The sequence below is a fragment of the Emydura macquarii genome, unplaced genomic scaffold (genome assembly GCF_026122565.2).
Source record: "Emydura macquarii macquarii isolate MOO-44397 ecotype Brisbane River unplaced genomic scaffold, CSIRO-AGI_Emac_v2 contig_306, whole genome shotgun sequence".
NCBI classification, from domain to species: domain Eukaryota; kingdom Metazoa; phylum Chordata; order Testudines; family Chelidae; genus Emydura; species Emydura macquarii.
The window spans coordinates 4175882-4392473 of record NW_027130443.1 but is presented as its reverse complement, the minus strand read 5'-3'; the positions used below and the strand labels follow the sequence as shown (position 1 = coordinate 4392473).

At 56.8% G+C, this 216592-nt stretch overlaps 9 protein-coding genes and 1 long non-coding RNA gene across 20 annotated transcripts; 5 read left to right on the top strand and 5 right to left on the bottom strand.

Moving 5' to 3' along the window:
• Positions 1–9590: 9590 nt before the first annotated feature.
• On the bottom strand, positions 9591–16299 carry DOHH (deoxyhypusine hydroxylase). Of its 4 annotated transcripts, none has more exons than XM_067557405.1 (5): positions 16062–16299; positions 14280–14668; positions 13619–13695; positions 12370–12607; positions 9591–11205 (listed from the first exon to the last, which is right to left on the bottom strand). In XM_067557405.1, exons 2-5 carry the CDS (start codon positions 14551–14553, stop codon positions 10889–10891), a joined length of 906 nt encoding a protein of 301 aa, XP_067413506.1. In that variant the 5' UTR covers positions 14554–14668; positions 16062–16299; the 3' UTR covers positions 9591–10888. The 4 variants fall into 4 exon arrangements, with proteins under 4 accessions (XP_067413506.1, XP_067413514.1, XP_067413522.1 ...); XM_067557413.1 differs by lacking the exon at positions 16062–16299 and adding an exon at positions 15961–16042; XM_067557421.1 differs by lacking the exon at positions 16062–16299 and adding an exon at positions 15941–15958.
• A 5091-nt stretch (positions 16300–21390) lies between these two features.
• On the bottom strand, positions 21391–24786 carry LOC137162312 (uncharacterized). Its single transcript, XM_067562017.1, has 2 exons — positions 24640–24786; positions 21391–22962 (listed from the first exon to the last, which is right to left on the bottom strand). The coding sequence occupies exons 1-2, from the start codon at positions 24784–24786 to the stop codon at positions 21844–21846; spliced, it is 1266 nt and encodes a 421-aa protein (XP_067418118.1). The 3' UTR covers positions 21391–21843.
• Positions 24787–28135: 3349 nt separating this feature from the next.
• FZR1 (fizzy and cell division cycle 20 related 1) lies at positions 28136–58976 on the top strand. 3 transcript variants are annotated; one of them, XM_067557398.1, is made up of 14 exons: positions 28136–28847; positions 38670–38812; positions 45889–46014; positions 46386–46449; positions 46976–47103; positions 47694–47776; positions 49023–49206; positions 49448–49513; positions 50706–50808; positions 51535–51719; positions 52690–52923; positions 53023–53127; positions 54078–54170; positions 55281–58976. In XM_067557398.1, exons 2-14 carry the CDS (start codon positions 38744–38746, stop codon positions 55320–55322), a joined length of 1482 nt encoding a protein of 493 aa, XP_067413499.1. In that variant the 5' UTR covers positions 28136–28847; positions 38670–38743; the 3' UTR covers positions 55323–58976. The 3 variants fall into 3 exon arrangements, with proteins under 3 accessions (XP_067413499.1, XP_067413497.1, XP_067413495.1); XM_067557396.1 differs by lacking the exon at positions 28136–28847 and adding an exon at positions 29303–29382 and having other exon boundaries at positions 38673–38812; XM_067557394.1 differs by lacking the exon at positions 28136–28847 and adding an exon at positions 29310–29382.
• Positions 58977–63877: 4901 nt separating this feature from the next.
• On the top strand, positions 63878–69905 carry TEKTIP1 (tektin bundle interacting protein 1). The gene is made up of 4 exons (XM_067554228.1): positions 63878–63967; positions 65026–65258; positions 68879–69004; positions 69704–69905. The coding sequence occupies exons 1-4, from the start codon at positions 63894–63896 to the stop codon at positions 69844–69846; spliced, it is 576 nt and encodes a 191-aa protein (XP_067410329.1). The 5' UTR covers positions 63878–63893; the 3' UTR covers positions 69847–69905.
• Positions 69906–71246: 1341 nt separating this feature from the next.
• LOC137157078 (GRAM domain-containing protein 2A-like) lies at positions 71247–94114 on the bottom strand. The gene is made up of 13 exons (XM_067554214.1): positions 93852–94114; positions 80472–80609; positions 80148–80229; positions 79596–79665; positions 79405–79508; positions 78295–78393; positions 77862–77933; positions 77438–77512; positions 75862–75925; positions 75348–75416; positions 74447–74543; positions 73745–73852; positions 71247–72829 (listed from the first exon to the last, which is right to left on the bottom strand). The coding sequence occupies exons 1-13, from the start codon at positions 93902–93904 to the stop codon at positions 72814–72816; spliced, it is 1047 nt and encodes a 348-aa protein (XP_067410315.1). The 5' UTR covers positions 93905–94114; the 3' UTR covers positions 71247–72813.
• Positions 94115–99820: 5706 nt separating this feature from the next.
• Positions 99821–120124, bottom strand: MFSD12 (major facilitator superfamily domain containing 12). Of its 4 annotated transcripts, none has more exons than XR_010921580.1 (10): positions 119711–120124; positions 110510–110720; positions 108198–108321; positions 107660–107857; positions 107143–107235; positions 106775–106867; positions 105004–105174; positions 103356–103453; positions 102836–103016; positions 99821–101390 (listed from the first exon to the last, which is right to left on the bottom strand). XR_010921580.1 is itself a non-coding variant. In XM_067557376.1 (10 exons), exons 1-10 carry the CDS (start codon positions 119982–119984, stop codon positions 101302–101304), a joined length of 1482 nt encoding a protein of 493 aa, XP_067413477.1. In that variant the 5' UTR covers positions 119985–120124; the 3' UTR covers positions 100100–101301. The 4 variants fall into 4 exon arrangements, 2 of the variants coding, with proteins under 2 accessions (XP_067413477.1, XP_067413482.1); XR_010921582.1 differs by having other exon boundaries at positions 103356–103450; XM_067557376.1 differs by having other exon boundaries at positions 100100–101390; positions 102836–102966.
• A 56-nt stretch (positions 120125–120180) lies between these two features.
• On the top strand, positions 120181–121849 carry LOC137159205 (uncharacterized). Its single transcript, XR_010921588.1, has 2 exons — positions 120181–120507; positions 121278–121849. It is a non-coding gene; the product is annotated as an uncharacterized lncRNA (long non-coding RNA).
• Positions 121850–135394: 13545 nt separating this feature from the next.
• HMG20B (high mobility group 20B) lies at positions 135395–143546 on the top strand. Of its 3 annotated transcripts, none has more exons than XM_067557356.1 (10): positions 135395–135440; positions 136658–136756; positions 137945–138050; positions 138449–138652; positions 139145–139265; positions 139490–139542; positions 140318–140396; positions 140927–141142; positions 141752–141884; positions 142995–143546. In XM_067557356.1, exons 2-10 carry the CDS (start codon positions 136719–136721, stop codon positions 143005–143007), a joined length of 963 nt encoding a protein of 320 aa, XP_067413457.1. In that variant the 5' UTR covers positions 135395–135440; positions 136658–136718; the 3' UTR covers positions 143008–143546. The 3 variants fall into 3 exon arrangements, with proteins under 3 accessions (XP_067413457.1, XP_067413470.1, XP_067413463.1); XM_067557369.1 differs by lacking the exon at positions 135395–135440 and adding an exon at positions 135719–135758 and having other exon boundaries at positions 136657–136756; XM_067557362.1 differs by lacking the exon at positions 135395–135440 and adding an exon at positions 135965–136066 and having other exon boundaries at positions 136657–136756.
• Positions 143547–147234: 3688 nt separating this feature from the next.
• GIPC3 (GIPC PDZ domain containing family member 3) lies at positions 147235–155996 on the top strand. Its single transcript, XM_067554200.1, has 6 exons — positions 147235–147513; positions 149371–149556; positions 151928–152108; positions 154435–154547; positions 155483–155564; positions 155815–155996. The coding sequence occupies exons 1-6, from the start codon at positions 147235–147237 to the stop codon at positions 155964–155966; spliced, it is 993 nt and encodes a 330-aa protein (XP_067410301.1). The 3' UTR covers positions 155967–155996.
• Positions 155997–158519: 2523 nt separating this feature from the next.
• On the bottom strand, positions 158520–192971 carry TBXA2R (thromboxane A2 receptor). Its single transcript, XM_067554189.1, has 3 exons — positions 192821–192971; positions 160835–161724; positions 158520–158882 (listed from the first exon to the last, which is right to left on the bottom strand). Exons 1-3 carry the CDS (start codon positions 192933–192935, stop codon positions 158613–158615), a joined length of 1275 nt encoding a protein of 424 aa, XP_067410290.1. The 5' UTR covers positions 192936–192971; the 3' UTR covers positions 158520–158612.
• Positions 192972–216592: the final 23621 nt, after the last annotated feature.

Genomic DNA, 216592 nt, shown 5'->3' with positions numbered 1-216592 from the left:
CGTGGCACCCAGTCTGGAGCCAAGGGATGGCAGACACTGACCCCCCCCCGCATCCATTCTCTCGGCCTGCGGGCCCCTTGGTTCAGGGGGGCCCGAGTCTGCAACTGAGGTGACGCGTGCTGGGGGGGGGCAGCCGCCCCAGGGAGATCAGCCCCACCCCCGCGGCAGGACGCGCCTGCCCCTCGGCGAGCCGGGCACCCAGCCCGCTGGAGTTCGGACTTTGATGCGGCCCCTCGGTGCCGGGAGGTAGCCATGGCAACGGTGCCAAAGTATCATCAGAAATAAACCCTGGGCATCTTGCGAGCACCCCGCCCCTCTGCGGGAGTGACGTGGGGCCCACCCTGGCCCTGGGGCTAGGGAATCTCGCCTCTGGCCAGGGCAGGGTGGGGGGAGGGGAGGGTGAGTCTCGGGCCAGGTCACCAGGAGCCAGCAGTGAAATACACGAAGGGCGAAATCTTTGGGAGTTTGGCCACTGGCTTGCCAGGAAAAGGGCGACCAGAGGGCAGGTGTGACAAATCGGGACGGGGTGGGGGGGCAACGGGCACCTCTATAAGACAAAGCCCCAAATAATGGGCCTAGCCCTACGAAATTGGGACATCTGGTCACCCTAGCGAGGACGCAGCATCTTCTGGCCACAGCGAGGCCCCTGGAACAAGCCCCAAGCTCCTGTCTCTCGCTTCTGGGGCAAAGCCCGGTCTGGAGTCCATGGGGCACATCTCCCCTTTGGGTGTTCCTGGAAGGATCTTTCCACAGATCACATGCCTGTGGCGGGCTGGTGCCGACAGGCCAGCGGCAGACTCCCTTCCCTGGGCATCTGCATGAGGCGCCATCCCCCCAGCGACCAGATGGAGGAAACGGGGGGGGGGGGAGCGCGAGGAAATGTCCCTCTGCTTCTGGAGCCCCCAGTCTGACCCTGGAACAGCCGTCCCGGCCGCTCGCAGTGCACGTGGGTCACAAGTGGGATCCTAGCCCAGGGAGCACAAACCCCTGGCCCTGGCCCCAGCTGCTGGGGGTGAATCCCAGTCGGATCCCCACATTTCAGGCACCCCGAGCAGCATCTGGGGCAGCAGCTGCCAGAGACAGCCGTGCCCCGACCCTCGGGGCTGACCTTGCTCCACTCTCCCGGGGGAGAGAGGCTGACCCACGGCGTTAGCTACAGGCGCTGTCTAGCTCTCCTGAGCGGAGCCCCAGGGCGCTAGTGACACGTGAAAATCCTTTAGATGGGCTGAATCAGCAGCAAGCTCAACTCCCAGCAGCCAGGTACAGTGGCGTGGAACACAAAATGAAAGTGTGTGTGTGTGTGTGTGTGTTTGTGTGTGTAGACACATGTGACGGCATGTTTGTGTGCACACGCATGCGTTCAGTGTGACCACACACGTGTGTGAACATACATCTGCAGTGTGTCCACCTGTGTGTGTACACATGCATGTACCTGCAGTGTGTGTACACACGTGTGGGCCCTGGTGTGGGAAGGACCGTGGCCCTGCACACACACGTGTGAGGGAGCGTAGGCCTCACAGCGCACGCGTGACTGTCTCCATGAGTGTGCGCATTTCTTCAAACACCTCAGCCGATTTACTCTGGCCCCGTGGTGCCCTGCCCCAGCGCTCTGAGCTGGGGCCCTGCTGGGGCAAGGGGCAGGCTTGTAAGCGGCTGTTTCAAGGAGAGAAGAAACCTGCCTGCCTGCCTCCCTCTGCAGCAGAGAAACATGGTTTATTTCGGTGCCCACCCCTCTCTGAATGTGGGGGCAGGAAGGGAACAGCCCCTGGGAAAGGCAATGCCAACTCTTGGGCCCAGTGTGTTCTCCGGAGGGCAGGACGCTTTGGGAGGTGTGTTGAGGCGGGGGGAGGGTCAGTTACAAACTTAATTTTACCTCCTGGTTCGATCCTGAACCGAAGCGGCCCCGTTTCCCAGCTCTGGTTCGGGAGCAGCTGAGAAGTGCACCCCATTTCCGGCCTTGCGGGATGGTGGAGGCGCGGTGGGCCATTGTGTGCAAACCCCAGCCCTGACTGGGAGCCGAACACACCTGAGCCTGGCTCCTGCTCTGCTCACCTTCCCCGGAGCGTCTCCCCCAGTCCTGGCCTCCTTGCTCCAGCTCTGCACAACGCAATCCAGGTAGCCAGGAGTGGGACTGGGCAGCCGCAGCCCCGTGAAGATCTCCCATACACAGCGCTCCAGCCATGGGGAGGGCAGGGAAGGGGGAGGGATACCAGCTCAGGTTGGTCTGGCTGATCCCAGAGATGGCGAGGAGGAGTTTGCAGCCGGAGGGGGGGATGACGAGGGGGCGGCTGGGAATGGGTGGCTTTCATTTGGGCTGAAAATTGGAAAAAATCCACAAAGATTTCCAGTCCCGTCCCCCCCAAATGTCAGCTATTTGTTTCTTTCCCAGCATTCTCCCAGCCGTTCTGATTTCAGTGGAGAGCCCTTCCCCAGAGAGCACTGACCCCCTCAATTAAAATAGCCCCTCCCTCCCCATCTCAGAGCTATGGGGAGCGCGTGGCAGTTCTCGGGGTACTTGGGACTGGGAGTCACCTTGCTCCCCCCCTCCTCCAGTGAGGGAGTCTTGCCTGTGGTAACTGGGTAGCGCCACCAACCTTTCAGCCGCCCACGCCCCCTCCTCCGGGCTTTGCTGCCCTGTCTCTGCCTTGCAGGTGAATGAGCCGTGCACCCTGTCCCCAAGTCCCTCTGTAGCATTCCCCTGTGATGTCCAGCCCCTGACACTGAGCTACTAGCAGAAATCTCACCTCCTCAGCCCCCAAAAGGAGCAGTTTGCCCCGGTTCACTAGTGTTGCCGCAAACCCCCTGCTCCTATATAACACCCAGCACTTGTCATGAAAGCAAAGCAGGTGTATTTAGAGAAGAGCAGAGGTTCCACTAGGAACTGGAGTGCGTGATGGATACAAATGGTTACAATACAAAACAGACTCAGACCCCAGGAAGTGGGCCCTGCATGTGTTACTAGCTCCCTTTCCACCCTCGTGCGGTAGGCATCCTGCTTAGCTCAGTCCGTTGCAGAGCTGGCTTCATGGGAACCGGGATCCGATCGTCTACGAAAAACACCCCATGACACGACAACTCCTCAGTGTGTAGATACAGAGAGCCTCTCCCCACAGTCTCTTGGCTCTGGTCACGGGGGGGGGGGGGTGTGATCCCGTCTGTTACACTGGGCCAGTGGTTTCAATTGTTTCCAGCTGTCTTCGGTGGGTTTCCATGAACTGCTCTGGGATGGGGCAATGGGAGAGAATTGAGCCGTGCAATACAGCACCGGCTAAGCAGGGAGGGCCACTCCTTCCTGCCGTCCCTGAGCTGTGCCACTGCCTGGTGACTGCTGTAACTTTAAGACCCGAAGGGCATAAAGTTCAGCATCGTTACATTGTTCCTTGACTATCACCTGTGCACACCAGCACGCCAGCAGCACGTCCAGCCATCGCTTGGTCGCCAACTTTCAGGCGAGACCTCACATGATCCCCTTCACGGACAATGCCCTGTGAGCAGTGGATTTGGCGTCGTGAGTTCGCGCGATCTGAGATGGGAGTCGCTTGTCGAGAGCCGTGAACCCTTCTGCTGCTGCTGGTGCTGACGGCCCAGTGTGGGCAGCAAGCGGAGTGGAGCAAGGCTGGCGTGGCTCCTGCTCCACCTGCCGGACAGTCTTGATCCTGGCTTTAGGCCTTGACGGGCTGGAAACGGCTCTGAGCAGGCCCCCCCCGAGGGCTGTCTGTAGCTGCCCAGGCCCACGCTGGCAGGAAGATGCCCTGCCAGCCCCAGTGGAACTGCTGCCCCCCGTGATCAGCGGAGGAGACAAGAAGGACGCAAAGCGCTTTAGAGACCCTGACACCCCCAGCCTCGTGTCCCCCTCCCCCCAGCTTCCCTCTGTCCCACTCTCCAGCCAAGGACAGAGCACAGGGGAGGGGCGCCCTCCCCTGGGTGCAGGATGAGCCAATGGCCCAGCCAGGATCAAGCTCAGGGCGCCTTGAATCGGGTGCCGTCTTTAGGCAAAACCTGGCCCTTGCGGGGCAGATGCAGCTGGTCAGTGAAAGCCGCAGGGGTGCAAACCCACGGGCAGGCCTGGCATTGCCCACGGGGCCTCGCTGCCCTGGCAGCACCCCGATATCAGCACGGAGCGAGCGGTCCCAGAGGGGCCGTGGGGGGGACTGTCAGCACACAAAGGAGACAAATGCATGGGCCGGGCCCCAGCCACTGCCCAGGGGGGCGGGGGAAGAAGAGGCAGGCCTGATTTGGGAGCCAAGGTCTCAGCTCTGCCCCTTCCCTTCTACCAGGCCAAACCCAGCCCCCAGAGACCACACCGGCCCAGGGGAGGGCGGCAGTGAAGTCTGGACCGGATCTGACTTTTCCAACTCACATCCAGTTCTGGCTAGGGGAGGGTGTGCCATGGGCCAGGCCACTGCCTCTGGCCCCCTCCATGGCCTGCCACCTGTGCCCGCTCCACCAACCCCAGCGCCCGCTCCACCGACCCCTCTGTCCGCGCTGCCCCCAGCACCCGCTCCACGGGCCCCTCCGGCAGCACTGCCCCCAGCACCCGCTCCGCCAGCCCCATTGCCCGCTCCACCAGCCCCAGCGCCCGCTCCACGGGCCCCAGCACCCGCTCCATGGGCCCCTCCATCAGCACTGCCGCCAGCACCCGCTCCGCAGGCCCCATCTCCCGCTCCGCCAACCCCAGCGCCCGCTCCACGGGTCCCAGCACCCGCTCCATGGGCCCCTCCATCAGCACTGCCCCCAGCACCCGCTCCGCAGGCCCCATCTCCCGCTCCGCCAGCCCCAGCGCCCGCTCCGCCAACCCCTCCATCCACGCTGCCCCCAGCACCCGCTCTGCCAGCCCCAGTGCCCGCTCTGCCAGCCCCAGTGCCCGCTCCACTGAGCCCTCCGTCCACGCTGCCACCCGCACCAGCTCCAAGCTGCGCCCTAGAAGAACTTCTGCCAGCGAGAGTCTGTGGTGGTGATGGAACTGCGGGGTGCAATGGGGGGCAGTGCCAGGGGGGCTTCCATCCCAGGCAGGGTGCAGGGAGCTTGGCATCCCTGCCCCCCCTCCATTGCCATGGTGATCTCCTGCTCTCGCCTCTCCTGTGCCCCTGCTCCTCCAGCTTCAGCCCGAACGCCCAGTCTAAACACAGGCAGACAGAGAGATGAGAAGGGGCATCGCCCTCCCCCGGCCCCGAAAGAACAGGCAGGGCAGCCCAAGAGCCTGATTTGCAAACAGCCCGCGAGCCAGGTCGCAGACCCAGGTGGGCAAATAGCCAGGGCAAATCAGTCGGTGCCTCCATCCCACGTGGCAGCGCCCCAGCCCGGGGTCAGCGGGAGCATTCGTTCTCACGAAGGATCCCCGGGGTTTTCCTAGCAGCCAGGCTGGTAACTGCGCCGTCCTGCCCAAATCCCCCCGACAGCCCAGACAGCTGCAACCAACCCGGGCAGGAACAGGAACAGTTTCCAGCCAGCGCTGATGCAGGGTGGCTGGAGCAGCTGGCCTTGAGCTGAGAAGGTCCATGTCTCGCCACCCATCATCTGAGCCACCCTGATCAAGGCCCGTGTCCCTGACTGCTCCCACCCACCCGCATTGCCCGGCGAGCCCTGCATGTCCCTGCCACTGACTGCTCACTCCCACCTGCCCCCTGGCCATTGCCCAGCGCGTCCCGATGCCCTGGGGCCACTCACCGGCAAAGTCGTGCGCCAGGTCCTTGATCAGGTGGCCCACGATGGCATAGGCGACGACCACCACGATCAGCGCGGCCATCAGCAGGTACAGGACGGAACAGGGCAGGCGGATGGCGTCCAGGGCCGGGGTCTTGTAGTCCGTGTACAGGGTCTCCTCCCGCTTGAGGGCATCCTGCAGCAAATGTTACATCCCCAACGGGCCGTGAGCCACGTCCTTGCCAGGTGCCAGGCTCCCGCTGCTGCCCGAAACGGCCTGAGCCCTCACCAGCCCCCAGCCTCGCGCCCCCGTTTAACCACTTCTGAGTCCACACTGCTTGATGCTACTGGGGGCACTGCCACGCCCCCATGCCACCCCAGTGCCTGCTGACTGGAGGGCAACGCATCCTGCCCACGGGACCCATCTCCAAAGGCAGAGCCAGGCAGCAGCTCCACGCTCAGGTCCAGGCGCTGACGCCCATAAGCTCTCGCCAGGTGGAGCTGAGCGTCCGTGCACAGACTATGCCCCACTCACCGGCCCCGAAACGGGGTCCCGCAGAGACTCGCAGCTCGAGAGCCGTGGCTTCAGTGGTGACTCAGATTTAGGGCCCCCCAGCACCCCAACATGCACTCAGCAAGCCCCACGCAGGGAGGAAGAGCAAAGCTGAGGGGGGCACGAACTCCCCTCTTGGCCAGGATCTGCAAGTTTGCCCAGCTGGGGGCATGCCAGGCTGGCACCGGGGCCCTCCCAGGCCTTTCCTTGCCCCCTGTGGGGTTTGGAGGGAGCGGCTGGCCGAGACTCAGCTGCCCCGTTTGGAAGCGGGCTGAGCCGAGTGTGGACACACAAAGGGCGTAGTTGGGAGGCGCTGTCCGGATTGCACCGGCTCTTCCTTCCCAGGAGCCGGGTGCGTCCCAGCAGCCTCTGGCCCACAGGCGACTCTTGGGGTAAGAGGACAATGCCCCAGAGGGGACGAGCTCTCCCCAGCGGGTCCCAGCACCCAGCCGGTGGAGGATGGCTCAGGGCCTCTGGCCAGGTTTTGTGTTGGGTTTGACGAGAGCAGACGGGCAGGATCGAGCCGCATCCCCGACCCCTCTGTCTGCCCCTGGCTGCGTCAGGCTCCAGGCGGCTTGGCACCTCTGGAAATCTTACCCCGGGGAGTGGCCGAGATGCCGCAGGGCTTCCAGATGCCAGGCACATCTGCCCTGCTCCCTCGGTGCACGCCACAGAGGGCTGGATGAGGGCTCTGCCGCTGCCCTGCCGGAGCTCACGCAGCCCCGTGATGAGCGCTTGGCGGCTGGGGTGGGCAGAAGGGCCCGGGCTGGCGGGTGAAAGCCGAGCGTCCGTAGCGCTGTGGAGGGACGGCCCCCCCCCCAGGGCTGAGCTAATCCTTCCCAGGCTGGAATCTGTCCGACAGATGGTGTGAAACCAGCGAGGGACAAGCCTGCGGCTCTAGCCCTGACCCTGGGCTGGCAGGGGGGCACAGCGGGCTCCTTTGAGAGAGCCAGCCCATCTGCCAGGCAAACGGATACCAATGAATCCGACTCCTTGTCTTTGGGGCTCTGGATTCAGCTGCTGTCCTGCTGCGATGGGGAACCTGCAGCCCCTTGAAGATCCCCCCCTCACCCAACAAACCCAGAGCAACTCAGTCAAAGAGGCCGGGATCTGGGGCTGTTCCCAATCCCAGGGAAGCACCTACTTTCCCGTCCACCGCTGGCTCAGGACACGCACAGCAGGGGGAGGCGGGATCCATGAGCATCAATGTCACTGACTAGCCATTAATGATCTAATTTGCATATGCATATTAATATGGCATGGGCTGGAGGGGTCACAGGTAGAAGGGGCTCCACCAGCTTCTCTTCTAGGGCTTCAGTGTCTCCCCTGGGCCATCAGGCATCATTGGACGCTCCACTTCCCTCCCCCCTTCCCAAAAACTCAGGAGGACTAGGACGCCTGGGTTCCATTCCCAGCTCTGCCCTTGACTCACCACGTGACTTTGAGTGAGTCACTTCCCCTCTGTGCCTCAGTTTCCCCCAGCTGTGTGACAGTCAATACTGGGAGCTCTAAGAGTGAAGCCGGCCGAGAGTCGTATCAGCCCCCAGCACCAATGCTTCCCGGGTGCCGGGCGGGCCCTGCTGGCGGGGCGAGCTGCCGGCCCAGCTTGACGGCTGCGCTGAACCTGCCCAGCGAAATGGCATGTAGCCCACACGTGCTGCATGTCGAAGCTGGAGCCTTTGGCGGAGACGCCTTCGTTTCCCTTCCCCAGCCCAGCCAGGACATAGCGCCCGGGGCCAGAAACTCCCGCCCCAGCCTTCCTGAACCATCTGATGCACTGCCCCTGGTAGGACACATGCCCAGAGGAGAGCCAGGAGCTGGGCTGGATGCGGGTCATTCTCCCCCTCCTGCCCCAGCAGAAGAGCTGCAGAGGCATTAGAGGGTTTAGAAAATAAGAGGATTGAGAGCGAGCGACTCAGCAACGGCTTTTGCCAAGGAAAAAACATCTGTGAGCAAATCAGCCGCACCCCCTGGCCCCGGCCGAGCCGCAAGGAAAGGAGGGGAAAGCAGGGCCGAAGCTGCCCCGGCAGCAGGCAGGTGGGCACTGCCACCCCGCAGGCCACCAGGCTCACGCCAGGGGTTATGCCAAGCGTCCCCGAGTGGTTGGTGACCTAAGTAACCTGCCGCCATGGCAGCCGGCGCCCCTGAAGTCAGAGCTTGGCTGCTCCAGCTGCTGGCCGGGCTGGTGCCCAGCGTTCAAGGGGGTTGATCATCGCAGAGGGTCAGAGACGAGCCAGGAGGATGGTTAAAGGGTTGGAAAACCTGCCTTCTAGGGAAACTCTCCGAGCGCAATCCATTTAGCTTGAGACAGAGAAGGTTAAGGGGTGACTCGATCCCACTCTGCAAGTATCTACAGGGGAATCCCGGGCTCTCCTGCCTCGCAGAGGAAGGGCTAACACGGGCCAGCAGCCGGACGGTGAAGCCAGACAAATTCTGACGGGAAATGTGTCAATGTCTAGCAGTGAGAGTAATTAACCAGGGACAATTTCCCAAAGGGCTGGGGGGGGGGTTTCGGGGTTCTCTGTCACAGACCATTTTAAACCCAGATAGGCTGGTTTTCTCCAAGCTCTGCTCGAGGAGCGATTCTGGGCCACACACGTCAGACCAGATGAACCCAGAGTCCCTTCTGGCCTTGGACTCCATGAACGTTGGTGTTTGGCAGAGGAGCCCAGCCGCCTCGGGGATGGGCACGGGCGAAGGTCTAGCTAGATGTGTCCAACCCACCCCGCTGGAGCACTCTCACGGCCAAACCACCCCCCCAGGCCCACTTCGCGGCCGCCGTGCTGGGGTGACATTGTGCAGAACTCCACCATGCCAATGGGCAGTGACCCACCCCGCCGTGCCCTGGGGCCAGAGACGTCACAAGGGGCCGGGCAATGGGGAACAGGCCAAGCTGCTCAGGTGTGGGGCACCCCAGGGGGGTTAGGGCTCGGGGACTCCCCCAGCTGCCGCACCAATTACAGCGTGGCACAGCCCGTGCCCAGGCGCTTGCTCTAGTTTTCACGCGGGCCATTCTCTGCCCTGTGCCAATCAGCTGTTAGCGCCAATGCCCTCCCTCGCCCTGTGCCCCTTGGCCTCACGCTGCCGCTCGCCCCCCAAGCCCCTCCCCCAGCCCCCCAAAACCCCTCCCCCCAGCAGTAACATGCTCTTTGCCCCTTTGCGGCTGTTCACACTGCTTCTGCCTCACCCCCCCCCCCCCCCAGCTTCGTCTGGCTGCGGAAACGCCTCGAGGCAGGGACGGTCGCTTACCCTGTGACCGGCCAGTGTCATTACACCGGTGTAAGTCCGCCCCGCCCCAGTGCCGACTGGCACGGCTCCCGCCCGTGGGGCGAACTGATCCCCCCCCCCCCGTCCTCGCTGCATCAGAGCAGCGCTCGCTCCCCGTTCTTTCCAAAAGCCCCATGGCGCTTTGTGCCAGCCGCTGAGCCAGCAGGAACATTGGCACAGGGGCTAAAGGCCCCACGCTGGCAGAGAAGCACCCTGGCCCCGTGCTCAACAGACGCAGGTCGCAGCCAGGTTTTCCACCACCACGTTTATTCCCCTGCAAGCCCTTCCCTGGCCCCACGGACAAGCAAACGGCTGCGTCCCCCACAGGCTCGGTCTGCTCCAGGCAGCTGCTGCAGAACGCCCTAGCCCTGAGGAGACTGGAACAGCTGGAACTGGCTCCGGCGGGCTCCCCCACGTCCCTCCCATGGAGCTGGATTAGATTCCGGTTCGGGAACCTGCTGGATGCAAAGTTCCCACCTCCAGGTCCTACGCCTCCTGCCCTTCTCCGTGCCCGCTGCGCCACACGCTGCCTGTGCCCAGCCGGGGGGAGTGAAGACTCCATGCCAGAGCCACCCCAGGCCTCTGCCTCCTCTGACTGCAGGCTAAGGCTCAGAGAAGGCAGCTAGGGCAGGGATATGCCTTGCGCTGGGAGGTCGAAGCCCCAGCTGGCACAGGAGGGGAGCTCTGGGGCAATGCTGCTGCCCTTTGCCGCTCCTCCCCCCCAACACAACACGTCCCCGTGAGCACAAAGCCGGGCCAGCTAAGGCCCAGGGCCCGGCTGAAAATCCAGGTCCTCTCTGGCTCTTTGCCAAAGGTGCTGGTGTCTAACGGGCAGAGGCGCCGGTGGGTGTTTGTTCCTGGCTGTGAGGCACGGGCTGTGGCAGTCCTCACTCGCAGGTGCCAGCCGCCGTGGTGCAGACGTGGCCTCGCCTCCCGCCCTGTCTGCGAGCGGCGCAGCCCGGTCCAGGCCTAGGCTGCTGCATTAGCACTGACCGGAGTGTGGACGTGGGGTACGGAGCCTTTGTAGAACCAACCCCAGCTAAGCCCCAGACCCATCGCGCGCAGCTCATCGGCGGCACCTTGGACCCACCCAAACCCCGCGACGTCTCTGCTCTCTGCCCGCCCGGCCTGGCCGTGCTGACGGGCTCAGGCCCCTGGATCCTGAGCAGGCTCACACACAAAGAGCCCCAGGGTCAGGATCCAGCAGCAAAGCGGCTAGACAGCAAAGCAGCTGTTTGAAACCTCTGCCCCGGGACCCCAGGATGCATCACCCCGCCACCCCCGGGACTGGCTCTGGGGTGCCGGCCCGTCCCAAGGACCCAAAGAAACAAGCTAGGGAGACTTCCTACCCCCTCTGCCCAGGGGCAAGCAGCCAGGTGGGGCAGGGGTGATTCCGACCCTGGCCCCCCTGCCCTGGGGCTGCTGCTAGCCTGAGGCGTGCAGCTTGCTCAGCCCATCGGCGTACTGGAACTCGGGGCTGGTCTCGTAGTCATACATGTCCAGGGCCACCTCGCAGCTCTCCCTCACCACACGCTCCTTGTCCCGGGCGAACGCCCGCAGCGTCTCCAGGCAGGACGTCTTGGCGATGGAGCCCAGAGCCTCGGCGCACTCGTGCCGCACCATGGGGCTCTCCGCCCCGCTCGCCAGCGCCGCCGTCAGCTGGGGCACGCAGGCCTCGTGCTGCATCTGGCCCAGGACGAAGCCGATCTCGTGGCGGAAGAGGGCGCTGCCGCACGCCAGGCCTGGGAGAGCAGGGGGCAGAGGGACGGGTCGGAGCAGGAACGCCGAGAAGGGCCAGAGGTGCCCCAAAGCACTCGGGGGGCTTGGGCCCCACCCTCTCCCCAGATCTGAAGGTAGGGATCCCCACCCCCCGCTTTGGTGTGACTGCTCATGGGGCGGCGAAGAGCGATTTGCTGCGGGGGCTCGGCAGCTCGGGGGTTAATAACGGCTGGGAGGCGAGTTCAAATCCAGCCCAGAGCGGTCAGCAGCAGCCTGGGGGAACAAGCAGGCTCCACAGCGCCCGACCCACGTCCTGTCAGCCATGGAGACTCAGCGGCCCTGCGGGGGTCCCTCTGGGCAGGGGCTTGACCTGCTCTGTAGCTGTCTGCTTGGCCTATGGGGTGAAAGTGCCCCCGGCCAGTGAGCCCTGATGTACTTTGCTCATTCCTATCTGGGTCACAGCTGACTGGAGGGCCAGAACCGGCCTGGCAGCAGAGGGGGTCTCAGGCTCTGTGGGTCGGTCCCTCCTGCAGGGCTGGATCTGCAGAACCTGCCACAGCACCCAAGCCGCCCTTTGCTTGCTGAACGCCCACAGCCGGACTGAGGCGACCGGCCCCCTCTGGCGGCAGCAGCGGGTGCTGCTGGGGCGGCAGGATGCCCGGGGAGCAGAGATGGGCCTTTGCCTTGTGAGAAGGGCAGAGACATTGGAGAGGGAGCGGGGGGGGAAGGGCGGGGGCGGCGCGCGCAATCGCCCTGCCCAGCAGAAGGGACAGGGGAGGCGCGGGGGACGGGGAGGGGGAGAGGCTGCTGTCTGATGTCCCCACTCAGCATCTCTGGATTGCAGCTGCACAGGGCCAGGAGGGCTCCTGGGGGGAGGGGAAGGCGCCGTGGGTTCTCCCCCCCCAGCGGGCACGGGGCATGAATGTAGTAAAGGCTGGGGGGGAGGCAGGGAGGCCACATCTGCTTCCCACCCCAGGCCAGCCAGGGCAGGGCGCCAGTCATCGCGTAGGGCGACCCCTGGTGGATGGTGCTAGGAATAGCAGGGATACAACCCAGCCGGGGAGCCCAGGGACGGGGCAGCGGTGGGGCACCCCACTGGGGATCCCTGGACTCAGTATGTGGGGATCCTGCCCTGGGGAGAGGGAGAGGAGGAGCCAATGCATTGGCTATCCGGGGCGCGCTCTCACCATCAGCCAGTGCCAGCACCGCGGCCTCGCCCCCCAAGTCCCGCAGAGCGAACATGGCGCGGTAGCGATCGAAGAGCGGGCGCGACTCGTCCAGCAGTGCCCCCCGCAGCTTGGCGACGTCCTTCTCCTCGGCGGGGGGAGCCGGGTCCACAGACTGGTAGGGGCCGGGGGCTGGGCCTTCCTTGCTCTTCTGCAGCCATTCCAGCCTCTGGACAGCCAGCTGGCAGGTCTCGGCCACCTGCGGCAGAATGGGGCAAAGACACCTTCGTTGGGATCCCCTGAGGAGAGGCTCTGGGGGGAAGGTGGCCAGAGGACAGAGCGAAGTCCCACAAGCCAGGCGGCAGCGTCTAGTGGTCAGAGCACAGGACTGGGGAGTCCCAGCTCCCAGTCCCAGCTCTGCCACCGATGCGCTGCGATACCACCACCAAGTCACGGCCCCCTCTGCGACTCAGTTTCCCCATCGGCACAACAGGGCTCATACCGGGCTCTGTCAAGCCTCACACGAGAGGGGCGGTGGAGCTGCCCACAGACGGATGTGCAGCTCCGACGTTCTGCTGCCACAGGGTCCGGCTGCCCAGTGACATTTACAAACCAAAGGCAGGAACCGTTTCTTCTCATGCATCTGTACAGTGAGACTGGGCCTTCCGGGGAGCTACCGGGATATAAATTACCCCCATACTGGGACCAGTTCAGTTCCTGGTCAGTAGGAATCCCACCAGCAGCAGACGTGCCAAGTATCAAATGGGGCTACACAGACGGCATCTCCCTATTCCTCCGACAGGGCCGCTCCAGGGCAGGAGGCAGCGTGGGGAAAGTGGCACTTTTGTAGGTCTAGGGTTGTTACTCACAAGAGAAAACAAACACACACACGGACGAGGGGCGTAGCTGCCCATCACCAGAATACCCCCAACGACTGCCGTCCTAACATGGCCACCCGGGGACCCCGGCATCAGGGCCGGTGTTGCCGTAGAATCGGCAAGTCCCAATAAAGACCAGGGTCCCACCAGGTGCCAGACGCACAGTAAGTCTCTGCCCTGAAGGACTCGCTGTCTCAACAGACCAACAGTGAGGGGGAAACTGAGGCACAGAGAGGGGAAGGGATTTACGCAAGGTCACCCAGCAGGTCAGTGGCCAGGCTGGGCCTAGAGCCCAGGTCTCCTCAGTGCCAGTGAAGTGCTCTGCCCACTGGCCCACACAGCCGGGCAGTATCAGCGCTGCCAGCAGCGGGGGAGCGCAGGGAAAGCTTTACCTCTATTACTGGGTCTTCAGAATAACGCTTCAGGACACCCAGCACACAGGGGTTTCCAATCGCTCCCAAGGCTTCCCCTGAAACACAGACAAAGGTGAGGACTAAGTCAGCCAGTGGGGCTGGGGGGGGGGGGCCGGCCACTGCAGTGCTGGCAGAGGCAGATTATCGCACTGGTGCGGATGCACACGCACCGGGGAGAGGGCAGGGACGAGCTGGCATTTCATGGGAACGGCCTAGCCAAAGGCAGCCGGGAAGCAGCAGCGAGGGTTTGCATGGGGAAGGAGACATCCGCAACATCGCACCGCAGGGAGCGTCGCGCCCACCCCCGTGGAGCCGGCCCCCGCAGCCCTGGAGTCTCCATCAGGAGTCCAGCTGTGCAGGGGAGTTAAGAGCCCCCTTACTCCCCACATCGCCAGCTACTGCATGGGGGAGAGCCAGCAAGAGGGTGGAGTGAGTGGAGCATTAGCTCTGCCCCCTAAGGTGCCAGCCAGCACAGCTGAGCCAGCACAGAGCTGGAAATAAGCCGCACCAGCTACTGCCCCATAGGCACAAGGGGGGAGCAGAGACCAAGACTCAGCTTCCATCCCTGCCTGGCCACGTCTGCCCCTTGCTCTAGCATGATGGGCAGGACTGACCCCGTTCCAGCACCGAGCTCTCACACCTGCTTCATGTCGGACCATGGGCTCCTGGCTGGCGTCCTGGAGCACCTGGCTGAGGACAGGGATGGCGCGCTCGTCCTGCATCTGCCCCAGGCAATACGCCAGCTCGTGTTTCAAGAGGGCAGACTCATCCCCGAAAGCCCGGCTGATCCAGTCAATGGCGGCCTGGCCGCCCAGGTTGCGCAGGGTGAAGAGGGCTCGGAAACGGGCCTTCAGAGGCTGCGTCACGTCCACCAGCGTCCTGCCGATGGCCTCCACCTCCTCGGCCGTCACCATGGCGCCTGGGCGGAGAGAGCTGGACGTCCCCAGCTAGAGGCAACCTCTCTTACTCCACAGCCGGCTCCGTGTCTGCACAATCCAGCGCCTCCCACAAACCAGGCACTGCCAGAACCTGAGCGAGAGACAGAGGGGTCAGGACTCGGATACGCACCCACCACGGGCGTAGATCAAACGCCACGCACAGCCTTTACTCTGCCGTGCAAAGAGGGAGGCTGGGAGGCTGAGCTGTCGTAAAGTGCTTTGAGTGGCTTGGATGAAAAGTGCTGTAGGGAGCAAGGAATCATTCAGAGCATCTTTCATCTCCAAGGGCTTCGCACGCGTAGCCCAGCCCATCAGCAGGCCCTCGGACTGCTCGACCCGGGCCAGGACTAACAGCTATGTCCACACTTCACTTTTTAGTCACGTTTTAACACGTTCACTAACGTGACTGTAAGTTCTAGTGTAGACAGGACATGAGCATTTGTTGCTAGTCCTGTTTAACCCCAGTTTGTGTCCTGGAGGGAAAAAGCTTTCTGTAGCATCCTCTCTGCAATTTACAGTGGTGCTAGTTAACACGGGTTAAAGCCCCATTACAAATTCAAGAGCTGCTTGCAGACACCTGACAGCATTTGCCAGTCTGGGAGCTAAGGCGGAAAGCAAAGGGGTAGAACTGCAGCTCGTATAAACACAAGATAATGGCTGTCTTCATCTCCACATATGAGAGTAAGTTTGGTTCATGGGGAGGCCTTCCGGGGAGGGGAACGTATTACATGGCTCGGGTGGGAGAGACTTTTTTCATACACAGGCAACGCGCTAGGCCTGGCTCAGCGCTGCTCCCGCCACAACCACAAGGGCTAAGAGACTCCCCCACCCCCAGACACCTCTCTTCACTACAAAAAACCATGATGCGTTTTTAAAAACCCGGCCTCTGCTGGCAACACCCGGTCGGAATTTCAGAAGAAATACCAAGGGCTTGGCTACTGCCCGCTGCGGGAGGTGAGGGGGGGCTCCTGTCCAGCATCCCCCCCCCCCCGGGGATGGGGACTGGGACACTGGTGATGGGGCCACATGCTTGGCCTGGTTTGCCTCCCCCCCCCCGCAGCTCCCCGGTGTTCGCAGCAGGGCTAGGCAGGGACCAGCCTCGCTTAGTAAAACACAAACATTCACAGCCTGGAACGAGCACGTGGGGGCCCGTCCACACCAGCGCCCACAAACGTTAGCTGCCCCGCGTCTGGGGGGAGCCCCCGGCCGTAGCCCTTGTACAGACATCCCCCCCCAGCGCCTTCCTGAGCAGCCCGAGGCTGACGGACGCCCCCGAGCTCCGGGCCGGCAAAGCACGGCGGGTGCGTGGCCGGCACCACCGGGGCGGGCCCTGCCGTGCAGCCGCCTCTGGGGTGGAGCCGACCGCGCCGCGCCGCACCGCACCGCAGGCGGGGGCAGCCGCAGGCCGCGCCGGGCCCGGACTCCCAGCCCCGGAGCGGGCGGAGCAATAGGGGGCGCAGCGCGGGGCCCGGGCCCGAACTCACCCGCCGCCGTCTCCGGTCCGGGCTGGCCCCGCCCCGCGTCACGCGCCGCCGGATGGGCGGGGTGGATCGTGCCAGGCCGGGGGGGGAGCCGCCGCCGCCTCCTCCTCCTGCACTCGCCCCGCCAGGTCCCCGGGACACCGGCTCCGCCCCGCCGGGCCCCTGGGCTGCAGCGGGGAGCCGGGCGGACGCACGTAGCCTGGCTGCGGAGCAGGCCCCGCTCCGCCTCGCCCCGCCAGCAGCTGCCCCCGGCGTGCAAGGAGCCTGCGCCCGGCTGCGGCTGTTCCCAGGCGCCCGGCTCGCCCCAGCCCTCGGCTAGCAGCGCCCCCGCGAGCTGGGATCCCCCGACTCACTGCCTCGGAAACCCGCGTGTTCGCCCCCAGCCAGGGCAGCCCCACGGACCCGGGGGCTGCGGGACGCTGATCCCACGACTCCCGGAGCTGCGGGGTCAGAGAGGCCCCGGGGAAAGTCACCGGAGCTGGCACACAGCCCTGCCCTGCCCTGCACAGGGACAGCAACGGGGGGGTCTCCCTGCTGCGGGGCGAGGAGCTGTCATTCCATCCTTCTCCAGCCCTCCCTTATCACTGCCCCACTCTGCCTACCCCCTTCCCCACATGCTCCACTGCCCCTCACCTATCCCCTCTTTTCCCTCTCTCCCTTTACGGTCTCTCTTGTGCCGGTCACCCCTATTCTCTTGCACACACGTATCTTTTCGTCTCCCTCCCTGCACCCCCATATCATGCCAGGTCAGACCAATGGCCCATCTAGCCCAGGGTCCTGGCTTCCGACAGTGGCCAGTGCCAGGTGCTTCAGAGGGAATGAACAGAACATTTAATCATCAAGTGATCCATCCCCGCCCATGCCCAGCCTCTGGCAAACAAAAATCCCACCATCCTTTCCGCTCTTCACGTTTTCCGGCCCAGCTCCCTAACCACTGAGGACAGAGGCTGGCCATCTTCCCTAAGGGCTGGGCAGCCTGGCTTCAGCCTCGCTGTAAAGGTCACAGGGATATGGCAGCCATCTTAGCTGAGGGCAGGCTGCGGCTTTGCTCCTAGTGACAGAAAAGGGAAACGGTGGCCACTTCGACTAAGGACGTAATTCATGGAGTTTGATGGAGGAAATTGGGGGATCATGAGAAAAAATATTGTGACACTCACACAATGATCTGTGTCTGCATCACTCAGCACAATCAGCCCTGGGTCATGATCAGGGCTTGTGAGCACTCTCGAAATCAGGGTCAAACATAGACCGTCCAGGGCCCTAGGCGTACTCCATATAGGATATCCTATGCCCCAGGGCCATAGCAGCCAGTTTCCAAGTTAAGATTAATGAGGTAGTGAGAGCTATTGTTTCAGGCTGTCTGCAAACTCAGGCAGGCATTTGTTACATTTGGTTCATATTTCCTTTGCATCCATGAGGGCTTCAAAAAAATGTTATTCTAATGAAAGCTGAGTCTGATTTCATCATGTGGTTCCAGAGCTGGGGCCGTAGGCTCAGGTTTACAGTGTCTAGGTCTTAATCTAGCCCTAATTATACTACACAGAGCAAATACTAATAATTAGACCTTCCGTAGCCCTTTTCATTCACTGATCTCAAATCCCTTCTGGTCGATGGGGTTTTGTTATCCCTAACATACAGGAACGCTGAGGCACAGGGAAGTTAGAACCGCTTTTCCAAAGTGGCCACTGATTTTAGAGGCTTTTTGGTTTGTTCCATCTTGTGACACCTCTGGCCTAATTTTCAGAGAAACTGAGCACCAAAAACTTCCGCTGAAGTCAGTGGGAACTCAGCACCTCTGAAAGGGAAAGGCAAGCCTTAAGGTGCCCCTCAGTCAGCCCCACAGAAAGCGAGACATTAAAAGTTAGTGTCCACTTTTGGGACGGTGAGATATGCTTTGCACAAGGTCCCTGGGAGTCTATGGCAGAAGTGGGAATAGAATTAGTCTCCTTTGATTGTCACCTAGTCATCAGCTCCCTCTGCTTCCTTCCAGACACTCCCAAAGGCAGGCTTATGCTACTGCTTGAGAACCGGAAAGTGTAAACTGAGCATGGAGCCATGTGAAACTGAATCTGTTTTCATTGTCCAAGCCAAGAGGAAAGGAAACAAACAGCCAAGTAAACTGTTTAATTTTCAGATGTAATACTCTGAGCTGTTCAGCTCGATGGCATTTTGTGAAACAAAGGCAACGTAACCAAAGAATAACTAAATATCCTTCAGGAGGGATGGTGCAAGTTTAATGATCCCAAACCTACATACATCATCTACTACTGCCGTTCACCCACATGGGACTGCAACACTGCACAGCAGTTTGAGACAGGAAGTGAAGAAAGGAGCAGCTATAGACCTCAGTCCTTCAAATTGTTTTGCACATGCTTAACTTTAAGCACAAATTACTCCACTGAAGTCGACTGACCTACTCACGAACTCAAAGTTAAATGTGTGTGTCCCTATGTGTTGGATCAGGGCCAGAGCCCTACTGACATGATGAATTCCTCAGCTGCTTAAAATGAGGGGAAACAATCCAATTGTGCATTATGTACCAGGGGGGCACAACTCAAGTATGTACCTGGGCTAGAGGTGATGTTGGCCAAAGCTAGGAGGCTTTGAGCGGCATGCCAATGCTGGGGAATATAAAGTGCCACGCCAAATTTTTTGCCATAGATTTGAGAGGAGGAAGGGGAGAGAGAGAGGAAAAGAGGGTAACTGGTAAAATCTGGGGCTGTCATAGTTTTCTGGGCACTGGGCTTTGAGCGAGGGAGGGAGGCTGCCACCTGGGCAAGTTGCAGGCGGCTGCCGCCTGGCTGCCAGCCCGGGAGGTGGGCGACTGCTACCCAGTCTGAGCTGGGGCAGAGGAGGCTTCCGTGCCAGCTGGGGCCCAGGGATGTGGGCAGGCATCTGCTGCCCGTCTTCAAGACGGGGAGCTGGGACCCGACGGGAAGCAGGGGGCTGCCGCCTGCCTTCCCCAGTAGCTGGGGGCTGCCACCCGCCTCCCCCAAGAGCCGGCAGCTGCTGCTCGCTTCCCAGCTGGGACCTGGCGGGAAGCGGGGGGCTGCTGCCCACCTCCCCCAGAAGTCGGCAGCTGCCACCCACCTCCCCTTCACAGTTTTTCCCCGGGTACCCCCTGCCTGTGTCTCGTGTACCACAGGTTGAGAAACTATGGTTTAAGGGACTCAGCCTTAAAGTGGAAATACTATACCTAACCTACCTGCAACCATAGCTTCAGATCCCCACAGGTTTGACTCAACTCTTTATCCCTCCTGAGGCAGTCATGCTGATTTCTACACAATTTACTGTGTCTGAGACTTCCAGAGACCTTAAAAAATTAGGTCTTATCTGCTCTGTTCGGGCATTGGAAATCCACTGCACCATTTGCAAAATTCATAGGTTTGCCTAATGTCGTTGGTCAAAATCACACCCCACGCCCATTGTGTTGTGTGCTGCTCCCCTTCTCCCTCCCCAGAGTGGCTCCTTGGAAGTGCTGCTGTGCAGTGTATCTAAAGCTCTCCTTGGATAGCCAGGGCCTTGGGGCAACTTTGGGGAGCCAGCCACCCAGCCACAAGAGAATTTCTCCCATCGGCTGACACAGTGTGGACAGGCTTAGGTGTGGGCTGTGTGGGAGCCTGGGGAAGGAAATAAAGTGTAGAAGGAGTGCTGGGCTTTTCCCCAAACTGTGCAGTCCAGAGATTCATAGAGTTTAAGGCCCACAGGGATCATCTAGCCTGACCTGTACATCACAGGCCATGGAATTCACCCACTTACCTGATGTGTATTCGGCTAAAGCACCTCTTCCAGAGAGGCGTCCAGTCGAGTATTCTTTGACTCCAAGACAATAAGTTCCCACCCCTGTGGCTTGTAAGGAACCAGTCAGAGCCCTGGATTCTTCCACTCTACCTAATGCAATGGCCAGACCGCTAACCACGTCCACTGCCGCTCTCAGCCTGCTCATGGGAGAGCAGACAAATATCCCGCCACGTTTTAAAAATCAAAGACTCCGGAGGCTTAAGGCTTGGACGCAGCGGGTCTACTCATGCAGGTAGGGTTAAGCGTATGTGTAACTCTCTGCAGGCTCAGGGCCATAGGTAGGCAGAATGTAGTTACCTACCCTGGAGTTTGTCTGGATACTCAGGTAAACACTCCTGCTATATCCACAGCCCTTCAGATGCACTGAAAGGCCACAGATTATTGCTAAAGCCCCAAATTCTCTTTTTCAGCACAGATTGTAGGAGTAAAACTCTGGATTTCCACAAGACAGTGAGCTCTTGCTCAAGCGTGGGGGCGGGGGTGTGAAAATGACTGATTATATTAGTATGTCTTCAGGAATGATGGTGCTAGGCAGTGTGGACTAGCGAAATGGGAGTCAGCAGAAGCAGAAGCACAGGAGACGTGTCCGGCTAAACTCAGCCCTGATGTGAACGGGTGTCACTCCGCTGACGGCAATGATGTCATACTTGCTGAAGCCATGGGTGAATCTGGCCCATGATGTCGATTTTGCTGTTATTTCCTTCATCCCGGCGGCACGAGCAGAAGCTCTGTGATTTCACCTGGAGGCAGCATCTCTGAAGAGGTTCGGACATGCCTGGCAGATACCTTTGTGGAAAACCATGTACCTCCTAAAATAACCTTAGGGCTTTTTCCCCCTGCCACTGTCTCAGCGCCTGTGCTTCTGGAGGGAGCCAGCCTGGAGAGCGGCAGCTATGCACTGACACAGATACCATGTGCACAGGCAGAACGAGCCTCCCCAGCGCTGCTCCACCAACGTGCCTCCATGTTAGTCAGGAGGACAGAACTTCAGCTGCGGGCTGAGAAGGTAATTCAGCCACCTGAGGGACGTGGAGGTGGAGCGGTCTAGTGGGTAAGGTGCTAGCTTGGGCATCTTGACTCCTGGGATCTAATCCCAGCTCTGCCGCTGGTCTCAGGCAAGTCACTTCCCCTCTCCGTTTCCCCTCCCACCTTGCGTGCATCTTGTCTGTTCGGACAGAGAGGTCCACAGGGCAGAGACCGGTGTCTGTGCGTCAGTGCCCAGCACAATGGGCCCCTGACCTCGGCTGGCGCCTCTAAATGCTATTGCGATTCAGAAAATGATGCCTATTCTGTCCTTTGGCCTTTCTGTTGATGTGTTTCTGGAGCACCCATCACCACAGCATCTAGGCATGTTCTGCTGAGGCTGTCCACGCGGGTGACACAGTGTGCCAGTGGTAATAGTAGCACTGGGATTAAGGACACCTGTCCGCTGACCTGAGATCCACCCACCTTTTCACACAGGCCACCGAGCACTCATCAGATGGTAACAACTTGCACTGAGTGCCAGCCTGCAGCCTAGGTTGGCTTCATACCAGGGACCTAGAAGTCACGGGCTCTGTGTCCCTTTTCCAGTCACTGAACTACGGGGCCCGATTTATTCTTAAAGAAAGCAAAAAAATATGCATCACGGTTTTTGTCCAAACCTAGATCCCCTGTTTTATTTACATGTCACAAGATCCCCTAAATCTTGGCAGATTACAAAGGAAGAAAATCCATCCCATTGCCTGAAATCACCAAGGCAAAGACTGCATTAGCACAAAACGGCCGACCTCCTCTGGGCTAGACCTGGTAACAGCGCTGGGAAGGGCTGGCTGTCGCCTTACAAACCCCCCAAGCCGTCTTTATTCCATGGGAAAGGTTTTGCAGTATGTGACAGCGCAGAGTCCCCATTCAACAGCCTTTTCTTGCTGGGACACTGTTATGCGTACAAGAGTTAATGGAAAGTCCGAGAGCTAGAGAGCCTGCGGTCATTGCTTTGTAGCAATCAGCCTTCTCCATAGCTTTCAAAGTACTTGCACATCAGCTCTCGCACTTCCTCGGCGCTGCTGTCATCCATGGACATGGGCGCAGGGTGGCAGGGCTTTGGGAACTCGGCTGGCTCTATGACCTCCAGCCACTCGTCATTGAAGGGGCTGTCGTGGGCCTCACACACGTTGTGCAGGATGCAACAGGCGACAATGACGGTGGGCAGCAGGTCCAGGCTGCAGTCGTCACATTTCAGGAGGAACTGCCACCGGGCCCGGAGGCGCAAGAAGGCATTCTCGATCACACTGTGGGCCCGCTTCAGGCGATAGTTGAACTGGAGCTGCTGTGGGGTGAGGGTGCCGTCTTCCAGGTATGGCTTGAGGATCCAGTCTTGCAGCGGGTAAGAGGCATCCCCCAACAAGACGTACTTTTGTGTCCTCCCCATGAAATGTTTCGGCGGGGTTGGGAACAGGCGGCCCTCCCTGGCTAACACCCACAAGCGGGAGTTCTCCAGGACAGCGCTGTTCTCCATGCTGCCGGGGAACCCAGCACAGACGTCCCAGAACTGGCCCAGCCCGTCCACCGTGGCCTGCGTGAGGACAGAATGCCAGCCCTGGCTGTTGCAGTAGTCGGCGCCGAGGTGCACAGGGGCATGGATGGGAACGTGGAGGCTGTCCAAGGCACCGATGCAGTGTGGGAATCCCCAGCGGGCACTGAAGATCCGCACCATGTTCTGCAGCTCCTGCTCACCGGGCAGCCGAAGGTAGAGCGGCTTTAGCAACAGCACGACAGCATAGCTGACCTCCTTGACACAATTCTGCACTGTGGCGGGGCCCACCCCAAAGAGGGGGCTGATGGTCTGGTACTCTACGTTGGTGGCCAGGTGCCAAAGGGCCACGGCTACTCGCTTCTCCAGAGGCAGCACCGGGTGGGGGTGGGCGCTCTGGTGGGACAGCTTGGGTCGCAGCTGATTGCAGACATAGAAGAAGGTCTCCTTGGACATTCGGAATTTTTCCAGCCAGTCCCGTGGCTGGAAGTCTTTCAGGACCACCCGTTCCCACCAATCAGGGTTCCTGAAGCTGGGCCATGCGCGGGGGTGGAAGTAACAGCTGGATCTCCTCCGGCGGGCAATCAGCAGCTGAAATTTCACATGGGAGACAATTACTAGCGTGTATTTCCTTCCAGAGGGGTATACTGGAATGTGACAAAAATCAGCATTTTTACAGCACTATATCTATGAACATGCAATGTGCTGCACAGATATTAATCAATTCATCCTCTCAGCATACCTGGGTCCTGGGGCAATCTCGCCCCTGTAGTACCAAGGGGGAAAAGTGACACAAAGAAAGTTTAAGTGACTTGCCCAAGGCCACCCAGTTAGTTGCTGAGTTGGCTTTGGAACTCAGTCATTCCTGGCACTCAGCCCAGTCCCCTGTATCATGCTGTCTACATGAATGCCAAGCTAATGCTGAATGGAATGAGTGTATGGCCTATTGGGTCGTGCACTGGACTAGGAGTCAGGATACCTGGGTTCTATTTCTGGCTCTACCCCTGACCTGTTGGGTGATCTTGAGCAAGTCATTTAGCCTATTTATGCCTCAGTTTCCCCATCTGTAAAATGGGGACAATGAAGATGACCTCCTTTGTAAACCACTTTGAGATCTATGGATGAGAAGTGCTAGATAAGAGCAGGGTATTATTACATCTCTGTATCAGCTTTCACCCAATGAGTGTCAAAAGCATAAGATATTCTCTCTCTTTCTATGAAGCTCTCAGCCCACCTTTGGGATGCACCACAGCCACTGTTCACCAGCACACAGCAATAATGCACACTGGTGAGGCCAGGTTGGGACACACAACACTGCAGCCAACAAACAGCGCGGAGGGAGTTCTAGGCTGGCAGGACATAATTGCTGCAGCTGGGTAACACTTGGAATTTCTCTTCAGCAGAAAATTCTGATGTATCGAAAACATTTCGTTCCGGGTGGGGACGAAAAGTCAAAAAGTCCCTCAAAAAGAACCTTCTGGGGACAAAAATCTGTTTCCAGCCAATTACAATGTTTTGACTGAAACTTTTTCCACATTTTTTTACATATTATTTTTGTTTTAACCTTCGGGTTTCATCATCATTTTGAAATGATGCTGTAAAATAGAATCACAGTGGGCGATCGGCATTCTAGTTGGGCTGGTTTGCTCACAGAGGGACTAGGTATCAGAACTGGCGCTTGGTTATTAGTATAAGATGAACAAAGCCATGAAGCTGCTACACGCCAGAAAGCGGTGGAAAGTCTTCGTTCTGCCCCATACTTGCAGCTGAACTCCTGGATGGGAATGGAAGAGTTAGGAGAACATAACAATAAAAGGGCTTTATTTCCTTTTTATCTGCGGGGGGGGGCCCTCAGCCTGAGTTTTCTAGATGGGAGGAGGGGAGTTTAAAAGTCTTAAATTATTACCCTCCCAGACTATCCTCCATTCGCCTTGTGCCTCCTCCATTTCCTTTCTAGTATCTTTGTACTCCGTCTGCCCACACTTCCAGCCCCAATCCTTGGAGATCCCCGGCCTGTTAGTCTTGTACCCCCTCCTCCCCAGTTTAAACACACAATGGCCTGTCAGCATTATCAGTTCTTCCGATGAATATCCAGCTCCCCCCCCCCCCCTCCCCGCCCCCGAATCCAGATACTCCACACCTGGTATCATCTTTGTTGCCCTGTGTGAACACGCTACCCTTGCCCAGGGGCTTATGGAGCTGTGCACCCAGCCTGGACAGCAGCAGTCTCTGGCGTTGTGCTCTCTGGCCCTCTGCTAAGGTGTTTACCGTCATCAGTCTCTTTTGTCTCTGCGTGTAATACTGCCGAAGCCAGGCTGCCCTCTGCAGCTCGTCCCCTCTGCCAGCCATCTCCCACTGTGGGCTGGCCCTCTTTTGCATCAGCAGGTACAGCAACAGCAGCAACGACTCCTGCATTTTCAAATTCAGAGCCCGACCTCCCCAGGAAGTAAACTGGCTGAGCAGCTTCTGGGGTCACAGCATGGCCAAGGAGCACAAAGGCAAGAGAAGGGAAAGGTGTCTTGCAAGCTGAGCTCCATCTACTGGTTCTCTGTCACACAGCCATCTTCCAGGGAAACAGAGCGCAGAACAGCAGCCAGTGCCACCAAAAATTAAAGGCTTGCTGTTCAAAGTCACCTCGACTTAGAAACCAAAAGGACTTTCCTTGCCAGCGTACCTCGTCAGTTTCCCTAGCTGGTTTTCAGACACTAACACTCTGCTGGAATGGTCAGGTTGCAATCTTCCCCTGTGTATATTTACAAGTATTTCTCCAGATGCTCTTTTGTAAATATATATTTACAAAACCTAAAGGGAGGTTTAAACTATCTGCCTGCTCCCCTTTTAACATCCAGGTGACTCGTTTTTAAAAAGCAACCAGCTGGAGAGATGGACTTTGCAATGCCTCGCCCAGCACAGAAGAGGTAAGGCTCAGTTGTAAAGAACATAACAGTGATTCGCTACTGAAGCAGCTAGACGCAGACAGACCCTGTGATTCTCTCTGACTCTAGCTTCCAAACTGACTAATACTACCAGTGCTGCTTCCGGATATTAGACAGGGTTTACCTAAATCCTGGCTTGAACAAAGGATTAATGGACTAGACTGCTGACAACACTACAGTCTGTCATCAATCCTACAAAGATGTATGCATGTGCTTCATTTTAAGCACGCAAGTAATCCTTGTGACAGATCAGGCAATTGCCTGGAATACCTTTGAGAGATCTCACTGTATTAAGTTTATGGACCATGCTGGGTTAGAGACTGTATGTAATTCCATGGGGGAAGGTGACCACAGCCCTCCAGGAACTAAGAACAGTGTGTGGGGAAGGAGGGGTGATTAAGCAAATTCACTCAGGTTGTAACACCTCCAGAGAGGCCCTACCACCCAGAGAGGCTGCATAAACTGGATCAAAAAGGACTTTTGGATAAACAGCCTGAGTTTATAAACTGTCTCAGGACCTTCTCTGCAAGGGAGACCCTTGGAAGGACTTTGGCCTACAGAGGACCTGTATGCTGATCTCTGATATGGTTATCTCTGATAATATGATGATCACCGTATGGTGATCTCTGGTAAGCTTATTAGCATGCTCTTTCCTGGTTTTTAATGTTTTCTTTGTAAAGCTTTCACCTTAAGAATAAATGTGCTTGCTTAGAAAGGGTAGCGTGGACCTTATAACCATGGCTGAGGATACATTTTGGTCATGGATTTTGTGACTTTCCGGGACTTCTGGGGCAGGACTTGAGCAGCTGTCAGCCCCAGCACTACTGCTGATTGGTGGCGAGTCCCCATCCACTGATCAGGGCCTCCCCCCCTTAATGTTTTTCTCTCCCCAGCTGCTTTGTGAAAACCCACACAAATAAAAGGAGAAACTCACAAAGATCCCAGTTCTGCACTCAGGTCCTCACAGCCACCCTCAGCGCTTATGCAGAACCCTGCTGACTTCAGCAGGACCCCTCACAGGTGTGAGAATGTATGTTCTGTGCACCTGAGGCTCTTGCCTGATCAGTGGAAGTCAGGGCTGTCTGATTTTTGATCTCCTGGCCTTTGCTGATAAGCTTTCTCACCTTTGTTTACTGCTGTTTACAGGGTATCTAGGCAGCTGAATGGGCCCTGCAATGATGTCCAGATTTTGAATCAGCGGGTGTTAAAGGGAGTTGGGAGGGCAGGATTGATGGAGGTGGGAATACATTGGAACTTGGATCCTGATTTCTGCCCACCTCACCAACCAGAACTCAGATAGTAATCCCTCTCCCTCCTGACCTGTACCCAGAACACACATCCTAAATCTTCTCCTGATCTGCACCCAGATTTCAGATCCTAATTCCTCCTCGGCCTGTACTCAGAATTTGGATCCTGATTCTTCCCAACCTGCTTGTAGAATTCAGGTCCAGATCCTCCTCTGAACCTACATGTAGAACCCAGATCCAAATTACCTCCCACCCCATGACCTGCACAGAACCCAGATCCTGATCCCCACTCAGAACTTGGATATCAACCCCCTTTTCTCTCTAATCCACCCAGAATTTGGGAAAGCATGGAGTTGAGTGTGACGGTGATAAGATCACGCAGTTGCATGTTCGGGAAGGACTGAGACATGTTGGTGGTTCTCAGTCACGCAAATTATTTTTAAATGAATAAACTCAGTTTTCTCTGGCTGTCTCAGCCTTGCTAGTTAATCATTGGCTGGCTTTTTGGAAGGCATCATCACAGCTGGGTCTTGAGTAGGGATTTGAATTTGAGCATTTGCTAGAGATAAGGTGTCAGTACTTTATCAAATATGGAAACCATACTGATACAGTTTATTGATTACAGCAATAAAAAGAATCAAGCAAAACCAAAATGATTTCTAATGCATCTTCCATGGTCAGAGTAATGCTAGCATATGACAGACTATTGACCAATAGCAGCTACTCTGTTATAAAAGCACGTACATGGTCCAGATATATATTGTTTATGCATAAAATATTTCACCTCTTCTCACCCACATAAATTTACCAAACCCAGCAAGGGCCATCTTGACACAACAGGTCACTGGCAATTTTGATCCTGAAATTCATCATGTGGCTCGCAGCTGGGGATTGTGAAGAATCCTGGCTGAGCTCAGCCCTGGACCTTGTGTACTGACTCCTGCTGGGAGAGGCTGAGAACTTCCACTACAGTCCCCACTCTTATACCCTCCCTTTTAGCGCCCACTGCTGGCAGTGTTGCCAAACCATTGCTGGGAGTTCCCTCATACATAGCACTTTTACCCCATTCCCTATGTGGCCTCCTGCAAAAGGATAATGGTCCAGTAGCTGTCCCTTCCAGCCTTCACTCCAACTCCATCCCATAGAGCAGCTGCTGCTCAGAGAGGCTGAGACAAGTAATTGTGAGCTTCCCCAGCTGCCACCCTGCTCTGGGATTGGAGCGACAGTCTCTGCTAGCTGCAGAATATACTACAGAAAACTAAGCCCAAATTCTGAGCTGCAGGCTATTCCTGGTATGACTGGGAACATCATGGGAAAGCAACTAAAAATCTCTTCAATTCACTATAAAATTGCCAGTGTTGGCAGTCCTGCAATTCTTATCGGATTGAGCTCTCAGGGAAATTTCCTTTGACACCTGAAGCCAGAACCATGCCAGTATGAACTTTCAGAGCACACAGGAAATGAAGAGGCATGCACCAGCCCTTTCAATTTTAGATCATTAGATGGGCATTAACTATAAGAAACTTAAAGAGAGACTGGGGTTTTCAATGTTGCTGCATTACGGATTTAGCTGTAATGAAGAGACTTTTTGCCACATTGCCCTGAGCATCAACATGGGGTTTCCCACACATCACGCACTGCCGAAGATGGCAGCATCTGCAGAACTGCCAACCCCAAGCATTAAAAAATCGTGTGTGCCTCCCCGCCCCCGAAATCAAGAGATAGGCTCCAAATTCATGAGATTTTAATAATAAATATTGGGTTCTTTTTGTTTGTTTTCAGGTTTTGGAGTCTTTAGTGTTGACTCAGGTGACGTTTCCTAGTTTTTCGCTGCAGCCAGGAGCACTAGAAACTTAAAAATTAAAAAAATACAGCTGAGATTCTCATGTGACTGCAGAAACTGGCTATTTAGGGAACAAAAGGCCATTGTGAGTTGCCATGAAATCATGAGAGCTGATAACTCTGGGTCTGCCGTGCAAAGCTAGAGCTCCTGGTGCCTCCCTGCGCAGACGGATCAGGCCCTGCTGAGCCCCAGGCTTCTGCAGGGAGCTACACTGGGCCCAGGCCAGCTGCTGGGAATGGCCAGGTGCCGATGCCAGGGAGGAGGGGACGGGTGGTGCACACAGCCCCTGCGCTGGTTCCACACGAGGCGTGGCTCTGCTTCTGTAAATCGGCTCGGGCCCAGCCAGCAACGTCCCCGAAGCCGATCACATCCTCCTCCTCATCGCGACATGACGTCACCCGGCCCCGCACGACGTCACGGGCGGTAACAGGGCCATGGCCTGTGACTCAGGTAATCGCTCTCCGTGGGACAGCCTCCATCCCTGCCGGGCCCCGAACCCCTCAACTCACCCCGCGGCCCGACATCCCCCCACCCGCTTCCCAAACTCACCCCGGGGCCAGCCACCGTCTGCCGGGCCCCGAACCCACCCCGGAGCTCACAACTCCGGCCAGAGCCCCCCACCACCTCATGGAAAGGGGGCCCCGGCGCCAGACCCCAGAAACTTCCCCTCCTCCCAGCTGCTGCCCGCGGGCAGACTTTAAACGGAGGCCGCGTCTGAGCCGGGCGCCGACGCGCCAGGCCGCGGTGGTTGCTATGGGCAACGGGCGCATCGCTCTCTCTCGCTCCTTCCTGTATTGATTCGAACGGGGCGAGCGAGCGAAGGGCGGCCGAGCAGGCTCCCGTGATGCACCGCGCGGGGAGGGGGCGGAGCCGCGGGGCAGCGCAGGGGCAGGGCAGGAGCGGCCGCCATATTGGGGGACCGCTGCGGGCTGAGGCCGGTGGAGTGACAGGAGGAGGCGGAGCAGGAGCCGGGTTGGTCGGGCAGGTGAGGGGCTGCGGCCGTCTGGCTGGGGGAGGCCCCATTCCTGGGGCGGGGGGCCCGGGCCCCCTTTCCATGAGGTGTGGGGGGGCTCAGGCCGGGGGGGGAGGGCTCCCTGAGCTGTGGGGTGCAGCGGGGGGCTGAGATCCAGTCACGGTTCAGCCTGGGGGGCAGGGGGGGGGGGGTCAGTTGTGCCAGGGCCCCGAGCTCGGCTCTCCCCCCTCCCCCCCGGAGTGGCGGTGAGCCGGTGAAATGGGGGGGCTGGTGCCCGGCAAACGGTGTGCGGGGTCCCGAGTTTGTTTGAACGGGCCTAGCCGGCCCTCCCTGGAGCCGGCCCTGGACCTGGCTGGCAGATGTGCTGGGGCCCCCTTAGTCGGCCTGTCTGTGCACGGAGCTGCTCCACCAGAGCCAAGGCAGGGTCCCCGAGCGCTTCGGGGCCGCTTTATTTAAGACTTGAAATGCACAGAGTTCGTTCTCCGCTCTGCACTGTAATCCACAGGGCTGTTGGCTGTCTTGGCAATATCACTGCATGAAGGTTTTCTGTAACTGGGCTCATGTCCCATAGGCATCAAGGAGGGAAAAGCGTATGCTGGTTCCAAGTGTGGTTTTGGCAAGTGCTTTGGTGTCACTGGCCGTCGAATCCAGTTTAAGAAGGAGCTGACTCTGACCAGTGTGTTAACACTATTTTCAAATGCAGATCCTTCTGTAGTGAGCCTGGGACCCTAAAATCGCTATCTCTTGCATTTTTGGCATCCTTTGTGAAATGAAATTGGCCAGGTGCTGGTGGGACAGGTATCCCTGTTATGAAAAATATCAGCACATTTGGTGCTGGCTGGCATTTTAGTTGGCCATCTTGGCAGAAAGACCAAGGCTGGACTGAGCCATGGGGGACTGGATTTGCTCCTTAGACATAGAGATGGGGCAGTGTGAGGGGAAACTTGTGCTACTGCTGTCTGTACTGTACCTATTCCATAGACAGAGGAGTCCACTGTCCAAGAATATCTAGCCAGCACCATTCAATAACACAAAAATATTTCATTTTTATAGGGATGCTGGCAAAATGGATAGGCTTAAAATTTAAGCTCTCTTAAAATAGCTGTTAAAATATTGTCACACTGGAATATCTATTAGTCTCCTTGACAAAGGCAACACACTTAGTGTGTTGGATTTGCTTGACTGCATGTATGGTCTTCTGCTGGTCTCATTTCTATTCTAATCAGTCCTTGTGAACAATGGGTAGATCTTGAAATGTATTATAAGAATCTAGATAGATCCTTGAGTAGATGTATGGTGCATCCATGTTACAAGAGAAATGAAGTGTGGTGTGTGTGTGTGTGTATATATATATATATCTCCAAACCAAAACAAAGCTGAGAGAAGTCTATTATGAGACCTTCCTATCCAGCCAGGGTACTTCAGCCTGACTTGGAAAGAGTCTGTGTTAGAAGTGAGAGGGTAGCTCGGTTTCTGTGTTCTCTTCAATTCTTAGTTTCATTGCCAAAACTGCTAATAGTGGTTGTAATTCTGATGGTGCTTTTCGTGATGTGAACACTTGTTCGCTGGGGACTGGACCCAAAATCAGTTCCCATAAACCACTGAACAGTGATCAGAAGGCATCAGCATAGTGTCATTAACTCCTAGGCTGTATATAAACAAGCAACCTAGAGGTAAAAGACTCTCTAGCTTTTCCATACTTGAAGAAGAGCTCTGTGTAAGCTCAACAGATATCCTCTGCTGGTGAAAGAGGCAATTACCTCATCCACTTTGTCTTATTGTCAGTCTCCTTACTAACCATTTTCCATTCTTTCATTTAAGGTTAGAATGTTGGGTTTTTTAAAAGACATGGTGCACATGTTCTGTAATTCACAGGTCTAGAAAACCTAAACTCAGCTACTTTACCTCTTACAGTGGAGGGAGAGTGTTCCTTTGGCACAGCCACTAAAACTAAATGAAATCTATTAGATGATCTTGGAGGAATCTGACAAAGCCCCAGTCTTAAAACATTATTGCTTAAATGAATTTCACTTGATTTGTAGCGCTCTGAAGGCACTGTGCTCACTTTCCTGGGGGCAAGTGCTGAGTCTTATTGAAATAGTGTGTTTAATGAAGCACAATGGTTCATGTTTAAGAGTAATTCCCATGCTGGTAAGTTTCTCATATTTAAAAATTGTTTTATGTACAAATAGAATTTTGTGCATTTATGAATTGAGGCTTCTGCATTAATATAAATGCTGTGATTTTTTAATTATTCTTTATGGATAGAACTGGATTGCACTCTAAGTAGTTAAAACATCAGGTGTGTTGCTTGATCTCTTTTTTTTTTTTTAATGAATTGCTTTTCAGCAAAATTCTGCAAGTGAACAGACTTAGTTCATTTTAAAATTTTGGGTTAGATTTGCAGGTGTCTGGTAAGACTCAATTACAATACAGCAGACGTGTTTTCTTAGGTTAGTGCTGTTAATAGGTCCAAGTACTTTTTCTCATGAGGCATTAGAAAATGATAAAGTACAAAATATAATTGTCTGAGTAAAGACTTGTAGTGCCTTCATAGAGCTCATCTCTTACAGTATATGCATACGAATACAGTGAGTGTTTGGGATAACAGTACTATCCGACTTGTGGGGTTTGTATATAAAACTCTGAGAGCAAAGACCACATATGGGAGCTGTGGCGTTTAAAAAACATAGATCAGGGGAGATTCCAGTAAAGCAAGACAATGTAGTCCTAGACAGATCAATCTCCTGGGATGTCCAACCCAGGAAATAATGTTTCCTTCAAAACATGGCATCTCTAAGATGCATGGTTTTCTGTGCAGTAACTGTTTTTTTCCCCCTCCCTCAATCTCTGTCAAAGTACTTCTGGAATATTCGTAAACACAGGCTACTTAAAAAGTAAGCTCTGTATACTTGGTAAATAGGAAACATGCTTCATGTGACTGTGTATAGTAGCCCTTCTCTCCTCCTGCACCTCACCCCATCTGTAAATCCCTATTATCTGAGTTTGTCACTTAGATGGAAAACTCCACCTTTATTAAAACACATTATCCCTAAAGTTTATAATAAAATCACACAATTCCCCTGGGAGAAATGGGATTGTACTGTATACAGCAAAGACCGTCTCTGTAGTGTTTGCTAGTCTATGACCAAAAAAGAAGCACATTAGCAGTTTGTTTTTACTCGCCTTGTGTCATTACTCACAAAACTTTCATTTCCTTTTTTTTCTGTCCAGTGGCTTATGCAAAATGTTTTTGGGTGGGAGGTGTTGACGTTAATTTCCTAGTGGACAGGTGTCAGTATCAGTAAAAACAATTGCTGTCGTGTTTGGCACCTTACTTCCCACGCTGACAGTCTCAACAAGGTCCAAGGATTGAAGGGACATAGCGACTGAACTGTAGAGTTACAGTTATGGAGCAGCATGATAGAGGCTTGGAATGTCATTGCCCGTGTTGTATCTCTTTTATGGATAAATGGGACTGACTTACCAGTCGGGCACCATTTACTAATGACATGGATGGAGTGGTGAGAAGTCAAATTAAAATCAGAATCTCTTATGTTTAATTACTGTCCCCTATATGTCCTGTAGTAATTCATATGGACCCAATTTCCTCATTACCTTGTACAGTCACTTACCACTTGTGGAAAGTGGTAGCATGTTACATCCATTTTGCACTGGTGTAAATGACTGTACAAAGGGCAGGCAACAAGGTGTCTGGTCCATTAGTTGGGTAGGTCTGGATGGTGAAGAAATTGTCTATGAAGACTGGTGATATCAGGACAAGCATTTGCTTTCTTACGTGAATTGCAAAATAGGAATTGATCCTGATTTTACTGCTCCTTTGGTTAAAAGTCAAAGCTTTGGCTGTGTCTACACAGTTTTGTCGACAAAAGTCAGCTTTTGTCAATAAAACAGTGGAGGTGTCTCCTGCTATGCTGACATAATAAAACCACCTCGACTACAGGCATCGAGCTTTTTGCAAAGAAGTCAGACTGACGCAGTGTCGGTGTAGACACTGAGTTGCTTATGTTGCCCTAAGTGGCCTCCAGGAGGTGTCCCACAATGCCCATTGTGACCATTCTGGTCACCAGTTTGAAGTTTGCTACCCTACAGCCAGGTAAGCAGGCATATGTTATTTCCCTTTAAAGCCCTGGAAATGTTTGAAATTCCTCTTCCTGTTTGCTCGGCCTGGACAGCTCACAGCATCTTCCTAGCTGACCATGCCAGCTCCCTGTAGCAAATGTATGCTTCATGCAGGGACACCGGAGTTGTTGGATCTGCTGCTTCTGTGGGGAGAGGATGCTGTGCAGTTGCAGCTCCGCACCAGCTGTAGGAACTTTGATACCTACAGGCAGATTGCTTGTGGTGTGGAGGAGAAGGGGCATGAAAGGGACATGCAGCAGTGCTGTGCTAAGATCAAGGTGCTGAGACAGGCATACCAGAAGGCAAGGGAGGCCAACAGTTGGTCTGTTGTATTGCCAAAGACATGCCACTTCTACAAGGAACTGCACGCAATCCTTGGTGGCAACCCCACCTCCACCGCCAAGAGCCCCATGGATAGGGGAGGGGCTGGAGGCAGCAGCCAGCAGAGTGGATCCTGAGGATGAACTGGTGAACGAGGAAGTGGAGTTGGAGGAGGATGAGGGACAGGCTACAGGGTCCTCTGGTGGTGTGGCAAGTCAGGACCTCTCTTTAACTCTGGAGGGGTCTAGCCATTTCCAGCACTCTGGCTCTGACGCACCTGATGCAGGAGAGGGGAGGCTCCAATAAGTACTTATTGTGCTTTGATACTGCAGAGAGACATGAGATAGAGCTCTGTTTTCTGCAGGGTAGAAGAAGGGTAAGTGATAGAAACAGCTAACATTAGCACTGTTTGCATTTGCTTTTCATTCCCCTGTGTAGCTAGGCAGAGGGGACCTGCGGAAAAGTTTGTTAATGCACACCAGGATGTCCTGGGAATCTTCCATAGAGATCTCTAGGAAACTTTCCTGGAGGTACTCTGCAATCCTCTGCCAAAGATTCCTCGGGAGGGCTGCCTTGTTTCTTCCCCTGTGGTAGGAAACTTTGGCACGCCAATCGGCAGTTACTTCTGCAGGCACCAAAGCAGCACACAGGCGAGCAGCCTACGGACCTGGTCTGAAGCTGCATGCATGCAGGAGCTGCACCCTTGCATCTTCTGTTATCTTCAGGAGCGAGATATTAGCTTCTGTCTCCCACGCCTGTAGAAAACAATGCCAGTATTCAGAATAGTGTCCCTAGGCGCTTGTAGTGATCCCTCTCGGAAACCGCTCCCCCTTTTGTACCATCTTGCCCCTCCCTGCTGAGGCTGAGTTCACCATGGTTAGAGTTCTTGCCGTGGTGTGTGCCTGCCAAGGGAAAGCGAGAAAGTGGTGTATCTAACTTATACAAATCAAGGCTGTGAGTGCACTCACAATAGTGCCTCTGTCGATTGTTTCTTTAGCGTCTACAGATGTGCTTTTGAGGATCTCCTTCTGCCCAGCAGCGGAGCAGTTCCATCTTATAAGGAGATGAACCCAGAGGAGTAAGGAAGATATGTTTAGGAAGGTGCTGCAATCTTCTGATGCTGCTGATTGTGAGCAAAGAGCATGGAGTGGACAATCAATGAAAAACTGAAAGTGGATAGCCAGCAGAGGAAACAGGCAGGAGCAGATGATACAGCTGCTCAAGGACCAAACTGACATGTTGAGGTTCCTGTTTGCGCTGCAGGCTGAACACATCCATGCTCACCTACCTCTGCAATCTGTACAAAACTACCTTCCATGCCCTCCCCAAACTCCCCTCCTCCCTCCCATTCCTTGCATGTTCCTAGGCTGTCACAGTACCCACTGCAATCTACCCCTAGGGACATGTTTCCAGCTGTGAGAGCCTCATCTCATAAACAGCGGTTCACTGTTATGTTCGTTGTAGGGAAACAGTTACATTTGTATTGCTGTTTAATAAAAATTTTCTTATAAAAATAAAATCTTTTTCTCCTACAGATGGTGGTTGCTGCTGAAGTTCATACACAGTAGCAATCAGTACATTTGCAGACTCAAATTAATGCTTACACAGCAGTCATTACAAGGGTCATTCAACAATGTTAGCAAACAATGCCTGGCTCAGTGCACTATAGAAAGATACATTACTGGGGCTCATTGTCATAATGCTCCTTCAAAGCCTCCTTGATTCAAATAACCTCTGTTGTGCCACTCTAACTGCCCTGGTATCTGGCAGCTCAAAAGCAACTGCCCACCAATCCTCCTCAACACTCCACCCCTCTGGAAACTTCCCCTTTAGCTTCACAAACGTTATGCAGAGCACAGCAGCTTGCTATGACTATGGAAATATAGTCCTCGTGGAGGTCTAATCTACCAAAAAGGCAGCGCCAGCGACCCTTTAATCTTCCAAAGGCACACTGAATTGTCATTCTGCACCTGCTAAGCCTGTTGAAGCACTCCTTACTGTAGTCAAGGTTTCCAAAGTAAGGCTTCATGAGCTACAGGAGCAAGGGTTGGAGTGGGTCTTCCAGGATCACAGTTGGCATTTCCACATCCCCAATTGCAGTCTTCTCATCTAGAAAGAGAGTCCCTGCTTGCAGCTTTCTATACAGGCCAGTGTTCCTGAAGATGCGTGTGTCATGCACCTTCCTTGATTACGCCGTGTTGATGTTGGTGAAGTGACCCTGGTGATCCACCAGCGCTTGCAATACTGTAGAAAAGTAGCCCTTTCTGATGATGTACTCTGTTGCAAGATGGTCCGGGGCTGAAATGGGACTATGTGAGCCATCTATTGTCCCGCTGCAGTTAGAGAATCCCATTGCCACAAAGCCATCCACTATTTCCTGCACATTGCCCAGAGTCATAGTCCTTTGTAGCAGGAAGCAATTAATGGCCCTGCACGCTTGCATCATTGCAACACCCACAGTGGACTTCCCACTGATTCACGACTCCAAACTGATTCAGGACTGATCAGTAGCTGTCTGAAGTTGCCAGTTTCCACAGAGCAGTCACCACTCACTTCACCACTGTGCGGGCAGCTCTCATTTTGGTGTTCTTGCGCCGTAGGGCTGGAATGAGCTCTGCACACAGTTCCAGGAAGATGGCTTTGCGTACCAGAAGTTCTGCAGCCACTGCTTGTCATCCGTACCTGCATCATGATGCCCTTGGTGCTTGTTTCCTGAGTCCAATACTGATGGTCCAGCCTGTGCAGCTGCTCCGTGAATGTCAACAGCAATCTTGAATTGTTTCTTTCCATGGCATTTGCAGAACAGACACCACGGTGTCATTATAAGATTTGCAGCTCATGAAATACTTCAGGATCAGCCGTGTTGTGTTCATAATGCTCATCACAAGACTCGAGAGCAGTGCAGGATCCATGCTTTCAGACAGATGGTGGGTGCACAGTTTACAGGCGTTGTTGAAAAGCGGTGTCAAGTGTATTGCAAGTCCATGGAATGATGGGACAGAAAATTGCATGATGGGACTGTGAGCCTGCCCTCACGAAGCACTGCGATCCATTCCCAGAACACCCAGGACCAGATGGTGGCGAGTTGCACAGTGGGATAGCTACCCATGATGCACTGCTCTCTGATGCAAGAGCACCAACTATGGACATGCACCGCCGTCACAAGGAGGATTGTGTAGATGTGCAAAAGCGATTTAATGACAGCGGAGGATGATTGCTGATGTAACTGAAGTCGATTTAACTTCGTAGTGTAGACAAGGAAAGGAACTTCCCATTGTCGTATTGTTTAGCCAAGTTGTTCTCTGCTCATTAACACCTCTATATTGGAAGGATTTAATGTTGCCCTCACTGTTATATTTCCTTGATAAGGAAACTTGTACATTATCAAACCTTTTATTAAGCAGGTGCAAAGTTCTTTCTGTGCATCAAAAGGCCATTGGTTCAAATTCTGTCAAACCTTGGGTCTGTACTAAGCTCTCGTGTGGGGTATATTGCACTGTTGAAGACACTGTTCTTCATATCTGACTTTTCATCAAAGTCCTTTGTCCATTTCTGCTGGAAGTGATAGATCACTTGGAGGAAAAGGGGAAATAATCCCAGTGTCTAGACCAATATTATTTTTCAGTAAAATGGGTTTAATGGTGTTTTTGTGTGAGTTGTTGCTGGTAGTTCAGGGTCTATTGTACTCTCAGCATTTACCGACTATATTGTCAATCTCTTTGAGAGAGAGGTAGTGAATGAAAAGCTGCTATATAAATCTAAAATAACATATAGAATTGCTTTAAATGACAATCAGAATGTCTAATCAAACCATAGTTAGACCTCTCCCCACATGGGGAATAGCATCTGAATGTGCACAATAACGCTTAAGCTTTCTTTTTTTAAAAAAATTGGCAGATACCCTGACTTCTGTTTTGAATTTTACGCTGTTACCCTTATGAAGATAGAACATTTGTACGCTTTCCGCCCTACCTTCATTCTGAAGTGCAGTAGTAATGGAAAGCTTTCTGACTTGTGATAAAGTTTCTCTGTCTTATCTATCACAGGGTCTTATACTTCTGGCCATCACTGTGATATCGGAGAATCTTCCTTGTAAAATCAGTAGCATTAGCAAAGTCCCTGGTGGGCTCCATGGCAATCACTTCTCTATCTTCTGAGTAAAATTCTGCTTGGGGTAGGGTTTTTGTTCTTGATTTGTTTAGATTTTATTAACTTCTTTGTGCTGGTAGGGATTTATTGGAAAGGAAGGGTGTTAGTGTTCTATGTTTCATTCTTAGGGTGTAAAGTCTCCTTCAAAAAAGAAGGTTTTGCATCCTTTCCTAAGGGAGGTCGAGCTCTGGATTAGTCTGAGTGCCTTTAGAAACTTGTTCCACAGTCAGATCATCTTGACTGAGAATACTTAATCTTCAGCTCTCACACTGCTTCCTCCTGGACTTGGTGAGACCTGCCTTGTCCTAGAGGAACACAGCTGTCACAATGGTTCATAAGTTGTAATTCTGTCTTTAACATTGCTGCGGCATGATCTATTAATTGCTTTGAAAATTAGGAACAAAGCCTTTAACTGGCATCAGAGCTGACTGGGAGGCAGTGGAAAGACTTGAGCGTGGGCCAGATGTACTCACAGTGGCCTAACCCATAGGGAAGGTGGGCATGTTCTGTACCAGATGGATCCTATGTACTGATGTCACATTCAGCTTCAGATACGCTGAATTACAGCCTGTAAAGTGCTTTGAGCATCTCATGTGGGCAGTGGTATAGAAATGAAAATGGTGGCAGCAGTGGGCTTGTATATGGAGATGTGCATCATTTGTTGACTTTCTTCCTGTTTGTTGCAGCAGACTGATTACTGGCTAGACTTCATGAATAGAAGGTCCTGGGACTGTTAGACTCCCCAACCCCTCTTTCCACCATGGACCAGGATTATGAGAGACGTCTCCTACGCCAGATCAACATCCAGAATGAAAACACAATGCCTTGTGTAAGTCTGCAAATTTACAGTGTGCTTACTGATTCTCCTAGTGACTTAGCCAGGCTCCCCGCATCCTCCCCCAAAAAAGGAACAGACTTTATTCTGTGAGCTGTAATGTGCTTACTTTACTGTCCTTCAGACATGGCTAAAATTTCTAGCTTCCTGTTTGAGCTACTTAATAGCACGGAGACCTTTTTGTTATAAACTAAACACCTTTCATTGAAATGCTCTACTGTCGGAGTTTCTAAATTGTCCTGGGAAACAATTGGTCAAACAACTTCATACCTTGGCTTGATATGTCAGCTAAAATTTGTTAAATCTCTTTATGTGTATAATACTCAGAAACCTAAGTGGAATTTTAACATCTTTATTGTTCAGTACTTGACATCAGGATACTACGAAACTACATAATTTCTTTAGGTACTCCTGAAATTTAGACAGTTGAATTTTTTTAAACCATCAAATTTTCTGAATGCTGGGGGTGAACAATAGTTGGACTTGAGATACATGCACATCTTCCCCAGCTTTTCAGTATTGTATTACACCATAAGAACAGCAATACTGGGTCATACCAATGGTCCGTCTAGCCCAATATTCTGTTTTCCGACACTGTCTAATGCCAGATACTTCAGAGGAAATAAACAGGGTAGTTATTGAGTGATCCATCCTCTGTCGTCCAGTCCCAGCATCTGGCAGTCAAGAGGCTTAAGGCTCTCCAGAGTATGGGGCTGCATTTCTGACCATCTTGGCTAATAGCTGTTGATGGATCTGTCTTCCATGACCTTATCTAATTTTTTTTTTTAACCCAGTTGTAGTTTTGGGCTTCACAACATCCCCTGGCAATGAGTTCCACAGGTTGACTGTGTGTTGTGTGAAGTACTTACTTTTGTTTGTTTTTTTTATACCTGCTGCCTATTAATTTTGTTGTGTGACCTCTAATTCTTGAGTTATGTCGAGGAGAAAATAACACTTCCTTTTTCACTTTCTCCACACCAGTCATGATTTTATAGGCCTCTATCTTATCCTCCCTTAGTTGTCTGTTTTCTAAGGTGAACAGTCCCAGTTTTTTAATCTCTCTTATGGAAGCTGATCCATATCCTTAATCATTTTTATTGCTCTTCTCTGTACTTTTTCCAGTTGTAATATATCTTTGAGCTAGGTCAACCAGAACTGCACACAGTATTCAAGTTGTGGGCGTATCATGGATTTATATAGTGGCATTATGGTATTTTCTGTCTTATCTATCCCTTTCCTAATGGTTCCTAACATTCTGTTAGTTTTCTTGACTGCTGCTGCACACTGAGCAGATGTTCTTCAAACAGGGTCCACTGTAGATGTGTCTGTGCCCCCATGCTGCTGATTGAGGAACTTTGGTAATAATAGGTCCCATTTATGCATGTGCTACTCCCTGCCTGCTACGGAGGCCAGCCAGCATGCATGGGCATTCTGTCCTCAGTTCCCTCTCAACTGCCCCTGGCTAGAGAGGAAGCTCAGAGCTATCCATTCATGGATCATTAACTGCATTTAGTTTTGTTAATTTTAGCTTCCCTTGAAGCTTTTTTCCTTTGTTACCTTGTTTGTTTTTTGTTGGCCCTGCCAAAAAAAAGAAAGAAAAGAAAGAAGGGGTTTGCTTCCTGCCAACCCTGGTGGGGGACGGAGAAGGATCCCCCTGGACTAGGATATGCCTGGCTCTCCAGGCGCCAAAAAGTGCCTCAGCTGCAAGGAATCTATCCCAGTGACTGATGGGCATTTGCAGTGTGTCCGCTGTCCGAGAGAAAAGCACAATCCACAAAGCTTGTGGTTGGTGCCAGCAACTAAAACCTAGGTCCAGGAAAGACAGAGAGTTTAAGCCTCAAACTCCTGTTCATGGAGTCGGCTCGTCAAGCCCCAGAGTCCTGGCGAGAACTCTGTCTCCAGCCTTCTACTTCAAAGACAGGTGAACCCAAAGAGATGAACCACTCGCTTAAGACCTCTAAGAAGAAGTTGGTGAGTCCCATCAGCGAGCCCCGATCGAGCCAGAAATGATCTCCAGCTCCCTCGGTATCATTGGTACCGATGGCGACGAAGCAAGGGCATGCACAATACCGAGCCAACAGAGCAAGTCAGTCTGAGCAAAGACCCAGTGGGCACGGGCAAAGAAGTACCAGTACCACAGGGGCGCGAAAGGCATAGAAGATCCACCCCGGGGGACAGCTACGTCGGCACGGATATTGGCACCAGCACCGACCCTGGTGCACATGGCACTGACGGATCGTACAGCCAGATACTCCATCGGTGCAAGCTTCTCTGTACCGACACTATCTGTATCACCAGATTTCCGATGCATGACGGATCTCTTGGTGTCTGACACAGTGGACTTGCCCCTACTCAATACCAGGCCCCCACCCCGCCCTGGGCAACAAGTTCTCCTAAAGAATTGGACTCCCTGACATCTCCATGCCATGTAGTGCCTTTTCTCATTGTCTGAGTCGGAAAGTGAGCAAAAGGACTTGGGTTCCCACCACTCTTCTTACCCACCATATGGGACCCAATCTCACTATGGGCACCAGGCATATCATCCATCCAACCCTCAGCTTCCATGGCTTGGCCAACCGTTGTACCAGCCCCCTACCCTCAGTGGCCATACTGGCACTTTGGCAGGTTCAGAGGCAGCAAGCCTCTGAGGGCCCTAGCATGACATGCCAAGGAGACACCCTCATCAACTGTGACTTCAAAGGCTTCGGAACCCTCTGAACAGCTGGGGGAGGAAGTTGGGATGGAGGCAGAGAAGGAAGATTCTCCTCAGGTTAATTTCTCGTTGTCCTCACCCAAAGAGGTGGTGATACCCCCTCACCATCCATGACTAATGCTTTTAAATCATTCCAGGACCTAGCTCAGAGGGTGGCAGAAGCCCTGCAAATACAGCTGCAGGAAGTGACTGAGCCTCACCATAAATAGAACATTTCACATTCTTTCATCTCTGCCAGAGTGGCCTTCCTGGTTAATGAGGCACTGCTGGACCCTGCCAAAGTCATATGGCAGACCCCTGCATCCATTCCGCCAACATGCAAGTGGATGGACAAAAAGTATTATGTGCTGTTAAAGGACACGGAATTTCTATTTTCCCACCCGCCTCCCAATTCCATCATTGTGAATGTGGTTAATTTTAAGGGCCAGCACTAATCTAAATCCAGCGCATATGATGGAGATGGGAAATATCTAGACCCATTTGGCAAGAAGGCGTATTCATCAGCCACCCTCCAGTTCTGCGTAGCAAATTACTAGGTCTTGCTGGCAAAATACAACTACCAGATGTGACCTGTCTGTGCCTAGGATAGACCACCTGAATATGCCAAGGTCAAGGCAGGCTGCGAAAGGCCAGCACTGGTGGGCGATACTGAAGTCAGACTTCCCAACCAGCCACAAACAATGCTTCTGATTCCCGGCACCAGTTATCAAGAAGCTAAAACAAAAATATAAACAGCCCCTTTACTGCATTTTAGTCTCTGGCTCCCAATCAGCCACTAGGTCCAGTAAAGAGATAAGTTATTTAAAACTCTGTGCCATTTACCAAAAAGGTTCTCCTGACCCCCAAAGGGTCAGCCACAGTACCAGATCAATAGAAGTTTGGATCTTACCCAAAATAACACACTGCCAGTCAATCCTTTAGTAACTGAAACTAAAGGTTTATTATAAAAGGAAAGAAACAAACTATAAGAGAAATGTTAAATGATTAAAGCAATCAGATACATACAAATGATTGGAAAGTCCATATATATCAGGTTTCCACTAGAATTGTGGAGTTTGCAGGCTTGTATAGTCCCTCTGGTGTACATCCAGTACCTGGATGGGTCTCAGTCCTTTGATTCACAGCTTAGTTGTAGATGAGTTGGTTGATCCAGATGTAGATGAAGATGTGGATGTGGTCTTGGTGCAGCTGCTTTTTATGTCACTTGGCCTTTGCCATGCTGCTTGTGGAAATTTACAGGAATAAGATGGAGTCCAGGGTCACATGAGCAAGTCCTGGTGACTCATCAGGTATATCTCTGGCTTCTCCGCCTGAGCCTATTGTACCTGTGAATTTGCTTAATGGGCCATTAAGCAGGCTAGTGCTGTTGCCATCCCATCTGGGGTGTTACCCAGAAACACAGCACAAGTGGAAATACAGATATATCAAACATATCCATAACTTCCAACATACGTATAACACATGCACATAAACACTGTCATCTTACTTAGCAAATTATAGCCTTTCTAACAGTAGCTGACATGGCATATCATATGAATTATTATGATTTTGACCTATTGATGTTAAATAATATCATAAATGGTCCCCCTAATCCAGCCAGCGTCACATCAAAATAATATGAAACTCAGTCCCTTTATTGAACAGCTCCAAGACCCCCATAAAGACCAGTTCAAGGCCATAGAACTATCCATGATGACTCCATGATCTTTCTTGAGTGGTCACAGGTAATTTTAGACCCCATCATTTTGTATGTTTAGTTGGGATTATTTTTTCCAACGTGCGTTACTTTTCATTTGTCAACACTGAATTTCATCTACTATTTTGTTGCCCAGTCACCCAGTTTTGTGAGATTCCCTCATAACTCTTTGCATTCTGCTTTGGAATTAACTATCTTGAATAGTTTTGTATTGTCTGCAAACTTTGCCACCTCACAGTTTACCTCTTTGTCTAGGTCATTTATGAATATGGTGAACAGCACTAATCCCAGTACACATCCCTTGGGAGATGCTGCAATTTACCTCTCTCTGCTGTGAAAACTGACCATTTATTCCTATCCTTTCCTGTCTTTTAACCAGTCACTGAGCCATGCAAAGACCTTCCCTCTTGCTTACTTTGCTTAAGAGCCTTTGGCGAAGGACCTTGTCAAAGGCTTTCTGAAAGTCCAAGTACACCAGATCCACTAGATCACCCTTGTCTATGTATTTGTTAAACCCCTTAAACAATTCTAATATATTGGTGAAGCATGATTCCCCTCTACAAAAGCTGTGTAAAGTATTCTTCGGAAATCCTTTGGGAAAGACTTTGTGTTGTACCCCTTAGAGACGTGGCTCAAGCATTGCATTCCAGTGGAAGGGGCTCGAAGGGGCTTTAACCCACCTTTGTGCCTCCCAGATTTGGGGTGCCTCTGAGGCCCTGGGGTTACTTAGGCTCAGCTGGACCCAAGGGATACTGCAGGCTGTGGTACCACCCTGAATCGCCATAGTGCTGTGCCATGGTGCTCAGTATTGCTAATTCTTGTCATTTTATTGTGACTCTTGTGATATTTGATGTGCTAATTAGCATCCCTGCTCCTGGAGACAAGTGATTACATGAATCTTGGCTTTAATGCTTAAAAAGTCAGTTTCTCACTCTCATGTTTGCAGAGAAAGTCTTGAAAACGTGACTCAAATGCACCCCAGCATCACAAATTTTAATTTGGTGTAAAAATCTGATTATTTTTGAACAGTTGGGCTTGGCAGTACTGTTGTTTCCAGTCCCTGGCGTGCCACTATGGTGGGCTGTAAAGAGAAGCCTGTAGCTTCCTTACACACCCCCTGTGCAGAAAGAATTATCCCCCAGCTAGCCCCCAGTGCTTTTATGGCCCTGGCTTGCTGTGTCAGGGCCCAAAATTGCACCTTCTGTCTCTGCTTGGATAGGCCTTTAACACGTTACAAGACTGTGACACAATCTAATCCATGTAATCCTTTTTATGTCTTGCTACTTCTCTGGTTTTGCTTTGCCTTGGGAAAAGTGTAAATATTCTAAAGACTGTGATCTCCAGATCTTACTGAGACTCGGAACAAAGACTACTCAGCTGATGAATGATGCACATAAATGGCTTTTAACTGAAATAAAGCTCCCACAGGAGGATTAGTATAATTGGTTCCAGCGTATATCTGCTAACTCCATAATATCTTTTACCATTCTAAGAACTTAAAATACACACTTAGCTGTATCTAGTGTAGTCCTGCAGAGATTCCACTTGAAGTGATTGATTTAGGTTCAGTGCGGAATTTAAATGAAAATTGATGCTGGGTGCGCATTGAAGGGACATTGCTGTGTTACACACGATATCTCTAACAAAGCCAAGAAATATATAGGTAAGGTCCCTTTACATGTCATTTACAAGGGCGTTCGCATTATGGAGAAAATAAAGAAATGCTAGAAAAGCAGGCAGTAGTGATAAGATGATATTTTCCCACATCACACAGTAGCTGTGATTCTGCTTCCATAGCAATGCCAAGAGGACCTGGAAGCATTGCAGTATTTACCTGACTTTATGCTGTCTTCACTGTGCCCACACCCACTCCAAACCAGGGCTCCTATTCATACATTCCAGCAGACCCTCAGCTTACTAATGGCAGCAGTGTTGACTGAGCGATTGCTTGTTGCTGGTTGGCAGAGATCACACTAGACAAAAGGCTTAGGGAGAAGCAAGGTACTGGGATCTCCCTGTGTGACTCTCAGCTGGGCTCAAAGGGACTTGTGTGACAATTGTTTGGATAATTGTTGCTGTAGTTTGCTGTTTCCTGGTTCTCTCATGTTTACTTTTTGGGAACTCAACTCTCATGTTCTGGAAGGACAGAAAAAAGACGGGGCACTGAATACCTGCCACCTTATCTATAACATGTTTTGTGTGTGAAATATTCCTTTCAAGTGCAGTACACTGTATGTTCACATGAGATGAAATAATGCCAGAGTTGCTAATATTTGGGTCTTTCAAAGCAACAAGGGAAGGGAATCCCATCATGCCACCATTTCACAAACAAACACCGGTCCCTGCCTTCAGCTGCCCAGATTTCAAACCTCAGGACAATTGGCCAGAGCATGCCAGCTGATTTCAACTGTGGAGAGGGAGCGTGTGGAGACAGTGGGTTCTTTAATTGCTTCTAGCACTCGTCAGTGGGAATTGTGCTTGTGTAAGGAGTGCTTACTAGGGCTGCAAGGTGACAACCCATATGTGCTGTCATTCCAGGTTTATTTGGCCCTAATAAGGGCAGATTTCCGGACTGTCTTTCAGAGTCCACTGTGAGCCAACATTTTTTCTACCTGGTTCTTGCAGTGTTTGTTTCTCCATATGTGACTTTTTAAACTTCAGGTAACTGAGATGAGACGAACACTGACGCCTTCCAACTCTCCAATGTCCTCCCCCAGTAAACATGGAGACCGTTTCATTCCCTCAAGAGCTGGGGCCAACTGGAGCATTAACTTCCACAGGATAAATGTGAGTATTGCCTCCGTCTTCCACAGCACAATGTATGCTTTCCTTGCGGGAATGGGGAGTTTGCATGGAGTTAAAGGAGATCGTTTGTCAGGAAAACTACTTCAGAGGACTAGTGGAGTATTGCCTTCCCTCCTCTCCCCCCACCTCACTGCTTCACCTTCTGCTCTCCAGCTCTTTTGCTGCTTCAGTATTTGATGCCTCAGAGTCACAATCGATTGTGGACCTCCTAGTGCACTGTGACTCCATGTCTGCAGATTTTTCAGGATGGTGGTTCTTGTCCCATTACTGTACGGGGGAAGAGAAATGAATTTTGTGAGATCTTTGTTTGCAGTGACTGGGGTGATTGTTAGCTTATATTTTTTCCCCTCTAGGAAAATGAAAAGTCACCAAGTCAAAACAGAAAAGCAAAGGATGCTACCTCAGACAATGGCAAAGGTAGATGTGTTTTTGTACCACTTGTTCTTTTGTGTCTAGCTTTTAATTTGAGACTGAAGTCCAGTCTACAGGTCAAATATAGCATGGGCAGCAGCAGTGCAAGAATCTCGCTTGCTGTCAGCTATTGGGCCTCCGCCCTGACCCAGAGGCACCATCACAGGAACTATAATAGCGTGGTCTTTGTGCCCATTCAGTCTTTGCCAATAAGAAAGCCAGTGGTGTTGGTGCCTTTGTGATGTGGGCACTTCTCCAGTAAGAACCAGAGTGAACCCAGCTCACTTCAGATAGGACACTGAACCAGTGACTTAAGTAAGGCTTTGTGTCCCTTTGCTGCTCCCTTGAGCTGCCATCTCCTGGAAATGCCTGTTTCTGCTGAATACAGTTTAGGATTAGATAAACAATAAATGGAGCTGTTGATGGCCAGACGTGGCATCCTCTCTTTCTCCTGGACACAGGCTTCAAACTTGAGGGGCAGCCTGCTTGATTGGGACACTCTGCTCAAGTGCTTGTTTGTGTGTTCATACAGATGGCCTTGCTTACTCGGCCTTGCTAAAGAACGAACTGCTGGGAGCAGGGATTGAGAAAGTGCAGGACCCTCAGACAGAGGACAGGCGACTGCAGCCATCCACGCCGGAGAAGAAGAGCCTCTTCACGGTAAGTTTGCCTAACAATGCATTCATTGGTCTGCATTGTTTACGGTTCAGTTTGTAGAGGAGTGGGTGTTCTCCAAACATGCTAGTAGGTGCATAGCATAGTAGTTATATCAAGAAGTCTAGCCAAGATTTAAAGTGAGTCATCAGTAGTATGGAATGACTAGGGTGGTTTGTATTAGTAACAAAATCCAGTGGATGCTCTCCACCTACTCCAGAGACAGCATGAGGAGCTGCAGACCTCCTTCTTACTGAGTTATGACAGGCTTTGAAAGATTGTTTTGGAAAAGATGTGGGCAAGTCAACACATGGTCTTGATGTGTCCCCTAAACAAAGGAGAGATTTTGAAATTCAACAGAAAATCGTTTCTCAGTATTGTGTAAGAGCAAGTTTGAAAGGAATCTTTAAGGGAAGGGGCTGAAGAGGGTAGAAAGTAAAACAGCGGGACCATTATCGTGCAGGGTTTTGGAGGGCCCTCTGCCTAGGTAATGTATGTCAATTAATTACATTGTAGGTAATCTTGTAAACCTCTGACACGTCGGGACCTGTACTGTGTGGGGTTTCTTTGTATCCAATGCTTTCTTCTTTGTGCAGTACTCCCTCAGCACCAAACGCTCCAGTCCAGATGATGGCAATGAAGTTTCTCCATATTCTCTATCACCTGTCAGCAACAAAAGGTAATGCTGGCTACCTACGGGTATCGATAAACTGGGGGCTGAAGTTCTTAAGGAGCTCTCTGACCAATTTCATCATTGGTTGCTAGACACCTATGCGATGTCAGGAGGAGGAGTCGGCAGCAAGAGTAGTCAGACACCTAAAGTGCAAGGATCCCATCTCTGTGCAAACATCCTTAGAAATACAGTAGATTCCGCTTGTTAGCAACCTCTTGGTTCCCAGCAATTGCTGTTCTTATCCAGAGGCTGCAGCCAGGGAAAGCAGTGCTGGCATGTGCACGGTACTTCTCCCTGCACACCAGCCTGCACCTGGGAGGGGAGGTTGTGAGCAGGGCCTCGGGGGGCGGTTTGTGGGGCTCTAGCTCAGAAAGGAAGCACTGAGATGGGCCAAGCCTGGCCCTCTGGTGCCAGGGCAGGCTGCAGCCTGGAGAGCACAGGGGCACTGTGCAGCCCCTTGAACCCTTATTCCTGTGAGAAGCCCAGCATCCGGCTGCAGCACCACCTGCAGCCTCTCCTCCCAAACAGCAGAGATGTAAAAAAGCAGCATGCCTTTAGTATCTGAACCCCATTAACATTATAGTCTAATGCTGCGGTGCCCAAACTTTTCCTGTTGCGTCCCCCCTTACCAGTAATGGAATCTGTCCATGGGCCCCCCTCCCCATTACTGCACAGTTGCAGAGGCGCTTGGGCTGAAGGTGGAGGTGGGAGTGGAACTGGGGTTGGAGGAGCTGCTGGGGCTAGAGGTGGAGCTGGCCTGGGTGCTGAGTGGGAATGAGGGCAGGGCTGGGGCTGGAGCTGGGCTCGGGGCGGAGCGGGACTGGGTGGCGCTCCCTACCCACTCCCAATGGGGGCTGGCCTGGGCCCCTCTCTGTGCCCCCCACAAATGTTCCTCCATGTCCCCCTGGGGGGGTGCACCCCATGGTTTGGGGACCACTGGTCTAGTATGATGGGATTGATTCCCAGCCAAATGTTGCTATTAAGCAGAAGTTGTTAATATCAGGAATGTTATTAAACAGGCTCTGCTTTTTGGGCAGCTTTGGCATGGCAACTTCCCTTTTTTCATTCCGTTTCCATTACTTCCCTCTAGCTGCCAACTCAGGTGGGTTGCAGCACTGAAGGAGGATTGCTATCTCTTTCCATCTCTTCATTTCTGTAGAAAGGCTGTCATCAAATACAGAGCAGGAATTTCTCTAAATCTGCTGGTACCTTCAACGCCTCATCAAAATCATGTATCTGTTTGTGTACACAGTCAGAAGTTGTTAAGATCACCTCGAAAACCCACAAGAAAAATCTCCAAGATTCCTTTCAAAGTGCTGGATGCTCCAGAGCTGCAAGATGACTTCTACCTGAACCTAGTGGACTGGTCTTCTCTCAATGTTCTCAGTGTTGGCCTTGGTACCTGTGTTTACCTATGGAGTGCTTGTACTAGCCAGGTAAGGCATGGCCCTTTCTTTGCTGCTTTGAGAGAAAAGAAAATGGACTGCAGGTCAGTGGATTGAACTTTGTGTTTCATGTTCTACTGCAGAAATCTTTCCAGTACCCTGTATCACGTTTGCAGTGCATCATTCTAGTGCTGTTCCTTCCAAATCCCTAATCTGCAAGGCAGCTAATCTCATAGTATCAAATTGATGCCTATTTATTCCTAATTTTCATTTTATTTCCTACATTTTCAAGGTGACCCGACTGTGTGATCTGTCTGTGGAAGGCGATTCCGTGACATCAGTGGGCTGGTCAGAACGGGTCAGTATAACCCTACCACACAGATTGCTGAGACGTGATTTTCAAAGATGCTGAGCACCCAAAGCTCCCGTTGACGTCAATTACATTTGTAAGAGCTCAGCGTTTCAGAGCGTCCGATCCTATTCATGTCACTGGAGGCATTCCTTGGCCGATAGGAGTACACAAAGTGAGAACCACGTACATTAAGTCTCACACAGCAGTGTGCAACCCACGACCTCAATCAAGAGAGGCCAAAAAGCATCCATTTCTCTCTGCTTCTTTTTATTAAAACCTAAGATGTACGCACTTGAGGGAATTTTTTTTCCCAAAAAGCACCTTGCCTGGATAGCAGGAATGGACTTGAACTGGTCTGTGAATGTAGAACTGCATCATAAATGGACTACAAATATCTCGATGTGAGTGAATCATGCTCTTGTATCCTGCTGTGCAGTCACTGCCGTGCAACTCCCTGGGACTGCTCTTAGATTGAGGTTACAATCTACAGTTTGAGATGCTCTGCATGACGTGATGTGCTTGGTGTCTTTGCTCTAATAACTCTCCATAGTCCTGTCATGCCAGACTTGTCTTCCTTATTCCAGGGAAGATTTGGAGTAAAAGAGCCAAACGTCGTCCTAAAAAAAACCCTTAGCTCACGCAGCCAGGACAGGTATTCACTGTCACTTTAGCAAGACTCACCTGGACTTTACAGTGGGAGATAAGGAGTCAAGACTGACTCCTGGGTTCTGTTCCCAACTCTGCCAATAACTCACTGTATGCTGTTGAGCAAGTCACTTAATATGTGTGCCTCCGTTTCCCCTATCTGTTAAAACATCTTGGGCTATAGGAGGTAAAAAGATGTAATTAGCTAATGATGATAAAAATCTTAGCGGGCCTTGAATAGAAGGCGCACTATAAAGAAGTGCCAGTATTATCTGTCTTTAAAGGGTTCTGTTGATCCTTCTCCGTTTTCATTTCTACAGCAGATTTTTTAATTCTTATGTGTTAAGATATTGCTGAAATTGAATCTTCATTCAACTCATTGCTGATAAACAGATGGAGTTCCTCTGTGCAGGACAGATCTTACAAGATGTGTAATCTCCAGAGATGATACTCCTCCTCCCCCATTGCCTTTTAGGGACTCGGAATCTGTTGTGCGGGTTTTGGGTCTACTCATTGCCTTTATTGATTGTAGGTTTTCTTTTTGTGTATTTAGGGGAACTTGGTAGCAGTTGGAACTCACAAGGGCTTTGTACAGATTTGGGACGCAGCTGCAGGGAAGAAACTATCCATGCTTGAGGGTCACACAGCCAGAGTGGGTAAGGAGGAACAAGAGGGCTGAAGAGAACCATTTGAAAATGGCATTTGCTAATGTAGAAGAGGGATCTTTAAAGCCATGTTAATGTTGGAGTATTGCTAAAATGTATGAGTCAAAAAGGAGTGTGGGACTTTCACTGCCACCCCCACACACTGCTCCCTCCTCAAGCCTTCTATGAGAGAACTTTTTATAGAAGTTCTTTTAAATCGCACTGCCCTGCTCTTGGAGATGGTGATACCATGAATCATTGCCACATACAGCTATGGAGGGTGGCGTGTGATGAGGCATCCTAGGTGTGTCACGTTAATACACCTTGTTGAACGTCTTTGGTTTCAACCCTCCAGGCTGGCTGCTTGAGGTTTCCAGTTCATCCCACTTCTCTGGGAATAGCTTTTACAAGGAGGCAATATGCACTGGTGACCAGGTCAGGGGCTGGGAGTCAGGACACTTCATGAGTTCTGCTTCTATGTCTGCTACTGACCCCAGGCAAGTTGTTACACCACTTGTACCTCAGTTTACCCAGCTGTAAAGTGGGGGTAATATGAACTTACATAGGGTTTGTGTTTGTAAAATGTTTTATGATCTTCAAACAAAAGTTGCTCAAGAAGATTATTTGTGTCGTCATCCCCTGGCTATAGTGGCTTGATACGTGGGCTAATCTTTCCCCTAAGAAACCTGCACTGAAAGCTGCATGGAATTCTCACTCTGTTCCTTTGCCTCTTTACAGGCGCTTTGGCATGGAATGCAGACCAGCTTTCTTCAGGCAGTCGGGACAGAATGATCCTTCAGAGAGATATCCGGACCCCACCACTACAGTCTGAGCGACGGCTTCAGGGCCACAGGCAGGAGGTGTGTGGGCTGAAGTGGTCCACAGACCACCAACTCCTGGCGTCAGGTGGAAATGATAACAAGGTATAGTACTGATTGCTGTTGGGGTGGGCCTTGGCCTCCTCTCTGAACCTGCACTCCCAATCTTAAAGTTGCCGTCTTTCAAAGATATGTCAACTTGTGATTCCAGCCGCGCTCAGTCTTTTTTTGAAGATTCCTTTTGGTTACTAATGAGATGATTGACAGACCATACACCTCCCTTCGCCTCCCCCAAATGTGACTAAAGTAGACACAGACAACTTTCTAGTATCCCTCTTAAGTACAAATTAATAGGACTGCTCCTCATGTGCTTGGATGTCTACACCCGTATGCTTGGCCTTAAGAGTGTTAGATTTCAGTGAAGCTGGTTTAAACTGTCTCCACCTAAACATGAAGTTAGGCAATGTGCAATGAAGGAAGTTTTCACAGTTTTAAATAAACTCAGTTTACACAGAAATTCCCTTCCACAAGTTTGTTTTGTTTTAATATGCACAGCTCAGGTTTGCTATTTACCAAAGAACAAATAAAGGTTATGTATGATACCAAGAAGCAATTCTGAGAACACCTGGGGATAGATTCCTGCACAATTAACTCCCCAAACACAGGTATGATGGGATATACTGTAGCCCAAGCTCTTTCGTCTTCTACTCTTTCCCCCAGTGAATGAGAATAGATTTCTAAAGAGTTTGATTATTGCTGGATTATTCACAAAGTCTTTCATGTCAAGAGACCAGAGTTCAAACACCACCCATAGCCCAAGTGACATGAATTTGTAGCTCTTACTCTAACCCCAAATTGCAAAATGATCCCTGAGCTGAGCAGGTTTGGTTGTCCCTAAGGGAGAGGCCCCAGTGCAGGAATGGCTAATCATCAAGATGGGGATGTGCAGGGCAAGCTTCCTCAGCACATGCCTTCACCACGCTGAGCTTTAGCCGGTGCTATCCCCTCGGTTTGGAGGGCAGGGAGCAGAGGTTGGAGCTGTGTGTTAATTAGTCTTGTTTCTTCTTTCCACCAGCTCCTTGTGTGGAATCACTCCAGCCTGAGTCCTGTCCAGCAGTATACAGAGCACCTAGCAGCCGTGAAAGCTATTGCATGGTCTCCACACCAGCATGGTCTGCTGGCCTCAGGTGGTGGGACAGCTGACCGCTGCATACGGTTCTGGAACACTCTAACCGGGCAGCCCTTGCAGTGCATTGATACTGGCTCACAAGTATGCAATCTGGCTTGGTCCAAACATGCCAACGAACTAGTAAGTGCTTCACTGCTTGGAGTCCTGCTCCTAAGCGTTCATCTATCAGGAACTGTCAGCACCTGACTCTCTTGTAATTCTTGTGTCTTCTCCCTGCAGGTGAGTACCCATGGATACTCGCAGAACCAGATTCTTGTCTGGAAATATCCCTCATTAACCCAAGTAGCAAAACTAACAGGGCATTCGTACAGAGTCTTATACCTGGTAAGCTATAAGCCGTGCTCTTCGTTTAGTGATCTCTCCTATACCTTGTGCACTCTCACAGAACCCAGATTGGCTAGTTCTGATCTGCTGGTTCTAGCTGTCCATGGTTTTGGTTAGTGAAACAAACAAGACCTAAGCTTCATTGCACTCAGCAGGAGCATCTGGGATCTGGCTTTCCCTGCTTGCTGACACTGTGGGGTGAAGTTCACCGCTTGATAAAATGTATCATCACATTGTCAAAATCCAACTCCTCTGGCTTGTGAGGGAGCACAGACACCTGAAACAGTCAACGGATCTTAAGAATCTTAAGGGAAATTTATAAAAGCCAAAAAGCTTCTTCAGAGTTAGAAGGTTTTTTTACTCCTTCCCCTTTTTCTACCTGCTGTTTTTCCTCTTCATAGTTGTGCATTAAAGCATCCAGTCCTTTTTAATCCACTTCCATTTCGTGATAGCTGCATCTCTTACCTGCCTTGTTCTCCCTCTTGTGGTACTTTGGGAAGCTTCAATAGAGACTGGGATCAGTTGAGGCTGTCTCATACTGTTACAAACACTGTGGCTAGCACATTAGTTAATAATGTGTGGTGTGATGTTGGCATAGTTAGGCGCCAACATTTCTCTGTCTTAACAACATACTTCTCCCTTTATAAAGACAAGTACAATTCCAGAGATAATGTGAATGACCCTTATGTACGCTGTAGCAGCATAAACTCAGCCTTGTTCCCCAAATTCTGCATCTGTCTTGTGGCAGTGGTGAATAGACAGGATGGAAGCAAAGGCAGCTGGGTCTGGTTTACCTCCATTAGCGAGATGGTGAAGGGAATTGAACGTTGCTGCATTTTTGTTTGGTTTTCGTTGGGGGAGGAAGAGGGTCTGTTTTAAACGACCATTTAGCAGAATGTGAAAGTGCACGTTGAAGCTTGTTTGTGTGTTTGTTCTCTCTCCTGCCTCAGGCAATGTCTCCTGATGGGGAGGCCATAGTTACAGGAGCCGGAGATGAAACTCTGAGGTTCTGGAATGTCTTCAGCAAAACCCGCTCGACAAAGGTAAACTCTATCGTATGTGTGGATAGTTAGTTAGTTGGTTCCTGATTGTGCGACAAGCTATGCCCAGAGAGGGAGAGTCCTCTAGGATGGAGGTTGTGAAGCTTATGTCCAACTCTAGTCACTTGCTGTGTAACCTTAGACAGTCATTTCACTGCTTTTGTGTTCCTCCACTTACCTGTGTGTGTAATGATGACCATACACGCAATACGTATCTCCTCATAGCAGCTTGGGGGGGGGAGGATTAAATTGAGGCCTCTGTGCCCAGAATAAGGAAAATAATACTACAATTAAAGGCCATCAGTCTCCATTTAAAGCAGGGTGTCTACACTCTTAAGATTGTACCATTGGTAGTTATGCTGGTGCCATGCCACTGATTTTATGTAGCAGTGGTGCAAGGTGTCCACTGTAGCTTGTTCCTTACTAGCACTTTAATACACTGTTGCAATGTCCTCTGAATACATATTCTTCAGTTCCTGGCACAGCTGTCTGAAACAATGGCTTTAGGAGAGAGGATCAAACACCCTGAGAACTGTCACCATTCCAGAGATGACTTCTCAGTCGGGGTCAGCAAAAAGTTTCTGCAGGGCTCTTTTTGAAAAGTAGTCTCAAGGCATCTTGAGCAGATGTAGAGAGACAGCAGAGGATGCCAAGAACCAAGATACCACAGGGGGGGACCAGGGGAGAGACAGAGACCAGCAGTTAATGGATGAATTGCCAATCTCTTCTGGTTTCTGATGACTCTGCTCCAGGCCATACACAGCAGTCTGTCTATTTCACAGAAACTGGTACTGCAAAACTAGCCCAAACCATCGTCTTGTGTCCTCACACTCACCATGCACCCTGTATACGTGCATGGGCACAGGTGGGCTGAACTCTGCCCAACATCAGACTTGGGGATGCTTGTGAAGTTTTGCCTTCTGATGTCAGGCAAGTCCCAGACCATTTCCCTGGGCTTGGTTTGCCTCGAGCACTGATTTGTGGCAGAAATGAGTGTTAGTGGGATAGTGCTGAGGTGGTGTGGTGGAGCTGTCTGCGCTCCATTCAATTTGTCAGTGAATAATTAGAGTGGCGATCTTGGGTTCAAATCTTGTTTCTCTTTATTTTTTTTAGGAGTCTGTGTCTGTTCTGAATCTCTTCACCAGGATACGGTAAACCCCCTAACTGCACCCAGGAGACCCCTGTACGATGTACCAGGAGAAAACCACTAATTTGGCGTGCATGGAACCCCACGCTATCAACTAGAAGATGGGGAAGGGGAGTGTCAGTGTGTTTGGAGGATGGACCTTCAAGATTCTTATTAAATACATGATTGTGAACCATATTGGACAGTATTTGGGGCGGGGCTGGAAGCGTGAGGGGGACTGTCAAAGGATTAAGAATTCATTCTCCATAAAGGGGAGTGGGTGCAAGAGGGAAAAACTAAAGTCTCTAATTTTGTACATTGGGTAGAACTTGTGTGATATGGACCATGATAAGGAAGATCAGTCCAAGTGCATCCCAACTGCTGCTTTGTAACCTCTGTGAGAGATGTGTGTTCTGTGAGTGGACGGGCATGTTTGGTTTGGTTTGTTTGTTTGTTTGTGAAGAGGGGTTGGAAAGCTGCTCTGGGTTCTTCATCATTCTCTGATTTGACAGACTTCTGGAAGCAGGAGTTAGCCAGACTTGATCAAATTTTAGTGGTGGGAGAGAAAGCTAATATTGGGAAATAGCCTTTCGAATGTAAAAGGAATTTGCTTTCGCTTGGGAATCATATTCCAAGTAGCAAAAAGAACTGCTCGTTTTCCTCATACAGTTTTCTCTTCAGTTTAAAAAAAAAAAAAAAAAAAGACTAATACTTGATGTGACCATTCACCTAAGACAATTTAATTTTCAGCACACTTCGTATCTGGCTAAAAAAAATTGAGCTGAGAATTTTTTTTAATGTTTTAACAGCAGCTGCCTCTTCTGAAGGAAAGATTACTGCACAATCCAAATAGATGATTATTTTTTTAAATAGAATTATTGATATTACACATTCAAAGCTGGTCTCGAGACTTTTAATTTAATGGGGAAAACAATGGCTTTTTTTTTAAAGACCCAGAAGTATTTATTTAGAGCTTTATACTGTGCCAATTATTGCAGACTGATTGCTGCAGAGTGTCTCTATGAGGACAAAAGCAGTTGAGATGGATTTAGAAAAAAAGACTATTGTGGATCTGTTTTCAAAGAAAAGGGTTCTTTAAGATTGTTGCCTGTCTTCCACATGGGAAGGAGGAAACATCATGTGTTTGTAAGTCTGTGTGCAAGGTTTTTTTAAAGCAAGGGAGAAGGGTTGCTTTTTTAAACTTTAATTAGGTCAGAGCCAGGGACCCCTTTTTAAGTTTCAGGAAGAGAGATCCTGCCAATTTGTTGGAATAATGCAGTGGGATGTGATGCTAAGCACTTGTGTTTGTGTGTGTGACTAGCTTTTAATTTAAAGAGAAGCTGTGATGCTTGCAGCAGCCAGTTGCTGTCTACTTTGTACATGTGCCAACGCTTGCCTGCTGTGCATCTGGCTGTTTTTCCCACCCCCTCGCCTCCTTTTGTAATATCTTTGGATGTAAGTGCTGTCTCTTTCTTCTCTTTGCTGTTGTGTATATAGACCTTGTCCTGTTGTACATATTGTGTAGGCAGATACCTTGTGAAACCGACTCGAGTGGGGCGGGAGGGAAGGGTGAGAGGCAGCTGCTTCTCTACGACAGCAGTAACCCCTTTAGAAAGGGCAAATTTCAGGTAGCAAGTCTGGCAAAGAGAATTGCACTGAACTGTGATTCCATTTCACTGCAGCCTTGACCGAGCGTGCCATTTACAGCTAGTGCCTGGATGTTGGGCTCTGGGTGCTGCGAATGCTTCTCAACGCATAAGTGTGCCAGGAATACTCTGTGTTCCTTAGCAAAGCTGACGGCATTGGAGCTCTTGAAGCCAAAAATGGGACCTGAATATTCTTCCCTCCACTTCCCACGCTCCTCCGAAAAACAGTTTCAGCACAGATCTGCTTTGCTCTGGTTTTCTCCACAAAATGACTAGGCATTGTAAAAATGGTCTGTAATGGTCTCCTGATTCCTTTCTTGCTGCTCATTACGTAGTTGGCGTCTTTAACCTTCACGTCACCGAAGCACTGAGGAATTGTTATCCTGTCAGATCATTGTCAGGCAAGCATTTTTGAATTGAAGGAGCCACTTTCTGTGAAATGTGGTCTGTAACTGGTGCCTGCTCCACCCCCCTGTTGGGTCAGTCATGATGGAGAAAGGACCAGAGGAAAGTAATGCATGTGTCAAATCAGAGATTGGGAGGGGGACAGGGAATGGCTGGAGGTTGCTTCTGTGGCTTAGTTTCTCAGTTGTGATCTGTGCTTTGGGATAACTCTCTGTTCCCCGGTCCCCTGGCTCAATGTCCAAACCACCCACAAGACATTTTCCTCTTGGAGAAAAATCTGTAAGTGAAAGGGAACAAGGAAACCATCCCTGAAAGGGGAGTAGATTTGTCTCTGCTCAAATTGTGTAAGTGTCCACTTACTGAGGAGGAAAATTCAGGAGGTGTCTTGTGCTGAAGAAAGGGGGAAAGTCTGATCACATGTGCAGCCACCACTGGGAGAATTGGGGTGAGGGAAGGTGAGGTACAAACTAGGTTGTGCAATGGTCCTGGTAACTGTACTGACAGTTCCTCCTCTTCCTGTCCCACCACCACTCCAGGTGGAGTGGAGCAAGCTTTACTGTTTGTCGGATGTGTGATCAGCTGAATTGTCCCCTAGGCTTGTGCACGCTGCATCTGAGAGCCACTCTTTCCGAAGCATCTGGCAAAAGGAATATTCGGACCCTTGATGAGAAGAGCATTGCTTTTTATTGGAAGGTGATTTGTTTTAGAAAGGAGAGGGGAGCAGACAGTCCCCTTCCTTTAGGCCTGGAGTGTTTTTGTTTTTTAAGTAATCCCCAGAAATGTAATGGGGGAATGGAGGGAGAAAATACCACGGAGTAATCTAGATGCTCAGCAGTCTACACATGGGAGCTTTCTTGTGTGTCGCCCTTTAAATCTCAGGCGTAGAAATGCATTCGACAGAGATCTCAGTCAAGAGGGAGCATCCTTCTCTACGCTCAGTTTGTCAGTCTCTGCTCCTAACAACATGCCCTTTATTTATGTCAAGCTGTTTCAGAAAGATCTCATTCCTCATCCTCTCCCTGCTTGGAAGGCTGATCTGACACCTGCCTTGGGAGCAGGACGCTTTACTTTGTTTTCCTTCTGTTCTGCTTAGCAGGGAAGGATGGCTGATTCCCGATTCCATAGCTGGTTTATGGTTGAGTGTGTCGGCTAACTGGTTGGAGGGGGAGAGAGCAGTGTTTAATGACACACTTCAGTGGACACACAAAAATAACAGCAGTTTCCCTTCCCCCGTTTCATATTCTGTTGCCAAAGGAGGTAGGTTTGCTGGGGCCCGTGGAGTGTCCTCAAAAGGTATCTTTCTGGAGGGTGCGGGGTGTGTGTGTGTCTAGAATCTCATGTAGGCAACTCGTGTGACGCGATTGGCTGTCTGGAGTGTGCTCAATAGTGTTGTAAATGGAAGAAGAAAAACTCGTGTACAGTTATGTTCAGTGTATGAACCATAGTATTTCTGACTTGTACAGATCCGGCGGTTGGAACAAAGGGTTCCCCCCAGAGTTTATGCAGGTAAATTCTAAGAACTTGTGGCATTGTTACATATAATGCATCATATGGTGGAAAAAAATATAGAAAACATTGTAACTTTTTTCATGTAAAGCAATGTAACTGGCATTAAATAAGTTGTGAATTTAAGCCTGGTGTCACTTTGTCTAAAGCATCACATAAAACTCAGGAGAGTGGTGGTGTGCTTTAAAGCAGTGGTTCTCAACCTGTCCAGACTACTGTCTTGTCAGGAGTTTAATTTGTCTTGCCTACCCCAAATTTCACCTCACTTAAAAACTACTTGCTTTTAAAATCAAACATAAAAATACAGAAGTTTCACAGCACACTATACTGAAAAATTGTTTACTTCCTCAGTTTTAGCATAGAATAATAAAATTGATTGGAATATAAATATTGTACTTACATTTCAGTGTGATGCTTGAGCCTGTTTTTCACTTGTGAGTCTTGTCTGATGCCCGAGCCCCACCCCCCCTGGGATTGAAGCATTTAATTCGGCTGCTTCTTCAAATAGTGTCCCTATGGGTGCTCCGCTGTAGTTCTGTCTGCGCCCCCGCGCTGCTGATCGGAGACTTTTGGTAACAGTCTGTCCTGCCCACGCATGCACAGCTCCCTGCCTGCTACAGGGCCAGAGGCCAGCCAGTGTGCACAGGCATTCCCTCCTCAATTCCTTCTCAACTGCCCCTGGCTAGAGACGGAGCTCAGAGCTGTCCATTCGCGGATCATCAACTCCCTTTAGTTTTGTTAATTTTAGCTTCTCTTGGAGCTTTTTTCCTTTGCTACCTCGTTTGTTTTTTACCTTGTGAGTCCCTACAGTGAGCTCCAATCGAGCCAGAAACTATCTCTGGCCCCATCGGTACGGATGATGACAAAGCCACCTAACGTTGATACACAGAACACGTGCGGTACCGAGGCGATAGAGCAAGTCAATCTGCCCAAAGAACCGATGGGCATGGGCAAAGAAGTACCAGTACTCTGGGGGCGGGCAAGGCATAGAAGATTCGCTCCAAGGAAGGTTATGGCGGCCCGAACATGAGCACTAATGAACCATACAGCCAGGTCTGCATCTTCAACTACATCGGTGAAAGCCTCTCTGTACCAGCATTCGCCACCAGTACTGACGCTATCTGCACCTCCGGATTTCTGGTACACGACGGATCTCTTGGTGTCTGACGCACTGAACTCGCCCCTACGCAGTTTTGGGACCCCAGAACCAAATTCTCCCAGAGCATTGCACTCGCCTACATCTCCCTGCCATGCAGCGCCTTTCTCGCCGTCTTAATTGGAAAGTGAGCGAGAGGAAAGGACTTGGGTTCCCACCGTTCTTTTTACCCACCATAGGGGACTCAATCTCGCTATGAGAACCAGGCGTATCATCCATGCAACCCTCAGCTTCCATAGCTTGGCAAAGCGTTGTACCAGCCACCAGCCCCCTACCCTCAATGGCCGTACTGGCACCCTTGGCGGCTTCAGAGGCAGCAAGCCTCCCTGGCCCATAGCATAACATGTCAACAGACACCCTCATCAGCTGTGGCCTCAAAGGTTTCAGAACCCCCTGAACAGCTGGGGGAGGAAGTTGGGACTGAGGCAGAGGAGGAAGAGGCTCCTCAAACTCATTTCTCGTCATCCTCACCAGGCAAGGCAGTGATGCTCCTTCCGCCATCCATGGCTGATGCTTTTAAATCATTCCAGGACCTAGCTCGGGGTGGCAGCAGCCCTGCAAATACAGTTGCCGGAGATAATTGAGCTTCATCACAAATTGGTGGACATTTTACACTCTCCCACCTCGGCCAGAGTGGCACTCCTGGACCCTGCCAGGCATAGAGCAGACCCCTGCGTCCATCCTGCCAACATGCAAGCGGATGGACAAACAGTATTACGCGCTGATAAAAGACATGGAATTTCTATTTTTCCCACCTGCCTCCCAACTCCATCATTGTGAATTTGGTTCATTCCAGGGGCTGCAAGCATCCATCTAAATCCACTTGTACGACCGAGACGGGAAATGTTCCCTCTTCGGCAGGAAGGCATATTCATCAGCCACACTCTAGTTCCACGTAGCAAAGTACCAGGCCTTGCTGGCAAAATATGATTACCAGAGTTATGTGAAACATGGTCCCTTTATTGCAGAGGTTCTCAAAGTGGGGGGCAGGCCCACCGGGAGCCCGCAGAGTGTATTCTGAAGGGGGCATGAGACGCTTTAGGAAAAAAAACCTGCGCACATTTTACCCACCACCATGAATAACTAGCCAAGCTGATCCCTCCAGACAGATCAGGTCCTCAGCTGGCACTGTGCATTTGGACGGATTTCTATTAAGCTTGCATAGCATTATACGAAGTCGTTGTCATCTGTACTTCAATCCGTTTGCTACAACACGGTGTGCACATTTAATTGCAAGCATCGATCACCAGCTCAGTTTTGGTTTTGCTCTTATTACAATGGATCGTGGGCTCTGTTTCAATCAATGCGTTGCTGCTTTTCATATTTAGTGAGAGTTGCATGTTGGTCTTTCTTTATCGGTACATGTAATTGTGTGGTGGGGGACAGGGCGTAAACCCCAGGCCACTTTTCAAAATGTTCTATTCCAAACCATCTTCCATCAGTTTACAAGTCATGTGATGTTTCATTTCCGTCCTCTCCCCCCGCACCAAAAAAAACAAACACCAACCTCCGGATGCTCTGATCTGAAAATCCAGCTGGCTTCTCTCTGCTCCCAGCACATCTGGTGATAAAGATTCTGCAGCTGTTCTTTTAATGATGCGCAAGCCAGGGTAGAATCAGTCTTGGCCTTCCCTTCTCCCATGGCTGTGATGGCTGCTACTGACTTCTCAGAGCGCTGGGTTTGAGCCAGTAAAAGCAGCAGATGCAAGTCACATAGAGAGGGAACTGGTATGCTGAACTAGCCTGCCAGGTTTACAGTCTCAATTCTCAATGCTCTGCTGCAGGGAGACCTGGGACACATCCCTTTAGCATTTGACAGCACTGCTAAACAGATACAAACCTTGCCTCTCTGGTCTGACGGCTAAACATAACTGGAGAACACACTGCTACTGAACTGAACTCTTATTGTACAGACTTGGCCCATGTAAGCTGTGATTTGTATATCGCTGAAGATTAAACGTGTTTCTCACAAAAACAAGCCTCTGGGGTGCTGGGACGGACGCTATCCTCCCAGCCACGCCATGACAAACATGCTTGATCTATAAGTGGCCAGTGCTGCGGAAGCAATTTTATTGACTAAATGATGTAAAAAAATCTGGACACGTTGCCTGGGCCGCTCCTTCCACCAGCCGCACTGTGACAGCCTGGCTACCTCTGGCTCCCATGTTTGAGTCCCTGGGAGAATCAAGCCTAGAGTAACAACAGCAGAGACCTGAGGGTAAAAGACTCAGGGTGGGTCATGTTGTGTCCCTCCACCACCCACACCCACACACCAGCAACAGGTTTTTGAACGTAAAAGAGAGGAGCATGTTCTACAGTGGGGCTGATTGTGCATCCACAAGCGGCATGTGAATCAGGAGGGGGGCTTAGGCCAGCCCATGCGCCCGCTTGAGCTCATGCACCTGCTAGTGATCTCTGTAAATGTTCAGCATTGCTTGCAGGAGGATTTTGCATCCGCTTTGCGGGAAGACATGAATGTCGTCGTCTGTATCACTGGAAAGAGGTAAAGACCAGGTGGGCGATCAATACTCTTGGGAAAGTGACGTGGATGAGGCTCTGAACTCCGGGAGACAGAGCCTTTGTGGTTGAACACTAAAGGGCTGGGTGACATGCTAAACAACGTATGCAGATTACTGGTAGCCATGTCGGTCCCAGGATATTAGAGAGACAAGGGGGGGTGAGGTAGTGGTCGGGGCGTTATAGAAGGTGAGTCTCACCATCTATTACCTCACCCACCTTGTCGTACTGAACAGTAGCAATTTATGTAGCTGTGTGCGCTAGAATGGGGCAACCCAATCCTCATGCTTCAGGACATAAACATATCACAGTGGTTAGGAAGGAATTTGTTTTCCCCGAGGCATAGTAGGGCGGCACATCAGGCTAGCTGCTGTGAGTAGACAGGGCCGTTGTCTCCCTGTGAAGGAAAAAGGGTAGATTTCAATTTGCCCATTGCCAGCTAGAGTCTATTAAGAGCACTAGCATGCCCTTTTGGGAGGAGAGAGGTTTGAAATGGCTGGCTAATGCACCAGAGCTAAAAAAGGGTTTCAGCTTCCCTTACGAATTGGTAAATGGCGCAATGCTTGGTGCTTGCAAGACAGAATCTAGGGCAGTGATTACTGTGGGAGTCCCCTGGATTTGTTTTCTCCTGTGCTTAACGCGAGCTGTGTAACTATCTCCCCTACGTGGGCGATCGCGATGCCGCAAGGGGGAGTTTCTAGCCAGCTTCAGTGCTGCCGGGCGTCTTCTCTACTGGCGCTAGGATCTGGCCATTGGGGTAAAAGTTCTGAAGTTTGGGTGAAAAGTGAATTCCCTGCGGCTGGACGGGTCCCCGGTAACCTGCCCTCCTGGCTGGGAGGGAATCACTGTCTGCACAGCCCGCCTGTGCGTGCGCCCCCCAGGGAGGAGCGTAGCCAGAAAAGCAACTGGCAGGAGGGTGCTGTAACACCCCGTCCTCAGTGGGAGAGCAGTGCCAACCCCAGGCCATGCCAGATGCCCACACGCAGGGGAGTGGGCATAAGGGGGAGGGGGATTGAGCGAGTCTAATTCCCAAGGGCTTAATCTAGGTTGGTGCGAGGAGAGAGCCTGGGTCGCCCTGCCTCGTGCTGCCAGGACGCACTGAGGAGCCAGAAGAAAACTTTCCCCTTCTCCTTCCTCCCGGGCTTTCCGGAGGGGATGCTCCTGAATCTCGTCCCCTAGGGAGGCTGCCCGGAGCCTGGCCCTGGGCCCGGCTCCTTCCTGCTTTGCCAGCCAGCCTGCCTGGTTGCTAGGGGATGGTTGCCATGCTCGGTGTTTGGCAACAATAGCCCAGGAGCATGGCTACCACTTGTCAGCAGCGGTGAGCCTGCAGCAGCCCGGGCAGGGGGCAGCGTGGCCTGGCGGAGGCGGGCATGGATTTGGAGGCAGATCGACCATACGTTCCGCAGGGCACTCTGGAAACAGACTTCCCCACCCCACTGTACAGGTGAGCGCCACGCCAGCCTGGCTCCAGGTCCCCGGCTCTCGTAATGACACCGAAACCCTGGCTGGCTGGGGGCCGTGAGAAGTGGCGGGAGTGCGGAGTGGGGAGCCAGGCCTTCCCACGTGCCAATCCCAGCTCTGGCACACCACCGCTCTGGGCCTCGGTTTCCCCAGCGGGAGAGGGGCGGGGGCGGGGGAGGGGGGGTGTCTGTGAGACGCGGAAGGGGAGCAGTGCTGTGTCTCTTCCAGGCAGCGAAGCTGGAAGCTGAGAGGTCACAGAAATATTTCTCTGGCAGGGATAGGAAGCAATCCTCAAACCAACAAGCTTTTCTACCCATCATTGCCAGCTGTTCTCCCTTGTTACCAGCTTCTCAGTGGACACCCCCCCCACCCCCGGTCCCCTGCTGTCCCCCTTCCATGTCAATCTCCGGCTCCGGCAGGCTCTGGTGCAGCTGCCTGCCAGCCTTTGCCTTCTTTTGAAATTCACTAGTCACCTGCGTGCACGCGCTCTGCCCCCTGGCTGAGCCTAGGACGTGTGTGTGTGTGTGTGTGTGTGTGTACACACGTACGTACAGGTGTGCATGCATTCTGCCCCCTGGCTGAGCCTAGGCTGTGTGTGTACAGACGTGCATGTGTTCTGCCCCCTGGCTGAGCCGAGGACACGTGTGTACAGGCGTGTGTGTGTGTGTGTGTGTGTGTGTGTGTGTGTGTGTGCTGCCCCTGGGCTGAGCCAAGCTGGATCCCCCGCTAAGCATCGCCCCCTCTCCACTGTGGGGAGTCTGCTCCTCTCCCAGCTCGCTGAGCCCTGGCCCAGCGGAAGCCCCCTCCACCCCAGCAGCCTTGCTCTGAGCTCAGCCCCCATGCCCGGCCGTGAGCTCCCTAGATCAGGAGCAAGGTCGGCCCCACGCCTACCCTCCCTCCCAGTGTGCATTGACACCCGCCCTGCCGCTCGAGCTGCTCCGGCCATGCAATCCCTCCCAGCTGCTTTGCCCATTGGCGCAGGGGGGGCCCGGCGGAAGCTAGCGCGTTTGCTGTCCTTTAACGGCTCCTTGCCCTCCACAGCGACGAGTACCTCACGCTCAGCGGGCCCCGCAATGCCCCCACCCTGAAGCAGGCCGTGCGCTGGAAGTGCACCCCCATGGGGCGCGACGCCATCCCCCAGACCTGGTACACGGGGCTGACCAACCACGACAACCGAGACGCCTGGTACACGCTCACCGACAGCCCCGGCCGCGAGGCCTACACCCGCTGGTACCAGTCCCATGCCAGGCGGGAGCGGAAGACGTTGCCCCCTGGTAAGGAGGTGGGACTTGCAGTGGGGCTGGGAGCAGGGGCTGTACGTGGAACGGGAGGGCTCTGGTGCACGTAACGGGAGCCGGCCACGCCGTCGGTCTCAGCGCTGTGCCCGTCTGCAGAGCCAGACCTTCTCCAGAGTCGTTCAGCGCAGGGGGGGGGGCTGCGCAGCTGTTAACGCCTGCAGCTGCCGTGTCCGCGCACACGATCGCCTTGCAGCCCTCATTCATCCCTGCCTTCACCGGGCGAGGAGCCGCCTGCCTGTTTGCAAAACTCATCCCATTGATGCCCCCAGCTGGCTCCAGTCGCTCCCCAGCTCTGCAGACGGGCACAGAGCTTAGAAAGGACGGGCACGTTCCCACCATGCGCAGGGCAGTGCTAGGAGCTGTGGGATATGACCCCAGCATTCCTGGCCTCTCCCACGGGGAATGCAGCACCAGGGAGGACACAGCAACGGGGCTGGATTTGCAGTGCGGCTGCTCACACCAAGACTAGGTCAGACCCATGCGCCCCTCCCCCAAATGAGCTCTGCAGGACAGACAGACAGACACACACACTGCTCTCGCCACGTGGCTTCACACTTGTACTGTCTTGACCGTGTTTCACTTGAACTAAAAAGCTAGTTTAGAGCAAATCAAAGGCTTCCCCCTCTGTGCATGGAAAGCGAAGGCGTCTGTGAGATTGTAGCTAAGTGGTTTAGGATAGTTTCAGGAAGGGAGTGTTGCACTGGGGCAGGAAGCCTGGGTTCCGTTCCCAGTTCTGCCCCCAACTCGCTATGTGACCCGTGGGCCAATCACCCAACCACTGTGCCTCGGTTTCCCTACCTGTGAAACGGACGAGCTAGTGAGTATGGGAGCCGTGCAGCTCCGTGTTTGTACAGCACTCTGAGATCCTCTGCTGGAAAATCCCATTATCATTAATACGAAAGTTTCAATCTGATTTCCACACTAGGCTCCGAAGGGCCTCCCATGCCAGCTTCCCAGCTGGGGGTACGCAGCTCGGCACGGCATCCACAGGAGAGCAGGGGCTTACACAGAACCTTCCCTGAAAGCTTCCTGCTCTCACAGACGTTCGTCAGAGGTTGATTCCCTGAAGTATCAGGCAATTGATCAGCTTCCTGGCCGGTTACTCCTTTCTGTCATCCTTAAGACCTGTTCGTAGGACACTGGAAAACGTGGGAAATGGAGCATCGACTAATCATCTTTTCCAAAAATCTCCACGAAGGCTTGGGACTGCAGGGCCCATCCTTGTGTTCTGTTTGTACAGGCCCTAGCACAAGGACACCACAGTCATGGCCCTGCCTCCGCCGGTATGTCTGCATTGCAACAAAAAACTGCAACAACGAGTCTCAGGGTCTGCAAACTGGGCATTGTGCAACTGGAGTGGAAACAGCCACACAGACACTCCCATTTGGCTTCTGAGACTCACCCTTCAGCGGGTCTGAGAGCCTGAGTGAGAGCGTCTACACGGCTGTCTTTGGCCCTGGAGTGCCAACCCTGTGGGCCCCACGCTGCAGACCTGGCCTCTCACACTTACTGCCATGGGTTTGGTTGGGTTTTTTTGCAATGTAGATGTGCTGCAAGGCACGGCACTAATACAAATACTGCTCGTAAAGTGACTAAGATGTGCGGCGAGAAATCGGACTGTTACCTTGCAGGTTTTCCTCCTTCTGTTTGGATAGATACGCGTTAAACACGTGCTCGAGCCAGCCATGTAACAACCGCCCCAACAAGTGCCCCTCTGAGCTACCGACCATCAGCTGCCCTGCGACTGCACGGCTCCAGCGGCAGGGCAAAGGCGCATCGGGCCAGTCAGCGTTCACCCCGGTTCTGCGCTCGCTCTGCCCTGGCCCGAGTGCCGATGCAAGCAGTGGGGGAATTGCGTCGGTCGTTGCTAGATGAGAATCCCAAGCCCTACACCGAATGCAGAGGAGATGTGGAGCCAGTGCCAATTCATCCCGCGAGCCGTCTTTACGGTCCAGGATCCTTTCGGGAGGGAGCCGAGAGCTGCGCTGTCAGCCTGCAATCGATGGCGAGTTGTGAATGCGTGTCTGATCGTCGCGCCTAGGAGCCCCCTGGGCGAAGTTCTGGGCAGACACAGAACAACGAGCCAGTCCCTGCTCCAAGAGCTGACAATCTATGTCTAAGATGAGACAAGAACTGGACACGAGCCGCCCGCACGATCAGCAGCACCAGCTGCGGCCAAGCGCTTTGCAGGCATCCCGGCAAAGGGACGTCTTGAGTGGACCTTGGTTCCCAGGCAGGGCTGATGTGACCCCGCCTTAGCCGTGCGTGTGCTAGTGTGTGCTGGAGCCCGGCTAGCCGGGACGCGTGGGAGCAGGGGCAGGGGATGGCGGCAGCGGAGACGGTTGCCGTAGCCAAGGTCAGGGGAAACGCAGGATTTCCCCAGGGACAGCGTCAAGGCCGTGCCATACGCACGCGGCACTGCAGGCAGTAGGGCCGGGGGGAGGCCAGGTTCAGGGTCCAGAGGGCTCCGAGGCCCTGGGAAGTCGGGAGCAAGTCGAGATTCAATGCGCTGCGTCAGTCTGCGGATCTGCCCCTTGTGGGAACGTGCCAGGGCCAGGATGGGCCTGTCGGGGAACCAGGGCTGTGCTGCCCAATGGTCACTCGGGGGCTGCGAGGTGCCAACGGTCCAGCAGGGGGAGCTCAAGTTCCAGGCAGCGGCAGTAGCTGGAGGGGGCTGGACAGCTGGGCTGGGAACTTGGATCTGGGTTTTGGGAGCGGAGCAGGAGGTCCCCTCTCCTCTGCCCTGCGGGCCGGGACACCGTGGGTCGGGCGCCAGGCGAGTCAGCACGGATTGATCCAGCCTGACGCACCCAGGCTGGCTGCGCGCGATGCAAAATTGCATCCTCTGGGTTTCTGCACTGCAGGGGCTGAGAACTCACTGTGCCCCTCCTCCCCCGGCTGCTGCTGCTTCGCACGGGCCCCCACCAGCCCCTCTCTTTCCAGCCCCCCCTCGCTGGTGAATGTGGGCTCCGCTTTGACATCTCGCCTGTGCTTCAAAGGAAGGTTGCAAGACCACCCGGCCCAGAGTTGCTCACTTGTGATCTCCTGGGGAAACCTCCCTTGGGGTTGAAATCTTCTGTGCCCGACCCCGACCTCCCCCAAGTGACTCTTTGGGATGTTTCCGGGGAATCTGTTTGCAAACAACGGATCCGCTGAGATGGAGGGGGGAGGGGCCCAGGTATTTTCTGCACAGGTACAAGTGTTTGCGGATGGGTGACTGCAGTGTGACATGTTTACAATCTCCCACTTTGCATGGGCCGGTGCCTAACCAACCTGTGGAACTCCTGGCCACAGGACAGGAACGAGGCCTGGAGTTCACATGATCGCAAGGAAAGGCCCAGCCCTGTGGTTATTAGGAGTATCCAGAGCTGCATTGGCTAGGATGGTAAAATATCAATGAATGTGCTGGTTTCAAGGCCTTTGCCCCTCGCTAGTGGGGTCAGCAGGAAGGTTCCCCGCTGGGAAGATGGGTCCTGAACAGTCTGTCCTGGGGTTAGCTGGTAATGGTGGCTGGAGTGGTGCTGTGCATCTCCTGGCTTCAGGCCGGGTGGGGCTCCCTCCCTGCTGATTCTGCTGCGCTTGTTTCGCTCCGACAGCCTATGCCCAGCACCTGCGGGAGGCAGCGTGGTATGACCCAGTGGTCCCTGCTCAGTACTTGGAGCCCAGCACCAGGTGGGGGGCGCTGCTGTGGAAAGACAAGCCCATCCTGGGGAAGGAGTACGGTGAGAGCACGTGGCTTTGGTCTCTAGGGCAGGGGGGCAGTGGGTGGGCAAAGTTAGACCTTGACTCGGATGCTGCTTTTGAGGCTACTCCGTCTCCCCACGTCCCCCACCCACACGTGCAGGGGGCCTGGAAGTAGCATGCTGGGGGCTGGGTGTCAGGACTCCTGGGTTCTGGTTCCCGTGCTGCTCTTCGACAAGTTGCTGTCCCTCCAGGGGCTGGTTCGCCAGCAGTCACGTGGGGACATTGATCTGGCCCTTCCTGGGCCAGTGCTCTCGGGCTGCGGGTGGGAGACCCTGAGCCCTACCCAGTCTGATGCCATTAGCCCCAGTCTACGTTTGCGAAGAAGGAGGGGCTCTAGTGCAGCCTGGGGTCCCTGTCCTGCCCCACTGGCCACCCGGGGGGAGGCCACATGGGGGGAAAGGTTCGAGCCATCAGGGGGCTGAGTCAGGACTCCTGGGTTCCAGTCCTGGCTCTCCTGCTGTCTTGACACACGAGTGTGGGAAAGTCACGCCCCTCGTCCCTCACCCACCCAGCAGGGCTGACCCCACCCCAGCAGCCCAGGGGGGTTGGGAACCTTCAGGCTCGGCGCGCGCTCTGGGGAAGGCGGATCAGCACGGCTGCAGGCTAGCGGTGTCACACCAGGCCCCCAGCGCTCCTGCTCCTCCGCTCCCCTCATCCGCGCTCTCCTCCCTCTCCAGTTGTCAACCGCAACCGCTGCAGCCGTGAGCTGAAGGGCAGCGCCGGCTACGTCCCCTTCCTGTCGGCCCACCTGCCCGCGTTCACCGCCAAGGACTTCCGCACGTGGACCCTCTTCAGCCCCCAGCCTTCAACCCACCAGTAAACGCTCCCGTGCCGCAGGCTGCGCCTGCACCGCGTCTGTCAGGCGGTGGGGCTGGGGGGGTGAGCGACCGCCGGGGGCCTGAGCTGCTGGCCTTCCAGGGGAGCCCCCGGGTGGCTCGTCGCGGTGAGCCCGGCCCTGTGGCACGTGGCCGGCGGGAGTTCTGGCCAGCCTCCCTTAATGACTTTTTGGCACGCAGGTGGCGCGTGGCCCGGTGTAGGTAGAGCACCCACAGCCGCAGTGACCCAGCGCCAGCCCTGGGTGGGTGCAGGCTGAGCTGCTCCCATGCCCCTGGCACCTGGCCCTGCCCAGCCACACGCCCGTCTCAGCCACCGGGCCACCCAGGCTGGGCTCATCATCCCCTCCCCCCTGCCCCAGGAACAAAAAGCGCCAAGAGCAACTCCCAGCTGCCTTCCCCGGCTCTGCCCAGCCCCTGCCCCTCGGCCGAGCACCAGGGGTTACCAGCAGGCTCTCCCCAGGCCCAGGCGGGCAGTGGGGCTGTGCGTGGGCAGGGCCTGGGGGGCTCTCGTGGGGCTGTGCACCCAGCAACTCCAGCCCCTCGGCTTCTAGGCCTTGCCGCTGCCTGCCTGGGATCACGAGTCCATCCCTCCCTTTCCCAGCCCGGCTGGGGGAGCCTGGCTGCGCTCTCACCCCTGCACTGGCATGGCTCGGAGCTGCCTGGCTGCAGGGTCCCGGGCTGGGCCGAGATGTCCCTCGATGTGAAAACTCTACGGCTCCCCTGCCCGCCCAGCCTCCCTGCCCCAGGCGTAGAGGGCAGAACCGACTCAGGGTCCTCCCCTGTCTCCCGCCACTGGCTGGTCCTGTGTCCAGGGGTTCAGGCCCCCCCGGGGCTCGCTGCTCTCTTCTTCCTCTGCTGGGCACCGAGCCTGCCCCGAACTGCCCGTGCCCGGGACGGGGCTCAGCTGCCATCTGCTGCTTGGTTCCTGCGCGAGGCAGCCCCGGGGGCTGGCAGCAGTTTTGCCCCAGCCGGGAAAGGCTGAGCGGCCGCCTGCAACTTTTGGTGCCAAGTGGTGACGGGACCCCCGGGAAGCTGGGTGCAGGGTCTGACCCTCCTCCCCACCCCCGCTCTCTCGAGGACCCGCTCGATCACCAGCGCCACCCCCCTCTGCCACCCCCCAGCTGCTCCCGGCTCATAGACTACAGGGGGCGGCCCCTTGGAGCCTGCAAGGGCCGGGCCCAGCCACTCCAGTAAGTGGCTCTGACCGGTCCCGCTCCAGGCTGGGGGGTCCCGCTACAAGAAGGGTGCTGGGGAAAGAGATGGGGGTGGGGGGGAGCCTCAGGTGGCCCCCTCCACACCCCCCACCCAGCAGTTAGCTGAGGAAGGGGCCCCAGGCGTGCGCACACCCACCCACAGGTGCAGACAGACAAGCTGAGTCTAGAGCGAGGGGCTGGATTGTCTTTATTAATAACCTTTACCCGCCCGGCGCTGGCGGGGACGTGGGGAGATCACTCTGGCGTTGGCTGAGCGCCGGGGTGCGGGAAATTGTTCGTCCTGCTGCTTAAACTCCAGGGGCCGGCGCTGGGATCCCCGAGGTTGCGGGCAGTGGTTAGGATTGCCCGACCTGGGGCAGGGCGCTGGCCCTAGACCCTCCTCTGGCCCCACCGGGCACTGGCCTGCCGCACCCCGGCACCACAGGGAGGGCCTGGGCCAAGAAGAATTTGGAGCTTGCCCGAGATGCTCCCCAATGCCAGGGCAAAGCTGGTTGGGGGAGGGGAGGGCTAGTCTGGCCTCTGGGGTGTGGGGTGAGAGTCGGAGCTGGGTGGGGCAGGAGCTGGCGGGTTGGGCCCTTGTTCTGCTCTCAGAGCCGGCTGAGCAGCGGGACGCTGGGTTTGATTCCTGAATGAACGGGGCAAGGACTGTAAGCACCGGGTCCAGTTCGAGTATTGACAGAATGGAAGGGGATGTCTGCCTGACACTAACCCCTCGCACACACTGTGCCTGGACCTGTCCCGGCCTCCCAGTGGCTGCGGGGGCTGGGACCAGCGGTGCTCGGGGAGCCCCCGCAACCGCCAGGCGCAAGGGACTCCAGGGTCAACTCCATCTCGCTCAGGTGGGACGGGGCGAATCGCAGCCCTGGCTGGCTTGCTGCCTCTCTCAGCAGCCCTGGGGCGACAGCCGTAGGCAGCGCAGAGACGCAGGGGAGCAAACACGAGCCTGGCGTGTGTCGGCCAGCAGCCGGGGGTAAGGGGCAGCGCTGGAGGCGCGAAAGGGGCAGGGAGCAGCTGATCTGCCTCGCAGCCTGGGACGCCAGCTCCCCTTGCGCAACTGGGCCGAGAGCCACGCTTGGGCGCCAGGGCTCCCTTCCCAGCCAGGCCGGCGCGGCGCTGCTGCGTTCTCAGGCCTCGTGAAATGAACGCTCTGCGAGGCCAAAGGGCACACGCCGGAAGCTGCAAACACCCTTTTCAGCGCCAGGCCGCGGCAGCCGGAGCGATTGGCTCGAGGGTTCGCTGCCTCGGCCACAGGCTGCGTGCGAGTCGCTCGCTCGGTCCTGTGGAGTCGCTGCGTCGGTTCTGGTGGAGCTTGCAAACCGCGCGGCTGAGCGGCCGATAAATCAGCGGCCCCGGAAGGGTTTCCAAGTGAAAGCTGGGGGCGAGCAATTAAACACACACTGGAGGGATCTTTAAGGCACACGGTGTTTAAGCCCCAGACCGGCTCAGAAGGGTAAGTTCACCTTGTCCTCTGCAGTTCCAGCGCTGCTCTGCATTTAATCAGCCAGGATCTAGTCCTCTGCCAGGCCTGGTCGGTTAATTTTCCTCCCCCGGTCTCCTTAAAAATCAGCCCCTGCTCCTCTCAGTGCGAGACACGGATCACGACCCCTGATGCGGGGAGGGGAGCTGAAGTGTGCTCCACGGGACCCCAGCCCATTTCTTTTCGGGCGGGGAGGCAGCTAGCCTGGCCTTCCGGAGGCGCACGGCGCCGACGCTGAGTGCAGCCTGATTCCTCCCTTTTCATGTCGTCTTGTAGCTTTAAATAAACGAGACAACTGGTGAAGCAAATGATTTCTGGAGACATTTCCTGTAGCTGCGGGGGGCAGTCATGGGGTTAGAAGACAGGGTGGCTTGGTGGTCTAGGGCTGGGGGCCCATGGACCCTGCTGTCAGGGATTCGGATCCCCCATGGGACCATCTCAGCCCTTTCTCTGGGGATAACTGGAGTCCCACCAGTCAATGGGGGGGAACGTTTTTGGCCACGCTCTGAAATCGCAGCCGGCTCCCCACTGCCGGGGCGGTAACGGCATCTTCCGCACTGTGGCTTTACCCAGCTGTCGTTGGCTACCAATTCCCACGGCTGTTGCGCCGAGGCCGGCGTCGGCGTGGAGAGTCCCACGAGGGCCGGCTGGCGCGTGCGAAACATCCCCTGTGCAAAGCCTGCAGCCCACGTGGGGCAGGGCACCGAGCACAGCCTCGGGCCAGTGGCACGGCCCTGACGCTGGCTGCTCACAGCTCCGAAGCAGGCCGGCTGTGGTGGCCCCCAGCCCACGGGCAGACACCGAAGTGCCTTTGGTCCGCCAGGATCGGGACGTTGCCTGTCCAGCCCCACAGCAAACACCCCGCAAACGGGGCAGGCGCCGCCCCCGAGCTAGGAGCCAGCTGCCCTGGCTCTTGGTGGGAGGCTGTGAGTGGATGGCCCCGTTTTCAACCGGGGGTGGTCTGGTGGTCCCCCAAGACGCCCGGCCAGCAGGGGCTGGATCTGCTCTGTCTCCCAGGCCCCCCCGTGCCAGGCCCCCGGTGACAGACAGCAGCTGCCTCCCGAGCAGTCGGGCAGAGGGGACGTGCCCTGCTCAAAGCCCTCGGCAGAGCCGGGAGGAGACTCCAAGGTTCGGGGTCCCCCGCGGCCGCCCGGCCCACTCCCGCTCGGCGCTTCGCCCCCTCGTACTCACTGGCGCTGCAGGTTGAGCTCCGGCCAGGCTCCCATGGAGGTCAGCTGCTGCTCCAGCGCCACGATGCGCAGGCCGATGTACCCGGAGGAGAGCAGCAGGACCAGCGCCCTGGGGAGAGGGCAGCGTGAGCAGAGAGAGCCAGGCCGGCCTGGCACCCTGGGCTGGGCACTAACGGCTTAGAGCACGCCGCCCTCTCGGCGCACGGCCGGACAGCTGCCCGCCAGGAGCTGGGATGAGCCCAGCCGCTGAATCGGCCCAGCCCAGCCAAGTCCAAGCCCGGGAGCGAGGGCCACTAGCCCTGCAGAGCTGGGAGCCGCCCCGCCAGGGCACCACCAAGAGCTGCTGGCTCTGGGTTCGAATCAGCCTGGTGGGACGCTGGGGGACGCAGCAGCCGGGGGCACCACGGTGAGAGGCGCGGTCTGTGCAAGGCACAGGACACGGCAGGGGAGAGGGAGCCGCGGGCAGGAGCCAGCAGCCAGGGCCCCAGCTGGGGAGGACAGTGGGGCTGATTTCGCAGCAGGAACCGGAGACCAGCTCATCCCCCCCCCCGGTGCCAAGCTCCCCCTGTGCCAGCAGCACTGGGCTGAGGCCGTGGGCGCCGTGCGCCGAGCTCTGCTATGAGCGCGGCCCGGTGCCGGCCCAGTGGTGCCGCACTCGAGTGGGCCCTGCTGGCGCCCGCTGGCCCGGCTCCCCGGGACTCACAGCAGCAGGTAGATGAGGATGACGACGTTGAGGGTGCTCAGATGCGACCACCAGCCCCTGGGCTTCTTCTCCGCTGGCCTGCCTGACTGGGCCACCCCTGCCGGGAGAAGGAGCCGTCAGACTGGGGGCGGCAGGATCATGATCTACCCCGGGAGGGATCAGGGGCACCCATGAGCCCCTATTGCCCGCACTGCACAGCCCCCCTCCCCATGGAGCCCACAGCAAGGACCAAGGACTCCTTGCATCTCTCAAACCAGCTCCCAGCGGGGCCTGTGGAGTCAAGGGTCTCATGCCCCTTTGGTGTCCGGGCATCAGTCGAACACCCCCCCCCCCCCCCCAGGGATGCCACAGCGAGACCCCTCCAGAGCCTGGCTCTCCTGCGCGGTGCCTGGTGCGTGTAACAGGGGGCGGCTCAGGGGGCTGCAGGACCAACTGCACCGGGTCTCTGCCAAGCGGGGGCAGCTGGACCTGCCGGGGAGCCCAGCTGTGCCCAGCCCCGGGGTCCGTCTGGGGTGACTGCGCTGATGCCACCAGGGGTCCCACAACCGGGCCCTGACTCTGCAGCAGGGCTGGTGAGGAGGCGAGGTGCTAACGCCCTGGCAGCAAACACCCCGACAGCAGCCGTTTGCCCCATACGAGACCGTGCAGCTGGGAGGCCCGTCTGGGGCCCGCTAGGACCAGCTGGGGTCGGGGCTCAGAGCCAAGGGATGCGAGCTACCTCCCGCCCCGGCGCCCCGGAGCTACCAGGGAAGCCGCTGTCATAGTGTCTGTGGCTCTGGGCTGCGGGCGGGTGCCTGGCGTCCTGTGCCAGGGATGGCCACCGGGGAGGGTCCCTGGAACCACATCAGCGCCGGGTGGGGGACCGTGCCCGTGGGCGGAGGGGCTGGAGGGATCCACTCACCTTTGCTCACTGTTGCCGTCTGCTCGCCCTTGTCCTCTTCCGCTCTGCTCTGCTCCGGGCTCAGCCCATCTGTGCACACAGCAACAGGAGGCCCGGTCACCGGCGCTGCACGTACCTGCCACAGCTGGGTGCCGGGCTCCCATGCGCCACCCCCAGGGAGGTTGGGGGGCAGTGACGTGTGGGCCGGGCATGGCGTGTGCTGCCTGCCCTTGGGGCTGGGAGGGGTCCTGCTGTCTCGGGCAGGGCAGGAAATTGCCATGGAGCCAGAGAGCCAGCCCTCAGCAGCTCCACCACGCCATGGAACGGGAGGGCTGGAAGGGGCTGAGTGGAGGCTGGTCAAACTCACTGCGCCTAATACAAGTGGACGCCGCGCTGCTCAGACCCAGGGGTGAGAGCACAGGATGCTGACCGGAAAGGAAGAGAAAGGAGGCCCCTAGGGTGCTCCTTCTTGCACTTGCACGCTCATTTGCACATGCGCTGCTGAGTGTGCGAGAGCTGGGGGGGCCAGGCTCACCTGGCTGGTCCAGGAGGCTGTCAGACTCGTGGGGGTTCTGCTCCAGGTCCGATTGGCTTGAGGTCTGGAAGGGGAAAAGCTGCAGGTCACAAAGGGAGCCCAGTCTCCCCCCCCCCATCGCTCTCTGGACCCCCCAACCCAGCCCCGGCCACAACCTGTGTCACACTGGCACTCAGGGCCGGCTGCTCAAAGTACTTAGACACACAACTCCCGAGTTTAGACACACAACTCCCGAGTTTTGGCCCCGCTGAGATGCACAAAACTCCGGCCTCCCGTTACAAGCACTAATCTCGCTCAGCGCCTCAACTCTCCAGACAAAAGTTCCCTGGGCACTGACATTCCTGCCCCCGGCATGGGCACGGCTGCCCCTGTGGGCACCTGGGTGCCCGCCTCCTGCCCCGCCCCAGAGTGAGTCACAAACCAGGGGAGGATGGGGTTTGGCTGGGCCCAGCCAGTGGCAGGCTTGGGGGCCACACGCGAGGTCAGGCCCTGCTCAAAGCCTGGCTGGAGGAGGCTCTGCTGCCACCCACCTGGTAGCCATTAGCCCAGGGGTTTGAGCCCCCGGCGGGGAGCCAGGTTCAGTCAGCCTGAGGGGAAGAAGGGCTTTGAGGCAGGGTCTCTCCCCGCTCAGGGAAGAGCTCTGCCCACAGAGGCTGATGTGGGGCGAACGAATGGCAGCCCCCTCCAGGGCTCCCCCAGCTGCTCACGGAGGGTGGATCCCTCCCAGCCCAGGCAGGAGCTGAGCCAAGCACCCGGCCGCACCCCGCAGACAGGGGGCGTCAGCCCGATAACAACCACTGAGCCCGCTCAGCACCCCCGGGGCAATCAAAGCCATCCCATGCAGCCGGGATTGCCTCTGGCTTCTGGGCGAAGAGCCCTGGGCAACGCTAGTCAGGGGTTACTGACCTGGCACTGCCCCGCGCTCAGCGCGCTGGGCAGGGGGCTCCTGGCTCTTGGCAGAGATGGGAGGAGGGACCCGAGGCCTCTCCAGCGCTTTGCAGAGACACTGGCGGCGCCAAGGGGTTTGAGCGGCCAAATAGGGGCCCGGCTTCCAGGGATCCCCGTGGCAGGAGCAAGGGGCCAGCGCAGGGGCCTGGCTTGGCCCAGAGCTTGGATCCTGAGCCCCACCCACTCCAGGGAGTTCGGAGCTGGGGTTGGGCTCTGGGCACGGATCCAGGTGCATGGGTCACAGCCTGGGCAGCTCCAGCTGCCCGCAGGGTCACTCTGACTGGGGCAGCCCAGCCGAGACGGGCAGAAGGGGCACAGATGCTGCGGAGAAGGCCCAGACCCCAGCACTGCGGCCGGACCGGACAACGCTGGTGCTGCCAAGTCAGCGGCTCTCCTGGGACCAGGCAGCAGCCGGGCAGCCACGGGCATGGGCAAGACCCAGGCAGGTATGTGCAGGGCACACAGGGCTCAAAGAGTCACCTCCCCACCCGCCGTGTGACCTGGCAGCAGGTGCCGAGCGGGCACTGGGCCCAGCTCCCGGGAATCTCCATCGCTGGATGCTGCGGCACTCGCCCCCTCCCACAGCCTGCGCCGCCAGCCGGGCTGTCGGGCCACTGCCAGCCCTTACCAGAGCCTTGTCACGGGGCTGCTCCGAGCCAGTGTTGGCGGGCGAGGTCGGGGGGTTGCTGCTTGTGCTCCCGTCCTGGACAATGAGAAGTGGAAGAGTGACCCCAGGGCAGGCGGCAGAGCCCTCCGGACGCTGGCCAGGAGCCGGGGCGGGGTTGCCCTGAGGCCGGGGGACGGCTCTCAGACACGAGGTGGCCCAGGCTCTCTGGGACCTTCCGCCTCCCGGCTTAACTCACTGCCCCTGGCCTGGAAAGCCGGGGGTGGGAAGGGGGCTGAGGGTGGGGTTGAGGGGCGCCGGCCCAATGCCAGCGTAGGGGAGCCCCGGGCTGGCGTGGCGGTGGGGCCTGAGGCGCAGGGGTCAGGATGGGGTTAGCATCGCAGCCGCTCCTGCCCCAGCCCGTGCGACGGGCGCAGGCGCGTCCCACCTGCAGGTGTTTGCAGACCGATCTCAGCAGCTGGTACGTGGCTTCCCGGGTTCGCAGCGACACGAAGAGAAACTGCGGCAGGAGAGAGGGAGAAGGGCTTGCCTTGGCCTGATTCCCGGGGAGCGCCGGGCCGCAGCGCCCCCCTCCCACCGCTGCCTTGGCGCCCTGCCCCTGCTGGGAGCTGCTACCCGCCCGCGGGTGGCCTTTTCTTTCCAGGCCGGTCAGAGGGGCTCGCTCAGACACGCGCTGTCCGTCTGTTGACCCCTCCAGCCCCTCACCCTCTCCGCCGAGACTTTTCCCTACGATTCTCCAACATTTCCCAAGCCCTCAGTGCCCAGCGTGGGGCTTCTTCCGCTCCCGGTGCCCGGGCCTGGCTCCCCTCCCAGCGCTGCGGGCTGGTGGCTGCCCCATGTGGCTCGCCCGCTGCGCTCACCTTCTCGCCCTCCGCCGTCCGGATGCTGAGGGCGTTGGGCACCAGCAGCGCCGTGTTGGCTTTCTTGAGGCTGGCGATGGATGGCACGGGGATCACCACCTGCCGGGCGAGAGCAGCTCAGAGGGGGATGGGCCCGTGGCTCCCGGCGGGGAGGGGCACGGAGCCCGGGACGAGGCCAGGAACACGCCCGCTATTGCTTTGGCACCAGAACGTGCTCCCCAGGACCTGGGGGGGGGCACCCCACAGCCGTGGCGGTAGGACGGACGCTAGGAGCAGCAAGGGGGTGGGGGGGTCTGCGTTCTGGCAAACTGTCCCCGGCAGCGCGCATGGGGCCAGGGATCGTCTCCTCCAGAAGAGCCCCCATGGCTGAGCCGTTGCCCCACGGTCCCGGTGGCAGCCCCTGGCATAGACGTTTCCCCCCACCCCCCATGGAGTGCCCGTCAGCCTCCGGCACAGACCCTGCGCGGAGGTAACAAGGGGCTGTTAACTGGGCTACGGGAGCCGCTGGCATCCCATGCCAACGTCAGCCAGCCCCACAGGTCTGCTGCAGGGCCACGCCTTGACCTCCAGCGGGTCCTGAGCCCCCGTCCAGGGCTGGGGCCGGCACCGCAGACGGCTGGCCACGGCTCTGCACGGCTGAGTGGCGCCGGGCCACGTTAGCAGCCCAGAGGGCAGCCGCAGGGAGCCCAGAGGAGCCGGCTGGGGGTGAGCAGACCCACCCCGGCGCTGGCTGGCCCCAGGGGAGGGGAGCACAGATCTCTGGGGCTGGAGGGAGAGGGGGAGAACAGATACAACATGCACACAACAACCCCCACCCCACGCAGCCCCACCCCCCTCTTCTCCCCTCCCCCCGCATTTCCCCATCCCACTTCCCCGTCCCCCCACAAGCCTCATATTCCCGCCCCCGCCCCCTGCCCCCTCCCCTCCCCCCACATCCTGCCCCACACATCCCCCCATCCCCCTCCCCCCCCACACCACACATCCAACCCCGTCCCCAACACGCACCCCCCTCTCCTCCCTCCCCCACAACCCACACACTCTCCCCCCCACTCCCTGACCCACACATGCAAGCACACACGTGGGGCGCAGCGTCCGGCGCGGGGGCCCTACCTTGACGTCCCTGAGCAAGACGCTACAGTGGAAGCAGAGGAAGTTCGGCGAGACGTAGAGGCGCCCGTGGTAAGGGACATCCCGCTGCCAGGCACAGGAGACGCCTGCGGGCGAGGGGCAGAGGGACGGGGTGAGCGGGCATGGGGGGGGGGGCGGGGGCAGGTGGGAGGCTGGGGGGGGGTGGCACTCACTGTCCAGCAGGGTCTCCTCCTCCGGGATCACCTTGAAGGCCTTGTGGTAGCTGGCCACGCGCTTGGTTAGCTGGGGAGAGAGACGGGGGCAGCGTCAGCCCCGGAGAATGAGACCCCGTCCCGCCCTGACGGGCCCCGGGGGTCTCTGCTGGGGCCGGCCCAGCCCACGGGCTGGCAGCCAGACTCACCAGCTGCCGTGGCACTGGGACGGGGCCCGCGGGACCCAGGAGTGGGGGAGGAGGCGCCTGGGGGGTGGGTTATCCAGGAACTGCCCCTCGCTGGCTGGGGGGACAGGTCCGCCGGGGTGCACGTTGCTGAAGCTGGGAGCTGCCCCCTCCAGGAGAGCTGGCCCCCCCCGCCCACCCTAGTGCAGGTAGCACAGCAAACGGACGGTGCCAGCCCCCCACCCAGCGACCCATCCTAATACCCCACCCCAGAGACCCCAAACCCACCCCAGCACCCAGCCTAAACCCCGGCGCCCAATCCCCAGTGTCCATCCCAACCCCCCACCCACCCCACGCCCCATCCCAGCTCGGCCGGTGGGGGACTCACAGTGGAAGAGGGGGCCCTCTGCCTGCCCGGGGCCGGCTCCTGGTCCGCGTCTTTGGAGAAGGACGGGTCGTAGGTCTTTGATCTGAAATGCACCAGGGGCCACAGGTGAGAGAGGCAGAGCCCCGTGGGGGGTGGGGGAGGTCCCCAGAGCAGGGCTGGTCTTGGGGGGGGCAAGGGGGTTCTGGGTGGGGAAGGGGGGCCCCTGCGACTGTGCGGCTTTCCAGGGCAGGATAACTCAGGGGGCCCAGGTGTGACGACCCTGAGGAAGGAATTTGGGGGGGGCTGATTCTGGAGAAAAGTCCCTGGGGAGGGGCAGGGCCTCACCTGCAGAGGCTGGGGCGCTTCCCCGGCCGGGGGCCGTTGCTCCCCGTCTCCTCCAGGCTCTGCCACTTCTTCGCCTCCAGCGTCTTCTTCTTGCTCTTCTTGAGTTTCCCGGAGCTGGCGGCAGGGTCAGCCAGGCTGCTGGGGAGGGCAGAGAGCAGGGCAGGGTGACAAGTGCCCCCCAGCAAGAGCCTCCTCCCTGCCCCCCATCTCCCCAAAGTGAAGGGCTGTGGCGGGGGGGGGGGGCAATACCGTTTGCCTGCTCACCTGGCTGGTGTTGGGAGGCTGAGGCGAGGGCCTGGAGCACCCCGGGAAAGGGGGCTTCACACGCTGGGGTCTCACATGCGAGCTGCCCACCCCCTGCCGTCACCCACCGTGTTCCCGTCACCCGCCTGCGATTCTGTGACAGCCCCTCCCCAGCCAGCCAGCCCCCCGGGTTTGTAGGCTGTTCTCTCCCAGGGGAAGCCACCGGGAAACTCGGGGCACATGGGGGGGCAGCCGTGCGCGTGCGGTGCCCATCGAGCAGTGCGAGGACAACCGGCTGCCTGCCCTCCCTGCCGCCCCTGAGCTCTTTAGAGCAGAGACCCCCAGGGGAGGGGGCAGGGCTCTTTTCACAGCACAGCCAGCCTGGGGGGCTGCCGGGGGGTGGGTACTTCCTCTCCAGTACCCAGCAGCACCTCCTCTAGGACTTGTACCCCCCCCAAACTGGACCGTGGCAGGGCCTCTCTATGGCCACATGCAGTACATTGGGCTGGTCTCGTTTGTAATGTTACCCCTCCTCTCCCCCCCAGGTCCCTTGGTCCCAGACAGGCCTGAGGATGAGATGCCGATCAGACTGCCCCCGGGGGCCAGGCGGGGTGGCGGGGGGGCGCCCCTGCTGAAAAGCCTGAGTCACATGTGGAGACACAGCAGAGGGGTGAGGGGACGCAGCACAAAAGGGCTGACGAGCTGCGTGAAAATCCCAGGGCCAAGAGAAGGCAGCGTCAAATGGGCCCGATCCCAGCTGGGCCCAGCAGAACCTCGCCCCTCCACAAGCTCCCACTTCTCCACCGTGGGAGGCTGTTGTTAGATCTCACAGACCACGTCCCATCTGGAGATCTTGACGCACTTTACAAAGGAGGTCGGTCTCATTGTCCACATTTTACAGATGGGGAAACTGAGGCACAGGGCGGGGTCTCAGGTGACCAAGGTCACCCAGCAGGCCAGGGTCAGAGCTGGGAGTAGAACCCCAGTGTGCTGAGGCCTACGCCGGTTCCCTTCCCGCCCAACCACAGGGGATCATCAGATTCCAGCCCACCCAGCACAACACCCTTTTGATCAAACCGTCAGCTGCCAAAACAAAAGCACAAAGTCCAGTTTGCTGCCTCTTCCCTGTTTTTAAAATGGCTTTATTCATTTACTTGCTAACTCGCAACATTTCGTCAGTCACAACAAGCATCCCTGTCATTAGGGAAATTAACGAGGTTTGGATGTAATTAGCTGGAAGTTAATAATACTAGGTGCGCTGAGACAATGCACGATCAGTTTCAGTTTGTGTAATATCCTGTTCCGCGGATGATAACAATGGCAGGGCAGATTCTAAAGTCCTGACTCAGAGCAAAGGCGCTGGAGGGGGCTCAGTGGAGACTAGATTAGGGAGCCTAAATTTTCGCTTCCTAAGGCAAAAGAAGAGAGGGCATGACCTGACCTTGAATCATGAGGGTCAGGAGGGAACTTCCCCGGGGGGCAGGTGATCCTGTCACTGCAGGGATTCCTGCCACTTCCTCTAAAGCAGCTGATCCTGGTCACTGTCAGAGACAGGACACTGGGCTTGATCCCCCCTTGAAGTCAGTGGGAATTTTGCCTGTGCGAGGACTACTGGGGTTGGTCCAACCTGCCCAGTCTTCCCAGGAAGTTAGCAAACACCAACCAACTCGTGTTCACAACCCTTCCTGTGCAGGAAGGACTGTCCTCCCCTTTCGGCGCACAGCTGGGCAGTGGAGCTGAAGAATTCCTGGCTTCCGGCCCAGTGGCTGGGCCTGTCTCACCCCTTCCCGGCTCCCTCTCACAGAAACAAATGACCCCTGGCCCGGACAGGAGTTTGCCCCTTCTGCTGTTGTGTATAGAAAGGGTTAAGTCAGTGAAAACACTGCACTGCCGAATTGTTCGCTTCCTGCTGCCTCTCGCCATGCGACAGCCTCCTACGCTAGAAAGGGAAGTCGACCTATATTCCATCAAGGTGCAGCCAATGCAGCAATCACCTCCTGGGGTCAGTGGTGCATGTCTTCACCAGCAGGGCTTGCTTCCACCGACCTCGGAGGGGCAGTGTGGGGAGCTGAGAGCCTGGTATCTGCTCTGCTGGCTGCCCCCCTGCCAGGAGCCTCGCTGCCCCACAGGCTCCCAGGGTGCCCCAGCTCCCCGTTCCCCACCTGGGAATTTCACAGAGCTGTGAAATTGACAAGGCTGCCCGGCTCCCAGCTGGGAGCGGGATCCAAAGCCGCCAGGGCTTCTTGCCTGGGCACCCAGCTGTGAGGGGGGTGGGTCCAGCTGCCCAGCTCTCCAAGGGAGCAGGGAGCAGCTGGGCTCTAGCTGCCCAGCTGCTGCCGTGAAATTAAGGCAGCCAACAGCCGATGTCAGGGACGCAGCGTCGACACGGACACGGCGTCACCCGAACTACACTGACATGAGGCTGTTACGCCTCCTGCGGAGGTGGAGTCATGATGGGGGGTAACGGGGCCCTGACATGGGTGGGAGGAAGGCTGGAGTGCAGACACTGACGGAGTTAGGGCGACGTGAGCTGCCTTATGTCGCCCTAACCGTGTAGTGCAGACCAGCCCCCCGGTGCCCCTCTTGACTCATTCGCCTTTAGCATCAGGTTAACCTCCTGCCGCCCAGAAAACTGAACACCCTGGGGCCTGGGTAGTGGGGTGTCCTGTGCCGCCGGAGAGGGATGAGGAGAGACCCCCATTCGTCTTTCTCCTGCAACGCTGAATAATCCTGACTTCTCTGTTTGAGCTCTTCCTCCTCTCACGTCTCCCACAGTTTGGGCACATTTGGGGCGCACAGCATCCTGCCTGGGGGGTGGGCTTGGGGGTGCTCAGCACCTCCCAGGATCGAAGGAGGGAACCACCTGATCATTTCTGCTGCTGCTCTGAGCCCCACGACACCACCTGGGGACTCGGGATTCCTGGCTTCCTGTCTGTGCCAGCACGCGGCACCGCACGGGACGGGAATAGGGAGGCGACGATGTGGGACCTTCAGAAAAGAAGGGAATCGAGTCCAGCGGTTAGGGTGCAAGCCTGAGACTGAAAAGACCTGCGTTCAATTCCTAGCTCTGCCACAGGCTTCCTGTGCCACTCTGGGCATGTCACTTAGCCTGTCTGGGCCTCAGTTCCCCTCTCTGCACAATGGGGAGACCAGCCTCACAGGGGGGGTTGTGAGGAGAAATACATTTGCTGCCTGCTTGTGCTAAACCCTACGGTTTTAGGGGGAATCCTACAGTCAAAAGCCTGAGCGTCTTTAAAATGACTGCTTATTTCCACTGTCATCCTCTCCTATGGGGTAGAACTACCCCCCACGCCCACATGTGTGCATCAGGAAGGTACAGAGGTCCCATGTGCACACGCTCAAATCAATCAACAGCTCCGTCCGGACACCCATCTGGGGACTTATGGAAACATCCTGGTTTCTTAAAACATTCAAAGAGAAAGAGCCACCCGCTTCCCTTCCCGGTCTGACCATTCCTCGGCACCATAATCACAGGCCCTGCTGGAGTATTTATAGCGCTGCCTGAACGCAGGCGTCTCTGCAAAGCGTGGGATCTTGTGGGGAAGAACAGAGGCTGGCAAGCCAGGACTCCTGGGTTCTGTTCCCAGCTCGCAGGGCCAGCGCCGCCAGTTCATCAGAGCAGGGGACTTGGAGACAGAATCCCTAGGTTGCCGGCTCTGGGAGGAAAGGTTGCCAAGGGGTTAGAGCGGGGGGGGATGGGTGACAAGACTCCTGTGTTCGAGTCCCAGCCGTGGCCCAGGTTTGCCGTGTAGCAGTGGGCACGGCTCCCTACGGCTCAGCGTCCCCCGTCGCTAACAAACCCTCTGGGCGATCCTGCGCGGAGAACAGACACTCTAATGACAGCCACGGGATTTTGAGGCTCTGCTGCTGCTGAGTGGGAGTTGAGAGCACGAAGGGGGCGGGGAGGGAGAACAAGAGCAGTTGCCACCTGGCCTGTTTACACGGGGAACATGAGACAAGCCTGAGCTGCAGAGTCGGGGTGCTCGGAGCTGTGCTTTGGCGCATCTCTCTGTATGTGGGCCAAGCACCCCCCCCACCCTCTCTCTAGCTGAGATCAGAGCCCACCGGAGCTGACGTGTGCCCTGTACCTCATCACTGAGACAGCTGAGGGGTCGCATCCTGCCCCGGCTCCCAGCTTCATCACCCCAGCTCCCCCGCTCGCTGCGCTGGGCTCCGGCTCCCTGCTGCGCTCCAGTCTGTCTGCCTCAAAGTCCCACGCTCCGTCCTCTGCCTGGCTCTGCCGCTCCTCAAGTCCCTGGCCCTGCCCTCAGCCTCCTCCCAGCTGGCGGGGAAGGGATGGATGCCTTGCCTACAGCTGGCCCAGCTCCCTGGGACCAGCCGGGTGAGTTTGTTGAGGAGGTGTCACTCCCAGATACCATTTCCTTAAAGGGCCGGGCCAAGAGACCCAACACGCTTCCTGAAAGCACATGGGCCATTCACCACCAGCATATTCCTCTCGCTTGAGTGTCCATCTATTTCCCAGTCTTTGTCCAAGCAGATCCTGCTCTGAAAACAGAGACCAGGGGCTGGTGGCCGGTTCCTTTAGTGAGCAGCTCCCGAATCAAACAATCCCCAGGCCGGGACTACAAAATATTTCCACATAATGTTGGTTTTTTCAAACATGATCAGACCTTTTTATCTACATTTTTTCATCACTGATCATTTTCAAAAGATTTTTTTACCCCCCCCCCCCAAAAAAAAATTGGGGGGGTTATTTTAGGGCAGAAGTTTTTTCCCCCAGAAAAAACATAAATTTTATTTTGAAATTTAAAAAAACCACATATTTTAAAATGTCTCATTTCAAAAACATGGAAACAGTAGGTAACATTGTTGATAAAAAAGAATGGGCAAATATTTATTTTGTGGAAATACTTTTAAAAACACCCATTTTGTGAAACATGTTCCCCAAAAGGGCATTTTTCAATTACAAATTCTTTAGCTGAAAAAAAGTGTGGACCAAGCCCTTTGTCTAGCAATTCCTGGATCATTCACACGCCCTGAGACCCTCCGAATGATAAAGATTCACCCTGAAAGGTCTCAGCTCCATCCCCTGGGCAGATGATTGAACAATTCGGCGATTCCATAGCCAAGAGGCCCCAGTGTGACCATCTAGTCTGCCCTCCTGTATAAGAAAACGTCCTCGAAATATTTCCTAGAGCAGAGCTCTTAGAAAAACATCTGAGCTTGATTTACAAATTGCCAGTGATGGAGAATCAGCCATCGGATCCTGTCAGACCTTTCCCTGCTAGTTTGAAGAGCCCGTTCTTAAATATTTGTTCCCCGTGTGGGGGATTGCAGATTGTAAACAAGTCGCCCCTTCACCGTCTCCTTGTGAAGCAAAATCGTTTGAGAGCTATCACTATTGGATTGGAAAAAAGGCACATTTTCCAACCCTTTAGAGAGACAAGGCGGGCGAGGGAATATCTTTTATTGGCCCAACTCCTGTTGGTGAGAGAGAGAGAATACATAGAGCTCTTCTTCAAGTCTGGGGAATGCCAGCGTCTCAGTTAAATACAAGTGGAACGGATTGCTTAGCATACACTGTTAACACATATTTCAAGGGCCCTTTCAAGATGAAGTGGCCCGTTAACACCTCTGTAGATTTAGGGGGGGGGGAAGAGGAGGGGTTAGAGGATTTCAGGTTGTTGTAATAAGCCATATTGGTCCAACAAAAAATATTCTCTCTAATATCCTGGGACCGACACGGCTACAAGAACACTGGGTACAACAGTGGAAGATAGTCCAATCCTTTAATCATTCTCATGGCTTTTCTCTGAACCCTTGTCAATTTATCAGCCTTTCGGTCAGCTGGGACAGATCAGTCATGCTGGATTGACAGAGGACCTGGAGGGGCTTGGGAGGCAGGACTCCTGGGTTCTTCGCCACTGGTTCATTGTGCCTAATGTCACGTCCCTTTTCTGCCGCTCCCCCCACCCCCCAAAAAGCAGGTAGAGAGCCTTGGTTAGTTACAGATGGCAAAGTGCAATGACGGATTATTGATTACATGGCCGTGCGCTCTCTGTCTGCCGTGGCTTTATTCCCTATACCGAGGGGAAAAGCACAACCAGCAAGAACCACAAGCAGAGCCTGCACGGCTCCTCCAAGGTGCTGCAGTGACTCTGAGAGCAACGTGGGTGCTGTGCTCCACAGAGAAATGCCGGGGGTGTGACAGTGCCAGGCGCAGTCGAGCTGTTGGGAAAATGGGGTTTTTCCCCTCAGAAAATGGTGGTGGAAATGAAAATAAAGGTCATTTTCTCTTGGGCAGAGAGTCAGTGCATCCTGGGAGTCCCTGGCTGCAGTGCATGCTGGGAGATGAAGTCCAGTTGGGGGAGCCCAGCCCAGAGAGGATAATAGCGACCGAATCGAAATATTTCAGGGTTTGGCTGTTCAGTTTGCTGATGAAAACGGCACTTTCCCATGGAAAGGGACCTCCTGTTACAAAGAGAATCCCTGACCCAAACCCCCGACTGCTGGCTGGACAACCCCACGGTTGTGATGGAGAATTTTGGACCGGTCCCAACATGCAGCAAACAGAGGCCTCGCTGTTTCCCAGCGACAGGCCCCACATAATGATTGTGGGAGGGGCGGTGGCAGGGGAGACATTTCCCTATTTGTCTACGGCAGAGCTGGCGTTGCTCTCCCGGGTGCCAGGACTCCTGGAGGTTTCATCACATGACACAATCTTTAATTAACGATTAATCTTTTATTCCCAGAGACTCCAGGACAATCCTGCGGGACTGGCAACCCTAGGGGAGCTGAGCTGTTCCCGTGGGGACAGGGGACTCAGGGTTTCCCCACAGGATCACAGGTAAAATTCACCCCCCCAACCAAGCCAGCAAGCCAGATTCTGTTCTTATTGACACAAGCCTAAATGCGGAGTCACTCCACTGAAGTGACTTTGGATTCACACGGATGTAACTGATTAGACACCACCCACTGCACGGCGCCTCCTTGGGGTTCTCTGGGAGAAGGCAGCCTCAGAGGTGTTTAATCTGAGGATAGGGCTGTGAAAATTCGGGCTCCGTCAGCCACATGCCGGGAGTGAGCCCTTTGGATGGGCTGCTCACTGATAGACCAGGCACAGGCGGAAGATCCAGTGGAGCAAGAGAAGGAGACGCACACACCATGCTCTCCAGTCCACGGGGCGTGGTTTGCACACACCATTTTCCAGAAAGGAGGGCGGGTGGATTTTTAGGAGCTCTGGGGAGGCCTTTCCAAGTTCTGCTGTGCACAAATAGAAGCAGCATCTACCCCTGGTGACGGGCAGGAGGGGCTGGGAAAAGACACTGGCTTGTGCCAGTTATTCATGTGGACCTCATACCTTGGATGGAGACGAGGATGCCCACTTGAGCATGATTAACCCTTTAAGCGCCCTGAGGGCTACAGCCAAGCGCCCACTGGAAGGTGGGTTGTGAAAATCCTGGGTTGTGAAAATCAGCACCACTGCCTGACAGACTGTGGCATGGGGCTGGTGGAGAAGGCACCAGGGCAGTGAAGTTAAATCCTTCATGCAGGGGAAGCAGCTATGGCTGGAATACCAGATGCGCTGTAGTGTTCCACCCCAGAGACGGCCGCATTTCAGTGGTGGGAGAGCCCCGATATAGGGTAGTAAAGCTGTGGCCATAGAGAGCTTATTCAGAGCTGTTTCTATAACTCCCTGAGCTAGATTTCACAGCAGGAATACCGCATGGCAAGCAGCTAAAGATACCCCTCGTATATTACACACGTCAAGTGAAAAATGATGGCTCATTGGCACTCGGAATGCCTTTTGCTTTGTAGCCTCTGCTCAGCATGAGATGAATCCAGGCCCATTCTCAGTGCATCACAGCCCTTTCCCAGACATCTGTGGTTCATCTGAACGCTTGCCTCCCCTGGGGAATTCTATTCCTGGTGGCATGAGTGAGACATGTGGCAGTTCTGGACGTTGGGTGTTTAAACTTAAGCTCGCTGAGGAGCGAGGAGAACAATCTGTCCTGCGCCACGCCTCAGCCTCAGCTCCTGGCCCTCAGCAGGGCACCCATGGGATCTGGAGGGGCTGGAAATAGCAGTAAAGAAGTCCATGTGCTCAAAGGTACTGAGGTGCCTAACTCCTATTGGAAGGAATCAGTAGGAATTAGGTGCCTAAATCCCTTTGAGGAGCTGGGCCAGCCCCAGAGAGCTTGCAATCTGCACGTCAGACAGGCCAACGGGACAGGCTGGGTTCGGGAGGAGAAGATAACCGGCTGGCGGACACACTTGGGCAGCAAAGCAGAAGGCCCAGCGTGCCCCGGTCGGGCGCACCGTGCAGGAAGGAGGGATTGGGGCAGCTCTGGGCGGCTTTGCCACGCGTGGCTGGGGGTGGGCATGGAGACACTGGCGGGCGACTGGGGCAGCTGAGGTTGCTGTCCGCAGCGGAGTGCAGGTGGGATCACAGCTGATGGAGCTGATCCACGGGAAGGAGCGAGGGCGAAGGGCCGTAAAGGAGCTGGTGTGGGATGTGGTGAGAGGGGCCATGCGGGGCACTGGTGTAAAGGGCTGATACGGGTGGAGGGGGCGACAATCCTGGTAACAGGCGTTGGAAGGGATTTGTGGGGAGAATGCAGCTGGCGGCCAGGCCAGCGAGGGAGCTGACTTTGCAGTAATCTGTGGGGGGAGTGGCCGGGTCCCTCTACCCTGTCTACATCACAGCCCCCTTTCCCTGCCGCTCACTCCCGCAAACCTGGCTCCACACAGCTGCGCTGGGCCTAACTCCCACTGCACAGCCTTGCCCAGACCCAGCCTTCCCTCCCTGCCCCACGGCTCCTAGCAGGGCAGCCTCCTGCCCCCTTTCCCGGGATCCTCCCTTTGGTTCGGGCGCTGTTCTGGGAAAGCTCTGTCTGCAGGGCATTGAAAGCCCTGGGTTGTGTCTGTCCCCGCCCCGGCTGGCTCCCCCAGTCCATGATGGCCGGAGCGGGGGAACTGTGGGGGCTTGCACAGCTGCAGAGGGAGAGCTGGCTCTGGCATCTGAGAGCTGCGGGGATGGGCACAGGCAGAGCTCAGAGCTGGGGGGCCCGGTCAGTCACCACCCCTGGCACTGCGCTACTGGGGAAACCTCCCCGCCCCACCCGGCGCCTCCAGCCAGCCTCTTGCCAGCTCCCGCCAATGATGCTGCCCTCCATCGCCTGCCTCCGGGCTTCTCCCATGAGCACGGTCACACTTCCTCCTCTGACCTTAGAGTCTATGAATCGTAGAATCATAGAGTTGGAAGGGACCTCAGGATGTATCTAGTCCAACCCCCTGCTCAGAGCAGGACTAACCTCAGCTAAATCATCCCAGCCAGGGCTTTGTCAAGCCGCAGCTTAAAAACCTCTAAAGATGGAGATTCCACCACCTCCCCAGGTAACCCATTCCAGTGCTTCACCACCCTCCTAGCGAAAAACTTTTTCCTAATATCCAGCCTAGACCTCCCCATCTGCAACTTGAGACCATTGCTCCTTGTTCTGCCATCTGCCACCACCGAGAACAGCCTAGCTCCATCCTCCCTGGAACCCCCTTTCAGGTAGTTAAAGGCTGCTATCAAATCTCCCCTCATTCTTCTGTTTTGCAGACTAAACAAGCCCAGTTCCCTCAGCCTCTCCTCATAAGTCTTGTGCTCCAGCCCCCCAACCATTTTTGCTGTCCTCCGCTGGACTCTCTCCAACTTGTCCACATCCTTTTTGTAGTGGGGGGCCCAAAACTGGACACAATACTCCAAATGCGGCTTCATCAATGCCGAATAGAGGAGAATAATCACTTCCTCGATCTGCTGGCAATGCTCCTACTAATGCAGCCCAATATGCTATTAGCCTTCTTGGCAACCAGGGCACACTGCTGCCTCATATCCAGCTTCTTATCCACTGTAACCCCCAGGTGCTTTTCTGCAGAGCTGCTGCCTAGCCTGTTGGTCCCCAGTCTATAGCTGTGCATGGGATTCTTCCGTCCTAAGTGCAGGACTCTGCACTTGTCCTTGTTGAACCTCACCAGATTTCTTTTGGCCCAATCCTCCAATTGTCTAGGTCACTCTGTATCCCATCCCTACCTTCCAGGGTATCTACCACTCCCCCCAGCTTAGTGAGTCTATAATGACTTGCTTAAAGCCGCCCTGTGGGCCAGTGGCTCAGCCAAGAGCCAGCTGTGACTTTGGGGGATCACCCAGCTGGCGAGGGGCTCTCTGATCCAGCACTCTCCACTGTGCCTTTGGGCCTACCGCACCCTGACAGACACCCCCATGGGTGCACTCTGGCTGAGTTATGCTGATTTCCAATAGCTGGGCCTTACTCCGCTTAGCAGTCAGATACCAGCTTGGGGGAGGGGGAGTCCCATCTCCCCCGCTGTGTGCAGGTAGGACCGTGTCTGTCGATGGGATTCATCACAGGGCAGGGTAGGAACCTGTCACGCCAGGGGCTGAGCGGCGAGCCAGGATCTGCCACATCAGCCTCCTCCCGGCGGTAGAAGAAGAAGAAAAACAAACTGGCCCCGGCTGGGTCATTCAAGTTTGCCGCAAGGTTGTTTCTCTTTTCTCAGCCTTGAGCTTTTATGGTGGTTTCACCTTGCTCTCTGGTCCCTCCGAGATAATGATTTTCCCAGCAGGGGCAGGTGATTACCTGGAAAGACTCCAGAAAATGCAGTTTCCTGCTGGGAGGGGGGTAGCACGTTCTGGGGCCCAGATGCCCTGCGTGGGTAACCGCACCTGTGGCCTGGGGTAGCAGAGGGATAACCCCCAGTGGAGAAAGGAAGAGCTTGTCTGACCCCAGGGTCTGTCAGTTCCCAAGCCACTGCTGGGGGTTTTGCTGATCCCAAGAGCGTGCGCAGACACAGATGCTGCCTGACGCTCCCCGCGTTTCCTCTGCCATGGCACTGGTGGCCGGCTCCTTTCGTAGAGACGGGCAGCTTTGCTTGTCGTGGGGGGTGCTGGCTGCTGCCAAAGGCAGGTGTCAGGCTAGATGGGCCCGCAGCCTGATCCAGCCTGGCCTTTCTGACAGTTAATTGGCTGCTCTGCTTCCTTGTCTGGGGGAACGTGGCGGCCCAGCAAGGGAGTCCTTTTCCTTGTGTGAACCCAGACTCCCCAGTCTAGTGCCTAGAGCAAGGCAGTTGGGGCTGGGATTCCTGGATCCTATTGCCAGTTCCATTGCAGACTCAGTGGGTGACCTGGGGCAAGTCACCCCCCTTCTGTGCCTCAGTTTCCCAAGCTGTGACATTGGGAGATGATACTCCTGCCCCACTGCAGATTGCTCGGCTGACAGGGCTGTGTAAGTGCAGCGATTTACAGAGATCGCCTGGTGCGCCTTTGCACACACACCACCCCGTCCGGCGATCAATGGCTGCAGCGCCACAGATCGGGAAACTGAGGCATGGGGTGGGGGCGTCACTTGCTCAGGTTGACTCAGGGAGTGAGTGAGTGGTAGGGCTGGGAACCGAGCCCAGGTCCCAGGCCTCACCCACAAGGCCACCCTCTGTGCCATGTGGAGATGCCCAGGACCAAGCAGGAATGATATGGGCACAGGCGATGTGTCCATGCCACCGGGGTCCATCCTCTGACCGGTTCCCTGATCTCCATGGGGCATCTTGCCAGGGGCTGGCAAGCGCTGGGCTCACAGCCGTGCCCAGCTCCAGGCTGCCCCAGTGCCAGAGGGGAGTGATGGCAGGAACTGGTGCCCTCTCCTCCTGGCTCCGGCCCCTGCACACGTGGCAGCTGGCTGGGCACAGAACCCATCCCACCAGTGATGCCACCCGGTCCCCATCCAACCTCCCCTCAGCGCAGGGCCTTTCAAGCCTGGCTGGGCTCCAGCGGGCAGCTGAGCGCTGCCCCCCCGGGGAGGGAGAGCTGTGCTGTGTCTGTGCCTCTGCCCCTCCCCCCCAGCCCTGGCACACAGGGGGTCCAGCAGCCTGGCACCATGCCAGGGATGTGCATAGCCCGGGGACACACTCAGCACACACACACTCAGTGCACACCCCCCACATCCCCCTCCGTGCACTACACACCCCACCTCTCTCAGCCCCCCCTGCCCACAGCCGCTCCAGCAAACCACAGCCCCATTGGCACCCTGCCCCCGAACCATGCGCCCCCCCACTTCCTCCTGCCACGCGCTGACAGGCTGACAGTCACACCCCCGACACACGCAGCCACTGGCACGCGCACGCATGCCAAAGAGGCGTGCGGCCGGAGCCCTGGAGCTCACACCTGCCTCTGGCTAAAATCTCCTGCTGCAGGCAGACGCTGCAGGTCCTGATGGCAAGATAAAATCTCCACGCAACACCCCTGCCCGTCCGCTCCCGGGGCTCCAAAGAGCTTTACAGCCATTAGCAGATTCCGCCGCACAGCCTCCTCCGGCAGGGGACTAGCCTTACAACCGCCCCGCCGGGGAAACTGAGGCACAGAGGATGTAACAGATTTGCCCAAGGTTCCACAGGAAGTCTGTAGCCAAGACAGGAATTGAACCCAGGATATTCACACAGAGGAATCGAATCCAACACACACATAGGAACTGAGCCGAACAACCACACAGAGGAATCACACCCAGGACACACAGACACACACACACACACAGGAACAGAACCCAACACACACACGCACATGGAGAAATAGGCTGTCTAACACAAGTAGCAAATAACACACAGTGGGTGTATTTCTGCTAGAAATGCCAAGCCGTGATCCACCTCGAGTGGCCTGGGGGCTGGATTAGCTTTGGCTGGCACGGACCAACTGGCCCGAGAGCTCTCCCCATGCGCGTGCAGGGCGCTGGGACTCACCCAACGCCCAGCTTCCAGCAGATCCCGGGCGCTCAGCTACCCTCCCCCCCAACAAATGCGGTCCCAGCACCCCTGCCAGGCAGCGCCTCATTTGTGCCAGGGCTGAGCCCCGGCACCTCTGCGCCTGGCCGTTCAGTGACCCGGCATCTCTCTCGTTACCAGCGACGTCTGCTACCGAGCGCCTGTAGCTGGCAGTGGGTGGCTGGGCATGTGGGTGGCTGGGCAGAGAGATACACTGCAGCCCCCTCCCGAAGGCTGCTTCTCAGGGCCCAGGGGGCTGGGGGTGTCCCGCAGGGGAAGGGCTGGGGCCAGTCCTAGGGTCCTGGGGAGAGCCCGCACCCAAAGACCTGGAGGGGGAAATCCACTTACGCCTCCCACGCCTCGCCCAGGGCACTGTCTGCTCCGCTGAGCGGTGGCTCCATCCAGCCGGGTTTCCTTGTCCCCTGTCCGTCCGTCTGCAGCTCCGCTGCGTGCTCCCAGCAGCTGCCTTATCAGCTGGCAGCAGGGCAGGCAGAGGAAGGGTTCAAAGCTCAGACTCTGTGGCCTGCTGGGATTTTGCTGGCCCCGGGGACCGGCCTGCGCCAGGAAGCCTGTGCTGATGTGGACGCCGAGCGGCCCAGGCACGCACCAGGTGCTGCTTGTTCCCAGCCGTTCTCTCCCTTGTGATGGTTTCCCCGGCGACCGGCCAGCAGGTGTTTCCCTCCTTCAGGGAAGTCCAAGGCCGGCAATGCTGCCTCTGCACTGCCGGCAGCTCTGAGGTCTTTATGTTCCTTCCCAGCGGCACCCACACACACGCCAGCACACGCCAACGACGGGCTGGCAGGGAGGCTGCTATTCAGCTGGCAGCTCACGCGCAACGAAAGCCATTTCTGCTTCTGCCACCCCCTCCCTCCCAGGCCCTGCGCAGACACTCCTGAACCGAGCTGTGACGGACCTCGGGGCACAGCCGCCTGACGCTGCACACGCATTCCTGCTGCATACCCGGAACCCCACAGCCATGCTGGGGGCACAACCCAAAGTCCCTGTGTACAAAAACAGGGATGGAAGGGAGAATCTCTGCTAGCAGTATTGGCCCTATGACACACAGCTGAGCCACTCAGACTGCAGCCAGCAGGGGGCAGTGGTGACACACACCCAATACTGCATCATTATCTCCATTTGTAAACTTGGATTGTAAACGCTTTGGGGCAGGGACTGTCTTCTTGTTTTATGTCTGGACAAGGGGGTCTGGTCCTGACTGAGGCTCCTGGGTGGAGCTAGATAAGACAGATGACACGCTGAGATGCAGGGGGCAAGGGAATTGCCTAGACAAAGCTGTGGCAGAGCTGGGAACAGAACCCAGGAGTCCTGGCTCTTGACTACGAAACTGTCTGTCCTGCCTGACGTCTCAGCCCGAACAGGGTCGTTCACACAGTACCAGGCATTACCAACAAAGGGTGGATTTGAATTGGCAACTGGGGGGAGAGGTTTCTCCAGGAGTAACAATTTCCTGAGCCAGCCAGCCCCTGTCTCATGCTGGCAATAGAGCGGGATCACCCAGGCCAGTCAATGGTTTTCAATTGCAGTCCATGTTAGTTCCAGGGGTGCCCGGGGTGAGAGGGGATACTGTGGGCTGTGCTACTCCACCAAAGGTTACCTGACGGCTCACTGCACAACACTGGTTCCCAAACCCACCGCAGCTGCCATTTTGTGTTCCAATGCAGCATGTTCCTGAGGAGATGCACACACCGTGCTCTCTCCTGGAGGCTGTGTGTTCTTTCTTGGTTTTGCTACATAGGGAAAAGCATGAGACAGGACTACCCTCTTTAACAAACACACTCAAACACACACACACGACACGTGCTCAGTAACACACAATCGGTCTCTCCCCAATCCTTTCTTAAGTGGTTTTTCCTACAGAATCTGGCGTGAATCGATATGAGACTGAAATGCTGGGTAGGAACTGCAGCTGGAACAAATCACTGACCCACGTAGGCCAGGATCCCAGGCTGTGTCTGAACTCGGCGTCAGAGGTGCGCTGTTAGAACACGGTAGCTAGCACATGCTAACACAGCTGCTGTGGACGAGCCAGTGTCTCTAATGTGCCAAGCCGGTCGAGCTCGTTAACAGCTACGCGACCATATCACGGCAGTCTGTTTATTACCAGCTGTGCCTGGCCAGGAGCTGCAGCCTTTCCTTTCAGATGCCCACCCTGCCATTGGACTATTGCAATTTTCTCTGCATGTTTGGAGACAGCAGCTGGAAGGCAAAGGCACCATGGGCAGAGGTGACCCCAGATCTCTGGGAGTTGCACTGGCTGCTCAGGTGGAGTTTAAGGTGATGGTTACGACCTCTAATGCCCTGGGACCTTCCTCTCCAGGCCACGCTTGAGGGATCACCTCCGTCTCCAGGCCATGCTGTCACGGCTGCAGCCCAAGAGTCTGGGATAGGTTCGTCAGTTATTTGTAAACCAAAACACACGCTGACTGAAGCACACTTCTTTAGCGACACTAGCCGTCTAGGCGTGTGGGTCAGAGTGCCTGTGCTCACCCGCAGTCGCAGCACCCCTGCAAATTGCGGGTTAGACCACGGCACGGCGAGCTGCTCCAGAGCTCACCCACGGCTGCTCTGCCCATGGGGGAAACCCCTTCCTGCCCACTTGAGACCTGAAGCACCAAGGTTGCTCGCCCCTGTCATTTCTCGCCTGGCAGGGGCTGTTCTTCTTCAGCCAAATATTGGATACTGTCTGGGACCCGCACTAAGCTGCTGCCGTGTGTGAAGTGCTAGTGCAGGGCGGGGACGGACCCTGACACGCACGTTCACCAGTCAGCGGCTCTGCGGCTGCCCTGCAGAGGTGACTCTGGCAGACAGGTCTTTGTCAGTGCTGCAGTGCAGCGTCTCTCACCTGACCGGCCACGCGCAGCCTCCAGAAGGGACCCTTCGCTCATCTAAGCTCAACCCCTGCATAGCACAGACCACTTACCCCTTCCTCGGAGCCCCGGCCAATGCTGGGCCACAGCGACTTCCAGAAGGGTGATCTAGGGATGGGGAATCCACAGCATCCCTCGTCCCGCGGGGCATCACTGGGCAACGGCTGGGCCTAATTTCTAATGTGGCTGGTTTCTCCTACCGGCTTTTGGTTCTTGCTCGGCCTTTGGCCGCTAGATTAAAGAGCCCTTCGGGTCCTGCTGTTTTCTCCCCGCGAAGGAGTTTAGACACTGGAATCGATTCACCTCTTGAGCTGCCTTTTGACACACTAAACAGACCGAGCTCCCTCACTCACTCGCTGGCCAGCGTTTTCTCCAGCCCTTGAATCATTTGTGTGGCTTTTTTCTGCCCCCACCCCAGTTTTTCAACATCCTCTTTAAAGTGTAGAGCCCAACACTGGACGCAGGGGCCAGGATCGGTCTCACCGCGGCCATCTGCAAAGGCAAAATCACCTCTTGCTCCTACTCATCCGTGCTCCGTTTATCCAGCCAAGGATCGCATTAGCCCTTTTTGGCACTGCATCACACGGGGCGCTCACGTTGTGGTGCGTGTCCGCTCTGCCCCCTAACTCCTTTCCAGCAGCCTGCCCCAACCTGCAGGTGTGCCCGGCATTCCTGGCTCCTCGCTGTATGTCCTCGCCCTATTAAAACGCATTTTGTTGGAATGGGCCCAGTTTACCGAGCGCTCCAGACCGCTTTGTAGGACTGCCCTGTTCTTGTCATTCGTTACCATGCCGCCAGTCCTTGAGCCAGCCGCCAATGTTAGCAGCAGCCTAATTAGAGTTGGCGCTTTGCAAAAAATAACGGCTCAATTCCCTTCCCCCGCACACTCTTCTGCTTGTGGTCAGTGTGCAGTGTCATTAGCCCCATATAACAGGTAGGGGAAACTGAGGCACGGGGCATTGACGTGACTTGCTCAGGTGACACCATTGCCAGCCTTGTGCACAGACCCCCTCGCTCATGACTTCCCCATTTCGCCCAGAGCGCTCACTTTCCCTGCTGCATTTACGGTGCAGGCAGGCAGGGAAGGGGTTAATAGTTTTCCAGGGCCAAGTGTTTGAGAAGCGCAGTTTATTGCAGACCGGCCTTCACCCCAGCAAGCTGGGCTACCCAAGGTCTGCTCATAAAAGCATTAATCACAGCTCAGGTGAGAGCTGTAAACTGTGCAGGGCCTGTCTCTTCCTGGCTGCCCCCGGCTGGCTGAGGACCACAGCTGAGCTCAGCGTCACACAGCCACACAAGGAAACGCCCCAGCGTCCTTGGACGCGCTCTGCTTACTAGACAAACCCCGAGCTGTGCAGGGGAATAACTCACACCCACAGAGCGCACACACCTGCTGCCGTTCTCAGGCCTGCCCCAGCCCCCGCACTCACACACATTCACACACCCGCTAAAGACGGACACGCACCCACTCAGCCCCGATTGCTAGGCCCTCACACGGTACGTGCAGCTGTGCGTTCATATGCTCGTGTACGCCTACACCTCCCCCACGTGCAGCCAGCCAGGCCGCGGGTGGCTCCGGGCGCACACAGCCACACTCGCCCCTGCTGATGTAATGTGCACGTGCTGCTCTGCGATGAGCTGCTGTGTGAGTCGGCAGTAGAGTTTGAACCCAGGGCCACGGCATGGGCCTCTGCCACTTCCGTGGAAGGCGTGACTCCTTCAGCGGGCAGCAGTAGCCGACTGTTATCCGCTCGTTGGGCGAGCTACAACACATCCTCACAGACCCCGAGACACACACTAGTGCCTATTTGTATCTATATTTTTGGACAGGCTTTTTTAACCCCTCAGCCATCTCCGTTTGCTGCCCTGTCACCGCCCAGCCAAGCCGGAACCGTGGGCGTGGGGCGAGGCAGAGGATTTTCTAATTCCTCAGGAGCAGGCTGGGGATGATTCACCAGGCCCCAGCCCAGCACGTGGATTTATTCCAGCTCTGAGCCACTTCCTTACCGCTGCCGGCCCAGCCTTGTTTTCCCCGGCCCGGCAGCCAGGCCTCGAGTCACCCACCGGGAAAAGGGCCAGGACAGCTGCCTATGAGGCCCTCAGGCTCTGCCCTGGCAAGCCGGCACATCTGCGCCTTGAGGGCATACACCCGGCACCCCAGCTCAACGCCCGCCCTGCACGCCCGGGGCCCTGTGCGGCGCCTGGACGGGATGAGCAGCTGGGTTCATTTCGTTGGAATAAATGGGCCCAGAGCATCCGTGCTGTTAGCGTGAGCCTGCCGCTGCCCACCCCTCAACGGGCAAACGGGGCTCGGGGATCACGTGCGGAGCCGCCAGCCTGCCCGGTCCCACGGTAACAGCTGCCGTCAGCCAGCGCCAATCCCCTGCTCTTCCACATGCAGGACAAGAGCTAAAATCAGGGCAGCCTCGGCCCTGCAGCGCTAAGCCAGGTTTGCATCTGGACGTGAGCCTTTCTTCCCCTTTCGTTTCGCTGTAGTGGGTTTGTCAGGTACTCCCCCCTGCCCATTTGGCAGGCTTTTAGCTGCTGTGAAGATGGCACTGGCTGGCCTTTTTGGGGAATAGAGGCGGGGGCTGGCGGTGGCATCACCCTTCCTGTTGTGTGAACCTCCAATCCCCCAAGAACAAGCCAAACACACACAAACGGGGCGAGGAAAACCCAGCAAAGATTGAGCCCGTCTCTGCCACTGCCGCTCCCTGCAGCCTCTGTTGGAGGTCAGGGGCGCTGAGCCGATTTGCAGAGTGGGGGAGCTGGGGCTCCTGCCCCAACCCCCAGAGCTCCCCCTGCTGGGCATGGGGGGGGGGAGCTCCTGGCAACCCCACTCTAGCCCCTGCAGCGCCTCCTGCTGGGAGCTCCTAGGGCTGCAGGACCTGAGTTTCACCACAGCCCCATTCCCTGGAGAGGCTTCCAGGGGCCAGTGACTGGCTGCTGCAGTCCCCAGGGAGAGCCCAGCCCCCCACTAGCCCACCTTACCCCCCGCGCAGCAGCCCTCAGCAGGCAGGAGAAGGGGTGTTGCAGGCACCAGGCAGCAGCTCTGCTCCCCTCCTTCCAGAGTCCAGCCCCTCCGCCCCCGCCAGAGCTCTGGGAGGGTAGCGCTGACCTCCGGGGGTGCTTATCAGCTCCCGGACAGGCCCACACTGGGCAGCCGCCAGTCCCAGCCCTCGTTCTCTCAGCCCAGCTCGCAAGAGGCACGGGGAGGAGAGAGTCAGGCCTCGGCCCCCCGGGTGCCGTGCTGAGCCCGAGGCAGCTGCTGCGGGGGTTGTTGCAGACGGAGGGGGCCTGGGACAGGGTCTTTCAATCCAGGCAGAGACTAGGGGGGTGCAGGCCCCAGCCGTGCTGCAGCCTGAAGATGGGCCCGGGACCAGCGCCAGAGGAGCCAGGCAGCCGGTGAGGGCGGGTCCCCTTCCCGGCCACAGGGAGCCGAGCCCAGCTGTGCCATGAGGGCGCCGGGCTGGGACTCGCTGCTGAGGTTTTTCTCCGCACTCTCTTTACCGAGCCTGGCTGGGCTCCGCGGGCTAGTTTAGAGCCACGGCTCCGGGCCGCTGCCACTTCGCCCCTTGAAAACAGAGGGGAGGACGTGGCGGGTGGAAGCTCAGAGCCCCCGGGGCAGCATGGAGAAGAGTGAGACAGGGCAGAGCATCGGGGACGGGTGGAAAGAGCAGAACACACGCAGCCCCAGGGGGCGGACGACGAGCCCCGACCAACACACGAGGCCAGGTTCCAGCTTCCGGGCTCAGAGCAGCAACTACCAGCTTCCACCCTCCCCCCGACGCCCCCGCTGGCAGGGGCAATACTGGGCTCCCGCGGGCCACCCCAGCCCCTACCTGGGGAGTGAGGACGGGAGCAGCACGGCTGGTTCTGCCCACTGCTCAAAACCTCAGGGGAGCCTCGGGAGATCCCAGCCCAGGGGAGACAAAGCCAAAGAGCAGCTGCCCAGGCAGGAGGGGAGCCGTCAGAGAAGGGGGCAAAGGAGTGACAAACCCTGCCCATGGGGAGCTGCCTCTTCTGCCCTGGGATGGGGGTGGGGCAGAGGAGGCCATGGCCAAGCTGGTGCCAGGGGCCCCGGTGTTTAAAACCAAAAAAACCCAAAGCCCTCAGGCCAGGTGCCTCAAAATCCAGAGCTTTAAAAGTCTTGATTTTTAGCCCAAGTAACGTCACATGGGTTTGGATTCTTCCCCTGCTGGGGGCGACGCCTGAACAGTTTCGGCTTCTCTGCAGCCACAAGGGCTAGAAACTTGCTCAAAAAATGATCAAAGCCAAGATTCCCATCAGTCACCTGATTCCAGGAGCTGGGGCTTTAAAACCCCAATTCTCACAGCTCCGCTGATCAGAGGCCAATGAAGCAGGGGGTCGGTGGAAGGCAGGATTTCTAAGGGGTGAAGGAAGGACAGTTCCCCTCCTCCCGCCCAGCTAGGAAATCCAGCATTGGCAGGAGAGCAGCCAGGTGTGACGCAGACTGGAAACCCCCCGACACCGCGCCGCTGTCGTTCAAACATCGTCTCTTTACTCAGGATTGTTCTCCTTAAAAAGTGTTATTTCCACAGACACCGAGATTGCAAAACACGTGTTAAAACGCAGGAGTTTTCGTTCGTGCCCCCTTCCCACAGTGCATGGGGCAGATCCAATTCATGCCGGCACCCGGCAAGTCCTAGGATTGGACATGTGCAAAGACATGGGGAATCCCCCCACCCCGACAGCAACGTTACACAGTGACGGGGGAAGGAAAGTCTGTGCAAAGTGGCAAGAGGGAGATGCAGAGGAACAGGCCCCACCTGCTCCACGACCTCAGCCCTGGACCCGTCCTGGGTCCCGGCGTCGGGTCCCTTCCTTCAGAGCATCCCAGGTGTAAAGTGCAACTGGCGCAGTCCTGGTTCAAAGGGCGAGGGCCCGGCTCAGTTGACCGTGCTGCTTCGGCTCCTCTCCTCCAAGCTCGGAGGCTTGCCTGGCGCGGCCCCAGCCAGCGGCAGGACCGAGATGTCGTCTGCAGCACAGAGAGAGGAGCAGCAAATCGGCCTTTAGGTTAACAGGCAACTGGGGTCCCCAAGACTCGCCGGCCCAGAGGTGCCCCCCTCCAGGCACGACAGGGGCCAGAAAAGCACTTTGCAGCCGACTGATGGGACCCCAGCCTGCCAGCCCACGGCCCCACGCTCAGACTTGCGTACATCTGCACCCGCGGTGCCCAGGGGCTAACGCCAGCTCCATGGGGAGGGGGGATGAGTAACGGGCAGCTGTTTTCCCCAGAGCCACGCTGACGTCCTGCCCTAGCAGCCCTCCTGGCGGAGCGGGGGGCACTCTGGGCCCGCAGCGTTCCCACCGTTACGGGATTTGTGCCCTCATTCCCCGCTCGACCCAAGGGCGGCTGGGTGCGCAAATCCCTTCGGCAGCTGGGAAAGGTCTCAGCTCGCAGCTGCCAGCCCTGCTGGAGGGCACCCAGGAGAGGCCAGCTACACGCGAACCGGGCTGTCCCGCCCTGCGCGCGGCCATCTGGCGCCCAGCCCCCGTGCTCTGACCACTAGGCCGCACTGCCTGCCACGAGACCTAGGCCAACGGGCACCAGCGTCACATGAGCGCAAACAAGGGCACATCTGCACTTTCCCATCAGCATGGTTAATTCCCCCCCTCCCCCGAGAAGCGGCAGCAGCTCTCCCGTCGCCAGAGCGCTGTCCACATGGGGGCTAGGTGGGTAGAACTACACTGTGCAGGGGGTGGATGTTCACACCCGACACAGGTTTGTAGTGTAAACCAGACCTTACAGAACAGGAGGAGCAGGGGCCGCGCAGCTAAGGAGCCACAGGCCCGCCCCCCCCCCCAAAATCCAGCGCCCCATAGTTACACTAGAGCCCCCAGGCCAACTGGCTCCATGGCACTGCAGAGGCTTTCCCTTGGGCAGCGAACCGGTGCGGTGGGGTGGGGGAAGCGTCTGCGAACAGGCCTGGCCACCCAGCTCAGCAGTGGCTCAGTTAAGCCCTCTTCCTTTCACCCCCTCCCCCCCCCCCGGGCGGTTCTGTGTAAGTCACCCCGTGAGTACAGCCCGGGTGCCCTGGGGCTGGGACCAAGGAGCAGGAGAATGGCTAGCCACCTGCGATGGAGAATGCCAGGAAACTGCAGGTGCAAGAACTAGAGATGGGGACAAAGGCTTATCTAGCTTTCTGGCTTGTTTAAATGCCTCTCATGACCCCCCCTCCCGTACCTCCTGGTGGGAGAGGCAGGGACTAGAATTGCTGTGAGCTTTCCCATAGCCAGCCTTGTTACAGCACGGCCTGCTGGGACCGGGCTAGCGGAGAGCAGCCCCCAGCGCCAGGAGGATCTGAAGCCAGAAGCCCCCCACTCAGAAAGCAGCCCCTCCCGTGCAGGGATTTCACGGCCGCTCCTGCTCTGCAGCCAGCCCTCTGCGGGTCCCCCCCCCTCCCAGGCCGCGGTACTCACGGAATCGGACCCGGATCGGCCAGATCATAATGCAGCACAGACACACGGTGGCGACCACAGCGACCCCCCCGGTGACGACCACCATCACCCAGTGGTAGAACTCAGCGCAGCCAGGGCAGCAGAGCTGGGTCCTGAAGACAAAACGGGACGAGTGAGGCTCCGGCAGGGTCCCCGGCACACGCTGGAGAGAGGAAAGCGCCACAGACGTCTGGGATCAGAGCCGGGCACCGCAGCTGCCCCCAGGGGAGCAGAGAGGGGGCACGAGCTGGCTCTGGGGATGGCACAGAGCAACCAGAGCTGGCTGGCAGAGGGAGGAGAATGGCCTACTACAGCTGACAGCTAGGGCAGTCACTCTGGAGCTCGGAAGGTCTGAGGTTCTCCCCCCGCTGATGACCCAGGGGCCGTTAGAGACTCCGGACTGGGTGACTGCCTTGCTGCCCAGAGGGGGACAGAGGTGCCTGCCCCTGGGGTCTCCTTCAGCAGTCCCAGGCCAGCATCCCCGCCCGGCCACGACACTTACGGGCAGGGGTGCAGGTTCTGGATGGCCATCACCGCCACCCCGTTGGCCACTTTGTCTGTGAAGCTCATGGCCCCATAGACGAAGGCTCCGCTGTGCTGCTGGGGAAATGAACAGCATCAGCCTCCTTCCGCAGCCCAGGGCTCGACCCGCCTTAACCCACCCAGGGGCTCTGCCTCGTCTGGCACGTCCCTCAGCCCCACGCTGGGACCCCCCCAGTCCTCACACCTGGCTCAGGGCGGGCACAGCCAGGCTCAGCCACGTGCAGAACCAGGGAGCCTCCTGCCCCCTTGTGGACAAACTCCTTACTGCAGCAGAAGTTACTCCCCTCCCTGTGGGGCCTACCCAATTCACCCTCCATGCTGGTCAATTTCACGGCCAAAGGGTTTGAATATCAGTCAATTTCACGGTGCTGTAACTGTGTCCTGGCCCAAGAGGGGGGGCGTAGAGGAGGTCACTGGATTGCCACCTTCACTTTTGCGCTGCCTTCAGCCACCGCAGAGCTTCCGGCACCAGAGGAGGCTGCCGGAGGTGGAGGTGGGTCTGATCTCCCCCATATATATGGGGCCTTACATTTTTCACAGTGGTGAAACTGGTGCCAGGGATAAGCCCTTTCCTGTGAAATCTGATCTCCCTTGCGCCGCTGGGAGGGCCCCAGTCTGGGGCACCTAACGGCTAGTCCCGGCTGGGCTGGGGAGGGACAGGATTTGTCCTGCTCCTGCATGGCCACTCTTGGGCGGGGGGAGTAGGGGAGATCAGACCCACCTCCAGGTACCTCCCCCCAGCTGCAGGAGGCTCTGGGGCTCTGGCGCTGCCTCTGGAGGTGGGTCCGACCTCCCCTCTGAGAGCGGTCATGCAGGAGAAGAGCAATTCCTGTCCCTACCCAACCCAACTGGGACTAGCTGTGAAGAGCCTCCAGCTGGGGGTGGCTGGCGGGAAGGGCCAGTCCCCTGTAAGGGGGCTCGGGAGCAGGGCCTGAGAATGGCTCTGAGGCTCCCTAGCTGGTCGCTGCTGTAACTTCTAATTAATCTGCTAACAACGTCTGTCTACACTGTTACAGTGATCCTGGGAACTGACAAACCCTTCTGACTCCCCCGCTGGCTGTGACTCGCTTCTGACTGCAAGGCGGGATGTGTAGGAGCTCCCCAGGGTCCCATCCAAGGGGGGACACAGGTGGCCCTCCCAGCAGCAGCAGCAGCAGCAGGGGAGATCAGATTTCATGGGTAAGGGCTTATTTCACAGTCCGAGACATGTTTGTCACGGCTGTGAAATTGATAGGGCCCTACCCATCCAGTACCAGGGCCAGCGCCCCATTCCGCACAGACTGATGCTCTCTGTAAAGCCACTTCAGGAGCCCAGGAAGGCTGACTGCCCAGCAAACCCAGGAGGCACTAAATCCAGAGAGCCTGGAGCGCCTCTGCTGGACCATACCGGGCTGAACTGCCCTTTGGAAGGCAGCCCTGTTCAGTGACCCTTGCCATACGCTCCTGAGGGCATCAGAGAGCCTGTCCCAGCTGGTCAGGGCAGCCCCAATTAGCCTTTCCCCGCAGGGCCCAGCAAAGGTGGGGGGGTCATGTTCTCTGCTCTCCCCACAGGGCACTAGTTGGGCAGCGGCTGAGCCTGTCCCATCACTCGCCCCACGGGAACGTACCGTGTTGGTCCCAATGAGATCGGCCGTCATGGAGAGGGATGTGATCAAGATGGTGGCTGAGCCAGCCCCGAGCAGCACGGCTGCTCCGTAAACTTCGGCTTTGATCTGGCTGTCCAGGGCTACCCAGGAGGCGAAGGCCAGGATGATGAGTAACCCCACGAAGTAGGTCAGCTGCTCCGGAGACGGCAGGGCGAAGAGCAGTGAGAGAAGGGGCGGGGGGGAGGAGAGACACTCATTAAGCCAGGACTCCGCAGAGCTGCAGCGCATAGGATCACGTATAGAAAGGCGGCGGAGAAACTGGGAAGGATCCAGAGGCGAGCGACAAAGATGATCAAAGGGGCGGGATGCAAGCCGTACGGGTGAAGGCTGGAGGAACGGGGTATGTTCAGTACGGAAAAGAGGAGATGGAGGGGGACGTGATAACGCCCTTCAAACACTTGAAAGGCAGCCATAGAAAAGCCGGAGAGACGCTGCTCTCCCCTGGCACAGAGGGCAGGACGAGGCGAGGGGTTCACACTGCAGCAGAGCAGATTTAGATGAAATCTCAGGACAAACCCTCGAACTGTAAGAGCAGTAGGACGGTGGACCAGGCCGCCCTGGGAGGCCGCGGAAGCGCCTTTGCTGGAGGTTGACAAAAGCAGGCCGGAGAGCCACCTGTCTTCACCCTCCTGCTCCCTCCTAGGGGTCAGGATCCAGCGGAGCTGGGGGGAGAGGGGTGGAGGCCAGGCCTGGAGTAGCTGGGGGCTGTGGGCCAGTGCCAGGTGCATGGCAGAGGTGGAGGAAAGTTCAGAGAGGTTCATACCGGGGCATGCGTGCGGGACTCCTGGGGGCGCCGAGGGTGGCCCTATGGGGACTGCTAAGGGGGGAAATATCCCGGTAACCATGCATGGGCGCGCGCACCTACAATGGAATGGACACAAGCAAGCACTCGAAGCAGCAGCGCAGGAACCATCAGCTGGAAATCTTTTCTCGGGGGGGGGGTGACGCTATAAAACTGAGGGACACGCCCACTAAGGTCCCCTCCCCCCACTCTCTGCTTCTCAAGTCACTACCAAAGGAAGCAGCCACCGAGCGGCTCCTGACCTAAGGAGTTTGGCCCGCAAGCGTGCGGAGAGAGAAACGTCGCTCTGCATTTAACCTGGTTTGGAAGTGAGGCCCCAGCTGTGTTTTCTCTTCCTGTCACTTGTGACCATCCCCACTTTCATGCCCCAGGCCTTGCGCTCACTGCAGCTCTCTGTAGTTTGTGAAGCTCCCGTGTTGCGTTAGCTAATCCCGGGCGCTCGGACTGAAGTGTCTGGGAAACTCCGGTTGGGGTGACAAGTGCTGCAATATCATTTCTATTCATAAAACGACAGACTTTATAGCAGCTTGCATTGCCCGGCCGTACAAGACACGCTTCGCTGGGGAAACGCTACGCCTGGGAGCCTGTTGGGGTCACCCTGCAGTATAACCACGGCTGGGGAGAGCCAAGGGGCGGCTGGCTGGCTAGCACGCACACAGACGTAGCGGGGAGGCTGCCTGGGAGCCGGCCAGAGTGGAAGCGACAGCAGCAAAGCAGTGTAAAGGGCACCCCAGGTTAGAGGGCCGGGCTGGCAGCTGCTCACTGGTCTGGACTGTACCCTGGGCATGTCACCGCCACCCCCAGGGGCGCTCTTTGTTCAGGGCACCTCCCAGGCACACTGGTCAGTCCTGCCAATGGGCGTCTCCCCGCAGGGCTGGACACGCGCGGTTAGAGCTGGACGCAGTCCCCCTTCTTCCCCCGGCTACTCACGTTCCGGCCGATCCACTTGTTGACTGGCTTCATGAGGAAGGAGGAGAGGAAGCCGCTGATGTACATCACCAGGGGGATGGTGGCGATGAATTTCTGGGGCGGAGCGAGACAGAGCTGAGTACTTGGCTCACGGACGACCCAAGGGTTTCCCTCCCCCCTGCCACTGCTGGGACCCCCTGCCCCACTCTGCCTTCCACCTGCGACACAGGAGTTCCCCACTCATGACCCCACTCCAGCGACACCCCCTAGGGCGTGGCAGGGAGGTCCTGGTCGAGTCAGTGCTCGGCGTGAAGCCGACCCACCTACAGCACGCCCAATGCTGGGCACGTCCGACCCCCCCCCCCCGGCGCCCCGCGCGGCTCACGCACCTTGGGAAGCATCAGCGAGTTGGTCAGGTACATGGCGATGTAGGCCTGGGACAGGTTGACGATCAGCCGGGTGGCCATGTACAGCATCGCCACCTGGGGCGGGAGAGACACGACACCTGCCAGGCCCCGCCAGCACAGCTGCGTGCGGGGTGCTGGGGGGACACCGATCCTCCGCCCGCCTGGGGCAGATACAGGACACTGCAGTGACAGAGTGCGGGAGCCACAGAAGCCGGGGGCGAAAGCCACCAGCACGACCAGGGAGCCCACGCCCTGCCGGAACGGGCCTGGACGCAGGACTCCCCTCCCGGCCCAAGCGGGGCACTGCCCAGGCAGGGGTCAGAGAGGGCAGACGGCTGGGGGAACCGGGCAATTGCCCTGCTGCCGCCTGGGCCGTACCTGTCCTGTGGATAGAGATCCAGGCGCCAGGATTGCCAGCAGCAAGGCCTGGCTTCTGAAAGGGTCCCCCCCCCGCCGCCACACCCCGGCCCCAGCTCCCCGCACCGGGCACTCCCCGTACCTGGTAGAAGGCGGGTTCCCGCAGCCAGTGTTTCCACAGCAGCAGTGGGCGGGGGGGGCTTTTCTGCCCCCTCTGCAGTAGCGGCGTGTGCTCCTCGGGCTCGGGCAGCCTGGCCTGGGGGTGGCGCCGCTCCCGGGTGCCCAGGTGGAACAGGAGCGAGAACACGGCGCCCACCCCCACCACGATGAGGGCCAGGTTCTGGGGATGGGACGAGACAGGAAAGAGACTCAGCACAATCCTCGGGAAGCCGGGGGAGGCAGACGGGCACTGGGCAGGGGTTAATGCTCTTCTGCCCCCGCCCAGCAGTTCAGAGGCATGGGGGGGGAGGGGAGGGAGACGGCCCCATAACTGCCCCATAAGGCCTATCCTGCCTCCCAGCTACACTGCTGCAGCCCCCTCATTTAACTCCCTCCTGTCCAGAACACACACAGGCATGTGCAACACACAAGGGTCCCCCAAGCCTCCCATGGGTCTCCAGCCAACTCCCCCCCCCAAAATCACAGCTGTGCTGCCCCGGGCCCGGCCCCGCCGTGCTCACCCGGAAGACATGGATGTCGGATTTGCCCAGGTGCTCCGGTGGCCCCGAGTCCCCGAGCTGGAAGTGCAGGAGCAGCCAGGCCACGCCGTACACGGTGATGTTGGCCACGACCGTGAAGGCATACCTGGGGGGGAGGACGCAGAGAGTCACCGGGGGGGATGCTCCCAGCCTGGTATGCGTGATAGAGGGAGGGGAAAACACCGCCCGTTGGTGCAAACTGAGATCTGTGCCTGAGCCGGCCACGCTCCCCCATATTCCACAGCTAGCGCCCTGCACGCCCGCTGCACACGCCCGGCCTCGTGATGGGGGAGAGCAGCTGGGTGTGTACACACCCGCGGGGTGAATTTGCACAGACACACAACGCAGAGCCAGACTGGCCTGTGCAGTTGGGATGACGCTGCAGGAGAACAGAAGCCCTGGACAGGCCAGGCAGAGGCCCCTGGTCTCCTGGGACTTAGAGACGCCAGGGCCACACCGGACAGAGCACGCTGGGAGCTAGCAAGACCCACAGGGTCCACATCCCCTTCAGATCCACCACAGCCCAGCCCCATCTCCCCTCCGCCCCATGGGACCCTCCAGCCCCCGCCCATCACCCTGGTGCTCGTGGTTTAACAGGTGACCCCAGGGTCGCTCCCGCGGCAGGGAGCCGTTGGGGCTGCACGGCCATTACAGGGCAGACGGACTGGCAGGGAGCCGCCATCTCACAGACACAGCGTTACCTCCCACGGCTCCGGTGCAGGCCCCACATCCTTCCTCTGGAGAGTTATCTGCCGGGCGCAGACCCAGGGGGGAGGGCAGATAACCGAGCCCGCCCGGCGCTGATAAGAGACGCTTCTCTGTCTTCTGACGCAGGCCCGCGCAGGCTGCAGGGGGCCCAGAACCGTCTGCCTGCGAAGCCACGGGGCTGGTTCCCCCCACTCCGGTGACAACAGCGACCGGAGGCAGGGCTCCCCACACCCACAGCTCCCTGGAGGAAGTCCACAGTCCCATCTGGGAAACCCCCCCCCCGCCCCCTGGATTCAACCCATTCGAATCAGAACCAGGACCCCAGACCCACTCACCCCCACGTTCCTGGGCAGCTCAGATCCTCCGCCAGCCCCTCTAACCAGGACCGCCACCCATCACCCCCACCCCTCCACACATCGCAGGGGTTACATGCCCCTGTCGCTGCTCACGCCCTCCAGATAGGGGTTTGCACAGGCCCGTGTGGCCGATCCAGGCTGGGGGGCTTGCTGGGAGCAGAGGCCCTGGAGGGAAGGCGGAGCAGACTGGCCCCCCCCGCCTGGCGGGCCGACTCATGCAGCTCTCCCCAGCTGCCAGAGGGCACCGATCCTGGGACGCTGAACCGGGGACAGGATCGGGGTGTGGGGGAGGGCATCACCAGTCTGCAGCTCCCAACCCCGGTGTATTAATGGAGCGGCTGGGGCGCCCGTCACACCCCCCAGCTCCCAGAGCTGCTGCAGGCAGGACAGGGAGGGGGCAGAACCCAAGCGCTCCCCGACGCCGGTCATCGTGCCCACGGAGTGGGGCTGCCCCCCAGCTCAGAGCAGGCAGCTCGCGGGGGGCACAGAGCTCGGGCAGCGCCGGGGAGGCCAAGGAGAAGAGCCCCAGCGAGGCTGTGGGTTGGGGCCATGGGGCAGAGAGGCGGGCAGGATACCGGCATTGCAGCCCAAGGGGGGAGCGATTTGGAGAACGATTGACAGGCCGGGACTCGGGACCGGCCCCTCTGGCCGGCTGCTCCGGGCCCTGTGGGGTGAATTAACCCTCTCGGCCCCAGAGGGGACTGGGCACGGGCAGCCGCCATGGCTGGGAAGAAGCCGGGCCAGGCTGGTAAGGGAACTCTGAAGGGGTCGGGGAGCGCCGGCCCACCCCGGTGGGGTGTGTGAAGCAGCTCTCAGCCCAGGGGGGTCCAGCGACTCGGCAGGGCCCCCCCCACCCCATCTCCGCGGGCTCGTCCCTGCCCAGATCGAGAGCTGGGCCCAGCGCAGCATCACAGGGCGTGTCAGCATCACGGAGGGGTGGGGGGGCGGGGGGGGTGCTGCCATCTGCTCTGGCGCATCTAACGCTCAGGCGCGGGATTTGAACTCTCCCCCCCCCCGACGCTATCTGAGCCACGCTGGCACCGGAGGGGGCCATTAGCCGTGCTCGCCTTGGAGGGCGCCTTGCACCGTCTCAGCGCGGGTGACTGCCTGCCCCTCGAGTGGGGAGAACAACCCACTACTGGTTCCCAGCTGAGGGAGCCGCTCCTTTCACGGCAGGAGTTCAAAGCCCGCCGGCGCCCGGGGCTGGTTACAGGGCGCGCCGCCCCTCACCTGAACGCAGTCAGCTCCACTTTCTCGTGGTCGCTGGTCACCAGCTCCGGGATGAGCGACAGGTGGGAGATCTGGGTGGCCGCCCAGCCGAACTGGAAGATGACTATGAAGGGGATGAAGTAGATGAGCGCGGCCCACTGGGGCGTGGCCTCCGTGCAGCCCAGGCAGGGGTTGAATATGAAGGGGAAGGACAGCAGGACGCAGACGGTCCCTGGGGAGGCAAGAGACAGGAGTTAACGTGGAGCTTCTTGGGCATCATAAGGGCAGCACAGAGCCCGGCAGGGCCGACGTCGCGTCACAGCGTCTGAAAGCAGGAGCTGTGCTACGGGCCAGCACCTCTGTCCGCTCCCTGGCCTGCAGAGCAAACCCCTCTCACCTTCCCGAAGCTGCTGCATCTTCAATCTAACCCTGCAACCCTCTGCTCGGGGCCAGAAAGCACCTTATCAACGGTCATCCGGCGAGTCCCTCTCCCCAGGGCTTCCCCAACGTACTCGGGGGGGGCTCACGTCTTCGGACAGGCTGGCTCGCGGACACCCACCCTGCCTCCTCGGGCTACGCGGGGCAGCGACAGCAATTACAGGCATGCAGGAGCCAAGCTCCTCGCTTCGGTCACTGACACATGGCAGCTTCAATTACAGGCATGCAGGAGCCAAGCTCCTCGCTTCGGTCACTGACACATGGCAGCTGAAAGCAGCAGCCAGCGACGCTGGCCAGTCCCGCGCCGGCGGGTGCCCAGTCCCAGAGTCAGACAGTCCCTGATCCGAACACTAGACCATGCTCCTTGGGGGCAGGTACGGTCAGACGTGGACGGGCACAAGGCCCCCCCCCCTTACGCAGCTCTCAGCCAGAGGCAGCCGCCTGCTCACTTCCAAGGAGGGAGGTTTCCGGGATGGAGCAGCCAGCCCCAGATTCTCCTCCGGCCCCAATGCCGCTGCAGTCTGGGCCCCATCCTCGTCCCCCTGGGTAACCCTATAGCGGCGTTTGGCCCTCCCAGTGCTGCTGGGGCCAGCTGGAGTCTCAGATCCCAGCAGAACCAGCCATCGGGGAAGGGAAAAGGGTCCGTAAGAGCCTGTCCTGTCACAGCAGTTTAGAAACCAACCCAACCCCTAGCGCGGCTGCAGCTCTGCTGGGAGAAGGGTGTTGACCCAAGCAAGCCGCACTGGTACAAGCTCCGTTATCCCAGCCCCCTGGGTCACGCCAGGGGGGCTGCGCTCGGCGAGGAACCGATGGGTCACCTAGCAGCCGTGATACGAAGTCGGTGCTTAGGTCACCTGAGTGTCGCCAGAGACGCGGCCCATTTGTTATTCCGTGGCAGCTTGGCCGGCTGCCCTCCGGATCCCACCGGGCTTTGCCATTTCTAGCAAGATGCGACAGCTGAACAGATGTAGGGGCGAGGGCGGGGGTGAGCGGACAGCAGAGCCGGGGGTTTCCTCCCCCCCGCCCCCCCCCCGGAATACATTTTTCTGCCATTCCAGAGATTTGAGCCCCAGAATTCTCTGGGGACAGACTGAGGGCCAGACAGACAGACGCCAGCTGACACAGGGCCCTGTTCCCAGCATGTCACAGGGAGCGGACGCAGCCTCTCTGCCCCACACTTCACAGAGCAGGAACCAGGCAGAGTCCAAGGCCAGGAAGCTAGTGGGTGTCGGAGCCGGGACGAGAACCCCAGACCCCCCTCTCCCCAGCCTGCACCTTGCGCACACGGCCCACGTTCCCCCCGAGGGCTGCAGCTGACAGACAGACGTCACCCACTGAACGGATTATTCCCCCTGGCAAGCAAAGCCCACATGGTTTGGGGTCTGACCCCTCAGCATCCGGTGTCAGTTGGGGGCTGGTCTCCCCACCCAGCCCCCCTCCAGGCCGTGCAGTATAACTCCCTCATCCCACGCCTTGCCTCTCTGTAGGCCCCCGCCCCAGAGCGGCCTTGCTACCAGCAAGAAGCCAGCGCTGGGAGGACCAAGGGCAGGGTGAAGGCCACACGCCCCATTCCCAGGAGAGGGTGAAAGGCAAGCAAGGGCTGTCCAGGAGAGACAGGACAGGGCAGCTAACGGGCCATTTCCGTCAGCTGCTGGAGCAGGCGGAGAGCCTCCACCCCTCGGCTCCATCCAACTCCCAGGCTGAGAACCACAGAAGGCAGCACAAGCCGGGCCCTGGGGCATTCGCCGGGGGCACAAGATCTGAGCGTCAGAGGCTCTGGAGGGCACAGCAGGAAGGGGAACCTTGCACCAGCTACTCAGCTAGCATTAAGTCTGCACATCGCCCCCCCCAAGCGCCCGCGGGGCGCCAGCGGCACCGTTCTGCCACGCTGCTCTCTCTACTTCTCTGAACCAGGTGGGGATTTTTCTTTCCTAAAAAGCACAGCGAGGCCAGAAACCAAGTTCCAGGCGGTGTCAGAATGAAACCGGAGATGATCTCCACAGCTCCTGTCCCCCCCCCTCGTCCCCAGCCTCTCCATCGGCGTAAGCGTCAGAGCCTCCTTTGAACAAAGAAAAGCAGCCAAAACGGCCCTCCAGCTTCCTGTCGCTTCACGCGTCGCCGGCTGTCTGACGCACGTGCTCAAGTGCACAGAGCTGCCCCTTCCCTGCTCCAGAAACCAACCCCGGTCCTGGCAGGCAGAGGCGCGTGCAGCCGAAAGCCCCACGGCTGGACATCAGGGCTCCTGATTGTCTGTGGGCACCGCAGCTTGCGCGGGCTTTTCTGCGCTGAGCGTGGCTCTGCCCTGGCGTCTTGGCTGAAAGTCCAGTTTTTAATTCTTCCTGCCTGATGGCGTTTCCCTGCCGTTGCGATGGGCTAGGAAGAGCTGGGAGGAGTTGGTCCGAACTGGAAACCCCGGCTCTCTCCTACTCATTTGGACCGGGGACAAAGTGGGCTGGGTGATGCTCCCTTTCCGCACCCCTTCCCGAGGGGCTGGCCTGGGCCCTGCCATCCCCCCCCCCCCGCCAAAATGTTCTTCTGTGCCCTCCAACAGAGCATGCCCCACAGTTTGGGGACCCCACTCCTAGCAAGACAGCTTTTTCTAATCTCTCTCCAGCCTCGAACGCCAGAGCAGTGCGAATCAGGCAGAGATCTCCCACTCTGCTAGAAATGCTACAGTGAAGAGGTTCATCTGGCGCCGTGGTTAACCCAGCTCCCCGCGACGCTAGAATTCTTCTGTCCTCCTGGCAGTGTCTGCATGCGGCTGAAGTCGGCTTAATTGCATCGCACAGGGTGTGAAATGGTTCCCATCCCTGCGCGACAGGGTTAACCAACCTAACCTCGCAGGGCAGCCCAGCCCTCGGCCTGTCTGCCTCCCCGCCCACAGCCTGGTTTCTCTGGGCGGGTGTTTATCTGCACTGCAGTAACGGCTAGAGGCCTTCACCAAGATGAGGACCCTGTCAGGCCAGGTGCTGCAGAGGCTCGGTACGAGTCCCCACCCTGCAGAGCCAACAACCTCAGGCCTTCTCTAAACGGGAAAGTGGCACCTGTTAGGCTAAACCTAAACCCATTCAGGGCTTGTCTACACATGAACACTAATCCAGATTGAGGCAGGATAAGAATAAAGCAGATTAGCCATTCCTGACTAATGCCATGTGTAGACAAACCCTTAAGACTCGGTCTATACTTAAAACATAGGTCGACCTAACTAAGGTGCTCAAGGGTGTGAAAAATTCCACCCGAGAGATGTAGTTAAGACGACCTAAGCGTTGGTGTCGACCCAGCTCCCGCCTTCAGCACGGGGGCAGGGGGACGGGGGGGAGGGTGGTGATTGCAGCAACGACAACCTCTCCTGTTGCTGTAGCATGTGTCTATACTACAGCTGCGGTGGTGACCTACCCTACCTCACAGCAACGCACACTTCCGTGCGAACGCTCTTCAGTTTGACGTACACCTGTTCCCAGCCGACTCCGGGATATTTTCATTTAACCTTATGCTGGAATCAGAGCATCCACTCTGGGGCTGGCACCAGTTTAATTTCCCTTTAAATTAATCCAGCTCAATTCTCACATACACAAGCTCCAAGACAAAGGGACTTTCCCCACCACCACCTGCAAAATGGGGAACCAAGGCTCAGCGAGAATGAAGTGACTCAGTGTGGGCGGAGGTGGGGAATCCACCCACACCTCACGTGTCCGAGTTCAAGCACAAGATCGCCTCTCCTCCCTAGCATCGCCGGTTTCCCCCCAGCACCCCGTGTGGCAGAACTTCCAGCCGCAACTAGCTCATCAACTGGCAGAGGAACCCTCTTGCGAGGATTAAAAAAATTACTTGTCTTTTGCAACAAATATTCTGGCCCCATTCAGTGCTGCACTAGATTTGTCCTTGGAGGCCTGGTCTGCCTGAGACACGTCACTTGTTGCCAACAGTGGGCTCAGTCACCGCATCCTGACACAGGCTGGACACGTTTTTCCCGGCAATCGTCATCACCAATGGGCAGATTTCCTAGCCTAAACCAGCCTCTGTCCCCAATGCATTTACCTATCTGTGATCAGCTCCATCCTGTGGGCCAAGGATGTCCGTCCTGGAGAACAACGATCTGTCTTTTTGGGGTTGGCCTCGTGACAGGACCCACAAGGTTTGGAGTAGCCTTCAGCACAGTAGCCTTTCACCACAGCCCGAATCAAACGATCTAATCTTGGGACATGATCAGATCTGCACTGGCTTGAAAGAGTTCCCTTATTCCAGTCCGGGGATCAAAAAACTGCAATCAAAGACCAAGACTTGGGGCCGTACACGGCCCTCGAGTGGGGACATCAATGGGAGTTGTGTGTCTGAAGGCAGGTCAGGACGGGCCCCCAATGCTGAGACAGAGATGCAATGGCATGAAAGGGTCCAGGGACAAGCTGTGCTTTTCATCTGGGACACCTGATGGACCCCTGCAGCTCAAACCAGCACCCACGAGCTGTTCCCCGACACGTCCCCGTGACAGGTTCACGTGAAGAACAGTTTGGCACAAGACCTCACATGAAAGAGGTTCCCGGCATCTGGAGATAAAAGGGATCTCAGCAGGTTTCATCAGACACTCAGTCTGCAGCTGAAGGTTTAACTTAGAGATGGGCTCAAAACTAAACCAAGTTTTGGGGCAGTTCGGAGCCAGATGACAGGGCTCCAGCCCCCAGCCCCCATTTCTGCTCCATGTTAGTAGACAGATGTTGTGTAAGAAGGGGTCAGGGGAGTTTCACATGATTAGCAGCCCAATTCTCCATCAACTATCACCAGGGAGATTTGGTAGGGCTGTTACCTCCCGCCACCTCTTCAAGGGTCGGATCCAAAACCCATTGAGTTCACAGGAGTGCTCACAGTAGGCTCATTGGGCTTTGGGTTGGACAGCAGAGCCTGAGGGGGTGGGGGGAGGCCAGCTTTTACACTGGCTCTAGGGCCTGGTTATCAGAGGATGGATTGCTGGGTGTGCTACGGTGACACCAGCACAGATCACAGCCCCACAAGTACAGAGGAAGGCAGTCCCTGCACAAAGGAGCTCACAGTCAAAACGGGTGGCAGGAGAAACTGAGGCACTGAGAAGGGAAGGGACTTGCCCAAGATCACCCAGTAAGTCAGTGGCAGAACCAGGAGTAAAGCCAGCTCTCCCGAGTCCCAGTCTGGGGCACTACCCACTGGACCGCACTGCCTTGCTAGAAAGACAGAACTCTGAACCCCTAGAAGAAGTAAGTATCTGAGGGTTAGTGTGCAGCAGACATTAGGTCCTTCCAACCACATCTGAATCGGGGGAGGCGAGCCTGACACAGCTCCCCGAGACCTGCTGGTGAAGAGCAACTGCTTCCCCTGGACAAGAACCATCCCTGCCCAGGAAGTCCTGCCCGGGTATCACTCGTGCCCAGCGGCTGTATCCGTGGCCTTTCAGCCCAGACAGGACGCACTAAGACCCACGAGTCCCAGACGGTCCTTGAGGGACGTTTCTATGGGACCGGCAACCTGCAGCTGCCACAGCGTCTCAGGAGAGCTGCAAACGCTGTGGGGCGGCAGAGATCAGCATGAGACGTGGCCGTGAGCGAGAGCAGGACATGCCCTAGGCAGCCAGCCCTGGAACTGGCTGGCAAAGGCTGTTTGACAGGCAGGGCATGGAGAGAAAGTGGCCACTGCGGGACTCCTGGGCTTCCCAGGCCCCTTCTCCTATCTGGTGGCTGTGGTGTGAGAAGGGGAAGGGTGGCCTAGTGGTGAGTGGACTAGGCTTGGACTCAGGCAGCCTTGGCTTGATTCCTTTCTCTGCCACAGGCTCCCTGTGTAACCTTGGGGACGTCACTAGGGTGATGTCCACACCGCATTGTAAACCTGGGTTTCCCATTGCTGGTGCAGGGTCTCACAGACATGCTAAACACAGCCACAGTGCACCGCACAAACCTTCTGGCTCGGGTTTGCGGCTTGAGCTGTGTCCACACTGCAAAAGGACAGGGCTTGGACCTGAATATCAGCAGGACTCGGTTCTGGTCCACCCCACCAGCAGGGTCCCAGGACCCAGGTCCTGACGCTTGCTGATCCGAGTCAGACTGATTTGTGTGGATGGAAGGGGGGCTCGGGCTCAAACATGAGTCAGAGCCCAGCCTCAGTGTGCAGTGTAGACAGGCCCTCAGCCTCCCTGTGCCCCCTCCATAGGAGGGGGGGATAGCCGTGCTGTGGGTGTGAGGGCGACAGAAGTACAATAGAGGAGACAAGCAGCAGAGACTAGCTTCCATCTGCAGCCCCACTCTGGCAAGGGGCCGTGTGTCCTCTACACCACTGAGCAGGGCATGTTACAGAAAGCCATTATCCCAGATCACGTCCCCAGCCCACCCAGGCTGGTGGCAAGCTGAGAACAAAGCAGGCAACTTACGAACCAGAAGGGGCAACTGTAGTGTCAAATCCCTCCTGATCACAGTGCTCTTTGTAATCGTCTGTTTATAACAAGCCACAGCATTACATTTAAATTAGTCTAGTGCTGGAAAAGGAGGAGCGTGGCTCCTGGAACCTATTTCTGGCTCTGCCATGGACTCCGGAGCACCGGGGTGAATCTCTACTCCCCGTGCGTCTACGTTTCCCCATCTGTAAGACAGGGCTATGCCTTTGCTTGGGAGCTTTGAAGGTGCCTTGAGACAGTCAGGTTTGAGTCTGACAAGCATCCCAAAAGGAACTGCAGTGGGACATCTCCTGCCAAGCCATTGCTCTGGGGCCAGACTCTCTTTCTGTTCATAAACATCGACTTGTCTGTACCGTGCAACCCTGCAGAAATGCAGCTAGAAATAGAGAAGTCAGAGGTGCCCCTAGGATTCAATTCAGCACTTCTCCACAGCAGCTCTGGCAGAAGCTGCTTCTGCATTCTGCCTGCCCACCAGGAGAGGGGCTGTTTTCGAACTATTACTTCACCATTATCAGAAGGAAGCACCTTGGGTGTTTCATCTCAAAAAATACTAGATGTCAATTTCTTCACATTAACTGAACTTCCACAGGAGCCTGAGTAATCACATCTCTGAGGGCTGGTCTACGCTAGGAACTTGCATCAGCATCGCTAGATGTAGCGATGCTGACTTGACCCCTGGTGTAGACAGCGCTGGGTCGACAGAAGAATTCTTCCGTCAACCTGGCGACCGCCTCTCGGGGAGGTAGATTACCTCCACCAAACAGGAGAACCCCTTCCATCGACATAGGTAGCATCTACACTGAAGAGCTGCAGCTGTGTGGCTGTAGTGTTTTAAGGGTGGACGTGCACCCCCAGTGGAGAAGACACCAGGGCCCCGTGCAGCAGAAGGTTAGATAAGAGCAGATTGTCACATTGGTCAGCACTGGGGATTGAACCCATAATCCCAGAGTTAAACACAAAAGTCTGAGTCTCAGCTGGGAGCTGTGGCAGACTGGTGTCCAGGTTCAGAGCCGGACACATCACACCAGGCAGGGCACGTTCGCAGCAGGGCCATTTGAACCAGGGTAGCTGCCCCAGTGCAGCCCTGGGCTTGCCTGATGCTATTTATGCTAGTAATTTCCCAGCACGGCACACCTACACTAGATGCTACACCATCGCCGGCATGGCTAGTGACTGCGTCAGCCCCAGGATACAGATTCTGTTACAATTCAGACCAAGCTCATACTGCTAATTATTCCTACACAAACGCCAGCAGCTTTGTTTAGCCCAGACATCATTAACCCTGGCACCCCTGCTACCTCCCAGCAGGGATTATTACCCATCAACCTCTCACTGAACAAGACTCCCAACTGCTTCACCAGGCTACCTATGCAGATGAGCCCTACTCCCTTGAGCAAAGGTCTGCAGGATCAGGCCCTTCACTGCCCCATGCTGTTGCAATGGCTAATCGTGCCCTGTCCCAAGGAGACAGATTGCTTCCCTGCCCTCTGCTCGACAGCTGCCACATTCCACCCCAGAAGTGGCTGCATTTCTCTGGTGGGAGAGTGATCCATCCCTGCTGACAGATTGTGCCGGCCAGTTTCCGGGGTGCTTTGGAACTCTAGTGGAATGATTCTGCAGCAGTCCCAGGGCCTGTGCTATACAGATCAGATTAGATAGTCACAGGGGTCCCTTTTGGCCTTGGGTCGTTCCCCCCGAGAAGAGGCCCTTGCACTCCCCATCACAGCAGGGAAGGCCAGCCGCCTGGGCGGCCCGGGGAGCTTGTCCTGTCCCCAAAGCCCTGTGCCCTGGGACGGGAGTGATGCTCAGAGGTGGGGGAGAAGCACAGAGGGAGGGCTGAGCCGTGCACTGCAGGGCTGAGCTGGGCAGCAGAGGGAGCAGGGGCCAGGGAAGGGAGGAGACAGCAGGGGAGGAAGCTGCTGTAATACTGGAGTCGGCCAGGCCAGCCCGAGGGAGCAATGCAGAGACACCGGCCTTCAACTAATCATCGCCCGTTTCCCCTTCCTTCCTTCCTGGCTGGCTCGGCTCAGCCCAGAGCGGCTCCCCCAGGGCAAGGGTCGGCCAGCCTGGCTGGGCACGGGGCCCCCCAACCCAGGGGAGCGGGAACAGTTTTTAGGGGGGGAGGTACCGAGAGCCATTGAACCGAACTGTAAACCCGGTGTATGAGGGGAAACTAGGCGGCATCCCCAGTTCCAGCACCAAAGCGGGGGGGGGCTCCCCAAGGCGCTTTGCGATCTGGGGGGGGGGGAGGGGAAGAGGGGCGCCCCGGTCTTTCCCAGCCAGCCCCGGCTGCCTCCGGGGAGGCTTTCACGGGCTCCCAGAGCCGGTGCCGCCTTATCCCAGCCCCCCGGTCCCCGCAGCCCCCCGCTTACCCACGAGGTGCCAGGACTTCCTCCGGCCGTAGCGGCCGCAGCCGGCCGAGCGGTCCGACTCGTAGCCCACCAGGGGCGTGCAGAGCCCGTCCGCCACCTGGCCCACGAGCAGCAGGGCCCCCGCGTGGCGGCTGCTGTAGCCCAGCACGGCGTGGAGGTAGAGCAGCAGGTAGGTGAACCACATGGAGGCGCACAGGTCGTTGAGGAAATGCCCCAGGGCGTAGCTGAGCCGGGCCGGGCCGGAGAGCGGCGGCCCCGGCTGCGGCTCCGCCATGGCGGGGCTCGGCGCAGGACAGCTCCCAGCGGCCTTCGAGCGGCGCGGCCTGGGCCGGGGACCCCTGGTGCAGGGGTTTTACTGCCCGGCCCCGGCCGCAGCCATGGAGGGTCCCCGGGGACGGGGAGGGACCGCGGGGGCCCCCTGGCCCGGGGCTGGCTCTACCGGCGGCCGGGGCCAATGGGGAGAGCGGCGGGGCGGCGACTGGCGGCGGGTTCGCCCCGCCCCGGCCCCGCCTCCGGTCCCTGCCCGCGCTCTGCGGCTGCTGCTGGCCGGGAGCGGAGCGCAGGTGGCGGGCGGGGAGACCAGCGGGAGGCTGTGATTGCCGCCGGGGGAGCCCAGGCCCGGCTCTTTCTTTAGCCGCTCCGTGCCTCAGTTTCCCCGTCTTGTTGCACTGGGGGTGGGGGACACGGAGCCGCGTGGGAAAGCCCGGCGTGAGCCAGGCCGGCTCTTGTTACCAACTAGCCCCCAGCTCCGGGAGCCCTGGTGCTTTGATCATTCAGCCTCCCAAGCCCCCCGTGGGGTAGGTATTATTGCCCCTCTAACCAGGGGATGGGGTAACAGCTCCACAGATTTCACAGGGGAAAAGTAAACACTGGCTTTTGCTGGTATTTTTCCTTCTTTGCTCAACACCCCAAATTGTACCTTCAAAATAGAGAACAGCTTGTACCCCACAGAAAACCAGGCCACTGGCAGACCTGGCCATAACAGTGCCCCCTGCGTCTGACAGATCCTGGAGTATAGAGGCCAAGGTTTCTGCGGTGCTGTTGCACTGGAAGTAGTGGGGGGCCCAGGTATATTTGTGGTGGGAGCAGCTGCCCCCGGTTCTGTGTTTAGCCAGTGGAATCTTTGTAACTTGATTGTGTTGGGACGCATCAGGCATTACTGAGGCACTGGATGTTGTGGGGTTGGGGCCAAAAACTGGCTGGATCCAGTACGGTTTGGTAAGAGAACAATTGATTTTACAAATGGGGAAAGTAAAGGCACAGAGGAAGGGGCCCACGGTCAGCCAGTGAGATAAGCGGTTGCCTTGCAATTAATCCACATATGAAGGAGTCTCTTACCACAGAAGCGAGACTCAGCAGAGCTGAGGCAAAAGGGGAAGGAATTAAAACTAACATGGCTTTGAAAGTAAGTGGCCCCAACTCTCAGGGAATTAAATGGGCTTGGTGGTTGCTGACTCCTGTTATCCCTTGTGGTCCGTCAAAGTTCAGGGCCTGAGGATTGTTTCCATTAGGAGAAATTGATGATCGTGCCAGGTGTGTCATTTGATGCAATCTTGTTTATTGACAGAGCTCTTACGTGAAGTCCCGTTTCCTGAACACAGGACTCACAAGCCAGCAGGAGAGTGCTTCTTTGCCCGCTGTTCCAGGCCAGCTTTTCAGTCAGCACTGTGCCCCAAAAGCTTCCCCTCGGGCCGTGTTACCAGCACTTCTGTTAATGTCTGCCTGACTTCCTCGTCTGCCTCTGCCCCTCCTCTCTCACACACAGACAAAAAAACAATACCACCAGTCAGAGCCGCAGCCCCTTCATTTGAAACTCCTTGGCCCCCATCTAGTCTGACCTCCTGCACTGAGCTTCTGCTCAAGCATTTCTGCATGCCTGTATTTTAGCTGCTACTGCTATTTTTTGGGCCACTTTACATTTATCCTGAATGAAACGTGGCAGTTACCCTCAACCCACAACAGTACTTTGCAAATCAGGCTATAAATGTCAAACTCTAACTGCTCCAGTCTCGCAAACACTTATGCCGGCAGCTAACCTAATTGAAATCAGTGGGACTAGTCCATGAATAAGGTTACTCATGTGACTAACGTTTGATCCTGCAAACACGGGGGTAACGTTAGGACGCGAGCACAGTATGGCATGTAAGCAGGGAGCTTTCCATGGGAGTGTATTTGTGCAATGAAATAATATGGCAGGATGGTTCTAATTAAATGAGTAATTGTTTCACACTATGAGTAGCTTATTAGTCACCTAATGCCATAGGTATGCACAGACAACAGCAGAGAGAAAGGGCACAGCCAAAGAGATGAGGGGTCTGATCCTGCATTAATTATTTTGTGTCCGTGCAAAGAGAGGATTAAACACCAAAGCAGGGTTCCCTGCTCACACCCACTGGCACTGGTGTAAACTACACAAGGTGCAAGGCAGGCGAGAATCTGGCCAGATGTTTCTGTCTCAAGAAAGTTACAGTCTAAGGTCCCAATCCTGGAAACACCGTCAGGTATCTGGGTCCAGATCCTCAAAGATATTTGGCTGCCTAACTCCCTTAGGCAGCTAAATACCGCTGAGGATCTGAGCCCTGCTTACCACCATGAGTAATTGTATTGCACCCAAGAGACAGCTCGTGGCAGTGAGCTCTATACTCTGGTGTTTGTGGGATCAGGCCCTAAATAAATATATCCTAAGATTTAATTTCATTTAAAAAATATTAAGGACACAGTTTTCAACCGTGGGTGTCTACAGATGAAAAGGGCCATATGAGAGCCAGGTATTATTTTTATTATTAAAATTAGGCACTTAAATCCATCCAAAGGCTTCTCTATACTGGGCTTTTTGCACCAATGCACACCCCTCGTGTAGATACACCCGTGTCAAAAGTGATTTGCACTGGCACAGCTTACCCCAGCTACCACAGTGCAAAAACCCCAAGGGACGCAGCGTGCAATAAGTGGCTTGGCTTTCAAGCGTGCTGAGCCGGCCCTTCTTTAGGGGCAGCAGCTTGCTCAGCACTGCTGAAAATCAGCCTGCTGATTTGATTGCTCACAGTGCCTGACTTGAGAGAGCCGGGTTTGAAAATGTGCACTTAGCTTTGTAACATTTCCTTGCAGTGGCCAGGAACCTGGGCATGCCCAGGGATGCTTGAACTGTTTCTAGGAAACTGTATCTTTGCCAGGCGTTCTCGAGATTCCCTGAGTCTCAAAACGAGACCTTTTGCTTTAACTGACTGGCTTACTTAGTATTAGTCTAGCTGACCCTAGATTCCCTTTGCCCCTGGATGTCAGAAGCACGGAGAGGATTTCCATGGATTTCACCGTTCTCAATGCAGTCGTAGTTTGTCGGTGACGCCCGTGCTGTTTTGACTCGCCTGTCAACGTGGGTTCTTGCAGCCGCTCTGATCTCTGCTCCTCTGACCATTTTGGGACACCGGGGAAATCTCCATAGGCTGGAAAGACTTTTCTGCACTAACTGAAGGTAACTTGCTGCCTGTCCTTCCCCCTGTTCCATGGCCGTGCCCAGCAGGTGCAGAAGAAAAGAACAGTGTCTCCTTGGTGTGCTGCTCTCAGTTCAGCACAAGGGAGTCATGCTCTGTAGGGTGGCAGGCCCAACCTGCTCTCATTGTCGAACTCCCCCTCCCACCTAGTACCCTCTCCTGCCCGGATCCTGTTTGCTCTGCACAGATATCCTGTTGTTAACCTGGATACACACAGTGCATGTTTGTTTTCCATGTTATTGTATTTCCTTTACTAAAGACCCTGCTGTACCCTGCATGGCTCTAACCTGGCAATAGCATGTCCACACAGGCACGAATAAACCATGAGTGACATGGCTTGGCTGCAGCTGTGTTCAGACCTGGTTATTTTTGCGGTGCATATGGGGTGTGTCTGTCACACACACACACACACACAAAGCTGCCTCTTCCACTTCTAACTTCAGCCCCTTTTATACTCCCGACCTCAACCACATCTGGGCCCATGGCTCTAACACAGTCCCCAACTCAGTACAACCGTGGGCATATGCAGGAGTGCTAAAGCTGGGTGTGCAGTGTGAGGGCAGCCAGTGGAACTCACTGCCACAGGAGGTTGTGGAGACAAACTGCATGCTGAACTTTAAAAAGGAGGCCACTAGGAACTGCAGCTATGCAAGCTGTCATAATGATGGGTGGCCACCCTCTGCGCCTTAGGCCATAAGCCAATCACCTGTACAATCAGAGAAGCATTTCTCTCTCCCCTTGTGTACAGCTATGTGGGATGTGTTTTCAGGCTGTCATGGAGTCTGTGTGGTTACCCTTCTTTTAACCATCTGGTATGGGCTACTGCAGGGCATCCGGCTGGCTAGCATGTGACAGGATAGTGACGACTCGGTTTCTGGAAAGTGGACTGTACTGGGAAAACAATGTGGGCTGAGAATGCTCTGCCAGCTTATTGAGCTGCCCACCTATCCATGGTGCTGATCAGCTGACACGACTGAGACAGAGGACGGTCTTGAGATTAAAGCACAGGACTGTGAGTCAGGGTTCCTGGGCTCTGTTCTTGACTCTGCCACCGATTTACTGTGTGACTGCAAATAAGGCCTTTAACCACTCTCTGCCTCAGTTTCCCCATCTGCGGAATGGAACATAAGCATGGCCACATGGGATCATGGTCCATTTAGCCCAGTATCCTGTCTGCCAACAGTGGCTGGTGCTGGATGCTTCAGAGGGAATGAACAGAACAGGGCAATTATCAAGTGATTCATCCCTTATTGTCCAGTCCCAGCTTCTGGCCGTCAGAGGCTTAGAAACACGTGGTGCTGCATCCCTAACCATCTTGGCTATTAACCATTGCCAGACCTGTCCTCCATGAACTTATCTAACTCTTTTTTAAACCCAGAGAAACTTTTGGCCTTCACAACATCCCCTGGCAACAAGTTCCACCGGTTGACTATGTGTTGTGTGAAGAAGTTTGTTTTAAACCTTCTGCCTATTAATTTCATTGTGTGACCCGTGGTTCTTGTGTTCTGTGAAAGGGTAAATAACACTTCCCTAGTCACTTTCTCTACACCGTTCATGGGTTATAGATTTTGATTATATCCCCACCTTAGTTGTCTACTTTTTAAACTGAACAGTCCCAGTCTTTTTAATCTCTCCTCAGATGGAAGCAGTTCCATACCCCTGATAATTTTTGTTGCCCTTCTCTAGTATTTCCAGTTTTAATGTATCTATTTGGAGATGGGGTGACCAGAACTGCACACAGTATTCAAGGTGCGGGCGTACCATGGATTTATATAGTGGCACTGTGGTATTTACTGTCTTATTATCTATCCCTTTTCTAATGGTTCCTAACATTCTGTTAGCATTTTTGGCTGCTACTGCACATTGAGTGGATGTTTTCAGAGAACTATCCACAATGACTCCAAGATCTCCTGCTTGAGTGGTAACAGCTAATTTAGTCACTATCTTTTTGTCTGTATACTTGGCATCATGTTTTCCAATGTGCATTACTTTGCATTTATCAGCTTTGAATTTCATCTCCCATTTTGTTGCCCAGTCGCCCAGTTTTGTGAGATCCCTTTGTAACTCTTCGCAGTCTGCTTTGGACTTATCTGGAGTAATTTTGTATCATCTGTACATTTTGCCTCCTCACTGTTTACCCCTTTTCCGAGATCATTTATGAATATGTTGAACCGCATTGGTCCCAGTACAGATCCTTGGGGCGCACCACTATTTACTGCTCTCCATTGTAAAAACTGACCATTATTCCTACCCTTTGTTTCCTATCTTTTAACTAGTTACTGATCCAGGAGAGGACCTTCCCTCTTATCCCATGACTGCTTATTTTACTCTGATGAGGGTCAAAGGCTTTCTGAAAGTCCAAGTACACTGTATCCACTCTATCATCCTTGTCCACATGTTTGTTGGCCCCCTCAGAGAATTCTAGTAGATTGGTGAGGCATGATTTCCAAGCTGTTTTGACTTTTCCCCAACAAATCATGTTCATTGATGTGTCTGATAATTCTGTTCTTTATTATAGTTTCAACCAATTTGCCTGGTACTGAAGTTAGGCTCACCGGCCTGTAATTGCCGGGATCGCCTCTGGAGCCTTTTTAAAAAATTGGCATCACATCAGCTATCCTCGAGTTACCTGATCCAGAGGCTGATTTAAGTGACAGGTTACATACCACAGTTACCCATTCTGCAATTTCATATTTTTGAGTTTGTTCAGAACTCTAGGGTGATACCATCTGGTCAAGTGACTTATTACTGTTTAATTTATCAATTTGTTCCAAAACCTCCTCCTATGACACCTTAATGTGAGACATTTCCTCAGATTTGTCAGCTGAAAATATGGCTCGGGTGTGGGAATCTCCCTATTCCTCTGCCGTAAAGACCGATGCAAAGAACTCCTTGAGCTTCTCTGCAATGGCCTTGTCTTCCTTGAGTCCTTCTTTATCACTTTGATCGTCCAGTGGCCTCCAAAAATTTTGCTGTTAGTTTTTGTGTCTTTTGCTAGTTGCTCTAAATTGTTTGTTGTTGTTGTTGTTTTTTTGGCCTGCCTGATTATACTTTGACACTTGACTTGCCAGAGTTTATTTCCTCAGTAGGATTTGACTTCCAATTTTTAAAAGCTATCTTTTTGCCTCTAACTGCCTCTTCTACTCTGCTGCTCAGCCATGGTGACATTTTTTTTTGGTCCTCTTATTCGTTTTTTGTTTGTTTTGTTTTTTGTTTTGGGGTATGCATTGAGCTTAAGCCTTTATTATGATGTCTTTAAATAGTTTCCATGCAGCTTGCAGGCATTTCACTCTTGCAACTGTACCTTTGAATTTCTGTTTAGCTAGTTTCATATTTGTGTAGATTCCCACTGTGGTGGGTTTCTTTGGTAGTTTCCCCCTTACAAGGATGTTCCATTTCATTACATTATGGTTGCTATCCTGGGTGCCACTTAGGATTCAATCAAGAATTGCCTCTCCCTTTGTGGGTTCTAGGACTAGCTGCTCCAAGATGCATCATTAATGGTGTCTACAAATTTATCTCTGCATCCCATCCTGAGGTGACATGTACCCAGTCAATATGGGGATAGTTGAAATCCCCCATTATTATTGGGTTTTCAGTTTTTGTAGCCTCTCTAATCTCCCTGAGTATGTCACAATCACCATCACGTCAATAGTATATTTCTATGGCTAAGATCATGTGTATTCAAGCTTGAAATTTCAATCCAGAGATTCTATGGCACAGTTTGATTCAGTTAAGATTTTCACTATATTTGACTCTGTGCTTTCTTGCACATACAGTGCCGCTCCCCCACCAGCGCGACCTGCTTGGTCCTGCCTACACGTTCTGTGCCCTGGTATTACCCTGTCCCACTGATTATCATGGCTCCACTAAGTTTCAGTGATGCCTGTTACATCAATATCCTCATTTAATCCCAGGCAATCAAGTTCACCCATTTTAGTATTTAGATTTCTTGCATCTGTGTACAAACACTTATAAAATGTGTCGGTATTTTAGTTGTCTGCCTTCATGGAGTGTAATTGAATGGGACTCTTTTGTTTGGCTGTTTCTCTCCAATTCTTGCCTGTACTTTATCAACTTCTATCCTCTGCTCTTTACTAGGATATAGAGTCTCCCCTTTAATAAATCCTCTTCTAGGGTATGTCTGGGTTCAACCCGTGTGCTCCTCCACTCTTATCAGTATTCCCCCAGCCTTTCGTTTAAAATCTCCTCTATGACCTTTTTAATTTGAAGCAGTCTGGTTCCAGTTTGGTTTAGGTGGAGCCCATCCTTCCTGTATGGGCCGCGTCTTTCCCAAAAGGTTCCCCAGTTCCTAGCAAACCTAAAACCCTTCTCCCAACACCATTGGCCCATCCTGCATTGAGACCCGGCAATTCTGCCTGTCCAGCTGGCCCTGCACGTGGTGAAACTGGAAGCATTTCAGAGAATGCTCCCCATGGATGTCCTGGATATGAATCTCTTACCTAGCAGCCTAAAATTGGTCTCCATGACCTCTCTCTTCCCTTTCCTATGTCACACTGATACCTACGTGTACCACAACTGCCGGCTCCTCCCCGGCCCTGCACATAACTCTGTCTAGCTGTCTCAAGAGGTCCGCGACTTTTGCAGCCAGCAGGCAACTCACCGTATGGTTCTCCCGGTCACCACAACCCAACTATCTTTATTTCTAATAATCGAACCCCCCATTACTATTACCTGTCTCTTCCTAATAACAGGGTCCTTTCCCAAGGAGGGGTATCCTCAGGGCGAGAGGACACCACGACATCATCTGGAAGGAGGGTCCCAACTAAGAGGTTGTTTCCCTCTGCTCCAGCTTGATGTTCTCCTTCCCCGAGACTTTCATCCTCTGCAACAGCACAGAGGCTGTCAGGCTGGGGCTGGGACCGTTCTACTGTGTCCTGTGAAGTCCAGTCTGTGTTCTTGTCTGCTCCCTTAGCTCCTTCCGGAGTATCCACTCTGGTCTCAAGAGCCCATGCTCAGTTTTTGAGGGCCGTGAGCTGTTTGTATCTGAATGCACCCGGGCCCCGCCTGCCTACAAGGCAGTTAATCGTACATGCTGCATTCAGGCTTAATTAGTTCATATTTGCAAAGGTCTTTGAGCCCGTCAGGTGGAAAGTCCTTCAGAAGTGAAACATATGGGAAAGCACCCATCGGTGTGTGTTGTGCGGAGTCAGAACTGCTCAGCTGTGTGTCATAGGCCCTATACTACTAACGGAGGTTCTCCTGTGGCTCAGATGGCTGTGGCTTGTATTTTTGGAGGATCTAGGTTCTCTTGCCAGCTGCTACAGTGAAGCTCAAACGAGCCACAGATGACCAGATTGTTTTTTCTTAGTTTACCTACACTCTGCCAGGTAGATGTCTTGGAAGTTCTGCAGGGCAGCTGACTGAGTTCCTGAGCCAGGGACTCACTAAGAAAACAATTCCCATTGTCACAGGGTCTTGTGACTTTTGCAGAAACTCCTCCCTGGTTACCAAAGAAGATCGTCAAGCCATTGCAACACCCAGCTCAAAGTTTCCATGAGTCACGTGAGGAAGGCTCTTAAATCAGTGAAGCAAGAAGGAAGTGAAAATAAAACAGTGGTCTGACAAATATAGCTTTGAGGAGACAAAACTAAAAAGAAATCAGAGAGAAACTTCCTCTGAAGAATGCAGAGTAGTTAATTTAAAACATTTTATAAAAAATTAACTAAGGCCATATCTACCCCATAGGGCGTACAGAGGTATAAAGCCGTCGTGTAGATGCAGCCCATAGAAACAGAAAGGTTTTTTCCATTGTTGTAGGAACTCCACTCCCCAACTGATGATAGCTGGACTGATGGAAGCATTCCTCCATTGATTTGTAGGTCAGCATAGCTACAGTGACATAGATACCCCGGTGTTGAGTGTAGACCGGGCTATAATCTCATTATTCTCTTGGGAAATAGGCATTATTATAATGATTTTATAGAGATGTAAACTTGAGGGTCTCCTCCTGCCTGAGCCCTACAAATAATCTGCCCCTGCCCTGAAGCATGACATTTGCTCACTATCATCATAGCTGAAATGTGACTAGAGCTAATACAATTATCCAGCCCTTTAATAAGTAAAATCCAGCCATGAGATTTCCTTGCATGACCAATCTCTTCGACCAGAATTGCACAGCTGGGACTGGAACCCAGAAGTCCTGACTCTGTTTCCTGCACTGATCATTAGGGGATGCTCACTCTCTGGATCGTTTGCTCTGCTGATCTGGTGCCTAAGGGTCAGTGTGAAAATAAGGTGAATGTGGCAAAGCAGTGAAAGAAATCAATTCCCCATCTCAAGTGCTCAGGGTGTTGAAGTTTAACATGAGGCAGGAGTTCTTTCCTTACCTCTGGAAACAAGCCCACAGTTCCTGATCCCGTGGTACCCCCGGACGGCACAGCCACCGCTGGGGCTGATCTATTGAATACCTTCCACTCCGTCTGCATTGTTTCCTGGTGGTGGGGTAACGGGTGTCAGCCGAAAGGGGGCTGCTGTGAGAATGAGGAAAAGGAATGCTCTCTCGTCTGGCCTCTGGAGTTCTCCTTCAATCTGGACCATGCTTTTGGACAGCCCGAGTGGCTAGTGGGTAGATCTCCAGCTGAGCTGCTTGCCTGGAGCAGCCTGCTAACAAGCCACATGACTCATTTGTCTTCCTGCAAAACCTAGGAGGGCTTGCCAGGATAGCTAGAGCTGCAACGTTTTTCTAGTGTAGATGGGGCCTCAGATTGCTCCATCCTCAGACGAGCCCTAGTCAAACCAGAGAGTTTCCAAGGCACAAAAGACAGCTAGGCACCTAACTCCCATTGACATTTGATGGATGCCCGACTGCCTTTGGTGCCTTGGAAAATCTCCTCTGAGTCTGATGTAGGAAATCCCAGCCAGCCAGTTACCGGAGAGACACCTTGTGAATTGCAAAGCCCCGGAATCAACATTCCATCTCTTTCCCACGGCAGAAGCTGCGCAACAGTTGGATCTGCTAACCAGGCCGTTGCTGAAGGGAACACCGTCAGTTTGCAGCCCAAGGCCGGTGTGCAGTGGGGGAGTTTGCCTGGGTGTGGCTACAGCTTATAAGCCACCCGCTGTGTGCTGGTGCATCAGGGGGAATGCAGCTGAACTGGGACAAATCGTCTGGAAGAGACAGGCCCCCCTAGTCAATTTCACCCCAGCTTCTGGTCCTTCTCCTTTAGCTGGTGAGCTGTCTGGGGAGGCGCCATCTTTGTGCTGCATGTCTGTGCAGCGCCTAGCACCATGCGGTTCCGGTCCACCGCTCGGGCTCTGCAGTGCTGTGGCACTAGGCGTAATAATACCCGTGCCCTCCCCGCCCGTTGGTGTGGGTGTGGCAGTCACATGGTCTCTTGACACTTTGTCTCTCCCCTGATGTGTGAAAGACCCAAACAAACAACCGGGGACTGGGGCAGCCCCAACAGGTACTGCATCAGAGGGGGCAAGATAGGCCCCAGTTGGGACCCCCTCAAACCTGCCAGACCAACGGCTATGCAGTGGTGACACCCCGCCACACTCCTATCTGGGGGCAGTAGGGCCACGCAGTGTCTTTCTTCCCCTGGAACATGCAGCCAACGCTGAGGAAGAAAAATTCCAGCCACAGAAACAGAGATTATGGCACCAGGTGGCTTTAACTCTGGCCATTCTTGCCCCCATGCTGACTGGCTGCTGGCTCCAACCTCTCTGGCCAGTCTTACTCCACCCACCTGGCATGCTCCCCGCCTGCCCCCTAGCCCCAACGTCTCCCCCTGCCCCACTCCCTCCCCTTGTTTCCCCATCTAGTGAATCCCTCCCCCCTCCCCAATGACAGACACAGAAATTTCCTGCAATATCTTTGGGAGATCTTCTTGAATTAGGTTTAAATAGTTTGGGAATCCACTGTATTATAAATGCAAAGTTGATGTATTATTGGGAAATTGTCTGTCACTTCTCTCGGGGAGACGTGACCAGTGTTATGAGCATCACCGGACTGTCTGAAGCAATGTGCCAGGCAAGAGGAAGTTTTGGGACAAACAAAGTTAAGTGGGTGTCCCAGGAAACACCTGGGCGGAGGCAAATTTAGATTCCACCTCCGGACTCAGTCTCCTGAAGCGACGCCCTGAGGGAGAGACCCAGTGTCTGATTGATTGCCTGCTCACGGTCTCTGAAGATCAAAGGCCCCAGTGGCATAAAGGAAAGGCTGACCGAGGTGTGTGTGTTCTTGCTCAGAGCAAAAGCTGTTATGAGCTTGTGACCAGAGAAAAACCCGCTGGCGGGTTTGAAGGGCTGATTCTTAGCAGAGCCCTTGTTAGAATTGGGGTGATCTCGGCTAAGCTCTGCGGGTTCTTGTATTGTTTCACCTTAAGAATAAATGTGCTTGCTTAGAAAGAGCGGCGTAGCAGCTTATAACTGGGCAGTTATGTTGTTCATAGCCTTAAAAAGTAAGCAAAGTGCAGGCACATCCTGGTTACGTCTGGCTCGCTGGGGAATTCATAGTGCAGGCACGGAAAAGCCCCGGTCAGGAGGGAAGGAGAGAGAGAGGCGAGTCTGCACCCAAGAGAGGTGATGGCTGAGAAGCCGGGAGGCGGGTGCCCATGCAGGGGAAATTCGGGTGCAGTTGCCCTGAATTGTTTCAACTCCCTACCCAGAAAAAAATCCCTCATGAGATTTGCAGCCGTTGTGCTGCTCGTCAGTTCCACCCCTCCCGCCTCCTCGCCGTCAGTCTGGGCTATTTCAACTAGAAGAGCCTCGGGGCAGGGACTATCTATAACTGCCGTGTCCAACACTGCAGAGCCCTGTTCTCTGCTGGGCCTCGGGCGCTACTGTCAGAAAAATAAGGAATAACAGCGACAGGGGAGATTGAGAAGATAAATGGTTCTAGAGGGTGAACAAGGAGACCGATTGTGCGCAACGTGCTCTCAAATGCACAGAGTGAGCAAACAGAAACCAGAGAGAAACGTTTGTGTTCTCTAATCTCTGTCAGTCACAGCATTCAGCGGTGCCCAGGCCAGGGGACTGATGTCAGGCCCGAGGCAGGATTTGTGAGCTGACAACGTCCTTTTAAACGTGGTTCTTGCCCGCTGGTCCCCAATCCTGCAAACCCTAGCCACCTCCTGGATTTGACACTCAGCCGCACTGCTGCAGTCCTTGAACTCCTCGTGTGTGTAAAGTGGAGCAGGCATGTGGCTGCGGGATTGGGGTCCTTGCTGTGGTGTTGCCAACTCTTTTGACTTCATAGAGAACCTCCAGGTATTTGGTGGTTTTTCCCTTAAAGCCTCAGCTCATGGAGTCAGGTGATTACCTGAGAATCTCGGCTTTTGTTGGACTCATGTAAGTTTCTAGCTCTGATGGTTGCAGGGAAAAGCTTGAAAACAAGAGCCCCAAAGGGCCAAAAACCAGCAGGTGAATTGAAAGAACCTAAAATTTAAAAATCTCAGGGTTTTTAAGCCAGACTCGTGATTTTTGAACATTTGGGGTTGGCGACCCGAAATGTTGTGCGAATGGGCCTTGGAAGTATCTTTGGGTCAACAAGCCTGAGATTAGCTGAACTTGTAAAGTTCTTTGTCCTCCACTTACTAGAGTGGGCCAGGGGATGTTGTAGGAGGGGTGTTAAGAAAACAAAGGATTCCAGGAGGAGCTCTTCTGTGAGATCTCTGCTTCCGCATGCGGACCTGGTGTCTCTCCGGTCACACCACACAACAGCTCACCGGATCCCAGCCTGCCAGCGATAATGCAAGTGTGATTAAACAATTATATTCCTGACACAGACATGACAACATGTCACTGCCCCCTGTGGCAGCCCCTATTGAGTCCAGCCAATGCCCTAGAGGGCAGATGCCATGGATATTAAACTGTCTCTACACTGGGATCTAAGCCAAAGAAATGAGAAAAGGCCTGAGACGCAGATAGAGAGGGATTGAGAGCTAGTGCTCCTGGGTTCTTTTCCCTGCACTGCCAATGACTGGTGTGTTCAAGAGAGAATCAAGAAAAACTTCACAGAGAAGGAGCAGAAAACCAGACCCAGCCTGAACAACCACTGGAAGTTCAACCCTGAGAAAAGCCTAGAGAGAGAGATTTTGGGTAGAGTGCCAGCTGCCAGAGGCTGGGAGCAAAGAAACTCTCCTGCTGTGTTCAGGGAAACAGGGCTCTGTGTACATTCTTTGTAAATAAACAGGATTGCACCAAAGGAACACCTGATGCCATCATCAATTTCCTCTCCTAGCAGAAACAACATAGAAGGCCCTGAACTTTGGCTACCCACCTGGATCCAAAGGGGGAACAATATATATACAGAGAAAGCATGGTTAGTGCCCTGGAAAGTAATATATGGTTTGTGGTGACAAAGAAAAAATAGTACAGTGTGAATCTTTAAACAGAATGACACATCTATCTTTTATGCCAAATATTTTTGCACTTAATACTCATATCTACAAGAAGCTTTGTCAGCTTTATTAATGAACTGATATTGTGCAACCTTTGAAAATGTGAAATGCCATATAAGAGCTAAGTGTTAGGATCTGCAGAGCAGACTGAGTTAAACCAAGCACCTGTGTTTACAAAGGAAAAATCCTTCCAGCAACCAGCAATGGATTTAAATATCATTATGATCAAATTAGAGATATCACAAACCCCTGAGTTTGGATCTAGGTCTGGGGAGCCCCAATATTTAGGAATATTCTGAGCCAAATTTTGTGCAGGCTTATTATGGGTTATTCAACTCTATCTTAGGTTTGTATACAGTATTTATCATAGTGATATCTAAGCACAGAATTTAACCTGACTGTAGTCTGAAAACTTTAAAAATCTAGGAGTTGGTTTCCCATGGCTTCTTTCAGCTGTAACTGTATCCATTTATCCTTGGAAACGCCCTGTGGATTTCAGAACATACATATCCTGACTTGTAAAGCATCCTGGAGGATTTCAGCAGAGCATTTCTCATCCAGGCAAGTTTCAGAGGAATCCAGGTTCTGTTCAACAGAGGGGATACAACCTAATTTTAGAGTCTAATATGTCAATTTCAACAGCCAGGAATTTGGGAAGGGCAGGAAAGGGTGGTGTGAGGGAGCCTGGAGGTGGACGTAAGTGACCCAGGGACCTCTTGGTGCCAATGGGCAGAGAGCACAGGGAGTGCAGGGGTCCCCTAGGTTAGGCACATGCATAATAGTTCTCTAAAGGGTGGCATGGGCGATCTCTACTGAGATCCAGTAGCCCACAGGTCATCATAATCACTGTGAAATGCACGTATGGCGGCTATTTAAGTAGCTAAGTATCTCTGCTGAAAATCAAGGCAGGTCACCAGAAGGTGACGTGCCTCAGACTCGTTCCTTTCAGGCAGGAGGTAACAGATGCACACATTTCATGTGTATGTGGTGTGTTGCACGCCCCACAGGGTAGCTCTAGGCAGAAGAAAAGACTGTGAAGTCTACAAGAGAGGAACTTCCCAGGATAAAACGCACAGCAGGGATATCCTCCTTATGACGAAGGATTGTTAAGGAATATCTGGAGGGTACAAGGAAACACAGGCCCCTCCACTGAGCAGGCAATCTAGCAGTTACGGAAGGAGGGTCACAGCCAGATTTTGGGCGAGCAATATTCTACAGGGCATGGCAGTCTCTTGAGCACCGAGTCCCTGCACCCCGTGGGACAGAAACCCCAAACCCCGGCTCTCCACGGGGCTAAAGCTAGAGCCCTAGCAGAAACCCCAAGCCCCGGTCCCCAAGCAGGGCTAAAGCACAGAGCCCCCCACGGCTGGACCCTGGAGATTTTATAGCATGTGGAGGGGGGCTCGGAAAGAAAAAGGTCGAGACCCCCCCGCTCTGGGATGCGTGTGAGGATTTTGTTCTGTCTGTAGCCATTGCTTCCCAGCAGCGCTACTCGCTGCTACTGGACTCTCTGCGCTCCGTCAAACAACCCTGCAGGGCACGGGTCGATTATAGTTGGTATCTGGCCCTTTAAGACCCTCCTCTCGTTGAGGCTCCGGAAACCGACTTCTGATTCTGATTGGCTGGGGCGCCAGCCGCGCGCAGCCGAACTTGACGCAGCCGGCGCGCACTGCCGCAGCCCCGCCCAATCTGTCTGACGGAGACCGCCCCCGCCCAATCACCGCCGGCCCTATCTGCAGTCTGTCTCCTGGGTGGCCAATCCGAGTCCTGGCTGCGGACAGCTCATTAGCATGACGGTGGTGGGCGGGGCGGGGCGGAGCAGAGCAGGGAAGGACGGTTGAGAGAAAAGAGGGGCCCACTGGCCGAGCCAGGGAAGTTTAAGCGGGGCATTGGCGGTGGGGGCAGGGAAAGGGGTGTGGGGGAAGGGATTGGGGGCAGGGGGGAATGGGGTGTGGGGGAGGGGATTGGGATTGGGGGGCAGGGGAGGTGGTGGGGGCGGGGGAATAGGGGGAGGGGATTGGGGCAGGGGCGGGGGAATGGGGTGTGGGGGAGGGGATTGGGGGTGCTGGGCTGGAGGGTTAGAAGGGAGCCTGGGGAAGGAGCTGCTGGTGCGGGGGGAGGGGAGGCAGTGCTGGGCTGGGGGCTCTTTCCCTAGCCTGACCTGATTGGCCAGTGAAGGACTATCACAAGGTGGGGGGCAGGGCTCCCCAGTCGCTCCCTCTCTGTCCATGCCCCCAGCTGACCTCTCCCTGGTCCCCCTTTCCTGCTGGGTGTGTCTGTGACTCTGGTGCAGTGACCGCTTGTGCCTGGTGCTCAGTGCAGGGGCTGGGAGCCAGGATACCTGGGTTCTGTTTCTGCCTTTGCCACTGACTCCCTGGGTGACCTCGCACAAGTCATTCCGTGCCCCAGTTTCCCCAGTTTGAAGAACGGGGTGTTGCCGGGGTAATTAATCGGTGAAGCACTCTGAAAGGCAGGGTGGCACCAGTGCAGATTATAATGTATGTCATAGTGTTAAGCTTGTGAATTTAAGTAGAGGGTTGGTAGTATTAATTGTGGATCAGGGCATCTAGAGTTTTGACTGAGCATCTTTTAGTTTACAAATTGAAATAAATCCGTTGGGAAATACAACGAACATTCTCCAAGCAACATGCACAGAAAACCAGTTGCTAGTCAGGCTGTTAAGTGTGCAGTGCTGTGCCAATGTTGCCTTTAAGTTCTTGTGTCTCTTGAATATCTTTTTGTTGCAGTGTTAAACTTGAAAATTTAAATAGCCTTGTTTTGTTTTGCACATTTATCATTTTGCTTCTAGAGGCGACAAGAAACGTGATTGGCCAAGGTCAGACAAAGAGCTAGTATCTGAGTTGTGACTAGAACCCAGGAGTCCTGACCCCGTAGTCGTCAGAGCAGAAGACAGTGCTTCCTCCTGAGTGGGATGTGCTGGGTGGGCACTAGGGCCTTGTTTCAGCTGGGCTGTAGCTTGAACAGTTGCCACTCGGGTTGAGGTTTGCTACCGCCAGTTTCCAATAACCTTTCTCCCTGCTGCCCAGTTGCTGAGATGTCCATAATGAAAATTGATTGCGCATTTCAGGTGGCCTGGTCTGAGCTGCTTCAGCTTTTCCTGCTCTTAGCTGGTGTCTGCAGAAATCGGTCATGTCGCATGGCGCAAAACAGCTGGCTGCTGGGATCTTGTAAGTGTTGCAGGTTCTTTTCCCCTTACCAGACTGCAACAGGTCAATTGTTGTTGTCGTCATGATGATGCTGACTGCCCAAAGTGCCTAACAGCAACCAAATCTAGGTAACGGATTAATGGAGCTTAAGCCTGAATCGACCGTTAGTTCATCTAGTCTGACCTCTTGCATAGCACTGGCCATAGAACTTCACCCAGTTACCCATAAACTGAATCCAATAACCTCTCCCAGAAAGACAGCCAGCCTTCATCTGACGAGTGGAGGATACACCACGTCCCTTTGTCGTTTGTTCCAATGGTTAATGATGTCTTCCCTTACTAATTGCCTATTCTTCGTAAGTGCTAAGTTATATCTACGGATATTTACTTCCCGGTTTTGGATTTGTTATAGATTGCTTTTTGGTTTCTAATTCCTGCCTTCACTCATCCTCGTCCTGTAATTGGACCCGTTCAGCTGGAGTACCACTGGGGTGCCCTGCGGGCATATCTGATTGCAGAATCTTGGCCCTTGTTTGCTGTTCTGCCTTGGGCTGTGGCTTGTATCAGATGCTCCAGATAAAGGCAAAACTCTCCTCTGTGGTGCACAAGAACCAGCCCTTTCCTTCTCTCCATGCTGTGCCATGGAGGGTGGCATGTCTGTCTCCAGCTATAGATTAGTGGATGCCCTGGGTGCAAGGACTGATGGATAGCCTGTGGAATTGGTACCCAAAGGAGTATAACTTCAGACCCAGTTCTCAGTCACCTGAGAACCCTGCTCAGTCTTACTCTTCGCTGCAGCTGCTTGACCTGCCAGCAGAGGGCAGGACTTGGGCTGTAACCTGTGTACAGGACATCCTGGAGTGCTCCAAGTTGCCCTGGGCCAAGCAGGTCTCGGTGGGGTTAATTGAGCCCTTGGTTTTTACAGTGCTAGCTGCTCTCAGCAAGGGCTGCCGTGGGGAAGGGCGTGGGATCTCTGGTGTTGGGAGGGAGTCGCTCGCAGCTACTTCAACCCCTGCTTCTCCCAGGAGGAGTCACTCTTGTGAAGGGCTGTGGAGAACGCTGGCTGTGGGGGAAGCTTCCCAGCCCCTCCCAGCAAGAGGTGCTGAAGAATGTGGTGGCAGCGCTAGCAACGCCATCCCAGTAGTGTCCCAGCAGTTGTGCTTCCCCCCCTTCCCTTCGCCCCAGTGTGACACGAGCTCTCTGGTTGCAGACATGCTACCGGCAAAGGCCAACATGGAAACTTCCTGGTGGCCATCAAGCAGGAGAAGGGGGAGGTTCCCCGGACCAGCACCGAGAAGCCCCACGGCGAGGAGGAGGTGAGCCCCTCTGTGGTGTAATCTGGCTCTTCTGCTTTCCCTGCCTGCCCTGGGCACACGACTGGGCTATTGCTCGTCCGCCCTCTTGTGCTGGCTCTGATGCAGTTCCCCGGGGGCTGTGACGGCTGGGTTTACAGCACTGCAGGGAGCCGCTTTGCTGGTGTCTGTGCTTTGTGCGTCACCCTTTCCATAGAGACGCATTTGCTTACCCTGCAGTCGTGCAGAGTGCTGGGGCCGGGAAGGTGTGGGGGCCTTGTGCCTGCACTAGGCCCTGGGCTCGGAGAGGCTAACTGCACGGGCTGCATGTTGCTCTGTCCCTCTTCTCCCCCTGTGGAGATAGTCGCTTGGTGAGCTCCAGGCCAGCATGTTGGTTTGTTTCTTTTCCTGCGGGGCGACAGCCAGTGAAGAAGAGGGGCTGGCCCAAAGGGAAGAAGAGGAAGAAGATCCTGCCCAACGGCCCCAAGGCCCCGGTGACGGGCTACGTCCGCTTCCTGAACGAACGCCGTGAGCAGATCCGCATGCTGCATCCCGACCTGCCCTTCCCAGAGATCACCAAGATGCTGGGAGCTGAATGGAGCAAACTGCAGCCCCCGGACAAGCAGGTACTGGGGGGAGGTGGGATGGGGTGTCCCGAGGAGACGCCCAACTCCCTTCAGCTGGGCCCTGGCTCACAGCTGCGCTCCAGACCCGTGCAGCTTGTTGGCTCAGTCCAGGAGTGCACCTCCAGCCCAGTGTAAGACCCTTTCGAGAGTCGGCTAGACGGTGCCCAATGGAGGCTGGGCCGGGCTCTACGGGACATACCCCATAGCTCTTGCCTAATCAGCTGCTGTGCTCTGGGGCTGGGGTCTATTCCCTTCCATAAATGTAGGCTGGAGTGTCAGCCAGCAGCGAACTCCTCCTGTCCACCGGGAGCGGCGCGACTGCCATTGGCAGCCATGGGAGCATGGCCCCGAGTGCCGGGCTAGGCTCCGGGAGTCACCCCCAGGAATGCATGCTGGGCCCCCTTGCTTGGATCCAGGCTCTGGGGTGGTGTTTGGGGCTGCGCTGTGGGGCGTGCGAGCCCCGATGGCAGGTCTGACCCCGTGTGATTTCAGCGGTACCTGGACGAGGCGGAGCGCGAGAAGCAGCAGTACATGAAGGAGCTGCGGGAGTACCAGCAGTCGGAGGCCTACAAGATGTGCACGGAGAAGATCCAGGAGAAGAAGATCAAGAAAGGTCGGTGCTGGGGGTGGGGAGCTCGTTGGAGGCTGGCTGGGCTGCGACGGGGCCCCTGAGTACAGCGTGGCGCGCTCTGCCCTGCCTCGCCCCCCACGGGCACTGAGGAACTGGGAGGCACTCTGGGCCCATGGGGCGGGGAGCACCCCCTCAGTGCATGTGCGGCAGGGTGGGCCTGGCACGGCAGGGGGAGGCGTGTAACCTGGGAACCTTTGTGCCCCCAGAGGATGCTGGCTCTGTGTCTGTGAACACCCTGCTGAATGGACACCCGCACAAGGTAAGGAGCCTGGCGGCTCTCCCCCGGGGCGGGCAATGCTTGGGCGGAGGGCTGGGCTGCCAGCTGGGGGAAGTGACGCTGGGGAGCACAGAGTCCACCCCGTAGAGGGTGAGGTAGTAAGTCCTGTCTAGCCGCATGGACGCCGCCAGGAGCACCGCAGGCTGGGGATAGCAGGGGTTGGCCGTGGTAAAGTGGGACCCCACTCAGTGATGTGACACTTACCCGGCTGGTGCTGCATGGCTGCTTGCTCAGTCCCTGTCTGTCGTTCCCCCCATGCCCACACACCCACCGACCATGCCAGGGGCTGCCCATCTCTCCCCGGCCACCCCTCGAATGTCCTTCAGGCCCTTGCTGCATGTGACTGTGCCGCGGGTGAGGAGGCAGGAGATCAGGATCAGGCAGAGCTGTTCAGCCCCGGCACGTGGAGCTGAGCCAGTAACAGCTGGGGGTGGCGTGCCACCAGCAGGCTACTCGTTATTGTGCATCCTTTAAAATACCCCTCCCCGCTGCCAAGGCTGAGGACTATGGCCCGGCCTGTGGAGGGGGGGTCGGGGACTATGGACCCACCTGCTCCCCTGGGGCCATGTGTTGGGATAGGCAGGAGTCCTTACATCCCGCTGCCTTCCCCATCCCTGAGCTGAAGCAGAGCAGAGGCCTCGTGTGTCTGGATCCCAGGGGAGGCAGGGATCCCTCCCAGGCAAAGGGACATTCACCCTTCAGCTAGAGTCGACCTGTCCTGGCCACTGGCCGTTAACCTGCGTCTGCTCCTGGCCAGGGTGGGGAGTGCGGCGGGGACGGCTTCTCCACATTCGACGTGCCCATCTTCACCGAGGAGTTCTTGGACCAGAACAAAGGTACCGAACTCCGGGGAGGAGGGGGTTGCTCTTTGGGGCAGGGACCATCATCCGGTCTGTTTGTACAGCACCTAGTGCCGTGGGGCTCCTAGGGACACAGCCCTGGGCCCGGGGGGAAGGTTAGAGTCAGTCATGCCCAGTGCTGTCAGCTCCTGCAGGTCCAGGATCCCAAGAGCGGCTTTCCTGGTGTAAATAGACCCCTGGGGCTTGCTGTAGGTCAGCGCTAAGGCAGGGTGCCAGACAGCCCTGGGAACGGAGCCGCTGATCCCAGCATCCTGCCCGGAGGCGGCTTCCACTGCGTTAGTTGCCTCAGCATGCGCCAGGTGCAGGGGCTGAGGACACGGGCAGCACCTAGCGCTGCGAGGCCCTGATCCTGGCTGGGACTCTGGGCTCTGCCATAACCCAACTCTGCGCGAGCCCTGACTGCTCCCAGCTGGGCTGAGTTGGCCCCAGGCCTGTATAGAGCCGGTGGAGAGCCCGGATCTCCCCCGTCCCTGCACTGACCCGCCCTCCTGTCTGCGGTGGGGCAGCGCGGGAGGCTGAGCTGCGGCGCCTGCGGAAGATGAACACGGAGTTCGAGGAGCAGAACGCCATCCTGCAGAAGCACACGGAGAGCATGAGCTGCGCCAAGGAGAAGCTGGAGCAGGAGCTGGCGCTGGAGGAGAGGCAGACGCTGGCCCTGCAGCAGCAGCTCCAGTCCGTCCGGCAGGCCCTGACCACCAGCTTCGCCTCCCTCCCCATCCCAGGTGAGCCCAGGAGGACCATGGGAGCCCTGCCTGCAGTGCTTTCCCCGAGCAGGGCGGTGCCTGGGGAGCCCCGGGGGCCTGATACTCTGCACATGGTGGGTGGCTGGAGATGGGGCCTTAGAAATCTCCCTCCATTTCCAAGGATCCTGAAGCACCTCCTGCTGTCGCTGATGAGGCGTCTCTGCCACCACGGCAGTGCAGCCCCGTGGGCTGGCGCATGGCTGGCTCAGCACGCAGCCGGCAGGGGGGACAGCAGAGCAAACCTCTGTGGAGAAAGTGCCCTGCTGTGTCTATGCAGAGCAGACGGGGTCTGGGCGTGGCAATCTCCCCGACAGGCCCACATGGGTAAACTCACTCCGGGGCGAAGGGCCAGCTGGGCTTTGACCCCCAGGCTACAGGGGGGCCAAGGGGTTTGAACCTGAGGCTTGAGCCTCAGAGCTGAGCCGTCCACCCAGCGAGGAAACACCCTGGAAAGGGCCGCGGGCGTCCTGCCCCCTCTGTCGAGTGCCAGTCCTAACCCCTTCAGGCTGCCGGCGCATCGCTGCAGCAGCTGTAGCGGCCTCCTGGGGCATTGGGTTCCGCGCGTCGCTAACCAGACCCCATCCCCAGGGACCGGGGAGACCCCCACGCTGGGCAGCCTGGATCTGTACATGGCTAAACTGCACAGCGCCATCGAGAGCAACCCGCTTCAGCACGAGAAGCTGGTTGTGCGCATCAAGGAGATCCTCTCCCGGATAGCCAGGTGAGCCGCCCGAGGGCGGGGGTGCGGTTCCACTGCAGCGGCTGGTGCCTGGTGGTGCTGGGAACCGCCCGGCGTGGGCATGACCCGTGGCAGCCCTTGGCTGATCCTGGCAGGTGTCTAGTGCCCAAATTCGGTGGGTGAGGCCAGCATCAGTGCTGCGGGAGCCAAGTCTTGGCAGGTGAGAGGAGGATGTGGTTGGATCGATCCAGGCTGCCTCGATGCTTGGCCTTTCCCTGGGCCGTTCTGGGGGGGCAAAGGGGGCATGTCATACCCTGGGGTGGGAGTGCAAGTTGGAACACCCCTGGTGGCCAGGTCACCCTGGGTGCCAGGGGCTGTGGGGGTATCTCTGCTGCATGGCTGTGCTCTGCCTCGGCCTCAAGCCGGACCCCGACAGCCCCTTGCAGATCAACCACCCCTTCCTGGCTAGAACAACCCAAACACCCCCAGGGCACCTGCAGGCCAGCTTGGGGCCTGGGCTGCAGCCAGCACCTGAGCAGATCTGTGGCTGGAGGGGTCCATGCCCGGGGCTTGTAACTCCACGTTTTGGGACCCAGTTGGCCAAGGAGAGGCCCCCATTTTCCATGCCAGGTGTCCACGTGCCACAGGCATGGCAGTTATGGCACGGGGCAGGGCAACGTCCTGGTGTCCCTCGCCTCTTCTCCCTGCTGGGATTTCCCCCTGGCAGAACAGCGCCCATCTCCCAGACCTGGGCACGGGCAGCTGGTGCACTGACCGCTAGAACTGGCCTGAGTTCTGGCCCGGCATGGACTGGACATCGCACGGCTCCACGGCTGCGCAGTGACCCGTGGGAAATGGGCTGCTGGCTCTCGCTCAGTTTCCTGCGGGGCAGGTGTCCGCGTTGCAGCATCTGCCCCTGGGGTGACCTGTCGCCCATGTGGGCAGGCTGGATGGGTCATGGAGACCAAAACTCCCCCCTCTACTTCGGGGGGGATCCCCAGAGTGGGCTGGAAGCAGTCTTGTGTGGCACTAAATGGGCACTGCCTGTTCTGGGGAGGAATAGCTCCTCCGGCCCCACGCCCCTGCCGCGCCCGAGATGCCGAATGAGCCGAGAGCTCCTGAAAAAGCCATGCTTCTCTTTCCTCTTTTTAGTGACCACTTATGAAAGGCCTGGTGTGTCCCATGGCCCAGCGCTGGCTCAGACTGGGACCCTCAGTCCCCTCCTCCCGCCCGTCCTGACACCTGGAATCCACCGGAGCCTCACGACTCACCACCTCTGCCTCGCACAGATCTTTGCTGGAGAGTAACTCTTGGACCTTCCATGCAGCTGGGTGTGGGGCGGGCCTCTGTAGGGCCTGGGGGGGCAGGCCAGGGACAGCAAGGCAGCTTGTGGGCTCACTTCTGGGATCCGCCTGAGCCCCTGGCTTGCTGCCTGCCGGGACGGGGGCTCAGTGCAGCGTGACGGTCTCCCCACTGCTCTTGGCCGGCTCCCCGTGGTAGCAGAGGCAGGAGACAGCTGGTCGTGCTGCAGGCCCCATGTGCCCCGTTGCAGGCTGGTGCTCGATTCCCCCGTGAGGCCCCAAAATTGTGTAGCGATGCTGGAAATCCTGCAGCAGCTGCCTTAACTGAAACCGCACAGCCTTAAAGCTGCCCAGAAGCTGCAGCTGCCCCTGGCCAGTCACTGTGATCGGAAATCGGGCGTGTCTCGGGCTGACCCCACCCTCCCAGCTGCCCAGGTGACAGAGTCTGTCTTGCCAAGGCAGAGCAGAAGCACTTGTCGCTGGGCGGGCGCTGGTGTAGACAAGGCACCGCTGCCCTTACCCCCGTGTCACCTCGCCCTGCGCTGAGCCGAAGAGGGGACAGCCGTTGTCCTGTCCATGCTAGTGCAGCCTCCCCTAGAGCAGGGACCAAAGTGCTGCACCAAGGGCAGCTTTTAGCACCAGGCACCACCAGCCCTGGTCAGAGAAAACAGCTGCTTCCTCTACAAGGAGCGCTCCGTTTCTCGGGAGGAGCATGGTTCGTGCGATGCACTCGGGGGACATGGCAAGATCCATCCTTCCCTGGGGATGTGCCATCTGGGGGTGCTACCACCACGGTCCCCACACGCAGGGGGGAAGGATACACTTTACCAGGGCCCGGAGGCTGCAACCCCCATTACCATGAGGAAAAAAATGTTCATGGCTCATGAGATTGTCTGTCTGGAATGAGGGATTGTGGGAGGGGGCCCGTGTTACAAGTTCGTGCTGGGCTCGAAAAAATGATCCTTGGGCCCCGGCTACCACTCAGAAATGTCTGTGCCCCAACCCCAGCACCTGGTGGCATCCCAGCCCCGGCCCTGCTCAGCCAGTAGCACAGTGGTTTTCAGCCTGTGTCCGCGGACGCCGGGGGGTCTGCAGACTATGTCTAAGATTTCCAAAGGGATCTGCACTGCCCTTCGAAAGCTTTTAGGGGTTTGCAAAGGAAAAAAGGTTGAAAAGCACTGGAATAGCAGATGGGGCTTGCCACAGACCTCTTTCCTCTTCTCCCTCCTCTACCTCCCCAAGGGGCTGTGAGGATAGATTCCCCGCTGTCAGTGGGGTGCTGAGATAGTGCAGTGATGGGGGCTGTGGGGGCACCTGGCTACGCCCTCCCCTGTGCTGAGTGCTCTGGGAGCTGCACGCGCTGGGGCTCCCTGAGCAGCTTTGAGTGTCCCTTATTCTGCGTCACCTGAGTCGATAAGATCAGTGGCTTAAACATTCCCTTTGTGCCGGTGCAGGGGCTGTGCTTGTGTCTGCAGTGACCATCACACAAGTGTCGAGGCCCCCTCGTTCTGTCTGGGTCTTAGCTCAGTATCTCCCGTTAAGTGGGGTTAGTCACTAATCTCGGGTCATGTAATTAGAGAGACTTATTTTCTTACTAGCACTGTGTATCAATTAGCAGTCGCCTCTCCCTTGGAGCTAACGCTCTGGCTGCTGGAGAGGGGAGAGAACTAGTCTGATTTTTTTGTAAGCGTCTCCATGTCTCAGCACTGCAGTGGCAGCCTGTGGTGCCTGGGAACAGCCGGGGAGACATTTCCTAAAAATAAAAGTGGGGTAGAGACCCAATCTGTTGCCCTGTGTGCAGCTGGTGTGAAAGTGGCTCGGGGGATTGGGGAGGGGTAGCGCGCGGGGATTGGGGAGGGGTAGCGCGCGGGGATTGGGGAGGGGTAGCGCGCGGGGATTGGATCGTGGCCGAAGCGCGTTGGTCCCTGCATTGTGACTCAGTGACATCTCTAGCTACTGGAGCAACAGCAGCCCTCACTGTCCCCTGAACTTCGGCAGAGATGCCATGCAGAGGCTTAGCCCCTGCTATCTCCTCTGGCCCGGTGTCAGTCTGGGATGTGGGGGCCTGCTCTGGTTACAAACATTCAGAATCAAGGACCCCCATTTTGCTCTGGTCTTTGCAGCTTCCATTCATGAGCTGCTCCTCTGTAGCTGCAGTTCACTCTAGTCCCAGAGCCACACGCCACTTGTCAGTGTCTTTGGAAAGGGTTGGGCGCACACACATGAGCCAATCCAAGCCACGCCGGTTTGCACTTGGAGTGGGCAGGGACTGGAGCAGAGATCTTTGTGCCCTGTGCTCTGGTTTTTGGCTGAGCTCATTTTCAGTCTCTTGGGCAATGAGGCCCCTGGCGAGTGCCTAGCTTGCCCAGCCCTCATTGTCCGAGAGGAGTGAGTATGTTTGCAGAGTGCTTTGACCTGAGTTACAGCGGATGGAGGGTTTTGTGGCTAAAGCCCAGGACTGGGAATTGCTTCACCCCAGACTTCTGTGTGACCTTGGGCAAGACACATGACTTGCGAGTAGGGACCTTGCTGCTGGACCAAGATCAGGATACGGGAAAGTGAAGTGTGTGTAAGCAGCATGAGATGCTGCCGGGGCAGGTGGCACTTTAATACATAGATCCACCTAGAGCTTCAAAGCATCTCACAACAATAACCACTGCCCAGTTCTGCACCAGTATTCACAGGTTCACTCCTGCAGTAGTTCCATGCTCCCTGAGTGGCAGGAGGAGGCCCTCGTGGATTAGGTCCCCCATTCCCCATTTTGCACGCGGGGAAACTGAAGAGAGAGTAAATGACTTTAAAGATTCCCTGTGGGGCAGGGACCCCGTCTAAGTTGCTGTCCTGGTGATGTCATACAAATGGCCTCTTGGGACAACGGGTGGTGTTGCTTCCATGGTCCCAGATCCACGTGACTCAACTCGCACGGTGGAAGATCCTTTTTATTTTCTCCCCCTGGGATCTGAAAGTCAAGCTGGGTTTTCCCTGCCTCTCCCAGCAGCCCCAGCAATGCTGATTCAGCAGTAGCGCCCTGGCTGTCCCTTTTGCTGGTGCACAAGATGGAACAGAATCCTTCAAGCCGGCCTGCAGCCAGGTGGTTTCCTGCAGGACTTGACTGTGTCAGCCAAGGAAGCCGGGCTGACATGAAATCACAGATGAGCAGAGATGCAGAGTGTGGCTGTGGGGAAATATTTGCCATAGCATTAAAATACCCTAATCAGGCTGAGTTTTGCTGCTCTCCCCTCCCAGAGGAAACCTCACAGTGCTGGAACAGAGATGCTTCCTTCTGACGCAGATCAGTTTCCACCCTGAGCCGGGTGCGACTTTTCCAAGGTGCTGAGTTGAAAATCCAAACCCACGTCTCTGCCAGGCAAGGCAGAGCACCGTGTGGGATGTTCTACAAAACCTCACTCCTGCGCAGTGATCGCTAGCCCACTGCTGACAACACTGGCCAGGGGCTGACCTGGCCCGCCCTGGAGATCCTGGGGGGAGGCTCCGGCTTTGTGCACCAATGCTCCCTGTGCATTTCCTGTCCAGGAATTGACCAGCAGTGGGATTTGAACAGCTGGCCATCTCCATGCATGGGCTGAGGTACCCCTGGCCAGGGGACATATGTACCCCTGGGAACCCAGCATGGCTTTTTGTTCCCCGCTCCATTTATGAGGTGGCAGCTGCCTTTGCATGACCAGAGCTCAGGTGCCAGAGGCAGGGAGATCCCAGACTTGCTGGTTCAGTCCCTGCCAGTGACCCGCTGTAAGAAGGTGCTGTTTTTATAGGGTCTCTTTCCTGATGGTAAACACACTTTGGCCTTCAACCGGAAGTCGCAGCTGGTGGAACAGGCAAACCCCTGTGGCCCCTTGTTGCCTCTCAGCAGAGCCGCTCTTTGTGGGTGTTTGTGACTCTTGTGGGCTCTGCCTGCCCCCCCTTCCCCCCGGTCCCTGCAGCTTGGAGCCAGGCCTGCGTGGAGGGGAGCTCATCTGACACTCATCGAATTACCTGCACGCCAGGGGATCGCATTCACCGGGCCGGGCGCGGAGCCATCTATAATTCAGCAGGGGCAGCTGCCATCTGTGGCCCCGAAAGCAGGCGACAGGATGCTGCAGAGATCGGGCCGGCGAAGCAAGGAGGAGCAGCCCATGGAGAACGGGGTGTCCCCAGAGCAGGGGGTCGCCACAGAGGCCTCGCCCGAGGCGGGGAGAGCCGGGGACAGTCCCCGCGCCACCCGCCCGCAGCCGTCCCCGCGGGTCCGGCCCAGGCTGGTGTTCCACACGCAGCTGGCCCACGGCAGCCCCACAGGCAGGATCGAGGGCTTCACCAACGTGAAGGAACTGTATGCCAAAATCGCCCACGCCTTCGACATCTCTCCCACCGAGGTGAGGCGGGGGCGGGGGAGCGGCCCAGAGACCTGCCTGATGCCCCTGCCCCGGCGCCCAGGCTCCCCCCTGCCCTCAATCGGGGGGAGGGGGCATCTGCTGTTAACCCTTGGAGCTCTGGCTCATTCCAGCAGGCTGGCTCTGGTCAAAGCCCCGCTCTTAGGTTACAGCTGTAGGGCTTGTCTCGAGAACGCTGCGCTCCTGGCGCTGTCTACCCGGTCTTGGGCTGCCTTCCCAGCCGTGGGAAATCCAGGCCCTGGGTCCTCAGCGATGCACCCGGGGCCATGTGCAGTACACGCTGCTCCTGAATGGGTCATTACAAAGCCCCCCCGTGGGCGGGCAAGGCAAGCCGAGGCTGGAGACCTGGGACCTAGTCCCAGCAGCACCATGACTCTCTCTTGTGACCCTGTGCCTGTCACGTCCCTGCTCTGTGCCTCAGTTTCCCCACCTTCAGCAAGATCTACGCCTGGAAACAGCTGTGTGATCTGTAGGGGTGATGAGGAAAAACCTGGATGGTTTGTTCCTTAGCCAAGTAACTTGGGACTATCAAGACCAGCTGGCACAGATTCACCTATGCAGTGGCTGTCTGCCTACCTATGGGGCTGGGTGCTTTGAGATCCTCAGCTGAATGGTGCTGGGGAGAGGCACATTAGTCCTAGTATTGTCCTGCAAGGGGGCTGGTGGAGGGGGGCGGGGCTTAGACTGCAGCCCAGGCAAGTTGGACTCTCACTTGTTACCATCCGATGCTGCTCCGTAGCTCGCCTGCAACGGGCTGGGTGAGTCTCCGTCCCTCTTGTGTGGGCCCAGCTGGGGCTGCCCATTAGCTCCCTTGTCTTGTTCCTGTTGATGCTCATTTCAGCTTGTCGCTTCCGCGGACGCTGGAAAAAGGTGGCAGTAACCCATGCTCCTCTGCAGACCTGCCCCTGCCCCTCCATCCTGTCGGGGTCACGCTCACGCCCTCTGCTCTGGCTCTGGGAATAGTGTGTCTCAGGAATTCACCCTTGTTATTTAGCGCATCCTAGAGGACCCAGCTGAAAGCAGGGTCCTGATTGTGCTGGTGCTGCACAGTCACCGTCAGACACTCCCCACCGCCAAAGGGCTCGCAATCCGAACTGGCTGGACGTGGAAGGATTATTATCCCCATTTTACGGATGGGGAAACTGAGGCACAGAGCAACTAAGACATTTGCCCGAGGTCCCACAGGGCGTCTGTCAGAGCCAGGAATTGGACTGAGTCCAGCCTGGTTAATTAACGGACAGCCAGCCTGCTTCCACAATAACAACAAAAACCCATCATTTTTGTGGTTTGAAAATGCACCTAATTTTGCCCACTTTAAGTTGCAGGCCCCGAACTTCCAAGTAGGGCTGGTGAGATAACTCAGCTCTGCGGGTTATTCTGTTTTTTGCGCATTGACGATCACGTGAAAGAAGTTTGCCGCAAGGAAAGGGTGGAGAGAGCCACCACAACAGATCTGATGCTTAGCAGCAATACAGGGTTGTCGCAGGTGGTGGTGCCGGGCTCGTTTAGGCAAACAGCTGCCGTAGGAAACACAAAGGTCTCCAGCAAACACAAGCCTCACGTCCCCAATGTGCCCATTGCCCTTTTCTGGAGGCAAATGCCTTTCACGTGATCATCAATGAACAAAAATAATCAGCCCCCGAGCCGACTCGTCCCTACCAGACATCCAGCAGAATTCCAGGGGCCGCAACTCCCAAGGGGCAAAATTAGGGACATTTCCGACCCCTGGGTGGGGTGCCATGGCTCTGGTGCCAGCCAGCCGCTGCCCTGCTGAGCTGCAGGGTGTCCCCAGCTCCCAACCCCGGCGGGCAAGACGGTGACGCGGCTGCTCTCCGGCAGATCCTCTTCTGCACCCTCAACACCCACAAGGTGGACATGCAGAAGCTGCTGGGGGGTCAGATCGTCCTGGAGGATTTCATCTTCGCACACGTGCGGGGCGAGACCAAGGAGGTGGAGGTGACCAAGACGGAGGATGCGCTGGGGTTGACCATCACTGACAATGGGGCCGGCTACGCCTTCATCAAGGTGGGTGAGGGCCATGGGCTGGAAGGGGGTCTCTCCCCTGAGGCTGGGGTTGGCCTGGCCCCGCGGGAAAACCTGCCCTGCTGCCAATTCCGCGGGAGACGCATGAGAGATGGTCAAGAATTATCTCTCGGGAGGGTATTGGTTTGGTTTTTTTGGGTGAAAAGTGGCTGGGAAAACTCCAGTGTTTGTTTAAAAACCTGCATTGCCCAGGGCCAGATTGCCTGGAGTTGGGAACGCTGCCGCCGTGCTTCCTGGGAGCTGTAGTTCGGGTGCTTTGTCTGCCTGTTCTCCTGGCTGCCCAACTGGACTTCATCTCCCATGATGCACCATGACCCTGACTCCCATGACTCCTCACCAAGAGGGGAGAGCCTGGTGCATTGTGGGAGTAGTAGTCCGAGCAGGCAACCTGGCACATAGAGGAGCGTGGGAGAGAGAATCACTGAACTACAACTCCCAGGAGGCACCGGGCAGGGTTTCCATTTTCAATTTGTTGCTGAAAAGTCAAAACTTTGGGGTCAGACAGTCCAGGACGGGGCAAGAAGGCAGGCTCCAACAGGCGGGGAAGGCTGGTTTCCAGGAGATGGCCCATCAGGCTCATGCCCTCCACCCCTGGGACAGCTGAGCTGAGAGCAGAGAGTTTACAGATATTTATTCTCAGTAAAATCCTCCTCACACAATGTAAACGGCCCATTTGCTGCAGGCAGCAGGGAACCCCCCAGATCAGGCCAGGCGCTGGGGCACAAGGAGTTGGAAACGTGCTGGGGGTGAATGGGGACATGGGAGAAATGTCACCAAGCAGAGACTGAGCCTCAGCCAAGGAGGCGGTGGAGGGAGCCTTGGTCAAAGGCTACGGGAGCGGAGCTGCTCTAACGGAGGCGGGGGTGTCTCTGCTCTCCCCGTCTCTTGGGGCGAGAGCAGGAGTCGTTCAATGACCCAGAAAAGTGGCAAATTTGAAACTGAGCCAAAGCGACGCTTTTCCCCAGTGATGGCCTGGGAAACTCACTGCCACAAGGTACCAAGGAGGCAGCGCAAATCCTTCTCTCCCTAACAAAAGAAACCTAGCCTGAAGCTTTGCTCATCTGGATGCAGAGAGGGAAGGGCGATTACCTCCCTCCTCCCCTCCCTTCCCAGGGCTGGGTTCTCTCCAATCCAGCCCTGAGAGGCAGGGATGTGCTCAGGGTCTCCGAATGAGTCAGTAGCAGAGCAGGGAATGATTATCTGTGAGCCAGTCCCCATTGCGCTGGTGCTGCATGTGCTCCGACGATCCCAGCCTAAGCAGATGAAGCGAAGGGCTGGAGGGGAAGTGACATGGCCAAGGTCACCCAGGAAGTCAGTAGCAGAGCTGGGATCAGATCCTGTGTCCCAGCCCAGGGCTCTAGCCACTAGGTCACACAGCCTCTCGTGAGCCTGGCTCCCCATCTTGTGCCTTAGCCACAAAGGCGCCTGCTCTGGAGCTGGGCTCACATCACTGCCGCTCCTGCCCCGGTGCTGGTGAGAGGCCGCGCTGCCCAGGGCCTGGCGGTGCAGAGCGGGACCGAGGAGGAACCCAGGCAGCCTCCTCACCGAGCGAGCACCACCCCCACCACTGGGTGTGAACCTGCGGCCGGCCCAGCCCCCACAGGTGGCGCGTGGTTTCACTCTCGCTGAACACACAGCGTAAGCAGAGCCGGCGTTGAGGAAACCCCCCATTGCACGGGGATCCCCAGCGGGGACGAGAGTCTCGGGGCAGATTCGAATTCCAGGGACCAGAGCTAGGAGGAAGGGCTGAGCTCACATCCGAGCGTGACCCTGGGGGTCTCTCCCCTGAGGCTGGGGTTGGCCTGGCCAGTGCCCGGTGGGAAAACCTGCCCTGCTGCCAATTCCGCGGGAGATGCTCAGATTCTGTCGCCTGCCCAGCCCCGGCTGGCCCTGCCCGTCTATGCCCGCGAGAGCCCCCGGAGCTGGAGCCCGCGTGTCCCTGTGGCCAGGCCGCAGTCCCAGCTGTGCAGTCGCATTCTCCCCCCCGGCTCCCCCTGTGGCTTCCACAGATCCAGGACCCCCATTCACTTGGCGCCGCCCTGCCCTGGCGTGACCGGCCCCCCTCGCAAAGCACGGGGGTGGGAGGGTCCTTCCAGGTACACGGCGCTGGAGAAATGCCAGCTCTTATTGCTCTCTGGGAATCCCTGGGGTGTCACCCCCCCCACCCCGCCCTGGGGTGCAGATCTGGGATCACCCCCCTCCTGCAGTGCTGCCCCCTGGTGGCGGGGGGGGGGCGTTTGTGTGGCCACCTCCTGACGTGTAAGGAATGAGGGCAGTTCCCAGCTGCAGGATTCCTGGCGGGTGCTGAGGGGACAGCGCCGCCCCCTGCTGACCGGCCGTGTCTGCCCCCCAGAGGATAAAGGACCAGAGCATCATCAACCGCGTCCAGACGGTGTGTGTGGGCGACAGCATCGAGGCCATCAACGACCAGACGATCGTGGGCTGCCGCCACTACGAAGTCGCCAAGATGCTGCGGGAGCTGCCCAGGGCCCAGCCCTTCACGCTGCGGCTGGTGCAGCCCAAAAGGGCATTTGGTGAGTCCCCCCGCACACGCTGCAGGCCGCGGGGTCAAGTGTTCACTGTCTAGGGCCCTGGCCACAGCCCAGGGGACGGGGGTTAAACAGCTGCGTGAGCTGCAGGTCGGGAATGAGGGGCACCGGCAGAGCTGTGTGGGGAGCCCAGGACTCAGACAGCGGGGGGCTGCAGGTCGGGAGTGAGGGGCACCTCACTGTGTGTGGGGGAGCCCGGGGCGTTAGGACTGTCCGTCTATCCACGCGTCCCTGCAGGGGCAGCCTCTCCAGTGTCAGGTGTGTGACGGGAGGGTGGTTTGAGATCACAGCGAGCATAAGGCAGAGCTGGACACTGAGCCCCGATTGCTGGGTCCCAGCTCAGAGTCTCTGCCCCATGAATCCATCCTGCCTCTGGCCTGGCGAGGCTCATGGGACCATTGATGTTCGCGGTGGGAAGCCCTTAGCCCTTCCAGCCCGTCCCCCAGCAAGCGGGGCCGGCAGCACTGAGCGACTCTCGCCTGGGGTCTTAGCAAAAGGCTCCTACCCGGCTCTGCCGGTGCCCCTCACTCCTGACCCGCAGCCCCCTGCTAACCCAGCCTGGGGTCTCCAGCACGGCTCTGCCAGTGCCCCTCGGCCCTGGCCTGCCTTGCCCGCTGCTCTTCCAGCCTGGCACAGAGCGACAATCTCATGATGTGCCCAAGCCCTCCGCTGACCCTGACCCCCGAATGTGGCTGCTGAGCCTGGGGGGAGAGAGGGCGAGAGGGCTCACAGAGCTGGGGCTCGCTTGCTTTTCCCATCTGAGTTCTGCGCCTTCAGGTTCCAGCCAGCAGCACGTGGATCCTGCCAGTTCCCACCCCACCCCACCCACAGGTGCATCGCACGTGACGGCCCGTGACGCGGCTGGGCGCTGTGTCGGGCACGGGGCGGTGACGGGGCCGTCGTCCGGGCTCTGAGATGGCATCACTCAGCCCCACGATGAATCAGCCCCGGCTGGGTTATAGCTCCCCAGGTCCTGTGTGCAGGGGGAGCCGGATCCGCGGCCGGCGGGACGAGGGATGCAGCTGCTCCAAGGAGACCCTGGGGGTTCCAGAGTTAGCCAAGGGGCAGCCACTGCCAGCCTGCTCCTGAGCCGGTCTTGGGCCTGGCCCCGCAAGCCCCCCAGGACCCTCTGCTGGGCCAGCAAGTCGGCCCCCTGCAGCGGGGACCCTGCCCAGCCCCTCGTGGGCGCTGTGGCCCTGTGACTTTTCAGGTCGCCCGTCCTGGCCTCCGGCCGCCCCCTCTGTCCTGCTGCCCAGGGAGCGTCGGGCAGCCCATGTCGGTGTCTCCCACCAGGGGGCGCTGACAGCATGGCTGGGCCAGGTGCTGAGGCCTGGCCAGACTCTGTGGGTCGCTGCTGGGGTCTGAACGACTCCTTGGGCTGGGGCCAGCCCAGGAGTTAATGGAGGTAATTGGGGAAGGGACTTTGGATCCCATTAATTCAGGCCTGGGACCAGCTCGGGGCCTTTCTGCTTCCACCCACCCAGCAACTGGGGATCAAGGTGCCCGTGCGCCCGCTGGGGGCTGCCTGCGCTGGCCGATCCATCGCTGGAACGAGTTAATGTCGTTCTCAGCCTTGCTGCAGCTTTTAACCCTTCCTGCCGACCTACAACGCCCTTGCCTGGATCTACCCCCCCCACCCTCCAAACCCCCCCCCACATGCCTCCCCACAGCCGACCACCCACCACTGCCCCATCCCCCTGACACTGATTTACACACACACCCCCGCTGCTCCCTCACACACACGTTACCCCCCATGTTCTCCACCCCCTCCACACTGCCCCTCACCTCCCCCAGGCTGCAGGCATCCAAGGGACGCTTGGCCCTCACCCAGCTCTTGGCAACGTGCTGGTCTGGATCAGCCACCGTGTTCCACCCCAGAGGTAGCTGCATTCCAGCGATACAGAGAGAAGGGCTCTGGGCTCTGTGTGGGGGCGACATTCAGTGGAGCTTGGGCTGTTCTCCTTGGGCTGCTGGCTGGGTTCCCATCTGGGGGCCAGACCCTGGAGAGGCCGGTTGACAGACCCCCTTCCTGCCCCCCCAGGGTCTGATAGACCCCAGTGGGTCCCATCCACCCCCAATGCTTGCCAGAGGCCAGTCACTTCCCAGGACTTGCTGTGGGGGAAGATGAGGGAGTTCTGGGCCACTGTCCCTTTGCCCAGGGCCTACCCTAGCTGCAGGGGGGTGTTTCGGGTGGAGCTGGATCCCTGCTTCCCCCTGGCACCAGGGAAAGATGCTTGGGCTTGTTAGTGGTGCCAGGGTCCTGCCCTGGCTCTGGGACCCGGCGTCAACAGCCCCCCCGTCTGTGTCTCAGATATGATCGGGCAGAGGACGAAGAGCTGCAAGTTCCCGGGCGAGGGCAAGGTGACCAGTGGCAGAGAGACGCTGCGGCTGCGCGCCCGGGGCACCGCCAGCCTGGAGGAGGGGGTGAGTCGGGGGTGGGCGATCGCTTCCCACTGCTGCGGCGGAGGAGGGGGCGAAGGGTGTGTAAGTGATGGGGGGGGCTGTGGGCGTGGAGGGGGGGCCTACGCTGCCATTTCCCAGAGCAAGTTGTTGACACGCCTCTCCCTGACCCCGCGCTCCAGCTCTGACTCCCTGGGAGCTCTGCCAAAGGACCCAGGCGTCCGAGAGACAAGGTCCTGCAGGGAGAGGGAGCCAGGGTCTTGGGAACAAGTGCCTGTGAATTCACGTGTGCATGTGCTCACACACACGTGCTCGCACACATGCCAGTGAAGTCAGTCGCCCCTTCAGGCCCATGCGTGCACGGCGCTGTACGCGTGCTCGCCACCCTGGCCCCATGCCAATGGGGGACACAGTTGCGTGCAAATGTGCATGGCCTCAGAGATCCCGGCTCCGAGTCACGCGTGTGCCCGGACAGGCGTGTCTGTATCCACTCGCCAACCTGGCACCGACCAGCTGCTGCGGAGCCAGGCACGGCTGGGACTGTCCCCCTCCCGCGTTGCAAAGGGGACGTTTCCTGTCCAGGCCTCCCCCGGTCTGGTCTGGGCCTGAGCAGCTGCTCTTTGTACCAGGGGGCCCTGATCCTGGGCCACATCTGTCACCGGGGGAGGTGGCCCCGTGGGGGGGGGGTCTGAAACTATCAAGGAGCAAAAAGCTCATCTGGGTGGGGCCAGGGAACCCCCTTGGTGCAGAGCGAGGTCCAGCTGGCCAAGGCCCCTCCCCCACCAGTGCCCCAGCTGGCTCCCCTCTCCCGCCAGCCCTTGGGGGGTGCGCCCCCTCGGTTCCCCCCGGCTGTCACCGCTCTGCACCGTGCTTGGCCCAGGATCCAGCTCCCTGCAGCCATTAGGGGCCGAGATCCTTGGGCCAACGGCGTCTCCGCTGACCCGGCCTCCCGCCCGCAGCCCAGCGCCCTGGAGGAGGAGGTGGCCCGGAGGGTGGACGACCTTCTGGAGAGCTACATGGGCATCCGGGACCTGGAGCTGGGTGAGCGGGGCTGGGCCCTGGGCGGGGAGGGCAGGGGCTGAATGGGGGGAGCAGGTGGGGGGAGAGCAGGGGCTGAATGGGGGCAGTAAGGGCTGGCGTGGGGGGCCAGGAGCTGGGGAGGGCAGGCTGGGCTGGTACCTCGTCGTCCCTCTCATGAAGTGCCCTCAGCCTCTGGGGCTGTCCCTGGGAAGGGGGGGCCAGCCCCTAGCCCTGTCCCCCCCCCAGCTGAGCTCTCTGCCTCTCTCCGCAGCCTCGACCCTGCTGGACGTGGCGCGGGAGCGCCCGAGCCCCGCCGAGTTCGCCGCCGGCCTGGACTCGGTGCTGGGCGAGTTCGCGTTCCCGGCTGAGTTTGTGGCCGAGGTCTGGGCCACCATCAGCGAAGCCCAGGGGGGCAGGAAATAGTGGGGGGGTGCGGAGCACTCGGCCCTTCCCCCTTTCCCCCCCCGCCATGCCACACATCCCCTCCCAGCCCGGCCTCACTCCACATGGCGCAGGGAGCCCGCGGGGCCGTCCCTGGGCGTAACCCAGGCCCCAGATCTGCTCCAGGTCCCAATTCTGGCTGGCTGGGTGGGGGGCGAGACCCTGCAGGCCTGGGGCTAGTTCCAGGCTGTGGGGCCCAGGAGCCCCCCTGCCCAGGCCCTGCCCTGGAGCAACTGTCCATCGCTGCCTCCCTCCGCCCGCAGAGCAGCCAGGGCCCCCTGGGCGGGGCAGGGACAGAGCCCTGGGGAGGTGGGGACAGCCCAGGGCCCGGGTAGCGTCGTGGGGCTGGTGCGACTCTGACCCGTTCTTCGCCCTTTGCTCTGATGGCTGCCTTCCCTCCCCCACCAGCCTGGGACCCCCGGCCAGCCAGGGCTGTGCCCCAGGTCAGGCAGGGGGGGCAGCACTGGAACCCCCGGGTCGTTCCCAGGGCCGGGCTGGCGGTGTGGGGCCGGCACCCCGCTGAGACTGCCAAGGGCCGGGTGCCCTCAGGCGGTGTGGCTGGGGTGCTCTGGCCTTCCGCCATCGAAGGGGCCCTGCAGCTCCCGGGGTGCAGAGGTGGGGAGGGGCGTGAAGGGGGAGGGACGGGACTCGGCCCCCCCAGCAAATCCCGGTGGGGACGCCAGCTCCGCAGGCCTGCCGCTGGCCGCCTCCTTCTGTGGAGACACGCGACTGTGGCCCGGCTGGGCTCCTCTCTGGGTGAGCAGCTCAAGGGCGGCCACCAGGGTGCAGGGCTCCCCTAGCCACACGGTGCTCAGCCCAGCCGCCTCGCCCATCACATGTGGGGCAGGGGCAGTGCCAGCCTGCCCTCCATGCATGCGGGCGGTAGCCCTGCCCCGGCACCGGGAGGAGGCCTCGCCCAGTGGCAGCAAGCGGGGCAGAGAGCCTCCATCGTTCTCTGCTGGTTCCCCTGGCAGCCCAGGGCCCCCTCGCTGCCCATCTCTGGCGGGGGGCACGAGGGCGGCTGAGAGTAGGAGCGGCAGCCGCCGGGAGGGAGCAGGGCCTGGGACCCGCGGGGCCCGGGGAGGAGTCGCCATTTGAGCTCACATCTTGTGATATGTGATGAGTGTCTTCAAGCCCCAGCTCCTGGAGTCCCGGGATCGTGGGTGAATCTCAGCGTTCATTAAAACCAAACCAGAAAAAAAGAGGTCAGTTTCTGGCTCCCGGGGCTGTGGGGAAACGTGAACCGCGAGCGGCCCCAAGGCAAAGAACGAGCCCCCAGGTTTGTTCACTCCTGTGAGGTGGAGGCTAAGGGCTTCCGAATGCCCCGGTGGGGGGGCCGGGAGCTCGCTTCTCCCCCACATTAATGCCGACAAACCAACCTCAAGGAGTTTTAAAGCGTCAGAATTAAAGTCTCTTCCCAATGCGGAACGCCAGGGCTGGGCCTGCCTGCCCGTGCTCCAGTCGGCCACAGAGTCTCCTGGGGCCGGTGGATCCAGGATTGCCCATGTTAAATAAACTCCCAGGCGTTCATCCCCACCTTCTTGCCCCCCTGCTAGCCAGGGCCCGGCCCATGAGCTCCCCAGCCTGGTCACCTGCAATGAACAGCAGGAGACAAACCCAGGTGGAAAAATACATTGTCCTGCCCTGCCCCCCGGCACCAAAATTCATCCCCGGGAGAGCTGGGATGCAAACCAGACTTTTATTATTGAAATTAATGTGTGAATTGCTGCTGGGATATCAACGTCCATCATGATCGGTTTCCCCCCTCCCCCCCACAGCCCCATCCCCTTCCTGCATCCCCTGACCCCTGTTCTCTGCCTGCCCCTGCCCTGCCGCCCCCAACCCACCCCTGCCGCCCCCAACCCTGTCCTGCCACCCCCATCGCAGCTGCAGAGCCACTGGCTCCCTTCCGAGCAACGGTGCATCCAGCACCACGGCCCAGCATGGGGCTGAGTCCGACCCCAGAGCTCCCGCACAGGCAGGAGATTCCAGCCAGGACCCTCGGCCCGTCTGGGGCCAGGCACAGCCACCAGCAGCGAAGCTGGGGTGAGCTCGTGAGTGATGCGCCAGCCTCCTCCACACAGCACTGGGGGGGCAGGGTCCTGCAGTGGGTGCAGCTGCGGGGAGCTGTGGTGGATGCACCTGGGGTGTGGGGGGGGACACCTGTGTTGGGTGCAGGTTGAGGGGGCTCCTACTCAAAGGACTGTGGGTTTTAAAATGAGCTTTTTCTGGTCAAGTGAGTCGGGGGAGGCTAGATGTGTGTGTGGAGGGGGGGAATCTCTGCCCTGGCTCCCGGGGGCCCCCCAGCACCCCATCCCAGGAGCATCATGGGCCATGGGTGCTGGCACCAGCGGGGATGGGGGCGTGGAGTTGGGAGCTGTTGCTGCGCTCCCTGTTTTGCCGGCGGGGCAGCCACCCTCATGCTTCTGGCAGGGGTCAGGCAGGGAGTTCAGTGCCCTGCCACCAGGCAGGCCAGGCCCAAAGGTGGGAGGCAATGTTGGTCCCTGGGACAACCTGAGTCCAGGGCTGGGGCCCCGTCTCCCCGTCCTGCACCCCTGAGCAGGAGCCCGCGCTGGGGCCGTGGGTCCGAGGCTGCCCCCCTGCTCGCTGCCTGCCCAACTGCCCCCACTACTGCATCACGGACTCCTGGGTGAGCTTGCGGCGCAGCGAGGGGTTGAGCACAGGGTAGAGGGAGACGATGGAGGGCCGCGCCTTGAAGCTGGGGTAGATGCGCTTCAGCACGGCCCTGCGGAAGAGGATGTAGACCCAGGGGTCCAGGATCTGGTTCCAGGTCACCATGCGCAGGTAGATCAGCAGCAGCTCCTCGGTCTCCCGGGGGATCTGGTGGGGCAGCAGGCCAGGGGGAGGCTTCTGCAGGACTGTCTGGATGATAAATATCTGGGCGGGGGGGAGAAGAGAGGTTAGTGGGGGGGACAGGCACTGTTCACTGGAGGAGCAGGGAGACCGGGGGGGGGGGGGGGGACGACTCCTGCGACCACAGCTGTGTTGTGCCATGGCCCTTGTCCTGGTCATATTGCCACCTGCCTGGGGCCACATAGTGTATGTCTGTCCATCCTGCCACCTGCCTGGGGCCACACAGTATCTGTCTGTCCTGGCCATCTGGCCACGTGGTTGGAGCCACGTACTGTCTGGCTGTCTGTCCTGGCTGTCACATCCATCTGTCCTGGCCAGCCCACCACGCCGCGGGCCATGCAATGGCTGGCTGGCTGGCTGTCCATCCACCAGCCTCCTATGGCCTTGCAGGCTGAGGACCGGCCATCCATCCTCTCACAGGGAGGCTGCTGGGCACAGCCAGACCCTGGGGCGCTCTGGGTCTGGCTCCCAGCTGTGGGTCCTGCACCGGGTGTCTGGGAGTCCTGGCCTGGCAGCTGCAGCCACAGAAGGCACCATCTATATCCATCAACCCCCCCTTGCCAGGGTTCAGGGGGCCGCCGCTGGGAGGTGCTGGCAGCCCCTGGGGTTGGGTTTCTTATTTATTTCTATTCCCGTCGTGTCTGCAGCCCCAGGATCGGGACCTGCCCGGTGCAGCGCCAACACGGGGGTGGCTTTGGGGCTAGTGCATAAGGCTGGGACCCCGGAGCGCTGGGTCCCTGCTCTGCCATTGGCTCCATGGATGAGCCTGTTAGCCTCTCCGTGCCTCAGTTTCCCCCTGTACATGGGGGGGGACAAGCCTTCCCTCCTGCCGGGCGCTGAGGCATGCAGGGCGGGCGGCACCTAGCCAGGCAGGTGGGAGACGGGTGTGGGGGGGGGGGGGCAAGCCAGAAGGGGCAGGAGCCTGAAAATGGGGTGAATGCTGCAGCTTGACTGTGAAGGGCGGGGGAGGGAGAGACCCCCCCCACATTGCAGGGCGGGGGTGGGGGTTGGGACAGTCTGGGAGGGACAATCCGGAGCTCAGCTTTGGCCAGGTCAAGTTTAGGTGGTGCCAGAGAGATTGGGGGGGGGAGAGGGGGAATTGGACAGGATGGGGGGTGGGGCCAGGGGAAGGCGGGGTGCTGGAGAGGCAGGCCAGAGGGTGGGGGGTGGCAGGGGAGAGTTTGGGGGTGTTGGAAAGGCTGAGGTAGGGGATGGGGCAGGAGATTTGGGGGCTCCGGGGCGCTACAGCCAAGGGAGCGGCTGGGGGGCGCAGGGCAGTGACGGATTCTGCTGATCATTGCTCGGGGGCGGGGGGGAGCCCAGCTCAGGCCTGCCGGGGTGCGAGGCCGCGGGGCGAGGGGCTGCCTGGAGCCCTGGCGGGAGCAGGCCGAGCTGGGGGGGGGGGGGGGGCACACGCAGGATACGGTGCAGGGAGCCGAGCTCCGCGGGGAACCGTCCCCACCACAACCCGCCCCCAACACACACACACACACACACACACACACCAGTCTCAGCGCCCAGGACACCTGCCTTGGCCTTGGGTAGCCGTGGGGCTGGGACGAGCGAGGAGGGGCAGACGGCGGGGGAGGGGGAGGGGCAGACGGCAGGGCACCGGGGGAGGGGCAGATGGCGGGGGAGGGGGAGGGGCAGACGGCAGGGCACCGGGGGAGGGGCAGATGGCGGGGGAGGGGCAGACGGCAGGGCACCCACGGAGGAGGCGGGGGGAGGGGCAGACGGCAGGGCACCCAAGGAGGAGGCGGGGGAGGGGCAGACAGCAGGGCACCGGGGGAGGGGCAGATGGCGGGGGAGGGGCAGATGGCGGGGGAGGGGCAGGGCAGGGCACCGGAGGAGGTGGGGGAGGGGCAGACGGCAGGGCACCGGGGGAGGGGCAGATGGCGGGGGAGGGGCAGACGGCAGGGGAGGGGGAGGGGCAGACAGCAGGGCACCGGGGGAGGGGGCGGGCGGGGGCGTCTCACCAGCAGGGGTAACCAGCAGACGCTGGCGATGATCATGATGCCCACCAGCTGCACCATCATCTCCACTTCGCTGTCACGGCGGCGCTGCACGGCCTGCCGGTCGTGGTAGACCCGGCAGAGCGTCACCACGCTGACCGTGTTGAGGAGGAAGGAGAGGCCCACGGCCAGGCTGCCAAGCAGGGCGAAGAGCAGGCCGAAGGCGACGTTCCGGGCGTCCTGCAGCAGTGTGAGGAAGCACCAGGAGTTGGGGTACTGCAGGGAGTACTGGCCCAGGCCCAGGATGGGCAGCAGGCCCAGGAAGAAGGAGAAGGCCCAGACCAGGCCCACCGTGAGCCAGGCCCGGCGCTTGGACATGCTGGTGGAGCGGGAAAAGGGGCGGTTGATGCCAAAGAAGCGCTCGCCGGCCATGGTGGCGCCCAGCAGCAGCGGGCACTGGCCGAAGAAGACCATGGAGAGGCCCAGGAAGTTGCAGAGGTAGCAGCCGGGGTCGACCTGGGTCCAGTCGAAGTTGGTGAAGTGGTAGGAGATGATGATGGAGCCGGTCACCAGCAGGCCCATGAAGTCCGTGGCCACCAGGCCGCAGAGGAAGATGAGGAAGGAGGAGCGGGAGCGGCTGTGCATCTTGCGGGAGGAGCTGACCAGCACGCAGAGCGCGAAGAGGTTGGAGGCCAGGCCGATGATGCCGAAGGCGGTGGAGAACCAGCGCGAGGCGATCAGCTTCCGGCCGTTCTCGCTCAGGTTGGCGCTCAGGTTGGTGCTGCGGAAGCACGAGCCCAGCCCGCTGGCCAGGCTGCCGTGGTCCGGCTCCATCGTCGGCTCCCGCACGCACACGGCCCCTCCGCGGCTCGCCTCAGGCGTCCCTGCAGCCGGGCTCCATGGCGCCGCCGGCCCTTCAGGGAGAGAGGGGACAAGTCAGTGTCACGCCTGGCTCCGCCGGACGGCAGCTCCCAGCGCCACCCCCACGGTGCCCTCTCCCCTGGACTCCAGCGCGAGCAGCTTGGGCCAGAAGATGCCGAGGGCTGGGGCTCAGTGAGATTCATGCCCCACGTCAGGGAGAACCGCCGTGAACACCCCCCAGTCAAGGGCTGGCAGCAGGAGCTTCACCCCCCAGAGCCCACGCCTCTGCCACTCGCGCTCATGGCACAGCTGCTCAGCCGGCAGCAGTAGTAGGCTCTTACTCTCTAGCTGAGCCAGTACCTGGCTCCCTCAGTCAGCGTGTTGTGGAGCTCTGTGCTGGGGGGCCCAGGGCAAATGCTGCAGGGTGGGGCAGGGGCCAGTCAGGACTCCTGGGTTCTCTTCCAGGTGTCAGCACTCACTCGCTGTGCGGCCAGAGCCGCAGCCCCATCTCTTTGTGCCCACTGGTAACAGGATGCCCTAGCGCAGGGGGGGAGGCGCTGGCCTGAGGGGGCGGGGGCGGGGGCGAGGCTGTTACGCTGGGGCAGGTGTGTGTGTGTGTGGGGGGGAGCTCAGGGGGTGGCTCCCGTCTGGGGTAACGCCCAGACAGGCGCCAGGGCCTGCAGATTAGTGCTGCGAGATACAGCGGGCATTAAGTGACGACTGCCAGCGGGCCATGGGCTGGAGTCTGCCTGGCGAGAGCCACTGTCTTCAGCTAAAAGGAGGCGCCGTCTTCCGCCCTCCCAGGGCCCCCCCTTGAGCCGCAAGCCAGGGAGTTGGGGAAGAAAGTCCAGAGAGGAGCCCCCCGGAGCAGTCCTAGAAGCAGGTTGTGCGGCAGGGATCCCCTGACACTGGTGCTGCTGTCAGGCGGCTTTGACTGGTTGTTCTCTCCCGGTACTGACTGGACCCCCCACCCAGTCTCACTGCGCCCACCTGCCTTCCCTCCCGTACCTCAGCCCCCCCTCCCGGCCCTGCTCTCCCCATCTAGTGAACCGCCCACCCCCCAAAATCCAGCACAACCATCGCTCTGCTGGCCTGTTATGCCCCTCCCCACCTCCCCAAGGTTGGCCTGGTCTTTTTCAACACCAGGGCCAGGGCTGTCTATTACTCTGCCTGTGCAGCACCTGGCACACTGGGGCCTCGTCTCTGGCTGGGCTGTAGGTGCTACTGAAATAACAGCTGCACACATCCTTGGGCAGCGTTCACTTGGGTGGTCTCGATTCGGTCATTTCCTCTGTGGGCAGCGGTGATGGCACGGGGCTGCCGTGGTAAAGGCCTGTTATGCTGGGAGTTGGAGGCAATCTCCTTGAAAGCGGTGGCCATAACAGCTGCCTTCGGTCAGGAGAAATGTAAGAAACAATTAAGCGCCTTTCTGGAGCAAGCAGAGCCACCACCCAAAGCACAGGCACATGGAAGGTTGGAGCAGGAGTTGAGCCGGGGGCTTCCCATGGGTCAGATACCAAAACACAAGGGTGCGGGATTGATTAGGCTGCAGCTGCATGTGACAGCGAAGCAACAGAAACACATGGAGCAGGAGCAAAAAACCCTAACTAGCAGCCCTGGTTGTGTGAGCCTGAGAAAAAGCCAAGAGGAGAGCTTTTGGGCAGAGGGTTGGCTGAAAGGGGCTTGGGACTGTGAGCAAAGAAACTGGTTCCTGATGGTTGATGTCTGCTGTGTGCAGGGAAACAGGACTTTGTACATTCCTTGTAAATAAACAGGATTGCACAAAAGAAACACCGGATGTCGTCATCAATTTCTCCTCCTACTGGAAACGACCTGCAGGACCCTGAATATTGGCTAACCAGTCAGGTCAAACAGGCCCTTGGGAGCTGCAGCTGAAATGGGTGAGTGCTGAGCATCTGTACATGTCAGGAAAACCCATTGCACAGGGGGACGTGGCTGGCTCAGGGCGTTGGCCAGACATACTGGCATATGACAGCTTTCCTCTCTTGGTTGCTGGTTCCAATCCAGCACCAGTAGGTCGCTTGATGGCCCATGTGTGATGAGTTGTGGGAGTCTCAGTCTAGTTCTTTTGGCTCAGTGCTGTGGAAACTGCAGCCACTTCTGCTGTTGATGGGCCCTCCTGGAGAAGGGGATCCAGAGAGAGGCACACCTATGATGGGCCAGGTGGGAGCGTGATCCTGGGGCGGGGGAACCGACTCTGCTCCGCGTCTGCTTTCACGGGAAGTCGGCGATTCTCCGGGAGATGCTGAATAGCTGGTTTGGATTAGCAGCCCTCGCTCCGCGAAGGCACAACACGCTGCCCAAAGGAAAGTCGTTTGGGGCTGTTTATATGATTGCACTAATCCCCATTTGAGCATTGTTTAAAGAAACTTGTTTTCAGCTCATCTGCTGTCAAACAGCCCCTAAATAACCCAGGCTGCTCTACGCGCGGGGTGCCAGGACGCTGGCCGCGGTCACGCGCCTGCCCCAGGATGCTCAGAAGCTGTTTCTTTCCATTTGCCTCCTTGGAAAGTGAGCCTGCGTCCCAGAAAGGAGCTGGGGGGCATGACCAAGGAGCAAAAGCCAGTTCAGATGCGAGCAGAGGGGAGGGTGGTTGAGGCGACCTGTGGCTGGGGGTGGCAGCGTGGGATGGCCAACACTCAAAGGGGGGGATCGGGGCAGGGAATTTAGGGTCTGTTAGGAGCAGGTCAGCTAACCCGCTAGGACTCGTTCGCTGAATCAGACGCCGGCGCTGCCCCAAACTGCAGGTTTGGACACCAGCCCTGACCTCAGCCCGGCTGCACTGCAGGGCTCCCTGAGCTCCGGGACCCTCGTGTCAGAACCGGCCCCACTTCCCCGAATCGATGGGTTTGGGCTGGAGGCGAGGCCATGCGGAGCTCAGACGTTTGCACCTGAAACCGGGCAAAGCCGGACGCCCGCCTGGAGCTGAGACAGGTTCGTCTGGCCGTATCGTCTACCCAGGGTTCGAGCGCTGTAGTGCACTCGGGCACCGCGGTGCGGGGGGCCAGCCAGAGCGAGCGGGGTCTCGCGTCTCCGTCAGGCTATGGCCCCGGGGCAGGGGGCGGATCTGGCCCGGGGGCAGCATTGGGGGAGGGCGGGCACCGCGGTGCCCTGCCATAGGGGCCGTGGGCTGGGGCAGGAGGATGGCAGCTTCTCCATGCCCAGCGCTGGAGCGGTGGCTGTACGTGAGAGCAGGAGACGCCCGCTAAGACGGGATATTAGGTTGGGTTTTGAAAACCTGGGCCCTATCCGGCAGGACCTCACTCCTGTTTAACCCTTCGGCTCCTGGAGAGGGATGGCTGGATCCTCAGCCAGTGACCTGCTGCGGCGGGGTTAGAGGACCCTATTCAAAAGCCCATAAGCTGGGAAGAGGTCACAGTGCTGGCTGTCCCCCCACCCAGGCCAGGACTTCAGCCAGCGCTCCCCCCCCTCACAACTTGGCCACCTGCCTGTCTGGGCAGAGACCTTCCGTCTGCTGGGGCTGGACTGTAATACAGCCCCCTTCCCACGCGTGCACGGAGACAGAACCCAGGCCCTCAGTGCTGATGGAGCTCCTCCTCTAACTCTGGACCTGTGTGGGGCAGCTGGGGGGCCGGGGCTCTGCTGCCACCGTGTCAGGAGGAGACGTGGTTGAGCCGGGAGTGGAACTCAGGTCCCCACCCAGCGTGTCGCCCTGCTCTGGTCCCCTGCTCTCAGCACAAGCCCCGGGCCTGCGACACAGGCTCCCTCGGTTGCCCTTGGCTGGAGCAGGGCTGCGGATTGACGCCTCCCTCCCACTGGGATCAACCTTGGGAGCCCTGCCCCAGCACCTGAGCCACCAGCAGCCTGGGCTATCCGTGAGGGTCTGACACTGATTCCACCGGGCTTGGCCCAGGACCAGCCCCAGAAGGTCCAGTAACATGCTACAGAGCACGGCCGGTGCTTTCATAGTGACTCCCTGCCCTAGCACTTTACGCCAAGGACTTTAAAGCTCTTTATGAACATCCATTAACAAAGCCCCGTAACCGAGGAAGTCAAGTAGCAGGACTGATGGGGAAACTGAGGCACAGAGCAGGGCAGTGACTTGCCCAAGGTCATGCAGTCATCAGGAGAGCCAGGAACAGAATCCAGGCTAAATGGCTGGACAAAAGGATGGAGAGAAACTAACTGGGCAGAAATCTTTGCAGACTTCCTGAATTTGTCCCCATTTTAAAATCCGATTTAGGGCTACACAGGGAAATTAATCTGCATTAAGGTAGGGCTTGAATTAAAAGCACTAGAGCAAAGCCAGAATAGCTCCCCGTGTGGACACACGCATTCCTCAGAATGCGTGCCTTTTTCTGGTTTAGTTTAATCCACTTTTGGAATCAGAGTGTCTATACAGAGAGTGAGTCTGGTCAATTTCCCCATGTAAACAAGCCATTGGTTACATCAGTTCAAACCCTCCTGCTTCAGTTTCATTTAAGTTCATTTCATCTGCAGCTGTGAGGTTTCCGTTTAGACCATGGCCTTGTAAATCTGTCCTTGAACAGATCCAAACTCAGTGTCCCCTTGTAGGGCAGTCGAGGGCTCATCGGATCCTCCGGCACCCAGCCCAGCATTCCTGACACCTGGCCCTGTCTGTGCCTCTCAGCTGCTAGTCATCACAGGCTGTGTGGGCATTGGAAACAGCTTTCCTGGGAGAGCTCGGCCTTTCTTCTTTGTTGGGCAGCCAAGAGTGAGATCTGGATTCATGAATCTTTCCGACCATCCTATGGGACTATGTGAGTGTCATTTTCTGGCTGCCCTGGGCCCTGGTTATCATTTCATAAACAAAGAGCCAAGAGATGCTTTCCATCTGAACAACCTTATTATTGTCGGACGGAGAATGAGAGGAAAGTCCCGGAGGGAGAGCACAGTGTGGGTGTCTCCTCTGGAACAGCCTGCACTGAGCTGAGGACAAAATGGCAGCCTAGCTTTGCAGAGCCCTTTCCAAGGGCTGTGTGCAGACTGCCAAGACCTACCAGTTACATGGCCCCACGTGCCCCAGTGCACAAGATCCGGGGAGTGCCCTTGTTATGCACCAGCATGGGGTGAGAGCCGACGCGGGGGAGGAGGAGTGGCGGGGCTGCCTCTAAGCCCTCGCTGCCCAGCAGAACAGCACACGGGAGCGGCCATCAGATTGTCTCTGCACACGATTCACTTTGGAAGCAGCTTCTCAGCAAAGGGGACTGGCCCAGGGATCCCTTTCCTGAGCCACGCCACTGGCTCAGGTTTTCCAAATCCTTGGTGGTCTTGAGAGGCCACATTTGATCCAGGTTTTCAAAAACGTTGCTGCCCCTCACCCTGCTTGGGGCATACGTTGGTAATCCTTTTTCGTCCTAAACCGGATTCACTATATGCGCCCTGGCCATGCAGCCACCTCTAGGGTGGAACGTGGCGGCTCTTTCCACGGAGCACAGCAACGCTGCACAACAGCCTAGGGAAGAGGAAGGATGCCGCCGTGTCCAAGTGTCCCGCAGAGGGAATTCCACCTGGGCGAAAGACCGCCGACTCCCGCTGGATATTCACACAGCCTTGCTAACGCATCCCACTGCTCACAGCAGAGCTGGCGATAAACGGCCAGGGCTGGATTCATTTCCACCAGGGCAAAGGTGCAGATTGTCTTGCGTGTTTAAAGTGGCCCCCGGATCAGCTCTGAGCTCATCCTGCACTTGGTGACCCTCTGTGGCTCATCTATTGCAACATCCAAAGCCCTGTGTGGGAGGGAGTAGAAAGGGCTTTTGACCATATTCAGTTGTATCTGCCGTTAAATTGAGCAGCATCTGCTTCCATTTAGGCCACCCCCCTCCATCAGGAAGGATAAAGCAATCCTGCTGCTGTTGTAATAAATCCTTCCAGGAAACGCAGAAGGCTGAGTCCAGCAAGGTGCTGTGTTTAATTACTCAGAGCCGTGTGCGCCAAGGGACGGCCGACATGCCCCGCTGGAGTCACGGGGAGAGCCAGCTATTCTGCACCTCTGGCACACAAGGGCGCAGACGGGGGGACAGCAGTGGCGGGCTGGACAAATAATCGATTTTTCAATTCACTGGCAGGCGCGAAAATCAGGAAACGTCGTTTGGGGTCAAAACAAAAGCCACTTTTTTTGACAAAAGGAAACGTCTTTTAAAAAGCCTCTTGGGCGGAAGGCGATGATGCTTCATTTCAAAGCTGAGCCTTTAACAGTAACTAAAGGAACCTTCGAAAGGAAAAGCTTTGAAATAAAAAAATCGAAACATTTCCATTGTTCCAGATTTGGGGGGCGGGGGGGTTTCAACCTAAACAATTTGGCGGGTTCCACACGAAGCCACAAAATGTTTCTGAGTCGCTACAGCTGCATTTCTCCCGCCGGAAAAAAATCTTCATTCAGCAAATTTCACGCACCTGCAGCTACAATGGCCCGCGTCAGCCCCGGGGGTGATCCTGGGAAGCGACGGCCCTGCTCTAAAGTCTGAGGTCTCGGAGCCCAACTTCCTGGGCCTGATTCTGAGCCAATGTACTCAGGAGTAAGTCCACTGATGGCTGTAGCACCGCAGTGGTGCAAAGCAGCGTCCAGGGATCAGAGCCAGGCCTTGTGTCTATCATGGGGCGAAGTCTCCTGGGCATGAGGGGTTTGAAATCCAGGCCAGGCGTGGAACTTCCTCAGGGGCAGGTCACTGAGACAGCCTGTGCAAAGGGCGGGTGACCTGCCTGGACCGTCACGAAATGGCCACAAAGAAGGACTGAGTGGCAGTGAATCTGCTGGGTTCGAGCGGAGCAGGCTGGGTCAGGATGTCTGGATTCTATTCTCTCCTCTAGCACAGATTCAGCCTGCCCCGGTCATTCTGCAAAACTCTTCATTTCTCTGCCCCCCATCTCCAAACTGCAGCCGATCAGCACTGGTGACTTCCCTGGCCGTGTGGGGGGCTGGGAGGAGGAACTGACGAGCGACATTTGAAAAGCGCTCTGAGCACCTTCAGCCAAGCGTCCGGTGCTGTTTAGACAGCGAACTCTTTGGGGCAGGGCTTCCCTGCTAGGACTGCACACCGCGCCCGGCACGCCTCAGACCCCGGCGCAGCTGCGGCCTCTGGGTGCTGCCACAAGCATCAATCAGACGAATAAACAGAGGTCAGGCGAGGGGCCTCCAGGAAGCAAACTCACCCCAATCTGAGGCTGAGCCCCCACCGGTCCGTCTCCGTCCCTCAAGCAGGGGCCAGAGCTCTGATTCCACTGGCTACCTCTTGAATTTCCCACCCTTCCTTCAGTGACGCTCTCTGCATTAGGGGGACCATTTAGGACATTATTTAACATCAATATTTCCAAATGACAAGAAGTCATATGAGCTAGGCCATGCCAGGTACCGTTAGGAGAGGTTAGAATTTGCTAAGTTTGCTGATCTGGTGTCTGTGTTGGTGTCATATTTGTTCTGGATATGTTTGATGTCTCTGTATGTCAACTTGGGCTATGTTTCTGGGAGGATGTCAGCATCAATAAGCTGCTTAATGACCCATTAAGGGAACTCGCAGGTACGAGCCCAGGGAGAGAAGTCAAGCTAGGGCTACATCTTTATGTCACCAGGATTTACCCAGGTGACCCTGGACACCATCATGTTTCTGTAAATTTCCACAAGCAGCATAGCAAAGGGACATAGAATCATAGAATATTAGGGTTGGAAGGGACCTCAGGATGTATCTAGTCCAACCCCCTGCTCAAAGCAGGACTAACCTGAGCTAAATCAGCCCAGCCAGGGCTTTGTCAAGCCGCAGCTTAAAAACCTCTAAGGATGGAGATTCCACCGCCTCCCTAGGTAACCCATTCCAGTGCTTCACCACCCTCCTACTGAAAAACTTTTTCCGAATATCCAACCTAGATCTCCCCCACTGCAATTTGAGACCGTTGCTCCTTGTTCTGTCATCTGCCACCACTGAGAACAGCCTAGCTCCATCCTCCCTGGAACCCCCTTTCAGGTAGGTAAAGGCTGCTATCAAATCCCCCCTCATTCTTTCTTTTGCAGACTAAACAAGCCTAGTTCCCTCAGCTTCTCCTCATAAGTCTTGTGCTCCAGCCCCCTAATCATTTTTACTGTCCTCCGCTGGACTCTCTCCAACTTGTCCACATCCTTTTTGTAGTGGGGGGCCCAAAACTGGACACAATATTCCAAATGCGGCCTCACCAATGCCGAATAGAGGGGAATAATCACTTCCTCCGATCTGCTGGCAATGCTCCTACAAATGCATAAAAGACATAAAAGGTAGCTGCTGCACCACATCCATATTGTCTGTCTCTTCATTCCTGCTTCCTACCTACCTCTGGATCAAAGCATCTGTATCTGAAGCTGTGAAACAAAGGACTAAGACCCATCCAGGTACTGGATGTACATTAGAGGGACTATACAAGCCTGCAAATGCCACAGTTCTCCTGAAAACCTGATATCCATGGACTTTCAAATCATTTGTATGTATCTGCTTGCTTTGACCATTTAGCATTTCTCTTATTGTTTGTTTCTTTCCTTTTATAATAAACCTTCCATTTTAGTTACTAAAGGATTGGCTGGCAGCGTGGTGTTTTCGGTAAGATGCAAACATATATTGACCTGGTGCTGTGGCTGACCCTATGGGGTCAGGAGAACCTTTTTGGTAAAGAGCATAGAGTTTTAAATAACTTCTCTCTTTACTGGACCTACTGGCTGATTGGGAGCCAGAGACTTTTAACTTCTTGTTTTAACTTCTTGATCATCAGTGTGGGGTTCAGAAGCGCTGTTGGTGAATTTACTGCAGTGTTAGCCACCAGTTTGGAAGAATCTGCTCTCCTTTTGCAGCCTGCCCTGCCCTTGGCATTTTCAGGTGGCTGCCCTAGGCACGGCCGGGTCACAGCCTTCAGGCATCAAGACCAGTGTCCTCCGCGTCTCACAGTGTAGGTGCTGCTCAGTTAGCTGAAGACCTGCTGTGGCTGAAGCCAGTGAGCGATTCCTGTCAGCTGGAGCGCCCCCGTCCCCAGAGGGCAGCCTAGGCACTGTATGCGTCGCCGATGAGGAAGCAGGTGCCAGAATGTCTCGTGGCAAAAACGCAGCAGCTTCGATTCCCCAGCAGTCGTGCCTGGAATTTATCAGCCTGGCCTGGCTGCCAGAATGAACGGCCCAGGACTGTGCTGGGAATTAGTTCCAAGGGAGGTTGCTGGATGTTTTGATCCTGAAAATCACCATGTGGTTCCCAGCTGGGGAATGTGAGGAATCCCGGCTGAAGTCTGAGCTCAGGCTGGGCCTCGGGCACTGACTCCTGCTGGGAGAGGCTGAGCGTACAGCAGCTGTGAACTTTCCCCTCCGACAGCCCAGCCTCTTAGCCTACGCCTTGCCTCCAGCTGCAGGGCGGGAGGCTGGACCCACCATGCAGGAGCTGCTGACTCGCTGCGTGACTTTGGGAAAGTCCGCTCCATCTCTGTGCCTCAGTTTCCCCATCTCCACACCACAATGGGATCAGTGATCCCGCTGCAAAGGTCTTTGTGAATGGTGCTGGAAAACAGCCAGTTTCAATTACTGTTTAACAGACCTTATCTAAAGCCAAACTTCCCCATGAAAAATTAGTGCAAGACGCCGGTGTCTGCAATCACCCCACTGCCGCAACTCTTGGGACCATTTTACAGCCCTCATCGTCATGTTGCCAATGCCCTCCCCTCCCCGACAGCTCTCACCTTGGGCTGCCCCCAGGGGGTGCCAGTCCCTCTGGACAGATCTCACCTTGGGCCACAGCCGTGGGCATATCGGCACCCTCTGATCCTTGCCCACCAGCCCCAAACATTCACAGCTCTCTGGGTGCTGACGAGTTCTGTCCCCAGCAGGAAGCTAGGGGCGGACAAGGGGCAAGCTGCTGCCTGGCTTTCCTGGGCAAGGGAGGGAGCTGTTGTTTAGAGCAGCCAGGCCTCGCTAATCCCCTCGCTGCGTTGATGATGGGCTGGGATTATTTCAGACGCTGCCTCAGTGCTAAAGTATCCCCCAGATCCATTAGGACAGGCGCCCACATGGCCCGCTGAGCTCCCGCAGCCTGGCTGGTTGGGAAAACACGGACACAAGCCATGCGGGCAGGACCAACGAACGGTCACACCCGTGGGCCGGATTTCCCCAGTTAATCTGCACACTTTAGCATGCCAGCCCGAGGCGTGGGGCGTGGGGCACCGACCTCAGCCCAGCGTCCACAGCCCCGTAACTAATTGACAAAATCTCCACTGTTTTTGGAAGTAAGGTCCCAAGCAGCCTTCAAGTCACAGGACGGGCAGGGCCTGTTTCATCTCTCCCAGGCAGATGGTGGTGTGGGTGTTTCATTCCTGCTTTGGGAATCAGTCCCAACCCCAGCCCATCCCACCCTGGTTCGGATCAGAGATGGGAGGCCACTGGCCCTTTTCGTTCACCGTTTGTTTTCAGCTCATTTCGGTGCCTTTTCGCTGGTGGGAAAAGTCGGTTTCCATTCAGACTGCGAGTTCTGAGCCGACACCAGGCGATTCGCTCTTGATCCCGGTGTCAATACGGAGCCCGCCCGCAGGGTGTTTGTACTGGCATCGCTAGTCCGTTAGCCCCTAAGGACCTCGATCCTAGATCAGGTTCCCGCTGTGCAAGGTGCTGTACAAAGATGCCACGCGCAGGTGACCCCTGCCCCAGGGAACTCACAGGCTTGGTCGGCGACAAGACACATGAGGGGACGAAACAGACACAGCAGGAGGTAGCAGTAGCGCTAGCCTGTTTGTGCACCATGAGCAGCGGCCTCAGGCGACTGCCAGCCAACCCTCGTCAGAGCTGAGTGCCGGCTGGCCCTGCACGGCGACAAGATTTGTCTCAGCGAAACGGCGCAAGTGCCTCCAGTGCTCCGGCCCATGATATCCCTGACGCCCCCCCTCTCTCCTCCTCCGGAGCACATCTGCTTTTCCCACACAGCTGCTGCGTGTCCGCAGGAAGCGCCAGGCAGCTGAGAGCACAGACAGGAGGTGACGGGCAGCTGCCGTTTCCCGTTTGGATCAGCACTGGTTTGTTTTTTAAACCCGATTCTCTCCGACAGGATCCAGCCTCATTTTATGGGATTGCCCCAGCTCAACACGAACACCAGGTTCCCACCTTCCGGCTCGCTTTGCTTCTCTCTGGCGGGGTCAGAGGGGAAGGGACAATTCAGCTAAACTCCGATTAAAACTCTGTTTTCTAACTCGCTTCTGGTCTCGTCACTGGCCGTGCCAACCGGAGGGTGTGAGCCCAGGCGTACACAGGGTCCTGGCTGTGCACTTCTAAGTGCCTGAATCCTGTTTGAAAATGAGATTTCGGCTCCTAAATCAGTTAGGCATGGCAATGCCTGCACCAATCTGGGTCCAAGGGTCCCAGCCCCACCCAGGTTGGGGGGGAAGCTGCCCTGGGTTTCTAGCTCTCCCTTGGACACCCAGAAGAAAGAGGGATCCAGACCTCTCAAATGTCCCAGGCTTTGCTGGATGTGCTGCATTTTGGCTGGCTCCAGCCGCCTGCTGCACAGAGACAGTCGTAGCTTCCCCAGGAAGCCTCGGAGAGGGTTGCTGGTTTGGAAGCCCGGAAAGCACATGGTCACCTCAACCGATCACTGCTAGTATTTCCTGCACTTCACAGCTCCTATGTAGCTCACACACAACCTTCAAAGGCTGCCAAAGGTTAGCCACCCCCGGCTCCCTCCTTTACAGGAAGTTAACGAGGCAATTGCACATTGTGATTTCGGGAGCAAAATGCAGCTCACTGACACAACAGACCAACCTTCACGCTGCCTTTCGGACAGAGCGTGCTAGAGACAGGAGCTGTGGTCAGGCCATATCTAACCACGTGCTTCCGAGACCCAGCAGCAGAACCCAGCATTTCTGATCTCCAGTATTTTATTGATGTCGAGCAAATAGCAGTTAATCTCACCAGCAAAGCACATTGTCCAGCACCCCTAGTGACGGGTCCCCAGGACAGCTAAAAAATCCTCTGTAATTCCAGAGGTAACAATCCCTGCTGGGATCTGAGACTCTAGGTTTCATGAGTGACTCTGGGAGGAGCATGTCACGGCTGCATGTGATAGCGTTTGTTTTCTTTTAAAGAAAACAGATTTAATTCACCCAGTCAGAAACCAGGCTTAACCACAGGTTATCCAGATAAAAAGCATTATGCTCCATCAACCGTGGGGAGTCACACACCAAAACCCAGCTGTTCTACAGGTCAGCCATTTGTCCCACTGTCTGATTGTGGCTAGCACACACTGACTGGCGTGGATGTTGAAAAGCAAGGCGGCCCCACTCCTGCTCTGTTACTGTAACTGCAGGCAGAGTGCGCTTAGCATCAGCTGGACAGCACATTCAGCACATTCAGCTGGACAGCCATACTAAAGTCACATCTATGGCACACTGGCATCCTACCTCCGTCACTCAGATGAACCACACACGCCCTGCCCGAGTGCAAGAACAGCTCCTGCTCCGCGCACACACATCCAGCCAGAAGCAGGTTAATCTAATGGATACGGCTAAGACCGGCAGGCCAGGTCCTGAAGCTTTTAATCAGCATTTACTCGGGAAAGTTTATTTGGAGAGAATCCAAGGGCCACTGCCCTGCCCCTTGCACCAGGGCAACGTCAGTGATTTTCTGGCACAGTCGTGCCATGCACCCTCTTTGCCCTGCATCTTGTGCATCTTTGGTACCAGACAACGGAGAAGGAGACCCCAGATGTCCAAACCAGAGACGGCACAAGCCACAAATCTCTGATCCAGATTTCAACCATCCCAAAATTCAGATTGCTGAGATCAGAGAGGTTTTGACTCAGTCCGTTGCAGAGAAAGGCACCATTTCATAGCCTCCCAGAAAGTCAGAGAGAGAAAGGACCTCACTGAGCCTCCAAAACTTGAGAAAACTGCAAAATCCAGATCCAGCTGCATTCAGATCCTAACTCCCAAAAGTGAGATCCAGCCCATTCGTGGACACCTTGGCTGACAAGCTCCCCACCGGCCAGCTGACATTCTCTGGCGTCGTTCTCCCCGCAGCGGGCGCACCCCACTCCTCTTGTTCCCATCCCACCCTGCTCGCGCCCTGTTTCTTGCCACTGCAAAGCACCACATTCAGCACAACCACAATTAATACAAGCCACCTGCTTAGCGCAGGAAACCAAAGGCGTGTCTCCGGGCTGGGTCCACATGCGAGGTGTTGTTGCTGCCAAAGATAAAAAAAACCAAAAAACGGTTTCTGGCTGCATTGAGTGAGAGGCGCTTTGGAAGAAAACTCGGCAATGATTCATCCGTCAGGGTGTGGGGACAGAGCCTGGCTTTTTCCATTATCCAAGAGCAAAAACTTGCCCTGGTTTGTTTCCATGTTCCTGCAACAATAGCTGTGTGATGAGCTATCCGGCATGTTGCCACTTGAAGCAACAGCATCACTGCCATTGTCAGCTCAAATTTCAGTGGAATGGAGGGAGGATTTCCAGATGTCACAGAGCGAGGGTCTAGTGACGAGTCTCTCAACTAGGTACGCTGTCTTTCCCGCCCTGCCCCACCTGCTGGGTCCTCTGCAGCATGGGGCATGGGTCACTTGCTGGTGGATTCTCTGTACCTTGAAGTCTTTAAACCATGATTTGAGGACTTCGGTGACTCAGCCAGAGGCTGGGGGTCTGTTACAGCAGTGGGTGGGTGAGGTTCTGTGCAGGCGGTCAGATGAGATGATCATAATGGTCCCTTCTGACCTTCGAGTCTGAGAGTTTATACGGGGTAACCAGCCGTGGTGGTGCTGAATCAAGACACTGTCACCACAGGCTTTGGACAATTTCAGATCTGGGGTTTAAACAGCCCCGGCTTTGGGGGCAGTTTGGATCTGGAACCAGAAGTGAATTCTTCAGCTTGGCCTCCCCTCAAGGAAGGGCTGCCAACTCTCACGCTGTTATCACAATAGTCGGTGTTCTTCTGAAAGCCCCAGCTCCTGGAGGCCTGGGGTTACCTGAGAACCTCAGCCGGCGCCTCCGGTTTTAAACAAGCCCGCCGTGGCAATGAATCCTGGCTGAGCTCAGAGCCCTTGGACTAGAGACCTGGCTGTACCGCCGGGCGAGGGGAGGCGTCTCTGACTCGGGGCTGTTGTGGGGACCCACCCAGAGTAACCCAGCCAGCCATGGGGGCTGCTCAAGATCATGGCAGCCTCCTTGGTGCTTCCTCTTGGTTGCAGCACCAGCTAGAATGGCTGCAGTGGTGCAGGTGCTATGGCCCTGCCCCATCCCTCCCTTGGCTCCCCCCCTAGCACTGGGTTTTGCAGGGGCAGGGGGGCAGGCAGCCTAGCCAGTGCATGCACCAGCGTGATTCTCTCCCAGCCCCTTGCAGCCTGTTTAGGGCCCCTGGGACAGGAGATGGACTCCCGGTCTCTTTCTGTTCCTACTCCCTCGTTCTTCTAGCTGCAGCCTCCATTCTGGCCCTTCAGCCCGTCTTGGCACTGCCGGTGCAAGGGTATTGCTCCAACCCTCCAGCTGTGGCACTGGGAAAAGCATCCTCTGTCCGACCAGCGGCTCTGCACCATGCATCGCCGTCTTTGCAAACCGCCCCTGGAAATCCGTGGGGCCTGATCTTCCTCTCACTCACCCCCTGCAATGCACTTGTCTTCCATGGACCTCCTCCCGCCTCGCCCCAGCGAAGGACAGTGAGCTCAGGCCTTGTCTACATTATGAAAATTTGTCAACACGGTGGCTGCTGTCCACGCTGCTGTCCTTGGGTTGGTGGAGTGCGTCCGCACCAGGACCACTTCCATCGACCTAAGGGGCAGTGTGCGGGGAGCTGAGAGACCCACAGGCTCCCGGGCTCCCTGCCAACCACTCCCGATCCCAGTCGGGGTGCAGGGACTTCCCCACTCCCAGGCCAGGAGCCGGCTGCAGCCCCACACGGCTTGCCCGGTCCCAGCTCGCAGATGGGAGCCAGGCAGCAGACTTCCCAGCTCAGGTGGCAGCAGCAGGCAGGGGCTTGCTGGGTCTGCTTGTCAATTTCACTACTCTCCAGAGCAGGGAAATTGACAAGTCTGAGGGCCCCTCCAGGGCTCTAAGGGGATGCAGTGTCTACACTGACACTGCGTGGACAAAAGCCCTGCGCCTCTCAGAGGTGGTTTTATTTTGTCGGAAAAACAGGGCCATTTTGTCGGCAGGGAGGTGACCGTAGTGTGTACACCTGCACTGTTTTGTCCACAAAAGCTGACAAAACTCTCTAGTGTAGACCAGGCCTCAGTCCGATGGCCCATCTAGCTGAACTGCTCCAACCCTCCCGCCCGCCCCAGAACCACGTTGAACGCTCTGAGGCTTTGTTCAAGACGATCAGCAGGGCCTCAGACCCCGGAACTGCTTCCATTTCTCCCAATGGTTCCCGACTGCCAAGACCCGTGGTAACACGACATGCACACTGGGCCAGCAAATTTGAACTAAGCGCGGATCCCCTAAAAAAGAAATAGGAGGGAGAACTATGCCAGTTATTTTCTGCTAAGCAATGGAAACAAATCTTAGCCAGTGCACCACACTGCTCTTTGGACTGCTGGTTAAGATTAAGCTGGCAGAAAACTCATATGGAGGATGTATTGAACCCCTCGGTGACTGTTCAAAACGATTCAGTCAGTGCTAACTTAACCCATTGCTGTGGGAAGGTTCCTAGACCCAGAGGTTTGGGGCAGAACTGAACTGCAGAGTTAATTTTTTTCCTCTCAAATAAAATAGTATTACAGGCTAAACACGTCATTTTAAACCTACTGGATGTTCATTGGAAGCTGAATAGACCTGAAAAGCTGCTGAGCGTATTAGAACCACACAGAGCACTAATAATTGCTAAAAGACTAGTACCACAAAATCAGGAATCCGAACAGCGGCCAGCAACTGAAGAGCAGAGCACAGACATTATAAACTTGGCCACCGTGGAAAGAATTGAATACCGAAACAGAAACGCTCCCGACAAATTCTCAGAGCTATGGCTTGTTTTCTTGGAAGTATTTCAACGATCCTATTAAACACACGGGTCCCCACTCCCCACCCCTATTGCCCACTTCTCTACCCTTTCCCTCTCCCTCCCCCTCCTCTGAATTTTGCTTCTATTCTTTATCGTATTTTAATAATTTTTCTTTAATTAGTTAGATTTTTATAAGCAAAATTTGTTTGCTTGTAAATTGTGTAATACAAATAACTAATTTATATGTTAACCATTCATCTTAGGTATAATTAAATATTTAAAGTATAGCTATGGGGAGGTGGCAAGTGATTAATCTATTATGAGAAGCGGACGTATATTTTGTTATGCTTGTTTTTTCTCTAAACCTCCTTTTTAAAAAAGAATAACAAAAAGTTAATGGAAAAACAAACTAGTCTGCAGGTCAGAGACACTAAAACGGTTCACAGTGGAAACCATCTCTCTGGGAAAGTCTGGTGACACTATGGTCCCAGACAGTTTCAGCCACAGAATTTACAGTTGATGTTGTCTGAAAAACAAATCTGGGGTAGAAACACACACACACACGCGTGCTAGGTGCAGCCATCTCAGCACCTCTCTGCGTACATCAAAAGGAAAGAGCCGGAAACCCCAGCACTGCTGCAGACAGCTGGAGAGTCAGAGAGGCGTATCGACATGCGATGTACCTGCAGGGAACTGAGCTAACCGTGCTTAGTTCTTTTCAGCTACGGGTTTCCCTGAGGAGAGGAAGGATGGTCCAGGGATTGGGAAGCTAGTCTGGGAGTCAAGAAAGCTGTGTTCAATTTCCAGCTCTGCCACAGACATTCTATGTGCCCTTCGGAAAGTCACTTAATCTGTTTGTGCCTCAGTCCCCATCTGTATGATGGGGAGACTAGCCCTGCATCACAAAGGGGTTCTGAGGACAAATACATTAAAGACTCTGAGGTGCTCAGATACTGTGGTGAGGGGCCAGACAAGTACCTGAGCTCTCAAAACATGTTACCTGGGAAAGTCAGTGCCATTAGCCCCATTTTAGAGGTGGGCAAACTGAGGCACAGAGAGGACAGTGGCTTGGCTCATGGGGAGCAGCCCATCTGGAGATAGACCCCAGCTTCTGCGACTCGTAGGCAGTGTCTGTCCGGCACGAGACCCCTCTGCACAGCGTACGGACATGGAAAGTGCTGTATTAGTACTGAGTGGAGTTATTATGAAGATGACCATGTGTGAGTTGATGCACATAAACAAAAGGGGATCAAGAAAGAGGGACATTCCCCCCGCGACAAACCCTCACCAGCAAGGCAATGCCTCGTTCTGGGACCCCCCTTCACTGCACCCAAATGCCGCCACCCCGTCACATCTACACTGCCAAGGACAGCTCTACATCATCACGAGGGCCCGTCTCCTGCCCATAGATAATGAAACACAACACACAAGCCTCCCTCACCCGCTAAGGCAAATGCTTAATCACCAGCCTGGCTTACGGGAGCAAATGTCCAGCTGACTAGTGCGCAGCGTGTCGCATGTTTATGGGGCAGACATGAGGCTGGGAGGATGATCAGGACTCCTGGGTTTCATCCCCGCCTCTACCGCATGACCTTGGAGCAATTCACGGGCCCGCCCTGTGCCTCGGTTTCCCCATCTGTGCCATGGGGGATAATGACTTGTGAAGTGTGCCGAGCTCCTTGCACGAAAGGGCGCTAGAGAAGTGCCGTGAGCGCCATCCACAGACAAGTAAGATGCTGTCTGTCCCTCGCCCCCAGTGCAGGGAAACCTGAAGCAGCGGCAAGCAGTGCACGGCATGCTGGGCAGAGTAACTCCTCCGTGTAACAATCGCTAGTGCTGGCGGGCTCTGACTCAGGCCTTTTGCCCCCTGGGGAGCTGGAATCTGATTACTTCCAGGGATGGTGCTGGCTGCAAATCCTGGCCTTATCGGTAAGTCACACGCTGAGATTCCTGTGGCATCTTCGACCCCCTCAGTACTCAGGGCAAAGGAATTCAGCTGGCTGCGTTAACAGGTCTGGAGGCTTAACAGAGCTCTGGTGCTTCACCAGGAGAGATGATTTCCCTGCTAAATCAGAGAGGGGCCAGAACCCAGGGTCCAAACCCCTCCCAGCTCTGGGATCTTGGAGAACTGGATCCAAATTACATTGCTCAAGTCCCTGTCTTCTTTGGAGGGCTTACCTCATCCCCTCACTCGCCAGCCCGCCTGGGAGCTCTGCCTAGAAGAGCCCGTCAGCTCTGGGTTTCCTTCTGTGGCTGCTGAATGCTAGGAATTCATTGTTTTCATTCCAGATGCCAGGAGCTGCTCCAGCCTTGGAAAACGCCTCTTTCTCTGGGACCTCTGCCTCCCATTCCCCGTCAGCCTGGCCCACTGGGGAGCGACTTTTCTATGTTTGAAAGTGAACTGAAGGCTGGGGAAAGGTTGGGAGCGTGGGGCAGGACAGGCTGCCCCCCACATCCTACCCTGCCGCAGGAACAGAGGAAGGGCCAGACCGGCTCAGACCCCAAGGCCAGCTATTCCCCGGATCCGGTCTCTGCTAGCGTCCAACCACCGCTGCTTGGGAGGAAGACATACGAACCTCTAGCAGCAGATGTGGGATAAACTGCCGTGCCTGCCCTCTCCCCACCCCTCCCGACAGCTCTCTCCCCCCCCCCCTCCCCCCCCCGCTCATAGATAGACGTTGGCTTAGACCCTGAGGCATGACGGTCAAGATCCCTCCCAGACGTTTGATTGTAATTCATTACGATAACTGTGGATAGCTTTGGAAATCACAGAACCATCAAAATGTGGGACCGCGAGAGGTCATCTAGCTCAGCCCCCTGTGCTCAGGCAGGACCAAGTAAGGACCAGCCCTGACAGGCATTTGCCCAACCAGTTCTTAGAAACCTCCAGGGTCCGGGACCCCGCCACCTCCCTCGAAAGCCTGGTTCAGACTTTCCCTAGCCTCAGCGTTAGAAAGTTTCTCCTACAATCTAACCGAAATCTCCCTTGCTGCAGATTAAGCCCAGCGCTTCTTGGCCTACTTTCAGTGCCACGGAGAGCGACGGATCACCGTCCTCTTTAGAGCACCCCTGAGCATGTCTGAAGACGATCAGCTCGTTTCGCCCAGCCCCGTCTCCACTCTTTGTTTCTCAAGACCAATCATGTCCAGCTTTTTAACCCTTCCTCCGAGGTCGGGTTTTCCAAACCTTTTCTCATTTGTGTTGCTCTCCTCTGGACTCGCTCCAAGTTACCCTCATCCGTCTTAAGGCGCGTCACCCAGAACTGGATGCAGTACGCCATCTGAGGCCTCTCCAGAGCCGGACGATGACCTCCCGTGTCTTACATAGGACACCCCAGACTGACAGTAGTCCTTTTCACACTCGCTTCACGCTGGTGACTCCTACTCAGCTGCTGCTCTCCCCTGACCCCCAGTTCCTTTCCAGCAGTCCAGCCTCCCAGCCGGCTGCTCCCCCGTTGGTCGGTGGGCGTTGGGTTTGCCCAGCTAAGTGCACTTGGCACTTCTCTTTATTGAATGTCATTTTGTTGAATTCAGAGCACTTCCCTAATTTGTCAAGGTCATGTTGAATCCTAGTCCCGTCCTCCCAAGTCCGTGCAGCCCCTCCCAGCTTGGTTTCATCCGCAGATGCCCTGAGCAGACAGCCCACTCCATTATGCAAGTAATGAAGGAAAATATCGACTAGTACCACACTCAGGATTGATCCCTGCAGAATCACACTGGGCTCACCTGCCAGTGAACCATTGGTAGCTACTCTCTGAATACAGCCTTTCAACCACAGACCACATTTCGCTGGCTCGCTTATGAGAATGTCATGTGGAACTGGGTCAAAAATCTTATAAAATCCAGACCTACCCGCCCAGCTGCTATGCCTGTAACCCTGTTGAAGAAGGAAATCAGGCTGCTCTGTCATGCTGACTGTTCCTTACAACCCCACTATCCTCTAGGTGCTTGCAAGCTGATTGTCCAGTGATTCGTCCCAGTATCTTTCCAGGTATTGAAGTGAGGCTGACTGTCTATAATTCCTGGGATTCTCGCTGTTCCCTTTTTAAAAGATAGGTTTGAGGTTTGCCCTTCTCCAATCCTCTGGGACCTCACCCGTCCTTCAGGAGTTCTCCAAGTTAATTGCTCACAGTTCTGAGATTGCTTCAGCTAGTTCCTTAAGTACCGGCAGATGAATTTCATCAGACGTGGCTGACTTGAATGCATCTAATTTACCTAAATATTCTTTAACCAGCTCGGTCCCTATTTTGGCTTCCTTCTGCCTTGGTATTAATACTAATTGTGCTGAGGATCTGAGGAGGGTGCTGAGGACCATTCACCTTTTTAGTGATGACTGAAGCAAAACTGGCATTGAACACCTCTGCGTTCCTGATGTCATCCGTCACTAGCTCTCATGCTCCACTAGGACCTGCACTTTCCTTCATCGTTCTCTTGCTTCTAATGTATTTAAAGCAGGGGGTCGCAAGCCATATTTTGCTGGGACCCCCTTTGAAAATATTTCAGACTGTGATGACCCCCGTGCCAGGCCACTCCTATCTCGACGCTGCTGCTGGGGGTATCGCTGCCTTAGAGCTCCCGGCCAACAGACGCGGCTCTCCGGCCACCCAGCTCTGAAGGGCTCTGGCTGTCAGCCAGGCACGGGGCTGACAGCTGTAGCCATGGCATGCATGAGGACTGACAACTCACAACACCCCCCCCCATAATAACCTCACGACCCCTTGAGGGGTCCAGACCCCCAGTTTGAGAATCCCTGATTTAAAGACTCTCCTCTAGGTGTGACTCATTTTGGGCCTTAGCCTTTCTGTTTGTGTCCCCACGTACTTGTCATGTACTTTTGTTCTCCGCAGCAATGCGTCCACGTTTCCACTTTTTGTAGGGTTTATTTTTGATTTTCAGGTCATTGAAGAGAGTCTGGTGGAGCCACGTTGGCCTCTTACTGGTTTTCTTATCTTTCCTTTGCATCAGAATAGTTGGCAGCTGTGTGTTTAATATCATCTCCTTGAGAAACTGCCAACTGTCCTGAACTCCTTTCTCTCTTGGATTTTCTTCCCACGGCACCTTTCCTACCAGTTCTCTGTGCTTGTTAAAGGCTGCTTTTTTGAACTCCATTGGCCTTATTCTACTGTTCTCCCCCCTTCCTTTCTTTCTAATCATTAAATCTATTCGCTCAGCTGTCATTGCCTGATCCAAGAGAGAGGAAGGAGGGAGAACAGTAGAATAAGGACAATGGACTTAAAAAAAAGCAGCCTTTAATAAATCACTTTCATCCAATGCCCAATCTCTTTTTGAATCTTGTTCTTGTGGCAGTGAGTTCCACAGGTTAATCACACATTGCGTGAGACAGCATTTCCTTTTATTGGTTTGGAATTTCCCACCTGGTCATTTCATTGAATGCCCCCTTGTTCTTGTGTTATGATGAGACAAGGAGAACGGAAGCTCTTGATCTCGCTGCTCTAGACCAGGTGTTATTGTACAGACTTTTATTATGTCCCGTCTTCTTCGTCTCCTTGCCGAGGGAAGGTAACAAGCCCAGCCTTTTCAATATCTCTTTTCCAAGCCGTTGCTCATTCTCCTCACCCTTGTCTGAACCCTCTCTGGTCCGCGCTATCCTTTTGGAGACACGGTGACCAGCATTGCACAAAGGATCCAGGCGAGGCCGCACCACTGATTTACGTAAAGACATTCGAAAATTCTCTGTATTATTCACCATTCAAGCTCTTATGCTTCCTCACATTGTGCTTCCTATTTTGACCACAGCTGCACCCTGAGCACAAGTCTCCATGTGTCTACAACGGCACCCTTTTCTTGAGTTGACACAGTTCATTTGGACTTTTGTCTGGTGTACGAATAGTTTATTTTCCCCCCCTGCAATGTGCATTACTTTGCATTTGTTGACCCTGAATTTTATTTGCCATCGTGTGGCCTATTCCCCTGCCTCGGTTCCTCTTGGAATATCCTCACAGGGTTCTCTGGTCTGGATTAACTATGTGCCATCTGCAGATTTCCCCTCCTGCTGCTCACTCCCCTTTCCCCGTCACTAATAAATATACTGAATACCCAGATCTCGCAGAACTGGCAGCCCCACTGTTCACCTTCTGCCCGGATGAAAATTCACCCTTTAATCCTAGTCTTTGTTTTCTGTTTTCGAGCCAGTTTTTGATCAGTGACACTATTTTGCCTCTCACCCCAGGGTGACTTAGCTTCTTTAGCAGCTGAAAAAGATTTTTTTGGAAGTATAAATAAATTAGGCCAGTTAGTTCTTTATCCAGCACTGTACCCACATGTTCAAAGACTTCCAAGATTCTTTCGCTGAATCCCTCCTTGTTTGACCCTATCATGGCATGATCTTCACGATGTTTTGTTATTCTGTTTTGAACTATCTTTTCAAGCAAGAGGTAAGGTTGACTGGTGTATAAGTTTCTGGATCACTCCAGAGCCTTTTTGAAATACAAAGTCCAAGATTTTCTTCCTCCAGTCCTCAGGAGCAGCTGTTTTTAATGAGCGATTACCCGTTTTTATTAGCAGCTCAGCCACCGCAGACCTCGGCTCCTTCAGACCCTTTGGATGGCCCATCTGAGTCTGTTCTCTTATTGCATTTGAAACGATCAGTTTGCATCAGCAGCTCTTCAGTCTCTGAGCACACCTCATCCGTATGGCCAGAAAAAATCAGGTGTGGGGCAGATATTCCGTCCTCAGCAGTGAAGACTGATGCAAGGAAATCACGTGCTTTCTCAGCAACATCCTTATCACCCTTAATTGCTCCCTTTAACTCCTGGTGATCCGGCAGACTCACCAATTCTTTCCCACTCTTCCTGCTTCTGACAACCTTAAAGTCTTGCTTTTACACTTTCACCTCATTGCTGGTCAGACTCCATTTCGGCCCTTCTAATTTCTCCCTCGCTTGTTGCCGGCTGTACTTTATGCTCCTATTTATTGGCTTCAGGCGGGACCTGTTTCCAGATCTGTTTGCCTGAAATAGCCTTTTGAACCTGCCATTTAGTGGTTTGCTCTTTGACTTCCTGGTTCCCGTTTGTTCAGCAGAACACGTCTCGCTAGCATTGGGTTTCTACGGCAGCATCCAGACCTCCTCTTTCTCAAGTGGAGTGTCTGGGCGGGTTCCCTGTCTGGAACTGACCCTCCCCGGGGATGTGGACCTCATTATATTGTGGTCTCTGATACTGAGTGGCTCAGCCTCTGTCACTTCTGGAATTAGCTCCTGTGAATTATCCCGGAGGAACCAAGAACAGCCTGTCCACTCCCATGCTCTGGCTGCTCCACAAAGGAATCACTGAAAGTGCCAAGAATCGTTTGTCTTGTTGCTTCCCGGGGGCTGTGTGACCGGGTCAGAGGTGGGAGCTGAAATCCCCCGTTACTGTTGTTTGGTTGGCTGGATTTTGCTGCCTTGCATTCAGTTTCCTTTCCTTGATTTGGAGACTGGTCGTGCGCGGCCCTGCTAATATAGTGACATTCCTACAACTTGGGATTTGTGTCCCCAACTGTGCAGGCCTCTCCGCTCAGGACTCGTCTCTTACTCCGTTTTGTGGCCTCTTTTAGCTCCAACACTGCGCCCCCACCTCTTTGGCTAGACTTTGCTTTCCTGGAGCGTTGTAACCAGTATCACCCTCGCCTGTTGGTCTTCTGACAAATGTCAGGCTGGAAGAGATCTCGAGAGGTCATCTGGGCTAGCCCCCTGCACTGAGATAGGACCGCCTAAGCCAGGAGTTTGTCCAACCTGTTCTTAAAAACCTCCAGCGATGGGGACTCCCCCTCCTGCCTTGGTAACCTGGTCCAGTGCTGAGCTGCCTGTAGCGTTTCAAAGCTTTTTCTACTATCCCACCTAAATCTCACTTGCTGCAAACTAAACCAATGATTTCTTGTATTTGTGTCACTCTAGCACGTTTCTGTAATGACTTGCCTACCAAGGTGAGAGTTCGTCTCCAGGCATTCCTGGTCCCCAGGGTTTGCTTTTACACATCTGGCATTTGCAGACAGACATCCTTAGGTTTTATATTTGACCAGGCACCTGTTTTTATTTAACTCTGTGGTCTGACACCCTGCTGAGTTTACCGAATTTACCTCTGCGTCGGTATCTGTCCCTGCTCTGGTTCAGTTGTAAGTTGCACCCTTCCCTCAACTGGATACACAGATCCCACGGTATTTCTGATGCTTCTTGCATCAGGTACCACTCACCAGGTGGCCTCAAGACAAGTAGTCACCCGCTCGGCCCTGTCTGCCGCGGCTAGTCAGCTGCTGGTCTCCAAGCTGCACAGTTAGACTGGGCTTTCCCCCTGCGCAAAGAAGGGCTGGAAGGTTTTTGTGGACTGTTAATTATTTGGGGAAAGGGGTTTTTTTTATTATTATTATTTTCAAGGTTTTAATCCCTTAGTTGACCCGGGTATTAACGGATCCTCCCTCCCCATCATGCTTAGCCCGCACAGTCCAAACGTCCCCGGGCTTGCTCCAGATGGGGAGCCACTGGCTTGCTCGAGAAGGGCTGGAGCCGCAGCGAACGCAGGCCTCTTTCGCTCCTGCTGACATTCTGAAGCGGAGCCGGGTCTCCTGAAGCCTGGCGTCCAGGGCCCTAGCAGGAGGCCTGGAGCTGTGCCATTTGACAAGCAGAGCATGGCAGCATGTTGCATTGTTGTCCTTTAACGGCTCCCACCGCAGTTTCAGCCCTGGCCATTCGTGACTGCCCTTACCCCAGCCTGAGGGGTCTAGCCCCCAACACGGCCCCACAGAGCGAGTGAGGGGATACAAGCAAAAGCCAAGACGCTTACCTGGCGGCACAAATCCTGTGCTCGCTGGCTGTGCTGGGAGGTCTCGCTGGCTCGCGTACGACTACCAAAGGCTTTCGCCCCCTCTCACCTACTCATTACTGACCCTCACAGGAGCCACTCGCCGGCTGCCTTCCAGGAGCCCAGACAGTGCCCGGGATCCACGAGCCCTTCGAATATGAAACTAAGTCAGGTTACAGTCAGAGCTTTATTGCTCTTTTTTAATTGCTCACACAGCAATTCCAGGGTAAGGATCAACAACAACGCTGGCATTTACCAGAAGGAACCTCCACTTTGTCCAAACCCTTGGTGTGGGCACTCTGTCGCCTTCCTGCTCTGGGACTGCCACTCGAGCAGAGCATTTGACTAACAGGCACTGACTTCCTGGAGGAGCAGCGACTTCAGTCTATGTGACAATCCAAACAACATTTGAATTGTACCTCTGGGTGGGACTGCCCACAAATTCACAAACCACACAGTTTGACACTCTTTGACATGGCCTTTTGATTTGCTAAGGGGCCCAGGTTGTCTCCTCATTTAATAGCACATGGGCGGGTCAAATGTGGTTTGCTATTTGCTTTTCGGAAAGAATGCAATAGAAACCAAAGATCCACCAGCCAGGTGTGGGGATTTTTTTGGGTTTGTTTTATTGCAGGGGGAATGGTTACTGTTCAACAAATGAAACTCCTCCTGCGGTGTCTGCACGCTAAACAGCACAACTGAGCATCTAAAAGTGAAACTAACCTCCCGCAAAAGTGAAAATGACAGTCAGCCCCTGTTAAAAGACACAAACAAATAGCGACGGTAACTGGATTTGGTTTTTTTTTTTGTTTTTTTTTTTTTAATTCTGCCTGTTTGAGTCACTAGTTGTTAGTAGCCTGGGGAAAGAAATACATTTACAGCAGATTTCTGGGCTTGATTCTGCTCGTCCCCGCTCTGGCTAAGTCAGGAGTCACAGCTGTGAAATCCGTGTGGTTATATCTGTGTCAGGGGGCGAAGGAAATCAGGCCTATGCTATTTACATTGATCGTGTCCTTAAAGGTCTGGGGTTTTTGTTCGTTTGTTTTTCCCCTGCCACAGGCTCACGTCCTGCCCTCATTACTTCAGAGTCTAAAAAAGGAAAAAAGCAGGACCTGAACTTGGAGTTTATGTCACCACTGGAAAGAAATTCTGCAGGCCCATTGTCTGTCCCTATTTCCCCCATCCTCAGCCCATAAACAAGTCACAGATTACTGTCATTGCTGATTATCACCAGAGCAGGGGCTTTTCTGGGAGCCGAACACTGCGCAGGTTTTCTGGGAAGAGCCTGCAGGAAAAGAGGCAGATGGGACATGGCATTCTCTTGTCAAAGGGAGGTCGTGGCTAGACAGTGATCACCCCAAGAACGGGAGCACGGAGACCGTGCAACGAGCCGGGGAAGCGAGAGGAATGTTTAGTTCGGGGGTTCACAGAGCCTTGTCTACACTAGACAGGCTTTGGGGGCATGGTAGAGGTATCCCGGCAAACCCTGCCAGTGGAGATGCGGCAGAAGAAGGCGTTTGAAGCCCAGCTTTCACCAGTTTCCCGAACAAAATAAGATGAACAAAAGCCCTTTTTGCCGGCATAACTGCATCTACACTGGGGCTTTTTTCCAGCATGGCTCTGCCAATTAGAGGTGTGATTTTTGTCACCCTCTTAACTGACCATTTAGCTGGCAAAATGTTTACGGGTAGACCTGGCCCAAGTCTCCCTCTTCCTGCCAGGACATCTACACAGCAGTTGAGCGGAGCAATTCCCAGCTAGGGGAGACACACATGCAAGCTCCGCTCAAGCTGGCATCTACAAAGAGCAGGGTGGCTGCGGCCCCGGGGGTCAGACGCCCTGGTACAAACCCTCCTGAGCCCACGGCTACCATCCTCACTAGCAGTGTAGTCAATCGCACGTAGCCACAAGCTCACAGACACGCTCACCTGAGCACAGGTCTGGTCACAAACACACACTTCCGCACGCTCAGCATGGTTCGTACTCGTAGCCCCCCCAGCAGCCCCGGTGGAGATACAAATTCCCTTGTGTAACTGGGGTCAGCCGCCTCCCATGCGCCCCCTCGTGGCCGAGGGTCATGCTACAGGCAGCCTGCCTCAGTTTCCCTTCTCGGACTGTTTAAATAAAACTCCCTCAGATGGTTTCTTTCCTTGGTCTTAAATACCCCTTCTTGGGGACTAGGTTAATTAATGTAAAATTAACTGCAAAGAAGAGTCACAAATCCCACCCCGAGGCCATGCCCAAGTCATCACAACACAAGGATTCTCTTCTTCCTCCATGCCCGAGTCTGCGGCGTCCTCACCCTTTGAAGACTCTCTCACAACTTCCTAGGCTTCGCCCCCCTTTGTGGGGGATCCCTGCGCCAACCCAGCTGTGCCCCTTTAGCTGTCAGGACTGGCTAGCCCCAGCCCTCCAGCCGCCCTGGACATACACACAGTGGAGACAGCCCCTGCCCCAAACACCCGACGCTCTAAACAGACCAGCCAGGCAGGGGCAGGGACCTTAGCCCCATTTCACAGGCGGGGAACTGAGGCCCGCAGAGGCCAAGGTGCCGCTGAGAGGCTGTGACAGCGCGACGCTTTCTGCTCCAACGTCCCAACCCCGAGGGAACGTGAGAGCAAGCGCCTCAGCCCACCGGGAATGACACAGCAACGTCTCGGCCAGGAGGGGAAGCGGTGACAGACGGCCTGAGGCTTCAGAGCAGCTTGCCCCAGCTCCAGACCAGCCAACGGTGAACGGGGCCATGACTCTGCGTGGGCTCGGGCCGGACAGCCCTGCCCTCCCCTGCTCTAACTCACCTGCCAGCTGCGCTCTGAGTCTGACCCCCTATGCCGGCTGCACCGAGACAGACTTCCTCAGGACCAGCCCCCTGCCGCCCTGGCCAGGAACACGCTGCTCAGCTCCCCGTGGCGCTAGGGTACCCAGATGGCAAGTGTGAAAAATCAGGCCAGGGAGGGTGGGGGGTAATAAGCACCTATATAAGAAAAAGCCCCAAATATGGGGACCGTCCCTATAAAATCGGGACAGCTGGTGAGAGAGCCAGCCCCCCTCCGCCCCCCAACAGCTGAGCAGACCCCGTGGCCCTCTAGTGATCTGGGACAGACAGAACCACTCAGCGCCCCACTGGATCCCCGCTTCCCACACGTTTCTGCCTAGTTAGTTGGGTTCCTAGGAACATGATGGCGCCAGCTCATTGTAATGCGGGCCGTGCAAACGTCCAGCCGCGAGAACGAATTCCTTGCAGCTGGGACCTCACAGGCTGTCCCAAGCCATGTGTCACGGCGAGCTGGCAGCGACAATGCAAACTGTGCCGGGAGCTCGCGGTCAGATCCGTGCCGCCAACACGAGCATCCACCTGCACGTCGCCCATTGCAGGACCAGGGGCCCTGAGAGCAAAGTGTGACTCTCCAGGTCCTGGAGCCGCTCAGCAGCGCAGGGAGCATGGGCGCTTCGCTGCCGGGGCTGCATGTTTTTCTAACACCAGTAAAACACTGGGACACGGTGAATTTCCACAGCACTGCTGCAGCTGGCATTAACTGGCCACATAGCCCCTAAGGTAAACTGAACCCAGGTTAGCCACAGCACCCGTTGGCCTCTACAGACTCAGGTGTCTTTGATCATCCACCGGGTTGTTTTCTAAATCTCCGTTCTGATAAAGGAGAGGTGGTGAGTCGGACACTTCATACTGCGCTTACAGTGTCTCCCTCGCCCTCCAATGTGACAGGGGCAGGGGGGAGGGCGCCGATATAAATACCTAGAGAAAGCGCAAGCGTGCACATGTGCGTGCCGGGGTCTCTGGATGTTCCGAGACATTTACACTTGCCTCTCGTCTTTCTGGTTTCTCTTGTGCCTTGGGACGGGTGGCGGAGGGGCGATGGGGGGGGGGGCCTGGGTCTTTCGACCCTTCTCTGCCTCTGGTAAGAGCCCCCGGCAGAACCCCCGTCTTGTGAAGCCGTGGGAGGGATGTGAGAGGGGGGGGATCACAATGTCGCTGAGCCGCGTGGTGACTTCAGGAGGCTCCAAATGACCTCAAGGGACAAGGCATCCGGGGCTGGATTCTGCTCTCGTTTACACTGGCACAAAGCCGGAGCGGATCCAGCGAGCGTGCGCTAGGTCAGCCCCCGTGTGACCGGCAGGAGACTCTGGCCCTCTGCTGCCCTGCACAGGTTCTAGCGAAGGAGAAGAAATCCACACTGGCGCGAGCTCTGGTAAGGCCGGGCTGGGCTCTCCCCTTCTCTCCCCGGCAGTCTGTTCTCCCGGGCTCTCCCCAGCCAGCGCCAGGAAGACGCACACAACAGGGCTTCGTGGAGCTCTCTGTCCCCAACTTTCTGGCGGTGGCTCTGGGGGCATTTTCCCCACAACCCCTGGGGAAATTTCCCATGGGCTCTCCCGTGCAGGTGTGTTTGGCGGGTAAGAGGGGAGTGGGACCCGGGCGCTCACTCTGGGGAGGGAAGGCACTGGCAGGGCGGAGGGAAGGGACAGGGGACTCACCCCAGAGCAGACCTGCTCTGACCACTACCCTCCACTGCCACGCCAAGAATAGTTCCCGCTGGCTCCCAGGCAAAGACAGAGGCCAAGGGTCCCTCCTCTGGCCATGGGCACATCCTGGGGCATCGCACCTCAGCCGCAGCTGCCTGGCCAGGACAGGGCTGGCACCTGGCAGGGACATGTGGGGTCATGTGCTGAACAGGGAGGGACCTGCGCCCCAGAGACTAGGGTCTTGAGACCCAGGGTTTCGCTGGGCCCGTCAAGGCAGGATCTGAACTGCCGAGGGCCAGACCTACCCTACAAGCAGGGCCAGGCTTTGATTGGGGCTCGTCCTCTCTGACACTGCGGGGCCCCTTTAGCCCCAGCTATTGCAGCATCTGACACATGCCAGAATCTGGCTTCCTGCCAGCCTGGCCGCCTCTGCCTACCAGAGGGAAGCCACGCGTGCACGCAACCACCGCTGATCTGCATGGGCGAGCCGGCCCTGTGGGTTTCTGGCCAGGTAGCCCAGCACTTGCTGCCGCTTGGGACCCAGTCAGAGGAGTTGGTGTCCAGCGCCCGCGCTTTGGTCGGGGCCAAATCCTGCTCATCCCGGAGTTCTAACCGAGGGCAGCAACTAGCCCCAGGACCACCATGGCCTTCAACCAGCCGTGTCACTGCTGATGCAGGGCAGCACTCGAAGCGCAGCGCAGATAGCAGCAGCGTCACCCTCCGCCATGCGCCCTCAGCGTCTCCGGGCATCAGCTGCCGCTACACATCTTCCCTGGAGGCATCGTTAAAAGCCTCCACGCCACGGCCCACGTCGCCCACTTCAGAGCCTGCACCGGGCCTTCCACCGGTGCCAACAAACCCCTCTTGTTCCGCTCCGCTGGGGGCTGCTGCCAACCGGGAGAAAGTTCCAGCCCTTTCCCGCCTGCCGTTCCCTTACAAACGTGCTTGGCCAAGGGCAGCTCAGCGCCAGCGCCGCTCGGCTCCGTTGGCAAGCGCTGAAGCGAGCAACCAAAATGATTCTGGGGCTGGAGGGGCTGATGGACGAGGAACGATTACAAAAGCTAAATGTTTATAGCTTGGCTAAGAGACGACCCAAAGAGACATGATAACAGCCTGCGAGCATTTGAAGGTCGTAAGCACTGAGGATAGAAAGGGATTTGCCAGCACTCAGGGCTGCAGGCTGAAGTTTAAGCAAAGGAAAATTGAGGCTGGATATTAGGAAGAGCCTCCTGAGACCGAGATTACTGGGGCTTTGGAGTGGTGGGACTTTTACAATAAAGGCTGGCCAACGCTCTAGGGAACGTGCCATAGGGAATAACCTTCAACAGGACGAGAGTCGGACTGGAATAGGCTTTTGCCTCGTCAGTTGCTTTGATTCTGTGGAGAGAGGGGCCAGAATAAATCACATCCGAATGTCGTGGAAGTATGAAATTGGATCCAGATCCAAGGAGGTGATCAGGTCCATCTTTAATTCTGCTACAGCTAGAAAGATGTAGCTAGCTTGTGTGAGACTAGCTACACACACACAATTTGGATTTTTGTGTGTGCCAACGGGCTGGTTACAAGTCACTTCCTCCAAACCCAGGCATTTCAGATGATTTCGTCGGAGCGACCCTGTTGATAACCAGCCGGGCAGCGAGCAAAAAAGGCTGAATTCGTATTTATTTTTTAAATCAACTTATCTCTTCCATAAAAGGGAAAAGGGAAAGCTATGTACAGCTGGTGCGGAAGGGATGCCAGGCAGGGGGTGGGCACACGCACACATGGACACTTGGGTCCAGTCTCTGATCTGAAACCGACTTTGCATCTATACATTTCCCACCCCCCCAAAACAGCTGTTGTGAACTTCTGATCTGGGTGAAACTAACGAGCGGTGGCTGTAACTCACAATTAGTTTCTTTTTAAATGAAGCCCTTTTCTTTTTCAAAGCGCCGTGACAAATAACTCTGTTTTTCTCCTACCTTTTGCCAGGTGAGGTCTCAGGGGGCTCCCTGGGAAGACGGAGTGCAGCAGGAGGGGAGCTCCGGCTTGACTGGTGGCTGTCTGAAGAAACTCTCCCAGCTGATGGAAACACATATGTGGGGGGAAGAGGAGAGGAGGGGAGAGAGATGACTGTGCAGAGGGGAGGAGAGACAGCCCAAGAGGCTGCAGCTTTTTAACTGCAGTCTTGGCTCCTTCCTTTGAGAGCGAGAGACAGACGGGGGTCAGGGGTCAGCATGGGATGATGAGAATTGGGAACAGAAGCAGTGGACTCACTGGGGAGGTGCATGGCAAGGCTCCTTAGATGTGCCACAGCCTACAGGGAAAAGGAACCTGGATCCTCACTCCCCGGCCAGACCCTAGCTGAGGGACCCTGGGGTGGGGGCGAGGGTTGAGGAAATGACTCAGAAAGGCACCGTCTTGCAAGCGTCACGAGACCATACAGAGTCTCCCATCCACATAGTGAGAGTGAGTGGGACCCTGCGGGTGGTTGGGGATTGGAACAGACTGGGCTGCATAGACTAGAAAGCCTTAACCTGCAGAACGGAAGGGGGGGGGCATTTTCCCCTCCACCCCCCCCCCTTCACCCCTGCAAGAGCAGTTGGTGAAGGCGATTCACGACCCAAGGCATAGCAAAGTGCTGCATTTCCAAAGCCCCAGAGATCTCAAAGCACTTACCAATCCCTGAGCCTCCACCAGCCATGGGGTGGGGAAGTAGCATTAAACCCACTGTGCAGAGGGGAAACTGAGGCATGGACCAGCTGAGGGCCTGATCTGCTACTCTTGAGTGTGGCTCATTCAGATGATTAAAGGCTGCGGAATCGCGCACTAAGTGACTTGGCTGAGGTCACCCGGCGAGCCATTGGCAGCGCTGGGAATAAAGTGCAGGAGCCCCGGTTCCTGTCTCCCACGCCCCGACCACTAGGAAATGCTGCCAAGTGGAAAACAAACGAGCAAGGGCCTGCGCCACTTCTCACCGAAGTCAAGGGGGTTTTGCCGATGATTTCAGTGGATTAAGGCTCAGGCCCCCGTAGGAATTACGCAGCCGCACTTCTGCACATCACAAGCGATTGGTTCTCTGATGAAGGACCCCGGGGGAAGGGGTGGGGTCGTTCTGCGTAAGGCGCTGCAGAGCCGGGACGGTCAGTGACGTCAGCGCAGATGGATTCCGTGACACTGGCGAAGAGCCGGGTCCCGAGTGGGATTGGCGGCCAAGACTGGGCGGCTCTGGTCTCCGGATCATCCGTCTGTGTCGAGTGGCCCTGAATAGCACTGGCTACGCTGCGATAGCTGGACGAGAACAAGGACACAGAGTGTTTTCCTCTGGATAAATTTACCAGCCAGAAACTCCTCGACGGAGCGAGGCCCACAGCCAGCGAACCCTGGCACCTTGACTTTCGAAAGCAGTGAAGGGGGCAATGCACGTCTCCCCAAGGAAGGCCGCAGACTAGGCAGAGATGGCCCCTGTTTAGTTCATGGGACACAGCTAATAAATGAGTCGGCTCACAGGCGGACAGTTGCAGCGACGCGGCAGTGTGGGCGAATGGTTAGAGCAGGGCTTCAGGGCTGCAGTCCCAGCAACGTGGTCTCGGGCAAGCCACCTACCCAAAGTCTCACCCTTGTCACAGTTCAATCAGCATTAATTTAACAGGTGCCCTTGGTTGGAGGCTCTGCTGAACCTGTTCAGAACGGCCGTGTCTTGGGGCAGGATTGTCTGGCGTCTGATCAATCTGTTTGTCCACTCACCAAACCCACAGCCAGCCACACACGTCCCCCCACGCTCACCCACCAGCTGGCTGTGTGCCTCGGTTTCCTTTGTTGCTGTCTGTTGCCGCCCAAGGATCTCAAAGCACAAACCAAACATGAAGTCAGGCGAGTCTTCCAGAAACGCTGCAAATGAAACTCGTCGGTTTCCCGCTTTTAAAGACGGCGGCGCTGCTTGTCAGCACAGCGGGGGTTACAGTGGCACAGCTACAAGGTAACCCTGCCCATGGTGCTGTCACGCCCAGCACATGGGCAGTCTCACCTAGTGGTCGGAGCAGAGCTCGGGCTCAGTCAAATAACAGGAGCTCAGCGTCCAAGATCTGCTGTAACCTACCCTCCCCCCCTCAGCTTTCTTCTCCTTAACTCTAAATTTAGTACCACTGGGCATCTTGATCTGGGTTAGTCACTTGGGTATTACGTGGTGAATTCCATGGCCAGCGAGGAGAGGGGGAAATCCATCCCTAGCGTTGCTCAACACCGTGTTCTCTGCGGGCTTGTCCCAGGCTGCTTGCAGCTGAGAGACAGAGGACTGGAGCTGCTGGAGCTAGGAGCAAGCATGGGCCGGTCACTGTGGCTGGGAAGCACGGACCACGCTGAACAGGGAGCGGATTGAGTATTGACCAGCACGTCCTGGGACTGGCGGGGGAGCTGTCCCCCAACCAGTCCAAACCTCCATCACCACCGCATGCTCCATCAGGGTCCAAGCAGCACCGGAGGGCAGCAGCAAAGCCCAGCAGCCAGGGGTGCCTGGGAGAATGGATTGGGACTGCTTCCGGCCTCTCCTCCCCAGCGACTCCCAGCAGGAGAGCTGAGGTTATAAACGCTGCTTCCCCGAAGAGAGGCAAGCTGGTCTCTTCCCAGCAGCCAGCCCACCTCCCCCGGGGAGGAGAGAACCGCGCTAGCCCCAGCAACTGCAAATCAAGCCCACGCCCCGGTGCCCAGATCAGACCCAGCCTCTTAGCAGGCCACCCTGTCTGCTGGCCACATTCGGGGCACTTTACCCCCACCAAGATGTGGAGCAGGAACTTGTGGGATGTACATGGGGGCTGTCACGGCACGGTGAGAAAGCCAGTGCGACTGGGGTTTTCCGGCCACACTCTGTGAGCATAAAGGCTGATTCATGGAGAATCCCCGTTAGCTGTGTGGAGTCCATGACACACAGCCCAGCAGTTTTGGTCCCATCCATTAGTGAGTGGTGGTGCGTGTTCACACTAGCCTCCATTATCAAACCTTGAAGAGCACCGCTTTTCCCTGGATCCTCCTCCCAGAGAGAGGGCAAATGATAGAAGTGTTTAGGTCCATCTACACTTCAAGAAAACCCCACAGCAGCATGTCTCAGATCCTGTGTCAACTGACTCGAAACTGCATTATGGGGCTAAACCAGCAGCGTAGACACACCCACATGGGCTTTGAAATCTGGTCAGGGGGGGTCTCAGAGCCTGGCTCCAGCCCGAGTGGGAACATCCTCTGCTATTTCTAGCCCCGTAGCGTGAGCACAAGTCAGCTGATCCAGGCTCTGCCGTGGGCTTTTTTGCAGTGTAGGTGTTGTGACCCATCCATGCCCAGGGTAGCCGCCTGAAAATGCCACACTCAGGGCAGGCTGCAAACGGAGAGCAGATTCTCCCAGCACTGGTGGGTGGCACTGAAGTCAGACTTTCCAACCAGACACAAACAATGCTTCTGATTCCCCACACTGGTTATCAAGAAGCTAAAACAAAATACACACAGCCCCCTTTACTGCATCTCAGTCTCCGGCTCCCAATCAGCCACTAGGTTCAGTAAAGAGATCAGTTATTTAAAACTCTGTGCTCTTTACCAAAAAGGTTCTCCTGACCCCAAAGGGTCAGCCACATTACTAAATCAATAGGAGTTTGGATCTTACCCAAAATACCACACTGCCAGCCAATCCTTTAGTAACTAAAACTAAAGGGTTATTATAAAAGGAAAGAAACAAACTATAAGAGAAATGTTAAAGGATTAAAGCAATCAGACACATACAAATGATTGGAAAGTCCATATGGATCAGGTTTCTAGTCGAACTGTGGAGTTTGCAGGCTTGTATAGTCCCTCTGGTGCACATCCAGTACCTGGATGGGTCTCAGTCCTTTGTTTCACCGCTTCAGTTCGGTTGTCGATGAGTTGATCCAGAGGTAAGCTGAAGACTGAAGACAAGATGGATGTGGTCTTGGTGCAGCTGCCGTTTATGTCACTTGCCATGCTGCTTGTGGAAATTTACAGGAATAAGATGGAGTCCAGGGTCACAAGAGCAAGTCCTGGTGACTCATCAGCTCTATCCCTGGCTTCTCCCCTTTGGCCCATTGTACCTGTGAGTTTCCCTAACGGGTCATCAAGCAGCTAGTGCTGCCGCCATCCCGTCTGGGTGTCGCCCAGAAACGCAGCACAAGTGGAAACCCAGATACATCCGACAGAGCCATAACTTCCCATGCAAATATGACACACGCACATAAACACTATCTCCTTACTTAGCAAATAATAACTGTGCTGACGGTACCCGACATGGCCTATTTCATGTGACTTCTTATGATTTTGACACTGATGTTTAATAATACCATAAACGGTCCCCCTAATCCAGCCAGCGTCACAGACGTACCCTGTGTGGCCAGCATTGGGTGCTGTGAACTCACGGTGGCAGGCAGGCATGAGCTGCTACCCCTGCCATGAGCAGGGGAAAATAGGTTTGCCGCTGCTCTGTCTTAGGTATTGATTTGACCCCCCCCTTCCTATAGCACCTCAACACCCCCCAGCCTTTAAGCTCAAAAACCCCAGGAGGCAGGACAGGGCTGTTGTGTGGACGTGGAACTGCGTGGCTGAGCCAAGGTCACCCAGAGAGTCTGCGATAAAGCAGGGACGTGAGCCCACGTCAGAGCTGTACTGAGGCATGTTCGTGACCGGGTGTGCCAGCATATTTGCGCCGCTAGAGGTGATGCGTGGGGGGGGGAGAGGAAATGCGGAGGCACGTGACCACCCCACACATCACCTCTGTGCAGAGGAGCAGCAGCGGTGCCAGGGCAGGGGTGAGCGAGAGCCTCGGGAAGCATCTCGTGGCAGCCGGGCTGCCAGGGAGCATCCAGCCAGCACCCTGGGCCAGCTCTCACAGCGACCACAGACAGCCAGGGGCCTCAGTGGGCCGGGAGGCTCGCACCAGCTTCTCATCTGCTGGCTCCTGGCAGGGAGGTGAGCGCTGAATGTATGGCCTCTAGCACTCCAGTGGGGCAGTGGACTTAGTGTTCATTAATCCCTTAGACCGAGTGTATTATTAATAGTGTACAGCACCTAGCACAATGGTTCATGACTAGGGCGCCGGTAATGCAAACACTAATGGCCCTGAGATTTCGAGGAACAGTGTCCAATTTTATAGCCAATTCCACCTCCCCAGAGGGCTTTAGAAACCAGGCGAATCACTGCGCCTGCCGCTGAAATGCAGCTGCTTCTGGGGTGGGACTTGTCAGCCGTCGAACAGCAACATCCCTCAGCAGCTTAAGACAGGCACTGCAGAGTATTGCATGCACGTGACACTCCCGGGGGGATCTGCCGTAGGAAGGACAGCAGGAACTCGGCCAGGCCCCTGGGTGTAACTTCGCTGTTCTTGCGCCGCGAATCTGGGCGGGGAGCTCTATTTTACATCTCCCCCGAATGACCCCACAGTGCCCCCGATGTGGATGGTGCCTTCAAGCGCTTTCCGTGGCGCCCTCCCACCGAGCCCTGACCAGCCCCCACCCTTCGTAGCGTGCGACTCCCCACCCGAGCGCCGCGCATGGGGGTCTGACGCTGGCGGAGACGCAGGCGACCCGACTCCTGGGTCACCCTGCTTTGGAGGCGGCTCCTATTTATCTGTCCGAGCCTAGCAACCTGGGGTGTTTCCCCTCAGCCTCATCCATCAGGTCTGACACTCTGCAGGCCTCCCCCGCCAGCAGCAGCTCCCAGCCAACTGCAGCTGCGAGCGGCCAAGCCTCCTTTGATCTCCCTCGCTTTGAAGGGGCCCAGCGCCTCTGGAAATGTTGCTTTTGCGCGGGGGCCGTGTGAACAGCGCAGCGTGAGAATAGCGATCACATCCCTCGGGGTCGTGGCTTTACCCCCGGCCAGCTCCACCCCCGGCTCTCACTCACCCCAGCTCTTCTCTGCCTCTTCCCCCAGGCGAGAGCCCAGCGCTCACAGCTCCCTCGCCCGGGCGTCTGGGCTCATCCCCGCCTGGGCTTGCTGTGCCCATCGAGTCTGGTCTGCCCCAGGCGCCCCCACAGCACGGCCGGCCTTTGACTCACTGGGCTGGCGCATTCACCCACCGCTGCTGTCTCTTGGCTGCTGCCGCCAGGCCTGGGGCAGCAGCCGGTGGCAGGGAGGCGCCTGCAGGGGTGGGAAGAGACGTGATCGGTGCCCGGGCCGTCACTCACCACTGGGCACCTGCCCCTCAGGCTCGCTGGAGAACGGCCAAGCAGCCCACGGTGGAGACAGGGGAGCAGGGGCGCTAGACAATCTGAGCTCTAGTCCCTGCTCTGTGGCTTCACCTCTCCGTGCCTCCATTTCCCCACCTGCCCCATCCGGGACGAAGCCGATCTCCTCCAGACTGCGCCCCTCAGGCTCAGAAAACACCTTGAGCACCTCCTCTATGTCCCTCTGTGGGGGGCTGACCCTGCTCTGCCCTCCGGACAGGCGAGCAGGCCGAGAGGGTGGTCTCCGGCGCGGGGGCTGTAGGCTCAGGCTTGTCCTGAAGAGCCCCTCACACGGGGTAGCCTGGGCAACGCCCCATTGCTCACTCACCATCCCAAGCCCACGGGTTCGGTTTGCACCAGCCGCGTCGCATCGGCCAGCCGGGAAGCCGGTCGCGGATCCGTGGCAGATACAGCTGGGCTGCGTCCGGCTAACGGCCAGGGAGATGCGTTTGCATTTCAGCAGGACCTTCGAAGCTGACCCCGCTCGTCACACCTCGTGCAGCGAGCGAGACCTGCTGAGCCACTCGGCCCACGTCCAAACAGGACTGGCGCCAGAAAGCCAGCCTTGTCCCCAGCCCTGCTGACTCAGCCCTCTCAGTCCCTCCCGAGCTCGGCCAAGCGCTGTGCCGGGCAGAGGGGCGGAGGGAAGAAGGGGATGAGCTGAGACACAAGGAGGAGGAGAACCCATTTTACCGTGGAAGCGTTGGGCAGTTCAGTCGCTGAGCTGCATGTCAGGCCAACGTCTAATTATAACCTTTGTCAACGCCCGTTTAAATGCAGCCTCTCTGAATGGTAGCGGGAGGATGTGGGAATAGTGGGGAGGGTTCGGAAGAGAAGTATGAGAAAGATTCGAGGGCTGGAAAACCTGCCTCCCAGTCGGAGCCAGAAGCAGCAGGATCTATTTCTTTGGCCAAGAGGAGATTAAGCCCCTGGTCGCTAAGTACCCAGCTGGGGAATAGCTCTGAGAGCAGAGGGCCTTTATCCTAGCAAAGGCAGAGTGAGATCTAGGAGCTGGAAACTGACGCTGGATGGGTTGAGACTAGAAATCTGATGCCCATTTTACCAGCAGGGGAAATGAGCCGTGGGAACATCTAGCCCCTTGGGAGGCGGGGGATTCGCCATCAGCGGGACGGTTATGTGACGACAGGAGGACTGAAAACAATAGCTCAATGCAAGGCCTGGGCTGGGTGCAGGAACGACTGGCGGGCTCTCGGGCCTGGGTTATACAGGAGCTCAGGCGGGGTGAACATAAAGGTCCCGTCCAGCCTGGGAATCTCTGCCTGTATGAATAATGAGCTGAGAGAGGTCCCAGCCCCTGGAGGGGGAGGCGAAGGGACTAAATAAGGATCTGACACAGATCATGCTGAGACCCACAGCTAGGGAACCTGGCGCCATGTGGGGAGAACAGGAGCAGCTGGATCCCAGCGGAGTAGTCCCAGTTTCCGCAGGTGACTAGAGGTCTTGGGCACCCAACTTGCGACCCCTTGAAGGCGCCTCTGGGTGGGTGCTCAGCACTTGTGAGAATCAGGTCCCTGAAAGGCATCTCAGGTTGGGCACCCCCAAACCACTAGGCACTTCTCAAAGGGTTCCCAGTGAGCCCAGTCCCTGGGGCCCACCCCCACAGGAGACAATCCTGGATGCTCCGGGCTGAAATCATGCACAAGGAGGGCCCAGGGCCAGCTCCCACCCATGAAAGGTCTCAGCAAATTCACTTTCCTGGGTGAACCCCAGAGGTGGAGTCTTGCGTGGGGAAGCTGGAATCCTCTCAGATTCGCCTCAAAAACTCTAGGGAAGTCAAACAGGTGACTTTGCCTTTGCCAGGGTCTGGACATTCATCACATCGGCCCTCCCCATGTGCGCTGCATCACTGCTTCTCCCTCCCTTTCTGCCACTCTTGTGTTTGCAGGGACAAGCCGGAGGGAGCCCAGCGCTGAGACAGAAGAATATCCACAGGGTTCGTTAAAGACTGAGCTGCTGATTCCAACCAGCTTCCCCACTAGAGGCTTCGACCCAGAGCCAACATCTCCCCTTTTGCCCTCACTGTTGCACATGCACCAGTTCTCTGCCGTTCACACCCCACAGGTGGCTGCATTTCAGCAAGGCTCGGGGCACATGTGTGCTATAGGCCTGTCATCTATTGTCAGCGAGTTACTGAATGAGCTGATGAAATAAGTGTGCTGTGTTGGTCCCAGGATATGACAGAGACAAGGTGGGCGAGGTCCTGTCTTTTACTGGACCAACTCCTGTTGGTGCATGGAACACGCTTTTGAGCTTCCCAGAGCTCTTCTTCAGGTTTGGAGATGGTAACCACAGCATCTCGGCTCAATACAAGTCGAGACTGATTGTTAAGCACAAGGGGGGTCACATGTTACAGGAGCCCCCTTAAACCGACGTGGGCGAGTAAGGGGCGGCAGGCGGCAGGGTGTGCTCCAAATTGTTTCGATGGGACGCTGGGTTTACGGCTAGGGTGACCACTTGGCCCTGATTTCACTGCTTTGCCCCTTCCAGTGACCACCCACCCTTTATTTTAAGGGGTGTCCCTGGACCAGTTTAAACGGACGCGTGCGCTCGTTGCAGTGTACGCTGGAGACCGGAGGAGTGTACACTTGAGAGCAATATACACGATGCACTCAGGGAAATGGCGCGTCTCGAAAATGGCCCTTAAAATAAAATGCACCGTCCCTTATTTTACATGTGCTTTGCCCTTATTTCCCTCCAGCAAAGGGGGTCGCCCCAGCCACAAAACCAGCATCTCCGCTGAGTTTTCAGTGCCTCGCCGTCAGGCATTTAAGCTCCCAGGTTTCCTCTGAGGCGAGGCCTGCGAGGTCAGCTAGAGAGCGATCGCTTTGGCAGCAGGTCACTTTTGGAAGTGGGATGACGCATAACCTAGGGATGAGGCCCAGGTCTGGGAACCCGGCACGCTGGGTTCTCGCCCCGGCTCAGGGAGGGGGAGGTGGCTAGTGGCGAGGGCAGGGGACCAATAGCCAGGCTTCCTGCGTCCTGCTGCGGGCGTGGGGAGGGGAATGTGGGCGAGTGGTTGGAGGCGGCAATGGAGAACCCATGGTTCGCTGTGTGTGATCGTAGGGACATTGCTCGTAAAGTAGAATTTCCCCACCTTCCTGGGGGACCGGGATCCTGCCTGGGCTAGTGACTGTACAGTGCTTTGAGATCCTCCCGCTGCGGCAGGCACCCGCATGGGATTTTATTGTGCCACCCTCTCTGAATTCCCCACGCTGCCTGTTTGAGGAAACCGCTGCGGCCAATATGGAAACCGGCCCCCTCCTCCGCCACTTTGTAGAGTTCTCTGGATTGTAGAAGCCGACATTGGAAACAGGGAAAATGGTTTCCAAGAAAAAGCGTTTTCGAGCCAAATCCTGCGTGTGTAATGATTCCCAGCATTACGCTAATGCTGATGGACGAGACCCTGGCACGGGCCCCGGAGCCAGATGTTCCCTGGTGAGGCTCTTCGCGCCTGGCTAGAATAGCGAGTTGAAAGGATTCTTTGGCAGAGGTGGGAAGAGACTGGAAGGGATCCAGCGCTTACACCAGGACATGGAGTTGGCCCAGCAGAAGGGAGAGGAGAAGGTCCCCGGGCCGAGAAGCTGGTGGGGAGAGCGAAAGGTGGCCAGAGCAGGAAGCAGGGCATGGCCGGGGAGAGCGGCCGTGGAGCTCAGAGAGGATATCTGAGCACTCAGACGCGGCCGGCAAGGAGAAATGTTCCTTGGCTGCTAACTCTGTGGAGGGGCCCCATGCTGCTAATTGCACCTGCACCCCACTGGCTCCAGGGCCCCCTCCCTTGGCGGGGGAGCGGGTGGGCTCTGCAGGGGGCAGTGCCTGTGATCAGCTCCCTGGCACAGCCAGATTCCTCAGGAACAGGAGGCCCCGAAGCGGCACCTGGTCTGGTTTGCAGAGCAGCCCGGCAGGCTGCTCCCTGGCCTGGAGGAAAGGCCTGCAGGTCCCACGGGCCAGGAGGAAGGCAGCGTGAGCTGCGCGGGGGACGCTGTGCGGGGCACTGGCTCCCGCAGGGCCAGCTCACCCTGCGCCAGGGGGGCAGAGGAGGCTCCTGCCGGGAGCGGCACAGGAAGCCTAGGGGAAGCTGGCGCGAGTCACAGCGAGAACCGTGCAAGCCAGGAGGAAAAGGCCTGGGAGGGAGAAGGGCCACGGGGGCAGGGAGAGGGGTGTGGGGTGCAGGGCCCGAATGCCATGAGGAAGGCCGGCGTGGGTCAGGTGCTAGTGCGAGGCTGGCTCGGCCCGGGGGCGAGGAGATATTTCATACTGCCAGGCAGTGCTGCCCACGGGGCCTTCTCCAGCGGCTGCGCCACAGAAAAGTCGAGGCTCCTGCTACCACCAGTAACACGGATCCCAGGGGACCAAGGCACCTGTGCTCAGCACTGGCGGTCGGGGGCCCGGCCCTGGGCTTGTTAGCCCCCGTGGCAGGGGCATTTGTGGGGCGGGAGGGAGAGGGAAGTGTCTGTTTCTGAACAAGGGGCGTTGTGCAGACACAGGTGCATCCCTGGGTGGTGGGGGCGTTTGCACGTCAGTGAGCATCTGGAGAGATGTAGAATGCAAAGCAGGGGGCAGGGGAGGAAATGGCCCCATTAACCCTTTCCATTCTGATGCCTTATTGGCTCACAGGTGGGTGAGAAAAGAGGGGTGTGGAGAGCCGGTCTCACCCAGCCAGGGGGCCTGGAGCATCCGGCGCTGATTGAACGTGTAAACGGACCAGAACCGGAGCAAGGGAGCAGCCCATGAGGAAGGCAGAGGACATTGACACCCAGCGAGGAGCTGAGCTGGGCAGGGACAGGCTCCCTGAGCGTGTCGTCTTGAGGCCTCACATTTCCCACAACTGAGGAGTCCCCGGCTCCGCGTCCAGGCTCTGTGACCAGGGACTTAGACCCAGAGTCGTCCTCGCTCCACAGGCCTGGGAGAGGAAGGGGCTAAAGTCTCTCTCCAAACCTTGCCTGCCACGCAGGACTGCCTCTCTCGGGCGACTCCTCCGGCTCCCGGCGGTTATTCCTGATTCCCTGCGCGGGGAGTGAGGGGACATCCAGGTAGAACTGGGGCGCCGGGGCTGAGTTCATCTTGGCCCGGCTGAACTGATCCAGAGAGCTCCCGCAGGGATGCCTGGCCCCAGGGGATCTAGCTGGATTTCCCCGGTCGGGAGCTGTGAAAGGCAGGAGGGGCCATTCGCTCAGTCAGTCCGATCTCCCCCAGCACAGGCCAGCACACGTCACCCCGTATCAAGCCCAACTTGTCTCTGGCTACAACCCCTCCCAGAAGGGCGCCGGGCCTGGAGCCAGAGACATCCAGCGGGGGAATCCGCCGCTGCCTGCGGCAGTTTGATCACCCTCCCTCTTACCCCCGTGCGCCTTATTTCCAACGGGAACAGGTCGGGGGCAGCGTCCAGCCGTTGTCCTGCCGCTCGCTGCTATTCTCAGCCCAGCTGTTCTCCCCCTGGCACCGCAGGGAAACCCCCCAGGGCGCTGATTGTTAGGGATGGTTTGTGTCGCGGGAGCCCTCGGGAGCCCCACTCCGTGACCGTGATACCGTCTAGTGCTCATGGTTTAATCGGAGCGGCGCTGAGGCAAAGCGTCTCAGCGCATCACATCACCGCAGGCAGCGGCCCCAGCCCCGCACGCTCCCCTCCGCGAGGCTCTCACAGACCGCGGTGCGGAGCAGGGAGAGGGGAGGAGGCAGACGTTGCCACGTCCTGCCAGGCCGGCCTGGCTGCTTCTTAGCACTGGCTGTAAAGGAGCTCTCCCAGGAGGGGTTTGAGAGCGGCTCCCAGGCGCTCTGGAAATGGGAGATGTGGGGAACTGTACCTTTAAGCGGCTCGCGTTATGTGGCGCAATGGCCGTTGGAAGGGAGCCCCTGAACGCAGCAAGGCTTTGCCCAGCCCCTTGTCTCTGCCGGGATGTCTACACGACAGCCGGGAGGCGCCAGAGGTGCACGCCCAGACATGGCAGCAGCTGGGCCAAGCCACCCACGTCCCAACCCAGGGGCTCGGCGGGGCTGTTCCCGGCATCGTGGGCAAAGCAGACGCAGGAACGGCGAAGGGCTCCCACGAGCTCCATCCGCCCTGCGACGCCATCTGCCGCCCACGGAGCACAGCGGGGGCACCGGGGCAGCAGCTGCAGGGAAGGAAGAAATCGAAGAACTTCAGAGACTCACTGATTAACTTAGCAGCCTTTCAGCTCACTCGCCTGGCCTGGCCTAGCGCCCAGGGACAGAACGGCCAGACACGCTGAGCCCTGATCTGTTTGTCACCGGCCCCAGCAAGGAGCAAGGGAGCATGGCTGGTTCTGGCGCCAGGGGGTGGGGGTTGAGGGCACATCGCTGCTCCCCTGCCCTCCCCTGCGTTACACTGCTGGGCACACCCGGGCCCTCACCTGCGCCTTTCTCCCTGGAGCCCCAATCAGTCTGGTACGAGCCCATGAGCCCTGCCTAGGACCCCGCGCATGATGTGCTCACGGGACAAGCCGTGGGAGTTGGTACAAAGAGCTCTGGGCTATCGCTGCCCCTCTGGTATAACGGCCCCTCCTCCGGTAGGACAGCTTTGCCCACGGCCCCTGCGTCTCGCCCTCAGCTGCCCCCGGCTCTGTGCGTGGTTGGGTTTCCAGTCGGGGCTGATGGCTCCGGCCCCTCTGCCGTTTACTTCCCAGCTCGGGTTAAGGAGAAGCAGCTGGCGGTTATATCCCAGCCGACTCAGCCGCTTGGCGAATGCATCTGGGGCGTGCAGGGGGCTGGCCCGTTCCCAGCATTGTGCGGGGCCGACCAGAGGCATTTACATGAGAGCTTGGGGGTGAGAGCTGCCGGCAGGTGCTGAGCTGCCTTAACCACGCGTCTCCTGAGCTTCCCAGCTAAAAGTCAGAACACCCGGGGACACTTTCCGGGGGTGCCCAGGGCTGGGGGGGCACCACGCTCCCGCCTGTCATCAGCATGAATTAGCCTTGCCGGTGGCTGCCAGGGCTCAGCTCCCCGACGCCAGCGGGCTCCAGGCTCTCTTGCTAGGTGAGCGAGAGGCTCACTCCACCCCTGAGCGTCTCCCTGGAGTGCCCAGCCCCTGGGCAGCCAGACAGGCCCGGGCTTCTCCGAGCCGCTGCTCCAGGGAACCAGGGCACCCCAGCTCACCAGTCACCCGGGCAGGGTCGCCAGGTGCTCAGCGCGCCCTGCGCTTTGTGCAGAGTGAAAACGGGCGCCGTTTATCGAACAAAGCGTCAAGAAGAAGCGCCTGGAATCAATGGAAACAAAGGGTTAAATAGCAAATAAAATCCCCGCAGGCTTTCTAGAGCCTAAACATAACCACCAAGACATTCCCCTGCTCACCCAGCCTGGCTCTGCCAGCCCAGCCGGGATCCGGGCAGCTCGTCCCTCCGTGCAGGATGCCTGGCTGTACCTGCACGCCCAGCTATAGCCCCGATGATCCATTGTCTTCACCTGCAAAGGGGAGACACCCCCTGCCCCGCAGCTCGTGTTTTCCTGCCTAGCATCGCCCCTGAGAGGCCACAGTTACTCGGTCAGCATTTTGTGCAGACTGTCACTAGGTGGGTGCTGTGCTGGGTGATGCTCAGCCTGCTGCCAGCCAGGTAGGCAAGCGTCCCCTGCCTGCCGGGAACCTTACTACCTCCTGGGGCCCAGCCCCAACACACAAAGCTTGGAACAGCGGCGTCAGTCTGTAACCAGACCTGCGTACGCACCGATGTGACACAGCCGTTCAGCAGAGCCCACACGTGACACTCTTTGGCGACCTAGATCCCAGACCCAAGGGGCCCAGCGGGATCCAGACAGAGACTCAGGGTAGCCTGTCCCCCGAAAACATCCCAAAGCCTTTCCAGAGCCTACAGGTAACACGCTAATTGAAATCAAGGGGGCCACAGGCTCTCCTGCGCCAAGAGCGACGCAGGGTCACTGCTGCCAGTGCCTGGCTCCAGCTGTGGGGGCTCTGGGCAGAGGGTAAATTACCAGAGCTGAGGCCTGGCACAGTTAGGGCGACAGAAGGCGGCTCAGGTCGCCCTGACTCTGCCGGTGTCTCTACGCCACCCTTCCTCCCGCCTGCAGCTGGGCCCTGCGAGCCCGACATCACGACTCCACCTGACGTACGTGGGGGTAGCTAGGGCAGGGCCGGAGCCGTGAAATTGACAAGGCTGCCCAGCTCCTGGCCGGGGGAGGGAGGGGGGAGGGGAGAGAAGAGGAGAAGAAGTCAGGGCAACTGGACCCCACTCCCCAGGGGTGAGAAGCCCTGGGTGGCTTCCCCTGGCTCCCGGAGGGGAACAGGGAGCTGGGGGGTGGGGAGGGGCAGCAGTCCGCCAGGAGTCTGTGGGGCAGCCAGGCTCCCAGCAGGGATCTGCCAGCAGAGCAGTGAGACCAGGCTGTCAGCTCCCCACGCACCCCACGCACCCCAGGAGGGCCGTGTGGCCACGAACCACCGCGGTAATTACGCTGGCGGCTGCAAGTCGCCCCAACAGAGCTCGGCTCATGTTTCTAGTCCAGACGTAGCCTTAGGGGCTGATGTGCCGTACGGGGGCTGGCACGGACCCTAAGGCACCGCCCGCCAACTGCCCCTCCCTACCCCCATCATGCCCTGTCCCTGCCCCGATAAGGCCCCTGCCCGGGGGGCTTTTACCCCCGCCGAGAGCACAGGGCTGGAACGAGGGGTCGCTTCAAGCAGTCTCCATCATATCCAGGGTTTACAGTTCGGTTCAACGGCTCCCAGCTCCCCCGCACTGTACAAATTGTCCAGCCCCCTGGCTGAGCGTGTCCCTCGGCCTCACCCGATCGCTGGGCACAGGCCATCAGCTCACGCCCTGACGTAGCTTTTCTATCCCTCGCACGTTTGTCGTCACGGCCCAGGATAACGCCGGAGGCTCTCGCCGGCCCGAGGAACAGCCAGTCCCTTTTCGAAGCTTGCTAAGTTCTGGGCCCCGATGACGTCCCAGGGCAGGGGGTTTCCCAGGGTGATTAAGTCACGTGGAAAAGTATTTCCTTTTGTCTCTCTCTTACGCTAGCCAGGCAAGAGGCTGGAATTTAAGGTTTGGGCCGGACGCACCCAGCACGACGGTTTCACTTCAGGGCATTCAGGCCCAACCTTGAGATTGGGTCTGAACCCCACGGGAAGGGGCTGCTGCTGCCGTGGTGGCGGGACCTGGAGGCTCGTTTGGCCTAATGAGACTGAAAGCAGAGAGTGGGAAGAGCTGAGCATGGAGAAGCCATGCAGCAGTGCTGTGTGATGTTAAAGGGGCCGTGCTCCAGCCCAGAACCAGCCGCATCTCAAGCAGTACAACACATCGAATCTGAGCAACGCTCTGGGCCCTTTGGGATGACACCCTTCTCCTCGGGGCCCCGCTGCTCCCTTGATTGCAGGAGAGGGCTGCTGGCAAGATGTTCTCCACAGCGGTCCACACTGCTGCCTTTCTCTGAAATAGCCCGTGTGGCAGGACCTCTGGGCAGCCCTGGCCGGTGTGGAGGGAGGGGGTGCCGAGGTCTGGGGTGGGGGCATGCGCTGGAGGAGAGGCGGGAAGGACGCGGGGTTTATTCCTGTTTGCACCATGGGGTTTTCACCGGCTGGGAACCAAGGATGATTCAGAACCACGGCCCCCAAGGCTGCTTCGTGAGCCCCTCCCCCCCGTCCTCCAGCCCCCTGCATCCGGGAGATTAGCAGCTCCTGTGAGCCGGCAGGAAAGAGCCCAAGGGGCCCTGCGAAGGGATCACTCCTCTGCCTGCGGCTAGGAGCTGATCCCAGCCACTGAGTGGGCCTAGCGTCCCCCACCGAGCCCGCCCAGCCCTCCGGCAGGTGGGGGGGCAGGAGTGGGGTGGGGGGGGCCAGCTCCTGAGGGGATCGTGGCCCTGGGCAGTCCAGTCCAGTGCAAGGAGTCAGGAAGCTCTCAGCGCTTGGTGGCCCTGGGCCCGGGGCTCCGGGGGGCAGGGACTGGGCTCAGGAGGCCCTCGTAGAGTCCCCTGCACTGGCCGCACCGACAGCGAGGCCCGTGGGGACGTAGCCAGGGAGTTCTGCCGCGCCAGGGCGTCGGCAGTGTCGGCTGGCCATGGAGGTGCTGGAGGGAGAACGCAGGGGCCAGACGGGCTAGTGGGAAAGGCCCCCTGAACCGGGAGGGTCCACAGGGGAGGGCCTTTCTCTAGCCACAGCCGGGGGATTACGCGGCCTGCAGCCGCTCTGCCAACGTGGCGTCGGGCGCTACGCTCTGCATCTCGCTCAGCAGCACTTTGGCACTGACAGAAGGGCAGGACGGGCTAGTGGTTAGCACAGGGGCTGGCCCCAGAGCTCCAGGCCGGTATTCCTGGGTCTCCTCTCGACTCGCTGTGACCTTGGCTAGCCCCTTTGGATTAAATGCAACTCCATGGGCACTGTCCTGGGCACTCACTCGCTCCCCGTTTCCCGCATGCCCCAGTTCGCCCCCCCACTCCCGCCCCGCAGTGGGCTCTGGGATCTAGGATGGGACGCCAGGGAGACGGGCGCTTTTCGGGCAAGTTCCAGCTGGGATAACCCCAGTAACCAAAAACACAGCACCCCCCTTGTCAGTGCCAGACCACGGGCTTGTCCACACACGCCCCTGGTGGGCTTCAGTGAAGACGCCACCTGCCCCAGTGGGAGGGGCCCCTCCCTGCCCTCGGTGCCCCTTTCTCCCGGCGACCTAGCGGCGTCTACCCCGAGGTGACGGGCGGTTTAACTGAGTCGCTCGAGGGGGCAGATTTTCACACGCCTGGACGATGCAGTGACACTGATCTACTCACCTAGCGCAGGCCCAGCCTTAGACGCCCCCTCGGGAGCCGGCGTTGGAAAGCTCTGCCTCCTGTGGGAGCTTTGCCCATCTCCTCCGCTCTTCTGGCATTAGGGAAACATCAGCCTGCTGGTAACAGCCCCCGAACCTGTGGCAGCCGGGTGGCTCCGTGTTCCTTCCCGATGGCCCTTTGCCCTGCAGCTGGCCCGTAAGTCGGGAACAGCTGCGCCTGGGTACCAGGCAGTGATGATCCATCGCTCTGTGTGGGAGCTTGTGATTAATTACAAAGAACTAGGACAGGTTTTTTTCCCAAGGCATCTTGAAATTTACAAAACAGCCTAGGGGTGGCCAGTTGTCCTGAGGTAGCCCTCAGCCCCCCATCTGATCACCCCCATTATATGTTATTTTATGGCACCAGCATTTTCCTTTAGAACTTTCTTTAAACCCAGAAAAGTTGCCAAGGAGCCACAGAGCCCCACGCCAGACTAACCAGAGATGTTCTCGGCCCAGCTCCACCTGCACGCAAAGCTACACTGGGATCCAGGTGCAAGCTAGATCATCAGTTGCAACAAGGAATCAGTGTCCCCTGGGCAAGAGATAAAGTGTTATAATCAGCAGTAATGGGATGGGGTGGGGGGGGGAGGTAAATTGAGGCAAAATGTCCGTCAAAATTAAAAGTGGCTGAGCAATATCTGATGGAGCAGTTTTGCCATCACAAATGCCAATTCCGCGTGGGAAAGTTTCACAGCAACACATCGATTTGGTCCCCATTTGTAAAAGGAAATGTTCAAATGTTTCATTTTTACTTCTGTGTCATTTAACTAACTGTCAAAATATTTTGCCTTTGATATTGTGTTAGAAATGCTAATGTATTAGAATATCGAAGTCGAAGGAAATGTCTGACCTCATGCCCTGAAGCTGGACGGTTTCTCCCCCCCCCAAAGCTCCTGGTTATTTGTTAACATTCCCTGTTCTTGCTCAGCAGGGTCTCATTAGCCAGAGACAGGTCCAGAGCTTTCCTGACCTCTCAGGCTCAGTTATATCCAGTGGCAGTGAGTCCCGCGGGCCGGCAGCGCGTTGGGTGCAGCAACATCACCTCTGAGCTGTTCTAAATTTACCATGCTGGGGCTGCAAAGACTGTGGCGCCTGGGTGCTGAATTCAGGCCCAGCTGGGAGCAGAAAGCCCATCAATGGCCCCGAACAGGGGAGAGGCACATAAATCTGCCCACGCAGGGAGATTAGCTCTCTGGTGCCGTGACCTCTTTCCAGGCGGAGGAGCTGCCGTTCAGGAGCCTAATAAGGAAGCAATTCAGTGAGCTGTCTCCGGCATGAAGGCTGGGACGGTCGAACCCTCGTGTCTCCTGGGCTCTGCCTCCCCCAGCTCCTGGCTCACAGGTAGACCGCAGCCAGGGTAAGCAGCGGAGGGCGGGTAGCAGGCCTGGCCCTTGCACCAATGCAGCTGCAGCGAGGGCCTCTGGCCAGGGGCTCCCTCTCCCGTCTGTGCCAGGCCCAGCCCCACGGGCTGGCTGCAGGCAAAGCCCCTGAAGATGGAAGGGCCACGCAACGCCTCTCGCCGGGCACATTGCTCCCGGTCAGTCCTGCTGCCAGGAAAGTCTCTGCCGCCACGTCAGCCGTCCAGCGAGGCGGATCAGATGGGCCGGGGAGGCTGGGGAAAAGCAACACAAGCCTCCTGTGGCGACGGTTGGGCTGGCCCAGAGCCCAGTGGCTGCGGCTTCGCGGGGAGGGTGCAGCCAGACTTCCAGTGTGGACGTGACCCATTAACCTGCTGTCATCAATCCCAGGCTGCCTGCGTGGGTTCACTGCAGGCTGCACTGGCAGCCAATGCTCACACCCGCTCTCTGCCAGCCCCCAGGTCCAGTTGGTCCTGCCCCGGACCTTCCCAGGCCAGGCTTCGGGGCTGGTGACGACCTCGCTCCTGCTGAGCGCCCACAAAGTACGCCTCGGACCCAGGGGTTCCCTCTGGGATGCTCAGCCCCTTGGCGGTTGTAGCACCCTGGGACCAGCAGGGGGTGGTGTGGAGGGCGCATGGGCCCATTTTGACCAGCATGGGTCGCAGTCCCAGCAGGCGGGAGGTGCTGGACTGGAGCAGCCGGGGGGAGAAGCCTCCCCCGCCTTTCCCCCTGCTCCTCTGGCATCTGCTGAAGCAGAAAACGGGCTGCTCGGAGGCACGGGGGATGGAGGCGACTCCTATTGCACATGGGGCGGGGGAGATGGGACACGGGGTTTTCCCCCTCCGGGGCCCGGTTCAAACCCAGCCCAAGCTCAGGGTGACCAAGGGCCGTGAGCAGCCCATGACGACAGGGGGTGTGAAGCAAGGGGCTCGGTCTTATTTCAGTTCCTGGTGCCCACGTCAGAGACCCCCAGGCGCCAGAGATAGGCCCCGCCTGCCAGGTGGGAGCTCCAGCTGCCCGGGCTGTGCGGTCGGGGTCAGGGCCTGTTTCCAGGGGCGTGTTTGGGGCTGAAAGCCACATGGTCCCTCTGGCTCAGGGCTGACCCGGCTGGGTGGCAGAGGGAAGCCAGGCGGCTGCTGCCCTGGCCCGAGGAGACAGGGAGGCCCCCAGGGGATGCCCCCTAGGTCAGACAGCCCGCCCAGCATTGCGAGCAGCCACGGGCTGCGTGGCAGCTGCCTGGAGAACGCACCAGTTCCAAGCCAGGCCTGCAGATTCGGGCGATTTGCACAGACAGGTCCAGCCAGGAGCCACCCTGCTACAATCCCATTGCCCTGGGGACGGGACCACCCTTCCAGGCACTTCGCTGGCATAGCCAGGGCAGGGGAAGAGAGACCCAAACAACCCACCCCTTCCCACTCCCCCAGCCCGTCCTGGAAGAGGTGAAGCCGCCTGGCCCCGTGGGGATGCAGAAGCAGTTAGGCATGTCTCTGCCTGCTGCATCTGCTCGCTCTCCTCCTCTGCCAGCTCAGGCTCCAGACGCTCACTGGCCAGGGGCACGTCTGGCCTCCGTCACTTTGCCGTCCCCTCGTTCCTCCCGGCTCAGCAGACGGCTGCGTGGGTGGCTGCTACTTGGGCTCAAAGCCACTGGGTGGATTTACAGGCTAGGATCCTGCCTTTCGCCCCCTTCCCAGACTTCCCTGCCGGCTCTCTCGGGCCGGGTATCTGCTGGCAGATCCCGTGCCAGCAGCCGGCACTCCCGCCCACGTGGCGTCGGTCCTGTTTCCGCCCGCTGTGGCGCTCTTGGTTGCTGCTGCTTACTGGGGAGGCACGTCGCCGCCTCGCGCCTGCGTCGTTTGCTCCTGGCACGACCGTGAGAACAGGAAGGGCCCACTCGGTCCCAGCGGGGTCCAGAATAACCGTGTTCGCTAGCTGCCCACGACACCCAGGGCCCAGCTCGCACAAACCGCTGCCCTGGCTGGGGTCCGGCAGCTCTGAGAACAGAACACGGTGAGCGCAAGGAGAGGGCGCACGAACTACTTAAAGGGGTATTCCCTGTATTGCGGTCCATCGCGCTGCCGGGGTCTGACTCCAAAGGTCATCGCACCCGTCCTCCCGTGGCTGCCTCCCGAGGGTCTGTTCTGCTTTCGCCTGGCACGGCCGACGTCCCCGTCTAAGTTGCCAGGCGTCGCAGGGCACGAGCGTTTGGAGCCTTGGGGGACGAGACGTTCCAGAGTGTGACGTCTGCTTCCGCGGCCGCACGCAGGAGCGTGTCCCAGCCCCCCCCCGCGTGGAGGAGGGAGGCGCACCCGCCGGGGCGCATGCAGCTGTGGTCGTATTTCCGGGGGTGGGGGCCTGAGCTGGGTCCTTGCTGAGATCCTCGTCCAGGGCATTGGCATCCTTCCACCTGGCTCGACGTTGGCATTGCCAAGGCTCCCGAATGTATTGGGGGGGTGATTTTCGCAGAAGCTCTCCATGGAGGGTTTACAGCCAGGGTGCAGGCCGGGCTGGGCCAGCAGGACCCAAAGCAACTGCAAACTGTGCCACCCTGGTTATTTCCGTATCGCCATCGGCCTTGTGCAGCAGCGTCTCCCTCTCACATCAGGTGTTCTCACACCGCGGCAACGCGCCCAGCACAGCTCGGCAGCCAGCGCCAACAGCCAAAGCTCGTTTCACATCAGCAGAGCTGGGCTCTTCTACGCCAGCGAAGGAGCTTCCCCAGTGAGAGGCGATGACGCAGCCCAGCCACGCAGCACAAGCCAGCAGAGCATTGCCTCGCAGACAGAGCCCACCGGTCTGGGGAAAGCAGAGAAACCCAGGGCCCAGCTCAAATCTTGGGTCCGAATTCCCACCAGGTCTCTGCCTCCCCCATGCGCCGACCCACACGTTGGGGGATGTGCAATTCCAAGCAAATGGCCAGGGTCTGGCCGGGTCTGCTGCAGGGGAAAACAGCCTGTTCTACCGTCAGACACCACTGAGCTCTCACACTGTCCTGCCCCTTCTGGACACTGCTTGGGGGGAGACCCGGACCAGATGAGAGAGGCTAGCTCTCCCCCTTTGCCTCCACAGCCCCATCCTCCCCTTGCCTGCTCCTTAGGCCCAAACCTCTCCAGCCATCTCCCCTGTGCCAAGGGAGCCGCTGACAGAGCCAGTGCTGGGGATGGGGGAGACACACGGCCTGTGGGGCTTTCTAGGGTTCAATACACTGAGCTGCATTTCCAGGCTCCCTGGCCTTTGTCATCTCCTCCTCATGGCCGGGAAACTGCAATTCAAAGCGCTGAGCCAGCTGGCAGCAGGCGCTGGGAGCATCGGCCCTTCCTGTGCAGGGGGTCGGGTCCCAGGCCCTCGCTGCCTCCCTCTCCCCTCAGCCAAGGCCTGACAGGGTTGGAGAAGGGGCTGCCAGGCTGCCTGTGAGACTCACGCTAGGCTGAAAAAGGCAGTTTGGCTGGGCTGGGCACCCACCAGAGGGCAGCTTCCCGCCTGAGGCCCGTGCCAGTCACCTGCACCCACTGGCCAGGCCTTGGTGGCTGCCCTCGCATAGTCGTCCCTCAGGCCCATTGAGTCACGGGCCCACTCCCAGCCCCGAACATGGGCAAAGCCGTGGACCAGCTGTAATGCTGCCAGTCTGCCGCCCCTCTGCCCCCACAGCATGCACAGCTGGATCGGATCGCTGGCCGCTACCCCGCCTCCCCTTTCATCCTTCCTGCGGCTGATGCTGCCGAGCAGCAGAGAACCCAGCTTGGCTCTCAGCTGCCAGCCTGGGACGGAGGGCAGTGCCGGCCCTTGGGAGATACATGCACATCTTTGCACATGCAAACCCAGCCACTGAACCCGCAGTTGCTGAGCCCCAGCCAAGGGCTGCCCACTGCCACGGGGACCAGAGCATGAGCACGCCTGAAGCTGGGCCTGCTGCTCTCAGCGCCTGCCCCCTCCCAGCCCGGAGGCTCTCAGCAGATGAGGGCTCCTGCCCGGGAAGCAGGCTCATGTAACCATTACGCCCAGCTGGGAAGAGCCAGCCATGAGTCAGGAAGCACCTAGCAGGCTGGGACATCGTTCAATGGCCAGCTGGGATGTGCAGAGCAGCACCAGCTGGGCAGCTGCAGGGAGATTGGGGGGGAGGAGAGAAGGCCTATCTTTGTACCATGCCCATCTCCAGGGGCTGAGCCAGCTGCACCCCCCTGAGAGCCAGACACTGGCAGAGGGGATGAGACGCAGCTGGAAGGGCAGCATGGGAGGTGCCCGCCGCTGAAGGACCACGACCAGGCTAGGCACATGCCCGAGATGCCTGTCTGTAGAACAGGACAGACGCACTTGCAGCGCTCTCGCTCCGAGTTCAGCCACAGAGCAACAGCTGGCGGGCGGAAGCCTCCCCTGCGCAGCGCCACGACCCAGCGCCGACTCTCGCAGCCCAGCAGCCCTCGGCTCCTTTCGTCTCAGCAGCCAGGGCGCCGGAAGGCAGAGAGGGCCCAGGAAAGGGGCAGAGGTGCTGGGCTCCCAGCAGGGAGGCGAAACGAGGCTGGCTGAAAAGGGAGCGAAGCACGCCAGGCCAAGCTCCCAAAGCGGCATCTCTCACTGACAAAAGAGAAGGGCGCAGAGGCCACTTCTGGAGAATGTCTCCATTGAGAGGAGTCTGGCATGGGCTGTGGGACTGCTTAGGCCTGGAAACCATCAGTGGGGGGGGGGTGTGTGACAGGGGGGCAGTCAGCTCAGGACACAGAGCAGGCGCCTTGGTGCTCGGGCCCGTGAGCACGCAGGACACTGGCTGTTAGCGTGTAACCCCGGCTCCCTCCAACACTGCACGAGATCATAGGGGCTGAGGGGGCAGCAGGTCACAGCACCACATGGAAAGCGGCCCAATAGCGAGCAGCTGTGGCGGTTCGAGCACAGGGGGGTGGGAGGCAGGACACCTGGGTTCTCTTGTACCTGAGAGCAAGTCACTGCAGCCCTGCACCTAGGCATCAGTCGCTAGGCTAGGGAGCGTGGGGAGGGGCCGGAGCACTGGCAGGCAGGCAGAGCCCTGGGCAGCAGGTGCTGCGGAAGGGCAGAGCAGGGCTACAGCCCACGGCTGGCTAGGGGCCAGGCTGAGACAGGTGGTGGTTGCATGCTGGTTACCTGGGAACAAAGAGCCAGATGGCAACACCCTGGCCAGCAAGGATCAAACGGACCCTGGAGGAGCAACGCTCGTGCGCCCACCACGGCGTAGCTGAGCTGGGACCAGCGCGCAGGCCCCTCGGTGCTGAGCAGCAGGCGCCAGAGGCTCATCCCCTCCCCTCCCCTGGAGACAGCAGCTGATGCCCGTTCGCATCCCTCCATTGACAGGGGCCCCTGAGGCTGGGCAGGGTGCTCCAGCAGTGGGGACAACAGGGCAGGGCTGGCACAGGGGGTTTACATCGATCTGC

Coding starts and splice junctions, on each gene's coding strand:
- DOHH (XM_067557405.1), bottom strand. CDS start 14,553: ATGGTGACGGCCGAGGAGGTGGAGGCCATCGGCAGGACGCTGGTGGAC. Junction 12,608..13,618: donor CTGAAGACCCAGTAATAGAG/GTAAAGCTTTCC, acceptor ATTCTGCCGCAG/GTGGCCGAGACCTGCCAGCT. Junction 11,206..12,369: donor GGTGCTGGCACTGGCTGATG/GTGAGAGCGCGC, acceptor CTGCTCTCCCAG/GCCTGGCGTGCGGCAGCGCC.
- LOC137162312 (XM_067562017.1), bottom strand. CDS start 24,786: ATGCAGGAGTCGTTGCTGCTGTTGCTGTACCTGCTGATGCAAAAGAGG. Junction 22,963..24,639: donor GACAAAAGAGACTGATGACG/GTAAACACCTTA, acceptor GTGAAATTTCAG/CTGCTGATTGCCCGCCGGAG.
- FZR1 (XM_067557398.1), top strand. CDS start 38,744: ATGGACCAGGATTATGAGAGACGTCTCCTACGCCAGATCAACATCCAG. Junction 50,809..51,534: donor GGGTCACACAGCCAGAGTGG/GTAAGGAGGAAC, acceptor GCCTCTTTACAG/GCGCTTTGGCATGGAATGCA. Junction 52,924..53,022: donor CCAAACATGCCAACGAACTA/GTAAGTGCTTCA, acceptor TTCTCCCTGCAG/GTGAGTACCCATGGATACTC.
- TEKTIP1 (XM_067554228.1), top strand. CDS start 63,894: ATGGATTTGGAGGCAGATCGACCATACGTTCCGCAGGGCACTCTGGAA. Junction 63,968..65,025: donor TTCCCCACCCCACTGTACAG/GTGAGCGCCACG, acceptor TGCCCTCCACAG/CGACGAGTACCTCACGCTCA. Junction 69,005..69,703: donor CATCCTGGGGAAGGAGTACG/GTGAGAGCACGT, acceptor CTCCCTCTCCAG/TTGTCAACCGCAACCGCTGC.
- LOC137157078 (XM_067554214.1), bottom strand. CDS start 93,904: ATGGAGCCACCGCTCAGCGGAGCAGACAGTGCCCTGGGCGAGGCGTGG. Junction 80,230..80,471: donor AAGCGCCCCAGCCTCTGCAG/GTGAGGCCCTGC, acceptor GGTGCATTTCAG/ATCAAAGACCTACGACCCGT. Junction 74,544..75,347: donor GACGGCAACAGTGAGCAAAG/GTGAGTGGATCC, acceptor TTCTCCCGGCAG/GGGTGGCCCAGTCAGGCAGG.
- MFSD12 (XM_067557376.1), bottom strand. CDS start 119,984: ATGGCGGAGCCGCAGCCGGGGCCGCCGCTCTCCGGCCCGGCCCGGCTC. Junction 110,721..119,710: donor GAAGTCCTGGCACCTCGTGG/GTAAGCGGGGGG, acceptor TTGCCTCCCCAG/GGACCGTCTGCGTCCTGCTG. Junction 107,858..108,197: donor CCGACATCCATGTCTTCCGG/GTGAGCACGGCG, acceptor TCCCATCCCCAG/AACCTGGCCCTCATCGTGGT.
- HMG20B (XM_067557356.1), top strand. CDS start 136,719: ATGTCGCATGGCGCAAAACAGCTGGCTGCTGGGATCTT. Junction 136,757..137,944: donor CAGCTGGCTGCTGGGATCTT/GTAAGTGTTGCA, acceptor CTCTGGTTGCAG/ACATGCTACCGGCAAAGGCC. Junction 141,143..141,751: donor CGCCTCCCTCCCCATCCCAG/GTGAGCCCAGGA, acceptor CCCCATCCCCAG/GGACCGGGGAGACCCCCACG.
- GIPC3 (XM_067554200.1), top strand. CDS start 147,235: ATGCTGCAGAGATCGGGCCGGCGAAGCAAGGAGGAGCAGCCCATGGAG. Junction 149,557..151,927: donor CCGGCTACGCCTTCATCAAG/GTGGGTGAGGGC, acceptor TCTGCCCCCCAG/AGGATAAAGGACCAGAGCAT. Junction 154,548..155,482: donor CCGCCAGCCTGGAGGAGGGG/GTGAGTCGGGGG, acceptor TCCCGCCCGCAG/CCCAGCGCCCTGGAGGAGGA.
- TBXA2R (XM_067554189.1), bottom strand. CDS start 192,935: ATGTGTTTCCATCAGCTGGGAGAGTTTCTTCAGACAGCCACCAGTCAA. Junction 161,725..192,820: donor GAGACCTCACCTGGCAAAAG/GTAGGAGAAAAA, acceptor CTCTCCCTGAAG/GGCCGGCGGCGCCATGGAGC. Junction 158,883..160,834: donor TCTGCTGGTTACCCCTGCTG/GTGAGACGCCCC, acceptor CCCCCCGCCCAG/ATATTTATCATCCAGACAGT.